Source organism: Phocoena sinus, chromosome 1 (genome assembly GCF_008692025.1).
Source record: "Phocoena sinus isolate mPhoSin1 chromosome 1, mPhoSin1.pri, whole genome shotgun sequence".
NCBI classification, from domain to species: domain Eukaryota; kingdom Metazoa; phylum Chordata; class Mammalia; order Artiodactyla; family Phocoenidae; genus Phocoena; species Phocoena sinus.
The window spans coordinates 56,485,896-56,728,830 of NC_045763.1; the positions used below are offsets into that span (position 1 = coordinate 56,485,896).

At 40.2% G+C, this 242,935-nt stretch overlaps 2 protein-coding genes across 4 annotated transcripts; both read left to right on the forward strand.

Moving 5' to 3' along the window:
- Positions 1–286: 286 nt before the first annotated feature.
- Positions 287–155,376, forward strand: DNAJC6 (DnaJ heat shock protein family (Hsp40) member C6). Of its 2 annotated transcripts, none has more exons than XM_032621174.1 (19): positions 287–413; positions 106,431–106,581; positions 107,547–107,596; positions 107,706–107,854; positions 117,237–117,359; positions 121,629–121,762; positions 122,274–122,468; positions 123,352–123,469; positions 127,795–127,874; positions 128,752–128,945; positions 129,046–129,126; positions 131,369–131,803; positions 134,571–134,705; positions 138,750–138,818; positions 139,796–139,915; positions 146,507–146,770; positions 148,905–149,047; positions 151,282–151,458; positions 153,005–155,376. In XM_032621174.1, exons 1-19 carry the CDS (start codon positions 299–301, stop codon positions 153,104–153,106), a joined length of 2,835 nt encoding a protein of 944 aa, XP_032477065.1. In that variant the 5' UTR covers positions 287–298; the 3' UTR covers positions 153,107–155,376. The 2 variants fall into 2 exon arrangements, with proteins under 2 accessions (XP_032477065.1, XP_032470265.1); XM_032614374.1 differs by lacking the exon at positions 287–413 and adding an exon at positions 60,803–60,998.
- A 10,906-nt stretch (positions 155,377–166,282) lies between these two features.
- Positions 166,283–181,079, forward strand: LEPROT. 2 transcript variants are annotated; one of them, XM_032652838.1, is made up of 4 exons: positions 166,283–166,367; positions 171,325–171,400; positions 172,460–172,646; positions 176,011–181,079. In XM_032652838.1, exons 1-4 carry the CDS (start codon positions 166,352–166,354, stop codon positions 176,125–176,127), a joined length of 396 nt encoding a protein of 131 aa, XP_032508729.1. In that variant the 5' UTR covers positions 166,283–166,351; the 3' UTR covers positions 176,128–181,079. The 2 variants fall into 2 exon arrangements, with proteins under 2 accessions (XP_032508729.1, XP_032508722.1); XM_032652831.1 differs by having other exon boundaries at positions 166,337–166,457.
- The last annotated feature ends 61,856 nt before the right edge of the window (positions 181,080–242,935 follow it).

Here is a 242,935-nt window from a genome sequence, read left to right on the forward strand (position 1 = left end):
CAACATCTCCGGAACGAAGGGGGAAAGACTAAAGCATTCACCTGTGAGCTGCCAGGGGCTGAGCGCTCCCCCGGCTGGCGCATCCCTGCAGCGTCCCCGCCTCGGTCGGCCGCACCCGCAGGCTCAGCGCGAGCCAGGTCCCCACCCTCCCCGCCCCGCATCCGGCCGCAAGCTCCTCCCCCCGCGGCCGCGTCCTCCCCGGCGACTGCCTGGCACCTGGCAGAAGCGCGGCGGCCGGGGAAGCGGGAGGCCATCCTCGGACGGCGGCGGGCGGCGGGGGAGGGGCGCGGGCGCACAGATGGGAGCAACTGAGAAGAGCGGCAAGAAGAGCCGGAGGCTGTTTTCTTCGCTGCGGCCGTGGAAGGCAACCCGGCGGCTGTGGCGGACGCGCTCGGCTTCCAAGGCGGCGCAGGGTGAGTGTGGGCGCGGCCGCGGGACCTGTTACCACGAGTGGCGGGCGCCGGCCTCCCGCTGAAGCGGGGCCGCGGTGGCTCCGGCTGCTGCCGTAGGCGGCATCTCCCGCTGGGTTCTCGGCCCCCGGGGCCCGCGGGCGGGGGCCGCGCCGCCTGGACGTCTGGCCCTGCCTGGGCGACCCTCCTCCCTGACCCTCGGCCGCGGGGACTACACCAGTCCCCAAGCTCCCCCGGGACCGCTCGACGACAGTCCCTGCTTCCCCCTCCACCCTTTAAGCGTATCTCCCCTTGCCCCAGGTGGTTGCAGCTTGTTAATTTCCCGCACAAGTCCCTGTCTGTCCGTTTGGCTCTGGACAGAGGGAATCCGGGGTGCCTCTGGAAAACAGTTTGCATCCCCCTCCCCCCAAAACCTGGCCGGCACCTGCAATGCAGTACCCGTTGGGGGATTTAATCCGCACCCAACTATGCCTTGGAGGTCCTCCCCATTGGACCCACCCTCTTTCCAACCCATCTGTTATCTTGTAAGCTCTAGTCACAATTAACTATTTCCCAAACACATTCCACCCTATCCTCACCAGGGCCTTAACTCACATTTATTCAGTCACTGACTCACTGCATTCATTCATTCCATAATTTTTATCGAGCTCCCCTGTGTGTCAGGGCCCAGGATTGAACGAGATAGGCAAGGCCGCAGCTCATGGAACTACTTCTAAAGGGGGAAACAGACGTTACACACGTCAAATAGGTAAAAGTCTCCATTGCAGATTGCTCTGTGTGCTTGGAAGGAATCAAATCGTCTGCTGGGAGAGGAAAAAAGGTAGAGGGGCCCTAGCTTACTTGGGGGGTGGACAGGGAAGGCGTCTCTGTGGCCATGCAATTACAGCTGAGCCTGCAGACTGATTCAGAGTTACTCCAGCATGGAGCCAGGGGAGAGCTTCCTGCCAGAGGCAATAGCAGGTGGAAAGGTTCTCAGTGTGCCTGAGCTAAGCAAGGGGAAAGTGAGGCAGGCAGGGCCTGGGTCAGGGACTGGGTAGTATATGATGAGGAGTTTGGATTTTATTCCAAGTGAGCTGGGAAGCCACTAACATGTTCTGAGCACAGGGACATGACATGATCTGCTGGCTCATTGCCTTCTCTCTATCTGCAGTGGCCATGCCTTGGTTTCTCAGCCTGGCCAACTCCTACCCATCCGTTAGGACTAGCACAAATGCATCTCCTGTGTGAAGCCTTTCCTGGGATAGGTGCCACCTGTAACCTGTCTGCTGGTATTTCATCATCCATAGGGCATTTGTCACTGTTCATCTGCTATTATAGATTCCATGTGGGCAGGTTCTCATCCACTTCATCTTTGCATCCCCCACCAGGCTAAGTCAGAGCTGGGTACTTTGTAGATACCTGTCTGCTTGTGTGTGTGTGTGTGTGTGTGTGTGTGTGTGTGTCTGTCTGTCTGTGTGTTCTATCATGTCCTTTTCGTCTGTTTCCATCATCTGAGGATTCTTCAGAGGCTGACATGCCTTGAGTTCTAAAATGGCCGACCTGAGCCAGGGCAGAAGCTAGACTGCAACAGGGCCGCATCACCCCCATCTCCACCCCAGGGTTGTTACGAAGATTAAATGAATTAATGAGTTAATAATTGTAAAGTGCTGGCACATAGTAAGCATTCTAAAAAGAAATTTGACAAAGAGCAAAAATAATTATCCTTCAAATATTTGTGTTAGAAACAGCACAACTTATTGTGTTAGAAACAAGCTTTTCTATTGTTGATGGTTAGGGAGGCTCTGTGGCTTGGCATTGTCATCTTGCCGGCTTTCAAAGGATGTGTTATTACTTTTAGTGAATGCGCCAATTAAATTCCTTCCACACTGCATCAAGAACTGTTGCGGAAACTTAGTAGGTCTAAAGGCTGACCACCCCTTTTCTTTAGCTTGCCTGAGTAGTTGAATAGATTGGTAATTGCAACAAGTATTCCTTGAGTGATACTTACATGCATAGTGTTATTCCAGGTGTTGCGTGAATGTTTTACAAAAGAGGAATAAATGGGTATTCCCACTGCAGTAAATTGGGTTAGAATAAGTTTTTTAGTTTTATAATTTTTAAACCCAGGTGTATACTGTGTACACAACCATCCTCTCTTTTTCTTCTTTGTTCCCATCGTAGAGTTCACCCATGGCTTACCCGGGGCCCATTGCCACGCCACACCTCTCTTTTCTTAGGTAGGATCTTGGCAGATCACTGTATTTCCCTACTTCCCCTTCCCCCCTACAACCTGGAGATGAGGCCATTGTAATGTCTTATGTTATATGATACTTTACAGTTTATGGAGTAGGTCAACTGTAAGGTCTTGTTTAGATCTTAACTAACCTTGGAAGGAGGGAGGACAGATGGTATTTATTTCCCCCATTTTGTAGATGAGGAAAGTGAAGCAAGAGACAGAGTAACTTGCAAGAGGTCATAGGACTGGTGTGTGGCCAATTCAGGCCTGACTACCCACACAGCTTCCTTTCTGCCACATCGGCACAAAATAAACATGTTCCAGTATCTATACTCATGGAGGGAAGAAGTAAAATTAATAAATATTACGCAGTGAATGAAATCCATATCCCAATTTTATTTAATTTTTCTTAAAGGTGGCCTGAATTTCTCATGATGATGTCAGCGTCACTTGGGGCATCTACAATCATATGCTTTGGTGCCAGACAGACGATGATTTGAATCTGCCACTAGTAAGTGGCCCACTAATAAGCTGTGTGATCTTGGGCAGGGTGCTAAATCTTTCTAAAACTCAGTTATCTATCATACGTAAAATAAGGATGATACTCCTATATTATAATGTTCCTGTGATGATTATATGGGTTATTGTATATAAAGTGCTTGGTACATAGTAGCTCACAAGGTGGCGGTTGTTATTTTTATAAATATTAGTCCAGATATTGCACCATATGATCACACCCCAAATATGGAAAGCTCAATGAGTGGCGGGAATAAAACATGGCTGGAAGCTCTTCAGGGGCCGCAATCCCTTCTGGACCAATCAGAAGGCCTTCTACATCAGTATCCTTCTTTCTACCCTCCCTTCCTTTTTTTCAGCAGGAGGCTACAGATGAGAAGTAGCATAGCTTCTGGGGACCTCTGGCATCTGTTCAGCTTAATATTGTATCCTGAATATAGAAGACATTCAATAAATATGTTTATTTAGTTATTGGATAATAATGAATGAATGGTTAAGTAATGAATGAATCCTCTGGGATGTATATATTGATTCCTTACTTCCTTGCTAATACTCAGTACTGTCAGAATTTTTTGATGCGTATGAAGTGGTACTGCATGGTGCTTTTATATTGAATTTCCCTGACGAATAATGAAGCTGGAGATCTTTTCACATGAATATTGGCCATGTGTGACCAAGACATGTGTGAACGCCTGTTTATGTTTTTTTTTTTTCGGTGGTTCATGTTTTTTTTAAAATCTGCTCATAGGAGTTCTTGAAATCTTCTGGATACCAATGATTTACCTGTTTATATGTCCAAGCAACTTAAAAAAATCTAACCATGCAAGCTGTTCTAAATGAACAAGCTGTGTCCAGTAGAAATTAAGCCCCTAAATTGCTTCCAGCTTTTGCAGAGAACCAGATTTACGTCAATATCAAAGCTTTAGGTTATAGAGATGGGAGCGGATAGTTGGTGGAAGTATTTTGTGAGCAGTAGGCTTTCCTAGTCCTTGAAATGATGGTAGAAAACCAGTCCTGAGCTCTTCCCCCCAGAAATAGCCTCCTGCAAACGCTGGTGGGCCGAAGTGCCCTTTCCTGAACTGCAGTTATTCCCTGGGAAGACACAGGTTGGACCTGGAGTCAGTCTCTATCCGCAGGTAGTGCTTTCCAGGACTAGTTACCTGGAGGAAAGGACAGGACACTTGTCAGGTGACCTGTGGTTTATTCTTACTGCCATTTTCTGGCCATATGTCCCTAAAAACAAATCACATTGAATGGAGATAATGGTCACTACCTAGGGATATTGGAAAGATCAAATGATATCATAACTATGAAAGGACCATAAATGCAAAATATATTTGCTAGGCTCTGTGAAGTAGCCAACCCTATGCCGGAGTGGGACCTATTCCCTTTAGGCCCCATACCTTCTCCTACCCTCTCTTCTGCATACAGGTGCCTGATTGTAGAGTAGTAGTTCTCAAGGGTTGTCTCCAGACCAGCAGCAACAGTGTCTCCTGGAACTTGCTAGAAATGCAAATTCTTGGAGCCCACCTCAGAGCTACCAAAGCAGAGACTCTGGAGGTGGGACCCAGCAACCTGTGCTTTACCAAACCCTGCAGTAATTCTGGTGTGTGCTAACCTTTGAGAACCGTTGGCCCTAGTGGGATGTGCAAAGGCTTTAAAGACAGTGAATGTGAGTTTTTCAGTCTTAACTCTCCCATTTGCCAGCTTGTGCGATGAGCAGTTTACTAAGCTCTTGGGCTTCCAAGCTCTCATCAATAGAAGGAAAATGATGTCACTTCCGTCACAGGGGTGTTGTGAGAAGTAAATGACAGGCAGTATCCTGGCTCTGCTACTTTTTTGCTATGTGTCCTTTGGCAAGTCTCCTTTCTTCTTTCTGCCTCATTTTTCTCATCTAAAAAAAACGGACTGGCAAGCGTTAACGTGCACGCATTGCTTACCGTGTGCCAGCCATGGTCCTAAACCTGTGAATATTTTAATTTTATTTAATTCTTACAATAACCCTGTTTTACAGTCTCTATTTTATGAACGAGAAAACCGAAACACAAAGAGGATAAGTAACGTTTCCAGAGTTACGCAACTAGTAAGCTGGGATCCAAACCCAGGCAGTGTGTTGTGAAAGTCCTCGCTTTAAAGGCCATGCTTGGCAAATAAGTTCTTTAAAAGGATGGTGATGATGATAAGAAGATTTCCTTGCACACAGTGGGTACTCCATGTATTAATTCTCTTCCCCTTGCCTTGTGGCTTGGCTTCATCGGAGCACACCCAGCTTTTCTTATAGTCATGCTGCCCTTCTCTGCGGTGACCCTAATCACAAAGCCCCATCCCCTCCCCAGCCCCCAGTCAGCAGTTTTCTCACTCCAGTTCATCTCGCTTACGGCCACTTGGATGCTCTGAGCAAACCAGACAGGCGTGGCTGGGGGAAGACCGAATGTGGTGGTGCAGGTGAAGTCATTCTCCTGTCACCCCACCCTGGCATGTTTTGGAAATGAATGACTAATCCAGAAGAGAGGGTCCAGGCAAGTTACCGAAAGATCACTGGGTCTGCCCAATTTGAGAAATATCCTCCCAGTCTCTTTTGCTCTCAGATTTCCAAGGGAATATAAAAGCCTTTTTTGCTGAGTTTTTCTTCGGAGTAAAATATACAGCTGGGAAGTTGAACCCACAGTGTTAACAGTAGCGTTTTTTTTCTTTCATTTTTGTTTTGCTAGGACAATGAAGAGCCTTATTCTCTTTCAGTTCAGGGTGTCACTCATTGTTCTTGAAAATTCTCTTTGGTTTTGCTCTCAAGATGGCCTCCCTTGCTGGGCATGACTCACCGGTCTAATGACTCAGAAGTGGCATCCAACAAGACAAGGACTGTGCAGAGCTGTGAAGGGACTTGTGGCCAGTGGAGCCTGCCTGAAGCTTTCCCTAAACCTGGTTATTGAGATGGAGCATCATTTCCATTAATGGATGTTTATAATGGTTGTTGGTACCAGTTTATTGGAAGCATGAGGCAGTGCCTTGTTCTGGAAGGCTCCAAGGCTTGAGTCTATCCTTGTCCCTCAGCTGGGTGTGGCCTTGAGGTTTACTGTGGGCAAGACAAGGCTTCTAAGAATTTACCTGACCCTGCTTGGAATGGCCACAAAATCAGCCAGTGTAAGGCTTCTGTAAAATTTGTATCAGGGAAAATAAAGGCTCTTCTTATCTGAAGAGGACTTCAAATCTCTTTCAACTTAATTTTAAAAAACCTATTAAGGATGAATAGAAAGATGAACATCTATGTGACAGAACAAATTTAGCAAAATGTACTTGAAGATGTTTGCCATGCAATTCTTCCAACTCTTTGTATTTTGAAACTTTTCAAAATACAGTGTTGAGTACAATGCAGGTAACCCTAGAAATGATCATACTCTTGTAAGAAAATTGCTTCCTTGTTAACATAAATGGCAGGCTCTCTCCCACTTCCTCACTCCTCCCAGACTTTGTCTTTTTTCCTGGGGAGGCTGCTTGATGAAAAAGGGCCTGGAGTGAGCCTGGCAGGGGGTGAGCTAATCCTTTACACCAGGGCTTTATCTTCTTCCTGATATGTAATTCTCACAATAGCCATATAAACTAGTTATTATTTTCTGCATTTTATGAGGAAACTGAGGTGCAGAGGGGTACACTTGATCCAGGTCAGTAGGTGATAATATTAGTCTTACAGCATTTATGGAGCCCTCCCTTTATGTGTCAGGCTTTGTGCTGTGTACTTCACATGCATTAACTCATTTGAGCCTCATCCTACCCTAGGAGGTAGGTGCCTTCAGTATCTTCATCTTACAGATCAGGAAATAGAGACTTAGAGAGGTGCAGGAACGTATCCCAGCTTACTCTAGGAGCCAGGAAATGGCAGAGCCCATGTTTGAACCTGGTCTCTCCTGCTTTATAGCCCTTGCCCTACTATTCAGACCCAGTCCTCGGCCTAACTCAGGAAATCAGCATACGTTGTAGAAACCTCTTGTTCTGAGACCACAAGCTCTTTGAGGACAGAATGTTTTGTTCAGCACTGTGTCATTCTCAGTCTTCAGAGCAGTGTCTGGCATAATGAATATTTATTGGATGAAAGAGTACACGGATGGTGTCTTCTCATCGCCCCCTCCTTCACCCTATCTGCCCCTAAAGGTGCTCCTAACTGGGTACGTTTTGGCTGCCCTGGCCTTGGCCCTTGGAGATGGAGATGCCCATTTCTTTGATGTGGTTTATGGGCTAACATGCCTCATTTGGTGGCCAGTGAAGAGTTCCAATGAAGGCAGATTTTCCTCATTGGCCTTAAGTTGTCAAGGATGCATAAGGATATTATCCACTGTCAAGGAAAGATGGGAACAAAAACAAAATAAAATTTCCCCAAACTTTAAGGGAGTCTTTAAATTGTGGCGGCTAGAAATCAACTCCAGGACCCCTAGTGGCCACGACAGGCTTTCCCTCTATAGCTATATTTGACTCTCGGGCTGCCATAGTGAGCAGGTAAACACTAGCAATTAGTTCTCTTAATGTGCCCAAGTATGTTGATAATTATACTTTACACTTATGTAGAACTTAGTTTACAAAGTACCACCTGTTCTCCCTTTTGATCTTCTGAACAGCCTGGACCACGCACAGGGCACGGATGATTAGCCCCACTTTACAGATGAGGAAACTGGTGCCAGAGAGGTTCAATCACCTGCTGTTCACCACTCAGGTAATAGTGGTAGATATAGGTCTTCAACCCTCTTTTCTCACCTCCTACTCTGGCAAATTTTCCTTTTCAATATTGTACTTAACCCAGCAATTTCTGGGGATGAGCGCAGGTTGGTGCATTTCTTTTTGTTGCTCTTCTTCCATCTTGGAGGTGAGTGAGGTCCTGGATTGGGTCAGTTAATCATTCTGGATGTCAGTTTACCAGTCTGTATATTGGGGAATAAACACTACCCATCAGTGAGTGCACTTGGAGCAGAGGAAGTTGTGAGGGTTTGGAACTCAAAAAACAATTTCTAAGTGAAGATGTTTGGAAGGGACTGTGATGACGGATTCATTTTCTGTAAAACAAGTTCAATGGCACCTCCCCTGGCCACACTATCTAAAATGGCAGCTCTGTTACCTCATTATCATGCTTCATTCTTCTTCACAGCATTTACTGCCACTTCTTGTATGTTTATATTTGTTTGTTTATGGCCTGTCTGAATCCTCCCACCCAAATGTGATAGCCATGAGAGCAGGGACTTGGTCTGTTTCCTGCACTCTTGAATTGCTAACAGGTGGAGTTGTGCCTGGCACAAATAACCGTTGTTGAGTGAATGAATGAAAGAATGAATCTGAGGTATGTAATGATTGAAAGTAAGTTTGCATTGGATGATTGAAAGATTTGCTTGAGTATTCCTTGCTGTCTAACAGAGAGGGGGTTTGGTCTGGCTTCCATAGATCCATTTCTGTCTCAGCCATCCAGTGGCTTAAGACCAATCACTAAAGCCTTGAGTACCAACTTACACCTGGGTGAACTGGGTTCAATAACCTAGGTCCATTCAGCAGACATAGGTCATTGGATGGCACTGTATGCCTCTGCATTGTAACAGCCGGTGAGTGGCTTGAGGACTGGGGTTGGTTCCCATCACTGTTCTGTCCGCGGTACTTAGCATAGAGCCTGGTCCACAGAGAGGTAAAAGAAGTGTTTGCTGAATGAATGAATATGTAAGGGGAAACAAGCACAGGGCTCTTAATCCCCCTCCAAAGTGAAGGTCTCCATTTGAGAATAAGCTTGGTGCACGGCACACGTGGTCCTCTTTCAACTTGAATCAAATCTCTCCAGAGACAAGGAGGCACTAAACAGTTGATTCCCTAACCTACTGCAAGGAAAGGCAAGCCTAGGCTCCAGATCCAGTTCCATGCCATGTTTTGGAATTTGTGTTTACGTCTGTCTTCATTCCCCATCCTTTCTGCTCCAGCATAAGCAAAATTATAACCCCTGCACACTGACTTGCATGCAATTATCAGAGCCCGGTGCTCCTCGGCTGAGGGACTTCTCCCCCAAGACCGCTGACTGAATGACAAATCCAAAGTCAGGGTTGCAGAACCAGCCAGACTTTCCTGCTCCTTTGCAGCAGAGGGAGGAAGGAGAGAATGAAAGATTCTGAAAATAAAGGTAAGGGGCCGACTGCAGAGGGGAGGTAAAAGAGGCTAGGGATAAGATGTCACTCCATGGACACGTTTAGTGTATATTAAATGGCTGATTTAAAATTAGTGTGCATATATTATTTAAAAATTCTAGTATATAATAATAAACGTGACTTTTAAAAATAACTGATTTCTGGTTTCCAAATATTGTCATTCAGTTTTCCATTTTTGTGCTACTAAATATAACATTTTTGCATTCTTCATTTAATCTTGGCTGAATAACACATATTTACATTTCACAGACTTCCTTATAATAGTTCCCTTTTATTTTGCAAGCGTTCAGAATACTTAATTAATATATAGGTTTCTGGTGCATTATTGGAATTGCAATATCTGAAATACTTCGGACTTTTACAGTTTGGGTTCTTAAGAAAAATGTAGAGGGAGAAGCCTTTAATGAACATTCACCTTTTCGGGAGGATCCAATGGGGAGCCGTCACTGACCTTCAGAAGTGTTTATCTTGCAGAGAGATATTCAGATGCAAACTCCCCCCGCTCTGCTAGCTTCCATCCCCTAGATCCCTGGTAACAAGCCCCCTTCGCATCCCCCCCCCCCCCCCCCCCCCCCCCCGCCCCGCTCTCGCCCCCTCCCCCCCAACCCCCCGGCCAGTTCCGCTTGAGGCATGGGGGAGGAGAGAAACGGATTTAAATGAAAACTCAGGAAAGGTCAGGTCTCTCAAATGAGCCAGCCAAATAAATATTAAGTTCAACAACAAGGATTCTGGAGGATTCTGGGGTTTCAAATTCCGAGGGTCCTTAACATTTTCTGCCGCAGATGGGGGAGGAGCGATAGATCCCAAGGCTCGGGAGGCTACACGCGTTCCCCAATCCTGTTTCCAGGAAGGAGCCCTTCCGTGGTGTTGCGTAGGTGCGGCTCCTGGTCCTGCCGCAGGAGGAAGGCGCAGGGCGGCTGGGCTCCCGGGAAAGCTCCGGGGCAGCCGCCCAATCTCCGAGTAGCCTGGCCCAGCCCCTGCCTCCCCCCAGCTAATTTTAGGGTTTGCCCGCCCCCCTTTTCCCCAGCAGGCGTTCGCTGATCTCACCTCAAGCCTCTCTGCAGCAATTTCCACCCCCCCTCTCCTCCCAGCACGCTCTGCTTTAAGGAGGCCCCAGCACTTTGCCCTTGGGCTTGGGTGCTCAGGTGGAGGCTGGCACACAGCGCCGGAGCAGGTTGCTCACGCCCACCGACCCTCCGCAACACCGGAGCTGGGTGGTTTTCCTCATTGGTGAGACCGCCCAGGCCCCAAGCCTTCTCCTAACTGCACGCAGGGCCGCCCGCTTGGCCTTCACCAGCCCAGTCCTCAGGCACACTCTCTGGCAAGTTATAAGATTCTCATCTTGTAATGGACAGTGATGTTTATTCCATATTAAAAACAAACAAAAAGCAACCAACCAAACAAAACCACACACAGCCTGATGCCGGTAGGAAGGCTGGTATTTTAATCTATCACGCTGCTTGTGATGAAGGCTCTTAAGCAATTTCACTTACTATAACTGAGGCTTTAAAAGGGTCTGGGGTAGCTGGTGTCGGTTCCACATAGCGATCTCTGCGGTTTTGATGTTTAAATTTTGATTAAACAGCCTTAGCGAGGAGGAAAACAGATTTGCATGGCCCTGGTAAATGCAAAGAGTGCCTGTCTACTGCTGTTTCTAAGCCAAGCTCTCATGGACAAATAAAACCTGTGTCTGTGTAATCAGAATATTTTAAATAAACTCAGGGAGAATGTTGGCCTTTCCTGTGTCGTTTTCAGTAGCTGGAGAAAAGGTTTCTGGAAAGAAAAAAATGTGCTTATGTGCCATGTCATGCTAGGCCAGGGGCATGGTTTAGAAAAAGTTAAGACTGCCTGAGCTGGAGGCTCATGTTAGGTTAATATTCACCACCATTTGGAATTGAAACACTCCCAGTTTCTCAGTGTATCAGGCAGGATGCTTTAGGCTTCAAATGCCCAGCTGCTTTTTTAGGGGAGTTGGTATTTAGAATTTTTGTTTCACTTTGTTTTGGAAGGAGTCTTGGTTGGAAGTCAGGATGGTTAGGTTCTGGCTTGTTTTGCCACTAACTCATTGGTGACCTAGCACAATACCCATGATTTTTTCGGACCTGTTTCCTTATCTCTAAAATGGATAACTGTTAGACCAGATCACTGTTCTACAGATTGTGGATGGTAAGAAAGCAATTCAGTGAGTCTCAAGCAACCTTTTAGAAAGATGAAATAGAACAGAAAATGTCAGAAACCATTGCATATGGTAAGTGTAAATAATTGTTTCCTGTAACTTCTGTTTTAGATGTTTATGTTTGTTTATGTATGTAGATATGGGCTGTATTGATGTCAGATCAGTTTCTCACTGTGAATCCCAGTCAAAAGAGTTTGAGAAACACTGAAATCAATCACAGCTTCCTAGTTTGTCAAGGAGTCTATGAAATGCAGTCCATTTTTGTTTATGTATGTTGAGAATGTCAGTAGTTTTCCTCAGAATTTCCAAGGGGTCTAAGACCCCAAATAGGTTATGAATTATTGTGTTTCCCCCAAGGCCCTTCTAAGCTAACCTCTTAGGGATCAAAGAATCCTTTCAGGGCCGGGAGATGGGCATGTGTTGACAGGACCAGCTGAGTGTGAGATGTGAGGTGGGGTGTGTGAGCATGTTGAAGAGAACGTGTGACCGTGGTACCTATACCATGAGACCTATTTGTAGGTTCCAAAGTGCCAGGTTCCAAAGTGCCAGATACTTGTGTGAAACACAAATATCTACAAATTAGAGTCTTCGTGCTGAAAAGTACCACAGGAAAACTATTAAAATGTTGTGCATTGTTTAGAAGTCAACTCTCCTTGAAAACAAGAACCAGGTAAAATTTTAAGAGGTTGACAGGGACAAATAAAGCATCAGGCTGTTGGTAGGCAAAAACTGAATTTTTATAAGCTACCATCACATGACTAGTGTTCTGTAAATGTTAACTGTGGTTTAATAAATGCCTTTCTTTCTTTTTTCTCTTTTTAGTACATCTTGTCTTAAGACAGTCCAGTGAGGCTTTTAAACACAAAAGGCATTGTATAACATTTACCCAGCATATCTCAAAATGCTTTGCAAACCAGGAAAAAAAAATTCTGTATGAGGCAACTCAGAATAAAACAGTTGAATGAGTTAATAAGTAGGTATTGGCAAGCATGACAGCTAATTATAATAATAACAGCCATAGCTCCTATTTAATGAACAAGTAGTATGTGAAAAGCTCTTTTCAAGGAACTTTACACATTGTCACAGCACTGCAAGCTTGGGGGTATTTTACATGTAAAGAAATGGATTAAGAACTTTTTACAGGGCACATAGCTAGTAAGTGGCAGAGCCGGGATTCAAACCCAGGTCATTTTACCTTCAAAACCATTCACGTGGTAGGCAAGGGCTTTGAGAATAAGTAGCGTGGGAAAATTGCAGAGTTTTTAGTAAAATTTTCAACATCATTTATTGCTAGAATTAATTTACTTATTATAAAAAGGGAAATGTGAAGTATAGAAAATGATGGCTTTTGTGTATTTTTCTAGATTGTGTTTATTTGGAAAATAGGCATTTTAACTCTAAGTTCAGCTGCAAATTTTCCTTTTATTTTGTAAGTTCTCTCTTTTATGCAGCAAGGTTTTAGAAGCAGAGATACGAAAGAATAGGAGTGGAGAGTTTGAAGGTTTGGGTGGAAACATTTTTTTTTCCCCTACAACAGTTTAGGGCAAATAGTTCTCTTTTCAGTTTTTCTATGTTTTATTTCAAAATAACAAACATGACATTTTGTGACCAAATAAAGTTAAACATTTTAACATGGTAAAACTAGGATTAGAGCGCACTGATTCCTGAAAGAATCTGATTTTTTCCTGAAAGTTATTACAGAATCTGATTGGGAGTTTGAATATGGTCAGATCCAGACTTTTAAACCCTAAATATTTAAAACACTATGGTGTACATCCCCCAATCTGTAATTCAAAATGAAGTAAGTGCAAGGAAATCCAAAAATGTTGTGTTTTTTTTTTTTTTTTTTTTTTAACAACCATGACTACCTTTAGAGAAGACTCAGATTCTTTCAAGAATTTGTGCTTGCTGCTTGGGACTGCATAGGTCAGGCAAACGATGTGTATTGGTTGGGGTGATCTGTAAATGGCTGAGTGAGTTCTCAGCTTTCACGGCTACCATGAGATAGAGCTGGGTTTAGAGCCTGGACTATGCCATTGCTTCTCAAATGGACACAATACTGCTTCCTGTGGAACATACTAGAAATATGCAAGGGGCTGTAGCAGCATTCACTGGGAAATGATAGATGTCCTGCAATGTTCCGGACTCTTCCATTTAATGATGAATTTAATTATCTCTTGTCCTGTGCAACTTTCAGATGTTTTGCTGAAGACATAAGTGTAAACCCTCTATACTTTTCTGAGCCTAGAATATAAGTTGGTATTACATATACACTGAAGTTTCTGGGATTAAAAATGTTGTGTAAAGCAAGGAAAGATTACACTTAATTTTGTTTGGAAAAATCACTTACCCAAAGCGTCAATTGGTTTGAGACATCAAAACGACACACTTGTCTCATTCAATCTATGTACCTGTACATGTATCTGACTATTAATGTCATCTAATATAGTCTCAGAGTATTTGCATATTGAAATCCATATTGTTTTGCTATATTTATTAACTTTTCTTTCCTTTCTCTTTTACATTGTTGTTGGTATGTGTGGTATAGTTATTGTTGTTTAATTGTGTGTTAGGTAGGATATTTTATCTTTAAATTTCATTTTGAGATACTAAACAAGGAAATACAAAATATTTTTTTATTTGTATATATATGTGTTACTCAGAGTATACAAAATGACTTTATTTTTACCTCTTTAATAATTTAAAAGAATTTCAGCCAACATCAAAACTTTTGGAGATTATATATTCAATTCTATAATTCTGGTTCCTTTAATAAAATTAGGACAATCTACAACAAGATTGAGGTGAACATAAACTGCCCTCTTTAAGGGCAGAAATACTGGGATATAGGTGTTATAAATCTAAAAAATGATGTCACTGGTAATATATATTTATGCTACTGTAACTGGCATTTTAAAATTTCATTTTCTAATTGTTTGCTGTTAGAATATAGTAATATAGTTGATTTTTATTTGTTGACCTTATTTCGGTGACCTTCCTAAATTAACTTATTAAATAGTTTTTAGATTTTTGTAGGTATTTGGTTTTCTATAAATAAAGACAGTTGTATTTCTTTTTTTTTTTTTTTAACATCTTTATTGGAGTATAACTGCTCCACAGTGGTGTGTCAGTTTCTGCCCTGCAACAAAGTGAATCAGCTATACATATACATATATCCCCATATCTCCTCCCTCTTGTGTCTCCCTCCCACCCTCACTATCCCACCCTTCCAGGTGGTCACAAAGCACCGAGCTGATGTCCCTGTGCTACGTGGCTGCTTCCCACTAGCTATCTATTTTACATTTGGTAGTGTATATATGTCCATGCCACTCTCTCACTTCGTCCCAGCTTACCCTTCCCACTCTCCATGTTCTCAAGTCCATTCTCTACGTCTGCGTCTTTATTCCTGTCCTGCCCCTAGGTTGTTCAGAACCATTTTTTTTTTTTAGATTTCATATATATGTGTTAGTTTATGGTATTTGTTTTTCTCTTTCTGACTTACTTCACCCTGTATGACAGACTCTAGGTCCATCCACCTCACTACAAATAACTCAATTTCATTTCTTTTTATGGCTGAGTAATATTCCATTGTATATATGTGCCACATCTTCTTTATCCATTCATCTGTCGATGGACACTTAGGTTGCTTCCATGTCCTGGCTATTGTAGAGCTGCAGTGAACATTGTGGTACATGACTCTTTTTGAATTATGGTTTTCTCAGGGTATATGCCCAGTATTGGGATTGCTGGGTTGTATGGTAGTTCTATTTTTAGTTTTTTAAGGAACCTCCATACTGTTCTCCAAGGTGGCTGTATCAATTTAAACTCCCACCAACAGTGCAAGAGGATTCCCTTTTCTCCACACCCTCTCCAGCATTTATTGTTTGTAGTTTTTTTGATGATGGCCATTCTGACTGGTGTGAGGTGATACCTCATTGTAGTTCTGATTTGCGTTTCTCTAATAATTAGTGATGTGGAGCATCCTTTCATGTGTTTGTTTGCAATCTGTATATGTTCTTTGGAGAAATGTCTATTTAGGTCTTCTGCCCATTTTTGGATTGGGTTGTTTGTTTTTTTAATATTGAGCTACATGAGCTACTTGTAAATTTTGGAGATTAATCCTTTGTCAGTTGCTTCATTTGCGAATATTTTCTCCCATTCTGAGGGTTGTCTTTTTGTCTTGTTTATGGTTTCCTTTGCTGTGCAAAAGCTTTTAAGTTTCATGAGGTCCCATTTGTTTATTTTTGTTTTTATTTCCATTTCTCTAGGAGGTGGGTCAAAAAGGATCTTGCTGTGATTTATGTCATAGAGTGTTCTGCCTGTGCTTTTCTCTAAGAGTTTTATAGTGTCTGGCCTTACGTTTAGGTCTTTAATCCATTTTGAGTTTATTTTTGTGTATGGTGTTAGGGAGTATTCTAATTTCATTCTTTTACATGTAGCTGTCCAGTTTTCCCAGCACCACTTATTGTTTTTTCTCCATTCTATATTCTTGCTCCTTTATCAAAAATAAGGTGACCATATGTGCATGGGTTTATCTCTGGGCTTTCTATCCTGTTCCAATCATTTATATTTCTGTTTTTGTGCCAATACCATACTGTCTTGATTACTGTAGCTTTGCAGTATTGTCTGAAATTCAGGAACATGATTCCTCCAGCTCCGTTTTTCTTTCTCAAGATTGCTTTGGCTATTCGGGGTCTTTTGTGTTTCTATACAAAATGTGAAATTTTTTGTTCTAGTTCTGTGAAAAATGCCATTGGTAGTTTGATAGGGATTGCACTGAATCTCTAGATTGCTTTGGGTAGCATAGTCATTTTCACAATGTTGATTCTTCCAATCCAAGAACATGGTATAACTCTCCATCTATTTGTATCATCTTTAATTTCTTTCATCAGTGTCTTATAGTTTTCTGCATACAGATCTTTTGTCTCCTTAGGTAGGTTTATTCCTAGGTATGTTATTCTTTTTGTTGCAGTCATAAATGTGAGTGTTTCCTTAATTTCTCATTCAGATTTTTCATCATTAGTGTATAGGAATGCAAGAGATTTTTGTGTATTAATTTTGTATCCTGCTACTTTACCAAATTCATTAATTAGCTCTAGTAGTTTTCTGGTAGCATCTTTAGGATTCTCTACGTATAGTATCATGTCATCTGCAAACAGTGCCAGCTTTACTTCTTCTTTTTCGATTTGGATCCCTTTTATTTCTTTTTCTTCTCTGATTGATGTGGCTAAAACTTCCAAAACTATGTTGAATAATAGTGGTGAGAGTGGACAACCTTATTTTATTCCTGATCTTAGAGGAAATGGTTTCAGTTTTTCACCATTGAGACCAATGTTGGCTGTGGGTTTGTCATATATGGCCTTTATTATGTTGAAGTAAGTTCCCTCTATGCCTCGTCTCTGGAGGGTTTTTATCATAAATGGGTGTTGAATTATGTTGAAAGCTTTTTCTGCATCTATTAAGATGATCATATGGTTTTTCTCCTTCAACTTGTTAATCTGGTTTATCACATTGTTTGATTTGCATGTATTGAAGAATCCTTGCATTCCTGGGATAAACCCCACTTGATCATGATGTGTAATCCTTTTCATGTGCTGTTGGATTCTCTTTGCTACTATTTTGTTGAGGATTTTTGCATCTATGTTCATCAGTAATATTGGCCTGTAGTTTTCTTTCTTTGTGACATCTTTCTCTGGTTTTGGTATTAGGGTAATAGTAGCCCCGTAGAGTGAGTTTGGCAGTGTTCCTCCCTCTGCTATATTTTGGAAGAGTTTGAGAAGGGTAGGTGTTATGTCTTCTCTAAATATTTGATAGAATTCGCCTCTGAAGTCATCTGGTCCTGGGCTTTTGTTTGTTGGAAAATTTTTAATCACAGTCTTAATATCAGTGCTTGTGATTGGTGTGTTTATATTTTCTATTTCTTCCTGGTTCAGTCTCAGAAGATTGTGCTTTTCTAAGAATTTGTCCATTTCTTCCAGGCTGTCCATTTTATTGGCATGTAGTTGCTTGTAGTAATCTCTCATGATCCTTTGTATTTCTGCAGTGTCAGTTGTTACTTCTTTTTCATTTCTAAATCTATTGATTTGAGTCTTCTGCCTTCTTGATGAGTCTGGCTAATGGTTTATCAATTTTGTTTATCTTCTCAAAGAACCAACTTTTAGTTTTATTGATCTTTGCTATTGTTTCCTTCATTTCTTTTTCATTTACTTCTGATCTGATCATTATGATTTCTTTCCTTCTGCTAACTTTAGGGTTTTTTTGTTCTTCGTTCTCTAATTGCTTTAGGTATAAGGTGAGGTTGTTTTTCTGAGTTGTTTCTTGTTTCTTGAGGTAGGATTGTATTGCTATAAAATTCCCTGTTAGTACTGCTTTTGCTGCATCCCATAGGTTTTGGGTCATCATTGTCATATGTTTCTAGGTTTTTTTTTTTTTTTTTTTGGTGGTATGCGGGCCTCTCACTGCTATGGCCTCTCCATTGCGGAGCACAGGCTCTGGACGCACAGGCTCAGCGGCCATGGCTCACGGGTGCAGCCGCTCCGTGGCATGTGGGATCCTCCCGGACCGGGGCACGAACCCATGTCCCCTGCATCGGCAGGTGGACTCTCAACCACTGTGCCACCAGGGAAACCCCTCTAGGTATTTTTTGATTTCCTCTTTGATTTCTTCAGTGATCTCTTCGTTATTAAGTAGTGTATTGTTTAGCCTCCATGTGTTTGTATTTTTTACAGATTTTCCCCTGTAATTGATATCTAGTCTCATAGCATTGTGGATGGAAAAGGTGCTTGATACAATTTCAATTTTCTTAAATTTACCAATGCTTGATTTGTGACCCAAGATATGATCTATCCTGGAGAATGTTCCATGAGCACTTGAGAAAAAACTGTATTCTGTTATTTTTGGATGCATGTTCTATAAATATCAATTAAGTCCATCTTGTTTAATGTATCATTTAAAGCTTGTGTTTCCTTATTTATTTTCATTTTGGATGATCTGTCCATTGGTGAAAGTTGGGTTTTAAAGTCCCCTACTATGATTGTGTTACTGTCGATTTCCCTTTTTATGGCTGTTAGCATTTGCCTTATGTATTGTGGTGCTCCTATGTTGGGTGTATAAATATTTACAATTGATATATCTTCTTCTTGGATTGATTCCTTGATCATTATGTAGTGTCCTTCTTTGTCTCTTGTAATAGTCTTTATTTTAAAGTCTATTTTGTCTGATATGAGACTTGCTACTCCAGCTTTCTTTTGATTTCCATTTGCATGGACTATCTTTTTCCATCCCCTCACTTTCAGTCTGTATTTGTCCCTACATCTGAAGTTGGTCTCTTGTAGACAGCATATATATTGTTTTTGTATCCATTCAGCCAGTCTGTGTCTTTTGGTTGGAGCATTTAATCTGTTTACATTTAAGGTAGTTATCAATACGTATGTTCCTATTACCATTTTGTTGATTGTTTTGGGTTTGTTATTGTAGGTGTTTTCCATCTCTTGTGTTTCCTGCCTAGAGAAGTTCCTTTAGCATTTGTTGTAAGGCTGGTTGGGTGGTGCTGAATTCTTCTAGATTTTGCTTGTCTGTAAGGGTTTTAATTTCTCTGTCAAATCTGAATGAGATCCTTGCTGGGTAGAGTAATCTTGGATGTAGGTTTTTCCCTTTCATCACTTTAAATATGTCCTGCCACTCCCTTCTGCCTTACAGAGTTTCTGCTGAAAGATCAGCTGTTAACCTTATGGGGATTCCCTTGTATGTTATTTGTTGTTTTTCTCTTGCTGCTTTTAAAATTTTTTCTTTGTATTTAATTTTTGATAGTTTGATTAAAGTGTGTCTTGCCGTGTTTCTCCTTGGATTTATCCTGTATGGGACTCTCTGCTCTTCCTAGACTTGATTGAATCTTTCCTTTCCCATATTAGGGAAGTTTTCAAGTATAATCTATTCAAATATTTTCTCAGTCCCTTTCTTTTTCTCTTCCTCTTCTGGGACCCCTATAATTCGAATGTTGGTGCATTAAATGTTGTCCCAGGGGTCTTTGAGACTGTCCTCAATTCTTTTCATTCTTTTTTCCTATTCTGTTCTGCGGTAGTTATTTCCACTTTTTTATCTTCCAGGTCACTTATCTGTTCTTCTGACTCAGTTATTATGCTATTGATTCCTTCTAGAGAAGTTTTAATCGCATTTATTGTGTTGTTCATCATTGGTTGTTTGCTCTTTAGTTCTTCTCGGTCCTCGTTAAACGTTTCTTTTATTTTCTGCATTCTGTTTCCAAGATTTTGGATCATCTTTACTGTCATTACTCTGAATTCTTTTTCAGGTAGACTGCCTATTTCCTCTACATTTGTTTGGTGTGATGGGTTTTTACCTTGCTCCTTCATCTGCTGTGTGTTTCTGTGTCTTCTCATTTTGCCTAACTTACTGTGTTTGGGGTCTCCTTTTTGCAGGCTTCAGTTTCATAGTTCCCATTGTTTTTGGTGTCTCTCCCCAGTGGCAAAGGTTGGTTCAGTGGGTTGGGTAGCCTTCTGGTGGAGGGGACTGGTGCCTGTGTTCTGGTGGATGAGGCTGGATCTTGTCTTTCTGGTGGGCAGGACCACGTCCAGTGGTGTGTTTTGGGGTGCCTGTGACCTTATGACTTCAGGCAGCCTCTCTGCTAATGGGTGGGGTTGTGTTCTTGTCTTCCTAGTTGTTTGGCATAGGGTGTCCAGCACTGTAGCTTGCTGGTCATTGAGTGGAGCTGGGTCTTAGCGTTGAGATGGAGATCTCTGGGAGTGCTTTTGCTGTTTGGTATTAAGTTGAGCTGGGAGGTCTCTTGTGGACCAATGTCCTGAACTTGGCTCTCCCACCTCAGAGGCACTGACAGGTCTGACACCTGGCTGGAACACCAAGACCCTGTCAGCCACACAGCTCAGAATAAAAGGGAGAAAAAAATAAATGAAATGAAATATTATTAAAATAAAAAATTTATTAAAAATTAAAAAAAAAAAAGTAGGGCTTCCCTGGTGGCGCAGTGGTTGAGAGTCCGCCTGCCGATGCAGGGGAAACGGGTTCGTGCCCCGGTCTGGGAAGATCACACATGCCGCGGAGCGGCTGGGCCCGTGAGCCATGGCTGCTGACCCTGTGCATCCGGAGCCTGTGCTCCGCAACGGGAGAGGCCACAACAGTGAGAGGCCCGCGTACCGCAAAAAAAAAAAGTAATAAAAGTAAATAAAAAGAAAAACGGACAGAGAGAATGCTAGGATAAATGGTAAAAGCAAACCTATACAGACAAAATCACACAAAAAGCATACACGTACATGCTCACAAAAAGAAAAGAAGGAAAAAAAATATATTTTTTGGGAAGTCTGAGGCCTTCTGCCAGCATTCAGTAGTTCTGTAGGAGTTGTTCCACATGTAGATGTATTTCTGATGTATTTGTGGGGAAGAAGGTGATCTCCATGTCTTACTCCTCCACTATCTTGAAAGTTCTTTAGTATTCTTTATAAAACCTATTTTCATTGAAGGCTATCAGTTTTCCTCTAAGCATGCTTTAGCTGCCTCCTGCAGGTTTTGTTATGTCATATTTTAATTGTCATTTAGTTTAAGTTATAATTTCCATTGTGATTTTTTGGACACAGAGTCATGTAGAAATGTACTTCTGAATATCTAAGCAGTTGGTGGAGTTTCTAGTTATCTTTTTGCTCTTTGTTTCTAGTTTAATTTTACTGTGGTCAGAGAATATAGTTTGTTTTATTTTTTTAATTTTATTTTTATTATTAAAAAAATTTTTATTTTAGATTGGAGTACAGTTGATTAACAATGTTGTGTTAGTTTCAGGTGTACAACAGAGTGATTCAGTTATACATATACATGCATCTATTCTTTTTCAAATTCTTTTCCCGTTTAGGTTATTACAGAGTATTGAGCAGAGTTCCCCATGCTATACAGTAGGTCCTTGTTGGTTATATATTTTAAATATAGCAGTGTGTACACGGCAGTCCCAAACTCCCAATCTATCCCTCCCCCCACTTTCCCCCTGATAACCACATTTGTCCTCTAATAAGTCTGTTAGTCTGTTTCTGTTTTGTAAATAAGTTTGTTTGTATCATTTTACTTAGATTCTGCATATAAATGATGTCATATGATATTTGTCTTTCTCTGCCTGACTTACTTCAGTTAGTATGATAATCTCCAGGTCCATTCATGTTGCTGCAAGTGGCATTATTTCATTCTTTTTAATGGCTGAGTAATATTCCATTGTATGTTTGTACCACACCTTCTTTATCCATTTATCTGTCGATGGACATTTAGGTTGCTTCCATGTCTTGGCTCTTGTAAACAGTGCTCCAGTGAACATTGAGGTGCATGTATCCTTTCAAACCATGTTTTTCTTCAGATATATGCCCAGCAGTGGGATTACTGGATCGTATGGTAGCTCTGTTTTTAGTTTCTTAGGGAACCTCTATACTGTTCTCCATAGTGGCTGTACCAGTTTACATTCTCACCACCAGTGTAGGAGGGCTCCCTTTTCTCCACACCCTCTTCAGCATTTATTGTTTGTAGACTTTTTGATGATGGCTTTTCTGACTGGTGTGAGGTGATATCTCATTGTAGTTTTGATTTGCATTTCTCTAATAATTAGCAATGTTGAGCTTTTTTTCATCTGCCTCTTGGCCAAGTATATGGCTTCTTTGGAGAAACGTCTCTTTAAGTCTTCTGCTCATTTTTTGATTGGGTTGGTTTTTTTTTTTTTTTTTGATAATGAGCTGCATAAGCTGTTTGTAAAATTTGGAGATAAATCCCTTGTCAGTCACATCATTTGCAAATAGTTTCTCCTATTCTGTGGGTTGTCTTTTCGTTTTGTTTATGGTTTCCTTTGCTGTTCAAAACGTTTGAGTTTAATTAGGTCCCATTTGTTTATTTTTGTTTTTATTTCCATTACAGTAAGAGACAGATCGAAAAAGATATTGCTGTGATTTATGTCAAAGAGTGTTCCGCCTGTATTTTCCTATAAGTGTTGCGTAGTATCTTACATTTAGTATTTTACATTTAGTCTTACATTTAGGTCTTTAATCCATTTTGAGTTTGTTTTTGTGTATGGTGTTAAAAAATGTTCTAATTTATTTTTTCACATGTAGCTGTCCAGTTTTCCCAGCACCATTTATTGAAGAGACTGTCTTTTCTCCATTGTATAGTCATGCCTCCTTTTTCATAGATTAATTGACCATAGGTGTGTGGGTTTATTTCTGGGCTTTTTATCATGTTCCATTGATTTATATGTCCGTTTTTATGATAGTACCATACTGTTTTGATGACTGTAGCTTTGTAGTATAGTCTGAAATCAGGGAGACTGATTCCTCCAGCTCTGTTTTTCTTTCTCAAGATTGCTTTGACTATCTGGGGTCTTTTGTTTCTCCATACAAATTTAATTAATTTATTCATTTTTGGCTGTGTTGGGTCTTTGTTTCTGCTTGCAGACTTTCTCTGGTCATGGCGAGTGGGGGCTACTCTTCCTTGTGGTGTGCAGATTTCTCACTGTGGTGGCTTCTCTTGTTGCAGCGCATGGGCTCTAGGCACACAGGCTTCAGTAGTCGTGGCATGCAGGCTCAGTAGTTGTGGCTCGCAGGCTTAGGTGCTCTGTGGCATGTGGAATCTTCCTGGACCAGAGCTTGAACCCATGTCCCCTGCATTGGCAGGCAGATTCTTAACTATTGCACCACCAGGGAAGTCCTCCATACAAATTTTAAGAATTTTTTGTTCTAGTTCTGTGAAAAATGCCATTGGTAATTTGATAGGGATTGCATTGAATCTGTAGATTGCCTTGGGTAATATAGTCATTTTTACAATATTGATTCTTCTAATCCATGAACATGGTATATCTTTCCATCTGTTTGTGTCATCTTCGATTTCTTTCATCAGCATATTATAGTTTTTAGAGTAGAAGTCTTTTGCCTTGTTAGGTAGGTTTATTCCTAGGTATTTTATTATTTTCGATGTGATGGTAAATGGGATTGTTTCTTTAATTTCTCTTTCTGATCTTTCATTGTTTTATTGTATAGAAATGCAACAGATATCTGTGCATTAATTTTGTATCCTGCAACTTTACTGAATTCATAGATGAGCTCTAGTAGTTTTCTGGTAGCATCTTTAGCATTTTCTATGTATAGTATCATGTTGTCTGCAAACGGTGACAGTTTTACTTCTTCTTTTCCAGTTTGGATTCCCTTTATTCTTTTTCCAAAGAATATACTTTGAATGGTTTTAGTTCTTTAAAATTTGTTTCTACTTGCTTTAGGGCCCTGCATATTGTCAATTTTTATATATGTATCTTGTGTGTCTACTTTAAAACAATGCACATACTGTGGTTGTTTGGTTACACATTCTATATATGCTAGGATGTCAGTTTTAAAAATCTTACAGTACAAGTCTTCTATATCCCCACTAATATTTTTTTCTCATCTATTGGTTACTGAGAGAGGGTTAAGCTTTCCCATTATGATTATAGATTTCATGTTTCTCTTTTTATATTTGCTAACTCTTGGTTTTATTAACTTTGAGGCTCTGTTTTTAGGTGCATACTATATAAATTTAGAATTGATGTATCTTTATTGTGAAGTATCTCTCCTCTTCTCTAGTATTGCTTCCTGCTTTAAAGTCTACCTTTCTAATTTTAATGGAACCATAGCAGCTTTCTTTGGGCCAATATGTACATGGTATATCTTTTTCCATGTTTATACTTCAGTTTTTCTATGCCCTTATGTTTATTCTGAATCTTCTTAAGCAGCATGTAAATGAGTTTTTAAAAATCCAGCCTGACAGTTTTGGTCTTTAGTTTGAGTATTTAAAGCATTTAATATAGTTATTCACATTTGTTTTGAAGATAATTTCATTGGATGAATAGAATCCTGGGAATGCAGTCCCCCCCCCCCACCCCACAGCATTTTAAAGATGCCATTCCACTGTCTCTGGCTTTTATCCTTTCTTGGAAAAGTGGGCTGTCAGTCTTACTGTTGCTATTTGATGTTGCATCTTTTTTTCTTTGCCTACTTTTAACACTTTTCTTTGTATATTTGTTTTTCAACTGCTTTTCTAGGCATGATTTTATTTCCTTGTGTTTATCCTGCTTGGGGTTTTCAGCCCTTCTTGAGATTGTGAAGCTTGATGATTTTTGTAATTCTCATAATTCTCTGCCATTATAGTTTCAAATATTATTTTTGCTCCCTTCTTTCCCCTCTTTTTGGGTCTTTTATGTTAGAACTTTTTACTGCCTTCCATGTATCCCTTACTTTATTATCTGTATTCTTACTTTTTCTCATTTTCAGTTAGATTATTTTTTGTTATTTTAAGGTTCACGAGCTCTCTTTGCTGTGTCTAATTTATTATTACACAGTCTATTAGTTTAATTTCATTTTGTATTCTTCAGTTTTAGAGTTTTTATTATTGAAAAACAGGTTCACCATCTTGTCATCTATTTCCTCAAATATATTAATCACAGTCACTTTAAAGACCATGGTTAATAAGTCCAATATATGGGTCACTTGTGAGTATGTTTACATTTTCTGTTTTTCTTCTTCACTTCTTTCTTCATATGCTTGACAATATTTTATTAAATGTCCAGCATTGTGTATGAAGATTATCTGAATGATGTCTTCTCTCTTATGAGAGTATTTACCATATTCTTTGCCCACAGTAGAAAAGAGAGTGCCTCAATCCAATCAGGCACTCAGTCCAGTTAAGGCTGTTTTGCCGACACCTAAGATTTGGTCCACTTTTGGGTTTCCTCAACCCTAGATCCCCAGGAGTGCTGACTGAGAGCCTGAGATGAGAACCTCAGTAGGTCCTAAACTCCAATTTTTGTCGTCTTATACTGTGAGTCTGCTGAAAACTCTGCTCTGCAAAAAATGCTCATTCTGCTTTTCATCTCCTTTCTCCTCGGCTTCTGAGCCCCTAGCCCTGTACAGTTGAGTTAGCAGTACTTCTGCGAAAAAGCTCGTGTCAGACTCACTTCTCTGAGCCCATCCAGCATGTGTCTTTTCAGTCCTGAACTCCACTTTGTGTCTTTACAGCCCCCTAAGAGTGGCTAAAGTCCTGTAGGCTTCTCTGCTTCTTAGCAGCTACTCTCTGCCTGGCTTCTCACCTTCTTGCCCCATGCCAGGAATCAGCAAATACCCTTGAGGGAAAAGTGGCCTTGCAGAAAGTTGGGCTTACCTCAGTGAGCTTTCTATCGCTCCAAGATCTGGCTGTCCGGCTCCTCAAATCCTGACTGATCAGCAGCTCTCCTGGTACTTCAACAGATATTTTTGGCTTTTATCTGGCTTTTCTAATTGCCCTCAGCAGAAATGTTGGTCTGCTGCATTCCACTGTGTTATAGCTGGAAGTTGAACCAGAACGTGTTTTTTGTTGTTGTTGTTGTTTTTGTCTTTTTAATGTGGATTATATTAAGAAAAAAGCAAAAAACCCAAGATATCAATGACATTTTAAACATCTTGTGTCAATTATAAAAGGTATGTGCAGTTGGTTTCTACTTACTCTTTATTATTCTATTGTTTCTTGCTTATTAAAAACTTGTGTCTTCTTTTCCCATATTTTCTCTGAAATGCTTACACATTTTTGTTGCTTTCTTCCAGAGAATGTGTATACTAAATGACTTTTTCATTTTCCTGAATCTGGTCCTCCATCCTGTTGTTTACTACTTTTGTGACTTTATGATTTGGAATTGTCAACTCTCACTTCCCAAGTTCAGATATGATTCTGAAATTTACAAAATAATTTGAATGACTGAGTTACAAAAAGTTTCAGAACACTTGATTCAAACCTTTTACCATAGTAGAGTATGTTTTTTTCCCAACATTCTTCCCAGATGCAGGTTATTTATAGTGCTAGTTGCATCCATGACCTTCATTTTGCTGCCCATGTCCTTAGTTTTTCAAATGCAAGTTCAGTTCATTCACTTGTTCATCTCATTTTTTGAGCACTTATGTACTAGAGTCTCCTTTCTTCTCATATACACATTAAGATAGTTCTAGGAATTAGATCAGGGCGATAAATAACTCTACTCAAATGTGACATAAAACAAAAAGGTGACCAAAATGATTGGTGCATACCCACTTGTGGAAATGTTTTCCACGTGTTTCCAAATTTTCTTTTAAAATGAAACAAGCTAGTGCTTATTTTTCAGTCTTAGCAGATGTGTTTCCCTACTCCAATACTGGTAGTGTTCTGTTAATAGATCTGGCTGCTGGTTTTTTAGGTACGTTCAGTTTGTGAAAATTCATTGAGCTGAACACCTGATTTGATCACTTTTTAGTATGTCTTTTGCACGTCAGTAAAAATTTTAAAAAGAACTAATGTTTTAATGTCAAATACAAAAAAAGTGCCAAAGACAAGAAATGTTGAGACTCATTGATCTAGTTCAACCTCCAATCCGTAAGGTGATTAAGAAAGAGAGGACTGAAGCTTGGAAAGGGGAAATTACATGAGGGTTGGTGGAGTGTCTCATTTAACAGGGACTGGCACTCAGGCTTTCTGACTCCTAGTTCTGTCTTACTTTTCTAACTGGTTGGTTCAGGAAATGAAGAATGAGGAAAAATCCAGCACGCATTAACACCGGAGCTGGATGACATTCTCAGAACCCCAAAGGCATCTTGCATGAGTCAGCAGTTAACTCCCTACTCTTTTTTCTGCCCTCTTCAACCTCTTCCCTGGTCATTTAAAAACAGATAACGTTTATCTCATGCAAACTTGGAAATGGCTATTTTATCACCGAAGAATCATTTGACTATGTATGCTTAGGAAAAAGGGTAATTTGTGCCTGTGAAGTCTAACAAGAGCCCAGCACAAGGTATGTTTGTTCCCCTTTCTCAACCATTTTTAGTTTGGTGCCGTATGGTTTAGGTATGGTTTAAATTTAGAATACGTTTTTCAAACTGGGGGTGGTGATGCAGAGATTGAACCCAGCTGTGACTTTTGCTGCTGTGAAATAAATGGGAAAATCTGGGAACCAGTGTTAAAAAAAGAGGGCTCTCAAGAGAGGGGCTGGCAGGGGAGGGTACTTGCCTTAATTGGAATGCGAGGGGCGGTAAGAAGAAAGAAACAGTAGGAAGGATCTCCATTTTCCCTCCTGCTTCGGCAAGACTTGGCCTACTGAGGATGTGGTGAGGGTATTTTATGTACACACGCACACATGCACACATGGGCACACACATGTACACCTTGGACTTGGTAGTGAGTCATTAAGTCATGCTGGATACATTTTACTTTCTCAAAGGCTAGATTTTGAGTTCCCAAAATGCTGTTTCTTCTGCCTGGAATATGTTTACCTTCCTCTTTGCCTGGCTCTCAGTTCTTCTACTCCTCTTTCAAGTAGTAACTTCCTCTGGAAGACTTTCTCTGACTCCAGGCCCCCTCCCCATGCCCTGCCTTATAACACACCCCCAGAGCATCCTATGTTTCCCCTTTCATGTCACTTCCCATGATTTTAATTACTAGATTAAATTCTGGCATATCACAGACCTTCAGAATATACTGTAAAATGGAGGAAGGGGTGGGGAAGGAAAGAAGAGAAGGAGGGAGGGACAGAGGGGAAAAAGAAAAGGAAGCCATGTTTGGATCCCTCCTCTCAGAGACTGACAAGATGGACAAGTTGAGTATCTGATCCTCAATTTCCTCATTTTCAAAATTGAAAGGGTGATACAGGTATACTTCATTTTATTGCACTTTGCAGATACTGTGTTTTTACAGATTGAAGGTTTGCGGCAACCCTGTGTTGAGCATCACTCTTCCAGCAGCATTTGCTCACTTTTGTTTTTATGTCACATTTTGGTAATTCTTGCAATATTTCAAACTTTTTCATTTTTATTATATTTGTTATGGTGATCTGTGGTCACTGATCTCTGATGTTACTGTTACAAAACGATTATAACTTGCTGAAGGCTCAGATGATGGTTAAGTTGTTGAGCAATAAAGTATCTTTTAAAGTACATTGTTTTTTTTAAGACATACTGCTGTTGCACACTTATAGACTACAGTATAGTGTAAACATAACTTTTATGTGCAAGTTGTGCGACTTGACTTATTGTGATATTCACTTTATTGTGGCGGCCCTGGAGCCAAACCTGTGGCATCTCTGAGGTATGCCTGTACCCAACTCAAAGGGTTGTTATGAGATTAGAAATAATATCGAAAAAGCACCTAGTATTGTGCCTGACACAGTGACATGGTAGGTACTCAATACAGTGTACTTTAAAAGAATATATGTTCCCCAAAAGAAGTTATGAAACTTCAGAAAAGCACAGAAAAAACTGTCTATTAATCCATGCTTTAGAGATCATTTTTGTTAAAACAGTTGTATTCCCACAGAAAATATATCCCCTTTCTGTGCATATCTTTATATCTCCATATATGTGCTTTACTTTGTTGAGATCATATTTTCTTCTTTACATGTGACTGCCCGCTTTCCACATTTTCAGCGTCTGCAAAGTACTGTTATAGTCATAATATTTCATAATAATAACCAGGCCTTCAGCTATTAAAAGAAGATCTAGGGGAGTTCCTTGGTGGTCTGGTGGTTAGGATTTGGCACTTACACTGCTGTGGCCCGGGTTCAGTCCCTGGTCAGGAAACTGAGGTCCCACAAGCCGTGTGGCGTGGCCGGAAAAAAAAAAAAAAAAAAGATCAAGAAACTGGCACTTTAACCATTCAAACTCTGCCTTTAAGTGGGCAATGCTTATGATATAGGAGGGTAATTCAAATTCCAGGGTAAATAAATACTATAGTGGATAAGGGTATAAATTTGACTTTTGGGTTGACCTTCAACCCAACGAAATAGAGCTCTTTAGGCAGATTAATTTTGTCAATACCATTCAGAGGTAAAAAATATCACACATCCATAATATATATATACACATACACACACACATAAACATACAGACAGATGCAAATAGTGACCTTATAGGTTTTGTTTTAAAATTTTAGACATGAGACAGGTACGGTAGTGTAAAACTTAGTGGTTTATAAAAGAGCAGTTGGATCCGAATTACGTTTTGACAGTTGGAATAAGTTAAGTTCACTTGCTCAGAGCTACAGCTTTTTACTAATATTTGTGGAGTAGATATTAAAGATTTTTCATTTGCCCAAGTTCCAAATAACTGTCCCCCCCTTTTGTTTTTCTTCTGATAAGAATTATCTCCCTGAAGTTTGTGTTTTAAACAGATGACCTAGGTAAGAATATAAGAGTTTCCTGGGAGGACCAGGTGGAACGTTTATGTCTCAGAGGCACAGGGAAAGAATGAAAGCTCCTTCAAGAAGGACTTTTATTCACTAAGACCAGAATTTTTACAATGCTTATTACAATAGCCCTTTGAGATGAATAGGGGAAGGTTGGGGATTTTTTAATTGTTTCTGGAGCCCAACCTCAGTTCTATAAAGACTCGATTTATAAGACAACAGTTGCTTTTATTATTTTTAAAAAATAATTTTGCAACCATTTTTTAAAGTTTTATTTATTTATTTTCGGCTGTGTTGGGTCTTCATTGCGGTGTACAGGCTTCTCACTGCAGTGGCTTCTCTTGTTGTGGAGCACGGGCTCTAGGTGTGTAGGATTCAGTAGTTGTGGCTCACGGGCTCTAGAGCGCAGGCTCAGTAGTTGTGGCACATGGGCTTAGTTGCTCCGTGGCATGTGGGATCTTCCCAAACCAGAGATCGAACTCATGTCACCTGCATTAGCAGGCGGATTCTTAACCACTGTGCCACCAGGGAAGTCCCACAGTTGCTTTCAATTTCTTAAAGGAATGGGTTGCAACTTGAATGACATCATAGACTGGTTCACTTATAAATCCTTTTACAAGGGCTTTAGAAAACAGTTTTTCTCTCTGGGTACAGAGTTTTAGTTTAGCTTAAGGGAGAGGACCTATACTGTTTTTTAAATCAGGCTCTGAATATAATCCATTTACAAAAGCTTTTGAGTGTCCTCCTTGGGTTTTGGGAATTCTTTAGCTATAGGCCTGAGTTTGGCCTTTGACCAAGGATGAAAAGGTAACTGTTTTATAGTCTCTTTAGAGTGGAAAGGTAATTCAGACAAAGGATTACTAGAATGAGTACTCAAAATAAAATGCATAGAGGGGAGCAGTAGGAGTTTATGTTAGTCTTAGACTCTTTTGCTTTGGATACCGCTTATATTTTTAATTTTTCATTAGCCTTTTGGAACACATCTCTGAATGAAGCTATTTTGGAATCTTGAAGCCTTTTGGAAACTTCTACATACCAATTAAAATAGGAATCCCATACTGTTTGCTTGATATGGAATCCCTTCCTTTTTTAAAAAAATTTAATTTTATTTGTCTATTTTTGGCTGTGTTGGGTCTTCATTGCTGCATGCGGGCTTTCTCTAGTTGCGGTGAGTGGTGGCTACTCTTTGTTGTGGTGCGCGGACTTCTCATTGTGGTGGATTCTCTTGTGCAGAGCACGGGCTCTAGAGCACAGGCTCAGTAGTTGTGGTTCACAGGCTTAGTTGCTCCGTGGCATGTGGGATCCTCCTGGACCAGGGCTCAAACCCGTGTCCCCTGCACTGGCAGGTGGATTCTTAACCACTGCGCCACCAGGGAAGCCTGGGTCCCTTACTTTGAAGTGCACATCTTAAATGAATGATTTTGTCTAAATGGAACATTCCTCATAATGGCTATTGTAATTCTAAGTTGTTTTTAGTAAGATTTTGCCATTTTTGTAGATATGTACAGCTTCTGGGACCATATAGTTCTTAGAAATAAAATAAGCAGTTGTGCTGAAAGGTGGTGTACTTAACTCTTTGGATTTTAAGGATCCTATTTCTTTTAGCTAAGCCTTCGGGTCTCTTGGAGCCAAATTAATATCTAAGAGGGATATGCCATGTGGTTAGGGATTGTGTGGTGTTTTACAGTGTACCTCATTGCACAGAAGATTTCCCAAGGTTAGAGGGTGACCTAGTGTCAATCTAACCCATTTTATGACCAACTTATCCTTCTATGGGAGTCTTTGGGTTAGGTGGTAAGTGCTCTAACAGCTTTTAAATGCGCAATCTGTGCCCACCAATATTGCAGCTTTTTTACTTCTGAAATCCCTGGTAGCAACAGCCTTTCCCTCATGTGCATATTAACATATCAGCAGTAATCAACAAACTAGGGACTGGGGAAAGGACTGAACCAGCCGACCCCAAGGAATGGGGACTGCGGACTGATTTTCAAACAAAAGGGGAACTATGGCTGCCCGAATGGAGATAAGCAACCTATCTGATAAATCAGAGTTCAAAGTAATGGTCGTAAAGTTGCTCACCAAACTTGGGAGACAAATTGTTGAACACAGTGAGAATGACAACAAAGAGATGGAAAATATAAGGAAATACCAAAGAGAAGTCACAACTGAACTGGAAAATACATTTTAAGGGTTTAACAGTAGACTGCATGAAGTGGAAGAATGAATCAGTGAGCTGGAAGACAAAGCAATGGAAATCACCCAGGCAGAGCTGCAAAGTGAAAGAAGACTTTAAAAAAGTGAAGATAGCTTAAGGGACCTCTGGGACAACATCAAGCAGAATAATATTCACATTACAGCAGTCCCAGAAGGAGAAGACAGAAAAATGGAAAGAAAAATTAATTGAAGGAATAATGGCTGTAAACTTCCTTAATTTGAGGAAGGAAACAGACATCCAGGTCCAGGAAGCCCAGAAAGTTTCAAAGAAGATGAACCCAAAGAGAACCACATCAAGACACTTTATAATTAAAATGATAAAAGTTAAGGTTAAAGAGAGAATCTTAAAAGCAGCAAGAGAAACACAACTTCTTATATACAAGGGAAACTCCATAAGGCTTATCATATTTTTCAGCAGAAACTTTACAGGTCAGAAGGGAGTAGCATAACATATTCAAAGTGAAGAAAGGAAAAAAATTTCCAACCAAGAATTTTCTACCTGGAAGGATTATCATTCAGAATTGAAGGAAAGATGAGTTACAGGTAAGCAAAAGCTGAAGGTGTTCATCACCACTAAATTGGTCTTACATGAAATGTTAAAGGGACTTCTCTAAGCTGAAAGAAAAAAGGCACTAATTAATAATAAGAAAATATACAAAAGTAAAACTCTCACTAGAAAGTTAAATATATAGTAAAGATATTGGATCAATCACTTATAAAGCAAGTATGAAGGTTAAAAGACAAAGTAGTAAGATTAACTAATTATAATAATTAGTTAAGAGAAGTATAAAATGAAAAAATATAAAAGGTTTCATCAAAAATATAAAACATGGGGTAGGGAGTAAATATATAAAGCTTGGAATGTGTTCAAAATTAAGTAGGTATCAACTTAAAAGAGACTGCTATATACGTAGAATGTTATATGTGAACCTCATGGTAACCACAAAGAAAAGAATCTATAGTAAATACACAAAAGAAAATGAGAAAGGAATGTAAACATAACACTAGAGACAGTCAGCAAACCACAAGGGAAGAGAGAAAGAGAAGAAAAAAGCAAGAGAGACAACTACAAAAACAGCCAGAAAACAATTAACAAAATGGCAAAAGTACACAGCCATCAGTAACTACTTTAAATGTAATTGGACTGAATTTGGCAATCAAAAGAAATGGAGTGGCTGAATGGATAAAAAAATAAGACCCATCTATATGCTGCCAAGGGAACTCACTACAGAAGTAAGGACACAGACAGACTGAATGTGAGGGGATGGCAAAACACATTCCAGTCAAATAGAAATGAAAAGAAATCTGGTGTAGCTTTACTCATATCAGACAAAATAGACTTTAAAACAAAGACCGTATAAAAGACAAAGAATGAAACTACAAAATGATAACGGGGTCAACCCAGCAAGAAGATATAACATATATAAATATATATACACCCCACATAGGGCATCAAAATAAAGCAAACATTAACAGACTTAAAGGGAGAAATTGAAAACAATGCAATAACAGTAGGGGACTTTAAAACCCCACTTGTAGTAATGGATAGATCATCCAGACAGAAAATCAATAAGGAAACATCAGCCTTAAATGACACATTAGACTAGGTTGACTTAACAGCTATGTATAGAACACTTCATCCAAAAGCAGCAGAATATACATTCTTCTCAAGTACACATGGAACAGTCTCCAGGATAGATCACAGGTTTGGCCACAGAAAAAGTGTCAATACATTCAAGAAAATTGAAATCATATCATTTTTTCTGAACAAAGTGGTAGGAAACTAGAAACCAATTATAAGAAGAAAACTAGAAAAAGCACAAAAATGTGGAGATTAAAAGAGAAATAAAAATCTCTAGGTATAGAGACAAATGAAGACAGAAATACGACATGTCAAAATACATGGGATACAGCAAAAGCAGTTCTGAGAGGGAAGTTCACAGCAATACAGGCCTACCTCAAGAAACAGAATTTCAAATAAACAATCTAACTGTACACCTAAAGGAACTAGAAGAACAAATGAAGCCCAAAGTTAGTAGAAGGAAGGATCAGAGTGGAAATAAAAATCAGATCAGAAATAAATAAAACAGAGACTATAAAGACAATAGAAAAGATCAATGAAGCTAAGAGCTGGTTCTTTGAAAAGATAAACAAAATAGACAAGCCTTTACCTAGATTGACCAAGAAAAAAAGAGAGAATTCAGATAAATAAAATCAGGAATGAAAGAGGATATGTTACAACTGACACCACAGAAATATAAAGGATCATAAGAGAGTACTGTGAACAATTATATGCTAACAAATTGGACAAGAAGAAATGGACAAATTCCTAGAAACATGTAGTCTACTAAAATTGAATCATGAGGAAATAGAAAACCTGAATAGACCAACTACTAGTAAGTGTAGTCTACTAAAATTGAATCATGAGGAAATAGAAAACCTGAATAGACCAACTACTAGTAAGGGGTTTGAATCAGTAATCAAAAACCTCCCCCAAAACAAAAGTCTAGGACCAGACAGCTTCACCAGTAATTCTTCCAAGCATTCAAAGAATTTAATACCTATCCTTCTCAAACTCTTACAAAAAATTGAAGAGGAGGGAACGCTTCCAAACACTTATGAGGCCAGCATTATCCTGATACCAAAACCAGACAGGGACACCACAGAAAAGAAAATTATAGGCCAATATTCTTGATGAACATAGATGCAAAATTCTTCAACAAAGTATTAGCAAGCAAATTCCAACAATACATTGAAAGTATCATATATCACAATCAAATGGGATTTATTCCAAGGGTGCAGGGATGGTTCAACATTTGCAAATCGGTCAATGTGATACACCACATTACCAAAATGAAGGATAAATATCATATGATTATATCAATAGATGCAGAAAAAAAGCATTTGATAAAATTCAGCACCCATTAATGATAAAAATTCTCAACAAAGTTGGTATAGAGGGAATGTACCTCATCAAAATAAAGGCTGTATATGAGAAACAGACAGCTAACATAGTCAACAGTGAAAAGCTGAAAGCATGTCCTCTAAGATCAGGAACAAGGCAAGCATGCCCACTCTCATCACTTTCATTCAACATAATATTGGAAGACCTAGCCACAGCAGTTAGGCAAGAAAAAGAAATAGAAGGCATCCAAATCAGAAAAGAAGAAGTAAAACTGTGACTGTTTGTAGATGGCATGATATTATACATAGAAAACCCTAAAGATTCCACCAAAGAACTGTTAGAACCCATCAGTGAATTCAGTAAAGTTGCAGGATACAAAATTAATATGCAGAAATATGTGGCATTTTATGCACCAATAATAAACTATCAGAAAGAGAAATTAAGAAAACAATTCCATTTACAATTGCATTGAAAGGAATAAAATACTTGGATATAAATCTAAGCATGGAGGTGAAAGACTTGTACACTGAAAACTATAAGACACTGGTGAAAGGAATTGAAGAAGACACAAATAAATGGAAAGATATTTTGTTTTCATGGATTGGAAGAATTAATGTTGTTAAAATGTTCACACTACCCAAAGCAATCTACAGATTGAAGGAAATCCTTATCAAAATTCCAGTGGCATATTTCACAGAACTATTTGTATGGAACCATAAAAGATCCCAAATAGTCAAAGCAATCTTGAGAAAGAAGAACAAAGCTGGAGGTATCATGCTCCCTGATTTCAAACTATACTACAAATCTATAGTAATCAAAGCAGTATAGTAATGGCACAGAAACACACTCACAGGTCAATGGAACAGAATTGAGATCCCAGGAATAAGCCCATACATATACTGTCAATTATTTTATAACAAAAGAGCCAAGAACATAAAATGGAGAAAGGAAAGTCTCTTCAATAAATGGTGTGAAAACTGGATAGCCACATGCAAAAGAATGAAACTAGACCACTGTCATACATCATACACAAAAATTAACTCATAATGGATTGACTTGAATGTAAGATCCAAAACTATAAAACTCTTGGAAGAGAACATAGGTAGTAACCTCATTGACATTTGTCTTAGTGATGTTTTTGTGGATCTGACTCCAAAGGCAAGGGAAACAAGGGCAAAAATAAACAAATGAGAGTACATCAAAGTAAAAAGCTCCTGCACAGCAAAGGCAACCATCATCAAAATGAAAAGGCAACCTACTGAATGAGAGAATATATTTGCAAATCATATATCCAATAAGCGCTTAATATCTAAGATATATAAAGAACTCATAGAACTCAACAACAAAAAACCAAACAACCTGATTTAAAAAATTAGCAGAGAGGGCTTCCCTGGTGGTGCAGTGGTTGAGAGTCTGCCTGCCGATGCAGGGGACACGAGTTCGTGCCCCAGTCCGGGAAGATCCCACATGCTGTGGAGCGGCTGGGCCTGTGAGCCATGGCCGCTGAGCCTGTGCTTCCTGAGCCTGTGCTCCGCAACGGGAGAGGCCACAACAGTGAGAGGCCCACGTACCGCAAAAAAAAAAAAAAAAAAAAAGAAAAAAATTAGAGGATCTGTATAGACATTTTCCCAAAGAAGACATAAAGATGGCCAATAAGCACATAAAAATATGTTCAACATCACTAAATATTAGTGAAATTCTGATCAAAACCACAAGGGGATATCACCTCACACTTGTTAGAATGGCTATTATCAAAAAGCCAATATATAACAAATATTGGAGAGGATGTGGAGAAAAGGGAACTCATATACTGTTCGTGGGATTGTAAATTGGTGCAGCCACTGTGGAAAACAGTATGGAAAGTCCTCAAAAAATCAAGAATAGAACTACCATATGATCCAGCTAATCTACTTCTGGGTATTACTTCAAAGAATATGAGAATACTAATTCAACAAGATCTTTGCATTCCTATGTTAATTGAAGCATTATTTACTATAGCCAAGATACGGAAATAGCTTAAATGTCCATCCATGGATAAATGGATAAGGAAAATGTGGTGTGTGTGTGTATACACACACACACACACACACACACACAAGGGAATACTACTCAGACATAAAAAAGAATAAAATCTTGCCATTTGTGACAATATGGATGAACCTATGGATTATTATGCTAAGTGGAATCAGTCAGAAGAAAAAAGACAAATACCATATGATTTCACTCATATGTGAAACAAAAACCAAGAACAAACGTACAAACAAAACAAATCAAAAACAAACATAAATACAGAGAACAGATCGGTGGTTACCAGAGAGGAAGGTGGCTGGTGGGTGGGTGAACGGGGTGCAGGGGATTAACTGTTTGGGGGTGATCACTATGTAGTGTATATAGATATCGAATTATAATGTTGTACACCTGAAACTTATATAATTTAAAAAAGAAGCTTAACTCTAACGTGAGAAATTTATAACTAATGACAACACTGGGAAAAGGCCAAATTGGCAATATATGAAAGTAAATAAGAACATTACATAGGCAATTTAGAGTGTTCTCAGGAGATGAACTGGTAAGGTTTGGCATCAGAATTCTTCATGCTGATTTGTGAGTATGATAATGCCCTGAAAATACAGAATTTTAAGCAAACTTTTAAGAATATGGAAAAGTACACACAATTTCTAAGTGTACAGGTTGATCAATTTTTATAAAGTTAACACACTTGTGAAACTAGTGTCTAAATCAAGTAATACGTTATTACTAGCAATCCAGAAGTCCTCTTCTAGTTACTACCCCACCCCCCACAACTGCTGAGTAACTACTAGTCAGTCTGAGGTCTAACACTGTAGATTAGTTTTGCTTGTCTGTGAATTTTACATAGATGGAAATATTCAGTATATAATTTTTTGTTCCAGTTTCTTTTGCCCAGTGCCATGTTTGTGAGATATATCCATGTTGTATGGTATTTGTAGTTCATTCATTCTTATTGCTCTGCAGTATTCCATCTAATGAATATATACCACTTTACTTTTTTCGTTTTAATTTTGACAGACACTTGGGTAATTTGTAGTTTTGGCATATTACAAAAAGTACTGCCATAAGTATTCTCTTATGTGTCTTTTGGTGCACATCTGTACATATTTCTGTTGTTGATACACTAAGAGTGAAATTACTACGTCATAGCATATGTGTACATTAAGCTTTAGTTGATACTACCAGTTTTACAAAGTGAATGTAGCAAGTTTTACTCCCATCAGCAGTGTATGAGATTTCTAGTTGCTCTACATCTTTATCAACATTTGATACTGTTAGTCTTTTAAATTTTAGTGATTCTGGTTTGTGTGTAGTGGCTGATCACTGTGGTTTTAATTTGAAGTTCCACGATGAATCCGAGGTTAAACATCTTTCCAGAAGTTTATTGGCCATTTGTATGTAGTTTTTTGTGTGAAAGCCCTGTTTATGACTCTCGCCAAATTTTCTGTTGGGTTGTCTGTCTTATTGATGTGAATATTTCTTATTGATTTATATTTTCTGGATATGAATCCTTTGGATAAATGTATTGCAGAAATCTCACACATGTGGCTTGCCTTTTCACTCTCTTAATGATGTTTTTTGATGAACAGAAATTCTTTAATATAGTATAATTCACTTGTTTTTGCTATTAAGTTAGTACTTTTGGGGTTCTGTTTAAGAAATTTTGCTTGCCCCAATGCTATAAAGATATTGTTTTATGCTTCTAAAAGCTTTATTATTTTAGAATGTGTTGATTAAAAAAAATTTAAATGCATTTGTCCACATGTCAGCCTGATCTTTTGAAAATAATTAAATATTAAATAGTTTTAAATAATGACTTTACCACAAACTCCCTGCCTTTGTGATCTTTGGTAAGGCAAATTAGCATTCTGAATTTAACTTCTTCAACTATAAATGGGAATAATAATTGGGAATAATAATATCTACCTGAAAGTATTGTTGTGAGTATCACATCTGTCTAAATGTAAACTGTTATTGAAAAGTCAGCTGTTATGAAAGACATTCCTGGGGCAATGTAGGATATTTAAATATAGACTGGATATTAGATGATATTAGGGAATTATTAATTGTGTGGTTGTATATAAGAATGTCCTTATTAGGAGATGCATGATGAAGAAGACATGAGTGGTAAAGTAATACGATGTCTCAGCTTATTTGAAATAAGTTAAGCAAAAAGGAAAAACCTCAAATATCTAGATAAAGCAAACAGGTAAAATGTTTTCAGTTGTTGAATCTAAGTATTAGATTATGTGGGTATTGTGAAATTCTTTCAACTTTTTGTCATATTTGAAATTTTCATAATAAAATCTTTAGAGAAAAGTTAGCTATTAATGAAGTCATACACTGCCATTATTTAACATTTTCTCTTTTCAGTGTACATAAGGACATAATTAAATGGGTTTTAGGTAACTTGGCTTGTTAGATCTGGGAAAGGAGATGAAAATGAATTAAGAATAAAACTGAACTATATAGCATTGCCTGCTCGAATGAGATAAAGCTGAGCTTTTTCCATAAAATTAAGGCATTGCTGGGAATATAAGGAAGAAGGTAAGGAAGGGGTCTGGAATGTATTGAGTGCCCACTAAGCTACTCTGCTAGATGCTGTACGTATCATCACCTTTAATTTACAAAGCAACTCTATGTTGTAGGTGGTATTAGGGAAGTTTGATATGTTTTGGATAACTTGGCTAACACAGCTGCTGAATGGTGGAGTCAGACCAGATTCTCTTTACCTCCCTCTTTCCCTTTCTTCTTTACAAAGAAGGTTGGTTTTTGTCTTTTAAATGAATGTTATGCTTTTCATTGTAGAAACTCTGGAAAACACATATTTATCAATTAGGTTTGCTGCATAACAAAGCACCCCGAGACTTATGACTTAAGATAGTATACATTTATTCAGCTCACAGTTCTTTTGGCCAGTAGGTGGGCTCAGCTGCGCAGTTCTGATCTGGACCAAAATCCGCTGTTAGTGAGGCTTGCTTACATGTCTAGGATGACTGAGCCAGCTCCTCCTTGTGGTCTCCCATCCTATGGCAGGCTAACTTCGGGTTGTTCTAGGGAAAACGAAGGAAAGCCAAGAGCGCAAGAAGAATTCCACAAGGTCTCTTGGGCCTAGGCTCAGAACTGGTACAATGTCACTTCCCCTCTGTCTTATTAGTCCAACCATAGACTGAGTGGCTTAAACAATAGACATTTATTTCTCACGGTTCTGGAGGCTGGGAATTTCAAGAACAAGGTGCCTGCAGATTCGATTCCTGGTGATGGCCCTCTTCCTGGCTTGCAGATGGCCACCATCTTGCTGTGTCTTCACATGACAGAGAGCGAGCGAGCTCTGGTCTCTCTTCCTCTTCTTACAAGGACATTAATCCCACCTTGGGGGCCCCACCCTCATGACCTCATCTACACCTAATTGTCTCACAAATCTCCCACCTCCAAATACCATCACATTAGATTTTAGGGCTACAGATATGAATTGGAGGCGGGGGAACCCAAACATTCAATTCATAACATCCTCTATTGTTCAAAGCAGTACAATAAGGCCAGCCCAGATTCTAGGAATGCGGAAGTAAACTGTACTTCTTGATGAGAAGAAATGTGCAGTAATGTTACAAAGTAGTGTGGATGGCAAGGAGTAGGGGTGGGAGGTGGGAGGTTGAATGACTGCAGCCATTTTTATAAACAATCTTCTAGAACATACAAGAATAAACATCCTTTAAATCATTCCTAATACCACCATCAAGAGATATCCATTGTTAATATGTTAGTGTATTTCTTCCGTTGTTTTGTCTATGCACATATAGAGGTAGACTTTTTCTTTTTCTTAAAGGACGTGATTCACATTTTAGAACCAGGTTTGTGTTCTGTTCATTCCCCTTACCATTATATTGTAGGTATTTTCTCAGACATTAAATATTCCTTGACAATGTGGTTTGCTCTGTGATGCAAAGGAAACCAGCATAAATTGCTATGTTCCAAGCACTATGCTAAGCACTTTCACACAATTGTCTTGGCTATAAAACAAGTTTCTCGTTAATTTGCAGGATTGACATTCTACCACCAAAGAATTCATTTACTGCTGCAAAGAAAAAAAAATAGAGTTTGTGTGAAAAGATCCAGAGAAAATTATAATGGTTAAGATATATCAGCAATGCCTGTTTTTGTCTTGAGAGCCTAACCCATCAGCTCTAGCTGTTTAGGAAAAGGCCATCTCCATGTTGTAAATGATGGGAGGGTTGGGCCATTGGCAGTAGATGAGGCTGTGTGCTCTCCATTTCCCCCTGTTGCTTAAAGAAACAATTTTACTGGACTAGCCCCAATGTTAAAGCTGCACTGAAGGCTGTTACAGACTGTTTCAGTGAACAGTTTTATTTGCAATCATTTTGATTTTGATTCTGTGAATAAAGTAATAGCTTGCTAGAGAAGGAACTGATGGAGGGAACGTATGGATTTGTGACAGTAAGAATCTCACGAACCAATAGATATAGAGAAGGGTGGATTTTGGGGGATTGTTCCCATTTGAGCTCCTCTGTCCCATTGGCAGGCTCTCTGTCCTGAGTGGTCAATCACAAACTACAGCTCTTATACATAGAGACCACCTTTCCAAACCTTTCATTTTATAGGTGAAGCCACATCACGATTAATTTATTTGATTGATCGGACTGTTTCAAAACAGATTATGTTGAACATCAGTTCTTATTGTACAGTCAACATAATGTGATAAGGAGCATAAAATTTGGAGGCCAAAGTCCAAGGTTTGAGGCTGGTCGTGCACTGTCTAGCTGTTGACTATGAACAACTTACAGTTGACCCTTCAACAACATGGGTTTTAGCTAGGCAGATCCACGTATACATGGATTTTAACAAATAAATACATACTGTCGTACTACAGGATTTGTGGTTGGTTGAATCAGCAGATACACAGGAACTGCGCGTGCAGGGGGCTTACGGTAAAGTTTTATGTGGATTCTCAACTGCCTGGGGGGTGTTCTCGGGTCAACTGTACTTGATTTCTTTGAGTTTCAATGACAAAAGCTTTAATCTTTTTAGAGTTGTGCAGATTGAGACATTTTACATCTGCACTGTCTAATACAGTCATCGCTGCTGTAAGTAGCTTTTGAGCAGCTGAAATGTGGCTAGTCCAAATTGACATGTGCTGTAAGTGTAAAATACACACTGGGTTTTGAAGACTTAGTCTGAAAATATATAGCTCATTGATTACTTTTTTCTGTTGATTACATGTTGAAATGGCAGTATTTTATACCCATTGAATTAAATAAAATATATTATTAAAATTAATTCACTTGTTTCTTTCTAGTTTTTTTAAAGTGGGGCTACTAGAAATTTTAAAATTACATATATGACTCATATTTGTGTCTTGCATTATATTTTTGTTGGACAGTGCTACACTACAATGAAAGTTCTCGGCAGAACATAGCATACAGAATAAATGTTAGTTATAGCCAGAAAATGTAGAAGGTTTAATTGAATGGATAAGAATTCTAAGTGATAGCAGGAAGCTTATTATTTTTACTAAGTTTCTAAGCAAGCTTTTGTTTAGGCATCTTAATTTTTCCTCTTTACGTGTATCAGGGGAGTAGAGGTGGGTGTAAGAATCCAGTTATCTGAGCAACTAATAATAATTTCAGTGCATTGAGCTAAGATGATGCAGGGATTGTGCTAAGTACTGCATTAGGCAGGAGTCCTTTGGTTACAAATGACAGAGAACCATTCTGAATTAACTGAATTAAAAAAGGGGGATCTTGTCACCATGGAAAGGGTAGGAATGCATCTGAGCCTCCTGAATTCCTGGGATGTAGAAGCTGTTTTCTCTCACTCTTCTTCTCTCAAATTTACTTCTCCCTCCTTGGCAACATTGTTCTCTTAAACCACCTATCTCCACATGTCAGAAAGTATGTCTCCTACAACTCCTGCCTGTCATCCTTGCTCTAGCGAAGGACTCAGACTTACTGTCTCTCTGGTTTTAAATTGAAAAGTCATGTGAAAAGGCCATGAGTGATCTAGCTTGGTTTCAGGTGCCCACCCCTGGGACACAGCAGCTCAAATGTCAACCACACAGAGGAGGATTTCCCAGGAAAAGAAAGTGCTGCTCTTGGCTGATGAGAGAATAAATATACACTACACCTACCCTAACTAATTTAATAAGTACAGCCATTCTGTGTAGGGGGGGTGTAATACCCCAGTTTAGATGAGGAAACTAAAAAGAAGTTACATATTTTGTCTGAGTACAAATGTCCAGCCGGAAGCACAGATCTATCTATAAAGCCCATGTTCTTAAACACTACACTGAGAGAGTTAAGTTGTGTTGACTTAAGTTTTACTGAATTATACAATTTGCTATTTTTCCCTTGTACCAGATCGCTTCCCCTTAAAACTTACGATGAGAATGAATGTAAGGAAATTGACCCCATGGTAACACCCAGTATATCTTTCGTGAATTGAAAACCAATACTCCTATGCTCTCTGATCTTGCAGCCAAAGCTTTAAAGGTCATAAAAAAGCTCTACCATAATTATCTTTTGTAGTAATAAGCTTAAAACATACTTATAACCACTTGGGCATTTTGTTTCTGTTATTTGTGATCATATACCTTCTTTTAGAAACTTCTCCATCTCATTTTTCACCAACGCATGGTTCCCTATATTCTATACCACATGGGCATAGTGATTTCAGAGACAAAGATCAAAGAGTCATCTTCTGTGACACATAAACAATATCTGTCCCGAAGGAAATATTCTTTTTTTTTTTGTCTTTTATTTGTTTGAATTTTATTTATTTTTTATACAGCAGTTTCTTATTAGTTATTTTATATATATTAGTGCATACATGTCAATCCCAATCTCCCAATTCATCCCACCACCACCACCTCCTCCCCCACTGACCCACCTTGGTGTCCATACGTTTGTTCTCTATATCTGTGTGTATTTCTGCCTTGCAAACTGGTTCATCTGTACCATTTTTCTAGATTCCACATATATACATTAGTATACGATATTTGTTTTTTCTCTTTCTGACTTACTTCACTCTGTATGACAGTCTCTAGGTCCATCCACGTCTCTACAGATGACTCAATTTCGTTCCTTTTTATGGCTGAGTAATACTCCATTGTATATATGTACCACATTTTATCCATTCATCTGTCAATGGGCATTTAGGTTGCTTGCATGACTTGGCTATTGTAAATAGTGCTGCAGTGTTGGGGTGCATGTGTCTTTGTGAATTATGGTTTTCTCAGGGTATAAGCCCAGTAGTGGGATTGCTGGGTCATATGGTAATTCTGTTTTTAATTTTTTAAGGAACCTCCATACTGTTCTCCATAGTGGCTGTATCAATTTACATTCCCACCAACAGGGCAAGAGGGTTCCCTTTTCTCCACACCTTCTCCAGCATTTGTTGTTTGCAGATTTTCTGTTGATGGCCATTCTAACCAGTGTGAGGTGATACCTCATTGTAGATTTGATTTGCATTTCTCTAATAATTAGTGATGTTGAGCATCTTTTCATGTGCCTATTGGCCATCTGTATGTCTTCTTTGGAGAAATGTCTCTTTAGGTCTTCTGCCCATTTTTTGATTGGGTTGTTTGTTTTTTTAATATTGAGCTGCATGAGCTGTTTATATATTTTGGAGATTAATCCTTTGTCCGTTGATTCGTTTGCAAATATTTTCTCCCATTCTGAGGGTTGTCTTTTTGTCTGTTTATAGTTTCCTTTGTTCTGCAAAAGCTTTTAAGTTTCATGAGGTCCCATTTGTTTATTTTTATTTCTATTACTGTAGGAGGTGGGTCAAAAAAGATCTTGCTGTGATTTATGTCATAGAGTGTTCTGCCTATGTTTTTCTCTAAGAGTTTTACAGTGTCTGGCCTTACATTTAGGTCTTTAATCCATTTTGAGTTTGTTTTGGTGTATGGTGTTAAGGAGCATTCTAATTTCATTCTTTTACATGTAGCTGTCCAGTTTTCCCAACACCACTTATTGAAGAGACTGTCTTTTCTTCATTATATATCCTTACCTCCTTTGTCATAGATTAGTTGACCATATGTGCATGGGTTTATGTCTGGGCTTTCTATTCTGTCCCATTGATCTATATTTCTGTTTTTGTGCCAGTACCATACTGTCTTGATTACTGTAGCTTTGTAGTATTGTCTGAAGTCAGGGAGTCCGATTCCTCCAGCTCTGTTTTTTTTTTCCCCTCAAGATTTCTTTGGCTATTCGGGGTCTTTTGTGTCTCCATACAAATTTTAAGAAATTTTGTTCTGGTTCTGTAAAAAATGCCATTGGCAATTTGATAGGAATCGCATTGAATCTGTAGATTGCTTTGGGTAGTACAGTCATTTTCAGTGATTCTTCCAGTCCAAGAACGTGGTATATCGCTACAACTGTTTGTGTCATCTTTGATTTCTTTCATCAGTGTCTTATAGTTTTCTGAGTACAGGTCTTTTGCCTCCTTAGGTAGATTTATTCCTAGGTATTTTATTCTTTTTGTTGCAGTGGTAAATGGGAGTGTTTCCTTAATTTCTCTTTCTGATCTTTTGTTGTTAGTATATAGGAATGCAAGAGATTTCTGTGCATTAATTTTGTATCCTGCAACTTTAGCAAATTCATTGATTAGCTCTAGTAGTTTTCTGGTGGCATCCTTAGGATTCTCTATGTATAGTATCATGTCATCTGCAAGCAGTGACAGTTTTACTTCTTCTTTTCCAATTTGTATTCCTTTTATTTCTTTTTCTTCTCTGATTGCCTTGGCTAGGACTTCCAAACTATGTTGAATAATAGTGGTGAGAGTGGACATCCTTGTCTTGTTCCTGATCTTAGAGGAAATGTTTTCAGTTTTTCACCATTGAGAATGATGTTTGATGTGGGTTTGTCATATATGGCCTTTATTATGTTGAGGTAGGTTCCTGGTATTCCCACTTTCTGGAGAGTTTTTATCATAAATAGGTGTTGAATTTTATCAAAAGCTTTTTCTGCATCTATTGAGATGATCATATGGTGTTTAGTCTTCAATTTGTTGATACGGTTTATCACATTGATTGTTTTACATATATTGATGAATCCTTGCATCCCTGGGATAAATCCCACTTGATCATTGTGTATGATCCTTTTAATGTGTTGTTGGATTCTGTTTGCTAGTATTTTATTGAGGATTTTTGCATCTATGTTCATCAGGGATATTGGTCTGTAATTTTCTTTTTTTGTAGTAACTTTGTCTGGTTTTGGTATCAGGGTGTTGGTTGCCTCATAGAATGAGTTTGGGAGTGTTCCTTCCTCCACAATTTTTTGGGAGAGTTTGAGAAGGATGGGTGTTAGCTCTTCTCTAAATGTTTGATAGAATTCACCTGTGAAGCCATCTGGTCCTGGACTTTTGTTTGTTGGAAGATTTTTAATTACAGTTTCAATTTCATTACTTGTGATTGGTCTGTTCATATTTCCTATTTCTTCCTCCTATTACCATTTTTTTTAATGTGAGAATACCTTTATGACCTTGGGTTATGTGAATATTTCTTGGCAAGGAAACAAAAAGCAATAGACATAAAGAAGATTAAATTTTAAAATGAATTTCACCAAAGTGATTTTTTTTAAAGTATCCATCAAAAGATACCATTATTGAAATAAAAATGCAAGTCACAGGCTAGGGAAAATATTCATAATACATATAACTGACAGAGGATTTGCATCCAGAATACATAAATGATTTCTACAAATCATTAATAAAATGTTAACTAGCCAATATAAACAGATTAGATAATTGAACAGCCACTTATCAAAAGATAAGGCAGGCCAAAAGCCCACTGAACCGTTCTCCACTTGGGTTATATAAAAACCATTTCATGCTTATTTAAAGAACTAAATTAAAGACTGATAATACTAAATGTGATGATTTGGAGGCAGTAGAACTTTCATATGTTACTGGTGGGGGTACAAAGCAGTACACCCCTTTGGAAAACTGTTTGGCTGTTTCTTACAAAGTTAAAAATACTCCATCAACCCATTGCCCAGAAATTCCACTCTTAAGTGTTTACAAGAGAAATGAAGCATATGTTCACAAACAGCAGTGTGCCAAAATGTTTATAGCAATTCATAGTAGCCCCAAACTGCTAAAACCCAAATATCCTTAAGAGAAAAAAGGATAAATTCTTATATATTCATATGATGGAATTCTACTCAGCATTTATAATAGAATATGGCACTGTATAATGAATAACACTGAAGAATTAAGCAACAACAAAAACAGCAAAACATTTGGTTGAATAAAAGAATCCAGACACCATAGAGTAAATGCCGTATGATACAATTTGTAAACACTTCAAATACAAGGTAAAAGTTGTATATATTGATTGAAATCAGAGCAGTAGCTGCCTATGAGTCCTGAGAATGATTGTAGGGCAGCATGAAGGAAATTTTTGGTATGATGGAAATGTTCTCTGCATTGGGTTCAGGGTTATATATATTAGTTAAAAATCATTGAATTATACACTTAAATGTGCACATTTCATTGTATATAAATGTTGTCTTAATTTAAAACAAATGTTGCCAAAGTTGGTTAATAAATAAGAAGACCATTAACAGGAAGAGGAAGCACCTGTGTCAGTAGCATTGACTTTTTTGTGACTCCCTGAATACTATGCCCTTTCATAGTTTCTTACTGTCCTCCCTTCAGTTCTGACTGGCCCTTCACAAAAATTTCCCTTATCTCTTTTGTATCCACCTCCTTTATAAAGCAATCTCTGCTCTTCTTTTTTGATAGCTCTCTTCAATTCTCCTCTTTCTCCATCTTAAGACCAATTCTGATACTCCTTATTCCTATTAAGGTGTGAGTGACAAATAGCATGTTAAACTGCTCTTTATGTTTTATAAATAAATATTTTTTATAAGTGAAATGCTAGAACTCAGTGTCAAAGAAGTAGCTCAAAATAATTTGCACTATCTCCATAAATTTAGAATTTTATCTTTTATATTTTTAATCAGTTGCTCAACTAATACTGAGTTGTCAGAGAGTGTAATGAACGTGGAGATAAATTGAAGAGCTGTCAATCTAGGGAGAAGTGGGCAGATCTTAACCAAATAAGGACTTAATGAATGTACATAAACAAAATGACAAATGTTTCTGAAGGGGAGACCATTTTCTTAATTGTTTTGGGTTTGTTTTTGTAGGTCCTTTTCTTCTCTTGTGTTTCCCATTTAGAGAAGTTCCTTTAGCATTTGTTATGGAGCTGGTTTGGTGGTGCTGAATTCTGTTAGCTTTTGCTTGTCTGTAAAGCTTTTGATTTCATTGTCGAATCTGAATGAGATCCTTGCTGGGTAGAGTAATCTTGGGGTGTAGGTTCTTCCCTTTCATCACTTTAAATATATCGTGCCACTCCCTTCTGGCTTGTAGAGTTTCTGCTGCGAAATCAGCTGTTAACCTTATGGGAGTTCCCTTGTATGTTATTTGTCATTTTTCCCTTGTTGCTTTTAATAATTTTCTTTGTCTTTAATTTTTTTTTTTTTTGTTTGCGGTATGTGGGTCTCTCACTGTTGTGACCTCTCCCGTTGCGGAGCACAGGCTCTGGACGTGCAGGCTTAGTGGCCATGGCTCACGGGCCTAGCCGCTCCGCAGCATGTGGGATCCTCCCAGACCAGGGCACGAACCCGTGTTCCCCACATCGGCAGGCGGACTCTCAACCACTGCGCCACCAGGGAAGCCCTGTCTTTAATTTTTGTCAAGTTGATTGCTATGTGTCTCAGCGTGCTTCTCCTTGGGTTTATCCTGCCTGGGACTCTCTGCATTTTCTGGACTTGGGCAGCTATTTCCTTTCCCATGTTAGGGAAGTTTTTGACTATAATCTCTTAAAATAATTTCTTGGTTCCTTTCTCTCTCTCTCTTCTCCTTCTGGGACCCCTATAATGCGAATGTTGGTGCGTTTAATGTTGTCCCAGAGGTCTCTTAGTCTGTCTTCATTTCTTTTCATTCTTTTTTCTTTATTCTGTTCTGTGGCAGTGATTTCCACTGTTCTGTCTTCCAGGTCACTTATCCGTTCTTCTGCCTCAGTTATTCTGCTATTGATTCCTTCTAGTGTAGTTTTCATTTAAGTTATTGTATTGTTCATCTGTGTTTGTTCTTTAATTCTTCAAGGTGTTTTTTCTTTAATTCTTCCGGGTCTTTGTTAAACATTTCTTGCATCTTCTCAATCTTTGCCTCTGTTCTTTTTCTGAGGTCCTGGATCATCTTCACTATCATTATTCTGAATTCTTTTTCTGGAAGTTTGCCTAACTCCACTTCATTAAGTTGTTTTTCTGGGGTTTTATCTTGTTCCTTCATCTGGTACATAGTCCTCTGCCTTTTCATTTTCTCTATCTTTCTGTGAATGTGGTTTTTGTTCCACAGGCTGCAGGATTATAGTTCTTTTTGCTTCTGCTGTCTCCTGAAGGAAATATTCTTTTAAAATGTTGATCTATAAGTCTTTTAGAAAAAAGTGATCTAGAGTTTGTGAATCTCTTATTCAGGTCAAAAAGTGAATACTTTCAAAGAAAAATGACTTCAAAACGCTACAAGTCTAAGTGTGCTTTTCTTAACTCAGTAGAAATGGTTTCATTTACATAGAAAAAGACCAATAAGTGACAACTTTATTGGCTGAATTCTTATTAATGCAGTGATAGAATGCTATGATCTTTTCCCTGGACTGGTCAGAAAACCAGTCCCTTCCATGTAGCCCTGTGGCCTTAAGCAGCAATAGATGCAATGGGAAACCTTTGTTGGGTGCTAAAGAGTATATAGAGCACTTTTCTCTTAAGTCTTTCATGGACTCTTCCCAGTGTCATTCGTCGTTCATTTGTCTAACAAGTATTTATAAGGGGTCTGCATTGTGTCAGGCATGGAGTTAGGTACCAAACATGGTCCTACCATCATGGACCTTACAATGTGATGTGGGAAATCGTACGTGTAAACAGGAAATTTCAATGTAATGTGTTGTAAGTGCTATGTTAGAAGACATACATATGGGACCACATGGAATTTTATCTGACTTGGTTTTGAGAACTTTGATGGTTTCCTGGGGGGAAGTGCTTTCTATGTAGGGGTCTGAAGGGCAATCAGGGTTGTTCAGTCAGGGAGTCTTAAAGAAGCTCTGTGTCTGGACTTAGAGAGAGAATGGAGAAAGCAGAAGTGGTGAGGGCTGTCTCCAGAGGCAAGTAGCTAGCCTTAGAATATGGAGGTCCATTGTTTTGAATACCTTAGACTGAGGGCTGTGCGAAACCCTTGGATGGTTTTAAGCATCTGTATCACATAATTGGATCTGCACTTTAGAAAGCTCAAATGTGAATCAATTTGCTCAGTTCTTTGTCTCATTTTTCTTGTCTCTAAATTGAAATGGATAGTTTACCCTTTACAGCTTCTTCCATCTATAATATTCCACAAATTTCTGCTATTATGGAAAAACTTAATTCCATGCTGACTTAAGATCTCTTGGGTAGCAAAGCGTGTGATTACAACTAGTGCTTAAAGAGGTGGTTTTGTGGGAAAAGGAGTGGGTAAGAGTGGGGACAGGAGGCTGAATGGGTAATATATCATTTCCACTGGGAAATAAAGAAACAGAAAGGTTATGCAAATTCCTCTGACAGTCTCCTGAAAGAGAACTGGTGGGCTTTAGCCTCTCAGCAGACAGATGGAATGGCACCTTGCCCCACTTCTAGTACGGATGAAATCTGATAGTTGTTTTCCAAAAATTAAAGTGCTACATACTGAGATATTTACTGATGAAATGATATTTGCTGATAAAGTCTGGAATTTGCTTAAATTATGAGTTTATACATATAAAACATGATTGGCCATGACTTAGTAATTGTAGATATAAATGATGGGCCCAGAAAGTCCATTATATAATTTACTTTTGTATATGTTTGAAAATTTTCATAATAGAAAATAAAAGGTAAAATAATACTATAAAAACGCTCCAATTTATTACTCAAGTTCTTTATTTACTTTTAGCACAAACGGAGAAAGTCAGACTCTCTCATTTGGGTGTATTGAAATAAATAGACTCAGGACTGCTGTGTCATAAACAGTGACACTGTGCTTTAAATTTTGTATCAACTTTGGTGGCTTAAAATATTCCAGACTGCATTGAGATTATATGGGCAGATCAAAGAAAGAATTACACTCCAAGGAAGGGGCAACTCTTCCAGGGATTTTGTTGATGACATGGGCAAGGGCTCTGCTGCTCTGGGCTTGATCCACCCTGGAAGACAGTCTCTGGATAGCAGGGTGAGGTGGAGAGGTCACTGGTTTTGAAGTCAGGCATGATAGACTCAGCTATGTTATCAGTCGAAGGGCAATGACAAGAAATAACAAAACAGATGACGTTCATTGAACTCTCACTGTATGCCAGGCACTATGTTAAGCTCTGTGTGTACTTTATATCAAGCAATTCTAACAGCTGCCTTATTAGTTCAATGCCACTATTTTACAGATTAGGAAATCGAGGCATAGAGAGGCTATATATAATTTGTCCATGATCACATAGATTTTACATAATTCCCAGTAAATGTTATGATAAATAAATAACTGAAATCCAGTGGTCAGGTTGCAGTTTGTATCCCAGTAAGGATTAATTTTGGATGCACGTAACAGAAAAAAAGCAAAATAACAGTGGCTTAAAACAAAATAGTTTCTTTCTCACCTTTAAGAAGTCTAGAGATAATAGCTCCAGGGCTGCCATGGTTCTCTGGGGATCAGAGTCCTTCTATCCTGTTGTTTCACTGTGAAAGTCTTCCATCTTCAAGGTCACCTCATGGTCCAAGATACCTGCTGGAGCTCCATATTCAACCAGAAGAAAGGGAAAAGGAATGGAAGAAGGGCATACCACCCATCTTCCCTTTTAAGGATGCATACCAGAAATTGCACACATCATTTCTACCTATATTATAATGACCTTTACTTAGCCCCATGTATGTACCTAGTAGATTATAGAAAACTTGCATGTGGCAGGTCCAAGACGTGAAGACTGAGAAATATGTTCTTTATATTGGGTTGGCCAAAAAGTGCCTTCAGTTTTTAAGTAAAAATAAAAGACACATTTTTCATTTTCACCAAGAACTTTATTGAGTAATGTATTCACCCATTTGTTCCACTACCTTCTGCCATTTTCCAGGCAACTTCCTAATTCCATCTTCCCAAAACTTTTGATCTTTTTGAGCAAAGAACTGTTCCAGGTGACTTTTACCGTCTTCCAGGAAATTGAAATGTTTTCCATTAAGAGAATTTTGTAAAGACCTAAGTAAATGGAAATCTGAAGGTTCAATGCCTGGTAAATACGACGGATGAATCAGAACTTCCAAGCCAAGCTGTAACAGTTTTTGCCTGGTCATCAAAGAAACACATGGTCTTGCGTGATCCTGATGAAAGATTATGCATTTTCTGTTGACTAATTCTGGACGCTTTTCATTGAGTTCTGCTTTCAGTTGGTCTAACTGGGAGCAGAACTTGTTGGAATTAATCGTTTGGTTTTCCGGAAGGAGCTCATAATAGAGGACTCCCTTCTAATCCCGCCATATACACAACATCACCTTCTTTGGATGAAGACCGGCCTTTAGTGTGGCTGCTGGTGGTTCATTTTGCTTGCCCCACAATCTCTTCCATTCCGCATCATTGTACAGTATCCACTTTTCATCGCCCGGCACAATTTGTTTTAAACATGGAACGTTTTCATTATGTTTCAGTAGAGAATCGCATGTGGAAATAACGGTCATGAAGGTTTTTTTTGCTTAACTTATGTGGAACCCAGACATCAAAGTGATTAACATAATGAAGCTGGTACAAATGATTTTCAACACCTGATTTGGGTGTTCTGAGTGTGTCGGCTCTCTCCCGCCTGGTATAACGTTGATTGTTCTCAATTAATGTCTTGATTTGACCACTATCAACTTCAACTGGTCTCCCCGACCGTGGAGCGTTGTCCAGCAAGAAATCTCCAGCACTAAACTTTGCAAACCACTTTTGACATGTTTGGTCAGTCACAGCACCTTCTCCATACACTGCACAAATCTTTTTTTGCATTTCGGTTGCGTTTTTACCTTTCTTGAAATAATAAAGCATAATATGCTGAAAATGTTGCTTTTTTCCTTTCATCTTCAATATTAAAGTGGCTTCACAAAAATTCACCAATTTTGATGTCTTTTTTTTTAAATGCACGCTGATATGACAGCTGTCACATACAATCTAACAAAATTGTTTCAAATGAAGTTAAAGACAGCTAAGTGCTACTAGAGCCATCTTATGGAAAAAACTGAATGAACCTTTTGACCAACCCAATAAAACTGTGCTACCCTGTGCCCAGCTAAAGATCAGGGGTTCTGTTAGCATAGAAGATGATAATGAATATTGGAGATCACTAGCTATCACTGCTTAGCTCACACTCAGCTGCATTTCAGAGCTCTGGTCTCCTTGGGTATGAAATGGATATGGTAATTCTTCTCAAAAAGACCTTTCATATTTAAATGCGTAAATATATGAAAAACCCAGGCACTTAATTTAGAGCTTAGGAAATGCTAGTTCTTTTTCTCCAGGTAGATGTGGTCAAGTGGGCAGCAGTGGTTGGGTGCCCGGGAGACTCTGCCTGGAGACTCCGCACCCCAAGAACTGGCTTTCCCTGCATCCGAGGTGGTCACTACTTTCCTCTTCACCACCATAGAGGATTTGCCACGTGTTCGAGAGCCCGGAACTTTTAGGCACGATGGGGTTACAGAGGATAAGCATCTGTATTTTAATGATCTTGAACATAAAATCACATATAATGAGCTCAGAGCCAAACATGGGAATTTCTAGGATTTAGGGAAACTTGCACTCCAGTGTAGATTTTCACCTGACCTTGGGGACCTATTTACCACACAGAACTTTTCAGTCTGTTTTACCCAAGAATGAGAGTAATTGAGCACAGGGCCAGCTCATGGTAGTCTGTCAGCATCTGTCCAGGAAGCTGAAGTTTCCTGGCTTGTAAGATGACAAATAAAAGGGACAGGTGCTTCCATGAGTTACTCTTGAAATGTATGTGTAACACTGTCATACCATGAGCGTGTCCTTGAAAAGTCAAGGGTGAGTTGAATGTTAGCAGGTGGAACTGTGTTTTCAGTGAGCTCACTAAGGAACCCCGTGGTGAATTTTCCTATAAGCTAAATAAAGATGGCCTCCCAGACAATTTTTTGCATTTTCATTCATTCAATTAGCAGATACTTATTGAGCACCTACTGCTTGGCAGGCACTGTGCTAGACCTGGCAGTACATGGTGAATATTACCTTTACCTACCAGAGTTGCTTAAAATACCTGAATTATAAATTAACAAATAAAATTCTTGGGCTAACATATAGTCAAATAATAATATTTGTTTCATCAATTCTAAAACAGCTTAAAAATATATTAACATTTATGAAATCTTGAAGCATCTTAAATTGATAGTATGTCATGTGTCATACGTGACCAGTAATATATTTTTTTAATGCTGCAACTTAAACTGGATGATTCATAGATTTGATGAGTAGGGCTTTTGTGTTTATTATGTGCTTTCATGTACCTTATTTCATTTGATTCCTCCTGTGAGGGAGGATGAGTAGTCCACTTTATAGAAAGGGAATATGGCTGTGAGTGGTAAGCCGACTGTAGAAAACTTGATGTGGCAGGTCTAGGACTCAAACATAGTTGTATTTTTTCCTCCAAAGCTAGTGGTTTTCCACCATACCTTGATGTCTCTTTAATCTCCTTACACACATACAAGTGTGAACACAATGAAGGTCAAACTTCTTTTAAAGCAAGGAGCTTGCTTTTAATGAAAACAATGCTTTTTTTTTCCTTTTCGTGGTTTAAAACTAGGCCAAACTATAGCCACGTATCAATTTTCAGGAGCACAATATAAAGTCTTCTAACTCAGATGGTTACAAAACAAGCTGCTTATTGGGAAGCCACATTAATTAAAACCATTCAGGTTTCACTGAGCAGAACCCGTTGTGGGGTTAGTAAACCAAGAGTAGCTCCCATAAGGCACCCAGACCATTTTCACGGACCACACTTAGTAAAGCAGGTCAGAGCCAAGGAATGACCCAGATGTCCTCCAGCTTTTCACTGTGACCACTGGAATTACCTCTTATGACTGGTGCAGGGGCCAAAGCATGATCTTTCTAGACGGTAGTTTGAATCCCAGCCTATAGCTAGCTGTGTGAGCTTTGGCAAGTTATTTACCCTCTGCAAGCTTGCCTCAAAATAAGGATAACACCTTTGCAGGGTTGTTGGGAAGGTGAGAGTTAAGGTGGGTTAGGTAATTGGCAAATGGTAAGTAATCAGTGGCAGTTATTTTTATTACTACTAGACTAGCGCTTCAGGGAGGCACAGGCTTCAGGGTATTGAGTTATCTTTAAGAATATGCCCTGCCTGGAAAATTTGTCCTGTTTTCTGGGAGACCCAGTACTCCACCAAGCACCAAGAACAGACCACCTCAATCCTGAGGAATATTTTAGGAATAATTGAGACTTCTATTCATATTAGCTCACTTCGTTTTTTCCAGCATACTTCCTCTTCTTTTTTTGTGTATTGCTGTATGTGTAACTCTTGAGAGCTGCCACCATTTATGCATGCGTTCTATGGTAAAACCTTGATTAAATGGGACTTAGCAACTGAAACACTTCAATGGCCATGGTTTTTCCCTCTGGGCTTCATTTGGAGGAGAAAGAAGGAAATGACAACTCAAGTGCTGAGAAAAATAGGAAAATTTAAGAACTAGAGAGAATCCTGTAATTCAGCACTTTCAGTTTTACTGCTAAGAGGAAGAGAAGCAATCAAGGCCTCTCTTCTGATTCATAATAGAGTTAGGTAATAATAGAGTCAGAAGAGAATTCCCAGTCTGTTGCTCTTTCTTCTGGACTGTGGCTTGAAGATATGGCTTTGGCATCTCTCTTGATGTTGTTATTCCTCCAGGTTTGCCACTACATTACAGGTCTCAAATACATATGCCCACAGGGTTGACAGAGTGGGGAAGGCTGGGAATCATACACTGGGAAGTGGTAGTGAAGTGTGGCACTCAAACTGGAGCCTGTGTACCTTTTGTAAAGGCATCTAAGCTGAAAAATTTTTTTAAAGTACAGTACAGGGGCTTCCCTGGTGGCGCAGTGGTTGAGAGTCCACCTGCCGATGCAGGGGACACTGGTTCGTGCCCCGGTCTGGGAAGATCCCACATGCCATGGAGCGACTATGCCCGTGAGCCATGGCCGCTGGGCCTGCGCGTCCGGAGCCTGTGCTCCGCAACAGGAGAGGCCACAACAGTGAGAGGCCCACGTACTGCAAAAAAAAAAAAAAAAAAAAAAGTACAGTACAAACAAAACATGTCTGGGGCCAGATGTGGTCTCCTGGTCCCCAGTTTGAATGCCTTGCACCATCTATACCCATAGGCCATATTCAGTAAGGAGATAATTGAATCATGTAACTCAGGCATGTTGCCAAAGAAAGTTTTAGTACTATTCATTGATTTATATCAGTTGAAGTGAAAATTGAAGAAGTTAATGTTAAAAAACAGATCATAATACATTTTACAACAGAGGATAGAAGCTCTGCCCTCAGTTACAGTTTGGTTAGCCAGAATTCTTTGTTGTCTAATTATCCAGGTGAATTCAGATGTCACAGTGCGTAGGACATTCACACTGGGAATTCACCAGTCTAAGTACTGGAGGTTTTTTTTTTTTTTTTTTTTGCGGTACACGGGCCTCTCACCGCTGCGGCCTCTCCTGTTGCGGAGCACAGGCTCCGGACGCGCAGGCTCAGTGGCCATGGCTCACGGGCCCAGCCGCTCCGGGGCACGCCGGACCCTCCCGGACCGGGGCACGAACCCGCGCCCCCTGCATCGGCAGGCGGACTCTCAAGCACTGAGCCACCAGGGAAGCCCAGTACTGGAGATTTTGCCCTACAAGCCCAAAACAATATTTCAAGAAATAACATCTTACCATGTGCTAAAAACTGATGTTTTCCAACCTACTTCATTTTTATGAAAATAATAGTCATGAATTGCTGTTTATTTTATAATCCACTAGTAGACCACAACATGTGGTTTAAAAAAATCACTAGACTGGGTGATACTAATACATTTTTAAAATTTATTTATTCATTAATTTTAAAATTCAGCAGGTACTTTTATCAATATCTCATGAGTATGAGATTCTCTTTTTGGTGTCATGGGGGTACAGACATAAACAAAACATGGATTTTTGTATTTAAGGAGTCCAAAACCTAACAGGATAGACATGCATTAAAATATCTAAAAACTCAAGGCAGAATAATCTCTTCACATTATACATAATGCTTTTATATTATCATAAATCATAATGACAATAAATCTCTTAAGTACATAAGACAGATTTTAGCCTAATTTTAAGTAGGAAATTATGTTTTTGAAAAAGTGACATAAAAATAGAACAGTGATACTGATAATAGCTTTTGTTAAGCACTTACTATGTGTTAGGTACTAATTCTCACTACAACCTGATTATGATGACACTATTATTCTCATTTTATAGAGGAGAAAAGTGAGGCAGAGAGGGTAACTTGCCTAAGGTTATAGAGCTAATAGTCCATGGAACTAGGATGCAGTCCTGGGAAACAAGGTGCTAGAATCTCAGTCGTAAGCAATGTTTTATAGTTCCTAGAGACAAAAAAGCACAGATCATAATCCCAGGTAGGTTGTGGTACATATTCATCTTCCAGCACCACCACGAAAGTTGTGCGACATCTGCTGTGACAGGAGAGCACTTTGGGGGTGGAGGGGATGGGGAGAAATAGAGTCTCAAATAGAGCCTCTCTAACATTTCTCAGTGTGGATAATGTTCACCAAGTTAATAAAAGTGACTGAGTCAGCAATGGAAAAGGCAAAGGGAAGGAACACTCTCCCAAAGAGGGCATCTAGTCCTTTGGCTGTGCCCCATATGTGATGTGATATTCTTGAGATAAAATAAATTATGGAACAATCTTGATCTTGGAAAAACAGAGTTTGACTCTAAATGTTCACCTTGGATTTTACCAGTACCACCTCTCTTCTTTAAGCCTAAGCTCTCATTCAAAATCACATAGACAAGTTTCCATTAATATAGTCCTGGAGAAAATAATACTTAGCCTTTATTGAGCTCCTCCCATGGGAGGAAGTCGGACTGTCAGTGCTGAGGATAGAGCTGTGCCCAAGCCAGACCACCAATAGTAATAATAGAGAGCACTTGCTAAGTACTCACTCTATACGTGTTACATACTAGTTTAGTTCTTACTTCAACTATATAACGATGGTACTTTATTATACTTTATTTTATAGAAGACAAAAGTGAGATCTTTGTGGATCCGCGAACTCTTTGTGAATTTGATCTTTAGGATAGTAAAGAAAATTTTAGTGTTGAAATTGGTGTATTTAATTTAAGCCCTAAAGTAATTTTTAAACTGTTGTAAATTAATCTAGTTACTGTATTTTCCTGCCTTATTATTTCTTTATATCCCTAATTTTGTAGGGTTATTAATAGTTATTCTGATTGGTTGTATTTATGTTAAATTAAGTGTAAATATAAAAAATAAAATGGTCCCTGTATCCCACTCATGTTTTTCTTTAAATTTGTAAACTGGGTAAATAGATATCTCAAAATACAAAGGCCTATGTTTAATCTATCATTTCTTCCAGCAATATGTCTGCAACTCTGAAAAGTTGAGCAAAAATAACTGAGTGCTTTTTTTGAAAATAATAATTTTCACTTTTCAAAAATGGTCTTTTCTAAATTCTCTTAATCCAGGGTATAAATCCAGTATTTGTCAAGGCACACGATAGATACTAGGTATTTCCTCTCCCTGTGGGTCAGTAATAAAGGAGAAGGAAAGGTGCAGAAAAAGATTATTTAAAATGTTATTGGAAAAGATTTATTTACTAGACCTTACAGAGTATTAGTCAAGTATCTAAAATAGCTCAAACTGACAGATTGGGAAAATTGAAAGTATAAAGTTTGTGTTTAAATTTTATTACAATTTTAACTGCCACCACTGAAGCTGTTTGATCTTGTAAATGAGCATTAACTGTGATTTGTGATTTGGGTCAGACCACATGTTCATCAGATAATGCAGTTAGGAAAGCAACTGGTCAGATAATTTACCTTTTCAGAGGGACTGGAGGGATCTAGAAGACAGCAAGCACTCTTGGCTTTTACTGATTTATCCCCTTCCTATAAGAATTTGCATTTGAGTGATCCTTCAACAGGAAAATGACTCAATCCAATTAATTTATTTTATGTAGACCTGTGTAGAGCTAGAACTCCCAGGAAACTCATTGGGTCCCAAATGATTTAGACTGAGGTCTCTTAGATGCTATAGTTTGATTTGTGTTCTTAAAGATATCATAATAATAACAACAAGAGAAAGTCATGAAAGGTGAAATGTCAAATCTAGGTTTGTGTATGGGTTTAAGGAAATTTTACATGCATGTACTTTTTTCTTGTTTTGGTGATGAAACGCTGTCAGATGACTTGAAAAGCACCTCAGTCATTCCAAATCTTAATAGGGAAAATGACAATTTTAAGCCAATATTTTCACCTGAAATGATGAGAATGAAGGATACTTTTGCAATCTTATTATTTCAGGTGAAAATGGGCACTTGGTAATTGCATTTTGAAACTTAACAGAGTTAAATCCACGTTTCATAAGGCTTGAAACATACAATGTTGAGGTCCTCTTTAAGAATACAAAATCACAGATATAAAATTAGGTGCACAGCCTTGAAAGGGACTTCTCCAGAAAAAGGGCACTGACTCTTAAGGTTCATTAACTTCTCAATAAATTCTCCTCTGATTAATTAGTGTCGGCTCTCTGTGCCCAGAATTATGAAAAAGGGGGGAGGGCCCTAGAAAGAAAATCCTCGTCTAGCTTTCTTCCCACGCATCCTCCCCAAGCCAGCTGAGTGGTATAGACCTTTCCCCAGGTCCCAAGGTAAATGATGTCAGAACTGAAATTGCACCTGATTCGGCCCCCCGCCCCCCGCCAATTTTGTCCTTCAACAAATAGTTACTAGTCACATCTACTCACTAGGTGGAATGGGCTCTAACTGCCTTCTAGCGTTAGGATAACCAGGTCTTTCATATCTCACTTAGGGATTTTACCTATTCTGGGAGATGTGGGCAGTGCTGCTGTTTCTTTCTGTCCTGGCACACATATAGCCTGGGGTAATATGCGGTCTTGTTCTGTTCAGTTGAGTTACAAGTCAGTCCTCCAGGACGGCAACGGTAGGGGTGGCTTTGACTCGCCGAATCTTCCAGCATGTATAGGCTAAGTTATACAAAATGGGCGTGTCTGGAGCTTACCAAGAGACCCTGCCCCCTCGTCCCCAAAGCTTACCAGGCAGAGACACCCAGCCCCTTTCTTCTTTACCTCACGTGCGCAAACACCCTCTACCCTAGCGGTAGTAGTCCCCTCCCCCTCCCACCCCGCCCCATTTTCCGCCTTCAGCCCCCCCTCCCCGAGAATCTACCCTCCCTTACTCCCTCTTTCCTTCCCTCCCCGCGGGCCAGCCGCGCTTGGAGCTGCCCTGCCGCGCGGCGGGGCGACGCGGTGACACCTATAGGATTGCTTCCGGGCACTCCCCAGCCATAGGGGGGCTGGCCCGGGTCCGGAGCTCTGCTGGGCCGGCGGCTCCACGGCGGCTTTACTGGGGACGCGCGCACCCGCCCGCCCGCCTGCGTTCTCCCTCTCTCCCTCCCGCCCTCGCGCCCGGCGCCCAGAGCCGCGCTCTGCCCAGGGCGGTGGCTTCGCCGCGCCCCGCAAAGCTCCTCTCCGGGGGCCGCTCCCTCTTTCCCTCCTCTTTGCGTCATGTGGGGCACTTGATGGTTTTTGTTTTTGTTTTTCCTTAAAAAAAAAATCCTCCTTTAGCCCTTTCCACCTTCCACCTCCCCCTTCGTCTCCCCAGGTTGATATTTTTTTCCTCTTCTGTGAGCTTGCCCATGAGCCTGCTCGGAAGCTACCGGAAAAAGACCAGCAACGATGGTTATGAATCCCTGCAGCTGGTGGACAGTAACGGGGACCTAAATGCAGGGAGCGGCGGGGGAGGCGGCAAGCTGAGAGTGAACGCCGGGGCGGCAGCGGCGCGGAGTCCCGCCCGGCAGCCTCAGGACCGCGCCAGCACCATGGACAGCTCAGGTAGCGCAGCGGGCGGGCAGCGCCCCGCTGAACTCTGCAGGGGCCTCCAGTTGTGGCCCAGTCCACTGACTCCCAACCCAGTCCGGCTTCGCAGAGGACAGGATGAAGGCGAAGGCACCTAATACCACCAGGGTGTCGCGTCTCTAATTTCTGTAGTCCGGGGAGCTAGGAAACGTTAGATCGGTCCGGAGGCCCAGTGACCGTAGCGATCGCCTCTTAATCTCTCTAGGCTGCTAAATACACCAGCTGGGGGCGGGGAGAGGAGGGGAAAGGGGAGGGGAGGAGTGGACAGGATAGGGGAGGGGGTGGCTCGAGGAGCGGTTGGGAAGGGGGCGGGGAGAGGCAGCTGCTTTCACTACCCAGCTGGATGAGGGGAAGAGGTGAAGGACGAAGTGTGCTGATTGTTTTTGCAGCCTGCTGATGGTATTTATTCCAATTATTATTCTCGTAATGCTGATGTTATTTGCAATTCTGTAAAGCTCTGCCTCTTCTCTACCCTGCTGTCTGCTAGGTTTAATGCTGTTACCTTTCTTGAGCAAATTTTACCTGGGATCTAGAGCCCTTTTACACAGCTTTTATGATTTGCACAATGAAATTTTATTTCATCTGTTGTTGGCTTTGATCTTGTTTATACTTTTGCACTGAGTGTATTAATATTTCATCAACCTCTATATGTAAGGAAAATGGAAATGCCTCTAAACTTTACATCTGGGCTTGCGGCCGTCTTTTAGAAAGCGTTTTAGCAAAGTTGGATTTTCTCTTGGAAATGTTCTTCTGGCGATTTCCATAGCATAGCAGTTATTTAATATATCCATGTTGGACCAGAAATGTCATTATAGCTGTTTGCTTACCTTTTCAAGGAACCAAGATAGGAAGATTGTTTATATAAAGATAACTTATAATTGAGGTGCTCAGTGGTTTGTTCTATATTGGTAACTTTAATACTGGACAACTGAGAACTCCAGAGGAAAGATTTGTGTTGAGTTGTTTGGGCAGTCATGAAACCAAACTGAATTTAATTCCTGCACTTTGCAAACAAATGCTTGTTTCTTTAAATCGTGTAATGGCTCTTCTTGGGCTACCATTTTCTATTTTCCTCATCCTATAAGTGGGATGAAATATTGTCCACAGATGTTCAAGTGTCCAGGCTGAAAACTAATTTTATCCATGTAAGCTCCTATTGAAGTTAAATAAGGTATTGGTGGTGTGTTTTCTCAGTGCTATTTTAAATTAAAGCTAAAATTATTCCCTAAGGGACTGATGATTTCAAGCGCTTTGGTACTGGGGTTGTACATGGTTATTTGATTTATGTCTTTCCAAATCTGTGATATATCAAACCATCTTTTGACTGGATGTGATCTCCTTTAAATCTTACAAAAAAGATTCATATACTCTAAATGATGCTACTGTAATCCTTTGGGAACATAGTGTGCATATAAACAAATAACCGAAATGAAAATGAACATTTCCAGATGAGTATAGAGGAGCCTTGCTTCAGGGAAATGAAATATGAAATTCTGAACATTTCAATTTTTCATAGAGATTTTCATTTTAAAAATTGGAATTTTAAAATAAGTATGTTAACATTGTAGAATAAATTCTACGTATATTTCCTGAGCCTGGTTATATGCCAGGCACTGTGCTAAGCACTGTAGGGAAGACAGTCATAAATGAGACAATTCTGACCTCTACGGGGCCATCGTACGATAAGGGCGGTAACTTGAACGCAGAGCAGCTTATGCTAAGTTCTGGAGTTTTGGGGTTTTTTCCCTATCTTCACGAAATCAGACTTTTCCAATAGGTTTAGAGAAAAAGAATGAATTGCCTTGATAAATTGTTGTAATGAAAAAGCATTTTTATTAATAATACTGTTATTTCTAAAGTGCTTTTGCTAGGAGTTGATTCTTCAGCTTGATCAAACTAGCACTATATGAAGAGGCTGCAGGGATCGCCATCCACCCCCTTTAGGCTAAGAGAATATTGTGGCTTTGTTTCAACATGCATTTCGGGAGAATGCTGTTTGGGTGAGGGATTGAGAGTGGGCTTTCTTGTAGCGGGTAGCAAGTTTCATTTACTAGAGCAACTATATCTGTCCTGTCTAATTATAGTTCCTTCTTCTAAGATTTTCAAAGAGTGGCCTTGTACAGTGTAAATATATCCATTTGTTTAAGATATTTAATTAAACTCATGGATCACTTCTAAACCAGCAGTAATCTGCCCGTTTATTCAACTGATTGTACTGTGACATGCTGGACAGGACAGGTGGTTCATGGGGCTTTTGCTCTAACGAAAATGTTTAAGAATGAAAAAAATATGTCAAGATCCCTTAGAGAATTTAAAGCTTAGTCTTAACAATACCTTACATCTGTATAGCTACTTATAATAGATAGGACACTTACCTTATTTCATTTCCCCAGAATTCTATTACATAGGGTAAGCAGCATGTGTCTGTGCCTAGAGACTTGGGATCAAACCTCTGCACTATTGTTACTAGCTGGAAAACCTAGAAATGTTTAAGCCAGTTCCCTTTTTATAAAACTAAGGACATCATAGTTGTTCTCACCATAGAGCTTACGTTTGAGGCTTGAAACAACATGAGAATACCTTTGCAGTTTTTCTTCTTTTTGCTGTCTGTGCCCTTCCAATTTATGAGATGAGGAAAGTTACTCTTACAGATGGCAGGAGACTTGTTCAAGGTAAAATAGCAAGTTAATGACAGCCAGATTCGAGTCTTCTGACTCTAAGGTCTAAGTTTTTCCCCATTGAACTAAGCTATCTTTCTGTGTAGGCATAATATCATTGTTGAAATGGAAACAATATTATCTACTTTGATTTTTCCTGAGATGTTCAGAGAATTTAATGACTTTATAAGTCAACAGATTCCAGATAGATTCTAGAACAGCCCCTTTGCTGGATTTGTCTTGCAGAGCTGTCTGCCTGTCCTGGCTCACTTTCTCCTCATTTTTAAAATTAACTAATTAATTTTTGGCTGTGTTGGGTCTTCATTGCTGTGTGCGGGCTTTCTCTAGTTGCGGCGAGCAGGGGCTACTCTTTGTTGCGGTGCGCAGGCTTCTCATCGCGGAGTGCGGGCTCTAGGTGCGCAGGCTTCAGTGGTTGTGGCGCGCGAGCTCCGTAGTTGTGGCTCGCGGACTCTGGAGTGCAGGCTCAGTAGTTGTGGAGCACGGGCTTAGTTGCTCTGGGGCATGTGGGATCCTCCCGGACCAGGGCTCGAATCCATGTCCCCTGCATTGGCAGGTGGATTCTTAACCAGTGTGCTACCAGCGACGTCTCACTTTCTCTTCATTTAAATTATTCTCTAGAAGAGTGTCATTCAAAGGTCATCCTCTCATATCCCACATGGCATTGCAGCTATACCAATTCACTAGCTCAGAAACTTCATACTTCTCCTGTGTGCATTTTGCCTTCCACGGAAAGTAGAATCCACAGAAGTAGAATGCCCAATCTTGAGTCACTAAAGTGTTCCAACATAAGGCTTTACTTACAAAGTTCATAATGACAAGTCATAAGACAGTAGGCCAACTAAAATCCAGATTTTAATGGGATTTAAAAGTGTAAGGATGATGAAGAATGCTAAAATGTTTTCTTGCCTTGTATGAATCTGACTGAAAACAAAAATTATCTTTAACAAATACTATTCCAGGTAGTGTTTAAACACAGCACCCACATTTTAAATCTGGCTTTAACTTTATGAAACATTTACTTGGATAACTTCATAATTCATTGAAATATCATCAGCATATATGTACTAATATTACTTACTTAGGAATACCTGCCCATTTAAGGGTCTTGAAGGTTGAAGGCAAAGTTGATTCACCCAACTTATTTAGTTGTGGCTAAAGTTTGAATGACTCTGGATAACCATTTAAGGATGCACCTGTGTCAAATTTCAAATGCTTGGAGACTGCCATGTTTCATAGACTTAGGAGAATCCATGTAGCCTATGATATATACTTTCTGTGAGGAAGCTTTCACTGCCTTCTGAGGCAGTACCTTTGGACTGCTCTCATTGGTACAGAGTACTTTCTTTTATCTAGGCAAAAATCAGCCTTTCTGCCCTCTATGTTTCAAAATAAATCTAACCCCCTTCCAAAGGTTTTTCATCAATTTTTATTATAAAAGTTTTCCATGCTCTTGGCTAAAAAAGAATAAAAGATTTCATAAAGGAATAAAACGAAAAATGTAGAAATGTACCTTCTCCCTCCCTGATTTTTTAGGTCCTTGCCCCAGAGATAACCCCTATTGAAAGTTTGTGTAAACAAATATAGGGCTTCCCTGGTGGCGCAGTGGTTAAGGATCCGCCTGCCAATGCAGGGGACACGGGTTTGAGCCCTGGTCCGGGAAGATCCCACATGCTGCGGAGCGGCTAGGCCCGTGCGCCACAACTACTGAGCCTGTGCTCTAGAGCCCGCGAGCCACAACTACTGAGCCCATGCACCACAACTGCTGAAGCCCACGCACTTAGTCTGTGCTCCCACAACAAGAGAAGCCACCACAATGAGAAGCCCGCACACTGCAACGAAAAGTAGTCCCCACTTGCCGCAACTAGAGAAAGCCCGTGTGTAGCAATGAAGACCCAGAGCAGCCAAAAATAAATAAATACATTTATATAAGAAACCCCCACCAAAAATATATTGTGTATATATATGTGTGCTTATATAAGATTAAAACTGTAATAAAATACAGATTCAAAGTTGTAACCATGTACCTTTATATACAATTGTTCAATAATGTTTAATGATAAAAATAGCTACAATTTAACGACTACAATCCAGACATTGTGCTAAGCATTGTACATATGGTATCTTATTTAACCCTCGTAAGAATTCTTTAAGGTGGGTGATAGTTACTTTCCTCTTATAGTTGAATAAACTGAGGCACAGAGAGGTTCAGCAAGTTGCCTGAGGTTACACAGGCTCTACTCATTCTATATTGAGTAAAATTCCATAGAGAAATGCCTATAAGATTGCAAATGAAGAACTTAGTAGTAAATGTTTCTATCTGCTTCTTTCCCTGAGGTAAGAAGAAATAAGAGTGTCTGAGGGAGCTGAAATAAATGTAGTTGTTTTTCACGTTGAATCTCGTGAAACAAGTATCTCCTTTTGTATTAAATATAACATAAAGAATTTTAAAATGCTGAAAACTAAGGAAATAGAGCAAAAACAGTATTGGATAAGGCTTATTAAATCCTGATATAACGCTGAGAAAAGAGTATAATTGGTGCAGCTTCATAAATTTAAGGAACAATATCTTGCCAATGAAAATGAGTCCCTGCTGCTCTGGGAATTAGGTCCAGAGCATTCTTAACTGGACGTCCGAAGTCCCCTGTAGTACCTCTGAAAGCCAGCCCAATAGAACTTCATGAGCTTTCTTTACTGGTAGGTCCCTTGCCTCCCACCTGCATCTCTGCTTCTGCATACACTGTTCCCTCAGCTTAGGCCAGCTTATCCCATAGCCATCTAGATGTCCACTTTTCCAGGTTATCTCCTACTCATTCTTCAGGACGTGGTTTCCATAATCTTAAACCCTATAAGCTGCATGAGATGGAGCATTCTCCATGCTCCTTCAGTGGCTTGCACGTCCCTGTCATAGCTGTCATCACATTGAGTTGTGATATGTTGCCTAGCATGTCTCTCCATCTAGACAGTAAGTAAAGTTCAGAGCAAGCCTGTCTTATTTACCTTTGTATTCTTGTCACTGCTTGGCATTCATTAGGAGCCTGATAAATACTCTCCAAATGAATGAAAGCATGAACGGAGTTGAATTTTTAAAAAGGGCATTTATAATGAAATATGCCCATCCAAACCTAAAAATAAGCATACAGCTAGATTTTCACGGAAATGAGGCCAGACTTGAAAGAAATGAAACTGTTGGCAAAAAGCTAGACCAGTTCAATAATGAGCATTTTTCATATGCAGGGATACCAGAGGGGAGAGAAGGATGATTAATACATAGTCCCAGACTCCCAAGAATTTTCTGATGTGTAAATAATTAGCTTAACGAAAGACTGCTTTGATCAAAAAAATGCAATCTATTGTATGATTCATCAAGGCGACTTTTTCAGCAGAAAAACAGAAACACTAAGTGTATACAACTAAAAAAATAGACTAACAATAGATGACTTTTCTCTGTAGATCTGTGTGTTTCATCCGTATCACAAGGTTTGAATCTTAGCCACTTTCAGGTTTAGTGTTAAACATTTTTTTGGTATCACCTTTGGCCATGTGTAGTTATATACAAGCTTTATGGTGACTTACTGCTTTTTATCACCTGTACTCATCTTGAACTCCTTTTGGAAAGAATCTATAATTTTGAGGTGGATTGAAGAATCCTGCAGTTTAGATTGTACGTTTCCTTGTTGCCAAAACTTGTAACTCAGGAAAAAAAATAAATTACAGTTAGTGTATATTAAACAGTTTCTCTTGAAATCTACTTGGAAGCTTTCGACAGAGCAGCTCAGTGTATGAGAATTAGTGCTTCACGGTCAAAGGAATTAGGAAATTTCATGACATGTGTTAAGAGATCTGGCAGTTTCTGTTACCTTTAATTGCTTTACCTGACATGTCACAGGCTATAGTCTAGATCCAAAATACCTTTTTTTTTTTTTTTTTTTTTTGCGGTACGCGGGCCTCTCATTGCTGTGGCTTCTCCCGTTGCGGAGCACAGGCTCTGAACGCGCAGGCTCAGCGGCCATGGCTCACAGGCCCAGCCGCTCCGCCGCTTGTGGGATCTTCCCGGACTGGGGCACGAACCCGTGTCCCCTGCATCGGCAGGCGGACTCTCAACCACTGCGCCACCAGGGAAGCCCCAAAATGCCTTCTTATTTCAATAATGCATCAAAGCATAATTTTAACTGGGGATAGAAATTAAAATTCAGCTGTGTGTGGTGTTACCAATGAAATAGCCCCACCACAGAAGCAATCAGATGACCCAGTAGCTTCTGTGCAGTGTTGGGTTTGCATGTGCAAAAAATTCCTGTTGGCATGTTGCAACTAGTACTCTACCTGGTGGCTGGCAAGTTTGTTTGGCATATGTTGTAAGCCATTTCCTGATTTTAGAAATATTATGCTGTGAAAGATGTGCACGCTGGAATTGGGCGTATAAGTGGTATAATAAGAGACAGAGAAAGTGTGAAGGGGGTGCAGAAGAAGAAGCCATAATTTGAACCAGGAGGACTAGGGAAGGCCACAGTGGAAAGTGATGTTTGAGCCAGATGTCAGTAGGTGGAGAAGGAAAGGAGAATTGTTTGGGGCTGAGGGCTAAGACACAGTGGCCTCATCATGCACAGTGTGTTGAGAGACCTGCATTTAGACCTGGAAGCTGAAGCCCTGATGGGTGGGAAGTGCTCTAGTGGATGGCACTGGAAGATAGGTCCAGGTGAGCTTGCTGAGGAGCTTGGACTTTATTCTGTAGGCTGGGGGAGGTCGCCGAAGGTTTGGGAGTGGGGCTGAGGCAAGCCCGACTTATCCAACAGGCATAGTGCCTAGGGACCACAATAATTTTAAGGCCCACAAAAATGTTTTAATTTCAATTTCTTTTAAAAACTGGAATAAATAAGTAACAGTAAGGAATTCATCTTTATATCAATGCAGTAAAAAAATATGTAAACTTTTTTTTAAAATGGGGGAATGGGCACAGGAAGGCAGAAGTGCCCCAGGGCCCACAGAGTCTCTTGCAGCTCCAGAGAGGAGAATGTAGTGTGTGAATCCTGAGGATAATTTGCATCTGTGTAAGGGATGGAGTCCATCTGTGTTTCCTACCTGTGTCCTGGCTGCGTCATATTTTCTTGAAGTGCTGGTTGAAAACACTGATTCCTAGGCTCCGGGAATTTCTGATTTGCTAAGGAGGGAGGAGGTGTACTGAAAGAGAGAGCGTATACGCCTGGAGGACAGGGAGAACAGTTACTTGGCAGTTTAGTTGATGCCCTGAGAAATAACTAAGGCCCGAGCCAGGGCAGTGCTAGTGAGACTGAAAGGAAGAGGCCGCTCCTGAAAGCATTATGCAGAAGTGCGGACAGGCTGACAGCTGACCGGATGTGGGGCGGGAGGCCTAGAGAAAGCTAGAGATGATTAGCCTGGATGGCAGCAGGAGAGGAGGTAGTATTTCCAGTCTTTGCTAGAAGTGGAAAATGTGACCAACTGGTTTTCTCTGCTGCAGATGCACCACGGGCACGCGTGTGGCAGGGCTGAATATGCTGTCAGCTTGGCACAAGATTTCACCAGGCTTTCAGCTCTTTGGTAACCTGCCCATCAGGCTGTGCAGATCTCCAGGGCAGTGCTGTGGAGGGGCAGGAGGCAGGAGCAGAGCCTGTGTTTGCCTGGAGGGAGGAGTAAGGTAATCGGTGGAAATGCTAGAACCGAAGCTCTGTGGCACTGGGCTGAGTCCAGGAACGAGGCTGGAGGCCAGGACTGAGGCTGGAGGCCAGGACCGTGTAGGGTAGCCAGCCTGCCCTTACTCCCATTCTCACTGGATGAGCCCTCGGCTCTGGTTCCTTGCCTGGTGATGGAGGCACAGGAAGAAAGCTCAAACACCAAAGAAACTTGGAAGATGATTACTGCAGCAGGAATTCTCGGTCTCTATGGAAACAGACAAGTGCCTGAAAAAAAACCCTGACCCTAGGAATTCTCCAGGTCTGCTTGTACCAGCATTGGGCCACTTGAGCATTGCAGCACAAGTCCTAGCAGGACAGAAGCCCTCATTTCTCCTTTCTCTCTCCTCCTCCGCAGCCCTTCTTCCCTCTCTTTGCTTCTTTCTTTCTCTTTCTCCTTCACTTCCGTCTCCAACTTCCTCGTCTCCCTCTTTCCTCCTTTGCCTCTGCTACCCTTCTGCTCTGTTGTTCTCTCTCTTTTCCCCTTTCCTGTCTGGATCTCCTCCCTTCTCCCCAGTCAGTGAGTCAGCATGTTTTGGGAGACTTGGAGCCCCATACCATAAGAAGTGTGTGGATGACTGTAGTTTTGGGGTGTGTGTGTGTGAAACTTAGATCCCAGCCTGCTGCATGTGGTCCAGTAGGTGTGAACAGTGGTGTCACTTTCCGGTTTGGGTAATTGCATCTGACCTACCTAAAATTTCACTTGCTGTTGCAAAGTATTCCAGGCTGTGACTTGGTGATGAGAGGTTTCATAAGCCTCCATCCCAGAGGTAACTGCATTTCATTCAGATGAAGGAAAGAATTTTTCTTCCTAATTTGCAACTAGGGAGTACAAGATCATAGCTCTCCATTTCCCCCTCCCTGTCTCTCCTACCTCACCCCTGCAGGAACGCAGATCTTTCTCTTCCCCTCTGCTACTGCTGAAGCCTAGATCAATTGCTGTGTTTTCAGTCTTTACAGTTCAGTTTGCTGGTGCTCTTGCGTAGGGGGGGTATTAGGGAATCATGAGTCAGAAATCCCAGATAGAAGCTCTGGCTCTGTCATTTGCAGGCTGTAACCCTGGGCAGGTAATTCAAGTGAGAACAATCATACTGACCCTGCCTGTTTCACAGGCAAGGTGAAATGAAGCTGATAGCATCGTGCAGTGAATAGCCCTTCATTTATTCACTTCACAGTGTCTGTGGTCTGCCTACTATGTGCTGGTACTGTTCTAGGCACAGAGGTACAATGCAGGATGAGACACAATCCAGCAAGCAAAGATAAAGGATTATATGGAGTGTTAAATGCCATGGAGGGGACCAGAGTGAGAAAGGATAACTCAGGGTGGTGGAGGCCAAGCCAGCAGCAGGGCCCAGGTCTTCTGACATATCGGAGTGTGACAGAGATTGCAAAGGAGGAGGCCTGAGATCTTCGGCACCCAGTGACCAAGATGTGTCAGCTACTTTAGGAGAAGACAAGCTGGAGGGATAGAACAGGAAAAAATTAGGTTTTAGCTGTTAGGGAAATTGGCTTATTAGGTGCCTCAAAAAAGTATAGCAGGATTTCGCTTTAATTATTCGTCTTAACACCCAGCCATTAAACCCCCTCCCAGGGTAGGAGGCTGGCTTTGTCTCTCGATGTGCCAGGAGAAAAGTGTCTCCGTTATGCCTCTCACTGGTACACACAGCCTGGCAGGCTTTCACGCTGTCTTGTTTTGTGAGCATTTGCAGTCCTAACAGAATACATTTCTATTTCATATGTTGCTTTGTTTTCAAGTCTTTGCGTGAGAGCCGGGCTTCTTGTCTCAAAAACCAAAACCAAACCAAAACAAAAGCCCCTGTTTTTGTTTATAGCAGTGGTACCTGTTTATGAAAAGAAAATTTAAAACGATTCAGAGAGTGGTATAAAAATGAAAATAAAAGTCCACATTTTTTCTCTCAGCTTTTAGTTTTACTCTCCAGATATAATTAATATTAATGTTTTCTTGTATATACTTAGAGAATATGCAAGCATATGGAAGCTTATATACAACCGCATAGACATGCAGATCCCTGCACACCCATATACACATACACGCATTCATATGTAATGTATACTTGTATATCCTGGAATCTTATACGTGCTGTTATATAACTTGATCTTTACTTAATACTATATCTTGGATAACTTTCTACATTAGTACCTAGAGATGTAACTCATTTTCTCTAATGACTGCTTTGAATTCCACTGTCCAAGTTCCTCTATTGATAGGCAGTAAATATCTTTGAACATAAATTTTTGTATATTGCATATGTGGTATACCTCTGAGATAAATTCTTAGAAATGGCATTGCTAGGAAAAAGAGCCTATTCATTTCACATTATGATAGATCTTGCTGCATTGCTTTCTAAGAACCTTGTACCAACTTAGATTTCTACTAACAGTGTATGGGATTACTTTTTTCCCCCACATCCTTGTCAAGGCTGAGTATTATCAAACTTCTTAATTTTTGGCAGTCTCATGAATGAGAAATAGTGATAATGCTTTGTTTAAAACTGGCATTATGGGGCTTCCCTGGTGGTGCAGTGGTTGAGAGTCCGCCTGCCGATGCAGGGGACACGGGTTCGTGCCCCGGTCCGGGAAGATCCCACATGCCACGCGGCTGGGCCTGTGAGCCATGGCCGCTGAGCCTGCGTGTCCGGAGCCTGTGCTCCGCAACGGCAGAGGCCACAATAGTGAGGCCCGCGTACAGCAAAAAAAAAAAAAAAACTGGCATTACATGTTGATACTTCCATGAGTTATTTTTGGTTTTGGAAATGGGGTTTGAATACTTTTTATTACATAGGTAATATATATCCAGGGAAAAACAATTTAGAAAATGCAGAAAAGCACACACACACGCACACACAATAACTGATAAACTTGTTTTTCATGGATGACCATTATTAACATTTTGGAATTGATCCTTTTGTCTCTTTATCTATGTGTAAAAATATGAATGAAAAGATTTTCTGTTACCTTATTGGCTCTCCATTAATTGTGGCTACTGTCTTCTTGTAGAATGCTGCAGTATATCAGTGGAGAGAGCACTGGAGTTGGAGCTAGTGATTGTTCTAGATTCAAGTTTTGAAATCACTGATTAGCTTTGTGACCTTGGGCAGTGCCTTTCTCATCAGATTGTTAGGAAAATCAAATGGGATAAGGTATAGAAAAGTGCCTAGTGCATTCCCTGCCCTAGAGTAGATGCTTGATAAGTGTTGGCTGCATCAAGTGGTTGAAGCTAAGTGAGCCCATGTTGGGAATATTTTATTATCCTGAGTTTTCTTCAAAGTGGATTATTTTACTTTTTCATTTTACAAGGTTCTGAGGATTTTCTTTGTTATATTCATTCTTGGATTGTTCATAAGCTTTAAGACAACGTGTGGTTACCATGTAGTCCTCATAAATGTGTAGGGTTGTTATCAACAGAACTCTTGGACGAGGCGGTCAACAGGCTTGATACATTATAAGGTCCTCAGGACAGCCCAGTTGAAGGAGAATTTTCCGGGTGGAGGATGAAACCCAGGAACTTTCCAAGGATGAAAGGAATCTACTGTTTATGTTCTAAGCATGATTAGTCATTGCTTATATTTATTTTTCCCAGTATTGCTACAGAAGCTAGTTCATGTAAAGCAGTGGTTCTCAAAAATGTCTGGAGACATTTTTGGTTGTCACAATGTGGGGGAAGAGTTGTTCCTGGCATCTAGTGGATAGAGGCTAAACATCCTACAGTGCACCAGACAGCTCCACACAGTAAAGAATTATCAGACCCAAAATGTCAGTAGTTTTAAGGTTAAGAAACTCTGATGTTAATGGAATGAATATATTGATTATGAGTTAAAGGTAGTGAACGTGGTGAAGTATGCATTCATGGACCCATCAAACTAATGGTACCGGTCAGTGCTAGGCAACAAATTAAACCATACCTGAAAGGAATTTCTTCCTGGCTGCAAGAAGGTCCTTTGCTTTTCAGAAAGATGGTGTGGGAAAGGCCTAAGTTATAAAATGGTTCTGTCTGGCTAGGATTATTACCTGGAGGCAGCCGAAGTCCTAGAAAGTTCAAGTTTGTATCTCAGTCTCTAGAAGAGCATAGAAGACAGTATTGTGGTTAAGGACTCAGATCTGGATCTGGATTATATCCTGGGCTCAAATTCTGCCTCTGCCACTTGTAATTTATGTGATTCCGGTTGTGATTTTAGGATGAGGTTAAGAACATCTACCTCACATGATGGTTGTAATGATCAAAATGGTGACAAACATAGGATGTTTAGAACAGTGTCTATCTCAATACAATGTTCTTGTTATTTTTAGTTCACTACTGTTACTGGAATCTTGGAGCCCTATGGATTATCTAGCTTAGGGTTTTCATTTTGATTAGCACTAGATTCCTTTTTCAATAAAGCCTTACCCAGACTCTTACTGTATGCAATACATGGAAACAGAGCAACTCTGGTTAGAATAAGGATGGGAGGCTGGGGTACTGCTTTCTTGGGACCACCTGCCTCTTCTGCCCCAGCAGTGGTTTCTTGTGTGTAATTCCAGAACCTGGGGCTGAGTAGCGTCCCGCTTGACGACGACTGAGCTCACCTAGTCTACTCATTTTGAGAGTGAGGGAACCGAGGCCTGGAGAGAGGAAGTGACTTAAAGGGGGGATAAGGCAAGTACACGAATCAGTCTGCTGTGCATGTACCAAGCACAGCAACACGCACTGGGAGGGAGTTGAGAGAAGACAGAGACAGACTTCTCCGTGCTTGGGTTTATTTAGGGCTGGTCTTGAAGGATGAGTAGAATTTGAACATTTCAGATAAAGTAGGAAAGAATATTTTCAGAGGAAGAAAAAGGTGATAAAGGGATGGAGGAAAAATCATTTAGAGTCTTTTGTGAAGGCTCCATGTCTTAGTGAATTATCTTTGGTTGCAAGTAATAAAAGCCATTTCAAAACATGCTAATGGAAAACCAGAGGAAGGGAGTTGTTGTGAAGTCACAGGCTACCTTCTGAGTCCCAGGGTCAGAGAGTGGAGCCCTGCCTCATTTGTGCCTGGAGCTCCAGAGCTGAGAGCCTCCCGGCAGCCCTTCTCTCTAGTGCTTCACGGTTCTTGTTTTGCTTCTTCCTATGAGTTTGCTTTATCCTTCATCCTCTCTCTGTAGACCAGCTTTCTGGTCTTCTCTTTGTAGGTAGCTTCCCCAGAGCTCCCAGTTTACATGTCACTAATTCAAGCATTCAGTCTTCACTGATCATCCATCTCTGAATCCCAAACTCTAAATTTCAGGAGAGAATCCAATTGGCTTAATAGGTGTTACATGTGTACCTCTCATCCAGTAGCTGCAGCCAGGGTGGAAGATGTGAGGAGCCTGTCTTGTCGTGTTAACATTGCTGGCAAAGCCCTACTCAAACTTGAAAATGAAACAGCGTGACCTGCAAGTTGCTCCTTCACCATCAGTGGAGACAGGCGTCTGTGTATCTATAACAAAGTATGAGGTAAAGAATCTGGGCAAGAAGTAAGTTAGATGAAGCTTTCTCTGAGGATGGACAGTAGTGCTGGCTCTGAAGTGTCGGCAAGAAGGAGCTGAGGGAGACGTTACACGTAGGAGCTGACTGGAAAGGTGGAAGAACATGGAATGTTTGGGTTATAGTGAGCGTTGAGTACCTATGAGTACCTATATGTGTCAGAAAGTTCAGTCATTCACTCAGACAACAAATATTTATTGAAGACTTCCTAGAAGGAGGTATGTTAATGGCTGAAGAAACAAAATTAAAATAGTTAAATTGCTTCTCCAGTGTCATAGAGAATGAGAATATGAACCATATCTAGAACATTTTAGTCTTAAAATTTTTTTCTCTATAGTTTCTTCATTTATGCTTTTTCTTTTTTTTAACATCTTTATTGGAGTATAATTGCTTTACAATGTTGTGTTAGTTTCTGCTGTATAGCAGAGTGAGTCAGCTATATGTATACATATATCCCCGTATCCCCTCCCTCTTGCATCTGCCTCCCACCCTCCCTATCCCACCCCTCTAGGTGGTCACTAAGCACCGAGCTGATCTCCCTGTGCTATACAGCTGCTTCCCACTAGCTATCTATTTTACATTTGGTAGTATATATATTGTCACTGCTACTCTCTCACTTTGTCCCAACTTCTGCCTCCCACCCCCACCGCCCATGTCCTCAAGTCCATTCTCTACGTCTGCGTCTTTATTCCTGTCCTGCCCCTAGGTTCATCAGGACCATTTTTTTTAGATTCCATATATGTGTGTTAGCATACGGTACTTGTTTTTCTCTTTCTGACTTACTTCACTCTGTATGACAGACTCTAGGTCCATCCACCTCACTACAAATAACTCAGTTTCATTTCTTTTTATGGCTGAGTAATATTCCATTGTATATATGTGCCACACCTTCTTTATCCCTTCATTTGTCAGTGGACACCACAATGAGATATCACCTCACACCAGTCAGAATGGCCATCATCAAAAAATCTACAAACAATAAATGCTGGAGAGGGTGTGGAGAAAAGGGAACCCTCTTGCACTGTTGGTGGGAGTGTAAATTGATACAGCCACTATGGAGAAGAGTATGGAGCTTCCTTAAAAAACTAAAAATAGAACTACCATATGACCCAGCAATCTCACTACTAGGCATATACACTGAGAAGACCATAATTAAAAAAGAGACACATACCACAATGTTCATTGCAGCACTATTTACAATAGCCAGGACATGGAAGCAACCTAAGTGTCCATCGACATTTCTGCTTTTTCTACTTGATTCTACAAGGTCAAAAATGACGTAGAGCAAGGGTGGTGGCTCATGCTTTTTATTTTTTTTAAATAGCTGTTGAAATTGTGCATTTTCCTAACTTCCGAAAGCGGGAATACATACATAATTTCCATAACTATGAAATGATTTTTGTGTGAATGTATGTTTGTTTTAGGGGGATTGTTTGGGCAGGTGATTTCTAAGATCTCTTCTAACATTTCAGTATTCAGGGACTTGGCTCTCTTTCATCCCAGTAATGTTGGCAACCGGTTAGGTTTAATTTATTGTAGAATTACTTATAATAGAAAAAAAATGTAAAGCTACCTAAAATGTTCCAAAATAGGAGATTGGTTCAGATAATTATGATATGCCTATACGGTATTACTAAACAGCCATTAAAAAGTAATTGTTCAGATGGATCAACAACAGGTCCTACGGTATAGCACAGGGAACTATATTCAATATCCTGTGATAAACCATAATGGAAAAGAAGGTGTGTGTGTGTGTGTGTGTGTGTGTGTGTGTGTGTGTGTGTGTGTATACACATATATATATCTGAATCACTTTGCTGTACAGCAGAAATTAACACATTGTGAATTAACTATACTTCAATAAAATTTTAAAAATTGTTCAAGGAATTTTTAATGTGATGGGAAGAGCCTTAAAATATAAAATTCAAGAAATAAGATAAACTACATGCTAAATTAACCTATGTAAAGACACACACATATATCTGTATATACACCCAAGAAAATCATTTTAAGGATGTGTAATAGTCTAAAAATGAAGGAACTAGATCAAAATATTATAAAAGGGTATTTGGATAGTAGGGTACCAGTAATTTTAACATGCTATTTTTATGTGTTTTGCTACAGTTTCAACAATGAATTTACATTTCATAACTATAATTGTATATAACTGTATTCTTTTTCTGTATGTACTTCTGTAGCTAAACTTTTTATTTAAATAGTTAAAGATTCACATGCAATTGTAAGAAACAATAGAGAGAGATCCTTGTAAAATTTGCCTACTTTTCTCAGTGGTAATATTTTGCAAAACTATAGTGTAATATCACAGCTAAGATATTGACATATTTCCCTGGTTTTATTTGTATTAGTGTGTGTGTGTGTGTGTGTGTGTGTGTGTGTGTAAGTTCCATACTATTTGTCACTTGTGTGGGTTCTGAATCAACCACCACTGTCAAGATACAGAACAGTCACAGCATACCACCAGGAGCCCTCATATTGCCCTTTTATAACCATATCCACACCCACCACTATTCTTTTAAAAATGCAGTCAACTCTAATGTGTAGTGCATTTAATTAACTTTGCTTTTTCATCCAAAGCGTAATTTGTAGAACCTTGGAGTTGGAGCGGACTTAGCCGTCTGATTGGTCACTCAGAATATGGGAATTTTAGAAGGGTAGAGAAGAAGTTTATGATTCTCTGGTCTCCTTCAAACACATTATCAACTTGAGCTCTCTCCCTACCCTTCATTTTAAACTCCTTTGCCTCAGTAATGCAGGTCTTAAGTTAACTCTCATTTTCTCTGGAAACCCTCATCTGACCTTCTAACTCTGGGTCAGATGCTTCTCCTCTGTGCCCTGATTATACTCTGTATTTTCCTCATTGTGGTATTTTCTCATCTTATTGCTCATAATCAATAAGTGTTGGATGGGTGGATAATGTCTGGATAAGAGTTCTTCCTCAGTTTTTGATGAGACTCCAACTTCCAGCTGTTCTTCTTCCCCTACTCTTTGAGAGGCTTTTGGTGCTGCCTGCACTTCACAGCATTTATATGGCAAGCCCTAAGTTTATTTTGGCTGAGCAACTACTTGCCCAGTCCACAAATTTCAGTCTTCTACCTGCCGATGCTGCCACCCGGATGAACAACTCATCTTCTGAGCTCCTCACATTTTTCTCTTTTCCTTCTCCATTTCTAAAGTTAATATTGATGACCTCTGTAAGCAGCTGTGAGCCTAGCACTGTGCTACCTGCTTGATATGTATTATCCCCTTTTAACACAATAGGGATGTAAGTAAAAATAGTATGTTTTACTTCCCCCATTTTTTTTTTTTTTTTTTTTTTTTGCGATACGCGGGCCTCTCACTGTTGTGGTCTCTCCCGTTGCGGAGCACAGGCTCCGGACGCACAGGCTCAGCGGCCATGGCTCACGGGCCCAGCCGCTCTGCATCATATGGGATCTTCCCAGACCGGGGCACGAACCCATGTCCCCTGCATCGGCAGGTGGACTCTCAACCACTGCGCCAACCAGGGAAGCCCTACTTCCCCCATTTTTAAAATGAGGAAACTGAGATTGAAAAAAAGGTGAATTACTTGTTCAGGATCATGTAGCCAAGTAAGTGGCAGAACTGGATTGAAACCCAGGACTGTCTACTATAAAGCCCACTTTTCTGAACAGTCTATAGGAAGAAGCTGTTTTAATTCCATCATCCTCCAAATCTCAGCACTTCCTCTAAGAGCCTGTCTAGCCCCTGACTGAACTCTTCCCATCAGATAACTCCACACTTTGGAAGGCAGCTATTCTACTGCTGGACAGGAATCATCACCTGGAATTTGTCTTTCTCAGTGGAAATCTGTCCATCACTCTCTCAGTGCTATATCTAGGCAGGTTGTGGTTCTGTCCTTTTGTGCAACATAAATTCCTCTGAATCTGTAGATTCCTCATGGTATAGCTAGAAGGATTTTAATAATTTTCTGGTCTTATCTATTACAGATGAGGTCACTAGAGTACAAAGAGGAGCCCTGTTCAACTTAGTACCCTTGAGTTACTTGAAGCCTAATCCTGATGCTTTGGTTTACCTCTCTCCTTCTAGCTCTTATAGTCTTTCCTCACGAGATGGGGTTTTTCAAGCTTCCATTGCCCTAGTCATTCTGCTATGAAAACTCCAGGTGGCCACTCTCCCTCTTGTTTTTGGTGCTGACCTCAATATTCCAAATTTGGTTTGATTGCCTGGAGTTCTAGAGAGGATGTTTAATTCTGCAAGTAAATATGAGAACCTACTATGTGCCAGGGACATGTTATAACCCTCCATCACATTCTGCCTTTCTTCTGCTTTTCTCCACATCCTCTACAATATATGTGAGATTATAGCCTTGGCTGCAGGTAACAAAGGCCATGATATCTATGGCTTAAACACATGGAAGCTTACTTCTTGCTCATACAAAAGCCTGATCTGCAATGGCACCTTTACTCTGTGGGATAACTAGGGTCCCAGGCTCCTTCTGTCTGGTTGCTTTATGCTCCTTAGGGTGTTACCCTCTTCCTCGTTGTCGGAGATGGCCAAGTAACACTTTTGTTTTCCAGCATACCTTGTCTCTCTCGGAAACACTCTGGAAGTTGCACTCTGCCACTCACATCTCACTGGTCAGAACTTAATCACATGGTCACATATCACTGAAGGGAAGCCTGGGAAATGTAGTCTTTTATTCTGGGAGGCCATGTTACCAGATAAAAAATATTCCCAGAGAAAAAGAAGGGGATAACAGATATTAGTGTGACAAATAGCAGTCTCTGCCACATCCCTCCTTGTGTTTCAGCTCCGTGAAGATAGGCCCGAGGTTGGTACTCTATAGCCACTGGCCTTCCAGGCTTACAAAATTCCATTTCTAGGAAAGATGGCAAAGCAGGACCCCCTAGAGTAGTCAAGAGAAATTCCAGAATTTCATGAAAGACTGAAATTCAGAACCTTTGATGAGGAAGTCACACTGGTAAAAAAATAGCTGTCATTTGTTTAGGGCTTTTACTATTTATCTGCCGTGCATGTGTTAAATATTTAACATTAATCATCTTATTTAATTCTGAGAAGATTCCTAGGAGGCAAGTACTATTATTAATCCCCAAATTACAGATCAAATTTTCCAGAGAGATGAAGCAACTTCCCCAAGGTCACATAGCAAACACATGCCGCCTGTTTATCTTAGTGCGCTGGCGGCCTGTGGTCATCGTCCTCTTCACGCTGATGCCAGACGAATTAAGGATGCTCATTAACACTCCATAAAGCAGTCTCATGATCCTCATAATAGTCAGACACTCCTAATTATAACCTGAGCAGGAAGTGTTGTCTTAAGTAGGTTATGAGCCCCGAGTTAAAAGGACGGGTTTTACATCTTGTTGGCCGAGTGTGAGCTCAGGTCAGAAAGAAATATTTGGTCACCACATGGGCAAAAGCCATTGTCCTTGTGTTCCATCTTGCCATCAGCAGTGTTCCTTGGGGTATTTTTGTTTGCCTGGGGAAACAGGTGCACAGAGATATAGTAGGGCTTGTGACATGTGGTAGAGTTGGGATGTGGCTCCGTGTGGATCTGATGCCAAGCTGGGAACCTTAACTCGCCCGCTGCTTCATGCTCATTACTTTGATGGGCCCGAACCCTGCTTCCTCATGTTCTGGAGTCTCTCAGTGTACCCTAGCACCTGTGCCAAGCCTTAGGTTGCTAGCTTTGCTGTGCTTGGTTAGAGATTATAGGCCCTGATTTACCACAGACATTTCTAGGCCCTCATTTGTGGATAGCCTTGCTTTTTATCATTTGCTTGGTTTTTTTTCTCTTATGGATATGGCAAATGAGTTATACATACAAATATTAACAATGGGGCACTCTATGAGGAAACCATGTCTCTATGGTCAAGTCTCTTTTCCTACCCCAAATCAGCATATATAGACGACAAGAGGGGCACTTGAAACCTGGATATTTCGGAATAACAAATATTTGGTGAATTACGGGGTAGTGATGGGGGCTACTTTAGAGCTGGTGAGAGAGAGGGCACCTTTCTGAATGGGTGAATATAAGAAAGGAGTGATGTTTTTGATATTAGCAATGATTTATAAAAATATTTAGATCACCCTTTTCTCTTAAAATCCATTCAAGCACTTAAACAGTTAGAAATCAGATGATTGCATTAGAATCTCAAACCTGGAATTTATAGAAAATTGGAGGGTACTCAGAGGGTGTTCTGTTGGCAGAGGGGCTGAGCTGCTCTGAAAACAGTGGCAGACTCTTTTTTTTACAGTGACTAGAGCCTCGCAGATGTGCATCCACTAGCAGCAGTCCATCCATCACTAGCAGATTTGCACATGGTTCCAGTTTGGGCACTTGGGTTCTTCATCTAATGCTAATTCAGCTATTCATATTAAGCTTTGTAACATACTAAGAGGTTATTTTAAAAAGCAGAATGAACACAAGCCTAGTAATTAATTGTGGGAACTTAATAGTACATTCTGGACTTGTTTGGTATCTGCCCAGGATCAGCAGAGATCCTTCTGATATACTTCCAATAACAATAAAAATAACAGCTTGGAGAAATAAGCAGACTGAGGTGGGGAACTGAGGTTCTGGGAAGAGCTTTATCTTTCATCACATTGCTCTTTGGCATTGCCCATAAGTACACAACATCAGTGCCTTGTTTTCAGTTTACAAAGCACTTCCACAGACATCATTTTACTCCAATTTACAACTGCCTTTGAGCTGAGTATAATTATCTTCATTTTATGGCTGAGGAGCCTGAGGCTCAAAAGGGGTAAGTGACTTGCCCAAGGTCACAACATAGTTGGCAGGTGACAGAATCAGGACTGCAACGCAGATGTTGCACTTATAGTCATAATTTCTGAAAAACATTGTAGCTTTAAAATCTTGAAAAGCATCAGTGCCATCATTAGGATAATGACTTAGGGATTTTTTTTCCTCCGTGAATATTATTTTAAACATTTTAAGGAAATAACTGCAAATTCTGTTCTATATTAACCCTAATAATGTGTTCTGTAACATCCCTGAGTCCAGAATTCCTCAGGACTATTTGATTTTTTTCCCCAGCTTCAGTCTTTAATATCACCTTGTGTTTAATTATATCATGTTGAAAGCAGAGCCTGGAGAATCATTATTAAGGATTTGTAGGTTGTTTAAATGACCATTTTTTTTAAAAAAAGAAGCATAGATATGAATAGAAATAAAATTATTTTGCAAAGTAACCAGCGCTTTAGTCATGTTCATATCTGATTCTCTCATTATAAGAAATTCTTTTGAAGATATATTTTGAGTCCCTTGGACTAGATAGAAGAGAGAGAGAAAGGTAGCAATTTTGTTAGGTTAATTTAACTATCCCTGCTTTGGGAGAGGGCAATAACAAAACTTAGTAGCAAAAGAAAAAGAGGACTCCCAGATGAGATTATACTTGCAAAATTTTCTAGGCTGACAGGAAAGCTGCAAGTATAAGATGTAATCATGTTTGACACAAGAATTAGGAGGACATAGATTACAAAACCCTTAAGCCCGACAGCCTCGGGCAAGGTGGTAAATAATATGAGGCTTTTTAGAGTAGCTTTTCTCGGGATAGAGCACAAAATGTAATACATATAACACATGCAGGATTGTTCCTGGAGAGGAGACAGCAAAAATACTCTCGAGACAGCAAAGGATACCTAGGAAAGCATGTACAAAGTTCCAGAAAGTGAGAGCATGGGCTGTTGGAAGAGCTGCAGGTGGTTCCCTGGGACTGGAACAAGGAGCTGGAGGATCCGGGAGGAATTCGGGAGGTAAGACTATAGAGGCAGGCAGCTCCCCATCATTCCAGGCTTGTAAACCCTGTTACTTGGAGCACCTAAATGTTTTGTAGAAGAGAGTGATAAGGCCAAATTTGCATTTTAACAACATGCCTTTGGAGAGGATCGAAGAGGTCCAAGGCTGGTGGTAGGAAGATCGGCTAGCTGGACACTCAGGAGAGATTGTCCTGATTGAGGTGAAAGTGGCCTGAACTAAGGTACAAGCTAGTAGTGGGTTCCTAGAAAGGAGGGATAGATTTGGTGCTTGCCTATGGGAACCGGAATGGGGGGAGAGGAGGAGACAAATTGATTCTCAGATTTCTTTGTATCCACCCATTCTTACCCCATAACTTTCTATGCCATAAAATCATTGTGGGCATCAGTGCTTTTGCGGCCAATAAATAAGAGAGATTTGTTGATTCTTGAACTAATAACCACTCTCACCCCAAGTTGCTGTTGTCCTTGGGGCTTTTTTATTCAAAGAATCTTACAGGCAAATGATTAACTTTTTTTGTATATGCCCATATCTCTTTACTCAGGGACCTTTAATTCGAATTCAGGAGGTAACAGTTGTTTTAAGTGGTTAACCAGAAGTATGGTGATTCAGCTTCTTTAGTTAGAAGCTGATAAACCTTGTAGTGTATATACCATATAGACACCAAAACACATGTGTTTCCTTTAATATAATAATGATGGTGGCAAGAATGAATGTAACTAAAATTTGAAGGCCTGTTGTATATAATTTGAGACTCCCCATCACCTACAAGATAAAATTCAGTGTCTTTAAGGGGCACACAGCCTTCCATACTGTGGTTCCTACCTACTCCACCCCCCCTTGCTCAGCACTCCCTGTGCAGTATTGCTGGCTAGTTTATAGCTCAGAATTTAAGGTCAAAATCAACAGTATGTATTGAGCCAGACACTTTGGGAAATAACAGTGCCCAACACAAAAAATATGTATTCTTTTATAGGGCTTCTTTTCTAGTAGGAAGAAAATCAAGATAAAAAGTACCATGAAGAAAAATAAACTAAAATAAGAAGATTGGGGTTGCTACTTTATATAGGGTGATCTGGAAAACTCTGAAAAAGAAGCATTTAAGCAGAGACCTGTAGGAAGTGAAGAAGCAAGCCATGTGGATATCGGGGGAACAGTGGGATAGTAAATGCCAAGGCGGTGAGGCAGGTGTATGTTAAATAGAGGAATAGTTTGGCTACAGCAAAGAGACAGGGAAAGAGAGGTACGAAATAAGGCTGGAGAGGTATGCAGAGGTCAACTCCTATAGATCCTTTAGGCCATAGAGGGACTTTGCTTTTTACTGTAAGTGGGATGGGAATCCATTGGAAGATTTTAAGCAGAAGGGTAACATGACTTGCCTTATTTCTTGAAAGAACACTTTTGTTGCTCTTTATTTACCAGAGTGCAGGGAGGCAAGGGTGGAAGCAAAGACACCAGTTAAGAGTCTGTAAGCAATAATTCAGGTGAGAAATGATGATGACTTAGATCTGTGGTTGGTAGCACTATAGGTAATGAGAAAAGGTGGATTATATCTATATATGTGTATATAAAAACATATACATTATGTATTATGGCATATAATGTGTATAATATATAAATATATGTACAGTTCTCTAATTTCTTTTTAAAATTATTTATTTTTATTATTTATTTTAGTTTTGGCTGCGTTGGGTCTTCATTGCTGTGTGCGGGCTTTCTCTAGTTACGCCGAGCGGGGGCTACTCTTCGTTGCGGTGCGTGGGCTTATTGCAGAGCACGGGCTCTAGGCACACAGGCTTCAGTAGTTGTGGCACGCAGGCTTCAGTAGTTGTGGCACGCAGGCTCAGTAGTTGTGGCTCGCGGTCTCTAGAGCGCAGGCTCAGTAGTTGTGGCACACGGGCTTAGTTGCTCCGCTGCATGTGGGATCTTCCCGGTCCAGGACTCAAACCCGTGTCCCCTGCATTGGCAGGTGGATTCTTAACCACTGTGCCACCAGGGAAGCCCCATCTAATTTCAAATATATATAAAAGTAGGAACGGGAAACAACATAAGTAGTAAGTGGAAACCCATATCCCTGTTACCTAGCTTCAACAATTATCTACCCCTGACCAATCTCATTTCTTCTATATCTGTACCTGCCCCTCTGGATTATTGTGACGTAAATCTCAGCCATAATAATCAATTCATCCAATGTGTCTCTAAATAGAAGGGCTTCTTTTAAAAACATTATCACAATACCTCATTTTATCTAGAATATTAATAGTAATTCCTTAATATCATCAAATATCCAGTCTATTCAAAATTTCCCAGTTTTTAAAGTGAGAGTCTTATTTTTTCCTTTCTACAATTTGTTTGAACAAGGATCCAAGTAATGTTCATGCATTGAGGTCTGTTGACATGTCTCATAATTCTCTTTATTTTCCAAAATTTTCTTTCCTTTTTTTTTTGTCCCCCTGCATATCTGGAGGGGGATTTGCAAATCTGCAAAGTCTGGATTTTTCTGACCGCATCCTTGTAGTGGCACTTAATCTATTCCTCTGTCCCCTGTGTTCCCTGGTAGTTAGCTCTAGAGGCTTGATAAGGTTTAGATTCAGATTAGATTTTTCCAAAACTGTCTCATTGATTGTGTTTTGTATTTCCATTGGGAGTACATAATGCATGGTTGTTTCTGTTTTTGTGATCACTGCCTAGTTCCATTATTTTATCAGGAGTTGCAAATGCTGAATTTTATCATTCTCTCTTTGTTAGCTGGAAATTCTTCCATGAAGAAAAAAGCTCCCTTATCAAATATTTAGTTACCCTGAAGTACAGTTCATATAACAAAGGCAGGAAAAGGCTTGATTCTTTCCTTTCGTCTATTAGTTTTCAAAAATAAAAGATTGGTTCCCCAGCCTTCTCTCCAAAGGTGTCTAATGAAGTTTCTCTCTCTCTTTTCCTCATCATCTTATTATTATGAACTCATGTTTGTAAATATATATTTATGTTTCAATCCATTGCAGTTATTATTCTTACTGATGTTCAAATGGACCCATCTTTGGCTAGTGGGAGCCTTTTAATTTGGCATCTGAGTCCTTTTCACACACTGCAATAGTCATTTCCTTTTTCCTTGGTTTCTGGTATCACAAACCAGGCTCATCTTGTACATTTTCTGCCCCAATCTTAGAATCGGCCATTTTTCAAAGGGCCCTAGTTGTTTTTAGAGGGCATTGTTGTTTCAAGACCATAATCTTGGTGTGACGGGTGCTTTCTGCTACTGGGTTGGTCTCTGTGTCCAGCCCTTTTCAGTGGGCAGAGCTAGAAACAATTTTTTAAAAATAAAATATATCATGGATTCATAATGATAATTTCAACTCAGATTCAGGAGCATGGGGTTTTCACTTAATTTCATTGATTTTTTTATATCAGTGCCTCTTACATCTGTATCTCCTTTTCTCCCATGCCCAAAACCCTGGTTCTCAACTACACCAATATAATTTCTTATTTGCTTTATGCCATAATAAGTAAGCACGGAATAATAATACCAACACTACCACCAAAACAGTATAAGGTTGTAAAATTGTTGGGTTTTTAAAACTTTGGGGAGTGGGGAAGGGTTTGGATAGATTTCACTTTAAGGCAATTAATTTGTGTTTTAAGGTCACTTGAGATAATTTCTCACTATATGTTTATATCATCAGTTTGGTGCTTAGTTGGGTTAATTTGCTTCATTTTGCTTTCACTTTTTATGGGTTACTTTTATGTTTCTAATTATGTAGAATATTTACGTAGTTCCAAATTCAAATCTGTAAAACAAGTTGTATTCAAAGAATTTCAGCTTCTATCCCTGTATTCAGGGATAGAATCCCTGTATTCAAAGAATTTCAGCTTCTATTCCTGCCTCATAGGTAGTTTTGGGTTTATCTTTTCACTTTGCAAATATAAGTGTGTGAGTGGTGTGTATATAAAAATATATCCCCACCCCCCATGTCTCTTCCATTTTCTCTTAAAAAAAAGAGAAGTGGAAGCTCTACACACATTTTGGATTCTGGACAAAATTTGAAGGCAGCACAGGCAGTGCTTTTCTGAGAGATTGAATGTGAGATATGAGAACAGGGTCATGGTCAGTACCCTGGGGTATGGCCTCACCAGCTGGGAATGGAATCATCTGTCCAAGTGGGCCTGGCTAGCCTCACTCATCCTCGCAGACTCTGTTCAGCTATCCTTGCCCTCAGGTGCTCTCCGCTGGGTTCAGGTGATACCCAGTGCAGAACATTGTCCTTTCCTCGTGGTATATAGTTTTTTGTGTATGTTTGCCTGAGCAGCTTGAGGGCAGGGACGAGGTTTCTTCTGTTTTCCCACCACCTGCCACAGAGCCTTTTTACACAGTAGGAGCTTAGTAAATACATGAATAAAAGACTAGGCCGGGACCACACTAGGTTCTTTTACAGGCATTTATCTCTGATCTTCAGAATAACCCCATAAGGTAGATACTGTTATCCCATTTTACAGATGAAGAAACTGAGCTTCAGAAAGGTTTAGTTGGCTTTATCTAAAGAAACAGCTAGTAAATTGCTGAGCTAGAGTTTGGACCCAGGTCTCTCCAATGCCAAAGGAACACAGTCCCAACTGTTGTCTAGGTAATTTCATTCAACAAATAGTTGTGGGTCTGAGACTGTCCACATTTTGCCTTTATTAACTGTGTGACCTCAGCAAGTAAGATAGCCTCTCTATATCTGTTCCCACACCTACAAAATATAAGATAGCAGTAATACGTACCTCATAGAGTTGTAAAGCATTTAGAACAAAGCCTGGTACAGAGTAGGCTCTCAAGTATGAGCCTATTTTAGTTACTGTTTGTCATTTTTAGTAGCGGAATACTAGAGTACTCTTACTACCACTGTGTCCACAGCTCTGTGCTCTGCACTGTGTATGCAGTCGTGTCTAACCCACCCAGCTTGCCTTCTAGGAGCTTACAGTTATAAAGGCAAGATGCAGGTGTTTAAAGGTTACAGAAAAGGGCAGCCAGGGAGAGATCAGTCCCTTTGAGATTAATGCCAAGTACAGAGAAAGAGGACAGAAGGAGCTTGCAGCTGGCCAGCCTATTACATAACAGCCCTCACCAGGTCTTCCTGGACAAAAATAGAAAACAGAAGCCATGATGGAGATCGGGATGCTTTTTATTTGACCAATGCCACCCTTTAGTGGCAGTTAAAACTTCAGCTCCATGTCCGATTTGGTGGGGCTCCTACCAGTGCCTTGCCCTGTAGCACAAATCACAATTTAATAATCATGTTTTAGAGAGTCTGTGAATCATGGAGGCTCCAGTGTTATGGGACCTTAGGGAGCAGCTAATTCTACCTCCTCATTTTACAGAGGAAGAGGCTTTGCCCAGAGGGGGAAAGCCGTCTGCTTCAGGGTACACTGGTATTTGGAACTGAACTCCTTTGGTTACTCTCATGAGTCGGATAATACAGATTCCCAAATGCCTGGACTCATTCATGCCTGGGAGGGAGTGGACTCAAGTGTGTAGGTGTGTGGGGAGAAGAGACGTTGGCTCTACTCATGTGCTGCCCCCCACCATCCTGGGCGAGTCCAGGCTTCTACACTTGTGAGAAGCACAGTGACAGTGGCTGCTGAGGGAAGAATTGGGTGTCTTGGACGTGGGCATTTCTTATGTCTCATTTATATTGGACAAGTTCATCTTGGGGCTCTTTCAGAGGTACAGCCACCCATGCACTTTGGCAACTGCACTGAGACCTCTGCTCTTCTCTCTAATGGGGAAATGAAGAATAGGATGGTGGGAGGGCATGGGATTTAGGGCCAGGCAAACCTGCTTTGTGTCTCACCCTGCTGTTCGTTAGATACGTGACCTCTGCTGCCGCCGCTAGGATGCTTGTACACATGACCGGTGAACAGGAGGATCAAAATCTGAGCAGCTGCTGACCCTAAAGAGTGCCTGTGCCTGTCGGGTGGGTGGGACTGGGCAGCAAGAAGAGACAAGTTTAGGAAAGAGCATCTTTTATTTTTTTTTTACTGAAATATATTTGACATATAACATTATATAAATGTAAGGTGTACAACATGTTGATTAGATACGTTTATATGTTGTAATATGATTACCGTTATAGCATTACTTAGCACCTCTATCACGTCACATAATTATCATTTCTTTTTTGTGGTTGAAATAACGAAGATCAAGTCTCTTAGCGGGTGTGATGGTTATAATACAATAATGTCTGTGTTCACTATACTATGCATTAGATCACTAGGACTTACTTACCGCTCATTGCAAGTTCGTACCTTTAAACCTCAGTCCTCTCCCCCCACCCTCCAGACCCTGGTAATCACCATTTCACTCTCTGTTTTTACAAGTTTGGCTTTTTCAGATTCCACATATAAAGAGCCTCTGAAGGCGCTGCCCCCATCCCGGTACATGACCACATAGTCTGCACAAGGGACCATGAGTGGAGCTGGGCCTCGGCTTTCCTCTCCTGTCTGCTAAAGACTCAGCATGTAGTTTCCATTCATTTGTGCCTTCCCAGCAAGGGATGTTTAGAGGTTTCCCCTTCCTAGGACCTGGTCTTAAAAATATCCTTACATCATATACAGAGCAGACATCACAGGACCTGGCTTCTCTACTCCGGCAGTGCTTGCTGGTTTGATTGTTTCCCTTTGTGTTTTAAGCTTTTAACTAATATGTAAAATGTCATGAGAAGATCACAGGCTTTGGAGGAAGACAGGTCTGGGGAAGAGCCCTGGCTGTGTGACTGTATCTGTGTCTTGGGTCCCCAGTTTGCTCATCTGTAAATGGGGGATGATAGAGCTTACTTGGCAACGTGATTGTGAGGATCAAATGAGACAGTGGATTTAAAGCCTGGAGGCCCAGTTCCCAGCAATCAGAAGGTGAGTAATGAATGATAACCACTGCCATTATTACCAGGCAGCACTTCAAAGCAATTGCAGTAGGTTTAAGAGTGAAGTGGTGCTCTTGGTTTCTTGACAGATTTAATTCCATTTGGTTCAGCGTCCTAGTTTGGACTGTTTATACCTTGGTAGGCAACCTGCTGGGTGCTTGGTACAGACATAAATTAAGCACTGTCTCTGTTCTCACTGAGCTTTTCTTGCACACTAATTTGTCTATTTGAAGCTTCCAACAAAAGCATTCCCACACCCCTCCCAATAATTCTAAATAACTCTGTTCTATTGAAGGTTAGTTTGGCCCTCAAGCCTTTTGGGATTTGAGGACGACTCACCTTCCTAATTTTGTCTCCCACCCTCTCTAACACACTGTCTACGTCCTCCCAATTCCTTGAGGAAACAGCATGATATCCTGGTTCCAGTGTGTTCTATAATCAATGCCTTAGACACGTTGCACACCATCCTTCCTTCTCTATAGTGAAGAGTGTGATACCCATCTCAGCGTTGGGCGAGGATTCATGCCTGTAAATCTTGGTTCTGAGAGCGGGTAGCCTCACACAGACTAGACTGAAGGAAAGAAGAGACATACTGGAATCTGTATCTGTCAAATGGCAAGGAGAGGCAGAAGCTGCCTTGAACGCAGGGAGGCCCTGGGTGTACAGTGATCTGTCTGTGCCATTTGTGGTGCCATTTCTGCAGCTTGCAGAAAAAAAGCCACACAGCTCTTTCCTGTTCCCCTCCTCCCCTCCAAGCTCCTTATAATAGTAGATGATGGCAAATATGGGATGATGATAATGGCTACTTCTTATTGAGCACTTGTGTATGTGTGTGTGTAAATACATATATATATTTTAAGTTAACAGTAATCTCAAAACTGAGCCTCTAAGAGGTTACATGGCACCCTTGAGCGTGTAGAGGACAGAAAGGTGGCTGAAATGGTGGTGGTGGCCCCTCCAAAGCATGACTGATGGTTGGGGAGCTAGTATGCCAGGGAAACAATCAATTATCTGTCTCCTCAGCAACACCCAATGTTTGGCTTTGTTGTCATTGGTGCGTTCCAGTTATCTTCCTGTGGGTGAAGAAACAGGTCTCAGAAACTTTAATCCAGCTGGCTGTTCTATGCCCAGAATTCGGTTAAGTCCATGATTTCCAATTAATGGGCCTTCATGCCAAGATTGAGGTCATATCATGAATCTTGCTTTTATTTTAGGACTTCCACTGTCATGATTTACAGTGCAGCCCAGCCAGTCTTGTCAGGATTATTGGAGCATAATTAAGCCAGAAAGACAGCCAGACCGGCAAGTTAACATGGAGCCAGGGAGGCCCCCCTTCCTTTGCTTGGTAAGCCTGCCTCAGGCAGCGTGGGGCTGCATGTGAGGAGTTTCATCTGAGGACCATTTCCTGCATGTCTGATCTCTGTGCAGTTCAAATCCCTACACGATAAAAAAAACTCCAGACAGGGAAAGGATTTCAGAGTCCCGGTTGGTGATCCATCGTGAACAAGGTTCCGGTTAATTCAGTGCCACCACGTACACCTCCACCTCAAGTTACCATTTACTAAGTGGTAAATGTAACAGTGTGCTTTTTACAGACGGTGGATTTAATCTTTGTGATGGTTCTGTGAGGAAGGTATCATAGGCTTTCTCTTTGATGAGGTTATACAGATAGTAAGTGACCTTTCCACTGAATGGATGGAAGAATTTGGCAGTTCCTAGATGCAGACCATTCCCAAGTGCCTGTTTCCTTCCCTTTCTTGTGGTTGTTCTGCTAAGGATGATCTCCTCCACTTTCACATAGGAGAATAAGAATATAGGCATGTATAGGAAAACACGCTTTATGATTGCCTTCCAGGTGACAGATGTTTATCTGTCATTATCTTGTTTAAACCCTACCAGATACATGGAAGGAAGATACTATCTGCCCCCATTTTACAGTTGAGGAAACTGAGGCTTAGATTAATTAGCCTGCCCATTGATATGCAGGTAGTAAGGAAGGAAGGTCAGTGTCATTAATCCAGATCTGCTTATTTGCAAAGCATAGGTCCTTTCAATTACATCATGCTGGTACCAAATGCTTCTTCTCTTTTCTCTGGTTTTCCAGCAGTGCTTATTGTTGAGTTGAGACTCTTTGAGACAAGTAACATGTGGAGGGGCATTTTTTGAGCGGAGGGGGTCTGAAGAGAGGCTAGAAACCAACCTACTACCCAGCAAGTGAAGGTGTGCCCTTGAGCTTTAGCTCACATCTGCTATGTGCCTAGGCCAGACCCAGGTGTCTCCATCATTGCCTTTGATTAAATTTGCTCAGTGTTTGTTTTTTCCATGTGAGAGGGTACTGGTGAGGCCTTTATGAGAATGTCTCCCAGACAAGTCCATGCCGGAAGCTTCGTCCTGAGACCAGTGAAATGAGGAGTTGGAGGTTCTTTTTGCACTTTGGTAGCAGGTTTTCCTCCGATTGCTTGCTGTGGGGTTTTGTTTTGTTTTGTTGTTGTTGTTTGTCTCAGGATTCACTTTCAGAGTATTTCCATATTCCCTGTTAGTTAGCATTTAGATGTATCCTCACTCTGAGTTCACTGATCCACACTGAACAATTTTTTTTTTTTTTTTTTTTTTTGGTGGTACACGGGCCTCTCACTTTTGTGGCCTCTCCCGTTGCGGAGCACAGGCTCCGGATGCGCAGGCTCAGCGGCCATGGCTCACGGGCCCAGCCGCTCCGCGGCATGTGGGATCTTCCCGGACCAGGGCACGAACCCGCGTCCCCTGCATCGGCAGGCGGACTCTCAACCACTGCGCCACCAGGGAAGCCCCTCACTGAGCATTTTTATGCTCAGCAAGACTTACTCCAGAGACGGCACATCAGAGATTCCTACTAATACATTTATCTGATGATTAGATGCTGAAGGTACTGCCTTGAAATTTCCTTCAGGTGTCCTCGGATGGAATTCTGGCTTTTGAAATGTGCCTTGAAGTGTGTGTGTGCCATCCCTGGGGAATTCCACTTGTCTGGGGCAGCATTAATCTGCTCTGTGAAGGGCTTCTTAGAAATCTCATGATCACCGTTTTTTGTCATTTGTTATGTCAGTGTGAGGACCAAATCCCACAAGCAGTTATACAGTGAGCAGGCAAGAGTTCTTACTCTTTTGCTTGACCTTCAGACCTTCTGGGATCCGAGGACTACTCAACTTCCCAGGCTCACTTCCCCCCTTTCTCTAACACACCCTCTACATCCTCCCAGTTCCCTGAAGAAACAGCATGATATCCTGGTTGCAGTGTGCACTACAGTTGGTCTCTTAGACAGATTATTTACCATCTCCTCTCCTCCCTCTACATTTAGTGGAGACTGTAAAACCCGTCTCTCAGTTTTCTTAGCTTGGTCCCCAGAACAGTTATAACTGGTGCTCAGCTATGGTTCTTTTCCTTCTTATGTATGTCCTTGACTTGTTGGTCTCTTGGTCTGTGCTTTCTCTCCTCCCTCAGCCTGATACATCCTTCAGCCTATTTCTACCCAAACTGTAATTCAAATACCACCTCTTCCATAAAGCCTTCCTCTTTCCTACTTCCAGCAACCTGCATCCCTCTCCTCAAGCTGGAAATACGCTCCTCTGAACTCCTGTTCACTTTATATGCACGTATATATATAATAATGCTTGGCAAGTCTGAGCAAGAGAAAAGCAGTTAACAGTTACGGTGCAGCTCTATGAGAGATTTGGAGAAAAAATATTCATGACTTGGAAGACTGCTTTTCACTGTTAAGTGGGAAAAATGGCAGGTCCAAACTATATATAGTATGATCTTACTTTTGTGTACCTGTGCATAGAACACATAATATATATGCGTGCATGTCCACAAAAACACAGAACTAAAAATGCGAGGATGTACATTTCTCCAAAATGTTAACAGTGGTCACCCTTGTTGGTTTCTTGTTTTCTTCTCTGTTTTAATTCCATTTTCTTTGGTTTTAGTGGACCTCAGGTGCAGAAGTGACTTAATCATACTGCTTTGCAGTCTTTACGTTGCACAGGCCCCTCTCTGGTTTTATCCTAGATTTTCTTTTTTCTTCCTTTCATCCCCCATCCTTTCCTCTTTTCTATTTGCTTTCTTCCTAATGTTCTTGATGGGTGTCCTTAGATGTGCCCAGATTTTCCATATTAAATATGAATGACCTCTGCAGTATATATATTATTCTATAATAAAATACATATTATATAATGTTACATAATAAAATATGATATAAAAATATATATAACATATACATTATATATATACTGTATTTTAAGCTGAACGAAAACCTTTTTTTTTTTTTTTTTTTGCGGTACGCGGGCCTCTCACTGTTGTGGCCTCTCCCGCTGCGGAGCACAGGCTCTGGACGTGCAGGCTTAGCGGCCATGGCTTATGGGCCCAGCCGCTTCATGGCATGTGGGATCCCCCCGGACTGGGGTACGAACCCGTGTCCCCCACATCAGCAGGAGGACTCCCAACCAACTGCGCCACCAGGGAAGCCCCGAAAACCTTTTTTACAGTAGAAACTGGAATGCATAGTTGTTTAGTACTTCCTTTCCCCCTTTCCTTCCCTCTCTCAACTTCACAGTCACACACACACACACACACACACACAGACACACACACACACACACACAGACAAATGAAGATATCTTGACCAGTTGTACCCTCAGATCTAAAATTCTAGAATTCTTTTAATCTGTTGGTTGATGCCTGTCTTGAGCTCTGTGATACATGGCTATACATAGCGTTTTCTCTGAATTGTCTCAAGTAATTGAGACAGGTTCCTAGTTCTTAGCACAACACAGAGCTGTAGGAGAGAATGGCTGTGGCAATGGGGACAGCCTTATGGGAGCGTGGATGGTAATTTGTGGTGAATCTTGCATTTGTCTTATCTTCTGCCACTCTGGACTCTGTTGGAGAGTATGGCAAGAGGGACTCAGGCTTTGGAGTTAATGCTTTGTGTGTGTGTGTGTATGTATGTGTACACCCATACATATATATGTGAATACTTATTGAAGGTTTACATTTTAAGTATGTGTAGTTTATTATATGTCAATTTTATATATGTCAATAGAGCTGTTTTGTAGAAAAGTTAATCACATTAATGCTTTGTGGAGAATAATTTGGTCTTCGTAGTGTATCCGTGTGAGGCATGGGAATATGTATATCCCGTTGAGTTTGGAAGTGTTATGAGTCTGGGCTGCTTCCTCTCAAGGTTCAAGCAGAACTTCCACCTCTGGGGTTGAAGGTACCCGACTGTGACTGACAAAATGAAAAAAGCACAGGTCTTGGCATCCTATAGGCATTTGTATATCCTAGCTAAGAAGCCTTCTGTGAATGAATCAGCCTCTTTGAGGCCCACTTGCCTTCTCTGAAAAAGGAGAGCAAAAATATCTGTCAGTTTTGCTGTGTGGGGTATTGTATGTTCCTAGCATGATGCTTAGCATGTCGTAAGGCTCCTCTGGCGTATGTGCAGCATACGTGTGTGTGTATCTACTCTGAGCTTGTAAACAACAAACAATATCCGTCCATGACAGTTGCTGCTCCTTTGGAGAGCAACGGTGGGATCTTTCTCTCAGAAGTCTGCTTCCAGTGGCAGCTCTAGAATTTCCATCTAGGCATTGCTAAGAGAGGACAATCTTGTTGGAAGGAGGGAGGGCGAGAGACTCCTCTTAGAACTTCATCTGCATAACAAACAGTGCTTTCCTAAGATTCTCGTGTATCTGGGAGTTGTTTGGGAGGACCATTAGAGTTCTCAGTCACCCTTTGAAGCCTCTGTTGCCTCCCCTCTCCCCATTAAATAGAACCAAAATGGTGAAAAGATTTTTGCTTGATTTTTTTCTTGGTAGTATTCTTTCGGCAGGCCTTCAGTTCTTTGCTATCTCTGTCCTCTGATGGACAGGGTCAGATAATACTGAGGGCGTTTTCTCTGTTCCAGGCAACAAGACTAGTCATTAGAGGGAAATGTCATGGTCCATTTATGCAATTTAAGCCCTGACCTTTTGGTTAAAGAAAAGAGGAAAAAAATGTGATGGTCCCTTACTTCCTGGAGTAGAGAGGCCATGTGGTAGGCAGAAACTTTTCTGTTTCTTCAGAATTCCACTGAGTTCTGATCTCGTTAGATTTGATCATTATTATTTCATAAGGGGGAACCTCTTTATTTGGCCCAACTGTTGGAGAGTAAAGATCTCCTAGACAGATCTGTTTCTCTGGCACATCATGAGTACTTAAGATATTCGTTGAATCAAAGTAAGCAATATCCATGTATTGTTTTATATGAGAATTTACTGTGTAGAATTTGGATGGACAACTGTAGCCTGACTTCAGTGATCCATGAAGGAACAAAATGTGTTCCATCCATGTAGCTGGAGTTGCCCTAGCACTACCGGCCTGTTCGCGACCACTGCGCCTTGCCTTCATTCTACCAAAGTCCGTTTTGGTCTCAGTTTGCTCTTCACTTTGACTCTATTTCTCATTCTTTCTACTCTTATCATTCTTTTTAAATACCTTGGATCCTTTCGGAAAAGAGGAGCTAGAGATGGTTACTTAATTAGCTCCTCTTATCTGTCTGAGTATAAAAACTGTAGGCAGCAGCTATAACCAGCTCTTGTTGAGTTTCATGAAATCTCCATCTCTTAGGCAAGCATGCTCAGTGGGTGCTGGATGATACAGTGCTACAATCAGAAATTCAGAGACATATGAGGAGACAGTGAACGCATCTGGTTAGATTTGCTGCCTACAGTTAGGCCCAGACCAGGTCTCTCCCAAGGTTGATCTGTTTGGTCTTCCTTGCTGCCTCTGCCATCTTCTCTCTGATTCTTATATTCTGCAGCAGCCCAGTTTCATGTACATTTATTGAGCGTTTACTGTGTGCCAGGTATTGTGCTAAGGTATGGCACAATACCTTTTAGGAAGGTATGAGGTAGCATGAAACATTGCTGGGATTAAGGTGGGTGGGTCAGACCCATTCAGACCCATTCACAGATAATTCTGTGTCAGTCAGACAGCTCCACCACATCCTAGGATGGAAGTGCAAAGTGAGGTGAGAGAATGAGGACAGGAGAGACAAAGTTCTTGTGAAAGACTTCAGGATGGGGAGGTAAGAGCAGAGGCATTGGATCCAGCCAAACGTAGATTCACTCTCATTCTGCCATGACTGTCACTAGACTTTACCAAAGCCTCCGTTTTCTCAGCGGGACACCCAAAGGCCACTGTGCCTATTAGTGTGAGGGTCTAATTTAGTAGCGTGTGGAGACTACTTAGCAGAGTGCCTAGTCTAGAGCATGTGCTTAACAGATGACCTTTTTACAATGATGATACAGTCTCAAAGAATTTTAGAACTGGAAGGGACTTAGGGAATCATCTAAGTTCATTCCCCTGTTTCTATCTTCTTTGAGACCCTGAGTCTGTGATTCTGTTATGGCCACATTGCCCAGGAAGGAGCTGGGGTTGCTCCTCCCATCAAAGTCCTAAAAGTGGGTAAAGAAATACTGTACCTACTGATTTGATGGTATCAAGAGTGATAATAAAATATTTAAAAACTGTCCTGATAATACAATTTAATGTATAAATATATATAAAATATAAAGTGTAGTCCCTTTTATTCTCTAAACAAGCAAATACACACATGCACATATAATTGTTTACTATGTGGAAATATTTATAGCACACACCATCATGCTAATGTCCCTCTTTTTTTGTTGAGTTGGGACATTCTCTAGAGTATCCTTGTCGCTAGCTAAATGATCCCTATTTCCAAGTGATGGTTTGATGTAGGGAATGGCATCAGATCCTTCCAGCAACATCCATGTTAAGTTGACTCTCTTAGAGGCCCCGGCACCTTATTCCAGCTCAAGAAGGACTGAGTGTGTTACTGACCTGTCAGGGCTGTGATACATTTTGAGGGTCCTTCATGGTTTGGACCCTGAAAGCCAGAACCATTGGCACCACCTGCTTTGTGGCCTGTACCTGCCAGTGGTGCTCAGTTCCTTTGGAGCTGCTGGTGGACGCAGCACACACCCAGGCCTCTGCCCCCAGGGTCTGTTGAGCGGCTGCCAGACTGGTCCATGTCTTGGGCCACTGCTATGCAATGTCATCAAGTGACTTGTAGTTTTTGTAGCTCATATTATGTGCCCAATAGTACAGAGCTATTTCAGAAACCAGTATCCGTGAATCTGTGTGAACCTGAATATTACGTGCAAAGAGCACATAATCGTTCCCCATATTAGGTACCAGATCACTTCAAGATGGGAAGAGGAAACCCCAAAGCTATAAAGAGGTTCAACCTCTGTTAAACACTCGTGATTCTGAACTATCAGAAGTGAAGAATTTACATGTGCTGTAACGGAATCTCCAGAAAGAGATCCTGTTCTTGTCGCACACGTCCCTATTGTCTGTCTTCATCAACTCTGAAACTGAACAGCATGGCCTTTTTTTTTTTGCTGAGGCTGCCTGACTCTGCTGGAGACAGCATTTTCATGGCTTTATTCTTTGCATTCCCCAGAGCCACCTTGTAGGTATCATTTATTATGTGTGCACAACACACCAGGCACTGTGCTAAGAGTTTATAGAATTTTCACTTATATAATCCTCACTGCAATCCTATGTGAGATTCTATTGAAGCTTCCACTTTACAGAAGGATATCAAGACCTTGATCAGTTACTTAACGTTGCTACGCTATATATCCAGCTGGCAGCAGAAGTTGAATCTGTACCTCATATTTTGACTTAAACCCCATAATTTGACTGTGGAGGCTTTGTCCCACGCCTAACCTCATTTGGCATAGGGAGTGTCAATTTTTTCACTTAAATTTTTTTCTGTGAAATTGTTATCTTTAATATAATACAACAACTCATTTACATGAGAGCTGAATTTCTAAGAATTAAAATAAAAATTCCTGACTGTTTTAGAAAATCTTACTACTTAAAAGTCACGTTGACATACATGATCTCGTTTGATCCTTTTAACACCTTTTGACATGTAGAAAAGTTTGTTTTTCTTGTTCCAATTTATAAAGGGAGACGCAGCCTTAAAGGAGTTAAATATCATGCTTAGGTTCACACAGATTTTAAGTGAAAAAACTAAATCTCCAGTCTAAGACCTGTCTCCCCAAAGTCCATCCTGTTTTCTCTAAGCTTCCCTGAACTGGGATGAATTGGGAATGAGGTGTAAGCAGTCTTTGATTTTAGAAGCCAAGGTAGTGGGCTTTTCCATGGTATATCTAGTTGTTATCCCCATGTTATGCATTTCTTGAATTGTGGTAAGCCAAGAGCTGGAAAATCTGCTAGAAACAAGGATGATGAAGCCTTCAGTGGCGATGACACTGGTTCTTTGTCCCCTGCCAAGTGTTGTGGAGAAGAAATAGTATTTTCCTAGTATAGGGGCTAATGGTACATCTCTGCAAGGTCCCTTTAGTTTTGGGAATTTCTATCCTGCAATTGCCAACTTGGTAGAATCCAGGAATGGACGTTTGTAGCTTTATGACACTTAAAACAACTGCAGAGGAAAATGCCTTGCTGGTGAAAAAGAATAAGAATATGAAGAGATCATGATGTCAAAATTCAGATTATCAGTTATCTCTGATACAGGCTGATCCTGAACACTATGGAATAATAACTCCTGATTACTAGAACTGAATGACAGAGACTTCCCAGGAATGGGAAAGCTGATGCTCTGTGGACATGTTTTTGTGGAGACCCAGAGGACCCACTGAGGTGGGCTGATGTCCCAAGAACTTTAATTGTTGCCAAGAGTCCTTTGCCCCCTTTTCCCTGTTCTTAATGTACTGGATTATTTTACCAGAGCTGAGGCAGTTACTACCACGATGAAGCAGGGTCTCAGGTCTTAAAAAAAGTCAAGTACTGAAAAGATGTTCCTGGCAAGTTCCCAGCCTGCTTGGAGTTAAAGATCCACATAGAGCTACTCAAGGTCTTATGGGCAACATTTGCCTACATCTCATAGGCTGGGCTGAGAAACCATTGTGACTGTGAACTAGGATGACTTATGTACAGAGAAGGGAGGTCTCTACATCTATTGAGGAAGGACAACTTGAATTTTAATGGCGTATCACTTGGCTGTTGTCTTTATTTTACATAACATATTTTAAATTATAAACCTCATGAATGTAAATTACAGAAAGTTTAGAAATTATAATCCAACAATAAAAAAATCACGTATCATTCTCCCACTTAGATATTATTGCTGTAATTATTTTGAAAATGTACCAGCTAAGAGCCTGGACTCTGGAGCAGCCAGCCTGCCTGGGTACAGATCCTGGCTTAGTAACTGTAGGACCTGGGGCAAGTCACTGATGTGTCTTTGCTTCAGTTTCCGCATGTCGAAAATGGAGAGAGCAATGGTATCTCCTCCACAGGGTGGCTGTGAAGATTAAATACTACCTATAAAGAATTTAGATTGGTACCTGATACATGGTAGGCATTCAGTAAGTTTGAATTGCTGTTATTTTTATTTTATGTTTATTAAATCATCTGAATTCTTTCTCTAAACTCAAATATTTTTCTTTTGCAAAAATTAGATTGTACTGTGCATGTTAGTATGCTCTTTATCTTTCATTTAGCCTTTTGTTGTGAGCAGCTGTATTCTTCTACAAAGTGATTTTAATAGCTAATTTAATAGCTAATAGCTAATTACATTGTTAGAGGTAATCAATTATACATCCTTTATTGTCTCTTGCCATTGTAAGCAGTACCTCAATGAACATCGTCTTGGGTAAATATTTACATACCTTCTTTTTCTTTTGATGACAGTACTTTATGGGGGAGCATCCTTTCTTAGAGGTTACCAAGTGAAATTATATGCAGCCTAGGGTGCCATGAGCATATGTATTGTATAAGCAGTGGGAACATATGTGGGGAATGACCACGGTGCATTACGGACTTTCCAAGGCAAGGCTTTTGTCAGCATCTTCCTTCTTCTTTCACAATGCTTCTCATGGTGTTTTGTCCACAGCTAACAAATCAATAAGATGTTTATGAAAAGTAGCCACGTGTACTTTTCTTATATTTCTAGTTACATTAAGGCAGTTAAGACCATCCTTAACATTTTGCTGGTCTTCTTTAAAATATATTTTTTTTATTCCAAACAACAATCGAATCATTTCAGATATTTTTTGGACTGAAACTTAATGTAAGTAAATGAGCAAACAGCTAACTAACAGTCCAGTGGGAAACAGATTCTCTCCCAGGAGATACAAATTTTATGTGACTCTATGAGTGAGAACAGGTCAGGTCATATCCATGGTGAGTTCCCATGACTTGGGAGAGATAGGATGCTGTTTCTAGTTTCCTAAACATTAGGAATTCCAAGAAAAACTTGTTTATTACATCCTTAGAAATGACACAGGGGGCAGAGTGCAGTTCTCTGGTGCTTATCTTTGGTGGGCTTAGATTTTAAAATGACAAGACATCACAGAACAAGCTTCTACCTGGAGCCTTAACGTCACAGACCTGGACGCTTTCTCCTTGGGTGGCATTCTCAGGCTGTCTCAACTCTGACCTCCCCACTCCCACCTTCTTAGACCTTCAAATCCCCAAAGACCCTTTATAAGTACAGGGTATGTTCTTAGCACTAGGTGCCATTTTAGCCAAAGCATTTAGAAAAGTGTCAGAGGTGGCAAGATTTGGATTCCTGAGAATGCGAAATCTTTCAACCATCTAGTGCAAGGATTAGAAAACTTCTGTAAAGGACCAGATAGTAAGTACTTTAGACTTTGTGGACCACAACTCTGTCTCTGTCACAACTATTCAACTCGGCCATTGTAACGTGAAAGAAGCCATAGACCATATGTAAATGAATGAGTGTAGTTGTATTCTAGTAAAACTTTACTTATAGACGTTGAAATTTGACCTTCATATAGTTTTCACTTTGTTAAACATTATTCTTCTTTTGACTTTTTTCAATCATTTAAAAACGTGAAAGCCATTCTTATTTCACAGACTATATAAAAATAGGCAGCAGGCTGGATTTGGCTCATGGGCTGTAGTTTGTCGACCCGTGATCTACTAGTCATTATTTTTCTTCTGCATATCACTCTCTGACTGCACCGCTTCCCTCTTTGTGTGTCATTTTTTGAAGTCTTTCTGCCCTTTCTCTCAGCAAGCTGAGGCTCCAGTATCCTTTTGAGAATCTGTGCTTCTGACATTCATGTAGCTCATTAAGGAGAGTCAGAACACCCACCTAAAAGAACCGTTAGGGCAAAATCAGATAGCGTCCCTCTTCTCTTTTTTGTGTCCTGGCTAGTTTGACATATACGTTGGGTATATGGAGGTTGCAGACTTTGTAACCCTGGCAAATGGCTCTGGTTTCTGCAGGGTTCTAAGGCTCTAATGAATAGAGCATGCAGCCTGAGTGATGGTGAGAGTCTGATTTTTAGATAATCGAGGATATTTATATCTTTAAATAGGTTGGTGCCTTGGAGTGCTGTTCCAGCATGAAATTGAGAGTCAGAGAGAGGTCTGGATAATCAGTTTGGTGTCATCTCTTAGAACAGTAATGTATCAGAAGGGCGTTCAGGCTCGGGATGGAAATGAGGAGTTATAAGCATATGTTGCTCTATCCTTGCTGTATTTAAAATGAAAACACGATACAGATTTTTATATGTGGATGTGTTTAAAGGGAAATCATATGCCCTATGTCATAGGGAAACAGAACACAAGAGAACCTTCTCAAATCTGTGGCTGTAGCCCTGGTGTGTGGAGCTGCTCTTCAGACGAGCTCCTGGCAATTATTTAGGGCTGCGAAGCAGTGCGGGCGACAGAGGCTTGGCTGCCTGCGTAATGAGATCTGTTTGGTTGGTCTGACAGATGCAGTGATTTATGGGAGTGCCTGCTGGGAGGACACCTGCTGCTGAGAGCAGCCAGATGAACGGCATACATGTGGGAGGTGGAGGAGAGCAAGGGATAGGAGAGGGGTGGTCGTGTGTAAGGCAGGCAAGGATTGTCCTGATTACAGCTGTGAGAATTGTGGGCTAATATGGAGCTGTGGAATAGCGTGAAATGGAGACGCAGTGTAGGCTTGGGAATTGTACAGACCTGAGTTTGAATCCCTGGCTCTACCGCTTGTTAGCTGAGATCTTAGGTGAGTTGCTTCCCTTCTTTGAGCCTCCATTTCTTCACCTATAAAATGAGGATAATAAACACCCTCCTTATTTCCCAGAACGTGAAATTGTACTAACATAGAAGTCCAAGTGGGGTTCCTGGTGCATGGGAGAGCTCAGTAAGTGGTAGACATTATCAGTGTTTGTCCGTGTGTCTATTCGTTTGTTTATTCACCTGCATTGATTGTTCTTTGTAATTTCTAATAGAGCCTTGTTTTCAAATAGATGCCTAATGGTGACTTAGGCATCAAAAGCTCTTGTGATCAGGGTGTAAGTACATAACAGTCAACATGTGTTTATAGGTATATGTATGAACATCTAAACGGCTCATAGAAGTTTAGTAGATACGTGAAGTATGATTTAAAGAACAGCTGCCTGGCCAGTAAGCACAATAAAACATACTTCACCTTACTAATAATTGGGGGAAACTACAAATAAGACCAAGAGGAGATATTGTCTCATTCACCAGATTGGTAAAAATGTTAAAGTCTGACAATACCAAGTGTTAAGGAGAATGTAGAGTGACAGAGCTCATATGTACTGCTAGTGGGAGTTGAAGCTGATACAGCTACTTTGGAAAATGATGTGTTAATATCCAGAAATTTGAAGATGTGTGTATCCCATCTCCAAGCAGATTTCCATTCCTAGGCGTAACCTAGAGAGATCTCTCACATGTACTCAAGCCAATGTGTTAATCACCATATTGTTTGTTATAGGAAATAATCTTAGTGTCCATCTATGGGGTAATGGATGCATACTTTAAGTGAGCTACAGGTATATGTGGTATCAGCATAGAAGAATTTTAAATAATGATGCGTGAAAAAAATAAAGTTGCAGACAGAAAGCCATTTATATATAGTTTGAAAGTGTGAAAAACAATATTAATGTATTGCCTATGGATACCTACATATGAAATAAAAGTTTAAAGAAATTATTTGGAACGATAAATATTAAATTCAAGATAGTATTAGGAGAAGAAAGAGATATGGTTGTAAAGGTTGCGTAGGGCCCAGATCCCAACTCTGCCCTTGACTTACCAGCTGTATACCCTTAGACAAGTTGCTTAACCTCTGTGCCTCAGTTTTTTGATGTATAAAATGGAAAAATAATATTATCTACTTCATAGGTATGCTGTGAGGGTGAAATGAGTGAGCATAGGTAAAATGTTTAGAATAATACCTAGCAAATAGTAAGTGCTATATAAGCGTTAGCAATTCATGTAATTCTAATTACATGAGTATTTTTTTATTATTCTCTGTTTATTTTTTTAAATGTTAAACATTGCAGTTTTTAAAAATGTATAATAAATATTTCAGTATTCTAAAAGATAAAGACTATATGTAACATAACTACAGTATAATTAGTACACCTAAAATTAACAATAAATCCTTAACATCAAATGCCCAGTTAATTGTTCAAATTCCAATTGCCCATAAATGTCATTAACATTTTATAGTTTCTTTGGATTAAGTTCCATGCATTATACTTTACTGATTTATCTTTTAAGACATTTTAATCTACAGATTCCTCCTCCAACTTTCCTTTTTCTGCAATTAATTTTTTAGCTTTATTGAGGTATAACTGCTATATAAAAATCACACACATTTAATGTATACATCTTGATGAGTTTAGACATATGCATATACTCATCATACTATCACCACAACGTCCAAAAAGTTTCTTGTGTTCCTTTGTGTGGCTTGTTTTGTTGTTTTTTTTTCCTGGTTTTGTTTTGTAAGAACACTTAATGTGAGATCCATCTTCATTAGTTTGTTTGTTTTTAAATTTTCTCTCCAGACTTTCCACAAGCACATTTAACCATTGTCCACGTGCATGCATCTACCTGTCACTTAAAATAACTGCTCTCGTTGAAACATAGATATGCACCCCCCTTGTCCTGAGGAAAGCACGGAAGGAAGCTTATTCAGCAACAGAGTCAAAGTCATAGAGGTTTGCTCTTGTAAGCTAAATAAGTTCCTGTGTTCTACTGTACCTGAGATCCAGGGATCTATCCTCCTAACATATTTTGAAGTATAGAACAAATACTGCAATTTTCTAAAAAGAAGAGATGTCATTCTTGCCCTTTGTCATCAAAAAGTTGATAAGTGAACAAAGATTAAAAAATATCATCAACATAGGAATTTCAGGTGTGGCATAATAATAGTATAGCTGCAGTCTGTTAACCCCTAAATGTAGTAGGTACTGTGCTTAAGATACACTCATTTTATGTTTCCCTATGAAGTAGGCACTATTTTTAATCCCTGTTTTACAGTCAGGAATCTTTCTTCCTGCCAGAACCCAGGTAAGAGTGACTCACGCTCTTGACTGCTAGTCTGTACAGCCTACCTGGCTGTTGTTTACATTAGCTTCCTCTACACAGATTCCTACTTCCTTCCTGTATCAATCTTTGTAAGCTAAGTTATGGTAATGAACAGTCCTAAAATGGGAATGGGGTAGCTTCTAATAATAAAGGGTTATTCCTCATTCATGGTACATATTCATCAAGGGTCAGCTGAGAGCTCTGCCACAAGCTCTTTACTCTGGGAGCCAGGAGTCCTGGACAGAGTAGCCACAGTCTCAGACCTTGTGGGTTGCTATGGAGAGAGAGAGAGAATATATGGGATGAGAACTGTGGATAATCTCACCCTAACAGTTAAATGCTCCAGACTGAGAGAGACACACAACATTTCCACTCACATTATAAACGAGAGTGCTGGTTTTCAAACAGGGCTAATTTTGCCAACGTCTAGGGACATTTTGGCTGTCATAGCTGGAGAAGGGGGGAGGGATGCTACCTAGTCACCAGAGGTCAGGGATGCTGCTAAACGCCCTACAATGCACAGCACAATCCACCTCCTCCCCCCGCCAGCCACCACAACACACATATAGCAAAGAAGTATTCGGCCCCAGGGTCAATAGTGCCAAGGTTAAGAGGCTCTGGACTAGAGCCAGTCACAAAGAGCCAGAAAATACAATTTTATGAAACTGTCAGGGAGGAGAACCTGTCATACTTGACAAATAACACCAGTGACCACTATGCGTACTTAAGCTTAAAAGCTGTTATAAGGGCCCTTCAGAAAATACTTTCCCAGGATGGAAGTGAACCATTACTTTGCGAGATAGGCATAGAAGGAGTCTTCTAACACAGTTAACTCCATCGAAGGCCAGAGGAGGCCCCTGGACTCACTTCTCAGCTGACCACTGCTCTTCCTCGGCACTGCCTGAAAGGAGTATAATGCAGGCCACATATACAATTTAAAATTTTCTAGTCTCCACGTTAAAAAAGAACAGGTGAAATTAATTTAATAGTATAATCTATTTAATTCCGTATATCCAAAATATTATCGTTTTAAATGTAATCATTGTAAAAAAAAAGTGTATGAGATATTTTACATTTTTTGCACTTTGACACTTCGATACTCACAGCACCGTCTCAATTCAGACTAACCACATTTCCAGCGCTCAGTTGGCACATGTGGTTACAGTATTGGATACGCAGCTCTGGAGGTTTCTGTTCTGGAACTTAGTGAGGGGCTTTCCTTTGTCTCCTCTGAGGACCAGCAGACTGCTGTCAGTAACCCAGAGTCAGTAAGTTCTGGAAGCATGACATAACTTGCAGGAATATCTGTCCCAGACTCCCGAAGACGGTCTGTGTATGTTTCAGGAACAAAGAGGGATTGGTTTCCTGTGTAGTCTGTGCTATTACCTCTTTTTCTGATTTTCACTGGCAGGTGCCTCGTCTCCAGACATGGAGCCCAGCTATGGGGGAGGTCTCTTTGACATGGTGAAAGGAGGTGCAGGGAGGCTCTTTAGTAACCTAAAGGACAACTTGAAAGACACCCTCAAAGACACGTCTTCCAGAGTTATACAATCTGTTACCAGGTATGTGCGTCCTTCCCCATTAACTTAATGGACTCCGTGCCCCCAAAGGATCTGCTTACCTGCCAACTGCTTGTTTGGCTCAAAGACTATCAATTTTGTGATGCAACTGCATGGGATCTGATTGACTAGGAATGCCATCGAAGCCACAAAATTAAATCCTTCAGAAGCTACAGGCATAGGCTGGGAGGACTCGGCCCCTTGGTACATTAGAGGATAGTGGTTGCCATCCCTGGCTTTCGAATCCAGCATCCTGAACTCTAGTGCAGTATCTCCCCTTGTTAACCTAAGGCAAATTAATTAACCTCTCTGAGCTTTGCTTTGATACCCTGGTAAGATTTATGTCTTTAGCTGGTTTGAGAATTAAATGAGACAGTAATTGCACATGCAATCCAAATAAGCAGTACTTATTGATTGTAATCAAAACAGAACTTTGTTTTCGTATCTTAATAGCCCTTTACAACTTATTTACTGGGAGAAGTTTCTACCCTTCTACTGTGTGAAACTTTTACAAGCAGGCCATATGAATTCTTTTTTTATTCTTAGGAATTAGGAAGTTCTAGGGTCACTTTAAATTAAAATATGTGGTTTTAAATCAGAAATTCAAATGTGAAGTCCAACATATTAATCAACATTTTAATTTTTTTCAACAGTAATTGTATCCTTTACCTTCAATCCCCAACTAGCGCCTGGTAGGCAAAAAAAGAGGGTCCTTTGTTCTTTCTCCATCACTTCCTCCCCTGCCCCCTAGCTGCATGCCCTGTTTGGAGTGGTAGGTGTGTGCTCCTGAGGGTGTGGGCTGTCTTCTATCAACAGTGCTTACTTGTTAGGGGGAAGGCCTGAAGGGAAGTCAGAATATAGCTACTGGATGGAAATGTCCCAGGTCATGATGTGCAAGTGATTGAGAGACAGAAATCGTGGGACATTTGGATCATTTTAATGAGTGCCCTTTCTCGTCTTGCTTTTAGCTACACGAAGGGAGATTTAGACTTCACTTATGTTACCTCCAGAATTATTGGTAAGTTTCTCATGTTTATTAACTGCCCAATAGCTCAGCTTTCAATGGCTGCCCATCACGACAGCAGACCTGTTTAACCTATTTTTTTTCTGTGTGACCCTTCCTCCAGTGATGTCCTTTCCTCTGGACAGTGTTGACATAGGCTTCAGAAATCAGGTTGATGACATTCGAAGCTTTTTGGATTCCAGACATCTTGACCACTACACGGTGTACAATCTGTCGCCCAAGTCTTATCGAACTGCCAAGTTTCATAGCAGGGTAAGGAATTTTAGCCCTGATCACAAGGTTGAAGACATAAGAGGGTATTTTCCCCCTTAAGAGCTATCCTCAAAGCCTTTGCCTTTAGGCACATGGAGCTGAAAAACTATATACTCTGGACACTTTTCTATCCACAAAATTTTTGTTAGGCTGTTATGAGATATTCTGAGGCTTTTCCTCGGGTGAGGATATTTGTAGGAAAGTTTCTCTGTCAATAAGATACCATCTAATTGAGGGCCTCAAATCAGCTGTGGCTGGTTGCTCAGTTGTTAGGGCACATTGCTATGTGGCTCAGTGGAGATTGCTACGTAGGGCAGTTGGAGACCCTTATGCCGGAGCACTAATGATGCCTTTCACCCTTCCTTAGTGCTGCTTTGGCATCACGATGAGACAGTGTGGCTAAACCAGTAGAGACACACCAGTATTAATGGAAATAGCTTTCTGACATTTGGCAAAGGTATGTGTTTCATAAGTGAGGTGTAGCACGTAAACAGTCCACACTGTAGGTTTGGTGATACTATTGCTAACATTTAGAGCAGTGAGAGCAGCAGCAACATTTTTAGAGCATTTACAGTATTCCAGGAACTTTACATGCAATATCTCATTCATTCTCTCAACGGTCCTCTGAAGTAGATGGAGAAACTGAGGCACAGAGAGGTAAGGTAACTTGCCCAAGACTACAGGCATGTGTCTTAGCCATTACTCAGGGCTGACAGTATTACCTGGAAACCTGGATTATCCTCTCAAGGAGCTTTTAGAACTAGGCAGAGAAATAGTTCTAGTTTCAGTCTAGTTAAGGAGCTGTGAGAGCTGGCTTTGGTTTGAATCTGATGTTAAGCCTGATATGTCTGGCCACTGAATTCTTGATTTACTCACTCAAATCAGGCTTTTTCTCTCTCAGGAACATTTTCAAAAATCTTGGCTTAGCCTTTAGATATGATTGGTTCTTCAGCTACATCTGGATTTATTAATTAATAGAAAGGAGTTTTACACATTGGACCCTTTAAAGTGAAACTTGATTTCAGCTATGCAAAATGATAGCTGGTTGTGTGTACTGTGTATTGAGGATCTCAGCTTTGATGCCAGAACACATTTTGCTCCAAATTTTAGTTGCCATTAATAATCTCTGGGCATCAGTTTCCTGATCAGTAAAAACTAGAAGAGAGTCTGTATGCTGTCTTAGACCACTTCCTGCCCTAATGTTCAGTAAGATAAGGGAGAATTTTGTGAAGGATTCTCTTTTCCCAGAGTGTTTTCAAAATAGGCAAGAGGTAACCCAGTGGTTCTCAAGCTTTAGTGTACATCAGAATGTCCTAGAGGGCTTGTTAAACACCTGGGCCTGGCACTTCTGGTTCAACAGAGGGGTGTGGTGAGAATCTGCATTGCTAACAACTTCCTGGGTGCTACTTCTGTTGCCCTGTGAGCCACTCTCTGAGAAGCACTGATAAAACCATTCTAAAGTGGTTTCGTCCAAATTCCCATTCTATAACGGAGATTTCAAATGCAGCTCTCTAATATTCCCTGTAGTTAACTGCCCTTCCACCTCTTATTCCATCTATTACCTAATTCAGAGCAAGGGAATTAGCATCCAACAAAAATGTGGGTAGCTATTTTATTTATAATTCAGATGCAAATATTTTGAATTGATTTTTCTTGTTTGGAGACTCAGTGCCATCATTTTCTTTCTTTCTCTCTTTTTTCCGATTTGTTTTTTATTGAAGCATAGTTGATTTACAGTGCTGTGCCAATTTCTGCTCTACAGCAAAGTGACTCAGTGATACACATAGTGCCATCATTTTCATAACTGAAGGACCATGGAACATCCTGTATAATATTTTATAGAAATTTTATTTAATCTTGAAATATTTGTGATAATCTGAAAAATTTTCCCTCTGGAAGTAAATAAAGATGTAATATCATTATAGAAGCATTCATGCATATAAAGGTATCTCTTATATGTATATATGATTTATAAAAGCAAGCTCTTTTATAAAGATATTTAAAGAAAGGCATCAATTAGTGTAACTACGTATTTTGTGACCAGACTCAACAGTCTTACCAAAGACACCAGGAATTGCATATGGAACATCTGCCCCAGACTGCTCTCATTTGCCCTAGAAGAGCAGGGAACACGTTAATTTTATTTGCTACCTGGAACGGTGCCTGGCATGGCTAAGAAATGTCTCTCAAAAGATTGAATGTGCCTGCCAAGAATTGTTGAACACATAGATATCAAATAAAAATTTGATTCTTGGGACTTCTTTGGTGGCGCAGTGGTTAAGAATCCACCTGCCAGTGCAGGGGACATGGGTTCGATCCCTGGTCTGGGAAGATCCCACATGCCCTGGAACAACTAAGCCCGTGCATCGCAACCACTGAGGCTGCACTCTATAGCCCGCAAGCCACAACTACTGAGCCCGTGCACCACAGCTACTGAAGCCCGCGCCCCCTAGAGCCCACGTGCCGCAACTACTGAGCCCACACGCCGCAACTGCTGAAGCCCGTGTGCTGCATCTACTGAAGCCCGCATGCCTAGAGCCTATGCTCTGCAACAAGAGAAGCCACCACAATGAGAAACCTGCGCACCACAACAAAGAGTAGCCCCTGCTCGCCACAACTAGAGAAAGCCCGTGCACGGCAACAAAGACCCAATGCAGCCAAAAATAAAATAATTAATTAACTAAAAAAAGTTTGATTCTTATTCTCAAGGCACTTAAGCCTAGTTGGAGAGAGAAGTCAGGACGTTCTAAAGACAATAATATTTACAGTACCTACTGAGGGAGTTTAGTAAAGGGAGACAGCAGTGAGAGCTGGACCTTGACGCATGAGTCTTGTCTAGGTGAAAGCGGTGGGGTTATTTCTTCTCCATGTGAACTGTAGTCTGTGTCTTACCAGGCTCTGCATGATCTGGCCTCTGTGCCTCTCTAGCTCACCTTTCATTGTTCTCCACTGCCTGAGAACCATGCTCCTACCGGGGAGACGCACCGTCTCTTCACATGAGCTGCTCCCACTCCCTGAAAGGCCACACATGCCACACCCCCACCCCTTCTTTGTTTGCCAAATTTCACTAAGGGGAGGATTTCCACATACCACAAGCCTTTTCCAATTCTTTCCCCTAAAATGCAGGATTGCACTGCACTTTTAGCCCTTTATAGATAGTCCCAGAACTCTGGGGACTGGAAGAGGACCCTCTGACCTAGCTCCCTTAACCCTCAGTTGCATCTTAGGACAGTCCCACAGCCTTAGTATTTTCATCTTAGCTCTGTTTTTTTTGTTTTTTTGGTGTGCGGTACACGGGCCTCTCACTGTTGTGGCCTCTCCCGTTGCGGAGCACAGGCTCCAGACATGCAGGCTCAGCAGCCATGGCTCACGGGCGCAGCCGCTCCACGGCATGTGGGATCTTCCCGGACCGGGGCACGAACCCGTGTCCCCTGCATCGGCAGGTGGACTCTCAACCACTGCGCCACCAGGGAAGCCCCTTAGCTCTGTTTTTGATGTGGCTACATCTCTTTTCAAGTTCCTAGTCCTTTCTCTTCCCAGCACTAACACCGCAAATTGATTTGCATCCCACTGTTGCATGACTTACAGGAGTGTTCTTGGTTCTCATCTTCCAGTCCTTGAGGCCTGAAATTATTTTCTCCTCCTTCCAGACCAGTGGAGTGCTAGGTCTGCAGCTAAATCTTATTTTAATAAATGTAGATGGCCAAGGCTTCTATAAATACCACTGTTGGAAAAGACCAAACACAAGACTGGTTTTATTTATAGACTCACAGGAGTCCAGCTGTGTCTATATCTCTATGCCTTGAACCCTGAACTCAGTCATTTTACCTTTTCATTATGTGACGTGTGTTTGGAGATAAAGACGGTGGTGACAGAGACAGACTGTTTCTAAGAAGATTTTACTTTGCTGAGGGGCATCATTCTGTATTTTGATTCACTTTTAGGCTTAGAAACCACATGGGTTGACAGGAATCATATGAAATAATTAAATAGCAATTCCTTAGTATTTGCATATGTAACAGAATGTTAAAATAGGACTCTGTGTTTAGTTTCAATTTTAGCAGAGGATTTGACTCAGAACAAAACATGGCAGACGGCCCTTCATTCGGAGTGCTAGAATACCTATTCAGGATTGCAGAGGAGATATTGAATGTCAGTGTTTTGACTCTTCTTAGCCAGTATCTACCTTGATGAAATAAACATCCTGATGTTGACAGTGAAGTCCTGTAGACCAATGAGATGCATCATCTAAGCCAGATGTTCTGAATCTGAGTTTAAAAGACATGGTTCCACTGTATATTTCGATCCGTGCATGGGCTTCAGAGAGTTTAACCATCTGTTTTCACTCCTGTTTTTTCTTTATTGTGGTAAAATACACATAACATAAACCTACCATTCTAAGCATTTGTAAGTGTACAATTCAGCAGCATTAAATTCACTCACAATATTCTGTAACCATCACTAGTATCTATACCCAAACCTTGTTCATCATCCCCCAAGTAAACACTATAGCCATTTACTCTGTGTATGTGTGTGTGCACCGGTTCCATTTCTGCACAGAAGGTCTTATAGCTCTGCCCTAGAATGTCAGGAACTACTGCTTTACACATTTCTTGGTGTTGCTGTTGGCAATAAATGGAAAAGCAGATGAATGGCCACCAAGTCTAGCCTGCCCTAAAGTTCTTACATTCTGATAATGCTATTCCAGTGCCACTTTGAGCCTCCTTCCTCTGTCTAACCAGGAAGGGGTATGCTGAAGGAGCCCAGTTAGTTGCATTGAGAAGATAAACCCAGCTGGTTCTTTTAGAATCTTCTTTTATTTCGACTATTTCTAAACTGCATAATCTTGTAGAATTTCTTCCTCTTTGCAAAGAACTTAATTTTAGGAGAATATATGATCAACTTGGGTTTCTTAAAGGATTGTTTGAAGGTCACATTTTTTTTTTTTCCTTTTTCCTTCAGAATTCATCAAAGAGGTCACCATAGCTCCCAGTTGTTTCTGCTCTGGTTTGCTGGTTGGTGAAGGGAGTTGGCCGTAGCGGAGAGACTTTGTAGATTATATTCATCTGTCCTCTGCCACTGTGCATCAGTGTAAGGACAGGAAATAATGGGGCAGAAAAATATCTCTGGCCTGGGAGCCAGAGGACCAGGAAGTCCCACATTCTAGTTCTGCAGCCTTCAGTGAACTGAATGTCTTATTAACTTTGGTAAAAAATAGCCATCACTTGATCCCATAACTATCTCACAAATGTAAGATGGAATTCTAGTTAATAATCATCAGACAGCATACAAACTTTTATTATGTTTTTTATTGAGGTGAAATTCATCTAATATGCACAAATTTTGAATTATAAAAATTATCCTAGATTCGCATCTCAGCTGTTCCTCTTCCTGGGTAAGTTACTTCACCTCATCTAAAGCTCAGTTTTCTCCCGTATAAAATGGAGATAACAAGGATTCCTATCTCACAAATAGAAAATTTTTCTTTAGGTTTGCTGTAAGGAAGACATTTGATAGCAATGTCTGGCTTAGAGTAAACATTCAGTAAGTAGAAGCTATAATTACCATTAATAATAATAAAATGCCAAATAAATTATTGCCTGAAGTACTCCTGTCCTCCAAAAATGGTGTCAGATTCTTAAGACACTGGATATGGCTCTTCAGTCTGATTCTCCATAGCCCCTTTTGCTCTTATGCTCAGCAAATGGGATGCTTCTGTCTTCTCCTCTTGTGCCTGGGGAGACAGAAAGATGAAAATCAAATGGCATCCAGCCCTGGTGCTGTTCTGGCCTCCTTTCCCACTGGGTGGTGTCATGGCAGCCTGTAATCCATATGGCGTTTTCTGATGCTCTACAGCTCCAGGAGGGGTTCAGAGAGACTGGAGGCAGCATCGTGAAGTGTCACCTGCCCAAGGATTGTGCTTATTGCATGAAGCTGTGAACCTCACAGAGCTACAAAAATCACTTGCAGGGATTGAATTCATTTAAAAATTTTTTTTGATTTTGTTTATACCTTAAATGTTTTTCCCCTTTAGACAGAGCACATGCTTTTAAAAAATTCTAATTGTATGTTTGCTTAATGGAGTATAATTATATATCAAGTAAATATGTAATTATGCAGTACTTTAAATTAATATTATTTACTTGATTGGTTTAATGATTCTGAACAATTAGCCTATTGTGCTGAGAACAATTTAGCCAGCTTTTAGCTGAGACTCATAGATATTGACATTTAGTGTTTGTAGGAGTGACATACAGTTTCTAAAAGGTTTAAAAATACTGCCTGAGAAAACAAATTTCCTACACTTTTACATGGTCGCAATGTAAAAAAACAACAAAATCGGTTTCTTCCTCAAGATACTTTACATGTAGACAAAGACAAATCTTATTATAAGAAGAGATTGCCGGGCTTCCCTGGTGGCACAGTGGTTGGGGGTCCGCCTGTGGATGTGGGGGACGCGGGTTCGTGCCCAGGTCCGGGAGGATCCCACGTGCCGCGGGCAATGGCCGCTGGGCCTGCGCGTCCGGAGCCTGTGCTCCGCAACGGGAGAGGCCACAACAGTGAGAGGCCCACGTACCACAAAAAAAAAAAAATAGAGATTGCCAAATAGGGTTCATTCTTCGTTCTTTCACTCATTGATTCACTCAGCAAATACCTCCTGAGTGCCTGCCATTGGACTAGCACGGGGACTCTGGACTTGGGTTACAAAAATGAAAAATGGTCTCTCTTCTCATGGAGCTTAGTGTCTAGAGGGGGAGACAGACATAAACAGTTAATTTGAATACAATAAGCTGGCACTTACTGTGTTTACATTGTGCTTCTTAATTCTTACCCCTATTTTTATTTTACACACAAAAGAATTGAGGCTTGGAGAGGTTAGCAACTTGTCTAAGGTGAATCAGGTAGTAAGTGGTAAAGCTAAGGTGAAAACCCAACTGTGGCTTCACCATTTTGATCTGGTGAAAGCTATAACAGGTGGAAAGATGACTGAGATGACTAAGCACTTCTGCCTGTGGGTGTTAGAGAAACTGTGGGAGACAAGAGAACACTTGAACTTCGGCTTTGGAGTATGAATAGAAATTTACCAAGGGAAAGAAAAACATCACAGGCAGGAAGCAGCTTGTATAAAAGTATATTTTGCAATTCCTCTGATGGCAAAATTTTTCTTCCCAATTATTCTGGTTTTAATCAACACATTATTTCCATTCCTTGAGAACTTGTCAATGGGGAATCTATCTGAGGATAAAGAATGGGCCAGAAATAGACCCAAATCATGTTGGGTGAAAGGGGCAAGCTGTTATGGAGTTTAAATCGACAGAGGCCCAGTACTGGGTCACCCTGGATTGTTTGGTAGCTTTGTTAAGCATTTCCTCTACTTTGTTTAATAAACTATACCTGTCATTGTCAAAGGTCTAGGAAAATTAATAACCTGGAAGGTCCCCTGACACTACCCACAATCATTTTGTAGGAAAAAAGTTACAAATTAACCAAAATGAATGGGTTTTTTGGCAGCCACACAGAGAGAGAGAAACTCCGTGTGTTTGCTTTCAGGTGTCAGCTCTAGAGACCACAGATAATTTCCCACTTATATGTTGACTAGTTATTATCTAGTTACTAGAAAAGCATGAACCAAACAGATTATTCCTGCCTCTCTCTCCCCACTCAAATGTAAAGAATTTGGGACGTTTGGGTTTTCTTAGACCAGTGGTGTTAGTGTTGCAGACACTTTCTGGTGACACCATCTGTATAAAACCTGTTGTTTTCTCCAGAATTCCCTGTATCAGCCAGTGGCACCTGCCATCCTTTTATCCTTTTATCCAGCCATTCAGGCTGGAAACCAAGCAGTCATCCTCGATTCCTCCCCCTCCACATACCCCTCCACACTCATGCACTGCCACCCTGTGATCAGTCCCTGAGTCTTGTACAGGCATTCCACTTCCTCTCTATTTTTTGAATCCCTCAAGTCTTTGTGTGTCCCACTGCCACTCATCCAGCCTAAGCCACCATCATTTCTTACTTAGATTCCTAATATAGCCACCTGACTATACTCTCTGACTTTTGTCTTGTGTCATCTATATCTGTTCTCCATACTGGACCTTGAGAGGTCTTTGGAAAATGCAAGTCACTCTCCTTCTTAAATACTGCTCTCAGTTCTTAACAAGGCCTGGTATGATCTGACCCTTCAGTCTATGATTTTGCCATATAGGGTTTCATCCATTTTTTCCAAACATAGCTAGCTCTATCTGACCTTAGGGCTTTGCACCGACAGTTACCTGATAAAATAATAATAATGATAGCCAGTATTAATTGATCACTTTGTGTATGTCAGATAGTGAGCTAAGCCCTTGAAATACATTCTCATGTAGTAGCCACAACCCTATGAGGCAGGTAGGTAGGTATCATTCATGACATTTTATGGACAAAGGCTTAGAGAGGTCATGAAGTTTGCCTAAGTTTTTCCTTGCTGTAAAATTAATAAATACCTAATCGATTGAGGCTCATGCCTAGAATTTTGAGGCAAATGATAATCTCAACCAGTATACTGTTGTAGCAAAGTGACTTATACTCAGAAGACCTGGCTTGCAATGCTGGTACTGACCAGCAGTGTGACGTTAGACAAGACAACCTCTGAGAGTCAGTTTTCTTATCTGAAAAATAGAGATCATATTAGTACCTGTCTTATATGACTGTTGTACAGATCAGAGCCAAGCGGAATTCTAGGAACATAGCTGATATCCTATAATGTGTTAAAATGAACATGTGTGTTAGATGAATGAAAATGCTAGAGGTTGCCCCCATGGAGTTGTAGGTTCCCTCATTAAAAGAGGAAGAAATAAGACCCTTGAAAAAGCCTATCTTCAGCTTATTCAGCAGCACTTTTTCATGTTTTCACTTTTATCATCTTGGATAAAATTAGGGATAGTGCAGGATTTATAATGTAATCCTATAATTAAGCATCTAGTAGGCAGGTCAAAACATTTTATACTAAATAGAAATTAAATGCAGTGGAACATTGAACCTTTGAAATCCAAATATTGAAACCTTTAAAAATCCAAATACGTATGTTAAATCATCTAGTTTAATTTAAAATGTTTTGGATTGGCCAAAAAGTTCATTCGGGTTTTTCCGTAAGCGCTTACAAAAACTCGAAGGAACTTTTTGGCCAACCCAATATTTCAAAATACGTTTACCGAAACAGAATTTTTATATTAAAAAAACTGCAGGATTAAACTCTTCTTTCTGTGTTTGGACCCTGTTCCCAACTCTTTCTGCTGTATTAAAAGAGAATGTAGTGTCACTTCCAGAAGTTGTTTGGTGTGCTACCTGCCCATAGAGAGGAAGTCGCTTGGCGAACTCATTTCCTTCCGCTGTGTTCCTTTAGGTCTCAGAATGCAGTTGGCCCATCAGGCAGGCCCCCAGTCTGCACAACCTCTTTGCTGTGTGTCGGAATATGTATAACTGGCTACTACAGAATCCCAAAAACGTCTGTGTTGTCCATTGCTTGGTGAGTAACCTTTTCTTGTTGCTGTTTTGGCTATCATTCGTGCTGGTTTGGTTTGGTCAAATACAAATGGCCTTACACAGACTGGTGAACCAGGTAATGCTTAAGTTGAATAAGCATTTCTTAGGAACCCACTTAGGAATTAGGTGATGTGAGGGATATAAAATGAGGGGAAAACTTATTATTCTTGCCCTAAAGCTCGAATACCAGTGGGAGAGGCAGATATGTATACAACCCACGTAATACAGGGCCTCTGGAATGTGCTAACTATTATAAAAGAGATAGAAACAAAAGCTGTGTGTGCATAGGCAAAAATGCCATTGAGTTTTGGGTGAATAGAATTGACATAAGCACACTGGAATATTCTTTTCTTACCTTTATGTTTGAATAAAAATGAAATAAAAAGACATCTATGCCCTTATAAGTAGTCACATAGATTGACTGTATTTTATAGCAATTCCCAGTGGGACTGATGATTTTTCTGACCACTGACTTCCTAGAGTCCCTTTCCCCAACGCTTCCTCTGGAGGGCTCTTGCCTATTGTTTAAAACTCAACTTTAGGTAAAATCTTTTTTGACAATATGGACATTCGACCTGTATATCTAAATGTCTTTGGATTTAAGCATTTAATATACTGCATCGTCATAATCTGGTGGCCTGCCTGTTTCCCCACTAGACTGTTAGCATCCTGTGGGCAAGAACTGTGCCTTTTTTACTTTGGAATCCCAGGTATGAAAGATTTTTTTTTTAACACTGTATTTTATTTCTACAAGAGATAAATAAACTGACACCAAGCATTGTAAATGGATGACCACAACAAAAGCAACAATGATTGCAATTACCAAACACAAAACACACTCACACTATGTCATAATATTGACATTCAGTCCAGGAATCCTCCACTGTAACAGCTCCTTTACTTTGCAGTGAAAATTGATTTGTATATTTTTTGCCTCTGAGTCCTTGTGGGATTTTTGTTTTTTCTAAAAACAAAAGGTATGTGACAAAAGGTCACAAGGTATGAAAGATTTGAATAAGTGATTGGATATATAAAGAAATGAACACACAAATGAAATCTGAACATAAATACTAGAACTATTCATTGCTTCTATAAACTTCAAGGTGTATTTTTTGCTATAATCTTAGTTGATGATTTTCTCCCTCTTTCTTGAGAGCTAGTTGGCTAAAAGAGGGATGAAAGCTGAGATTTTTTCTTCTTTCCATCTCACATCCCCAAATTCTTGGTAATAAAAGAAGAACACTTGGTGTTTCATAGGAGTTTAATGTGAAAGGCCAAAGGGTTTTCCTTTCAGAGACAGAACAGATTGTATAAAGGACAGATTATTTTTAGAGACTAAGCAGACTTTAGGTACTTTGGTGATTTTTTTCTTCACTCGAGAACTTTCTAAAAGTTCAGCGAGCCTAGGTCTGGCAGCTTTGTAAGAGAAGATGGCTCGAGAGAGACCAGAGGCTCCCAGTTCTAATGATACAATCATAACAAATAAAAACCCAATGAAGAAGAAAAAAGAAGAGACATACAAAGAGTGAAGACCCTATAGCCTGCTCTCTAGGCTTACTGCAAAAGGACATGCATGAGTTGGAAGTCTGCACCAAGTCTTTGGAAGTGGAATTGCAGCTGGAGGTGGGAGCATTTATGTTTATCCTATATATACTGCTGTTTTATTAAAAATAAGCGTATATTCATCTTTTAATTAAAAAAAACTAAGAAAACTTTTTAAAAGACCTGCATGGCTGATAAAAGTAGAGAACACATATCTAAGAGCCATGAACCTGTTAAAAGAGTGTCAGGAAGACTAAATTCTAAAAAGAATTAAGATTGAGAAAAATGTCTTTTTAAAAAAAACTGTCCTTGGAATAAGGACAAATGCTGGAGGCACACGGTATAATCTTAAATCCTTTATTCCGTTCCTTCATCGGGGGAACAGATATCAAGCTAGAAAGGGAGTAACACTGATAATTAAGACAAAGCTGAGAGGTAGGGAGATAGTAAAAGAGCGTCACAGTACTTAAAAATAATCCACTCTCTAGACTTAAATTATGCGACAGAATGCTAAAAGCACTTGGAAAAGCAATTATGGGTTCCTTATGCAGTATGAGGAAACAGGAAGAAGAGTGCCAGTGAAGAAAGGAGAGGAGATTTTTTTCCCAAAAGTTGGAGGAGGTTGATCCTGGCAAGTTACAGGCTGGTGAGCCTGATGGCAATTCAAGGAGAAATTCGAACACAATTTGTGCACAGATGATTTGAAACTCTTAGAAAAAAGGAGTCCACATCGATTCATTACGAACACACATATCAAACCAACTGGACTTTCGGAACGAGACGAATAGGTTAGTAGAGATAGTTCATTGGAGTCCTGCGAGATATTTCCCCATTTCTTATATTCAAGGTGGAGAAATTGGGGCTAAATTTTTAGACATTTAGACAACTATTGGCTGAATATTGCTTCCAAAGATAGGTGACTAATGGATCAGCATCCTCCCAGGAAAAGGTTGAATTTGGTTGCCCTTTTATTACAGCTTTGAAAATGTGGAGGCAGGCCTCTCAGTTTTCTCAGATGGGTCATTTCCTAGAAACTACCAGTGTGAAATTAAACACAGGGTAAATGTAAAGTCCTGAATTCTGGTTCTAAAAGATTAAGTGTGTTTGTCCGTTAACACGTCATTTGAAAAAGAACTAACAGTTTTAGTGAATAGAAAGATCAATAAGAGCTCATGGTGTGATTTAGCTTACATTTAAACTAGTTTAGCCTGGGGTTATGTTAATAAAAGCAGAGGGTTCTTACCACACTAAGGAAGATGATATTTCCTCTCTAGTTTGGTCAGAGCACATCTTATATCTTGCATTTCACATCTGGGCAGCACATTTAAGGCTGTTGTTTTAAAACTGGAGTCTGTTAAGAGGAAGTCCACTGAATGATGATGTCTCTTAAAATGGAACATCAAATGAGGAAGAATTGAAGGGATTGTGTAGTAGTCAGGGTTCTCCAGAGAAACAGAACTGACAGGATATGTGTAGAGATACATATGTAAGAGGAGATTTATTATAGGAATTGGCTCAAGTGATTTTGGAGGCCTAGAAGTCCCACAATCTGCCTCCTGCAAGATGGAGAACCAGGAAAGCCAGTGGTAACATTTAGTCCATGTTTGAAGCCCTGAGAGCCAAGGGGGCCGCTGGTGTAGGTCTGAAAGCCAAGAGCTCCGATGTCCAAGAACAGGGAGAAGGTGGGGGTCCCAGCTCAAGAAGACAAAGAGAATTCTCCCTTCCTTTGCCTTTTTGTTCTATTTGGACCCTCAACAGGTTGGATGATGCCAGCCCACTTTGGTGAGGGTGAATCTCCACTCAGTCTACTGATTCAAATGCTGATCTCTTCCAGAAACGCCCTCACAGACACACCCAGAAATAATGTTTTACCAGCTCTTTGGGCATCTCTTAGTCCAATCAAGTTGTGACATAAAATTATCACAGATTGGGTATGTTTTCAACCTGGAAAATAGAAAAGTTGATGGAGAGGGAGAGTATTTCAGATATGTGAAGGGTTGTCCCAGGGAGAAAGGAGTAGGTTTACACTTTGTCCAGAGAGAAGGACGAATGGGGATCGTTGAGTGGAATAGACTGCAACTCAGCACGTTCAAGTATAAGGAAGAACTTTGTGAAGTCCGTCCAGAAGCAGGATGCTCCTTGTCATTTAAAGTATTCTAGAAGAAGCTGCTCACCATGTCAGGAATGTCATCGCTTGCATTCCTTTACTGAGTGCGGTTGAATCAGGTGAAGCTTCTTTATTTTATATCCATCTAGGAACATAACTTTGGGTAAAATACACACATCACATATTCCAAAAAGCAGTATTTGCCTAACCTGAGAACTCTTTACCTTCACCCTAAACTGAGAGACCTCAACTATTCTGATCCTACAAGTCCAAAGTTACTTTGAAAACTAGATTATTTTTCAGTAAATACGTACAAATCTAATTTATATTGCTGGGTTTCTTAGGTTAGCAGAGAGTCAGTTGTATCCTAAGAATCCGTCTTCCCTTGCTGCTTTGTGATTTAAATAGCTGGGATAGATTCGGGTTTTCAGGTGAACAGTTTTGAACTGACAGGCACCTGTAGTTAAGATTTCTGTCCTCCACACCCCATGCCCAGACTCCCCACCCTTCACCTCTTTCTTTTAATTGCAAGTACAGCCACTCTCAGTGTTGAGTGCCTGACCGATCCATGTTTCTGACAAGTTTATACGTTTTCTTTGATAGGATGGACGGGCAGCATCATCAATTCTGGTTGGTGCTATGTTCATTTTCTGTAATCTCTACTCTACTCCTGGCCCAGCTGTTCGATTACTCTACGCAAAGCGACCAGGAATCGGACTTTCGCCATCCCACAGGAGGTAAGGTCAGCTAGATGCAGGGTTGGTGCAGACATGGTCTAATTTGTATCATGTCCCCAAAAAAGGGGAAGAACCTTTTTAGATGATCGATGTATTGTCTTCTCTCTTTGGGCACAGTTTCTTCTTTCTCTTATTTAAACTGCATCTCCTTACTTCCTCTTGGGTTAAAACTGCGTCTGATGATAAATTCTGTTATTTTTTCTAAAGCTAGCCCTTAACTGATAAATTTAATCTGCTAGATCAAATATTGAGCTAGTGTAAAATGCCCGTAAGCTTTTTCATTTAATAAATACCCCTTTGTCAGCTCTTCGGGGGGAAGTACAGCAGTGTCACTAGATAAAAGCTTTCCTAAATTATGGCAGCATTCTCTTTTGCCAGTTAATGTTTAAAGAATTAACACAGTAAATTTTTATTGTTGGTTAATAATTTATGAGAACAAACTTTCTAGCAAACTGACTGCTTATTTCTTCTGCTGTGGTCGCACCAACAGAATGTCCTTCTTGTGTTTTAGGTACCTGGGCTACATGTGTGACCTCCTAGCAGACAAACCCTACCGCCCTCACTTCAAGCCTCTCACTATTAAGTCGATCACTGTCAGTCCAGTTCCTTTTTTCAACAAACAGAGAAATGGATGTCGCCCTTACTGTGATGTACTGATTGGAGAAACCAAAATATATACAACTTGTGCAGATTTTGAACGAATGAAGTAAGTCATGATACTTTTCTTCATTTCTTCTTGTGAACTGCTCCATTCCTGTGTAAGTTGGATCCTGTTCTTCCTTTGAGGACTACATTATGAAATGCCTGATATTTTAAAAAATGTTCAATATATAGAAAAGCACAATTAAATCAAGGGATGCCATAGCCCCCCTTCAAATGGTGATACAAACTAAGGGACTAACATGAGCTATAATGAGGGTTCAGACAGTGGTGTAGGGCAGAAGACCTGGACGTTTAAGAAGGAGATGACCTTGATAAGAATTGGTGACAATAATGGAAGAATCAGGAATGAATGAGGTTTCTAGGTGAGCAACTAGGTAGATGGTCACATAATTAAAAAGTTATAGAATCTGTAATAAAGAGCAAGTGCCAGTGGGGGGTGGTGGGAGATATGGAAGAAGGGACTAGATGATAACAGAAAATGAAATTAATTTGAAACAGATTGAATTTCGAAATTGGTATAGGAGATACAGAGCATCTCACTGCTGTTTCTATATTGATCTCAGACTTCTTTGTTCTCTCTCTGTTTTTATCGTAAATTTACAGTTAGGGCAAGGTAAATACATCAGGGCTACATGTATTTGGGGAAAACGTTTTCTGCTAATGGGCAGTTGATTTATCTAGAAATCAGGATGGGTTGGAGAGAGAGGACCTGGCATAAGACCAGTGGCATCCTGTGGCAGAACCAATTTGCATCCAGTTGGCACTGGCTGTGCTCCTGACTTTGCTTAAGATAAGAAATGGTTCCTGGGTTCAGGCCTGGGCCAGCAGGTGCCTTGGCCAGAGCCACAGAAGACTGTGCCTGTATAGCTGTGTTATTGAGCCAGATTAGACTCTCTTTCAGTGTATGCTTTTGTCTCTGTTTAAAGAGAGTACCGTGTCCAAGATGGAAAAATCTTCATTCCCTTGAGCATCACTGTGCAAGGAGATGTGGTTGTTTCCATGTATCACTTGAGGTCAACCATTGGAAGCCGGCTACAGGCTAAGGTATGGTTTCAGAAAGAATTATGATATAAGCTCAGCTGATCCTTTAATAGGAGTGTACATCACTTTGGGCTTGAGTGACTTCTGGTTTTAGAATCAGGAAAAACATTTAAAGATTACCTTTGGAAACAACCTAATGTCCATCGACAGATGAATGGATAAAGAAAATGTGGTAGAGGGACTTCCCTGGTGGCACAGTGGTTAAGACTCCCTGGTCTGGGAAGATCCCACATGCTGCGGAGCAGCTAGGCCTGTGCACCACAACTACTGAGCCTGCACTTTAGGGCCCACATGCTGCAACTACTGAGCCTGCATGCCACAGCTACTGAAGCCCGCACGCCTAGAGCCCGTGCTCCGCAACAAGAGAAGCCACCGCAAATGAGAAGCCCACGCACCGCAACGAAGAGTAGCCCCGACTCTTGCCGCAACTAGAGAAAGCCCACGCACAGCAACGAAGACCCAAGGCAGAGAGAAAAAAAAAAAGAAAAAGAAAATGTGGTGTAAATATGTATATATATATAAAAATTCAATTATATATATATATAATGGAATACTACTCAGCCATAAAAAAGAATGAAATAATGCCATTTGCAGCAACATGGATGAACTTAGAGATGATCATACTAAATGAAGTAAGCCAGGAAGAGAAAGACAAATACCATATGATATTACTTATATATGGAATCTAAAATATGACACAAATGAACTTATCTAAGAGACAGAAATAGACTCACAGACATAGCAAACAGACTTGTGGTTGCCAAGGGGGAGGGAGGTGGGGGAGGGATGGACTGGGAGTTTGGGATTAGCAGAAGCAAACTATTCTATATAGAATGGATAAACAACAAAGTCCTACTGTATAGCACAGGGAACTATGTTCAGTATCCTGTGATAAACCATAATGGAAAAGAATATAAAAAAGAATGTATAAATATGTATAACTGAATCACTTTGCTGTGCAGCAGAAACTGACACAACATTGTAAAGCAACTAGACTTCAATAAAAAAAAGAAAACTGCAGGGCTTCCCTGGTGGCGCAGTGGTTGAGAGTCCACCTGCTGATGCAGGGGACACGGGTTCACGCCCCAGTCTGGGAAGATCCCACATGCCACAGAGTGGCTGGGCCCGTGAGCCATGGCCACTGAGCCTACGTGTCCGGAGCCTGTGCTCTGCAGCGGGAGAGGCCACAGCAGTGAGAGGCCCGCGTACCGCAAAAAAAAAAAAAAGAAAAGAAAAGATTACTTACGCCCATTGCCTTCATTTTACAGGGGAAGAAACTAAGCCTCAGAGGTTTTGACTTGCCCAGATGGTTTTGCCAGAAGATGGAAGCCCAAGAACTAAAGAGCAAACCTTGCTCTTTAGAAACTTGTGCCTTTTCTGTAGTGCCCTATTTGGATCGGGGTGAGAGGAGATATTTCTATTGAGGATGAGGGATTAAGTAATCATACTTCTTCAATTTTTAAATTGAGATAGAATTTACATGACATAAAATTCACCCTGTTGAAGTGTGCGGTACAGTTATTTTTAGTATTTTCAAAGGGTTGTGCAGCACCGCTAATTCCCAAACATTTTCAACACCCGCAAAAGAAACCCTACACCTCTTAGCAGCCACTGTCCATTCCTTTCCTCTTCCTCCATTCCCTAGGCAACCAGGAATCTACTTTCTGTTTCTATGGATTTGCCTATTTTGGACATTTCATATAAATGGAATCATACAATGTACGGTCTTTTGTGACTGGCTTCTTTCACTTAGCCTAATGTTTTCAAGGTTCATCCATGTTGTAGCATATATCAGTACTTCTTTATATACCCAGATAATATTCCGTTGTATGGTTATATAGCTTTTATTAATCTCTTCATCATTTGATGAACATTTACATTATTGCCACTGTTTGGATATCACAAATGACGCTACAGGTAATTGTATTTAGAAAAATTTTTATTTATTGAAGTACAGTTGACTTAAAATGTTACATTAGTTTCAGGTGTACAACGTAGTGATTCATTATTTTTATAGATTACACACCATACAGAGTTATTATAAAATATTGACTATATTCCCTGTACTATACATTACATCCTTGTGACTTATTTATTTATTTATTTTTTATTGGAGTATAATTGCTTTACAGTGTTGTGTTAGTTTCTGCTGTACAATGAAGTGAATCAGCTATATGTATACATATATCCCCTCCCTCTTGGACCACCCTCCCACCCCCCACCATCCCACCCATCTTGGTCGTCACAGAGCACCGAGCTGATCTCCCTGTGCTATACAGCAGGTTCCCACTAGCTGTCTATTTTACACATGTAGTGTATTTGTTAAACCCAGTCTCCCAATTCATCTCACCCTCCTCTTCCCTCCCCCATGTCCACATGTCCGTTCTCTACATCTACGTCTCTATTCCTGCCCTACAGATAGGTTCAAAAACAGAAATATAGATCAATGGTACAGGATAGAAAGCCCAGGGATAAACCCCTGGACATACAGTCACCTAATTTATGACAAAGGAGGCCAGAATAGACAATGGAGAAAAGACAGCCTCTTCAATAGGTGGTGCTGGGAAAACTGGACAGCTACATGTAAAAGAATGAAATTAGAACACTCCCTAGCACCATACACAAAAATAAACTCAAAATGGAGTAAAGACCTAAATGTAAGACTGGACACTATAAAACTCTTAGAGGAAAATGTAGGAAAAACGCTCTTTGTCGTAAACCACAGCAAGATCTTTTTTGACCCACATCCTAGGGTAATGAAAATAAAACCAAAAATAAACAAATGGGACCTAATGAAATTTAAAAGCTTTTGCACAGCAAAGGAAACCATAAACAAGATGAGAAGACAACCCTCAGAGTGGGAGAAAATATTTGCAAATGAAGCAGTGGACAAAGGATAAATCTCCAAAATACACAAACAGCGCATGCAGCTTAATATCAAAAACACAGACAACCCAATTAAAAATTGGGCGGATGACTTATTTTATAGCTGGCAATTTGTGCCTCTTAATCCCCTTCACCTGTTTCACCCTTCTCCCCGTGACAACCACTAGTTCGTTCCATGTGTCTGTGAGTCTGTTTCTGTTTTGTTATGTTCATTTGTTTTCAGAGTCCACATATAAGTAAAGCATACAGTATTTACCTCTGTCTGACTTACTTCACTAGGTATAACACCCTCCGGGTCTATGCATTGTGTTGCAAGTGGCAAGATTTCGTTCTTTTTTATGGCTGAGTAATAACCATATATTACATCTTCTTTATCCATTCATCTGTCAGTGGGCCCTTAGGTTGCTTCCATATCTTGGCTGTTGTGAATAATGCTGCTATGAACTCAATGTTTAAAAAAAAAAACACACAATTTAAAAATGGGCAGAAGACCTAAATAGGCCTTTTTTCCCAAAGAAGACATACAGATGGCCAACAGACACATGCAAAGATGCTCAACATCACTAATCATCAGGGAAATGCAAATCAAAACCACAGTGAGTTATCACCTCACACCCATCAGAATGGCTATTGTCAAAAAGACAAGAAATAACAAGTGTTATTATGGCAAAGGTGTGGAGAAAAGGGCACCCTAGTACACTGTTGGGGGGGGGGATGTAAATTGCTAAACCAATATGGAAAACAGTATGGAGTCCCCCCGCCCCCTCGCCCAAATTAAAAGTAGAACTACCACATGATCCTGCAATTTCACTCCTGGTTATCTATCTGAAGAAAATGAAAACACTAATTCGAAAAGGTATATGTACCCTAATGTTCATAGCAAGTAATTGTATTTTAATTCATTAAATATTTGCTAAGTACATACTCTGTGCCAGTCATTGCCTAGGGGTTTAGGATTGACAAGAGTAAAACTGTATCTCTGCCTTTAAGGAGCTCAGGGGAAACTCACACATGTACAAATATCCACTATCATTGTAGAGGTAGGATGAGATGTCATAATGGGAGCAGTTTGTTTTATCCAGTGGTGGTTCAGAAAGGCTACAGAGGATGTGACCTTTCAAGGTGGTCCTTGAAGGATGAGTTCATCAGGTTGGAGCAGGGGCATCCTGGACAGAAGGAATGATATGAGTCAAAGTATTGCAAGGTGTAAGAACATAGGGCATTAGCAGATAAAGGAATGGCTTGCCAAGGCAGAGTTCGTGGAGAGGAGAGGCTAGAAATGAACCTGGGTCAGCTCCAAATGAGGAGGTTATTTAATATTCATAGAAAACAAAGACGCAGATATAGAAACAGTTGATGGTGTATGACTCCCCCAAACATAATCTTTTGATCTGATTCCCTTTTCGGTGGTTGATTGTAATGTGCTTCTCTTGTATTTTTAGGTGACCAACACTCAGATATTCCAGCTTCAGTTTCATACTGGATTCATTCCACTGGACACAACAGTTTTAAAGTTCACCAAGTGAGTGCTACTTGGGCCAAAATCCCTTTTCAATCCAAGCAGCTGTGAAATGCTAGGAGTCAAGTGCTAAAGGCTCATTAGTGCCATGCTGCAGCTTCCCCCCAAATCCTGTGCTTCAGAGCTGTAGCGTGTGGCTTAGCAACGTACAGAGGCTGGATGCATTTTATAACTTTCAGTTGGGTGTGATTTGTCCTAAACATGAGTGGATCAGACTTCAAATTGAAAGGTCTGAAATACCATCTGAGGGAACGAGAGTGAACAAAGAGGGAACAAAGTTTCAATACTGTGATCCTTTGCATCTGTGTATCCCTTTGTGTTTTGCAACATGGAAGGCAGTGGAATCAGCAGTATGCTATGAGCAGCGACCAGTCAGAATGGATGCCAGGCCACAGCACTGAAGCAGGGTCCTGGGGGACGCCCTGCACCAAAGGTTATAGCACCCTTAGTTGCTATTATTAAAGTGTGGCCTAGAGAACTCAAGGGAGTGGCTGAAGGTGGGTTGATAGGTGGGAGTTGCTACAGCTTAGGAGTAGACACTCAAGAGCTCAAGGTGGTAGCTCTGGGCTTATTTCACTATTTTAACAACTGATTTGGTCCTGCCAGTGCTTACTGTCTGGATATATCCGCCCTGCTATCTAGAATGCTTTCACATGCAGTAGTATTTAAATTCTATGGGCAGGCATTATTTTCCTCTTTTCTCTAGATAAGGAAACTGAGACTCAGAAAAGTAAAGTCTCTTATCTGGTTAATTGTTGATTTTTCCCTAGAAATGCGTCTCAGAGTGAAACTAAGAATCAATCTACAATGGTTTCTGTGCCGAACATCATACTGGTTCCATTGTTTTTCACTAATCTTATTCTTTTAAATCTCTACTTAGGCCTGAGTTGGATGCATGTGATGTACCAGAAAAATATCCTCAGCTATTTCAGGTGACTCTGGATGTAGAACTACAGCCCCATGACAAAGTGATAGACTTAACCCCGCCATGGGAACATTACTGCACAAAAGATGTCAACCCCAGCATCCTCTTCTCTTCTCACCAGGAGCATCAAGATACTCTGGTCTTAGGAGGTATGAGTCACCTGGTGGTTTTGTTTTCAGGACGAAGCCTCTGTGTGATTTCTCACGTTGACTTATTTCCTGTGTTTCCTTGATGTCTTTTGTCTTATAGGACAGGCTCCAATAGACATCCCTCCAGACAACCCCAGACATTTTGGGCAAGGTGGCTTCTTTTCCACTCTCTGTTGGCAAGGTACTTCTAAGCATTTCTTCCAAGTTACGTGGTTAGGTGGTTAAGTTATGTGGTTCTTGTATATATAAAGAGGATTCGTCCTCGAAGCAGCCTAAAGTAAAGCAGCATTTAGAAGTCATCCATCTAGGGTCTTCTTTGTTTCACATTCTTCCTGCTCATTCCTTTTCCAAATCAGGAGCTTCCCTACTTTGAACTCCATGGATGCTCTTAGATTGATGCAAAAGGCCATTTTAAGTTGAACTTTATCTTTTCTATCTATGCAGTGCTTTGGATCACATCTTTCCTGGATTTATGAATAATCATGATATTTTCTAGGTTCTCCCCTTACACTGCTGACACACAAAGAAATTAACAAAGGACTCTATCTCCTGCCCTTAAAAATATAAAATCTGGCATACTACTCCACCCACCCTGCCCAGGGCTCTAACCACTAGCAGGGCAGAGGTGAGCTTCCCCTGGGACAGGGAAGGCAAACACTTTGCCTGCATATCTCTGCTACTTGCTTTAACAACCTTGGCAGAAATTGGGCTCGATCACAATATCCTTTTTTGCCAAACCTGGAGATGTGTTCAGAATCCTTCCCGATGTGACACTTCAGACTGCTACCGTTAGTAGACTAGCATTGGCATTCTGATCGATACCCATTCGCCATCCTTTTTAGAGTTTGCTGAGGTTAACTGCAAAGTTCAATGTAGAATTCCATGGTAAGGACTTTCTTAAGAAAAGGGTAGGAAACTGGCTTTGGTGATAGTGTACTTAAAATCCTCTTGATTGACCTTCCTTTGCCATGTAAACATAAGACAGTATTCCCATTGCCTACACAGAGTTTTCCATGTTTGATAAAAAAATTGTTCATAGCATTCCTTTGAATCGAAGTCTTGCTTTCAGAATTTTCTACTGAGAAATGGGACCAATAACATTTAAAAAATTGGAAAACCCAGTGAAATCTAGATAGCAGGTGGATTTCCCAACCCCCTCTTAGTTTCACCTATATCTTTCTTCCTCACATAAGGGCTTGTAAGAAAACTTTACTTTTACTCTCCACTGCTATTTTAGTAAATAATTTAGAAATCATTCTTATCAGGCTATAAAATAGGTTAAGCACATGTGCACAATCTTTTATCTGAACCCAGCAGAGCCAGATGGGTTTAGGAATGCAGAATTCTTTGCAAGTTAGAAAGATGATACGGTACATAAACTGCATATTACTTAGAACCCCCAGTGGCATCTCAGACAATGTGTTATCAAACATGTTAAAATGTCTGTAGTGAAACATAACTCATAACCCTGAGTGAAATCAATGAAGACTATAAATAACTTTCATGTCAGTCCCAGTCAGATTTTTCCACCAGTTTAGGGAAACCTTTCCTTTTTCATAGCTTTTTGCATTTCAGAATTGGGGATGAGGGATGTGGATCTGTACTTGATTTGGAACGTGGACCCATCTGACAGTAGATAACAAAGTTCGAAAGAGGGATCTGTTTCAAGGAGGGCCTGGAAAGTCACTCATCAGCCTCTCCATTCCTTCCCCAGAAGAGGCCCCATTTTACGCAGAAAGTATCTCCTCCTAGGTTGGTGTAAGGACCATCCTAAGCAGAGCCGTTCCCTCTATTCACTTATTAGGTGTGGGCTTCACTTCTGCTCCAGACTGTGGGAGAAAGACCTTGCTTTTGGCTGCAGGCCACATGGAGAAGAAAAAGTGAGAGGAGGCAGCAGAGGACTAGGATATAATGTTTTTTTCAAAGCACCGAGCATAGTGCTGGGAAAAAGAAGATGATGATGATGATAATAGTAATTTTAAAAAATAATAAAAACCACTTAAGTACTACTTCCTATTGATCTGAGCACTTTCCATATATCATCTCATGTAATTTTCACAATAGTCAATGTGAGCTAGGTTCTATTTATTACTCCCATTTTGCTGAGGAGAAAACCAAGGCGCAGAGAAGTAAAGTCACTTTCTCAGTGTCACAGAGCCAGTAAGTAGCAGAGATGAGATTCAAACTCAGCCTGATTCTAGAGTTCTTGCTCTTCACTCCTATGCTATACTACCTCTCAGATGCTCAACAAGTAGTCATTGAATGTAATGTGAAATACATCCAGGTTTTCCATTGGTAAGGGTCTAAAAGCATTGTGTGTTTTTCAGGCTTCTCTTTCTGAAGTTATGTACATAGACTCTAACAAAAAGCAATAATGCTGTGGCTGGTAACTAACTGTTTCCTGGCATAATGGCCTTCCTTAGATCAGAAATCGGAGAAATCATTCTGTGAGGAGGACCACGCTGCCCTAGTGAATCAGGAAAGTGAGCAGTCGGATGATGAACTTCTGACCCTTTCCAGCCCACATGGCAATGCCAATGGCGACAAACCTCATGGAGCCAGGAAGCCCAGCAAAAAGCAGCAGGAGCCGGCTGCCCCTCCACCCACTGAGGACGTGGACCTTCTGGGTCTAGAAGGGTCTGCAGTGAGTAAGAACTTCTCTTCACCGGCGGCTCCTCCCACCAATTCCGAACTTCTGAGTGACCTGTTTGGGGGTGGAGGTGCAGCTGGCCCTGCCCGGGCCGGACAGTCAGGGGTGGACGACGTGTTTCATCCGAGTGGACCTACATCTACCCAGTCAACACCGCGCCGGTCCACCGCCTCCACCTCTGCGTCTCCAACACTGAGAGTAGGAGAAGGTAATTTTTTTTCATGTTGCGCTGTACCTCTCAGTGTTGAATTATAACTTTGGGGCCAAGCAGGTGGAATCGAACTTTCCTAATAATCTAGACTTCTCTGATCTCCCTAGTAGTCCCCAAAAGGTCTGTATCTTCATCTCAGTGGGGACCACAAGAGGAAATAGAAATATTGTCCATTTTGGTAGGACTGCTGCCAGCAGCACAGCTAGCAGAGCAGAGCAGTTGGTGCCAGATACAGAGTCTGAGCCCCGTGAGGCTCAGTCGGCTTCACTCTGCTCATTGCCACAGACTCAACCCTTTCTGTGACTGGTCACCCACAATTCTTTAACATTGGCAAGACAGTAGAGTTGGGTAAGCAGAGGTCCATTATAGCTTCTAAAGAACTAGCTGCCCTTGTTATCATCCCCCATTAACCAAGATGACATCACATTAGGAAGAGGAAAGAGGAGTGTCTCCACTCTCCAGGCATGTGGTAACCTTTAGGAACTTGCTTTCCCAGGATCATCCTTCACTTCTCAGAAGGCTTTGGGCTGGTCTTGATTTATGGTGGTTCAGCTGGAGTCATTCTTTACATGAGTGAGTTTCAGAATCATGGACTGCAGATGCTGAGGCTCACGTTCCTACATTAGTTATTGATGGAGCCACAGTGTGAAGCCAGGTGCCCTGAATCCCAGGCTATTTCCTCTACCCTTCAGCAGTTCTTACTCACCACAGTGAACAAAAGCTCTGTCAGGAAAAGAAGTCCCCAGGATCCAAGGTAGCATAGTACTCAACGGTCATGTTTTTAAGACCATGTACCTTATGTGACTTCCACTGATTTAATTCATCATAGTCCCAGGCAGGTAGTTATGTTCCAGAGTCAGATCTAGAGGGGACCTTTCAGACATGAGTTAAATCTATGCCTCAGGTTATAGACAATGAAATTGAGGCCAGCTGTATTAATTGACTTGTCAAAGGATACACAGCTGATTAGTGCCAATCCAGATCTGGACCTCAGGTATTCTGTCCTCCAAGAGGAAGTAGAAAGAACACTGAGTCCAGAGTTAAAGGCTTGGATTTGAATGTCAGGACTGACACTTACCTGTTTGTGTAGGCTTATTAAAAAACCTTAATCTTCTTAGCTGTAAAATGGGGAAATACTTACCTATCAGCATTGTTGTAAAGACTAAATTTTAGCTCTTGTGTTGGGAAGTTCACTTTTAGTTATTAGAGAATGTTGCTAATTTAACATAAGTTGATATTAAAAGTATACCAAGTAATAGTGAAAAGATTTTAGCTTCCTCTACTGGTTGACTTCAAACTTAGGTGTAGAAGAATTAACCCAATGTCCTCTTACAGTTACTCTATAAATCTCAGTATTCTCATTTTATAGAAGGGATAAAGTTTTGTAAGTATTAAATGAGGTAAGGGATATACATCGTGTAACAGAGTGCCTGACATGTCATTGATTCATTGCTGCTACACAAGGCTCATCTGCTACCCAGCAGATATTAGGAGAGCATCACGCCAGTGATGTCACAGCTGAGCACGTGTTAACTCATACATCCTACCTGGGTTTTGAGAGTGGAATTTATTCATTAACTTGTTTGATTCTAGTTGTGTATTCCTAGAATAGGTCACTCTCACTCCAGGAAGAGCCCATTAGCTTGATACTTACAAATTAGGAAGTGACATCTTACTACAGGGAGCTAAAGGGAATTTTGTCCCTTGACCAATAATGAGAAATTAAAGCCCAATTATATACGTGCCACTCTGCGTGGTTTTCATCACATTCACTTCACACCTGTGAGGAATGTGAGATGCCTTTGGGAAATTCCTGGAATTTGGAGTCAGAAGACTTGAACATGAGTCCAGGCTTATCATTTGCTTGACATTGGGCGAGAAACTTGGCTCTCTGAACCTCAGTTTTGTTGTCTGTGGAATGAAGATAATATCGCTTCTATCTGACAGGGAGATATTAAGGATCAGCTGAGGTATTCTTTATGAAAGACAACGGTAAACCCTGAAGAAATGATACAGTATCAATATTATTGCATTTTTGCTAGAAACCTCAGCTGCCACTTTGTTCTAGTATCCTTGGTTCATTCACAGACTTTTTCTCATTTCACTACATCTGCATCTAGTTTCTGGCAAGTTGTTGACAGGCAATGCTTCAGAAATATTTTAGCTTCACAGGACAAGGTATGATAAGAGTTCAGTTTTTGTCATGCTCAGTTTCTTCCCTTTTTAACTTTCAGTGAGCCAGAGACCACTAAGAACACAAACAAAACTAAACAGAACCTGGTCAATGAGGTTTTCTATTGTTCACCTTAATAGCAGGGCCCCTCGCCTGGTTTTGGTCCACGAATTCACTGAATATGAGCACAGTACATTCATTGGGTATCTCCTATGGTCCAGGCATTGTTTCACCCACTCATCTATTAGTCTGTAAGCTTGGCTGACTTATTTTATGTTATTAAGACGCCCGAAGGCCCAAGGGGGCCCTTGCTTATAGTGTTTATGGTTCATCCAACAGGTAAATCCAGAGTTCTCCTTTGTCCACAAAGAAGGGATTATTCATGTGTGGTCAGAAATCCTTGGGATCCATTGTTAACCCTGGAGGAAGTTATAAGGATAGGATGGGTCTGTAGAACAGCCTGTGAGGCAGGCATCATCCTGAATTTTCAAGTATTTGGCCCACAGCCTTGTAAGAGTGACAGCTCTTCAGTAGTTGTTGAATGGGTGAACTCATAGGACAAAGAAATACCTTTCTCCTCTTGTTTTCTAGGTGCCACCTTTGACCCATTTGGAGCACCTGCTAAACCATCAGGTCAGGATTTGCTGGGTTCTTTTCTGAATACAGCCAGTGCTTCCAGTGACCCCTTTCTTCAGCCTACAAGAAGCCCTTCACCTACAGTGCATGGTAAGGAAGTGTTTTATATTGTGTTCAGTGGAGCATGGTTTTCCACAGATAACAGGAGGTGCTCAGATATAAAAGCACCCTGTAGGTGGGGTTTTTCTGGTTTTTGTTTTTTTGGAAAGCTACATAATGCATCTCTCTTTTGAAAATTAACAGTTCACATTAACATATTAAAAGCTCTGAGATATTTTACAGTAAAGAAGTCTACTTAACTTTGTTTTACTCAGCTTTCCTAAAATTTAATTTGGAATTTTTTTTTTTTACATTAGAGCTACATGCACAGAATTATAGGACATCATTAATTGTAGCACATATCTTTGTTTTATGTACTATTAAGAAAGAAAAAAAACACTGCCACTTTTAGTTGATTGGAAGGTGCATACTAGTTGAAGTCTTTGAAATGTGAAAAAATGAGTCCTAGGTTAATAAAAGGTGATATGATGAGCATTTCACAAAATTAGTATTCCACAGAACAGTTTAGAATACAATATCCTGGTATATTAGACTAGCTCTAATATGAAGCCACTAACCACACGTGGCTTTTGAGCACTGGAGATGTGGCCAGTCTGATTTAAGTGTAAAGTGCATACCAGATTTCAAAACTCAGTACAAAAAAAAGTAGAATATCTTATTAACATTTTTATATTTGTCACTTGATATAATTTTTTGAATATATTGAGTTAAATAAAATATTTTGTTAAAATTAATTTTACCTAGTGTCTTTTTACCTTTCTTAATGTCACTACTAGAAAAGTTTTAAATTATACATGGCCCACATTATATTTCTGGGTTAGAGGCTTAGGTTGTGTAGAAAGAATCATAATCACATCCATTTGTAAGAGCGAAAAGGTATCACTTAGGTAACACTGATTAAAACCAAAGCTCTTCAGTGAAGGACAGATGACTTTGAGCTGGAAAACTGAAGCTCATTCCTGATGTTGAGGGATATTGAACATCATTGGCCTCAACCTAGAGGACGATGTATTTGTTGTTGAAGGCACCCTGAGTCCCCTTGGAGAATGCGGTCCAGTCATCAGCTTGACTTCATGGAAGCCATGCAAATGCAAAAGGAAGATGAGTTGTGCAACACTGGTCGAACTGTAACGACCGAAAAGGAGAAAGCAGTCCGAGAACAACCTTTACGGGTGATTTCCTGTTGGTCGTAAATCTCAAACTATTTGAAGTGGGTCCACAGGACAACATACAAGAAATTCACCTCTGACCTTTGAGTAGTGCCCACTTAAAAGAATCTCCCGATTGGAAGTTGGCTACCCTGAGAGGCAAGACGCAGGCAGATAGATTAAAGCTGTTGTTTTTGTTCACTTATTTGAAGTGTAGGTTACGTCATTGCTCAAAATCTCCGTGCCTCAATCAGCATGGAAGCCAAAGTCCTTGAAATGGCCTATGTAGGCCCTTTGTGCTCTAGCACCCAGGGCTGTGACCTCCTTTCCCATTCTCTCCCTCTTGCTCACTCCATTCCAGCCACAATGGCCTCTCTGTTGTTGCACTGGGTGTCCCCTCTTCCCAAGACATTGGCATAGCTAATTCCTTCAGCTCTTTGGTCTTTACTCAGCTGTCAGCTTCTCGAAGGGGTTTACTCTGACTGCCCCATTTCACATTAAAACCCATCCTCCTGCTTCTCTGCATTTTCCTTTCCATTGTACTTGCCAACTTTAATATACTCAATAATTTACTTATGTGTTGTTTATTTTTGTTGTCTTTCTCTCCCCACTAGAACATGAGCTCACAAAGGCAGGGATTTTTGTTCGTTTTGTTTATGAATGTTTCTGTAGTGCCTAGAAGAGTTGGCACACAGTAGGTTTTATCTATCTGTCTTTCCATATAATATATAAATATAAAATGAATTGTAACTTTTTCCTATCTAAGTCTCTTCGATGCATAATGATGTTAGTAAGGTTATATATTTTCCTGACTTTAATACTTTGAATTTACTGTTTTCATATGAGTACTACCTTTTATGTCCCATGGGTATGGATGTTCATACTTTGGCATGGCAGTAGTGGACTCAGTTCTGTCTTGTGAGCATGTTAGAAGACGTTTATAACTCAGTTTCAGACAGTTAGCACTCCTTCGTTTTGTGGCTACACTTCTTATTTTGATCTGTGCCATGCTAGTGAGTGAAAGAATTTTCCACTATCCTTGATGAGAAGGGAATTACTCCACTGTTAGTGGGTCAGTTGCATCCTCTTCATATACAGGTGAGACTCAGGTGTCATTTTGGGAGGTCAGATTGCCCACCTTGGATTTCTACAAGGCACCGTCAATCTCTTCTGAGAATCAAGAAATATTGCCTTTGAGTTTTACAAATATTTATTGAATATCTACTCTGAAGAGATTAATCATTTGGGGCACAATTTGAGAAGAAAAACTAAACAAGTAACCACACTAAAAGGCAAAATAGAAGTTTAAAATATTGGGTAATTACTGGTTCATTTGTTTATTCCTTTCTCTCCGGCAGATTTTAAGTTTCTTAAGGAGAGGTACTGTGTCCTTAAGCTCTCTGTTCTCTAGTGTGGTGCCTTATATGTGGTAGGTGGTAAGGATTTGAGGGTTTGATTAGTAATAAGGTTGAAGTACTAATTCCTAGTTCTGCATCCTAGTTAAGATGTAAGACTAAGGTTAGAGTTTACAGGAAATCAAAGAGCAAATGTTAGTAAAATTGTCTAATTTCTACCTCAGTTTTCATGGATTACTATGGAAAAAGGGAAGGGGAGAACTAAAAGGGAAGAACTGTTATTTTTGATAATGGCGTGTTCTATTTAACTCAATGATGGGAAGGTACACAATGTCTTGGTTCGTACTAAGCAAACAAAACAGGTAAATGTAAGGCTTGGTAAAGCTAATCTTGGTCCTTTGATGATCCTTTTGGTGGCGGTGGGGGAGTGTGTGTTGTATCTTAAATCCTACTTGCAAAGTTATTTTAGTATTTGTGTTGTACTCACTGATTTAGTGAACAGAACCTAGAAGAGTCTTAGAAAGAAGTTCTGTCTTATGGCATCCTATTTCTTATTTGAATTTTATAGATGTAGAAAAAAACTTACTCTACCTGTGTGTACTCCTCTAATATATCCATTCTCTTTAGCCGAACATTTCTTTTAAATTCTACATTTGGAACTTCGAGAAGGGTCAGAATGATCTATTTTGAAGCTGCAGTGAGTTTTTTTTTGAGTGACAGTATATACATACCTGACACCAGCATGGTGGGTGGTATCTAGTCAGTCCCCAGTACATGTTCTGATTGACTCATCATTCTCCATTCATGTCACAGCGGAGGAGAAAACAAAATTTCAGTTCTAAGTTGCCCGTGCCTCTCGTACACTTTGTTAATGCCAATTCAAGGCAAATTGAGTTTAAGTTTCATTTCACTATTTTTAATTGCCAGCCGACTTTGTGTTAAGTGTAGAGATGGGACACACAAAGATGAATAAGATAATTTTCACAGTTACACAGTTCACAGAAACTCACAGTTTATTGGAGACAGACATATGCACCGTTATAACTCAAAGTGTAGTTATGAGGTAAAATAAAAGTGAGCCAAAGAAGGAACAGAGACAGTTTATGGCTTCTACCGGTGCTTATGTAAGTAACCATAGATGACGGCACAAAATAACAGTGTTGCAGAATGTGGGGAGAGCTCAGAGGGGGAGTTGAATCACCTGGGACCTGGACAGGTCATGAGGCCTCATGAGAGGGAGAGCACTTTCCTGTGTGAATTCAGAAAAGTAGATTCTTTTTTTTTACATCTTTATTGGAGTATAATTGCTTTACAATGGTGTGTTAGTTTCTGCTCCATAACAAAGCGAATCAGCCATACATATACACCTGTTCCCATATCTCTTCCCTCTTGCATCTCCCTCCCTCCCACCGTCCCTATCCCACCCCTCTAGGTGGTCACAAAGCACCGAGCTGATCTCCATGTGCTATGCGGCTGCTTCCCACTAGCTATCTACCTTACGTTTGGTAGTGTATAACAGAAAAGTGGATTCCGAGCTATGTTGTCCTGATTCTTTTTCTTCTCATTTGCAGCTTCTAGTACACCTGCTGTGAACATTCAGCCAGATGTTTCAGGAGGTTGGGACTGGCATACTAAACCAGGTAACGGTCAGCAGTTTAATTTTGTGCACATTTAACCGGTTGCCGAAGCATAATCCTTTACCCAAGATGAGGTGAGTACGTACAGAGTGTTAAGCCCACCTAAGAACGTTCCTGAAGGCTCACGGTCTGGCGGAGCTTTTCACGTTGCCCTTGATGGCACGGTGTGCTGCATGTTATATGGTATTTGACTTGTCTAAGTCTCATTTGCTAAATGCCTTGACAATAAATTGAGTTAGACAAGTCTGGGTTTATATCTAACTCAACCGTTTAGAAGCTCTTGGATTTTTTACAAGTCTTAACTTCAGTTTTCTTGTCTGTAAAATGGGGTTCCTATTTCTCGTTCCACACAGTTAAGTGAAATAACTTATGTGAGATTTTCTGGCATAGAGTAGGTGTTGCATAATCTGAATGGTTTTCTTTCTTCACAAAGGACTTGTTTTCGGGCTGGATTTGCCTATAATAAATAAATTCTTTCTGATGGCTAGTGTTGTATTTCTTGAGAGCCATCTTGTGTGATTGTGTTCCTGATGCTGTGCAAGTTACACACACACACACACACACACACGCGCGCGCGCTATACGTTTATCACAGAACCTTCTAAAGCAGTTGCTGTTTCTTTATCTAACCAATGAGAAAATATTGAAGTTAAGCAACATGTCAAAGGTCACTCAGCCAGGAAGTGGCAGAACCGGAATTCAGGCCTGACTCCAAATCCCATAGGAAAGAATGAAGTCAGGTGACATGTGAGATAAATGCTAGACGTAGTAGTTTGCAGGGATGGCCAGGAAATGATGTATGCTCCAGGCCGCTACTCACTTAGTAGTCAGGGAAATAAGTCTAGCAACTCCTAACACATTTGCAAACCCTGTCCTAATTTGCCTTCAGAGACAAGGTGAGCAGTAGCTCTGGATTTCTGAATTTCAGAATTCAGCCTTGGACAACTAACTCATTTTCAATGACCTTATTATTTTTTTCAGGAGGTTTTGGAATGGGAAGCAAGTCAGCTGCCACCAGCCCAACAGGCTCGTTGCATGGTACTCCCACCCATCAAAACAAACCCCGGACTCTGGATCCTTTTGCCGACCTTGGGACATTAGGTATAAATGTAGCAGGTTAAGATACAAATAACATTTACTTATGGCTACCAAGCCTCAAATCTAAATCTCTGGTGTTAAAATAAGCTGGTATTGTTACCTAGGATCTAAAATCATGTGTATTTTTAAGCTATACTCTAAAACCCGAGATTGACTTTTAAGAAAAGGAAACAGGCTTCAAATATTGGGTTGGAACTAACCCCTATTAATCCGTTTCTCTAATGACTCATTTTGAAGTAGTAGCATAAATAAAGTTAGAACTTCCAGGAGCATCTGACAATAGAGTTTGGCTGCAGCAAAAGTAATGAATGTGTAGAAAAACACTGAGACATGAGGCTGGTCAGATAGATTTGTGCCAAGTAGGGCCAGCTGTGCATAGGCCTTACTGTGAAGTTGCTAGTGAGATCCCCGTACTGTACCCTTCTTCTCTCCATTGGCGACAGTGCTCTCGGGTCAGTTTCTAAAATTCCATACAGAAAATAGACTCTCTTTATAGTATATCCAAACTGTTTTTCATCATATGTTAATTATTGTTATAAAATAAGTGTTTCATGAGGAAGTAATTTTGGAAACACTGGGTTCGGTGGATTTGGGTTACTGCAAAAACTTCTGGGAATCGGTGCTCATGGTGATGCTTCCCAATAGGGGAATACAGTATGCAGGGTTCTCAAACTATTTCACCAAGGAACCTTTCTTCAAGGAGTAGTTCATTGGACTAGTGTGTTCTGAAACCTTTTCTTCCTCCTTCCTTCTCTGGGCAGTACAGAGTTGTTAAATAAAGGTGAGGCAGCCCTCACACGAAGGATTAAGTGAGGCACGTTGATAGTTTAGTTTCTCTGAAAGCCCTCCTGAGGCATTTAGAACCAAATTGTCTGCAGAGAATGAGAACGTGACTACCTTTTTATTTTGCGCCAGTAGTTATGTCAGAATCTTGACCTTTTCTTGTATACCCTTTAGACCTTTTTTCCTTTTAAGGACTCTCAAAATTATTTCTCTTTTTTATATCTTAAAATAAACTTCACATTTTAGAATAATAACATCATATATAACAGGCAGAGTTCTACTTCAAATAAAATCTTATCCACTGTTTATTTTTTTACCCATTTATTCATCCCACAACTATTTACTAAGTGCCTTCTACGTGCTAACACTCCTTTAGTAAAAACCAACCAACCAAACTAACGAAACCAAAACAAAATTCCTGCCTTCGTAAGGCTTGTATTCTAGAAGGGGAAACAAATACTAAATGAATAAATATATAATATAATGTCAAGTAATAAAAACAATTAATGTTTATTTGGAGGTTTTACTGAGTGCCAGGCTCTATTTTAAGTGCTTTATACGTATCATTTCATTTAATCTTGCCAATAATCTTTTGAAGTAGGAACCGTTACAGTCCTCATTTTTAAATGAAGAAACATGGACACAAAAGTTTAAGTAACTTGCCCAAATCACAAGGTTTCAACACCATGAAGGCTAGGTCTGGAGTTTGCACTATAAGCCCCGTGCAGAGTGCTGTGAAAAAAATAAGGCAGAAAGTGATGGCGAGTAGGGCATGGGCTGGGGTGTTATTTTAGATGTCAAGTGGTTAGGGAAGGCCTCTCTGAAGAGGTGACCTTTATAGGAAGTTCTTTTAAAAACTCCAGCATCGTGTCTTGCATCTGGTTGTCATGTCCTTTTAGACACCTTTAACCTAGAATCATTCCTCAGCCTTTCGTGACATCGATACTTGAAGGGTACAGGCCAGTTGAGAATGTCTCGATTTGTTAACTTTGATCACTTGGTTAAGGTGATGTCTGCCAGGTTTCTTCACCATAAAGTTACCATTTTTCCCTATAGTAATTAATGAGTAATCTGGGGAGATAACTTGAGACTGTTCTATTTGAGAATATCCTGTTCTCCATCTGACTTTTACCCAGGAGGTTTTGGAATGGGAAGCATTCATTTTAGCATTTTAGCATTCATTAGTGATTCTTGCCTAAAGCAGGCATTACCGTGATATCTGCAGAATTGTGATTGTCTGATTCTGTCCTTCTTTCTATGTATATATTTTTTTAAACATCTTTATTGGGGTATAATTGCTTTACAATGGTGTGTTAGTTTCTGCTTTATAACAAAGTGAATCAGCTATACATATACATATGTTCCCATGTGTCTTCCCTCTTGCGTCTCCCTCCCTCCCACTCTCCCCATCCCACCCCTCCAGGCTGTCACAAAGCACCGAGCTAATATCCCTGTGCCTTGCGGCTGCTTCCCCCTAGCTATCTACCTTACTACGTTTGTTAGTGTGTATATGTCCATGACTCTCTCGCCCTGTCAAAACTCACCCTTCCCCCTCCCCATATCCTCAAGTCCGTTCTCCAGTAGGTCTGCGTCTTTATTCCTGTCTTACCCCTAGGTTCTTCATGACATTTTTTCCCCTTAAATTCCATTCTATGTATATTAATTAGCATTTCACTCTAAGGCAGAATCTCCTCTCTCTCCATCCCCTCCCCCCTTCCTTTCTGACTCCCTCCCTCTCTCACATCATAACAGACTAGTGGATTCTTTTTGGACTCAGTTGGTTATCATCTATTATTGTCATTATTTAATGTTTACATTGTCCCGCATTTAGTTTGTGAAAGCTCCTTTGTTCTGGCTTCTATATCTTTTTCACTTGATTCCATCATTTTTGAGAACTTTCTTTCTTTATGGCACAAGATGTTCTAGGCTTATCTTGAACTTTTTACACCCCAGTCCTGGAATCAGGCATTTCCAAGAATCCTCATTCCTTTTTGTGGGGAGTGGTATTTAGAAACCAGAATCTGTTCTAAGTATGTTTTTTGGTACGGGGGTGGGTGTCATTGCTCTGCCTTTCAGGAGATGGAGATAGGTGATGAGTGGATATAAATACATATATCAATATATAATTCCATCCACTACCACAGGGTTCTTCCTTACTTTCCCCCATTCCATATGTGTATCTTCCGTTTCCTTGGATCTCAACATTAATAGACAACAAAAATAGTTTCAGAATAGCTGCGTCCATATCACTGCAACAGCATACCTACCAGGAGGAGTTCAAGAGTTCTTTGTTGTTTTTAAAATGCAGTAATTCTTAAAAACTGCTGGGGAAACTAGTTTCCTAAATTTCCCCATTTTTCAACTCACATAGCTTAGGAAAGGTAAGTGACTTTCCTGAAGCTATACAGTGAACAGCTATAGGAACAAGCACCACACATTAGAATTTTTGACTCCTGGGTAATTGCTTTAGAGTAAAAATTAAACTTCCAAATTATATAGCTGCAATTTTTTAAAAAAAAGGTAGTATCCTTCTCCTTTAGGTATTTTCACATTGAACAGTTCTGATGCAAACACTGTAGTTCTTCCCATAGATATTCTGATTTAATTGGTTTGGCTGTGGCTTGGTTATAAACAGTTTCTAAAGCTCCCCAAGTGAGTCTAATGCACAGCCAAGTTTGACGACCACTGCCTTTGCTTTTAATGAGGATTGCAGCGGCCTCTGGGTTTAGCTACTGCTTTGTATTTCTGTCAGCTCTCCGCTTCAGTGGCGTTGAAAATTAGAATTGCTAACCATGGGCAGAAAATATTCTGGAAGGGTAGACATCAGAAAGTCCTGCAGTGTTGATGAGCAGCTTGAGAGCAGAGTCAGCATCTGCCTGCTCACCACTGTGTCTGCAGCCTGGCGTGGAGAAGATGCTCGATAGTGTTCTGTAAATGAACAAATAAATGACAGTGTGGCGGGAATATGGGAGTATTTTTTAAGTTCTTCAGGTCTTTCTGTGTTATTGAATTTTTAAATGATAAACATATATATACTCGGAAAGAAGATAGTAAGCATCCTTAAAATATAAAATGAACTCCCAGTGCAGAATGCAAACCCAGCCTAAGGTATATGTTGATGCACTGTTGGCAGAAAGGGCCCAGGGGCTCACAAAGAGGGGCTTCATGTTCTGAGTTAGACACTGACAGCAATGCCTACCTGCAGAATATAACCCTGTCATTACTTTTTCCTATTACCAAGTATTTATTGAGCCCTTATGGTGTCCTCGTGCATGCTGGGCATATGAAATTGCATTATTTTAAAATAACGTCTCTTATTCGCTTAACTCAGGGATCGTGAAGAACTTTCACGTAGCCATTGTGCCTTCATGATATACCTGTGACTTAGACATAGTTCTGATTTCACAGGTGACGAAATTGAGGTCAAGGAGATGAGTTTTTCACTGAACTGCAGAAGAGCAAGGATTCTCTGTAGATGTTTTTCAGCTGTATTCCCAGTGCACAGTGTCTGGTACTTAGTAATGCTCAACAGATACTGATGAATGACTCTATGAACGAATGAGTGAATAAGTGCATGCAAGAATGAACGCACGAGTGAGCAACAGAGCAGAGACTCAAACTCAGAGTGACTCTGGGTCCGATGGTCATAACACAACATTCCTCGTAGGAAAGGAAAGAGGAGCCCAGATCAGAGCAGAGGAACAGTATCTATATAAAGAAGACACTGTAAGTAAGGGATGAGTTGTAGTGAAAGACTCCGAGATTTAGGGAGGGATTAGGGATTATGGCTGCAGGAAATGAGCATAACATGTGGAGATAGGAAGCCCATAGTCAAGTCCCAGCTCCATTAACTAGCTGTGTGATCATGAGCATATCAGTATACCTCCCTGAGCCTTGCTTTCCTCATCTTTAAAGTGGGGCCAGACTGTGGAAAACAGTATGGACATTTCTCAAAAAACTCTCTCCAACGGAAGAGGCCACAATATGACCCAGCAATTCCACTCCTGGGTATATATCTGAAAAAAACAAAAACACTAATTTGAAAAGATACATGCACCCCAATGTTCATAGCAGCATTATTTACAATTGCCAAGATATGGAAGCAACCAAGGGTCCATCAACAGATGAATGGATAAAGAAGATGTGGCATATATATATATATATATATATATATATATATATATATATCATGGAATACTACTCACCCATAAAAAAGAACAAAATTTTGCCATTTGTAGCAACATGGATGGACTCGGAGGGCATTATGCTAAGCGAAATAAGTCAGACAGAGAAAGACAAATACTGTATGATATCACTTATACGTGGAACCTAAAAAATACAACGAACTAGTGAATATGACAGAAAAGAAGCAGATTCACAGATATAGAGAATAAACTAGGCATTGCCAGTGTTGGGGAGTAGGGGAAGGGCAATATAGGGGTGGGGAAGTGGGAGGTACAAACTACTGGGTGTAAGACAGGCTCAAGGATGTATTGTACAACACAGGGAATAGAGCCAATATTTTGTAATAACTAAATGGAAAGTAACCATTAAAAATTGTATAAAAATTTTAAAAATTGGGCTTCCCTGGCGGCACAGTGGTTGAGAGTCCACCTGCTGATGCAGGGGATGCGGGTTCGTGTCCCGGTCCGGGAAGATGCCGCAGAGCGGCTGGGCCCGTGAGCCATGGCCGCTGAGCCTGCGCATCCAGAGGCTGTGCTCCGCAACGGGAGAGGCCACAACAGTGAGAGGCCCGCGTACCACAAATAAATAAATAAATAAATAATTTGTAAATGGTAATTTTGACAAAGAAAGAAAAATAAATAAATGAAGTGGGGCTAGTAATACTACCTACTTCTGAAGGATGTTATGTAGATTGAAGGCAGTAATATTTAGAAACATGTTTTATAATTTCTGAAGAGCTATACAAATGTTACTTTATTATCACTGTTGTTTTGGAATTGGTGCCTGAAAGGGTCCCTGTAGGTCACCATATTTCAGCTTCTCATTTTACCTCTTGAAACATGAGCTACAACTGGTCTTCATATTTTAGAAAAAGCCCAGCATATATGCAGTGAGTGCTTAAAAGTTAGGAGTTACAGAATCAGGATTCTACTTAAATTCCCAGCACAAAGTAATATTTCTTAAAGCTCAAATAAGATTCTTTGCCCTATTCAAGGCTGTCAGAGTGTTAGCTGTGTTTACTCTCCTGCACTGAAATGCAAGTAGTGTGAAATTGAAACCTATTTATGAAATTCCAAAATCTCTTGGTTTACTCATGGGCACTAACCGTGCTTGTATTTATAACAGACCATGAATAATCCTGCTCATTGAAGTTTAAGTAGCACCTTCATGGGTGAATGTATTTTGTTTTATTCCCTGTTCTTGTCGTTTGATAGTTTTTACTCCAGTGAAGTAGAGTCTGCTGAGAGGGTGGGAAGGAGGGCTGGGATGGCGTAGTGGAAGAGCCAGGGCTCTTCTGGCTTGGAGTTAAAGACTTGGACTGAAGTCCCAGTTCTGCCACCTTCTGGCTGTGTGACTTTGAGAAAGGCACTTAACTACTCTGAGCTATAGTTTGTTCATCCAAAGAAAAAATGGGGCTATTAATACATACCTAAAAATGTCATTGTGGGGATTAAAGGAAATATATGACTGCAATTTATTTAACTATTAGGAAGGCTAATTGTGCCACCAGTCAAGGGAAGTTCCACTGAAGTCACTGTAAACAGTAACTTGAGACACAGGAATTAGAGGCTACTCAAAATAGCATTACCTTCTTTCTCGCTCTCTCCTTTTTTTGTTGTTTTGTAGGTGGTTCTTCATTTGCCAGCAAACCCTCCACACCAACTGGATTGGGTGGAGGATTTCCACCTCTCAGCTCGCCACAGAAAGCATCTCCCCAGCCTATGGGTGGAGGGTGGCAGCAGGGAAGTGGCTACAGCTGGCAGCAGACACAGTCTAAGCCACAGTCCAGCATGCCCCACTCCTCTCCCCAGAACCGACCCAACTACAACGTGAGCTTCTCATCTGTGCCTGGGGGCCAGAACGAACGTGGGAAAGGAGCAGCTAACTTGGGTAAGGATGACGGTATGGAGACTGGCTATAGAGTACCTAAATGTATATATGTCTGAAGAAGGAGATAGAAAGCAATTCTGGTAGTTTCTGAGGCACTCTTTGAATTGTAGAGACAGAGCACCATCCCTACACCAGGGTGGTGCCTGGAGCTCCAGGTTTTACAGGCTCCTGACACAGATCGCTTTGTGAGTGCTGGCTCACCTGTCTGTCTCTCTCCACACTGAGACCAACGCCTCATTGTCATTAGCACCTAGCAGAGTGCCTGGCATGTAGTAGGCACTAAATGGGTATTGAATGGATGTGAGTGGAGGCGTGGTTGCATCTTGAACCTGTCATTCCTTTGGAAGAGAGGGTAGAAGAGGAAGGTTGGGAACCTTTCAAGCACTGTGTTCACGTTTGCTCTTGGACCGCATTTAGAGGAGTGGACGTATCTTGGACATTTGGTCTTGATTATCCTCTGGTTGGGGGATATTCCTGAGATCATTGGGTTTCCTGTGATGGATGGTTTTTTCCTCTCTTCTGAGAAGAAAGTTACAAGAACACAAAATAGCCCAACAGCTAAGGCTGGAGGATACCCTGGATGGGATTCTTCCTTTTTCAAATGGGATTCTTGATAGCGAGTGAAAAATAATATATTTTGGATAGCAGGGATGGTTAAACTCGAGTTTGCTAAAAGGCCTGTTATGGTATATTTTACATTTCAGTTGATTTGATTTTACCTAAGAATGAAACGTTTAGGGACATGATAAGGAAACAGGCCTTCCTATGGAACATGGAAAATGAAATTCTTCTACTTTTTCTGGTAGCTGTAGCTGACACTTACTGAGTGCTTATTATACGTCAGGTGCTCTTCTATGCTGTTTTTGCATATTATTTAATATAATCTTCCCAAACCAACCCCATGCTGTAGACAGAGGCCAATAATTTCCTAAGTCCATACAGCTCGTAAGTGACACAGCCAAGATCTGAACCAGGACAGTGTGGCTCTAGAGCCCCTGCTCTTCACCGCCACACTCTACTGGATATGACACAGGTGACTTCTCACAATACTAACATGACAGGGACCCTCTGATTGGGAATACAACATCATGTTTGTTCTTTAGTTAGCAGTGGATATTCCTGGATAATTCCGTAGAGTCACCTGGCTTCCCCTCCGTTTTTATTTTGAGTAGATGTGGGGTGAATGTCTTCAATCAGCAAATATTTATGGAGCGTCTTCAGTGTAGAAAACATTGGGGATACGCAGCGAACAAGGCAGACAAAATCCCTAGTCTAGAGCACTCACATTTTAGTGTGTGCGTATGACAGTGTCCGTTCAGAATGCCTTACAGTATAGAGCTGGCAAGTGGGTTTCAATTCCAACACCAGCTTTGGTTGAAGGGCGTGGACTGCGTGTATTCCTGTGTTTTGGTTCTGTTTTGTTTTAACAGCAAACATTTAAATAGGCAGGCACTGTTCTAAGCACACCATGCCTGGTTGACAAATGAGGAAATTGAGACATGGAGATGGCAAGGAACTTGCCCCAAGGTCACATCGCTAATACAGGCAGAGCTGGAATTCAAACCTGGAGAGTTTGTCTCCAGGGTCTTTGCTCTTTGCTGCTATGCTAGGCTGCTTTTCCAAACAGACTGATAAAGATTGTGAGGCTAAAACCAGACTTGGGTAGAAAGAGCACTGTGATGGACTAAAAGTGTCAGCTGAGTGTGGGCAGGAAAGCAGTGGCGTGCATGGATTTCAAGTACCAAAACCCAGGTCTTGGTCCCATCACTGATACTAACTAGTTGTGTGACTGGGGTCTGGGGGGCGTGGGGGAGGGAGCAGGGGGTAGAATCATGAATATCCTCATCTATAAAAAGATGGAACAGTGGATATGGAATTATGGAATTAGACTTAATCTAGCAATCCCGCCCCGAGTCCAAGCTTTGCCATGGACATGGTGTATGATTCTGAATGATCTCTTAAGTTCTCCAGACTTTACTTTCCTCATCTGTAAAATGGACATGACAGGGTAATTGAGAGAATTAAGGGCTTAGTGCATGTGAAAGCACCTTGAAGACCAAGTGTTGTGACATAATGATATGATATTATGTTTCAGAGTAAAAATCATAATAATTTTTAAAATATTATGTTGCAGAAGGGAAACAAAAAGCAGCTGACTTTGAAGACCTACTCTCTGGTCAAGGTTTCAATGCTCACAAAGACAAAAAGGGCCCTCGAACAATAGCTGAGATGAGAAAGGAGGAAATGGCTAAGGAGATGGATCCTGAGAAATTAAAGGTAAGTGAGCCTCTGACCCAGGGTGATTATTATGTGTGTGGAGATGTCAGTGTGGGACTAACCTATAGAAGGTGCCGTGTTAGGTTTTTAGCATCCACTTTATTTCATTTGGTTCCTATAGCTGTGATTTGAGTACAGCTGTGTCCTTTAATAGCAAAGTACTTTCGGGGAGTACTGTGTATGCTGTTTCGTTTCTTTAATAAACTGCACTTTATTCCATGGTATGGTAGTATAGATTTTCTTTGTTTACATTTTCAAATAAGCAATAGCACTCTTTAGGAGGTGATCTTATTGTTCAGATGGCATTCTGATCTGTAGGTAAGTCATTATGATTTGGAGGTAAGAAGAATGCATTATTTATGTTCTCTATTTCTGCTCTGAGAGGTTTATATTAGACCAGATCAACTGAAGCCCTCAGGATCTCTTCTTTGCTGACAGAGAGGGAAATACTGATGTACCTGGAATTACTCACTCCTGTAACGTTACATCTGGAGGTTTGGGAAGGTGGCAGGGAGGAAGGCTGAGGGAGGTGAGGTCCTTGGCTTCCACACTGCTTCCCTCTACTTTTAACCAGAGCATTTCTGCTTTTATCTGTTTTTGATTCTTGGAAGTCTAGGTAAGATTCTATTTGGGGAAAGAGAATGTTTCCCTATTATTTTCTTTTCTTTTAAAGTTTGCAAACCAGTGACGCCCTTATTTCATAGATAAGAAAACGGAGACATTACTTTATAGCTGAGGATGTTATCGTGGATGATGGTTAATTTGGGAACAAAAGGGTGGTTATATTGATGAATGGTGTGAGATAGTGAAAGAGTTTGTGAAGATCAAGACAAGTGGACTGCTCTTCACAGACAGAGAGGCTGAATTTCCACATGACGAAATATACTGACCCTGTAGCAGCCTGGAAGATGAGGGTCTAATCTGTTACTCCAAAATCAGGAGTGGTACAGCTAGTCAATGTCACACATTTTGAAAAAATATACTACTGTTCTTTGCCATAATTTCCCTACAGATATGAACGTTTGTTGAAGATGTACAGATACTATTTTTTTTTTTTTTTTTTTTTGCGGTACGTGGGCCTCTCATTGTTGTGGCCTCTCTCTTTGCGGAGCACAGGCTCCGGACGCGCAGGCTCAGCGGCCATGGCTCACGGGCCTAGCCGCTCCGCGGCATGTGGGATCTTCCCGGACCGGGGCACGAACCCGCGTCCCCTGCATCGGCAGGCGGACTCTCAACCACTGCGCCACCAGGGAAGCCCTACAGATACTATTTGGAGTACAATATAGGATCCTTTGTTTGTATTTGCTTTGCACTTCATACAACGTCCAAAAGGTTTTATATTCCTTCCAAAAACCTTGTGCTCCATCTCAAGAACCTTTGTTCATTAGGTAAACTCTGACAGTTTTCTATAAAAGGAAGTCATTTATGTCTTTTAAACCATGCTTGGTTATTTAGTTGGTATGGGGTATTAAATCGTTTGGGAGAGTAGCCATCATTTACCTTGACTGAGCTTCTGTTATATGCTAAATGCTGATGCATTGTTACAAACCCTTCAATTTAATCATCTCATTTGTTAGAACTATGAAGATTCGAACTATGAAGATTCAAACTATGAATGCTCATAGTTGGAATGAATGACTAAATGTATTCATTTAACAAACCTTTTTGAGCTCTATTCCATGCCAGGCATACTATTTGATTTCTGAGTTACAGTGATATGTAAAAAACACTACCTTTCCTCAAACAGGTCTGCCGAGTGGCAGGGAAAGACAAACACATGATTACAATAAAGTGTCACACATATTATGATAGAAGCATGTTTAAAAGTTAGCCCGGAGAAATTTGTTCTTTTTTCCAAGGGATTTTTTTTTTAGTGTCTCTGTGTCACTCTACTAGATGGAGCAGATAGCAGGGACCCAGACAGACATGGTGTGGGCACTCATGGAGTTTATACTTTAGGAGTGAGTAATTAACTCAGGGGGGGCCAGAGAAGAAGGAAGGTATTCAGACTCTCAAAGGCAGAGCAGTATGAAATTCCTGAGCAGGCTCTTGAAGGATGATGAAGAGTTAACCAGAAAGACGAGGTCGGGGGTGGAGGAAGAAAAGCAGGTAGAGGGCAGGTTGGAGTATGCAGGTACTCGACGTTGCTGGAGCAGGAGGGGTTTCCAGAGTCACAGTGGAGACCCTCTGGACTCGAGAGCATTTGGATCTCTTAATTGCCCGTGTGTTTACAGATTCTGGAATGGATTGAAGGCAAAGAGAGAAATATCAGAGCCCTTCTGTCCACGATGCATACCATGCTGTGGGCTGGGGAGACTAAGTGGAAACCAGTTGGCATGGCAGACCTGGTCACACCAGAGCAGGTGAAGAAGGTGTACAGGAAGGCTGTGCTGGTGGTACATCCAGATAAGGTGAGTACAACTTGCTCACCCCCACCGCGTGTCTGGGCCTCCTGTCGTTCGTTTACAAGTATGCGTCAAAGCAGCATACTTTCAGCTTGTTGCTTAGACCATTTTTATAAAATAAATCCCATGGGCTCAAAAAAGGTATTTAAACAAATAGTTACGCTTTATGAGACAGAAGAAAAGGAATCAAATAATATATTACAAATAATGGAATGGGGGCCTTCCTTAGGTGTAAGGTTCACCACTGACTAATTTTCAGGGAACAGGTACAAACTGTGTCTTGACTTACGGGTGGGCTAAGACCTGGACAGGAAAATGTTCTCCTCTAGAGATACAGAAGGATATTTAGCCAGGATTATAAAGTGAAAAAGCTTTAGAACGTAGTTGGCAAACTTGGTGAGAATTAACAAAATACTCAAAAATGGAGCTAAACGTTTCACTATATTGATTTATGCCAGTTTATGTTTTCACTGAAGTACGTACACATGTACGTGCTGCACATTGTCAGAAACTTCAGCTCCTGGATGGCACAGTTGAGATCACCATAATACACAGAAACCTCCCTGACAGAATTGGGTCCCTTGCTGTCTTGTGGACTGAGGATACCAGTCCTATGATGTGAGGCTGTGACTGAAGTCCTGCTTGGGAACACGTACTTGAATTTGATATATTTGATTTTCATCTCTCCGCACTTTTTGTGACTAATCTGGATAGTATTAAAGAAATAATGTGTTTCAGTGAATCAAAGAGAAAGGGAAACAGCCCAGAAAAATTCACAAACTATATGCCTATGTTATGGGTCTCCAAGAACTTTTTTTAGAAATGGGAAAATGGGGACTTCCCTCGTGGCACAGTGGTTAAGAATCCGCCTGCCAATGCAGGGGACACGGGTTTGATCCCTGGTCCGGGAAGATCCCACATGCTGTGGAGCAACTAAGCCCCTGAGGCACAGCTACTGAGCCTGTGCTCTAGAGCCCGTGAGCCATAACTACTGAGCCCCTGTGCCACAACTACTGAAGCCCGTGCACCTAGAACCCATGTTCCACAACTGTAACAAGGGAAGCCACCGCAATGAGAAGCCTGAGCACCGCAAGGAAGAGTAGCCTCCATTCACCGCAACTAGAGAAGGCCCACGCACAGCAACAAAGACCCAACACCGCCAAAAATAAATAAATAAATAAATTTATTAAAAAAAAGAAATGGGGAAATGTGTTTTTCAAAATATAGCTAACCATTTGGAGATAGGCAGTCATGAACCTTTGTCATTTGATAGATAATTCTGGAAATGGAGATACATTTTGTGCTGCCCAGTAACTTCTCTGTTACCTACTCAGTGACTGATCACTACTACCAAATGTGAATCCCTAGGGGGAGGGCTTTCTGGGGAGGTCATAGTAATTAAGGGCATGTAGATGGGGCTGTAAAAAGAGAAATGGCCTAATAGAGAAACATTTCAATTCCTTAGAGCCCACATATTAGCAGTGAAAAATTTAATAGAAATAAAACTTCGGTCTGTGGTATCTAATGTGTGTGTTTTTTTTTTTCTCTATAGGCTACTGGGCAACCTTATGAACAATATGCAAAGATGATTTTCATGGAGCTCAATGATGCCTGGTCTGAATTTGAAAATCAAGGCCAAAAGCCCTTGTATTAATGTATGAGCTTTTCCCATCTCTGCTGCAGACCTGTGCTAATGCTTAGTGTGTGTCACAGTTCTGAGGTTTTCACAGGTGAACCAAAAAACTCCAGCAACGTGTATCCAGTACTTAACTGTTAAGTTACTCGTAAATTAATTCCTCATTGATAAGGAATGTGGATGTTTGTTTTCTCAGATCCCCCCCATAAAAGGTCCAAAGCAGGAGAGGAACTTTTAGTCCGATGAGCTTGCAGAGTTTTACAGCATTCCAGCCTGCCCTTTGGGGAGCCTACTCAGCGTTTTGTGGGGGAATGGAAAATAGAGGCCACCAAAGGCATAGCACCCATCTCAATGTCTGAGGATAGGACGATGAGCAAAAGTTCTAATAATAAGATTACATGGTGGACTTAAATGGTTTTCATATTTTCTTGGAAAGATATAGTTTGAGCAATGGCTTTACATAGACTCCAGGAACACAAGCACCAAGTAATTTTTTCAGTGGAAATTTACCATGGTCTCTAGCATAATACTGTATACTTCTTTTGGTCAAGAGGACTGACAGATGTAAAAGAACCTGAATTATGTGAGAAGTGATTATATTATAATCCAGTGATTACTACCAGCGCTTCCTGGATAAGCTAAAATTTCGTGAAAATGCTGGCTAAAGGAAAATAGGGACTCTGAGAGTGTAGAAATCTGTATTCCTGGTCAGAAAGTTGGGCTGCTACCTTCTTTTCCCTTTAGAAAACTGGATGCTTGAACAAAAAGTCTTAATACCATAACAACAACCTGATTGGAAAGAAACTTCTGTTTTGCTATTAGGCTTAATGCTTTTCCTTTTGCTTAGCAGAGAAAATGCTCTTTGCTGGGAGCAGGTTGTGAAGCAGTTTGGCGCATTCACAGTCGATCAGGAAGGATGTGTAGTATGGACCCCCGTGTCCTCCGGGTTTGTGAGTAGCTGTGGGAAGAGAATAGACGACAACACTAACCACTAGTAACCAGACAGGGGCAGTTGCAGAGAGAGAGCCGAGCTCCCTTCAGACTGAGTCCGATGGCTTGTCAGGACTGGCTTTTTGAGGAACCAGGTTCCTTTTCCCACCTGATGAAATTGGACCCCTTGGATTATTACAGTGGGGTTTATTGTTTGAAAAGTTGCTGGGGGTCCACAGGAACAACAGTCACACAGGGACATCTGTGAAAGTAAAGCAAGGCTGAAACCTTTGCAGACTTCAGACTGGTTGGATTTCAGTTCAGTGTTTTGGCTGTTTCTCATTTTAAGGGGCAAGCAGTTGTTGTTATCCTGTGACTTTAGTAGATCTCTTTGGGTGTGCACACACACAGTGTGCAGAGGATATATATGCAAAGCAGATGGCAAAAAAGATCTCCATTCTAGTCTTAAAAGGTTCGTGCTCAGTATGGTAGAAAGCTTTCAAAACTTGTTTTTAAAAGACAATCATTTTTTTGTTTCTATTTTCATTTTCTTGTGGCAGACTGTACCAGAAAAGCAGCATGTCAAAAATACTTTATGTTCTATATACAACTCTCTCGTTCTTTCTCTTCTCTCTTTCTCCTTTTCTTCCTTCCTTCCTCCCTCCCTCCCTTCCTTCCTTTCTTTCTTCCTTTCCTTTCCTTTCTTTCTTTTTTTTGTTACAAAGATTCATTATTTATTTTACCTTTTGCTGACAATGTGAAACTCGCCTAAAATGTTCTCTTTTTAAAAATACAGCTGTAAACTGTTCAAAGTAACCATAAAAAACTAGGTGTTATTTATTAACATAAAATAATGTTTGATGCAGTATGTGCTTGTCTTATTTAAAACTGGAATGTGAGACATGTTGCTGTGACTCTTTTTTCTCATTCACATTTGTAGATATTGTGTGAACTACAGTATATAATGATAATAATTAAAAGGATATTATGTGAATGTCACATACATTTTGAAATGATAGAACTATATTAGCTTTGTATCATGTTTGGATAATTCATCAATGTTCACAGTTTAAAACATCATTAAACATTATGTAATTAGCAGTGAGAAAGAATCTTACCTAACTTAAATTTGGGATGTTCCCTATCTCTTTTCTGGATACATTATAATTCTGGACCCCTATTCATCTCAAAACTCTTAACATATGCAGACCAACAGGTTTTCGCATTCCTTTTAAATACCTGGTTGTGACAGAGCTCGTTGTTGATCAGATTCACTGTTTCGTTCATATTTATTGTAATATATTTTTTGTTTTGTAAATATGTTACACCAACAAAATGTGATTGGTCTAAAATATTTGTAATGTATATTAAAAGGCTCAAAAATATTTGTAGAAATGTAAGTTATATTTGCACTCATGGGAATACGATGACAAGCTTGAATCATACCTTCTGATTCACTTTTAAGAAAAGTTATGGAGAAAGAATATGAAAAGCATATAATACATTTGCACCAAAACATGATCTGACAGGGCTTCTTGGTTTATACTTCAACCACCCCCCGTTGCCACCCTTGCCCCCATAAACAGACACACTTTTTTTTTTTTTTTTACAGACACACTTGATCATGCTACATGAATGCTATGTTTCAAAAAGAATCAGCATAGAAATCCTGGTGTTCTAGCTAGGATATTAATTCATTTGTGTGCTGAGGCAAAGGGATTGATCCTGGGAGTCTGAGACTTTGTCATAGGAAACAGATCGTTTAGGTGTTTAAGAAGAGAAGCAGCATGTTCATTTGGAAGCAGATGTTGCAAGTCAAAAGCATTTGAACTATCGGCGTTGTGTCTCTGTCTGGAAGAACGTTCAAGTTAGACCCTAATGATGCTGATGAAACACTTATTGTATAAGAAATGAACATGCAAGTTGAATTCCAGAACCACCTATCGCAGCAACAGGACAGTTTCCCTGCTGGAAACATCTATTGGGGAATTTAGGTCAAGTAGACAGGTTTTGGTTGTTCTATACATAAACCATGGTGTTTCAGCATAATGGTACAATGTTGGTTTGAGACCAAAAGACTGGGTTTGAATCCTGGTTTTTCCACTTAAGGACTGCTATATTGGGCACATTGCTTAAACTCGCTAAATCTTAATTTTATTGCTTGTAAAACAGAGACAATTCTAGCAACCCTGCAATGGAGGAATTAGGGATTGTGTATATAAACTGTCCCAAATCAAGTGGGTAGGTACTCACTAAATAGTAGCTACTGTTATTGTTACTGATAGTCGATAAAACAAAGTATCACTGCAGGTCGGTACTGAGGCTGGAACTACACTGAAACCTCAGGTGGTAGGGAGTGGATAACATGCGTGGGAAAAGGCAACCAGAAGTAAAATGTCCCTTAGCCCTTTTTTTCTATCTCCCTGGGCTGACAGAGATCTGTCTGCATACAATGGCGGACTTACATTGTAGGTTCTGTAAAGGGAGTGGCTATGTGTAAAGAAGTGGTGGTGAAGGTTGAGGAAGGAAAATTAATACTGACTGATTACAATAGTGCTGCATCGAACTTGCGTTTAACTTAAGCACTGACTTGAGAGCCACCCCAGTGCAGATAGGATGCCACTGCCTCTACCTTGAATGCACTACCCTAGGTGCTGTTATATATATTCATTTTCTCATGTAATTTGCAAAAAGTTCTGAGAGGCATGTTTTGTAAATCCTAGCTCAGGAAATGGAAGCAGAGAGGTTTACCCAGAGCTGAGGTTGAGGTTAGCTCTTTTCTGTAGGATAGGGAAAGATGATACTATATACGGTGAACTTTATTAATATTTGTGAATTCAACCAATATTGTGTGTATACTGTATGGGAAGATCAAACGAATAAATGAATTTGATTGCCCTGTTAAACATTAAGGGATGTTATTTCTAATTACTATAGCAGTTCCTGCCTTCTTCGTGCATAAGATCTACTATGGAGAGCAGTTCAAGTGCTGACTGTCTGACTTCATATTTAAACTGTTTAGGGCTTGATATGAGCTTTAGTTTTTCCCATCTGTAAAGTGGAGATAATAAAACCTAGTTCATAGTGTGAGAGAATTGAATGCAAGGAGAGAATATAAAAATTTATCCAAGAAGTCCTGTGTAGTCCTGGACAGTGTGACAGAGGACATGGATATACTTCTAAGTAACACAACTGATGGCAAGTTGGGGATAGGGTTCAGCTTCTAAAGTCTTACTCTCTGGGTTTGTGTGTGTGTGTGTGTGTGTGTGTGTGTATGTGAAAGTTTCTTCCTTTATTTTATTTATTTATTTTTTGAATTTTATTTATTTTTATACAGCAGGTTCTTTTTAGTTTTCTGTTTTATACATATTAATGTATATATGTCAATCCCAATCTCCCAGTTCATCCCACCCCCCCACCCCACTTTCTCCCTTTGTGTCCATACATTTGTTCTCTATATCTGTGTCTCTATTTCTGCCTTGCAAACCAGTTCATCTGTACCATTTTTCTAGATTCCACATATATGTGTTAATATATGATACTTGTTTTCCTCTTTCTGACTTCACTCTGTATGACAGTCTTTGGGTCCATCCACTTCTCTACAAATGACCCAATTTTGTTCCTGTTTATGGCTAAGTAATATTCCATTGTATATATGTACCATATCTTCTTTATCCATCAGTCTGTCAGTGGGCATTTAGGTTGCTTCCATGACCTGGCTATTGTAAATAGTGCTGTAATGAACACTGGGGTGCATGTGTCTTTTTGAATTATGTTTTTTTTAGGGTATATGTCCAGTAGTGGGATTGCTGGGTCATATTGGTTTTTTAAGGAATTTCCATACTGTTCTCCATAGTGGCTGTATCAATTTACATTCCCACCAACAGTGCAAGAGGGTTCCCTTTTCTCCACACCTTCTCCAGCATTTGTTGTTTGTAGATTTTCTGATGAAGCCCATTCTAACAGGTGTGAGGTGATACCTCATTGTAGTTTTGATTTGCGTTTCTCTAATAATTAGTGATGTTGAGCAGCTTTTCATGTGCTTCATCGCCGTCTGTATTTCTTCTTTGGAGAAATGTCTATTTAGGTCTTCTGCCCATTTTTGGATTGGGTTGTTTGTTTTTTTAATATTGAGCTGCATGATCTGTTTATATATTTTGGAGATTAATCCTTTGTCTGTTGATTCATTTGCAAATATTTTCTCCCATCCTGAGGGTTGTCGTTTCATCTTGTTTATGGTTTCCTTTGCTGTGCAAAAGCTTTTAAGTTTCATTAGGTCCCATTTGCTTTATTTATGTTTTTATTTCCATTACTCTAGGAGGTGGCTCAAAAAAGATCTTGCTGTGATTATGTCAAAGAGTGTTCTTCCTATGTTTTCCTCTAAGAGTTTTATAGTGTCCGGTCTTACATTTAGGTCTTTAATCCATTTTGATTTTATTTTTGTGTATGGTGTTAGGGAGTGTTCTAATTTCATTCTTTTACATGTAGCTGTCCAGTTTTCCCAGTACCACTTATTGAAGAGACTGTCTTTTCTCCATTGTATATCCTTGCCTCCTTTGTCATAGATTAGTTGACCATATGTGTGTGGGTTTATGTCTGGGCTCTCTGTCCTGTTCCATTGATCTGTATTTCTGTTTTTGTGCCAGTACCGTATTGTCTTGATTACTTTAGCTTTGTAGTATAGTCTGAAGTCAGGGAGCCTGATTCCCCCAGCTCCGTTTTTTTCCCTCAAGATTGCTTTGGCTATTCAGCGTCTTATGTGTCTCCATACAGATTTTAAGATTTTTTGTTCTAGTTCTGTAAAAAATGCCATAGGTAATTTGATAGGGATTGCATTGAATCTGTAGACTGTTTTGGGTAGTTTAGTCATTTTCACAGTATTGATTCTTCCAATCCAAGAACACTGTATATCTTTCCATCTGTTTGTGTCATCTTTGAGTTCTTTCATCAGTGTCATAGTTTGCTGAGTAGAGGTCGTTTACCTCCTTAGGTAGGTTTATTCCTAGGTATTTTATTCTTTTAGTTGCAATGGTGAATGGATTGTTTCCTTAATTTCTCTTGCTGATCTTTTGTTGTTAGTGTATAGGAATGCAAGAGATTTTGTATCCTGCACCTTTAGCAAATTCACTGATTAGCTCTAGTAGTTTTCTGGTGGCATCTTTAGGATTCTCTATGTATAGTATCATGTCATCTGCAAACAGAGTTTTACTTCTTTTCCAATTTGTATTCCTTTTATTTCTTTTTCTTCTCTGATTGCCATGGCTAGGACTTCCCAAACTATATTGATTAACAGTGGCGAAAGTGGACATCCTTGTCTTGTTCCTGATCTTAGAGGAAATGCTTTCAGTTCTTCCCCATTGAGAATGATGTTTGCTGATGATTTTTCATATGTGGCCTTTATTATGTTGAGGTAGGTTCCCTCTATGCCCACATTCTGGAGAGTTTTTATCACAAATGGGTGTTGAATTTTGTCAAAAGCTTTGTCTGCATCAATTGAGATGATCATATGGTTTTTATTCTTCAATTTGTTACTGTGGTGTATCATGTTGGTTGATTTGCATATATTGAAGAATCCTTGCATCCCTGGGATAAATCCCACTATATCATGGTGTATGATCCTTTTAATGTGTTGTTGGATTCTGTTTGCTAGTATTTTGTTGAGGATTTTTGCATCTATATTCATCAGTGATATTGGTCTGTAATTTTCTTTTTTTGTAGTATCTTTGTCTGGTTTTGGTATCAGGGTGATGGTGGCCTTGTAGATTGAGTTTGAGAGTGTTCCTTCCTCTGCAGTTTTTTGGAAGAGTTTGAGAAGGATCAGTGTTAGCTCTTCTCTAAATGTTTGATCGAATTCACCTGTAGAGTCATCTAGTCCTGCACTTTTGTTTGTTGGAAAATTTTTAATCAGTTTCAATTTCATTACTTGGGATTGGTTTGTTCATATTTTCTGTTTCTTCCTGGTTCAGTCTTGGAAGTTATACCTTTCAAAGAATTTGTCCATTTCTTCCAGGTTGTCCATTTTATTGGCATAGAGTTGCTTGTACTAGTCTCTTAGGATGCTTTGTATTTCTGTGGTGTCTGTTGTAACTTCTCCTTTTTCATTTCTAATTTTATTGATTTGAGTGTTCGCCCTCTTTCTTCATGAGTCTGGCTAATGGTTTATCAGTTTTGTTTTATCTTCTCAAAGAACCAGCTTTAGTTTTATTGATCTTTGCTATTTTCTTTGTTTCTATTTTATTTATTTCTGCTCTGATCTTTATGATTTCTTTCCTTCTTCTAACTTTGGGTTTTGTTTGTTCTTCTTTCTCTAGTTCCTTTAGATGTAAGGTTAGATTGTTTATTTGAAATTTTTCTTGTTTCTTGAGTTAGGAATTTATTGCTATAAACTTCCCTCTTAGAGCTGCTTTTGCTGCATCCCATAGGTTTTGGATTGTTGTCTTTTGTCTCTAGGTATTTTTTGATTTCCTCTTTGACTTCTTCACTGATCTCTTGGTTATTTAATAACATATTGTTTAGCCTCCATGTGTTTGTGTTTTTAATGGTTTTTTCCCTGTAATTGATTTCTAATCTGTATAATGTTGTGGTTGGAAAACATGCTTGATATGATTTCAATTTTCTTATATTTACCAAGGCTTGATTAGTGACCCAGGATGTGATCTATCCTGGAGAATGTTCTGTGTGAACTTGAGAAGAAAGTGTAATCTGCTGTTTTTGGATGGAATGTCCTATAAATATCAATTAAATCTGGTCTGTGGTGTCATTTAAAGCTTGTGTTTCCTTATTAATCTTCTTTCTGGATGATCTGGCCATTGGTGTAAGTGAGGTGTTAAAGTCCCCCACTATTACTGTGTTACTGTCGATTTTCTCTTTTATAGCTGTTAGCAGTAGCCTTATGTATTGAGGTGCTCCTATGTTGGGTGTATATATATTTATAATTGTTATATCTTCTTCTTGGATTGATCCCTTGATTATTATGTAGTGTCCTTTCTTGTCTCTTGTAACATTCCTTATTTTAAAGTCTATTTTATCTGAGTATTGCTACTCCAGCTTTCTTTTGATGTCCATATGTATGGAATATCTTTTTCCATCCCCTCACTTTCAGTCTGTGTGTGTCCCTAGGCCTTAAGTGGGTCTCTTGTAGACAGCATATATATGGGTCTTGTTTTTGTAACCATTCAGCGAGCCTGTCTTTTGCTTGGAGCATTTAATCCATTCACATTAAGATAATTATCAATATGTATGTTCTTATTACCATTTTCTTAATTGTTTTGGGTTTGCTTTTGTAGGTCCTTTTCTTCTCTTGTGTTCCCACTGAGAAGTTCCTTTAGCATTTGTTGTAGAGCTGGTTTGGTGGTGCTGAATTCTCTTAGCTTTTGCTTGTCTGTAAAACTTTGGATTTCTCTGTCGAATCTGAATGAGATCCTTGCCGGGTAATCTTTGTTGTAGGTTCTTCCCTTTCATCACTTTAAATATATCATGCCACTCCCTTCTGGCTTGTAGATTTGCTGCTGAGAAATCAGCTGTTAAGCTTATGGGAGTTCCCTTTTATATTATTTGTCATTTTTCCCTTGTTGCTTTTTTTTTTAATTAATTAATTTATTTTTGGCTGCATTGGGTCTTTGTTGCGCATGCGGGATTTCTCTAGTTGCGGCGAGTGGGGGCCACTCCTCGCTGCGGTGTGCGGGTTTCTCACTGTGGTGGCTTCTCTTGTTGCAGAGCACTGGCTCTGGATGCGTGGGCTTCAATATTGTGGCACATGGGCTCAGTAGTTGTGGCTCGCGGGCTCTAGAGTGCAGGCTCAGTAGTTGTGGTGCACTGGCTTAGTTGCTCCGCGGCATGTGGGATCTTCCCGTACCAGGGATCAAACCCGTGTCCCCTGCATTGGCAGGCAGATCTTAACCACTACGCCACCAAGGAAGCCCTCCCTTGTTGCTTTTAATAATTTTCTTTGTCTTTAATTTTTGTCAGTTTGATTACTATGTGTCTTGGCGTGTTTCTACTTGGGTTTATCCTGCCTGGCACTCTCTGCGCTTCCTGGACTTGGGTAGCTATTTCCTTTCCCCTGTTAGGGAAGTTTTTGACTATAATCTTTTCAAATATTTTCTTGGGTCCTTTCTCTTCTCCTTTTGGGACCACTGTAATGTGAATGTTGGTGCATTTAATATTGTCCCAGAGGTCTTTTAGGCTGTCTTCATTTCTTTTCTTTATTCTGTTCTGCAGCAGTGATTTCCACCATTCTGTCTTCCAGGTCACTTATCCGTTCTTCTGCCTCAGTTATTCTGCTATTGATTCCTTCTAGTGTATTTTTCATTTCAGTTATTATATTGTTCATCTGTTTGTTCTTTAATTCTTCTAGGTGTTTGTTCTTTAATTCGTCTAGGTCGTTGTTAAACATTTCTTGCGTCTTCTCAATCTTTGCCTCCATTCTTTTTCCGACATCCTGGATAATCTTCACTATCGTTATTCTGAATTCTTTTTCCTGGAACGTTGCCTAACTCCACTTCATTTAGCTGTTTCTCTGGGGTTTTATCTTGTTCCGTCATCTGGTACATAGTTCTCTACCTTTTCATTTTGTCTGTCTTTCTGTGAATGTGGTTTTTGTTCCATAGGCTGCAGGATTGTAGTTGTTGCTTCTGCTATCTGCCCTCTGAGGCTATATAAGAGGCTAGTGCAAGCTTCCTGATGGGAAGGACTGGTGGTGGGTAGAGCTGGGTGTTGGTCTGGTGGGCAGAGCTCAGTAAAACTTTAATCCGCTTGTCTGCTGATGGGTGGGGCTGAGTTCTCTCCCTTTGTTTGGCTTGAAGCAAGCCAGCACTGGAGACTATGGCTCTTTGATGGGGTTTATGGCAGACTCCGGGAGGGAGTCTCACACCAAGGAGTATGTCCCAGAACTTCTGCTGCCAGTGTCTTTGTCCCCGCAGTGAGCTGCAGCTGCCCCCCACCTCTTCAGAAGACCCTCCAACACTAGCAGGTGGGTCTGGTTCAGTCTCCTATGGGATCACTGCTCCTTCCCTGAGTCCTGATGCGCACACTACTTTGTGTGTGCCCTCCAAGAGTGGAGTCTCTTTTTCTCCCAGTTCTGTTGAAGTCCTGCAATCAAAACCCGCTGCCTTCAAAGTCTGATTCTCTTGGAATTTCTCCTCCCGTTGCCAGACCCCCAGGTTAAGAAACCTGACGTGGGGCTCAGAACCTTCACTCCAGTGGGTGGACTTGAGTGGTATAATTGTTCTCCAGTTTGTGGGTCACCCACCCAGCGGTTATGGGACTTGATTTTATTGTGATTGTGCCCCTCCTACCGTCTCATTGTGGCTTCTCTTTGTATTTGGATGTGGGGTATCTTTTTTGGTGAGTTCCAGTGTCTTCCTGTCAATAATTGTTCAGCAGTTAGTCGTGATTCTGGTGCTCTCGCAAGAGGGAGAGAGCGCACATCCTTCTACTCCACCATCTTGAACCAATCCCCCTCAATAAAGGCGCCTCTTTTATTGTTGAGGAAACGTAGAATGGTTAAGTAGAAGAACAGTTTTTCAGTGAACACTTGGCAAGAGGAAAGCAGATTTTCTCAGGATGGTTAAAGCCTCTGGCAAGATGGCTTTCTCTTTTAAGTGCTTTGTAAACTGGAAAGGACAGCAGAAAAGTTGTTGGAGACAATGTCTCTGCATTTTTCTGATTCCAGACATTACCCTGGGACAAACTCCTTACCTTTTTGCTTCTCACTATCTTCCAGTTTCTAACTACTAAGCCCAAGGCAGTACTCAAACCAAGCTGTGCCTCTGAAGTAATGTCACTTTTCTCCAAAATCATTTCCCTTCCACGGGACTGACCTCAGGCTGACATGGAAGGCTTCAGCAAACCCTTACGTATGGCTTTCTAGACACCTGCTGGGTGATTGGGAATGGAAGGGGAAATGGGAGATTTGACCCCATGGAAAATCATCAATTAAGGAGAGTCTTTCTCATGAGTGCAGTTTAGTACTTCATTATGGGAGCAAAAACCCAGGCTTCCAGGGTTTGGGTGGTAGGCACTTTCCCCTGAGTGCTTTAACTCAACATGGGGAAAGAGAAGTTCTCAATGACCCTGAATAGATTGCCGGCTACAAAGTAAAGAATGCAGTGTAATTCTGGATCTGCAAGCTCTGCAGTGAGCCAGGGATTAGCAACACAGTTTTGTTTGTTTGTTTTCTGGTATAGTCATTTAATGGAATGTTACACAGCACTTAAAATGAATTAACTAGAGTTTTCTATATCACTATCAATATATCTCAAAAACAGTGTTGAGGGAAAAAACAAATTATAGAAGCATGTATGATGCCATCTATACAAAATGTAATCATGTGCAAGACAATTTTTTTATACATTTATATTATAAAAGGATAGAAGTATGTATGGGAATTATAAATTAAGAATAGTTACCTCTTTAGAGGATAGGAGTGGAATAGAATTGAGAGGGGATGACAGGAGTCTTCAACTGTATATATGATATTGTATTTCTAAGTCTTGGTGGTACATACATGGGTGTATGATAAAGTTTTTTTTTAATTTTTAAAATTGAAGTATGATTGACTTACAATATTGTATTAATTTCAGGTGTACAACATAGTAAAGATCACCATAAGTCTAGCTACCATCTGTCACTATACAAAGTACAGTGTTATTCACTATATTCCCTATGCTGTATACTACATCCCCATGACTTATCTTCTAACCTGAAATTTGTACCTCTTAATCCCCTTCACCTGTTTTCCCCACTTCACACGCCCCTCTCCTCTGGCAACCCTCAGAGCAACACAGTTTTTAATAAGTGTACTTTCCATCTATGAGGAGAAATGGGAGGAGCTAGAAAAATAAATTCACAAGTAATTAAACGTTGTGTTGAGACAATAATATGCTCAGTGTACAGTTTTGAAAAAGGGAAGGGAACCGAGCAGGGAGCCTGAAAGGTGCTGGTGGTGAGAATTTGTACTTAAACAGTCAGGGGAACCTGGATTCCCATGAACCCCTTTATCTTTCAGTCCTGTTGAAAATTAAGAAAAAGCAATAGAAGGGGCGCAGCACCATAAGGTGGAGGGTTTCTCAGCTAGAATAAGAGATGAGTGGCCCATAATCCAACCTTCTCCAAAGAGCTGTGTGAAGCAGGCAAGTCCTGTCCCTTCTGAGCCTCTTTCTGTAAAGGTAAAATGAAGCGCTTGGACCAGATAGTATTTAACGTCTCTTGCAGATTGTATCCACCAAGAGAACTCTCTGTTCCTGTAAGAAAAATACGAAATGGCCCTTTGAAGTCTAAACTGGCCTTGGTTACCTACAGACCTTGAGGCCCCAAGGATAAAAATAATAGCTATTTATTTAAAGGTTCATGAAAGCCTCAGACTCAAAACAGCTTATTGGTTTTTGTCTCTATAGATACACCAGGGTGTAACGAAGAAAACGCTAGTGCTCGAAAAGTGCTCAAGGTGGTATTAAGCAAGGCAAGGCCAGACAAACGGGATCTTTGGGGCCTCTTCTCTGGTGTCCCCATCCCAACCTCCGCCATAGCCACAGCTACGTAAACGCAGACAGGCACACAAACGCACGCTAGGGTTGGAGAATGTAATGCCAGAGTAAGAGGGTATTCCTTCCTCCTCTACCGACTGTAATTTTCCGAGTCCTCTCTCCATCTTCTCCACCCTCACGCAGAGATTCCTTCCGCGCCGTGCTGGACGCGTCCCGAGTGGGCTGTGCGGGAGCGTCTGGGCCCGCGTACCTAGCGGTTCGGCGGAGCCAGGGTCCCAGCCACAGATGGAAGAGAGGAGCGTGGGGCCAGTTCCGGGATTATGCAGACGCTTATGACCTAGCAGGAGAGCTGGTGGAGCAAAGTCGCGGCTACGAAGAGAAAGCGGGTTTGCGTGGCAAGCCTATCAGCGTGACCGGGGTAGGGGCGGGGTTCTGCGGGGTGGGGTGGGGCTCTGAGTGGCGGGGGCGGGCTCGGACCGGCAGGGGCGGGGCTCTGGGTGGCTGGGCAGGGGGGTGGGAGGCGGAGATCGGGAGCCTCAGGGGCGGGGCTCTGAGTGGCTGGGCCTGGGGGACAGTCGATCGAGACCGGCAGGGGCGGGTTCAGAGTGGCGGGGGTGGAGACCAGCGGGGGCGGGGCTCTGGGTGGCTGAGCCGTGGGGACGATCTATAGGAACCGGCAGGGGAGGGGTTCTGAGCGGCGGGGACGGGGGAGATCTGGCTCGGCAGGGGCGGAGCTCTGCGTGGCGGGGCGGGCTCGGCACCCTAAGTACGGCCATGGACCGGGCCTGGGCGGGGGCAGGGGCCGTGGCAAGAAGCCGGAAGCAGCCGCGGCCCCAGCTCGGGAGACATGGCGGGCGTTAAAGGTACATCCGAGGTCCTCGGCTCGCTGGTCCTGCCGTGGGATCGCCGCCTCGGCTCTGGGATGAGGCTGGAGCTGCGCCTTCAGCGCGTGGGTGGGGAACGGCCTCCCTCAGACCTGCCACCCTTCCCTCCTTTCCCGGTGGGAAGCAGCTCGCCTGCTTCCTTCACCCCTTGGGGTACGGGTGGAGACGTGTTTTGGGGAACCTCAACCCTTTTTCTGCAAGGATACTGGCCTTCACGTTTCGCCCGGAGTGTCCGGGTCGCTGCAGGCGGAGCCCTCGCCGGGAGCAGTCTCTCCCTGGAAGACCCCGTCTAACCCCGGGGGCATCACCTTCCTGGGAGCGTACCCTCACCCCCTCCTCTGCCGAGTTTTAAACTGGGCTTTCACTTCCTGACATGTCCACCCTAATGCCTCTCCTCCCTTTTCCTGCCGCTTCGCCGAGTTTCCCGTTTCTTCCAGAGGAGCCATCGTGTCGGCATCGGGGCACTTAAATCTGTTGTTCCCGATGATTTTTCCAACTAGGCAGAGTTGGCTGCAGGCGAGTGTCAGCGGAAAGCGCCCTGAAATGCTGTATTTGTCTTAATTGTGGAGAGTAGATTAGGTGGAATTTTATCGCTGCTTTCATCAGCCTTTATTCATTTATGGACAGACAAGAAGGTAGTGTTTGTGCAGGACTTTTTTTAAAATTCAGGTGTAGTTGATTTACAATACCGTGTTAGTTTCAGGTCTACAGCACAGCTATTCATATATATATATATATATGTATATATATGTATATTATGTATTCTTCAGATTCTCTTCCCTTATAGGTTATTACAAAGTATTAAATATAGTTCCCTGTGCTATACAGTAGGTCTTTGTGCAGTACGTATTTTTGAATGGGGCAGTTGATTTAAAAAGGGGTACCAAGAACACCAGTTCCCTCATCTATTTGCCTTCAGAGGAATGGGGAATGGCAATTGTAGGAGAGGCTATTGGAAGGCTTCCTGTTGGTTTGGTAGGACACCCTTAGATTTCTCATCTTTTGAATAGAGTAGCATAACTCTTTCCACGTGGGAGTTCCTATCCTTGATATTTGTACGCAAAGATCTTCCCTCTCCAGTTAATCAACATGTGCTGTAAACATGCGTATGGGTGTCTTTGTACACATGTGTGTATTCACTATGAAATTTAGCTGAGTGTGAAACTGTTAGTAGCAGACACATTTTAAAATTATTTCTGGCTGACTTTTATATTCGGCATTAATTTAGTAAACATGATTTACTTGGATAGTGTCCATTGTGAAATATATCCATTTGAAGCCAATGCAGAAAGCAGATGACAAGTATCAGCACTACACTGTGTTTAGTCATGCCCGGAAACTATCACATAATAACGTTTATGTGTGAATGTGTTAGAAATTGTGACACAGTAACAAGGAAGATAGGCTATGAAATGGAAAAGGACTAAGGAAAGGAAGCTTTTTGCAGATTATTCAACTTTTAAAGAGGGACTACTGTATGCCTGAGGCTTGGAATAAAAAGATAAATGAGAAGTTGTTGTTTGACAGAGCTGGAAATAATTGTTACTGTTTAAATGTCTAAGGAGCACAAAGATGGCGTTGTAGGTTGAATGTGTCCCCCAAATAAATATGTTCAAGCTCTAGCTCCCCAGTATCTGTGAATTTGACCTTATTTGGAAATAGGGTCTTTGCAGATGTAATCAAGTTAGGATGATATTGGATTAGTTGGACTCTAACCCAAGGACTAGTGTCCTTATAAGAAAAGGGAAATTTGGACATGGAGACATATAGGAAGAATACCATATGAAGACAGAGGCACAAATTGGAACGATGCAACTGCAAGCCAGGGAGGACCAGAGATTGCAGGAGTTAGGAAGAGGCAAGGAAGAGGCAAGGAAGGAGTCTTCCTTTAGAGCCTTCAGAGGGAGCAGGCGTCAAGCCCCTAGAACTGTGAGAGAATACATTTCTGTTCTTCTAAGCCACCCGGTTTGTGGTACATTATTAATAGCAGCCCTAGGAAATTAATACAGATGGGATTATTGAACCCTGCTCCAGGGAGGAAGGGGACCACTTTCGCAAAAGAGGCAATTCTTGACCTGAATCTAAAAAGATCAGTAAGGCTTCACCTGGCAAAGGATGGGGTGAGGGCAGAGTTTATTCCAAGTGGAGAGAGCATGTGTCGCGGGGCAGAGGTGCGCCTCCAGTGCTAGAACAATGGCAGAGGTGCGCCTCCAGTGCTAGAACAGTGGCAGAGGTGCGCCTCCAGTGCTAGAACAATGGCAGAGGTGCGCCTCCAGTGCTAGAACAGTGGCAGAGGTGCGCCTCCAGTGCTAGAACAATGGCAGAGGTGCGCCTCCAGTGCTAGAACAACTCATAGGCTGTGAAAGCAACTGTGAAGGGGTGACACCAGCTTTATGTATTTGAGACATCATTGTCTGCTGTGTGGACGATGGATTGGCAGAGTTATGAGATGAAGGCAGGCATGAGATGATGAGGGTCTTCACGGGGACAGTAGCTGGGGGCACAAGAGAAGAGGTGGTTGTCTTGGTCCTTTAGGACTGCTAGGACAAAAATACCATAACCTGGGTGGCTTAAACAACATTTATTTCTTAGTTCTAGAGGCTGGAATCTCCAAAATCAGGGTGCCAGCAGATTTGTTGTCTGGTGAAGACTTGCTTCCTGGTTCCTAGACAGCCATCTTTTTGCTGTGTCCTCACATGGCAGAGGGGGCAAGGAAGCTCTATGGAGTCCCTTTTATAAGGGTACTAATCCCATTCACAAGGACTCCACCTTCATGACCTTATCACCGCCTAACACCATCTCATTGGACTTTAGGATTTAATATATGAATTTGGGGGGAGGGACACAATCATTTAGTCTTTTTTTTAAAAATATTTATTTATTTATTTATTTTTGGCTGAGTTGGGTCTTTGTTGCTGTGCGTGGGCTTCTCTTGTTGGAGAGCACCGGCTCTAGGCCTGTGGGCTTCAGTAGTTGTGGCTCGCGGGCTCTAGAATGCAGGCTAAGTAGTTGTGGGGAACGGGCTTAGTTGTTCCGTGGCATGTGGGATCTTCCTGGCCCAGGGCTCGAACTCATGTCCCCTGCATTGGCAGGTGGATTCTTAACCACTGCAGCGCCAGGGAAGCCCAATCACTCAGTCTTTAGCAGTGTGTTTGAGTGAGGTCTGGGAGACTGAGTCACCTTGACTTACTGATTTTCTAGAAAACGGAGTGTAGGGTTGGTGTCGGTCTTTGAAGATAGAACCTTCAAAGGGAAGAAGTGTGTGTTTGGGAGGAGAAGGTGGGGATGTTTCAGTTTTACACATGTTGAAGTTGAGGTCCTTGTTGGCTACCCACAGAAGTCCAGATTGGAGTTGGAGGTGCAGGCCAAGCTCTTAGAACCTGCTCTGGGCTGCAGCCTCAGATGTAGCTGGGTCCTTGTGGTACCAGGGAGCTTTGGGTTGAATGCAATGTCCCAGCAAGAGTGTAAAGTGACAAGAGAGATGAAATTCTATTCCTGGTTAGCTCCAAGTTTAAGAGATGGCCGAGGATGCAATTCCTGAAAAAGAAAAAGGGGGGTAAAGAGCATCCACTGGCGATATAGTTGTGACCTTTGAGTGACTGGTGTCCCAGAACAGAAGGAAGAGATCTATGATTCCTAGCTTTGAATGCTCTCCCGGGGGACAGCGTAGTGCAGGTGATCAGTCACAGGCAGGGGACAAAGCCAATGAGGAGAAGGTCATCTGTAATGAAACAATACGGGACAAGTTACTTTTGTACATTTTTTTTTTCCAAAAGTGACATGTGCTAAATGGAAAAGTACATAAAACTGACAGTGCTTCCTTGTCCCCTACCATCTGTATACTCCCAGATGTTTTGAAATCACCTTGGTATCTTCCTATAAAAGTCTCCCCAAATTGCCTTTAAAGTAAAAGGAAGCAATCAAAATGTTAATTAGTTTAGTCAGTGACTAATTTTGAGTATTATGGGTTTTTTTCAGAGGAATATTTGGATAATTCAGTGTCCTGTGCTTTGGATTGCTACCTGTATCAAAGCACATCCAAGCACTTTACATAGATTATCTCATTTGATTCCCATAAACTCCCTAATAAGGTGGCACCATGATTCGCATTTTACAGGTGAAAAATTGGATTTAAAGAGGTTCACCTTCTACCCAAGGTCACACAACCAGTCAGTGACAGAGTTAAGATTTGAACCCATGTTGGTGACTCAGAGCTCAAGATTTTTTAACAACTCACATTCCGTCTCCCACTCAGCAGTGGACAAAACAAGAATGGTCCTGCCTCCTCAAAGATTGGTGTAACAGATGCAGGGAATAAATATTCAGGGGACACTAATTGGGAAGCGCCAATCTTCAAATACTTGAAGCACTGTGGTTTGGAGGGCACAATGATCAAAGCGTATATATTGCTAGGAGGCAGTTTGGGGTTCAATTTAAGGAAAAAGGGTTTTCAGCATTTAAACACTATCAGAATGAAATGACCTGCCTCAGTGGTAGTGAGTTTCCCTTCAGTGGAGTTGTATCGACTGGCTGGCTGGCTCTTGGGACAAATATAGAGGGAGTTCATACGTTAGATAGGGGTTGAGTACTGGAAAGGCTTGAGCTCTTTCGCCACCTGATGATTTAAAAATGATGCACGTAGGTGGTCATTTGCCAGTCAAATGTAACATTAACCAATGAAATAAGTAAATCACTGCATTCTTTTTTTTATTAAAACATTTAAAATCGAGATATAATTCACGTGACATAAAATTAACCTTTTTAAAGTGTAAAATCCTGTGGGTTTTAGTATATTCACGAGGTTGTGCAACCATTACTACTTTCTAATTCCAGGACATTTTATCAACCCCAAAAGAGTCCCTCCCCATTCCTCTCCCCCCACCCCCAGTCCCTGACAGCCACGGGGACCTATAACTCTTGGTTTTATTTTTCACAGCTCTTGTGGCATTATCCTTCAGTGGGGCTATTGGGCTGACTTTTCTTATGCTGGGATGTGCCTTAGAGGATTATGGGTGAGTTATCATTTCCAAAAGAACTATTTTTTGTGTGTCTTTGTCACTGTTAGTACGGGTATTAGGGAGTTTGGTCAGTTTAGCACCAAGCTCTAACTGATGAGTTAATGAAGTCCAAATTATGAACCCAGTCCCTTCCTGGGTCACTTGTATTTGTGCAGACCAAAGCTCTGTTTAAAATTGATGTATTCATTTAATGAGCATTTATTGAAAACCTCCTCTGGACCAGCTGGTGACACAAGAATGAAGAGACACAGTCCTGTCCTCAAGGAGTTTACAGTTCTAGTTATGAGTGAGAGACAGGTAAACAGTCCAGTCAGTAAGCTGACAGCTCTAGTAGAGAGTGTACAAAGTACAGTGAGAGCTTTGAGAAGGTAAATCTGAGTTTCCCTGGGAGAGTCAGGGAGTCAGGGAGGGCTGCATAGAAGAGGTTGTCTTTAAGCTGAGACTTGGTGGATAAATAAGCTTATCAGGCTTGATGAGTCAGGGGAGGGCATTCAGGCAGAGGGAGTGTTTAAGAAACAGAAAGGCTGGTGTGGCTACAGATTGAGCGAATGAAGGGAAGATGGCACAGAATGAATGGAAGAAATTGGCCAAATCATGTGAGGCTTTGTAGGCCAGGGCGAGGAATCTGGGTTTTATTCCAAGCAAGTGAAAGTTTCCACCTGCGTGCATTCAAAAGATCTCTATTGAATTAGCATGTGCAAGGCCCTGTGCTATGTTCTATAGGGGAAGCAAAGATGACTAAGTTAAGATTCTGTCCCTAAAGAAATGACAGCTCAATAATACAGAAAGTAATAAAGATTCTAGATTTTACATTATGTAGTTGTTTCTTAACACAATATAAGTTATCTGCAGATTAATGGACTAGTAATTTTTAATGATCGCTGCTTCTTAACTGTTCCTGGTAGAAATCATCTCATGTATTAATAGTGACAAATGAAAATAATCGTTGACCTAGACATTTAAAGTAATATTAACTTTGAAACAGTAATATATCTTTAATTATGATGTAACTGTAACTTTTCCTTTTGGGTTTCTTCTGGGTGCAACCAACAGTGTTTACTGGCCCTTGTTTGTCCTGATATTCCATGCCATCTCTCCCATCCCCTATTTCATTGCCAAACGAGCAACGTATGACTCCGATGCAACAAGTAGTGCCTGTCGGGAACTGGCTTATTTTTTCACTACCGGAATTGTTGTTTCTGCCTTTGGATTTCCTGTTATTCTTGCTCGTGTGGCCGTGGTAAGTTCTGTTGTCTATTGTTTTGCCCAGTTATTGCTGAGTTTACTCCACAGGCCTGTGTCTGGAACCACAAATTTCATTTCCCCTGCTTTGACTTAAGCCTCAAGGCCAGGCATATTTTTAGTTTCTCTATTCCCCCACCTTAGAGCCACCTGTCAGTATCTTGCCCATGTTTGCAGAATGCTTTCTTTGTTTCTCTTACAACTTTTAGCCAGACCAGGTGATTTCTTGCTTTTTCTACTGTAAGCTATTTTCTAGAATTGTTCTGAAATCCTTACCTTTTATTGTAGGGCCATCCAGAGACTACTATAGCAATACTCTTCTAGTTCCAAAGTCAATATCAAAAGGGGTCCTGATCACCTAATTCCAATGTGTGTGTGTGTGTGTGTGTGTGTGTGTGTGTGTGTGTGTGTGTGGTTCGGGGGGTTGTTCCCCACACCACTGAGGAGCAATTCTTCCACACCAGCTGGGTGTCCTACAGTTGTGCTCAACTCTGACTCTGTCTACCTAGAGATAACAGCAGATTCCACTGGTTCAGGGCTCAGTCCCGCAAGACTGCCTCCCTCTTCCGATGCCAGTCACAGGTTCAGCTTGTTACGTGTGCTTCTGACTGACTGGCTATAAATCAGGGGTTCCCATGGCCCCCTCCTTGGGTTCGATTAATTTGTTAGAACTCAGGGAACCCATTTACTCACTGGATTCCCAGTTTGTTGTAAAAGGATATAACTGAGAAGCAGCCAGATGGTAGAGATGCATAGGGCAAGGTGTGGGGAAAGACCATGGAGCTCCCATGACCTCTCTGAGGGTACCACTTTCCCCAAAGCAGCAAATCATCAACTGGAAGTTCTCCGAATCCTATCCTTTTGAGTTTTTATGAAGGCTTCGTTACACAGGCATGATGGATCAAACCATTGGCTATTGGAGATCGAGTCAACCTCCAGTCCCGTAGCCCCCTCTCCCTGGAGGTTGGGGGTGGGACTGAAAGTTCTAACTGTCTAGTCACATGGTTGTCTCCTCCTGCAACCGGCTTCCATCCTTAGGTGCTTTCCAAAGTTACCTCATTCACATAAAAAAAGTCACCTTTACCACTCTCATCACTTAGGAAATTCCATGGGTTTTAGAAGCTCTGTGCAAGAAATGGGGACAAAGACCGAATTCTTATTATAAATCACAACATATCAAATTCTTCTCCTGCAAATAGGATCATAGACACAATCCTCAACACAATAGGCATATATTGAGGGACAACTGTACAGCTACTAAGCGATACAGTGAATAAGATGACATCTTCATATTGTTGAAGAAAAAACTAATCAATCATCGACCTAAAAAAGAAATGGAGAATTTTATTTGAGCCGACCTGAGGATTATAACCCAGGAGACGACTGTTCCACATGTTAGAGATCAAAGCACAGTTACATAAGTTTTAGAGACAAATGGTTATATATCAAATGACGTACTAGTGACAGTTTATGCAATCCAGATTGGCATGTATCAAGTAAGTAGTGGGTTATGGGTAATCGTGCCCCTTACAGGATTAAGAAGGAAGGTTATCTCCTAAGCAGTTGTGACCCTTTATGAGATTAAGAAGGAACGTTATCTCCGAAGGAAGTCTGGTTAATGTAGATGTACAGTACACACTGAAGGGGAGGGAGGAGGCCCAAACGGGCAGAGAAAAATTTTATGTTTAATTTTTTCTTGTCTTGACATAAAATATGCACTTTATTTCATCGATATCAAATACGAAAATTTTCTTTTTGTCTCTGAAATACACATTATGGGTATAATTTATTCAGTCCTTTGACATTCACTGTCTTTCATACTATTTGCTTTTATTTCCCCCAATTACATACTGTTTCAACTTCATGAAACTCTTACTTGGGGCATTGAATATCAGATCTGCACAAGTGTTATTTATTCATGCAGTAAACATCTTTGGAGCATATGCTATTTATAGGACACTAAGAATAAGAACCAGATACTGTCTCTGTTCTCAAAGAGCACAGAAACTTGCCTGATGGGCAAGTGTACTATAAATATACCAAGCGTGCTCATTAAAACATGATCAGAAAGCCATAGGAGCACCGAGAAGAGAGAAATTACAACTGGCATTTGATGTGGCCTCTAAGGATAAATAATGTTCTGTGTAGAGTAGGGAAGGCTATTGTATGGAATGGCACCCGAGTGCAAAAATGCAGTACGTGGAATAAAGAGCAGTCCAATATGATGGAGCAAAAAGGGAGGGATTGAGATTGAGGATAGAAAGGCTGGGGAAGCCTGACTGGGAAGGGTCTGGAATGCCAGGCCAGTTTGAACTCTGTCTAGATAACAGAAGCGTGGAAGTCTTTTTGTTTTTTGTTTTTTTAAAATTTATTTTTGGCTGTGTTGGGTCTTCGTTGCTGCACGTAGGCTTTTCTCTAGTTGCGGCCAGCAGGGGCCACTCTTCATTGCAGTGCATGGGCTTCTCATTGCAGTGGCTTCTCTTGTTGCGGAGCATGGGCTCTAGGAGCGCGGGCTTCAGTAGTTGCAGCACGTGGGCTCAGTAGTTGCGGCGCATGGGCTTCAGTAGTTGTGGTGCACAGGCTCAGTTGCTCCGCGGCATGTGGTATCTTCCTGGACCAGGGATCGAACCCGTCCCTGCGTTGGCAGGCAAGATTCTTAACCACTGCGGCATCAGGGAAGTCTGCATGGAAGGTTTTAGATGTCATATTTTCATTATCTTATTCTTCTTGTGCCTTAGACTAGTACTTCTTAAATTTTGCCCTAAAGATTTCTATTTTTACCTTTCGAATACTGCATCACATTTTATGAGGAAACTTTCATTGATGTTTTCTATTTGTTAAATTAAAACAAAAAATGTCCACTAGAGGGTAGTCTCATCCCCAACTGTGCCTCTGGAAAACTATCTGCCCTGCTGGAAAGCTCTTTTTATTTGCATGCAGAGTATTATTTAAAACCTTTTCTTGCCTAGAAAAGAAACAAATCAATCCGTAACTCTCCAATTCCTATTTTCATGAAAGAAGGCAATACATACAGAACTTTGAGTACCCAATATTGTAATTGGACCCTTTGTAATCTTGCTTCATGTATTTTACTTAAGGCAGTCATTGTCTGCTGAAAACAAGTATAGAATTATGTCTAATGGGGAAAACGTTAAGGATGATACCAGACTTAATTAATAAGCATCACGAAGTAATTAGACTAATTACTGAACAGTTCACTCTCTCCTGTCTATTAGATTATTAAGCCTTTTAGCAGTTTTATGTAATATTTCATTGGATGTTTCTAAAGCAGGAAATAACAGATTTGCAAAGAGTACAGTATAAAGAAAGTAAAGATTTAATCCTCTTTTTTTGTGTTTCAGATCAAGTGGGGAGCCTGTGGCCTGGTGCTGGCAGGCAATGCAGTGATTTTCCTTACAATTCAAGGTTTTTTCCTTGTATTTGGAAGAGGAGACGATTTTAGCTGGGAGCAGTGGTAGCACGCGCTTTATTCTGATTAAATGCATTTAATTTCCTAGAATTCATACTGTTTGTATATGTGTGCACATGTGGCCTTTTACTATGAAATTTAATATACTGTTTCTTTATACCTTTGTAATCATGTTCACTTTAAGGAGGACTACATGGGGAAAAGGTTAGTTTTATTCCCAGCCAGTAGACCTCTCCATTTACTCAAGTTGAATTATGTTATTTGTTTAGCTTTTCATAGAGTCATGGTGCTCTCAGAAAATATGTTAACTCAGTCTTGTAGACAGTTGCTCACTCAGTGTGCTGCATCTCCACCTTTGGCCCGGGGATGTGCTTGAGTGGGCACATAGCACTGGGGCTGTCTCAGCTCTGCCCAGGACTTCCAAGATATACCTGTGGCCCAGAGACACAGAGGCGGCTCCCTCTTTATGTTGCAGACTCTTGCTTCTCCAAGTGTGGTCCGTAGACCAAGAGCATCAGCATCTCGAAGCGTGGTCCATAGGAGCTTATTACAAATGCAGCGTCTGGGGCCCCATCCTCAACCTAATACATTTTGATGAGACCCCAAGTGAATCGCAGGCACATTAAAGTCTGAGAAGCGCTGTCATGAAGGAAGAAGCATTGCCTTCCCCTTGGCTCAACCCCTTAGCCTCTCTGGGCGTTAGCTGCTTGTAAAAACTGTTTCCCCTGCCCTTCGTGTTGAGGCCTACTTCAGACTGTCCTTGGAATGTATGAAATGTCCAAAGCTATACTTTATAGGCTGTTCCTCACATTTGTGAAGTGTTCTCAGTAGGGAACAGCTATGGCTTCACATTGTCTGAAAGGCAGTGGCTGTCTTCACAGTGCTGGGGGGACAGATCCCTCACTGGGAGGCAGGGGAGGGAGGCTGGGCTGGAACCGGCCCCTGCTTTAGCAAGATGGGGAAGAATGGATAAGTAACGCTGTTTAATTTCCCTTCATAATCTGACATTTCTCCCCAGTTCCTTCCCTGTGCTGCTGCCCACCCACCTTCACCAGCCCCGCCAAACACACACACTCCCAGCAGTTCCGATTTGCCCTATCTTCTTCATGGCTCGGCTTCTCCTTCCTATAGAGACGTGGAGCCAAGTAAGCAAGCAGAGGGTGAGCTGCTTAATTTTATTTACATGTGATGTACTTGTCTTTCATGTCCTGTAGGACTTTTAAAATATATATATATGTATATATATATATATATATATATATATATATATATATATAAAACACTTTATGCCACTTTTAAATGAATCATTGAGAATTCATGTCATGCTGGGTCCTGTAATCACAGGTTTTCTAGCTCAACTTTTTGTCCAAGGCCTATCGAGAAAGGGAAATATGGGAACTAGAACCACGTGATTAGAATGTAAGCAGTGATTTTAAAGCATTGTTAATGTGTGATAACAGACATACATTCAAAACACTGAAACCTTGAAGTTTGTAACCCCTTCATATTCTGGAATGATCCTGGGAGCAGGAGAAGACAAGAGTGATACCTAAAAGGATAATATGCAAAGTGATATTTCAGCCTTATGCATGATTTTATGTTTTCAGTGTACTATGTACGTATAGAACTGTTAAAGTTATTTCCAATATTTATATTAGAAAAATTATATAGACACTTTATAATTTTAACCAGCATTTTTAATAACACACTTACTGTATTGTAATAAATTTTACTTTTAACAGAAAAGAAAAGCTTAATTTTAAAAGTTTTTATTCTGATGTCACCTTGCTTAAAAGGTAACAAAAATATGAAAATTTCTTTGTGTTCTGAAATGTGCAGTTGTGAGCAATAATCTGTCCTGCATTAGAATAATAGCAGGAAGTTGTAAGATACCATTTTCGATGTGGAGTTGGCTTGTAATAGCTTCTCTTTTCCTAAGATGGAGATACTGTTTAATTTATACTATCTTTTGCAAAAGTGCCCTTGTTGCTTATACACATTTTAAATAACCAAGGTAGCCTTAATGTGTAGCCCTAAAGCATTGCCTCTTGATTGTATTTCTAGAACGATATAAAGCACTTGCATATAGAATATTTGTAGTTATTCCCTACTAATGGAATGGTTTATCGAAGTGATAGATTATTGGATTTGCCATATGTATGAAACAGAGACATTTATTCTGCAGCACCTAGTATCATTTAAGTAATAAATGTCAGTAGGGAGTATTGCTGTATGTGAATGTACGGTACAAAAGTTTCATCTCTGTAACACAAATGTTGGGCTTTTTTTGTGTGTGTGTGGTACGCGGGCCTCTCTCTGTTGTGGCCTCTCCCGTTGCGGAGCACAGGCTCCAGACGCGCAGGCTCAGCGGCCATGGCTCATGGGCCCAGCCGCTCCGCGGATGTGGGATCTTCCCGGACCGGCGCACGAACCCGCGTCCTCTGCATCGTCAGGCGGACTCTCAACCACTGCGCCACCAGGGAAGCCCAATGTTGGGCATTTTTTAATTCCTTATAAAAGGTTCATTTGTTTTCTATACACCATAGAATATATTTTGGAGATTCAAAGCACGTTGATTACATTCTAAAACTGAGAATGCACATAAAGAGTTGCCCAGAAGTAAGTAATCTTATGAAGAGATTCTCTATCATGTTCCAAACAACTGGCTTATACTTTGAAACACTTTTCCCACAGAAACAATATCATGCTACCATGGGTTACGAGGCCAAGCCTTCTGAGGAAGGCTAAACCCTCACATAGCTGTCCTTTAATACTCAAGGAACCTGCCTGAGTTTTGGATCTTGGCAACAGGGTCGTGTCAACAGTTTGAACGATGGAAAATGTAAATTTCCACCTCCCTTCCTAAGAACAAGGTCTTTCTTGCTTCAATTTTTGCAGCCCTCTCTATCCCCTAATGCCCTTGGGGTCCATTAAACCTGTGATGTTTGCTGGCCTCCTCTCCTGACTCGGAGGCTTCCTCTTAGTCTGCCCCACCTCCCGGGGTTCTTCATATTCCCAAATCACCCGCCTTTCTACTGCTACCAATCAGTTTTCTTAGTAGAGCTGATATCTTGTGATGTTTAAAGAGAAAGCAGTCGGTTCATACTCTTTCCCAGAAAGAATGACTGTGATCATCTTCCCCACATCTGGAACGCATCCATACCAGCCTCGTGCAGTTACCACGCAGGGCTGCAGCTGCATTTTTTTTTTTTTTTTTTTTTTTGCGGTGCACGGGCCTCTCACTGCTGCGGAGCACAGGCTCCGGACGTGCAGGCTCAGCGGCCATGGCTCACGGGCCCAGCCGCTCCGCGGCATGTGGGATCTTCCCGGACCGGGGCACGAACCCGCGTCGCCTGCATCGGCAGGCAGACTCTCAACCACTGCGCCACCAGGGAAGCCCTGCAGCTGCCTTTTTACAAGGGCATGCCTTGGAACCCATTTGCAGAAATGGCAATGTTCCACAGTAAAGTGAAAAAAGCATTCCAGCAGTTTATAGAAGGACAGTAATATTTTCGGCCAGGAGCAAGCAAGCCTATCACACTTCATCCGTTCCTCACGGTGAGTTCTCAGCTGGTCCTACATTTCATAGTTGTTTCTTTTCCTCCACTTATGAACCCACAGAGTTTTCTTACAGTCCTCAGGAAGTCTTTACCTCTGAGGTATCTTCTTGGTGAAGACTCTTCTAGGGAGTGAAATGTTTCATGAAGTTAATAGCATTCCTTAGGCTCTCAGAGAAATGCTTAGGAGATGTCACAAAAATGTGCCTTTTCGAAGTTTGCAAAATTCAGGTTTTGCACCATAATTTAACCAAAATATTTATGAAGATGCTAGCATTTTCCAAGTATAGTAATTAGTTCACAACTGGGAAATATTATTCCTGTAGATGAATATAAGTTCTGCATTTAAATGTCCTTTATGCCATTCTGCCTCATGAAGTACCTTATATGCAAAAATCTCAGTGTATAATAACTCATGAGTTACAATCTGCTTTCATGTGGCCATGTTCCTGGAGTAGAGCAGTGACATGTGACCCCAAACACTGTGCAAGGTCCCCAAGATTGCTTTAGAATGCAATTATGTACATATGATGGGGATGATTTTCTTTCTTTCTTTTTTTTTTTCTTCCTCCAGCTAGGCCACCAGAGGGTGATTTCCTTTAAAATCAAGCTTGTCATTTATACTTGAACAAAGACTTTTATGTACATTATTAAACTAAAACTTCTATATTTTACTTTGGGATGCATTATATTTGGAAAGGAGACCAGCAGATTTCTTTCCCCGGTGTTTTTGTTTGGATAATCTTAATTAAACTTGGAGAATTTGTCTAGTTTTGAGCCCATATTTATTGCGGTTGATAGAAGTAGTCCAAGAATGTGTGTAACCGGGAGGAATCGAGTCCCTAGTTACAGCTTTGCTAACATCCCAAGGTTGAAGGTGGTTGTGTGGGACATGGTTAATCAAGAATTTGCTGTTTTGGAAAAGAGAAAAAGTCCACACTTTTAAAAAGTGCTGTACATATTCTGAAGAGTCATTTTGTACACTACAGTGAAGAATGCACACAGGTAAAGTACTGCTTAAGGAGTAACGTGTCCCCCTTATACACAGAGCATTTGGGGAAGATCTGATGTTTCACAGGTGGATTGAGGCAGTTAGTTAGATTATAAAGAAACTGAGCTAGATATTTCGTTGTATTGCCCAACTAAGTGTAAAGTTAAATTCTTAGTAGAAATTTGGTTATACCAACATCACTGTAAAATGCCCATAAGAAAAAATAGTTCCCAAGGAAGCTTCTGTGGTCCAAGGGCTTGTATATAAGAATTTTCGTTTAGAAAAAGCACACTGGATGCATTGAGAGACCTTGTCGGGGGCTGAGAATGGATGTGTCTGGAGAAATCATGTACCTGTTATTTAAACATAGCATCTTCTGTCTTGAGATTTTTTTAAAAAATACTTGCCTGTCTTTTTGGTCAGCTAAATGTAAATAAAAAGTATTATCTGTTATCCAGTGATCATAACTGGCAAGTTCTTTTCTTCTTTTCTTCCTACACTGGCTCTTAAAAATTCCCATTTAGGTTATCAGTCAAGTTTCGTCCTCATTTGTTTTTGCTGAAGTAGGAAACAAACGTCTGTTTTTTAAAAAGAAATAAAGGTGCAAAGAATTAAAATGTCCAGACTTTCCCCACATTTTTTAAAAGTATAACATTGTAGAAAATGAATTTCAGTTCATTCCCCTGTAGTCACCAGGCATAGTGCAAAATTAATAGATGACCATTTTGAAACAAGGATTCATCTTCGATACTGGGCATATAGGCAAAGTGGTCTTAATCTTGAGATTACTCACTTGGGAAAGAACACAACTGAAGACATGGCACATAGTAGCTCTTCACTGTTGACTTATCTCTTTATCAAAACTGGATAATTTTTTAAAATATTTATTTTATTTTGGCTGCGCCGGGCCTTAGTTGAGACACGCAGGATCTTTTTAGTTGTGGCATGTGGACTTCTTAGTTGCAGCATGCGGACTCTTACTTGCAGCATGCATGTGGGATCTATTTCCCCGAGCTGGGATTGAACCTGAGCCCCCCTGCCGTGGGAGCGTGGAGTCTTATCCACTGGACCACCAGGGAAGTCCCGAAATTGGATATTTATAGCTGTTTCTCACACTTCCAAATTATTAGATATTACTAAATCAAAAGTTGCTCATTCATTTTTTTTGTCCTCAGAATAATTAAACAATAAAACCATCAATTCAACCTTAGCTACATAATTATTTCATTTAATAATTTAAAGCATAAATGCACATCCATGCTTCTGCCTCAATACTTTCATGTCCTGTGCAGTTGAGAAACAAATTTTATCACCATATTCTGTAAAGTTTCATGATTCTTACAGCCCTGCCTCCCAAAACTGTATGCTTGTTCCTCTGACAAATCCAGAATTCTCCAACGCTTCTAACCATCACTCCTGCAGCCTCACCATTTGCGGTTCCTTGGCGATGCTCTTGCTGAAACCCACTTGCTGCTGATGGAATTGAGTCAAATGAAATTTAAATGCAGGTTTTAATTGGATGTTTGATTTACTCAAGGTACCACACTTAGTATTTGCCATGGGGTCTTACAGTGGTACCTAAGCTGATGCTCTATAGCCCACGTCCCCACAGTGTGCTATGGAGCACCTCTGTAATCTACCCACTTTGCCTGCGCATGTCTCTCATGTCATGGAGGTTTCCTGTCACTCTGAGAGCACCTAGCTAAAGGCTCTGAAACAGAGGGTCCCCAACAAACACTGGCATCAACATTCATCTCCTCTTTTTCTGCAGCTTGTCAATAAGGGGAAGTTGAAGGTTGTGGGGCAGATACACAGGCTGTTTGAAGATGGGACTTTTGGGACCCATCTTTGAGGGATGAATGCGAGGTGTCACATAAAACATATTTATGAGCGCTAATTAGTGGCATAAGTCGCTACAGGATTAATACCCTTCCCACAAACCTAAGTTGAAGTTTAGTTAATAGAAAATGATAACACACATATATGTAAAACATACATCAAAGAGTCAACTTTTCATTTATTCAATAAAAACCTTTCCTATTCTGTATCTACACTCACTGACTTGCTTATCTCATGCTGCCTCATGGCTTTACCTTTTCTAGGCAACTGACTCACACATGTTAATCTCCAGCCCGGACTTCTCTAAATCCCAGAATTGTATATCTGACTGCCAACATCATCTCTCCACTTGGATGCCTAATAGGTATCTCAAACTTAGCATGTCCAAAATCAAAACTCGTGACACTTCCTATTATTCCCGGTTCTCCAGAACAAAAGACCTGGAGTGTTTTAGAACATCTCATTACTGCACATCCCCCAGGCACTCCATCAGGAAATCGTGTTGCTTCTAGCTTCAAATGTATCTGGAATCAAAGCACTTCTCATACCTTTGCTGCTGCTAGTGGTTCAAGACAGTATGGTCTTACTTGGGTTATTGCACTAACCTCCTAACTGGTTCCCTGCTTTTGCCCTTTTCCCGCTTAAGGCTAGTTTCAACAGAGCAGCATGAGTGAGCCTGTAAAATGTAAATCAGATCATGTCACCCCTCTGCTCCACTGACGTCTCATCCCACTTCAAAAGTAAAATGACAACCCAGTTGAAAAACAGACACAGATTCCGAATAGGCATTTCGCCAAAGATGTGCAAATGGCCAATAAGCACATGAAAAGATGCTCAACATCATTAGACATCAGGGAAATGGAAATCCAAACCAGTATGGGCTTCACATCCACTAGGATAGCTAGAATCAAAAAGACAGACAATACCAAGTCTTAGCAAGGAAAGGATAAAGTCAGAGCCCTTGTAAATTGCTGGTGGGGATATAAAATGGTGTAGCCACTATAGAAAGTTTTGGAAGTTCTTCAAGATGTTAAACATTGAGTTACCATGCAACCCAGCAAATCCATTCCTAGGCACATACCTAAGAGAGATGACAACATATATCACACAAAAACTTGAATACAAATGTTCATAGCAGCATTATTCATAATAGCCCAAATTGGAAAGTAGAAACAATCCAAACGTCTATCAACTGATTGGATAATGGATAATGTGGTCTATCCATACAATGGAATATTTTTCAGCCATAAAAAGAGATGAAGTGTCGATAAATGCTACAACATGTATGAACCTTGAAAACATCATGTTAAGTGGGAAAAAAAGCAGTCACAAAACCCCATATATTATATAATTCTATTTATATGAAATGTCCAGAATAAACAGAAATAGAGTGTAGACATGTAGTTGCCAGGGACTGAGGGAAGGGGTAATGAAGAATGACTGCTCATGGGTATGGGTTTCTTCTTGTGGTGATGAAAATGATTTGGAATTAGCGTGATGATTGCACAGCTTTTGAATATACTACAAGTCATTGGGCTGTACACTTTAAAAAGGTGAATTGTGTAGTAGGTAAATTTCAACTTAATAAAAAAACAAAAAGTCAAACAAACAAACAAAAAGAGGAAACAACTTGAATGTCTATCAACTGAAAAGTGTGGTTCAAACTTACCTTAGGTGATAAAAATGTTCTAGATTGATTGTGATAATGTTTGCACAACTCTTTGACTATGCTAAAAACTACTGAACTGCATACTTTAAACGGGTGAGTATTATGGTATGTGAATTGCATTTCAATAAATCTGCAAAACATAATGAATGAGTGAATGAACTCTTTGAACTACAAAAAAAGTAAAAGTGTATCGATTATTCCCAGGCTTACCTTTAGGAATACCTTTAGAAATCCAGCCAATACCAAAATAATTCAAATTTTGAGCTTGTCAGGATCCATAAAATGTAGGACTGTCCCTGGCCAGAGCAGTGATCAAAACAGACAAAAATACTTGCCATATAGAACTCGTATTTCAGTGGGAAAAGAAAAATAAAAACTAGATAAGAAAATAAAACACATGATATGGCAGGTGCCATGGGGGAAAATATATAAGGGAAGGAGAATAAGTAGTATGTGGGTCCTTGCAATTTTAGATTGGGTGGCATAGGCTTCACTGTGAAAAAAAGCATTTGAGTTCAGACCCAAAAGAGATGAGAAGACAGAGCTGCGTGGATGTGAGGCACAAGTCAATCTTTGTGCACATCCTTAATTAGCTCTTTTAAGATGCTTTTCTAGAAGAGCAAAGTTGGATAGAAGAGTGAACACATTTTTCATGGTGCCAAATCATCTTCCTGCTCAGCAGTTCTTGAGAATACTCTTTCCCCGCCGAAAAAACATGTTTTCATATTTTAAAAGAATTGCTAATTTGTTCAGAAAAAAACCCACTCTAACCTCATTGTTATTTTTAATTGAATGCATGTTTGAAAGCTGGTGATATTGAATTCTTTTTCATACCTTTTCCTAAAACCATTCGCTCTCTTTTATGAATTGCCTACATACCTTTTAGGACATTTATCTTTTTTATTGATTTGTAAGAGTTCTTTACATATTAAGATTATAAACACTTTCTTTTATTTTACAAATATATGTATTTTAATCAGATAATATCAGATAACAGACTAGCAAAAGGTAGTAATATGACTTTCCTACCTGCAGAATTTTCTGAGTTTTTTGTAGCAAATATATTAATTTTTCCTAAAAATCTGAATTTGTATATATTCTTAGAAATGTCTTCTCTACTCTAAGAGAAGAAAAATATTTTCTTCTAGATCTGTTATAGATTCGTTGACAGAACATTTATCTTTCATTCACTTAGAATTTACTTGCGTAAATGATATCAGACAAGAGTATTTCCCCTGGTGTTTTTAGCCAGGTAGCTTAGCTGGCTAGTAAGTTGGTTAAATAATTTAATTTCAAATATCAACTTTAACATATAGTAAAAGTTTATATCCACCTAGTTTATTTCTAGTTTTTATCTTCTTTTTGACTTATCTATTCCTGAACTGGTACTACGTTAAAAAAAATGTGTAGCTTTATAATAAGAACACTTTTAAATTTGGTAGAATAAGTTCACACTAATTTTTCTTCCATTTTTTGTAAAAACGTCTTTATTGGAGTATAATTGCTTTACAATGGTGTGTTAGTTTCTGCTTTATAACAGAGTGAATCAGCTATACATATACATATATGCCCATATCTCCTCCCTCTTGCATCTCCCTCCCACCCTCCCTATCCCACCCCTCTAGTTGGTCACAAATCACCGAGCTGATCTCCCTGTGCTATGCAGTTGCTTACCACTAGCTATCTATTTTACATTTGGTAGTGTATATACGTCCATGCCACTCTCTCACTTCACCCCAGCTTACCCTTGCCCCTCCACATGTCCTCAAGTCCATTCTCTACGTCTGTGTCTTTATTCCTGTCCTGCCCCTAGGTTCTTCAGAACCTTTTTTTTTTTTGGATTCCATATATATGTGTCAGCATATGGTATTTGTTTTTCTCTTTCTGACTTACTTCACTCTGTATGACAGACTCTAGGTCCATCCACCTCACTACAAATAACTCAATTTCTTTTCTTTTTATGGCTGAGTAATATTCCATTGTATGTATGTGCCACATCTTCTTTATCCATTCATCTGTCAATGGACGCTTAGGTTGCTTCCATGTCCTGGCTATTGTAAATAGTGCTGCAGTGAACATTGTGGTACATGACTCTTTTTGAATTAAGGTTTTCTCAGGGTATATGCCCAGTAGTGGGATTGCTGGGTCATATGGTAGTTCTATTTTTAGTTTTTTAAGGAAACGCCATACTGTTCTCCATAGTGGCTGTATCAATTTACATTCCCACCAACAGTGCAAGAGGATTCCTTTTTCTCCACACTCTCTCCAGCATTTATTGTTTGTAGAGTTTTTTGATGATGGCCATTCTGACTGGTGTGAGGTGATACCTCATTGTGGTTTTGATTTGCATTTCTCTCATGATTAGTGATGCTTAGCATTCTCTCATGTGTTTTTTGGCTATCTGTATATGTTCTTTGGAGAAATGTCTATTTAGGTGTTCTGCCCATTTTTGGATTGGTTTTTGTGTGTGTGTGTGTGGTACACGGGCCTCTCATTGTTGTGGCCTCTCCCGTTGCGGAGCACAGGCTCCGGAAGCGCAGGCTCAGCGGCCATGGCTCACGGGCCCAGCTGCTCTGCGGCATGTGGGATCTTCCCGGACCGGGGCATGAACTCGTGTCCCCTGCATCGGCAGGCGGACTCTCAACCACTGCGCCACCAGGGAAGCCCGGTTGTTTGTTTTTTTTGATATTGAGTTGCATGAGCTGCTTGTAAATTTTGGAGGTTAATCCTTTGTCCGTTGATTCATTTGCAAATATTTTCTCCCATTCTGAAGGTTGTCTTTTCGTCTTGTTTATGGTTTCCTTTGCTGTGCAAAAGCTTTTAAGTTTCATTAGGTCCCATTTGTTGATTTTTGTTTTTATTTCCATTTCTCTAGAAGGTGGGTCAAAAAGGATCTTGCTGTGATTTATGTCATAGAGTGTTCTGCCTATGTTTTCCTCTAAGAGTTTTATAGTGTCTGGCCTTACATTTAGGTCTTTAATCCATTTTGAGTTTATTTTTGTGTATGGTGTTAGGGAGTGTTCTAATTTTACATCTAGGCTCTCCAGTTTTCCCAGCACCACTGATTGAAGAAGCTCTCTTTTCTCTATTGTATATTCTTGCCTCCTTTATCAAAAATAGTGTGACCATGTGTCTGTGGGTTTATCTCTGGGCTTTCTCTCCTGTTCCAGGTGGTTATCAATTTAAGGTAGTTATCAATACATATGTTCCTACTACCATTTTCTTAATTGTTTTGGGTTTGTTATTGTAGGTCTTTTCCTTCTCTTGTGTTTCCTCCCTAGAGAAGTTCCTTTAGCATTTGTTGTAAAGCTGGTTTGGTGGTGCTGAATTCTCTTAGCTTTTGCTTGTCTGTAAAGGTTTTAATTTCTCTGCCAAATCTGAATGAGATTTTTGCTGGGTAGACTAATCTTGGTTGTAGGTTTTTCCCTTTCGTCACTTTAAATATGTCCTGCCATTCCCTTCTGGCTTGCAGAGTTTCTGCTGAAAGATCAGCTCTTAACCTTATGGGGATTCCCTTGTATATTGTTTGTTGTTTTTCCCTTGCTGCTTTTAATATTTTTTCTTTATATTTAATTTTTGATAGTTTGATTAAAGTGTATCTTGCCTTATTTCTCCTTGGTTTTATCCTGTATGGGACTCTCTGCGCTTCTTGGACTTGATTGACTATTTCCTTTCGCATATTAGGGAACTTTTCAACTATCACCTCTTCAAATATTTTCTCAGTTCCTTTCTTTCTCTCTTCTTCTTCTGGGACCTCTATAATTCAAATGTTGGTGCATTTAATGTTGTCCCAGAGGTCTCTGAGACTGTCCTCAATTCTTTTCATTCTTTTTTCTTTATTCTGCTCTGCAGTAGTTACTTCCACTATTTTATCTTCCAGGTCACTTATCTGTTCTTCTGCCTCAGTTATTCTGCTATTGATTCCTTCTAGAGAATTTTTAATTTCATTTATTGTGTTGTTCATCACTGTTTGTTTGCTCTTTAGTTCTTCTAGGTCCTTTTTAAATGTTTCTTGTATTTTCTCCATTCTGTTTCCAAGGTTTTGGATCATCTTTACTATCATTACTCTGGATTCTTTTTCAGGTAGACTGCCTATTTCCTCTTCATTTGTTAGGTCTAGTGTGTTTTTACCTTGCTCCTTCGTCTGCTGTGTGTTTCTCTGTCTTCTCATTTTGCTTAACTTACTGTGTTTGGGGTCTCCTTTTCACAGGCCCCAGGTTCGTAGTTCCCATTGTTTTTGGTGTCTGCCCCCAGTGGCTAAGGTTGGTTCAGTGGGTTGTGTAGGTTTCCTGGTGGAGAGGACTGGTGCCTGTGTTCTGGTGGATGAGGCTGGATCTTGTCTTTCTGGTGGGCAGGTCCATGTCCAGTGGTGTGCTTTGGGGTGTCTGTGACCGTATTATGATTTTCGGCAGCCTCTCTGCTAATGGGTGGGGTTGTGTTCCTGTCTTGCTAGTTGTTTGGCATAGGGTGTCCAGCACTGTAGCCTGCTGGTCGTTGAGTGGAGCTGGGTCTTGGCGTTGAGATGGAGATCTCTGGGAGATTCTCACCGTTTGATATTACGTGGAGCTAGGAGGTCTCTGGTGGACCGGTGTCCTGAACTCGGCTCTCCCACCTCAGAGGCACAGGCCTGATGCCTGGCTGGAGCATGAAGACCCTGTCATCCACACGGTTCAGAATAAAAAGTAGAAAAAAAGAAAGAAAGAAAGAAAAAATAAAATAAAGTTATTAAAATAAATTATAATTATCAAAAAAAAATTAAAAGTAATAAGAAAGAAAGAAGAGAGCAACCAAACCAAGAAACAAATCCACCAATGATAACAAGCGCTCACAGGCTTCCTGGTGGCGGCAGCAGCAGTCTTAGGGTCTCATGCCCGTCTCTGGGATCCGCGCTCATAGCCGCGGCTCGCGCCCGTCTCTGGAGCTCGTTTAAGCAGAGCTCTGAATCCCTTCTCCTCGTGCACCAGGAAAGAAAAACGCAAGAAAAAGTCTCTTGTCTCTTTGGCAGCTCCAGACTTTTTCCGGACTCCCTCCCTGCTAGCTGTGGCGCACTAGCCCCTTCAGGCTGTGTTCACGCAGCCGACCCCAGTCCTCTCCCTGGGATCTGACTGAAGCCCGAGCCTCAGCTCCCATCCCCGCCCGTCCCAGCGGGTGAGCAGACAAGCCTCTCGGGCTGGTGAGTGCTGGTCAGCAACGATCCTCCATGTGGGAATCTCTCTGCTTTTCCCTCTGCACCCCTGTCACTGTGCTCTCCTCCATGGCTCCGAAACTTCCCCCACCAGGGAGTTTCTTGCCTTTTGGGAAGTCTGAGGTCTTCTGCCAGTGTTCAGTGGGTGTTCTGTAGGAGTTGTTCCACATGTAGATGTATTTCTGATGTATTTGTGGGGAGGAAGGTGATCTCCACATCTTACTCTTCCACCATCTTGAAGCCCTACCTTCATTTTTGATAAATGGTGAAAAAACTGATGCAATTTCTTTCCTTCTCCTCTCCACTTTTCTATTCAGGTTAGCCAATGGATCTATGTCTCAAACAGTAAGTCAGAAAAGTGATTCTAATGTCACAAGTATGAATTTCAATCCAGAAATTAGGGTACAACAATGATCTCATGTGATCTCAAGTCAAGTCAACTTGACTGGCCCCAAGATGCCCAGATATTTGGTTAAACATTATTCTTGGTGTACTCGTGAGGGTGTTTTTAGGTGAGATTAACAGTAGAGCCAGTAGACCCAGTAAGGCAGATTGCCCTGCCCAGTGTGGGTGAGCCTCATCCAATTCATTGGAGGCCTGAGAAGAACAAAAAGGGCTGAGTAAAGGAAAAATCACTCTCTCTGTCTTTGAGCTGGGACATTAGTCTTCTGCACTGAGCCTTGGACTTGGATTGAAACTCCATCAGTTTTCCCGATTCTTAGACTTTTGGCTCTTCCTGCATCTCTAGGTTGCCAGCTTCACCTTTTGGGACTTTCTAACCTCTATATTTATGTGAGCCAATTCCTTATAATAAATCATATGTATTTATATATGTATATGTATATTTATCCTATTGGTTCTGTTTCTTTGGAGAATCTAGATTAATACATCTAATTTTCTCATTTTCCTTATATTGTCTTAACTTCAACTCAGTGCTTCCCATCAAATTGGACTGATGGGAAATTCAACTCCAGTTTTCTTGGAGTTGAAACCTAGGGCAGCATATAGAGCCCAGACCTTAAGACAAGGAACAAGTTTTCTACCTCCCTGATCATTTATCCATCATGAGTCACTGCTGAGATACTCATCGCTTCTGATTACTTGATCTCTTTAGGGGCAGTCGTTTCTGCACGTTTGGGGCCACCATTGGTGCAAGATTATCTCTGATGAAGCTTAAAACCATCAACTCCTTTCCTTTTGGGTGTTGCCACTTTCCTAGAGTTCTTTCAAGGAATAGGGCATGAGTCATTTCTGCTTATGGGATCCTCAAACATATATCCCTGAATTCAAATTGTTAAGATGTCCATTCTTTCCAAAATGATATATAGATTCAGTACAATCCCAATCAAAATCCCAGGAAGATTTTGGGGAGAAATTAATGTACTACCTGATTTCCAGACTTACTATAAAATTATACATTAGTTACAACAATGTGAAATTAGAGAGAGGACACACATATAGATCAATGAAACAGTATCAAGGGTTCAGAAATAAACCCACACATATATGGTCAAAGATCTTTGATTAAAAAAAATTCTAAGCTGAGGAGATACAACAGTGAACAGGACAATTTTTTTTTTTTTTTTTTTTTTTTGCCCTCATGGAGTTTACATTCAACTGGGCAAGACAAATAATTTATTCAAAGTAAACAAATATTTGAGTAATTAAATTTGGCAGTGGTGAATGCTATGAAGAAGTAGATCAGGATAAAGACATAGAGAATGACTTTTAGGAAAGGCTACTGAAATAGCGTAGGTAGAGATGATTATTGAGCAGAGATGTGAATAATGAGAAGGAACAAACGTGGTGGAACTATTTTTATCATGCAATTCTGTTTTTTTTTTCCATCTGTTTTGTTTAGTCATTCTTTCAATACATGTTTGTTGTGCTCCTACTATGTGCCAGATATTATTCTAGGTGTTGGAAATAGAGCAGTGAATAAAATATATTTTAAAAGCCTACACCCAGGCAGCTTACTTTTTTGTAGAGAAACAAGGAGTAAACTACATAAATAAGTAAAAGGCATGGGATGTTAGTGGAAATGCTAAGGCACAAAAAGAAAGGAAGGGGGTAGAGAGAGTGAGTGTGCACATAGGTATGGGTGAGTGATGATGGTTTTCATTTAAGATGCAGTGGCTAGGAAAGGCTTACTTAGAAGATGATATTTGGAGGAAGTGAAGGAAGACTTATGCAGTTACGGGGGTGGCAGTGGGGAAAGATGATCCAAGAAGAGGAACCGGCAGGTGCAAAGTCCTGAGGTAGAGCATGCCTGTTGGCTAGCAAGGGGCACTCGGGGGGAGAGTGGAAAGAGATAAGATAGTGCGTACAGGGGCTAGACAGATCCTATGGGGTTTTTTGGTCATCGTTAGCATTTGACTTTTGCTTAGAGATGAGAAGCCACTAGAGGAATTTGAGCAGAAGTTAACATGTATGACTTAGCTCTTAATGGGATTGCTTTAATTAAAACTGGTTTTTAAAGAAAGAGAGGAATAAGCAACTTTGCTTTTCTAAACCTGAAAGAAGGAAAAAAGAGGTAAACAAACCACGGAAAGCATAAATAAATGCATTTTATTAGGGACAGAGGGCTGAAGCAATGAGGGTGAATCACAGTCACAGAACCGGTTATGTCCAAAGTACTCAGGAAATGGTTTGGTCCCTAATTAATCACTCCATGTTGTTAAACTCAGTGGAGATAAATTTAGCCAGCAGTAGGTGGAATGAGATAGGTTCTCATGAAAACATGTTTTCAATAAATTTGGCAAAGAATACTGTGTAAAACCCAAATAACCGAAACCACGCCCTAATAATGTTGCATTTGGTGGTCCACATCCCCAGCAGCGACCACTTGAGTTGTCTGTGCCTGAGGCAGGAAGACTGAGGATGTTAACATTTGTTTAGCAGAAGGGGCAGGGATACTGTGGTGGGTGAAGGTAGGAGCTAGTCCTGAAATATACAAATGCTTTGGTGTTACCGCCCCCTGGTGGCGATTCTATTGACAAAAATTAACTTCCGTGTGATTTGGGCATATTTGCTGTCAGGGCTCACACTTGGTTAAATTCCAATTGTCAGTAAAAGAAAAGTGAATTCTTAGTATTAGTCCTTGGATTGCACTTATTTAATTCATTTAATGTGTAGACGGAAAGTTTCTGTTTTGACTGGCAGCACAATTTTTCTGAGGAGAAAATGCTTTTTTGTTTATTTAAACTCAGAGGAGCCATTTGAGTGTCAAGGGCTGGGACCCAGAAAAGAGGAAGGGTCTTGCATAATAAAGCGAGAGAAAATTGGGCTTCGCGGAAGAAAGATGAGAGAGGTGTGGCTAAGGGGAGGGGAATACACCAGAGGAGAAGGAGGCCAGGGAAGAAGAAGAGAGAAATGCTGGCTGGAAGGACTGGGGCTTGAGGCTAACACAGTGCCAGTGAGACATTCTTTTGAAGATGACAGCTCAAGGATTTTGAGGACAAAGATATCTAATAACATTTCAGTCGTTTGCCCAGCAGAGGTGAAACCCTCTGGCTTCCCCACTGCCTCTCCCTCCCTTGGCCAGACTCTCACTCAAACCTATGATACAAGCTGGCGCATTGACTCTGGTGTTCTGGTACATCTAGGGAGTGGGGGATTGAAGAAGAGGAGAATGACTGCCCGTTGGGGTTAATGTGGGCTGAGAGAGAGAGAGAGAGAGAGCTGTTGTGAGTCACGGGGTGAAGATAAAGAATTCAGAGTAAAATGGACAGCGAGGCCAGTGGAAGAAACTCTGCTCTATGTGGTTGTGAAATAGAATTCATATTTTATGGCAAGACAAGAAAATTTTAAACATAAAAAATTTTCTCTGCCCTCTGGCCTCCGCTCTCCTGCCTATTGTGCATTGTGTACCTGCATTATGCATCGACCAGACCTCCCCATCGTCAGAAATACCTGCTCAGCCATAAAGAGCAATATTGTTCTAGCATCAATAAGACAATTCCTTAAAGATAACATTCCTTCTTGATAAGGGGTCACAAGGAGCTTAATCTGGATTATGTAAACTGTCAATAATATGTCATCCAAGGTACAGCCCTCTGTCTCAAAAACTTTATGTAACTGTGTCTTGACTTCTAACAGGCACAACAGTTTTCAGAGATTTCTGAGATGCTCTTCCCGGGATGTAATCCTCAAATGTGACTCGAATAAAATTTTCCATTTCTATCTTAGATTGACTGATTCATTTTTTGTTGATGTGGTTGAGGCTCAAGCTAGTTTTGTTCTGTAACTATAAGATGAAAACATAATTCCCCAAATAATGGGGGACTTGGGAACACAGAGGTAGTTATCCTTTGGTTATATGGGTGTGTGCTACCTTCAAGGGTTTGGGACTCTGACTTGAAAGAAATTATGTGAAAAATATGGCTTCAAATTTAATGACATTCTTAGCAGCACTACTTATAAGAGCTCAAACTTGGAAATAATCCCACTATTCATCGACAGTAGAATTGATAAGTAAATTGCAGAATTTTTATATGATAGAATGCTACACAGCAATAAGAATAAATGCTCCATAACCACAACAAAGATCTGAATGAATCTCACAAATACAATGTGGAGTGAAAAAAACCAGATACAAATGGGTGCGTATCAAATTAAAGACAGCACAAAAACAGGCAAAACTAACACATACTGTTGTCAAACAGTTCAGTTCTGGCAACATGGCTGCTTATGTTTCCACTTGCTCACTGTCGGAGTAGAGATATAAGTGGTAGAAAGACCAAAAAGGAATAAACAAGTCATTATTTGCAGTCTATGTCATTATTTACTTAGAAAATCCAAGCGAATCTATAAATTATTAGAAAAAAACCCATATTTATCAAGCTTACTGGATGCAATATGAAAACAACTGCTTTCCTATATACCAGTAACAACTAATTAGAAATACAATTTTCCAAATTTTTCAATTTTCAAATTTTCAATAGAATCTATATATATGTGTGTATATATATATATAGAGAGAGAGACTAAACCTAGGAAAATTAATCTTACAAAAAATGTGTAATACATACTTGGGGAAAAACTTCAAAGTTTCATTGCTGGACACATAATCTCTAAATGAATAAAAAGATATACTATGCTTGAGTATTAGGGATAGAATAGGAAGTTTTCAATGAATATTGAATAAATGATTGAATGGGTTAATTAATGTGGGAAAGGGCTGCATCTTAGTCTTTTGTTTTGGTATCCTTTCTTCATATAGCACCTAGAATAGTATCTGGCACATAGTGGGGACTCAAAAATATTGAAGGAAGAAAACAAAGGAAGGAGGGGAGAGGAGGAAAGGATGAACCACTTTAAGTGAGAGGTGTGGCATTGGGTGAAAAAATTATTAAACATTTTCAATCCTTGTATTCCATTATAGTTTTCACTTTTGCTACCACCCACTTGCTTCATTGTTGTAATACTGTATTTGTTTAGTCCTTTATGGTTTACAAAACTGTTGCATTTCCATGCTTTCATGTAGTGCATATAACACTGTGAGAAAGCAGCAACATCCTTGGAAAAGCCTTAGATAAGAAATAACCTAGCTATTACTTGGACCCAAGTTTTCTAACTTCAAGGGTAGTGATTTTGCACTCTACAAATGCCAACCTATATGGACAGCATGCTAGAAGTGTGGGTTATAGATTGCCATCCTAACTGGGACACTTTTGGTAGTGGAAATAGGTACCATTCATTATGCTTGGAAACAGGTGTAAACTGAGACTGTCTGAGGTATATCTGAGATACAGTAACTCTAACTATGGACAAAAACTAAGTATAAATTAACCCTCTTTATAGGCAGCACAGGTCAGAAGCCCTTTATCAAGCTACAGAGATTCTAAATGCTGCCCCTGGCTATGTTTACTGCGTTTTTGAGCAAAGCCAATAATAAATAATTTAATAAAGGTTAACTAAGAATTGAAATTTGCTTTTTTGTAGAAGAAATGCCACTTGCTTAGAGAGGTTTATATGCTGCATGTAGGGCCAGGTTGCTGCAGAGTATCATTCTTTCCGTTGTCCTCCTAACCCCGAATGGCATTAAAAAAGGAATTAAAAAGAAGAATTTTATCTTCTTTCTTGAAGTCTTTTATAATGTGAAGATAATGAGTAGATCTGTGGGTAAACCCATTACCAGGAACAGTCCATACTTGTTTTCCTGTGGTGCTTTTAGTGATTGCATTAACCTAATAGAGAATTTTCTTTAACTGCAAATTTTTCACTATATTAGAATTTTAAGGTTAGTGGACTCTAAGCTGTAAAGACGTTGAACTTATTTTTTAAAAAAACATGCTCCATTTCTACAAATAAACAAGAAAATGTCAACTTAAAATAGAAGACTAAATCAACTGCTTAATGACATGTTTTATATTAACCTCCTAACTCCAACGAGTGAAACTCAACACTATAAGTACATAAGATATCCAACATGAAGACTTAATACAAAAACGTTAATATTATGGAGCCGATTCTCTTCAACATTTCAATGCTTAATTTTAAAATCTGAGGATAAAGTTGTTTTCCAACTAAAAATGTATGTTATCTCAAGTAATTTGGGGAGATAATATTTAGCCAAATGAGATTGCATAATGACCAGAGATGTTAGCTGAGCTGCTGGCTGTATTCTTGTCTGAGACACCACTGAGTCTCTTTACTTGGTTAACTACTTAAGAGGGCATCTTCTACATTGAATAGTGTGTGTTTAATTTTGTAATAACTGCCATTTTGTTTTCCCAAGTGGCTGTACCATTTTGCATCCTCATTAGCAATGTATGTTATGAGTCCCAGTTCTGCATCCTCACCAGTGAATTGTCAGTAAATAAAAATATATACAGTGGATGATAGGCAACCAAATCTTGTTTGCTAATGCTATTCTCCAAGAAAAAGAATTAGGTCTTCTAGAACAAGTGGTCAATTTTAGCATCAAGGAAGGAAATAAAAGATAAGCCTGCTATACCTGAAGATGTGCCTGAAGTGTCAGAAAGTAAGGAAGTGCTCAAAAAGAGAAAAATCCCACAGTAATGGGGATGTGTTAAAGTGAAGCAGGAACTAAGGGAAAGAGTTCCCAATGACGAATTTTTTTTTTTTTTTTTTTTTTTTTTTTGCGGTACGCGGGCCTCTCACTGTTGTGGCCTCTCCCGTTGTGGGAGGCACAGGCTCAGCGGCCATGGCTCATGGGCCTAGTCGCTCCGTGGTACGTGGGATCTTCCCGAACTGGGGCACGAACCCGTGTCCCCTGCATTGGCAGGCGGACTCTCAACCACTGCGCCACCAGGGAAGCCCCCCAATGACAAATTTTGAGTGACAAAATAAAGTAGCATTGGACTATAATCCAAAGGATAAAATAAATATCCTTGAGTCCATACGGATATAAATGATTGAATAGACAAACAAACAAAGAAAGGGAGAATAGACAAATCTCCCATACAGAATTCCAAATTATTTATGTAAGTCCTCTGTCTTCAAGGAAGCGGAGCGTAACTCCCCACTCCTGATGCATGGGCTGTAGATAGTGACTTTCTTCCAAAAAGTACGGTGTGGAAAGGGGAAAAAAGAGAAATTTCACAGTGCGGAAATCTGGTGCCGAAAGCCTCGGCCTGGTGACCGAGGTTTGTATTCATCAATAGTTTATATTCTGGATATGACGTGACGATAATGACATTTTATATCGGTGGTCTTCCTTACAGAAACCCACAACCTCAGTCTAATCATGATGAAAAATCTCAGTCACCTCCTAAGTCAGGGCCATTCTATAATGTACCTGACCAGTACTTCTCAAATCTGTCAAAGTCATCGAAAACAAGGAAAGTCTGAGAAATTCTCAGAGCCGAGAGGAGATTAAGAAGACATGATGACTAAATGTCATGTGGATAGAGTCTTGAGAACAGAAAAAGGGCATTAGGTTAAAAACTAGGGAAATCTGAATCAAGTATGGACTTCAGCTAATAATTATGTATTAATTTTTGTTTACAGTTGTCACAAACAAACCATACTACTGTAAGATGTTAGTAACAGAGAAAACTTGGTCTGGGGTAGTATAAGGAAACAACCTGTATTATGGTAGCAAATTTTCTTTGAATCTAAAACTATTCTAAAATAGAAAGCTTACTATAATAATGGATGGCAGAGGGGGATGAATAGTCTTGTCTCACAACCTTGGAAAAAAGAGAGTTGGAACACAATTCACAGCAGACTAGGACATCTATTCCTCTCTGGTGTGGGAGGGAGGAGATGACATTTGTTGGGAGAAGAACTGAACCAAATTAGGGTGTCCAGCTTGTTTTGCTTTGCTGTCTCGTGGCTCTTCCTGGGAAAGGCTATAGCTCTATAGAACCATGTGTTCTGGAGGATAAAATTTGACAATTCCTTGGTGCAAGGGGTGGTGATGTACAAACTCAAATACCCACAGCATCCAGTTAGGTGGAATAAGTGAGTAAAGCAAGTTGGGTATAAGAAATGTGGGAGCACTGGGAATTGTAGCAAATAAAAGAGACGAGCCTCAAATGAAAGGACAGCTCCTACTCAGTCAGTGCTGGCTGATTTTTGCTATTCAGGAAAGTAAACTCAGATGCATATTTCCTGATATTTCGAAAGAAGCTGGAAATCCAGCTTTAAAAAAAATAATGTGGAATGGTCTACTTTTTAAACATTGGCAACTAATTCAGAAAGTTTTTGTTAAATGTCATGCATACTCAAACTGTGCCAAAGGAAATACTTCTGTAAACATGGTCGTCACACTGCCAGTTTGCAACTGCTCTCTATAAAACTGGGCTCTGCTGAGCCCGGTGGGCCAATCTGGGGGAGCCAGAGCCTTGTCTGTGTACAAAGCATGGAGTTAGTCTGTGTCCTGGGCTATGACAAGATCAATCTGTGGGAATCAATGCCTCATCTTCTTGAAAGTTTTGGACAATATAGAGAACAGCTGGAAGGCATTGATGGCAAGTAACATGAGCTGACGTCAAGAGTCACAGCATCATAGGGTGTGTTTAGGGGATTGGATGATTGGAGAAGATTCATCAAAAGAAGATACTGGGCTAGAAAGTTAGGCTGGAGCTAGATTATGCTGGGTCTGGGCATTTGGACTTTAAGCTGTTGGCAACCAATGACTATCTCTAGGTCGTCTCGAAAAAGCACAGGGCAGAAATCAGGCACTATACTGGGAAATTTGACATAAGCACCTGGAATTTCTAGACAGAAAGAGAAGGACAGAGTAAATTGATATACTGAGTCCAGTTAGAGTAATTGGTTCAGGTGAGATTGCCCCTTAATAACAATTAGCCAAAGTGTGTGTGTGTGTGTGTGTGTGTGTGTGTGTGTGTGTGTGTGTGTGTGTGTCCTTCTGTAGTTACTGGATACATACATAACCTTTCTAACTGGGTTAGGCTGGCCTATGTGGGCCCAGTCAGATCAGCTTCCGCGGGCACTCCAGCCTTATAACGATAAGCAAACCATAAATTTATTCTCATTCTCACTCCTCCCTTTGTGCCTCTTGAACCCCTTCAAGGATTATTGCACTGACCCAGAGCTGCCAAAAAGGGAGAAACCCATGCCTCACCTGTGCACACAGCACACAGCAGTGATATTTGATGTGAGATTAGGGCAGACTCAGCCAGGGAGCCTTCTTAAGTACATCATACAGCCAACAAAATGAAAAAAGTTTATCTGGGGGGGGGAAACGTTTCCCTCTCCACCTGGCTGTCCCTTCTCACCCTCCCTCAGGCATCTCTTCCCCTAAATTCTAGTCCACAATTTTTATTTGAAACTCTTCAAATTCTACAGGGCCATTAGATAAGCACATTCCTCCCTAAACAATAAGATCATATTTCAAATTCTTATTGCTCTAATGCTGGCCTTTTACTCGCCCACAAGAGGCTGAAATAACTATCCTTACCTCACCACCATCATGGAGGAGATCAAATATCATTTCTAGGATTTATGATAAGCTCCTTCCATTGTGATGAAAGCACAAAACCAGAGGCCAGGAAACTGGAAGCTACATATTTTAAGTAGAATTTTGCTAATGGTGGTCCTTTCTAACAATGAATTAAAGTAGGTGTTTTGTTACTTCCACTCATTGGTTCTAGTTTTGTCCAGTGAAATCAGAGCAGCTCTAATTTCATTTCCCTCCTATGAAAGAACATGAATTAATAACGGCAACTATTAGCAACCTTCATAAAGCTCTGAAGAAATAGTGTAAATCCCTAGTGGGGCTCTGCCTAATCCCTTGCTTCCTTACCAAACAAGCAAACAGAGAAAAATTTCTGATTTTATAGTACAGATGAACCGGTCTGCAGGGCAGAAGTTGAGACACAGATGTAGACAACAAACGTATGGGGAGAAAACCGTGGTGGGGTGGGGATGGTGGTGTGCTGAATTGAGCGATTGGGATTGACATGTATACACTGATGTGTATAAAATTGATTTCTAATAAGAACCTGCTGTATAAAACAAACAAACAAACAAAAAAACAATTAATACTAAACTTTCTTTGGGTTATTTGTATGGAAATATGTTAATATAAATGTTACAGACGTTACATGGAATTTCTAAAAATCTTATATGTTCTGGTATAATGTTATGTCATAATTCTAGTTATTACCTTAAAATGTATATCTCAGAAATAAGTAAATTTCCTTGTCAATTGCAGTATTATGAACTTTCATCAAATCTTTAACCGTGGTCATTTTTAAGTCTTTTGTCATTTACAGACAGTTCTGGGTGTACTCTGATGCTTTTGCAAAAATGTTCCTATAAAAGGGTTTCATCTTCAAGGAATTCATGGAAGAGACTCTGACAAGTACAGGTTTCTGGTAACTGACTACACTGCTGAACTGAATGAAGAAGCATTTTCAGAACTCTAATGGAAACCTGATGAATTCATAAAAGTGCCAACAAAAGATCAAGATGAAAAAAAATTAATTACATGGGACTGAGTGAACCGATGAGGATATTATAATTTTTGTGACTTTCTGTTTGAATAATAAAAAAAAAATCCCACAAGGACTCAGAGGCAAAAAATATACAAATCAATTTTCACTGCAAAGTAAAGGAGCTGTTACAGTGGAGGATTCCTGGACTGAATGTCAATATTATGACATAGTGTGAGCGTGTTTTGTGTTTGGTAATTGCAATCATTGTTGCTTTTGTTGTGGTCATCCATTTACAATGCTTTTTGGTGTCAGTTTATTTATCTCTTGTAAAAATAAAATACAGTGTGTGTGTGTGTGTGTGAAAAAAATTTTTTTCTGATTTTAGTCATGATGATTTACCACTGATAACCCAAAGTTGCTTATGACTTTGCCATTAAGATTTATAATGAAAACTCTTTTATGTATACGTAATAGGAATTAAACTTCATGTGAAACCTTAAGTGATGAACATTCTTGATATTGAAATGAGTGTTTTCTATATCCAAGCAATAGCATGAGGGAGGGTCCTACCTTTATTTCAAAAATGTCCAAAATATTTTGTAATAATTAAATAATTGTGGGTTTTTTTGTTTTGTTTTAACACAAAGTCTTTTATTACAGAAAGTAAAGAGAAATTTATAGATAATTTTTTGTTGAGGAAAAATACAATAGAGTGGCAATAAAAGATTTTCAAACATAAAATGTATTACATTAAAAAAACTGTGTGGGAAGAATCACCTTTCCTGATGTTAATGCTTACTATACAGCTTTATTAATCAAAATAGTGTGGTACTGACAGAGAGGTAGACAAGGATCGATGGAATAGAATAAGAAACCTAGAAATAAGAAACACTCATCAAGGACTATTTGAAGTCAACTATGATGACTAAAGTGGATAATTGAGACATCTGATAATCATCTGGGAGCAGTAAACAGGGTACAAGTAATAATCAAGACAGTCTTTTTTCATGAGGTTTAAAAACAGCTCCTGAAGACAATTCACATAGAGGAACTCCAAAGGTGTTCTTTGTAAGTGGTGGTAAAGAAAGACAATACTTGTGATGAATGGCAATCAAGTAATGTTGGATTAAAGAGCTACCTATTTTATAATCAAACTTCCCCTGCTGATATAAAGGTTTCTATTTATTTATTGTTTTTGTAGCATTATTTTTTTGAGGTATAGTTAATTTACAATGTTACATAAGTTTCAGTTGTTCAACATAATGATTCACAATTTTTAAAGATTATACTCAATTTATAGTTATTATCAACTATTGGCTATATTCCCAGTGCTGTACAAAATGTCCTTGTAGTTTTTTTATTGGGTTGGCCAAAAAGTTCATTCGGGGTTTTCCATAAGATGTTATATACATAGTAGTTTGTACCTCTTAATCCCCTACCCTTATCTTGCCCCTCCCCGCTTCCCTCTCCCCACTGGTAGCCACTAGTTTGTTTTCTATATCTGAGAGTCTGTTTCTTTTTTTGTAATATTAACTAGATTCCACATATAAGTGATAATATACAGTATTTGTCTGTCTCTCTCTGACTTTTTTTGCTTAGCATAATACCATGCAAGCCCATTCATGTTGTTGCAAATGGCAAAATTTCATTCCTTTTTATGTCTGAGTAGCATTCCACTTTAAATATATGTACCACATCTTCTTTGTCCATTCATCTGTTTACGGACACTCAGGTTGCTTCCATATCCTGGCTATTGTAAATAATGCTGCTATGAACATTGGGGTACATGTATCTTTTCGAATGAGTGTTTTTGGTTTTCTTCAGATACATACCCAGGAGTGGAATTTCTGGATCATTTATTGTTTTGATTACACTTTAATTTGCTTCTGTGCAAGGAGAACCATACTTATGGTAGAATCCACTCATTTACTCAATGATTGCTTATTGAGCAGCTTCTCTGTGCCAGGCACTAAGAGTAAGATGAAGAATACTGTGGACTTTGTCCCTGACCTCAAGAATCTATAGTAAGGACTTCCCTGGTGGCACAGTGGTTAAGAATACACCTGCCAATGCAGGGGACACGGCTTCGAGCCCTGGTCCAGGAAGATCCTGCATGCCGTGGAGCAACTAAGCCTGTGCGCCACAACTACTGAGCCTCGCACCACAACTATTGAAGCCCACGCACCTAGAGCCCATGCTCAGCAACAAGAGAAGCCACTGCAATGAGAAGCCCGCGCACCTCAACCAAGAGTAGACCCTGCTCGCCACAATTGTAGAAATCCTGTGCACAGCAACGAAGACCCAATGCCTTCAAAAATAAATAAATTTTTAAAAAATTAATTAAAAAGAATCTATAGTAAGAGTGGGGTTATGAGGTCAGGGTACGGAAAAACCAAAAAGCAAATCTTTGAGGCAAACTGGAAACCACTGCTATTGGTTAAATACGCCCACATTTTGAGTTAAATTTTCACTTTCCCCCAAAACATTATCTTGACAGCAATATAGTCCCAGGAAGTATTAGGGAAAGCAGTAATGAAACTGTGGCAGATCTTGTACCTTTGTAATGTTTGCCTTGCCTGTGACCTTTGTGCATGAATGCTTCTGCCCACATGGCCAGTCAAAAAATAATCTGGTTGAACTGTTTTTCTGAAAGACCTTTGTCCGAATCTTTGATGGACAAACAGAGAATCATGTTTTCAAGAAGGAACTACTTACAAATAAAATTCTATATTGTCATACTTTTTTTTTTTTTTTTTGCGGTACGCGGGCCTCTCACTGTTACGGCCTCTCCCGTTGCGGAGCACAGGCTCCGGACGCGCAGGCTCGGCGGCCATGGCTCACGGGCCCAGCTGCTCCGCGGCATGTGGGATCCTCCCGGACCGGGGCACGAACCAGTGTCCCCTGCATCGGCAGGTGGACTCTCAACCACTGCGCCACCAGGGAAGCCCCTGTCATACTTTTAAAGTAAGACATGTGGACCAAAGTTGAGCAAACAAAAAGCAGTAGTGAGGGGCTGAGTTGAACTTTTAGAGGAGACTTACCCTATTAGAAACTTAACATTGAGTTACTTTTCTTTGAATTAATGTCATGAAAAGTTAGAATGCACTCAATTCATTCAACATGTATTTATTGAGCACTTACCATAAGTGCCAAACACTAGTATCTTATTCTTTAATACATAACTACAAATGTTGAGGAGATAGAGAAGAAAAATGGAAGAGTGCTGAGAAAGCATGGAACACAGAGACCTAATGCAGGGTAGAGAGGGAAGGCTCTATGAGGAAGTAGTATCTTGAAGCAGAGACCTGAAGGATGAGTAAAAAATGGTCTGGTGAAAAAGACCGAGGGGAAGAGATTTCCAGGCAGGACAAGCAGCATGGGACAGAGTATGTTTTGACTTTAATAACTTTCATATTGTGAAAAATCCAAAGTCCAAAATAGAAATTCAGCATCCCGTGACATGAGAAAATCTCATAACTTTACTTTAGACTGGCCAGAAATGTGTCAGGCAGAAAACTTCAAAGAGGTAGATTTCATCTCTCTGGCTGGTAAACAAAATGCTCAGAACACTTCCCCAGCACTTGAGGTCAGTTTGTAATTACTCTTTTTCATCATCCCAGATGAATTCCCAGACTTTAGTAACTTAGTAAAACTGTTCTTCTGCCTTTGTAAATAGAGACACCACTACGAAATCTGGCTCAAAAGATAAAGCAAAGGGCAACTCAGGTCTTCAAAACATCATGTAAATGTGAGTTACTCCCAAACAGTCATTAAAAACAAAAAGAATAAAATCAATTCACCAATGGCATGCTAGTGTGAGGTAGTAAAATGAAGCAACTCAGACCAGATGCTATAATTCACAAACAGGGCTGTCATCTGGGGGAAGGGTGAAGGGTGCAGTGGCCAAAGAAATATTAACAAGCAGTCATGCTGTCTGTCCTTTCTTTTTCCATTTTTGCCCTCTTCAACTAACTTTATCCATCTGGGTTATTTAACTGTGGCTATAAATTATATATATACATACATATATATATATAATATATATATATATATATATATATATATATATATATATATACACACATGATTGACGCCAAAGTCACCTGCTTAACAATACAAAGACTTCTTGCTCACCTGGGATTATAAATAGTCCTTTACTTTGCCAGACTTATGGAAAGGGCATGTCCTCGAGCCCGTGGGGAGTGGGTAAGACGGTGACAGTGTCTGCATGTACTCACCTCACCCCACTGCTGCATCTCAAATCGTGGGTCGCACTGCTGGTTAGTCAGCACGTGTTTGGAGATGGAAGAAAGCACACCTGTTCTTATTCAGAATCTCAGCTTTAAAAGGGACCTCAGAGAACACCTAATCCAAATCCTTATCTAATGCAGTGCCATATTCTCCTAAAGGGCATGTATAAATCGACTAAGTGTCATTCCCCACCTCCCCCCTATTCCAGCCCAGAATGGCAGTTCACTATTTCATGAGGCAGCTAATTCCCGTTCTGACAGTTGCCATCTTTAAAGGTTCTTCCTAATATCAAGATAAAGTCCATTTTCCTTTAACTTCCACAAGGAGCAGTAATAATACTATCTCTCGAGTACTTCTGTGTAGAAGAACTGAACCAAGGGCCTTCACATGCATTGTTTCCAGTGCTCCCAGCAATAGTGTCAGGAAGGGATCATCGCGCACATTTTACAGGTGGGGAAACTGGTGCAAGGTCACACAGCGTAGAGGGGTGGATCCAGTCTGGCTAACTCCAACACCTAGGCTCCTGCCTCAACACCATGCATAATTCTGTTTCATATTTGTGTGTTTTAAGGCATCTCAAACTCTTTTTCTTAGTTTTCTCATTCATATCTTATATGCATGCTTTCCGACGCTCTCAGGATAAACTGTGACTGCATCTTTATAAAAGCTATATATAGATCAAAAAAGTTATTGATTCCCAGAAAAATGCACACAGTACTCCAATAGAAATGTGAGCATTGCAAAGAGACTTCTTCGAGTCTTTTATTAGTGGAATTTATTTTTCAACAATGACGGTAGCATATTAGTTAAGGCATGGATTTAGGTATGTTTAACTCCTGGTTTTGACACTGATAAGCTGTTGGACTCTGGAAATTGTATTTCCCAAATTATTAGTTTTCTCACCTATAACATGGAGATTATAACGATGCTGTTGATGATAGAGCCCACGTTTTTCAGAATTGGTGTGAGAATTGATATAATGCATGTAAAGAACTTAGTACGATGCCTACTACTATGTTCAGTAAATATTAGTATTATTATTTCTTTATTTGCAGTAAACCAAAATCCCTATGACTGTTGTCAAGCCAGGCTTCCCCTGTACCATGATTGTAAATTTAACTTATAGATACACATATATAATTTTATAAATTCATGTTAACTTTCATCTAGCCAATAGTTCCACCTAGAATCTTATTCCTGTCATCTGACATGTTAGTAATACTGCCCAGTTTTGTGTCACCTGAAAATTGGCAAACATATTTTCAGTATTTCCTCCAAGTTGTTGTTAAGAGTGATTACACGGTGAAATCTATGTTCGTTTCCATTTAGTTAACTTAAGCTGTTCTATATTTGTTCCCATTTACTTATCAATACACTGGTCTCGGGATTTTGTGCTTGTTCAAAGCTACATATGACGTTTTCTCTGTGCTTTTCTGTCTGTACCGTACACTTACTTGTTCTATCCCTTAGTGATCCCTGAGTTTTAAGCTGCGTCTGACCTATGATGCTGTAGATCTCCTGATGTTGACATAGCTGAATCTATTAACTAGAATGGAGACTGGGACACTTGGGGCCTAGCACTAGCCCCTTCCCATACATGTACTTCAAACTCTCTGTAGCTCCATTTGTATACTTGTCAAACTGAGAAAATATTTGCCCTTTCCTTCGTTTCAGTGCTATGATGAAGAAGAAATAAAAAATGATAAAAGAACGTCGTGTCCTTTAAAAAAAATGGAAGCATACCATTTACAGAGAAATTCCTCATCTAGTTGCTATCAAATCAGCTAAACAAGTAAACATTAGAAAGATAAGTATCTGAGCAGCAGTATAGATGACACCAAGTCTGTGTGTATCACCTGAATTTTACTCATAGACCTATACTCACTTATAGCCTCATTATACACATACATCTAATAAGCTTGTTTCTTTCATTTCCTAGTCCATAGCCAAGAAGAGGAGGAAGTAAATTAAAAGTAGTGAAGGGCTTCCCTGGTGGCACAGTGGTTGAGAGTCCACCTGCCGAGGCAGGGGACATAGGTTCGTGCCCCAGTCTGGGAAGATCCCACATGCCACGGAGCGGCTGGGCCTGTGAGCCATGGTCGCTGAGCCTGTGCGTCCGGAACCTGTGCTCTCCAACGGGAGAGGCCACAACAGTGAGAGGCCCGCGTACCGCAAAAAAAAAAAAAAAAAAGTAGTGAACTAAAGTAAATTGAAAGTACCCAAAGGAGGCAAATCGAAAATAGAGAGAAAGAAATAATCATTTTAAAAGAAAAAGAGAGATAAAAGAATTATAAAAATTAGAACTCCCAGAAGTACAGAAGTCTGAGACCATTAAGTGAAGGGGAAAAGTAACCTTGAACAGATGACTAGGTTCCAAGAACATCACTGGATTATAAACTGGTACTATAATTGATGTTCAAAATGATCACTAATTCTTGTGTTGGACCTCTGTGTTTTCAGGTGTCCAGCTTTCATTCTGCTCTCTTTTGGAAGCAGCACTGTGAGTTTCCTTTGGAAAACTACCCTTCCCAAGTTGTACTCAGTTCCAGTGGAACCATCACTTAAGGTGTCCTCTCCTCTCCTGGATAAGGTCGAGCATATCACCCAAGCCAGGTCAGTTGAGCTGTTTTCTTGCAGGAATATGGGTGTTGAGTAGAGTGACTCAGTGCTTTATCCTGGTGGTGGTACCCTGAAGAAATGCTTCATTCTTCCCTTGCACTTAGACCACAGCTTCCTGCATGGTCCCTGATCTCTTCAAGGTTGGTCGTCCAGTTTTCCTTTAACTTGGGGTACTACTCTAAAACATCCCAATAAAATACTTTGCTTGTTTAAGGTAGCCAAAGGTATTTTTTGACTGTTCACAATTTGTGATCCGTGATCAACTCAGATTCATTAAAGGAAAGGCTCAATTTTGTTCTGTATGCCACAGTATTTGTAATAAAAATTTTAAATATTTCCATCCAACTTTGTTAAAATAAAATTTAAACATTTTACATTAAAGAGATATTTCCATTCTAAAGAATTTACTAATTTCCTAACCATGTCAGATAAGTGAATTGTTATTGCATACAAATCCAACAAATGATTACATTTTATTTTATTATTATTATTATTATTATTATTATTATTATTTTTTTTTTTTTTGTGGTACACGGGCCTCTCACTGTTGTGGCCTCTCCCGCTGCAGGGCACAGGCTCCGGACGCGCAGGCTCAGCGGCCATCGCTCATGGACCTAGCCGCTCCGCGGCACGTGGGATCCTCCCGGACCGGGGCACGAACCCGTGTCCCCTGCATCGGCAGGCGGACCCTCAACCACTGCGCCACCAGGGAAGCCCTATTATTATTATTTTTTTTGCGGTACACGGGCCTCTCACTGTTGTGGCCTCTCCCGTTGCGGAGCACAGGCTCCGGACGCGCAGGCTCAGCGGCCATGGCTCACGGGCCCAGCCGCTTCACGGCATGTGGGATCTTCCCGGACTGGGGCACGAACCCGCGTCTCCTGCATCGGCAGGCAGACTGTTAACCACTGCGCCACCAGGGAAGCCCTACATTTTATTTTTATAGCTTGAGGGTATCTTGGTTAATGCCTTGTCTTAGCACGGCTCTGGTTAGCACCTTATTTAAATGATGACTGATGTCATAGAATGACTTTAGGACACATCTAAAATGGATACCTTTTTGTTGTGAAAATACTTTGAGCACTCAAATAATATCTGTATCTCTTTTGTGTGCTGTGCTAAGTTCCGGGATAAAGCAGTGAACAAGGTGGACGCAGTCCCAGCACTTGTGGAAGCTTCTGGTCTAATAGCCCAGCAGTGTATATGGAATGAAAGGAAGAGTGCCTTTGCTCATGATCAGCTCATTGCCCATGTCTTTGGCCTTGCATTTCTCCTGCCTAGAAAATCCAATATCTGACCTTTAACCACATCTTTTACCCATCCTTATCCCATTCTTTTTTCAAGGTCTGGGTCAAATAGCTTATTGTCCATTAAGCCTCATACACTAATAACAACAATGATGGTAGCTAAACATTTATTGAACAGGATGCCAACCTCTTCACTTGAATTACATCATTTATTTGTCACAATGCACTATGAGGTATTTATGTATGACTCTTTAGAAAACTAATTGATGGGAATATTAGGAAGATTTAAATTATCTAACTCAATGTTTTGTGACAACCTAGAGGGATGGGATAGGGAGAGTGGAAGGGAGACGCAAGAGGGAGGGGATATGGGGACATACGTATACATATAGCTGATTCATTTTGTTGTACAGTAGAAACTAACACAGCATTGTAAAGCATTTATACTCCAATAAAGATGTGGAAAAAGAATAAAATATTGAATTCAGTATGCTCAGAATTATTGAGATCTTTATTTAGAATTACCTAGAATCTAAAATATAGGGTGGGAAGGAAACAGTTTTATATCTGACTGTGCCATCAGAATTGCCTTGGGGGACCTTTCAACAAATAGAGATGCCTGGCATTCTCAAAAATTCCCATTTATTAAAAACACACAAGCACACAGACATAGAATACAGCACACAAAAAATTACCCCAAATTCCATCTTTTTAAGATAATTGCAAAGAGCACTTGGTATGTTTCCATTAGGTCTTTGTTTTTTGTAGCTATAAACTTTTAAACATAACTTTGGGGTAAATGTTACCTTATCCTTGAGATCTTCCCTGAGCACCTTATTTAAAACTATAACAGGGCTTCCCTGGTGGCGCAGTGGTTGAGAGTCCGCCTGCCGATGCAGGGGACACGGGTTCGTGCCCCGGTCTGGGGGGATCCCACGTGCCGCGGAGCGGCTGGGCCCGTGAGCCATGGCCGCTGGGCCTGCGCGTCCGGAGCCTGTCCTCCGCAACGGGAGAGGCCACAACGGTGAGAGGCCCGCGTAACGCATAAAAAAAAAAAAAAAAAAAAAAAAAAAAAAAAAAAAAAAAACTATAACCTACTTCCATTCCCTTCCCCATTATGCTTAAGTTTTTTTCATAGAATTTCTTACCTGTTACTTATTAAAGGCATTTTAATTCATTTATTTTTCTCCCCCAGAGTATCTTATTTCCTCCTGCCCTTTCCACCCTTGCCACTAGAATGTGAGCTCCAAAAGGGCAGAGAATTTTTGTCCGCTTTGTTCATTGCAGTATCTACAGCCTCTAGAAGAGTGCCTGGCACGGAAAGAGGGCTTAATACATCTTTGTCGAATGATGGATAAATGGATGAATGAAATTGCCAAATTGTTCTTCAGAAACGCTGCACTATTTCCACTCCTACAAGAAGTGTAAGGCAGTGTCCACGTTAGAGAAATAGTTTTGCTCGGTAGGACTCTGAGGCCTTGCTTGAATGCCTCCTAGGATCTCTGTGGAGGACATCAGGAGTAAGGAACCCTGCAGTACTAAAGCAGTGGGCGGTGCCCGGGGCCGCTTGGCCGACAGCAGGGGCTACGCACGGGGCAATGCCATGCGGAAGATCACCCGCCCTCAAACAAGTTCAATAGGAATATATATATATATATATATATATATTTTTTTGCGATACTCGGGCCTCTCACTGCTGTGGCCTCTCCCGTTGTGGAGCACAGGCTCCGGACGCGCAGGCTCAGCGGCCATGGCTCACGGGCCCAGCCGCTGCCGCGGCATGTGGGATCTTCCCGGACCGGGGCACGAACCCATGTCCCCTGCATCGGCAGGCGGACTCTCAACCACTGCGCCACCAGGGAAGCCCCCAATAGGAATATTTTTAAAAACATGCTCAGCCAGTTATTGGTTTCAGCATTTGAGAACATAACTTGTCCACATTATAAATTTTGGGACTTGTTCAGGACTATGTCCCGGTTCCTTTAGTTCACTTCTTTCTACCACCCAGATTGACTAATTTTTGAACTTTGACGAGTAGAGCACTGCTTTCTGTGCTATTAGTCATTTCCCACCACTCTCTGTCGCTTTAGAATAGCTTTTAAAGTCACTTGGGCCATTTCAGTAGAGTACATTGGATGACTATTTTTGTGCAACTAAATAAATGGGAGACTTCTTGGTATTAGTAATGTTCAAAACATGCAACCCACACTCATATTATTCAACTGGAGGCTGTTTTGAAGGCATTATTTAATTACAGAATTTCCAAATCAGGATCTATATCTGAAAATAGAAATTTGGAACTAATTACACAGAAAATCATGAAGGACTTTTTATAAGAATTAAGAGGGGTAGCAGAGTTTAGTGGAAAATCAGCAGGGCTAGGACTCAGGAGATCTGAGTTTCACAGGCATCTCTGCCCATTATTAGCCCTGCAAGTCCCCCCATTTGGTTGGGAAATGGGGCTGCTCATCCTAACTCGTGAGCTTTGTTGTGGGGGACTTTATAGTTCCCCATCCACATATTTATATATGTGAAACACATGAAAACTGTAAAATTATGTTACATCTGAAAGGCTGCACAAATTTTCTTAAACACTGGCAAATGATGGTAGGATGGTAGAAAGAGGAATTTTGAAGGGTGTTAGAGTTCATTTTCTCAAACTGCTTTGCATGGCACACTGCTTTAGGGAAACGTGTTCAGTCAGCTTTTGCTGACTGCCAGCCTCAATATCACAGCGGCTTATCCTCCATGCACATTTATTCTTATGCTTATGGTCGGCAGTTCAACAACAGTTAGGCTGATCTAGACCGGGCTCCATCGAGTGGCTCTACTTCAGAGTTCCAGTCACCAAGGTTTCATTCCAAGCTACTGACTGGTTGGGTTCTGATCTTCTCTGTGTATCTGTCATCATTCTGGACAAGTGGCTAACCAGGACAGGTTCTCAGGGCAAAGGGAGAAGTGCAAGAGGGAAACTGATCTATGCAAGAACCATCTAAGGTCTCTGTTCTAATCATATCCCTAACATTGCATTGACCAAAGCAAGTCACATTTCCAAGTCCAACATCAATGGGTTTGGAAAGTATACTTTAGCTACAGTAGATGCAGAGGGAGTGACTGTTTGCTAAATATTAATCCAAACTTTCACGGATGTCCTTTGGAAAAAAAAATGGGAGCGTGTTTGGGGATTTCTTAAATATTCCCAGTATACAATGGCATATTAAGTTTCTGAGGACTCTTGGTCTAAATAAACTTGTTTGCTTTTGCTTTGCATAGTGCTTCCCAAATTTATATGACCATAGTATCTTTCACCTGTACTTCACAAAGCCCATTTATATTTCATGGGCTAGATGTTTGCTGAATCACTTTGGGAAATGCTTTTCCCAAGTATGCAATTAAACAATTATCGAGTAAGCTAGCTTTGGATCAACTAGACCTTCCTTTGACTCCTGGCTCTGAAATTATTTCAAGTATCTGGAATTCTTGCAGTAGACAGTAGGTTGTAGTAGAGTTGAGGGGTTTGTTTTTGGTTTTGTTTTGGAACAGAGAAAGTTTTATTGCAGGGTTATGCAAGGAGAATGGGTAGCTTGTGCTCAAAAATCCCCAAATGCTTTCAGCAAAGCAATTTTAAAGGCAAGGTGAGGGAGTAGAATTGAGTTTTGATTCTGGGAAGTGAAGATGGCTGTGTAACCTGTGCTAAAGCAATGAAAAAAAAAAAAGAAGTGAGCTCTGGTAGTTTAGAGCAGTGTTCTCATGATAGGTTCTGCACAAACCTAGTAAAAAATACTCTGCTATCATGGGGTTAGGTCCTGGCTTATGTAATATGGAGGATAAAGCCTCATCTTGGTAGGAAAAATTATATATGTGTAATTTGTAAGATTATTTTGACCTCTTTCCATTCCCAAATTTCTTTCACACATATTTAATGATGCCTGAGATTCCTTTACCAGGAAGACAAAGCTCTAGATAGTATAGTGAATAAGAAAAATTTGATTTCATAGTATGACTAAAACATTCATACTATATACTAAAATATAATTAGTCAATGAATTAATTGGTACAGAAACTAGCTCAATTTGGAGAAGAAAGAGTAGTGAGATGATAAGGAGAAGGACCCAGGAATTTGAAATGGAAGGTGCTATGGAGTAAATATTTATGTGTCCCTGAAATCTTAATTACCTGCCTAGGTAGGTAATTAAGATTTGCTGAGATCACTAGGGTGCAAACCTCATGAATGGGTTCACTGTCCTTATAAGAGTCAGGAGAGAGCTTGATTCCCCTCTCTGCTCTCCTCCATGTAAGGATACAAGGAGAAATTGGCAGTCTGTCATCCAGAAGAGGGCACTTAACCAGAACCTGACTGTGCTGGCACCTGATCTCATACTTCCAGCCTCCAGAATTGTGAGAAATAAATTTCTGTTGTTTAAAAGCCACCCAGTTTATGCTATCTTGTTATAGTGCCCCAAGCTGACTAAGAGAGAGGGAAAGAACCTCAGAGAGGAGATAAGGAAGAAGTTGAAAAAGAAAGACGTACTGCAAAAGCATCATATGTTTGATCAGGGCCACTTGAAGACAAATAGGACTTTGTATTAAAGTACTTGTCCCAGGCCCAGTTCTGCTTCGTGGGATTTAAAGACAAGTTTGTTGAATACAGACTTCTTATAAAGGATCTCCGTTCCCAGAGGATGCATGAAACTAAGCGTTGCTATAGCTTCCACAGAATCTCAGTATGTCAGAGTAGGCAGGATTTTGAAGATTATGTATCCCAACACCATAATTTTGCAAATGACAAAATTAAGGCACAGAGATGAAAATAAAGCTCAAAATAATAAGGTACAAACTTCCATTTATAAGATAAACAAGGACTAGGGATGTAATGTGCAACCTGACAAATGTAAGTATAGTAACTTTAGACACATCTTTCAGGTATTTACTGCTACAAAAAAAAAGAAACAAACAGAAGGAAATAAACTAACAAGAAAAAGGGGAATGTAAGAATTATCAGGAAAGAGGGAAATTTTAATTATGAGGAATTTATAATTGGTACAGAATACAAATTCATTACTAAAATCGACTACAAGTTTAGATAAGTTGTTGGAAAAAAATTAATATACAAAAATCTGTTGTATTTCTGTACAATAGCAACAAAAACTTAGAAAAGGAGTTGAAATTAAAAGGTACGATTCTATTTGCGATAGCAATTTTACACACAATCATATCCCTGGGAACTTTATTTTAAACAAGTAAATGCTTACAACATTTAATTCCTTTCATAATATGAAAGAATTGATACAAGATTATTTGTGTCATAAAATGACCTGGGCTGCAAAAAATCACACTCATACACTGTAGTGGCAAATGTTGTGTGTTATATGTTATGTTATGGTAATGTGTAACTGCATGGTATGTATGTATATAGTTCATACACACACATACATATATATATAGTTCATACATATATATGTTATGTTATAGTAATGTGTAACTGTGCTATATATGTATGTATGTAGTTCATACACACACATATATATAGTTCATACATATATATCACATGTATTTGTGTGTGTGTATCAGGCAATCAATTACATAATTAGTATTCTGTATTTCTACAGATCAATGAGAGAAAGACAAAACCATGAAAATGTACTCAAACTCATTAGTAATCTTGGGAATGCAAATTAAAACCACAATAAGATATTATTTCAAGCAGAAACCTGGTGTTAAAGACGCCAGGCAGAGAGAATACCCTTGATGTGGAGCTGTATTCAGTAGTTAGAAACTAGTCAACTTTAAACTCCTGGTTTAAAACTTCTTGGGTTGAAATTCCAGTTCTGTCACTCCCCATCTGACTTTGAACAATTTACTGAACACCTCTAAGTCTCAATTTTCTTATCTATAAAATAGAATAGAGCAATAAGAAAATGTAGGCAAAGCTGTCAGCACATTGCCCTGCACATAAAAAGAACACTCACTGCATGTTCACTATTATGTAAATTTTGTAACTAGAGTATGTTGAGTGCTTGCTATGGACCAGGCACTGCACTGGGCTAAGTGCCATAGATGTATTATTCTCTTTTAGTCATCTGTGATGTAATTATATCCATTCTGCAGATGAGGAAACAGGCATAGAGTAGAGAAGAGGGAGCCAGGACTCAAACCCACATCTGGTGGCTCCGAAATCTGCATGTAAAAATCTTGGCTTTTTGTGCCTTCCACTGTTGCCATAGAGAGCATTGCATCTTAGGGGTTACAGATGATCTCCAAGGTTGCTTACGTAAATCTTTTATTACCATCACATGCACGCCCGTGCACACACACACAGCCTATTTCCCTTTTTGGTTAGAAGTTGTGTCATTTTTCAGTATTGTTCTAAAAACAGATTACTGACAATAGATCCTATAGTGCTTCTATTACCAATTTGTACAGTCAGCCTACAACATTACTCATAAAATGTTGTTTTGGAGCCACTGTGGGTCTCTTTGAGCATATTTGCAATGCCGTCTGTACAGAGAGTACATCTGAGAAGAATGAGGATGGGGAATAACATAATTAAGCCTGTTGGGAAGCCCTCTCTCCGAGGTAAACTGGAGGTTCAGATGTGGGTATTATGATTGTGAACTCCGTTCCCTGATGCTCCATTTTGGAATTTTAGAGTTATAAGGGACTTTAGCAAGTATCTTAGTTCAACTTTTCTCCTCTGCCAGAATCGCTTTGACAGTATTCCTGATAGTTATATCACCGCTTGTGATAGCTGGGGAGGGAGGTGCAATCTCATGGGATTTTTCATTTCATTTCTGGACTCCTCTGATGGTTAGATAGTTCATTCTTCTATCTTCGTTTCTATAACTCTCACTCTCTGATGAGTTTTGCCTTCTAAAGCAGCATAGAATAACTATGTATTTTATACATGACAAACCTGTAAAATTTGAAGACAGCAATCAGGTTTTGATCGTGAAGCAGGTTTCCTATGTGAGAAAGTTGGGTCTCATTTTGTGCTCCATTATAACCACAGCAACTAGAACAGTGTGGGAAATAAAGTAGGTAGGTACTCATGAAATTTCTTGATGAATGACTGAATGAGTTTTCTCTTTTCTTCACTAACAGCCTCAGAGTCTTGAACAATTCTTCATGAGATATGGCTTCTAAATTTCTCATGGACTTAGCGATTCATTTATGAACATGGTCTACTTTCTTGATATCTATTTCTTTGAATGTGAAACATGAAATATGACCATTAACTCTTCTTGAATGTGAGCTCTATGTGGTGAGGGAACAGGTGAATGAGTGGTTGAATGAATAAATGCTTAAGGGCTCTAGGCAGTTGTTGGGTAACTTTTAACCCTGCCATGCTTGGCCACAACTGGTTGAGATAATGGTAAATATCTAATTTTGTTTGGGCCAATTAGATTGCTTTCCTGGGAATTTGGAATAAAGACCTATCTCTAAGGAGAGGACCTGAAAGGTCTGGCATTGAGGCTGAAGTAGAGACATGACTAGTTACAGCCTCATGGAGCAGAACCAAGAGCAACAGTGCAGTTCGACAGGGAGAAACACTGGAGAGACACAGCCCTATTGAGAAAAGACCACATAGCTGCCTACAGACCACGTGGCTCCCCAGTGCCTGGCTCCAGTTTCCATGAGGGTCAGCTCTCTCCACTTTGTGAGATCGCTGAATTCTTACAGTAATCACTGTCCCACTCTGACAGAGGGATACACACACACACACACACACACACACACACACGCATTTATTAAAGGTTGCTTAGGTTAATTCTATTCCTTCCAAACTAGCATGGAACAGTTTATTCAACCTAATATAACATGAATTCTTTTTAAAAAAATTTTTACTGGAGTATAGTTGATTTACAATGTTGTGTGAGTTTCAGGTGTACAGCAAAGAGAATCAGTTATACATATACATATGTCCACTCTTTTTTAGCTTCTTTTCCCATATAGGCCACTGCGGAGTATTGAGTAGAGTTCCCTGTGCTATACAGTAGGTCCTTATTAGTTATCTGTTTTACATATAGTTGTGTGTACATGTCAATCCCAATCTCCCAATTTATCTCTCCCCTTCCTTTCCCCCCGGTAAACATAAGTTTGTATAACACTAATTCTTGATTCATATTCTGAACACAGATAACTAAAAGGCCCAGGTTTTTTCACATGAATTGCTGCTAAAATAATTGCGTATTTGATTTTTTGGGAAAGTTTGCTCATTTACCCGTTCTTGCAGCAGCAGTAAGCTATTTACTATATGCGGATGTACTCTTTATAGTTTAGCTATTTGCCTGTCAATTGTCACTTTTTGCCGCTGACAAGGACTGTTGCCTCTAATAATATTCCCTTTCTATTAACTTCTTATCGGCAGTGGAAAAACAAACAAACAGGTTACCAAATACCGAGGTCATGAGCAGTAACGAGTAGGGTAAGAGCTCTTAGTGTGGGCACGTGCAGGGATGACACAGTGCTCAAAGCACCTGATGTTTACTCTATTTATTTTGGGTGCAAAGAGAACATTTTGCCTACTTCCTGTTTTCCTTTTAGATTTTGGATTGTTGAAAGTGTAGTAAATAAATAGTGGATAACTGGAGTGTTATGTGAGATTTTATACATACATATACATACACATATATTTCATATAAATTTCTACCTAAATTCATACACATAGTTAGGGAAAAACTGAGTAAGGTTTCTACCAGAATCCAACAGTGAGGAAGTTTCAATCACATTTAAATAAATTAAATTGGTTACATTTATGGACCAGCAGATGTACTTGGGACTTTTCCTCTTTTTTTTTTTTTTTTTTTTTTTTTTTGCCGTACACGGGTCTCTCACTGTTGTGGCCTCTCCCGTGGCGGAGCACAGGCTCCGCACGCACAGGCTCAGCGGCCATGGCTCACGGGCCCAGCCGCTCTGTGGCATGTGGGATCCTCCCGGACCGGGGCACGAACCCGCGTCCCCTGCATCGGCAGGCGGACCCTCAACCACTGTGCCACCAGGGAAGCCCACTTTTCCTCTTTGATTATGCATCTTGAATAAAACTGAAGATTAAACTTGGCCCTCCATACCATTCTTTACTTCAGTCGAATTAACCAACATTGAAACACCCATTTCCAAGCTGCTTTTCAGCAATTCCAATTTGTATGGGACCCTCCTGGCCCCCATCACTTGTAGGTTCAGTTTTAGGGGTGAGAGGGACATGAGGAAGAAGGCTTTTTTTTTTGTAGCCCAAATGGCAGTGCAGTAGTCAAGCTTGTACTTGGTCCATCCTTCATTTTCACAGCAATGAAAACAGTACCGTGCTGGGATAAGAGATGAATCCTAGCTCTGTTATCTCTTAGCCATACAGCCTTTCTGCAGTTCTCTTAATTTCTTCGCACTTCAGTTTCTTTATATCTAAAATGGAGTTAACACTACCAACTTATAGGAATCGCTATGATGGTTAAAAGACTTCATGTTTATAAAACACTTAACATACTACCTGGCACCAGCAAGTGTTCAAGAGATGGTGAGAGTCTGCTGTCAGTGCCCCCAAAGATAAATATAGAAAACACCATGTGAGGTAGAGGACTAAGAGACACATTTTATAAGAGGATAGTACATTTTCTGATAGTCCTGATGTTAGTTTAGAAAATCTTAAAAATTTGTCAGTGGTAATACAATTTATTTAGAGGCCCGTCCTAGGGATAATGTGAATTCTCTTACGAGGACTGTCCCAGGCTGCTTCTTTTGTGAGAACAAATTCCCTTGTGCTTCTTAAATTTCTGTTTTTTGGTAGAGTCTGTTTTCCCTAATGCACCATGGGCTTTCTCAGTGTTTCTCTTTTCAATCTTAGTATACTGTTTCAGTCTGCGCTGTGGCAAGAATGATATTTAGAGGAAAGAGGAGAAATAGCAGCTCTTTACCATGAACACTGTCTTAAGACCCCACATCATTTTCTACTAATCTTTCATCCCTTCTTAGACATTTTGCAGAAAATGGCCTATCCTGTGTATTTTTAATCCTTGGATCTAAGAAAAAGTTCTTACCAGCTAATTGCTGTGCATTTCAAGGCTGAAGTGCTTGTATTTAGGTTTGCACCCTCTTGGATGACTTGTGGAAGTATTTTCCAACCTCTTGACGGGGTGAGTTTCCTCAGACTTAAACTAAGAATCAGAAAGGACTGTGATGATGTAGTTGATTTCAGAAGTGTAAATAATTGATCAAGTTCTTGGAATATTGGACCAAACTTGTAGGGGAGGCTGAGGAATCTGGATGTCCCTCGACTTTTAATAATAGGATGGAACACTATTTGGAACGCAGGGGATTGGATATACCAGATGACTACAAAGTTACCACTCCAAGATAAAAACTGTTGGTTGAGCAATATACAATCATATATATGGGTGTAACATGTGCTTCTGTTCCCTTACTCCAAACAAGTCCTTGCTGCTGGCAGGGAGATCAGCCTGGTCATCAAAATTTGCTGCTGCTAATTCAGATGTGAAGTGGTTAATATTTGTTATGCACTTAAAATCTCTTTATGGTAAATGGTACAGGGAATTAATTAATTTCCTATATACACAGAATGTATCAAGGAGATCAAAGAACTTCAGAAGAGGTCCCATATCCAGCTAACAGGTCTGTATCTGTTTGTGCTTAGATTGTAAAACTTCAGAGAAACCTCAAATTTCTCATGTTACTCTGAAGCAAGAAATGTGCTTTCTTGGTGGATATCTCACTAAGTAACTCACTTTTGCTAAATAACAGACTCTTAAGATAACCTTTACCTGCCCTTTAGTTTAAGACTTCAAAGAGAAGTGTCGTCAGATTTATCAATGTGATTCATTCTCTAACATTTTCTCTGCTAGGAGAGAGCCCCATTTTCCTCTGACTGACTGCCTAGGGGAATCTCTGGTATAAAGAGCAAACATCCTTTTTAGCAAATAGCCAGATATGACGGTAGTGAGTATGTAGATCATCTTGCTTATTTTGTCATCCATCAGGGCAGAGATGGAAACATTGTGAGCTGGGAACGTTGAGTTTCGTTTTTACCGGTATTCTTGCCTTTTAGAAGGTATCTGTTAGGAGTCGTTAAAGTAAAATGGATTGCTTCTAAAATTGTGAGATGAGCTATAGGGCAGCATTTCTATTTAATTAGCTTTTTTTCTTTTTGTATTTTCTGCTGAGAAAAATGGGGTGGGACCTAAGCTATCTATTCATTGAAGCATCCAGGTTGCTTAGAATCCTTTTAGGTTAAAAGGTTAGGTTCTTAAGTCAGCTAGGAACACTGTTTATGGGCACTCTAAAAAGTGTAGCTAGACAATTTGTAAATTCAATTTCATGTCAATTATAATCTACTTTTATGCTTCTTTCTGTGCTGGAGGTATTTACCAAGCTCAACCAGAGTTTCTACCTCTAATGAGAAAGGTTAGAGGTAAAAAATCTTTTCTACCCACAGGTGGAGATGGAAGACAGCATCTTCTCCCTTCCTTCTCAAAGCATCCAAGCTCCTTATTTATTTATTTATTTATTTATGGCTGCCTTGGGTCTTCATTGCTGCGTGTGAGCTTTCTTTAGTTGTGGCGAGCAGGGGCTACTCTTTGTTGTAGTGCTCTGTCTTCTCATTGCGGTGGCTTCTCTTGTTGCGGAGCACGGATCCTAGGTGCACGGGCTTCAGTGGTTGTGGCACGTGGACTCAGTAGTTGTGGCTCTAGAGCACAGGCTCAGTAGTTGTGGCGCATGGGCTTAGTTGCTCTGTGGCATGTGGGCTCTTCCTGGACCAGGGCTTGAACCCATGTCCCCTGCATTGGCAGGCAGATTCTTAACCACTGCACCACCCGGGAAGTCCCCAGGCTCCTAATTTCAAAATCATATAGTCTTTCTCCACTTCTAATCTAATATTAAATTACATTGATTTTGTCAATATTTTTTCTATTTGTTCCCCCACTTTCCATTACTATTGTCATTATCTTAGCCCAAGCCCTCTTACTTCATTCATTAAATGTGTACTCTGCATTAACTTATTCACTCAACAAGTATTTATTATTTACATACTATGTACTAGGGATTAGCAGCTGCAAATACCAACAATAATCAAGATGAAACCTCATATCAGGTACAATCTTCTTAACTGAGTCACTGCAAAATCCTTCAGATAGGTCTTTTATGTAGTCTCTCTCCCTACATTACATTAAAAATACTACTGCCAGTTTAATTTTGTGTAATGCTTCATTCTGGCTTGCAGGACCAAGAGTGTGTGGCCCTAGTGTTCTTTCCAGGGTAATCTGACATTATTCTCTTAATTTTCCTACATTTTGGGTAAATTCATCTGCTAGGTATGCCACCATGATCCATGGCCTTTCCTGGTTTCAGCGGTTATGTTGTTCTTTTCATATGGATTTCCCCTCTCGCATACCATACAACAAAATCCATCCACTTTTAAAGTTCACTTTAATGATCACTTTCTTCAGAAAGATTTTCCTGATCTCTTTCCTCCTTCCTCTTTGGCAGATCCTTGGGATTTGTTTTCCAGCACTGGTTTTTATTATCTAGCTACCTAAACTCTGTCCCGACACATTCTGAATTGCTTACGTAACAACCTAGAAAGGAAGCTAAACTTGCCCTAAGCAGTTGTCAGCAGCTGCCCCAGCAGTTTTTCTCTTATTTCTGGAACACTCTTGTTCTCTGCCAGTTCTCCTCAGACTCTGCCAGTTCTTTGCCCATCTCTGTCCTCTTTTCTCTGCACCTCTGGTTTTTTTTCCTCTGGTTTTTAGGTATTTCTACTTGTTCTCTTGGCATTTGATAGTTGATTCCCCATACTGAATTTTGAACTAGTTTGTGTGTCATTTTTTTCTTAAAGTGGATACTCTTGGGTAAGATCCTGCTTGTATTCCAATCTCTTCAAATTCCAATCTTCCTTGGAGCCAAACCAATGCTAACCTTCCCCTCTGTATTCCCCCAAGGTGGGGAGGTGGTCAATCAATTATCTTTTTCTCACACTCTTTTCCCTCTTTTAAAATCAAAAAAATTAATTGTGGGAAAATGCATGTAACATAAAATTTACCATCTTTATCATTTTTAAGTGTACCAACCAATGTCCAGAACTCTTTCCATCTTGCAAACTTACTTTGTATTTTTAAACAGCTATTTATTTGCTTGCTTTACCTCACTTACTAGACTGGACATTTCTTGAGGACAAGGCTGTGTTACTGACTTTTGTATGCCTTATCAAACTGTCTGTTATAATCAATGAATAACTGCTTCATAAAGTTGAATTGACCCAAGCTTCCCCTGTGTTCTCATCTAATGTGCTCTCCACAGGAACGTTGCTTTGCTAACAGACCTAGATTCTGCCATCAGTGAAATAGAGTGCATCTTGAAAACATTTCCACTTATGTAAGAAAGGGAGATGAACGTCAACAGAGTTAGAAGTTGGCCTAAGCGGTATTGCCTCTGCTTAGGAGGTTTTGCTTTTTGGCTTAACTGTTACATGGCGCTGTTGTGTTTGTTCTGGAAGATGAGAAGGCTGTTTTATTTATTTTAAGAAGGCAGAAAGCCAGGAACACATAATCGAAAGGAAGTTTCTGTGCTGACATCTTATTATTGTAACTAAGATGATTACAAATAAATTGAAACTTCCTTTTGTTTGAAGTGGTTGATGTGAACTGGAGTTTAATATTTTACACTCGTGAAGTTGCCAAGTGACAAATACTTTCATGATTCCTGTTTTTTAAAAAAGCCTCTAAATTTACACTCTACTAGTAATGTGTTTCTTTACATAACAGCCTCACAGAATTATACTGTACACGTCACCCCTGTTCTCCAGACTTAGGGGAAACCCGTTATCTCCCTGCTTCCTGTCCATATCTTTGAAGGTACTCAGAGGGCTTACGTCTCACATAGTCACCTCTAGTTCCGTATTACTGCTTCTGGAATTCTTTTTTAAAAAAAATAAATTTGTTTATTTATTTTTACTTGCATTGGGTCTTTGCTGTTGGGTCTTCATTGCTGCGTGAGGGCTTTCTCTAGTTGTGGTGAGTGGGGGCTACTCTTTGTTGCGGTGTGCGGGCTTCTCGTTGCTTTGCCTTCTCTTGTTGCAGAGCTCGGGCTCTAGGCACACAGGTTTCAGTAGCTGTGGCACACAAGCTCAGTAGTTGTGGCTCGTGGGCTCTAGAGCACAGGTTCAGTAGTTGTGGCACCCGGTCTTAGTTTCCCCGCGGCATGTGGGATCTTCCCAGACCAGGGCTCGAACCCGTGTCCCCTGCATTGTCAGGTGGATTCTAAACCACTGTGCCACCAGGGAAGTCCCTGGAATTCTTTTTCTTGTCTGCATTTTGTCTCTTGTGGCTTTGTTCTCTTTCCTCTACCCAAAATGTGCCCCAAAGCATCCCATTTTCCTTGATATCTCAAAAATACCAGGCAGCTGTCTAGAAGAGGTAGTTAACTGGAGAAAGAGGTAGCACAGAGGTGGAGGTTACCTTACATAATAATGGTGCAAAACATTTTAAAATCAGATTTTAGGCACGATGTTCTTAAAATTCCTTAACCATTTTTACCACTGGAAATATTTTGGGGACTGACTTCACCCTTCAATTTCCAGGGTCTCTTGAAATATCACTGATTTCTGTCCACTTCCTTTTTTGCTCACCTCTGGGCTCCAAATTTTGTCCTCTGTTTACCTTGCCCAAATTTCTCTCTATCATGCCCTGGGACTATCATTCCATAATTATAGTGGCAAATATTTTTTGTTTGTTTTTACTAAAAAGATAATTATCTTCCTGAAAGGAATTTAGTTTGAAAAAACTTTTGTTTTAGAACAGTTTTAGATCTAAAGAAAAATTGCAAAGATAGTACAGAGAGTTTCTGTGTACCTTGCACCCAGTTTCCCTTATTATTAAGATCTTACGTTAATATGGTTCCTTTGTCACAATTCATGTGCTGCTATTGATACATGATCATAACTTAAGTCCATACTTTATTCAGATTTCCTTAATATTTTCCTAATGTCCCCTTTCTGTTCCAGTATGCCATCCAGGATACCACATTACATTTAATTGTCACGTGTACTTAGACTCTTCACAGCTATGATAGTTTCTAAAACTTTATTTCTGATGACCTTGCCAGTTTTAAGAAGTATTGGTCAAGTATTTTGTAGAATGTCCCTCAACTGAGATTGTGTGATGTTTTTCCTCACAGTGATTACACTGGAGTTATGTGTTTTTTGGGGGAAGACCACAAAGGTAAAGCGTGATTTTCATCAACGTGACTTATCAGTGTGGATGTTGACCTTGATTACTTGGCTGAAGTAGTGTTTATTGGGTTTCTCCACAGTAAATGTACTCTTTTTCCCCCCTTTTCATATTGTACTCTTTGGAAGGAAGTCACTATGTGTAGCCTACACTTAAGAAGTGGGGAATTGTGCCCCACCTTTCAGAGTCCTTCTGCATGGTAGATTTGTCTCTTCTCCCTCATTAATTTATTTATTCAATCATTTATTTATATCATTTGGACTCATGGATATTTATTTTATGCTCTGGGCTATAATCCAATGCTATTTTACTTATTTTATTTACAAAATTCTACTTATTTTTTTGCTTAAATTTTTCCATTTTTAGCCATTGGGAGATTTTTCCATTGACTCCTGGGCTCCTGGTTCTCTTTGACATGCTCCTATCACTGTGGGGGTTTTGGTTTTTTATTTGTTTTAGGACTTCCTTACTTTCTGGTATTATAAGATGTTCTGCTACATCTTGTACATTTCCTGCTCCAGCTACAGAATCATTCATTTCTCCAAGGATTCTTGGTTCCTTTTATTGGATAATGATATTAGAAACCTAGATCTAGGTGCTAGGTGAGTTCATTGCTACTGGGTTGTCATGGCTTCTAGGCCCTTTCAGCTGACAGAGCAAAGGAAAATATGTGTGTATACTAATACTTGTGTATACTTATATCTGTAAATATTTATGTTTGTACCAACCTATATCTGTATTAAGCTAAACATGAGTTCATACTGATGTCTCCAGCTCTGATCCATTACCACATGGATCATTCTTCTCCTCCCACTCTGATGGTGAGAAACCTGGCTCTTGCCATCTGCTGTACATTTACTTAATTGTTCATGTATAGTAGTTTCAGAATTGTTAATCTGTTCCCCCATGGAATGCAACTTTATTAGCTAGAGTGCAATGTTTATGTTCAATTTCTTTTGCCTTTAGTATTAAGCCTCCTCTCACTTCCAAAGATACTTAAGGCTGCACCTTTCTCCCTAACTCCCTTCAGTGAGGTTGTTTCATATATTTGTAATATAGTTAGATTGTTTTTTCACATTCTGAATTCCTTTCTGAGATCACCTAAATAATTTTCTAAAATTTGCACACATAAAAGTTCACTCATCATGCTTAAAGTTCCATGGATTTTGACAAATGCATAATCCAAATGATATCCATGAGTACTATCATAAAGGATAATTTTAATGTCCTAAAAAGGTCCCTGTGTTTCACCTATCCATTTCTTGTCCCCTGCCTCTGAACCCTAGGAACCACTGATTTTTTACCATTTTATACTTTTGCCTTTTCCAGATGTCATATAATTGGTATACAGTACATAAAATTTTCAGACTGACTTTTTTTACTGAGAAATATAATTTGACATTAGTCTATGTTTTTTTCATAACTTGATAGCTCATTTCTTTTTACTGTTGAGTAGTATTCCATTGAATGTGTGTACGTGTATCATTTCCCTTTTCCCCTGAAGAACTTGTTATAATATTTCTTGCATCTCTAGTTCTGCTGGAGATGAATTCATTCAGTTTTGTCCATTTGAAGTCTTTATTTCTCCTTCACTTTTGAAGTATAATTCCACTGGATATAGAATTCTAGGTTTTTGGTTTTTTTCTTTCAACACTGAAATATTTCATTCCACTTTTTTCTTGGTTGCATGATTTCTGATGAGAAGTCCTTTGTAATTCTTAACCTTGTTTCTCTATATAGGTACATTATTTTTTCTCTTTTGGCTTTTTAAAGATTTTTTCTTTGTCTTTGTTTGTCTGTAGTTTGAATATGATATGCTTATTTTTAAAAAAATGTTTTCTGCTTGATGCACTCTGAGCTTCCTATGTTTTGGTCTGATGACTTTCATTAATTTTGGAAAATTTTTATCCTTTAGCAATTTCTTCTGTTCCATTATCTCTTTCTTCTCTCTCTGCCATTACAATTTCACAAATATTACCCTTTTGAAATTGTCTCATACGTCTCAAATGTTCTGCTCTGTTTTTTTATTCTTTTACCTCTTTGAATTTCAGTTTAGGGAGTTTCTATTGACCTGTATTCAAGCTCATTCTTTTCCTGGCTGTGTTAAGTCTGTTGATATGCCCTTTGAAGGCCTTCTTCATTTCTATTACAGTGTTTTTGATTTCTAGCCTTTAAAAAATTCTTTCTTAGATTTTCCATCTCCCTACTTATATTACCGACTTTTGCATGTTGTCTGCTTCTCTTTTTCCCATTATACCTCTTAATATATTGTTGATAGTTGTTTTAAATTTCTGGTCTGATAATTTGTGTCATATTTGAGTCTGTCCCTGATAATTGTTTCCTCTCTTTAGACTGTGTTTTTCTTGTTATTTTTCATGTCTTGTAATTTTTTGTTGAAAGCTGGACATGTTATATTGGGCAATAGGAACTGAAATAAATAGGCCTTCAGTGTGAGGATTTATATTAACCTGGCTAAGATTAGGACTGTTTTCAATATTTGCCATAGCAACATGTACCAGAAACTTCAAATTCCTCTAGTATTCTCGTTTTTGTCTCCACACTTGATTTAGGGCTTCCCTAACTGCTGCTTCTCATAAAGAGTGTGTTGTGCAGCCATGCCTCTGGAAGACCAATCAGAGACTTGAAGCAAGTTGATTATATTGTACTTCATTCATCCTGGGAGGAGAGCAATTACATATTTACTGTAACTGACACATATTCCAGGTATTGTTCTGTCTTTCCTACCTATAGTGTGTCAGTCAGCACCACTCCATGAGGGCTTAGAGAGTGTTTAATACACTGACATAGCAGCTAATAAAATACTGCATTGGATTAATGGACACACTTTACAGCAAAGAAGAGGTGGCAGTGGGCATATGACCATGGGACCATTGGCTCTTTCATATTCTGTACCATTCAGAAACTGCTGGCCTGATGGAGTGTTGCAATGACCTTTGAAGGGGCAGCTGTGGTGACAGCTTAGAGATGATATCTTGCAATGATGGAGTGTTATCCTCCAGGATATCCTGGATATCCTCCAAAGTTCACTGATACACACCCTGCAGTAATTATTATTATATAGTGCTGTACTCTCAGTCAGTAGAATACGTGAGAAGCAAGGGGTAGAAGTAGGAATTTCCCTGTTTACCATCACTCCCAGTAATCCATTTGGTAAATTTATGCTTTTACAGGGCTAGAGTTCCTGGAGGTCACACAGGGAACAATTTCTCAGCAAGTCCCTTTAAATGTTATGCTTCAGTTTACTCTGGCCGCTTTAGGCTTCTCATACCAGGAGACAAGCAGCAAAAAAGAGACACCATCCTGGTAGGGATGATTAACTCCTGGAAGTGGTAGGACTGTTAATGGTGACGTCAGGGAAAAATAAAGTTAGCATCCAGATAAACCACTAGGTTTCCTCTTGATACTCTCCTGCCTAAGTTGATAGTAAATGTACAAGGGGAATAGCCATGGCCTGAGAAGGAGGTCATGGTAATCAGCGGCTCAGACATGTTAAGAATGCAAGTCTGGGTTACCCACGAGTTAAGCTACCTAGACTAACAGAGATGCTAGCTGAGTAGAGAGAATTTAGAATGAGAAGTAGAGGAGGGTAATGATAAGAATCAACTGTGGTCCAGAGACCACCTGCAGTAGTGGAAGCTGGAGTCTGTCTCACAACCCTTCAACTTGAAAGTTTTTCCAAGAGAAAAGACTAACCAGAATTCTGGAAGAGCTCTTCCCAGGTGACGCAAATTTATTACGTGAAGCAAATGGATTCAAGCAGCACAAGATGTGGATTGTAGCAGATGCTGTGTTATGTTGTGCAGATTATACCGAGAAACGAGACTCTCATCTCTCCTGCTGCCAGGGGTGCCGACATCACACAGCTGAGTCCAACCCTAAGACTAGCCATTGGAGAGAGAAAGCCAACCCATCCAAGATTACACCTCCACCTCAGGAGCAACCGCATCCCATGGCTGATCAATGTGGACAGTATAAAGCCCTTTCCCCTCTCCTCTGTGAGGGACATCTCATATGGGTCACCCCAGCTTCAGAGTTCCTTTTTTTTTTTTTTGCAGTACGCGGGCCTCTCACTGTTGTGGCCTCTCCCGTTGCGGAGCACAGGCTCCGGACGCGCAGGCTCAGCGGCCACGGCTCACAGGCCCAGCCGCTCCGCGGCATGTGGGATCTTCCCGGACCGGGGCACGAACCTGCGTCCCCTGCATCGGCGGGCGGACTCTCAACCACTGCGCCACCAGGGAAGCCTCAGAGTTCCTTGTGAAGTTGTCTCAGGCCATCTGTGGCAGCTGAGTTGCGCTTCTTCTTTCCCAGCTGTCCAATCCTGTTTCCCTCATTGCTTTGCAGGCAGTGTTCTGTGGATCACTCCCCAGTAAATCACCTGCATATCAATCTCCATCTCTGGGTCTGTTTCCCAGGAAACCCAATCTTTGACACACAACGAGGGGACCTGAGAATATATAAAGATATTTCAGCTTATCTTAATCTTTTCTTTAATGAATGAACTTAAATCATATATGGTAGGAATGGTGGGTTGAAGGATAGAAAATAAAGATGATGTAGGGAAATGACCAAAGTATTGGAACCTGTGGTAAGAATGAGACAAAATAAGAGGATATTAATCAAAAATGGGCCTAGTGGTACTGAATCTAGAAAAACAGATAAAATATGATGGAGATCATCCAGGGAATTATTGAAGGGATTGAAAAAGAGTAATAGTGAGGTGCTGTACAGACCAGATTGTTGAAGAAAGAAATTTCTGGGTTAACTTTACACCAAAACTGAACACACAAGTGATATCAGCCTGCAGTGTCTTCCCCTGAGGTCTGTCTGCCTATTTTTGCTGTATGAAGGATTCTAAAGGGTCTAATGGGAAGTCTCTGTCCCATCTTACCAAGTGGGGGTGTGTGTGGAAAGGGTAGGTCAGCTGGTCGGGTAGTGAGTAGGTGGTGTTTTGAGAGTTTCTGTTTTGTTTGTAGACATTGGGGTGATTTAATCCTTGCTAATATCATACTTTCTTGGAGTGGGGTGAAAAGATAGCCTGTTAAAGTGTCAGGGTCATGCTGTCCATCCTAATAGAGCCAAAACTCCTTGGAAAATTCAGCAGTGCTCTTCTCTGGCACTTGACACTTCAAATGATGGATAGTTTTCCCCACCTTTTCAATTTCACCGTCATTGTCATCAGTTTCTCCTGATCATAGAGTCTTTGTCTGATAACTCAATGGGCTAATAGAAAATGAGATTTATCACATGGGTGTGCTGTGTACTATTCAGCTCGACTGTAACCTTTGGAAAAGCAGGAATCATGTCTGTTTTGTTCATTGCTGGTTGTCCAACCCTATGCCAGACCTTGGTTATGAGTAAGTGTTCAATAAATTCATTGTAGGACAGTGAATTTGGGGCAAGTCATTTAATGTCTAAGATCTTCTGTTTCCACATCTATTGAAGTGGGAAGAAAAGACTCATTTTACTTTCTTCATTATCTATGTGCAGCATTTTAATATTTAAAAGAAACAACCACATGTAAATCAATTCTTTTATAAAAAGCCCTGAATCAAACCATTTAGATTTGAAAGGGAACATGTAGCCCACTCTCACATGTGGTGCAGAAATACTTTCTGTTGTATTCCTGACAAATAGTTATTCAGCTTCTACTTAATAAATTGTTCCAGTAACTGGCAACCCAGTCTGTCCTAATGAGCTCCACTGTCAGAGAATTCTAGAGCAGTGATACATGAGATGTGGTCCTAGGACCAGCAACACCAGCACAACCTGGGATCTCATTAGAAATCAAGAATCTTGGGCCCTACACCAGGCCTGAGTCAGAATCTGCATTTAACAGGATCACCTGGTGATTCATCTGCACATAAAAATTTGAAAAGTATTGCCCCAGAGTTTTTGTTTATAATATCGATCTGAAAGTTTATTCTTTATAGTCTCCCCTCATTATCAGTCTCAATTTAGTTTCTCTTAACTTTATATAAATTGTCTATTCCTTATTCCACATGACAGCTGTTCAAATATTTGAAGGCAGAATTCAAATCGTTCTTGGGGGCTTCCCTGGTGGCGCAGTGGTTGAGAGTCCGCCTGCCGATGCAGGGGACACGGGTTCGTGCCCCGGTCCGGGAAGATCCCACATGCCGCGGAGCGGCTGGGCCCGTGAGCCATGGCCGCTGAGCCTGCGCATCCGGAGCCTGCGCATCCGGAGCCTGTGCTCCGCAACGGGAGAAGCCACAGCAGTGAGAGGCCCGGGTACCGCAAAAAAAAAAAAAATTGTTCTTGGGCTGGACTCTTCTCAGATGGTAAAGGCTGGAACCCTTCCTGTCCTGAGCTTTCCCATAGTACCTTTGTCCTGCAGGATTGTTTTAACAAGACTATCAGTCTGTAACTGAAGCATTTATGAAAGGAAAGGCAGGCTACCTCATCCCTTTGCCTTCAAGATTGGCGGAATGCAATGAACAAGAAAGAACATTTCAGCTGATTGTTTATACACTCAAGCTTCAGGGCATATAAACAGGATGAAACCACTTATCTCACCCTATCTCACCCGTACTGATTGTTTCCTACAGATTGTGGCATTTTCCTAAATTTACTATCTTTTCAGGGACAGTTGTTCGAGTTCAGTCTTCTCTTTTTTAAACTAAAAACACCCTGTTTATTTAAGTACCTCTTGTATAGCAGGATTGGAATGGAAACTTTTCGAGAGAAGGGATAAAGTCTTACTCATATTTATATTTTAAGTTTCAAGTTAGATCAGTGCACTTAGTACATAATATGCTATGAATAAATATTTTTTGAATACACAAATGAATTAATGAATAGGGGAATAAATGTAGTTGTAGGCCTTTGTTACCATCTTTCAAAAACATGTTAGTGTGTTATGGCCGTGAAAAAATGTGGCATCATGAATTGGGCAGAATACTCCAATGTGTTGCATGATTATTTTAAAGTAGTGGTATTATTAATTCCCCTAATTTAGACTTTATGCTTTGATGAGCTCAGCCTAATAATGACAGAAGAGAATAGGTGTGTTTAGAAAGCCCTAATAGACCTCTACAAAGTTGATTTAGCTTATCAACAAGGTGAAATTTGCTTTAAAGGGCATTTTTAGAGTTTTTTCCTTTTGGATCTGAGGGGGCTTTCCAAGATTAGGAATGCTCTTCTGGCTAAATAAGCTGCCGAGATATTTCCCCTTACCTCCTTCTTTGCTTCCTGATTCCTCTGTCTGAAACCACTTCCTTCACCTGAGATCACTTCTTCACTAAGTATTAACTATGGAAAGAAACTGTGGGGAGAGTAGTAAGTGCAGAGCAGATGGGTAAACATAATGTTTCAAGAAAGGTGATGATGAAATATGACATTTTCTGGTGTTGGATATAATAAAGGGTAGAGACAGAGGAACGGGAAACAGACTGGCTCCTTTGCCATGGCAACAATAAGTGCATTTATTATATAAACAGAAGGAGGAAAGGCAATTATTTGGTCCCTATGTTTTTCTTTCCTAATCCTGTGTTTCTCCGGTTTTCGGTTTAGTTTAGATTCTCAAAAGATGGCAGCCAGTTACCTTACAATGACATTGATCATTTCCTTAAATGCCCAAGATGTGCAGGTATACACTTGACTTTAATATTTTACTATTAAAGATAAATAAAGATTTCTTTAAAAGCTCGTCAAAGAATAGCTTGTGTCCTATGTTGTCAAGCACAGAAGAGTACCCTCTTTAAAAGTTTGTATCTTTATTTTGATACAATAAACTTACAAGCAGAAATCAAGGTACCTTTTTCTTTCCAATTCAACATCATTAGAAAATTGTCTGATTCATTCAAGTATGTCTCAAGGTTAAATGGTCATCAGTGAGTGTGCGACAGAGAAACACTAAGTGATTCTAGTTTAAAAGGAAAACCAATGTGCATTGAATAGCTGCACTTGATAGATAGTTCAAAAATGTACTTTCCTTTGCTATGTCAATATGCACCTGATGCTCTGTGGTACCAGTGGGAAAAGGAAAGCTATTAAATGTTTATGATAGTGAAACACTGTATTTTAGGAGATCGGATAAATGGTGGGGACTGGGGGGTATACAGCAAATCAACTGCAATCCAAGAATACAGTACGTTTCCCAAAGAGAAGTGACATGTTTTCACAATATTCTTCCCTTCCTAGAAGGGGCTGTGCAAAATTGAAAAATGTAATAAGTTTTCTGAATAATTCAAAATTTGCAACATGAGCTGTAAGATAGATTGGGGTAAGTTTCTTACACAGCTAAATATAGTATTACCATATGATCCAGAAGTTGATTCCTAGGGATTTACCCAGCTAATTTGAAAATTTATGTCCACACAGAAACCCGCCTGTGAAAGTTTATAGCAGTTCTACTCATAATCATCAAAACTTGGAAATAACCAAGATGTCCTCCAATAGGTAAATGGATAAACAAACTGGTATGTACATACAATGAGGTACTATCTGGCAATAAAAAGAATGAGCTATCAAGTCACACAAGATATGGATGAATGGTAACTGTATATTTCTAGGTGAAAGAAGCCAGTCTGAAAGGGCTACATACTCCATGACTTTATATTCTGGAAAGACAAAACTATATAGACAATAAATAGATCAGTTATTACTGGAGTTTTGGGACGAGGGAAGGTTAAATAGGTGAAGTACAGAGAATAATGGTGGTGAAATCATTCTGTATGATACTGTAATTGCGGTACCTGACACAATGCGTTTGTCAAAACTCATAGAACTCTACAGCACAAAGAGTGAGCCTTAATGTATGCAAATTAAAAAAAATATTTAAGAGGTCAAGGGATCTCAGGATGGAATTCAGACCATGACAAAATAATCTAACTATGTTATAAAAGTATGAATAAAACCTCAGTGTAAGGGGGTTAGGGGAAATGTTGGCTGACCTAAAAAACTTTGGAAAAGAGTGGAGTAAAAAAACCAGTTGTGCATAAGCGCTGTACTCCAGTTGATAAAGTCTTCCATGGGGGAATGGGTTGACAATTCTGAAACTACTATGATTGTATAATGGAATTAAAAAATTAAGTAAATGGATGTCAGCTAGTAGGAGCCAGGTTTCTTACTGTTGGAGTGAGAGTTTATGGGCAAGCGAGGGGAGGAGGAAGGAATGATCCCTGTGAATATGGCTTAGATTTGGAGACGTAAGTATGAATTCATGGTTCCCTTACCATAGATACAGATGTTTACATATACATGTGGGGATTTTATAAATGTGGATTAGCTATGTACACATATATTTTATTTTATTGTTCTGTCAGCTGAAAGGGCCTAGGAGTAAGGTCACATGTATCACCCATATATTTGATTCTAATACTATTCTCCAATAAAAGGAACCAGGAATCCTTGGAGAAATGGCTGATTATAAGGAAATATACAAGATGAGCCAGAAGCATCTTAGAGTGCCAGAATGTGTAGACATGCCAACAAAAAAAATACCAAGAGTAGTGGGGCATATTAAGGGAGACAAGAGCCAATGGAAGCAATTCCTAATGGCCAAAGATGGAACAATTTGAGTAATAAAATAAAGTAGTATTGGATTATAATCCAGAATATTAAATAAATATCCACGAGTCCATGCTAATGTAAATAAATGATTAACTAAATAATTGTGAGAGAATAGATAAATCTCCCAAGCAGAATTCCAAATAATTTATATAGATCCTCTGTCCTCAAGGAGGTGGAACAAAGCTCCCTAGTTCTTAAGTGAGGGTTATGCATATTGACTTCCTCCCTAAGAATGCAGTATGGAAAGGGGGAAAAAGAGAAATTTTATAGTGGAGAAACCTGATCAACACTATGTCAACCAGGTGCTCAGGATGGTAATGTCATGTTGATAGCATGTACTCCTGATATGATGTGATGAGAATAGCCCTTTACTTGTGATCTTCCCACATAACCTATAACCATGGTCTAAGCATGAGAAAAACATTAGACAGATCTAAGCATGAGAAAAACAGTAAACAGAGGGATATTGTACAAAATAACTGACAAGTATTCCTCAGTACTGTCAAGGCCATCAAAAACAAGAAAATTTTGAGAATTTATCACAGCCAAGAGGAGCTTACAGAGATGTGACTAATTGTAATGTCGTACCCTGGGTGGAATCCTGGAACAAAAGAAGAACATGAATTAAATACTAATGAAAGCTGAATGAAGTATGGACTTTAGTTAAAATTGTCTATCAATATTCATTCATTGATTGTGACAAATGCATTGTACTAGTGTAAGATGTTAATAACAGGGAAGTCTGAGTATGAGGTATATGGGAACTCTACTATCTTTACAACTTTTCTTTAAAATCTAAAACAGAAATAGAACATTTATTTAAAAATTCCTATTCCAAGTTTCACCCCATAGTGTTAAATCAGAATGTCTGTGGTGTGAGCTAGGCATCAGTATTTTATTTTTTAAGATCCCAAGTGATAACAGCGTGTGGCATAGTTTTGGAACCTCTGGGGTAGAAGTCTCTGAGGCATAGAGGCTGTATTTTGGCATTCCTTAATTTGTTCAAAATGTTCCAAACTAAATAAAAGTGTTGAGTGTTGCTTCTATTTTATACCTACATGAAATTGAATTTTTAATAACGAGTGTGGTAAAAATAAAGTACTGGAACAAGTTGCCCAGTTGAGCACCACTTGATGTCACACTATTGACTATGGAGCCACTAATAGACAAGTGTATCAAGCATATAATTACAAACAATATTATATCTTAAAATTTCTCTTGTAATTTTCCTGCAATTGAAGTGAAAAAAGAAATTCACATGTATACCCTTTCCTCTGTCTGGCCCCAGTCCCCCTCACCAGGGTATTATCATTATGTTCTAGTGGACCCATTTCCCACCCTTTTTTGACTTGTTCTGTGCTCCCTGAGGCTTACCCTATCGGTTGCAATATGCAGGGCCCCTTGCCCTCTGATTTCCAGTTGGGTTCATGCAGGATGGAGGAGACGGATAGGTTATTGTGAGCCCCACTCTTTCCCTTCCTCATCATGGTTCTGGCAGTGGCTGCGTTTGTCCTAAGTCCAGTTTCTGTCATCTCCAGCTCTCACTTGGCTCTGGGGACACTGTCTTCTTTCTTCAGCCCTTCAGGCCCCAAGGAAGTAATGGCTTCCTGCTGTGGCTAGTCTCTGGGTAACTCATCATCTTTAGTTGGCTTTTTAAAAATTTTTGCCTGCACCTCAGTAAATAGTCTCTTCACTGAAATATTTTTAGTTTAACCCTTAGAAGATGCCATCTGTTCCCTGTCAGAATTATGATGGAAACAGTGCACAGTTGTCTACTCTTTGTACCTGGAAATGATGACCACTGCCCCCTCTTTAAAAAAAAGTTGGTATAATGTCCTGCATACTACTTTGGCCTTAAAATGTCCTTTATTTTGTGAAGGGATGTGAATCGGAGAGAACATTATTTTCCCTAAATCCTTACTTGGCAAAGAAAAAGTTGGCAAACCCATGCTGGTTTACCACACATTTTTGAAATTTCACTTTTGAAATCCAGAGTCTGGGAACCATTGATCCAAATGAGTATCTGACTTTGAAACATTCAGAGAATTCAGCTGTAACTCATCTTACCACAAGAATCTACAAATCTAGTGAAAGTTGCCAATGTGAAAGTTGTCATGGCAGGCACTCAAGTTACTGGGGTTCTGTTGTTTGCATATCTGATTGTCCCACTCCTGATAAAGAGGGAAACAGTATCAGGGGAAAATAGAAGGAACGATAAAAATTGAAGTGGTTATCTTCTGCATCTTTCAGTATCGCATGTCATTGGATATCTGATTGGGGAAGGGATAGAGGAAGAAGATATGGGTGCATCTGGAAGTTTTTGCGAGAAGTTGAAAATACTCTTCCATCAATTGTGGAGTTTTGGTGATAGTGACTTAGAACTTCTATCTTCACAGATCCGGAAACATTTGTATTTGTTTTATTATAAATAGTTACAGAGGCTCATTTATAAACGACTCCATCACTAAGCAAAACGCATTGGACATTTGTGTTTATTGGTGTTTCAAATGGAGTATGTTTCATGATGTCAAGTACAGCCAGTATATAACTGAAACACGATCTTTGAAGTGCCCTGTGCTTGGGCTAGGTAGAGGAACATAGGGTATATATTTATCACAGTTCAGTCTCCTTGACTTTAAAATTATTCTATGTTGGGAATGTGATATCCTTCTTTGTTGTATTTTATTACATTTAATTTGGACTGCGAAGGCATTAACATGTGATTGGGGTTTTGTTTGCTTGTTTGTTTTCATCCATTTAAAAACATTCTTTTGTTTTTATTCTCATTACTTTCTTTTTCATTTAACATAAGAAAAGACACAAAGCAACTTTTAAAATTCATTCTTTGCTTTATATACTTTTTAAAAATACATCTTTATTGGAGTATAATTGCTTCACAATGCTGTGTTAGTTTCTGTTGTACAACAAAGTGAATCAGCCATATGCATACATATATCCCCAAATCCCCTCCCTCTTGAGCCTGCCTCCCACCCTCCCTATCCCACCCCTCTAGGTCATTGCAAAGCATGGAGCTGATCTCCCTGTGCTATGAGGCTGCTTCCCACTGCTTTATATACTTTTAAAAGGGAGCTTTAGAAGGACTTTGTCATAGAGAAGAATTTTTTCTTCCCACACAGTTAAAATCCAAACACAAGCTATTGTTCACATAACATGAAAGAAGAATTGGTAAACTCAAGGATTTTCTTTCTCTTTACATTTCTACCACTGAAACAAATGAATAGGAACTTTAAACCTTGATATATTTCCTCCTTCATCTGGTGGCAAAGACCAATAGATGCAAAGCCTGGAAATGTCAGTAACTATGCTTCCTACCTTGTAGAGAGATTTAGTCAGTAAGAGGGAGTGAAGCCCACCCCTGCTGGGAAGCAGAGATAAGACATAGAGAAATTACTGGTGGTTTTAGGGTTCTTGAAGACCAGCTATGTGTCTGCTCTTTCTATTACTTGACTGTTCAATTCTACCTGATTCCATGAAATAAAAATTCCCCTTCTTGGCTAAGCTATTGTGTTGGATTAGCTAATTTAGATTGAATTCGTGTAAGTAAAAAGAGAGACTTAAGGAAAGGTCCTGAGGAAGTTCACAGAATTAAAAGAAAAGTTGATCAGCGAGGCTTCAGGAAGACAGGAGCTGGCACTCATGGCGGGGACCCAGTGCCCAGGGCCAGGAGTTAGGTACCATCAAGACTCACTTTTCCCTCATGTGGCCTCTGTGGAGGAATAGTTTGATATATTACCTGCCATGTTTTTTCCCAGGTATTTGCCCCTTAGCCCTCTTCCATTCATGGGCATTTTTGTGTCCATTGCCACAGAAGGAGATGTTACAGCAGGCTGTGTTTGAGTCTCAGAAACACTGACCAGGAGCCAATTCAAGCTCTGAACATTAAGAGAGCTTTCCCAATTTAGGGGGAAAAGAAGAAGAGGGAAGCAGGGAGAGCTAAGTCGGTGTACCCCTGAGAAAGAGGCCCTGCACCCAGTAGATGACTCCATCACTAAGCAACACACAATGACAATTTGTGTTTATTGGTATTTTAAATCAAATATGTTTCATTCTATCAAGTACGGCCAATCTATAATTGAAACAAAAATTTTGAAGTACCCTATGAAGTTTATATCAGAGGACTGAACCCTAAGGAAGAGCAGTAACAGACACTCCCAATGAATCTAGGGGGACTCCAAGAACCGAGGAATCACAGAGTAGGAAGAGCCATTGCCCTTTAACCTAGATAGAGCTGGGGGTGGAGAGAAGGCCGTAGGGCTCTTGGCAACTTGGGGCAGCATGGAATTGTACATAGGAATTGCTGTGTGATAAGGCAGTCAAATCTAAAGCAGCCTCGTAGAGTTCCAACTTGACTCACTTAAGGTATAGGAGCAGTAGAATCATTCCTGAGAGTAGCATAGATAATGGTTCTGGGCCTTGTAAAGCCTCACCTATAGCCCAGAGTGGTATTTGGTGAACACCTCTTAGTGTACTTCAGAAAGGCTTCAGGGGCAAAGCAAGGAGAGTCATTGATCCTGAAGTGACCTTTGGCATGGACCCACGTAGATCAACACCTGAAAAACAGACAGGATGACGATTCAACAGATGCCAAATTCAACAGGTGACAAAGATCAGGACCTTTGCTTATCCTGGGTCCTGTTTTCCTTCCCCTCCAATTGTCCCCTGCTTAGAAGTTAAGAAAAGGAAATAGGACCCACAGTTTATTGGGGTTTAGCTTCTATTAGTTGGTAAAACAGGACTTCATTGAAGAAATTAAGCTCACTGGCATAAAAAGAATGGACACACTTTCTCAACACCTGCTTATGTGGCTTCAAATTCAAATTGTGTCTTCTACTGTAGACTGTGTTCAGTCATGTGGCAGAGAACCTGGATGCTGGCAGCTGCAGCTCACAACCACACAGACTCACCATCTGAGGCGAAAAAGCTCTCGAACACCCCTTTGACTCCCACCCCCTGGAACCCCCATCCCAGCTCCTGTTGGCAAAGCCTTAGAGAACAACATTGACTGCCCTTTCTCTAGTCATGTTCCCACCCCACTGACCAATTACAGAGCCAGGAGTGTAAGAGTCTATGATAGATCCAGCTCGGATGACATGCTACGTAGCCTCTGAAGACAGGATGCTATAACTGGCAGCCCCAACTAGATGCACGTGCCTGGAGTCGGGGAAGAGCAGTTCCTCTGCCAAAAGGAAATACTTTGACCGGAAGAAGAGAAGGGGAGCTTGCTGATAAAATAGTGTGTCCTCTATAATCTGTTTGTATTGGGTATCTCTCTGGTAGGACCAGGCTAATAAAGGTTTCCTTACTGTTACATTGACATGATCAAGGCAAGTAACTAAAATAATGAACAGGATACTATGTCTTTTACAACCTAGTAGCTCAGAACTAGAATCTGGGCTCTGAAAAAAACAAACAAGAAACCCCACAACACTTAGTCTTTTCCATTGTAAATTTGTAAACTTTGCAACAGCTTAACTATGAGACTTGGTTTATAGCCCAGCGAATACCCTGGTGCTGTTTGCTCTTAAATCCCATTATACTCCTGCAGAGGACAAAGTGCTTTGTGCTATGTGAAAATTGGCCTATAGAATGTGAGTACCAATCATCAGGATTACCACATATATTGATCATTTTCCTTTAAGGTCCATAGGGACTTAAACTGAAACGCAATTCTATGAAAACGTCATTTAGCTGCGTGATTCTGAAATGATTCTGGTCAACTCTTCATTTGTAGCAGCCTCCCTCAGGCAACTGTCGAGGAGCAATTTCTCCACGTTTATTCTCTTAACTTTACTTCTTATTGTATTCTTTCAGATGCAAGGGAATAATTACTTTGGCTTAAGCATAGAATTTGGAGAACTTTGTAATTTCTCTTACACCCTGATGCCCACTTCTGGTAAAGAGGTAAATAGATAATAAATATGAAGATATAGCATGAAACACTGGAAAAATGTAAGATAAATTCCTTGAGGAAAAGTCATATTTTAGTCCAGGTTCTGGTACTAATTTAAAGGTTGGAGTGAAATAAGTTTTAGTCTTGGTAGTAAATTGTAAACAAATAATCCAATTGATTTGCCTTTCAACTCATAATAGCTTTTAGGTCACAGTTTAAATAGCTGCTGTGAAACTATTGGGTGTTTAGATAGGTGCAAGGATGTATTGTACAGCACAAGGAATATAGCCAATATTTTGTAATAACTGTAAATGTAAAGTAAATTTTAAAAACTGTATAAAAATTAAAAAAAAAAAATAAATAGCTGCTGTGAGTTTCATTGGTGTTATATAGCTTTTTAGGTAGTTGGGGGTAATACAATTCTCCCTTATTTATGCTGGTAGCATTTTAAAGAGAAAAAAAAAAAAGTTCCAATAGATTAGGAGCCTAAAGGAGTTACAGATTGGGTCTGCTAGCCAGTGAACAGCACCTGACAGTAACTGGGCTACCCCAGGCCTTAAGGATCATCTGAATGACTCTAGTTCTCAGGAATAGTTTTCAAAGAGCACATGATCTTACATTTCCTCTGATCATATTATCCTTTTCAATAACTTGGAAAGGTACAAATAACTAAGAAAACAATCTCCTAAATTAGGTAATCTAAAGATAGCCACTGGAAACATTTCAGTGTATTTCTTGTCTTTTTTCCTATGCATATATAATTTAAAATCCATTGAGATTATGTTACATATATAATTCCTATAATATATATGCTTTGGAAATTTAGAATAAAAATCTCCCTCTGGTATGTGACTTTTAAACAGTGCAATAGGTCAATAATCATTGTAAAGTACTTATAAAAATTTTTTTTGTTTTTGTTCCTTTTAATTATGCAAATGAAAAACTACAAGGTTTGCTTCTTATACTTCAGCCCAATGCATATTAATTGAGCAATTTCTACATCCAAGATAATGTGAAAAACAATTTGGGAGATTAAAAACAGAACAAAACATTTATAAGACACAAGTTTCGCCCTCAAGGCATTTTACATAGATATATGCACAACTAACCATTAGATGAATCAGAGAGTGTTTCTTTATAAAATAGAGACTAAATACATTTCCAAATGATCATAGGCCATAGATAGAAGAGCTCCAGTTTGGGAGATTACAAAGATGGGTCAGTTGAGTTGGATCTTGGTATATGGCTAGGATTTCAACCCACAGATGGTGTTGATGGGTAATGGTTGAAGGAAGGGTGATGTGGAATGAAGGAAACACATTCAGGATGGGATAGCATGAACAAAAGCAAGAAGTGAAAAAAAATGAGTTGACCTCTGTAGTAGAAGAAAACACTGGTAAAGTAAATCTCAGATGATACACTAAAAACAAATTTGAATGCCAGACTGATTTTATATGTATGTTTTTCCTGTAGGCAGTGTAGAACCACAGATACTTTTGAAAAGGGGCATAAAATGATCAGGGCTATACCTTAAGAATATTATATGGGACATAAAATTCCTAGAAGGTATGATATGTCATTTGTGTGTAGGTTGGTGTTCATATAATGGTTTTCTAAATACCCTTTTAATTTTTTATTATAAATTGATACGTTTTTTTCTTTCTATACCCCAAAAAACCATTTTAGAACTACTTAAAAGAGCATAAGAATTGCCTAAAATATTTTAATGTCTAAACTTCCTTGTCATTAGTATTTGTTTTTTTGTGATTCAACTGTACTGTGGGTGGTAGGTAACACTTAAATTATGAAATATCATTTATACACAAAAACTTCTACATGTAAATACTCTGAAGTTGCAGCTCCAAATCGTAGATTATTTGATGTGCTGGGGGCCTTAATTACCATCACTCTAGTCTAACCTCTTTCCCACTCAATGTTGTCTTACAATATTTCTGATGGACAGTCTTTTAGTCTCTATTTAAAAATATCTAGTGATGAAAGGCTTAATGTCTCACCAGGTTGAGGGGCCACTAGGAGTTGGTGCCCAAGCCTCTCCTATTTTCTCCCAGGTTCCAGGTGGCACTGGAACCTCTCCTTGCCCTCAGGCCTTCCCCAGTGGTGTTAAAGATAAGCATGATTCCTTATCTTCAGCTCTTTTCAGAAGGCATTCTGCCCACAGTGCCCAGTCCTCAAGGGGCTCCAGTCAGGTGGCCAAGACTATCACTCATGCAGTTCATGGGGAACCAAAAACCAGCACTAAAATAAAGCTGAATGGTGGAAAACATTTTTTTGAATGTTTGATGTTTTTATCATTCCTTTCATTACCATCCTGTTAAGCTCAGTTTACAACTGAAAAGAGAAAGAGAAATATATATTATGCAGTTAACTTACTGAGCATTACCTACAGAATACGTATGTACCTGTATCTCACATAAGAAAAATGTGATTTCTCAGTATTCATATGACAATTGTTCCATGTAGGAATAATAGTCAAAATAAGTACAACTCTATTTTCAGGCCAATCATGCGTATTTAGATCAGAACACTTATGGGACATTGCCTCTTAATCCCTAAATTTGCAGTCAAAATGTTTTCAGAAATAAATGTCATGAAATTGATAAGCTAAAATAAATTCTTAAGACAAATAACTATGAAACCTGGACAGAAGTCTCCTTAGTTTCTCATCTTCTATAAACAGCTTCACAAATCACTAGGAAAATCAGCCTAGAGATAAACATAATAAACCACATTTCCCATCCATTCTTGATGTTGATCTTTCTTGAGATGTGATCAAACAATACCTCTTGTTGAAGACAGCAAGAAGGCCGGACCCTGATACTCAAGCTTTGATTCTGGATCAGTTTGTTGGCCTGCACTCACCAGGAAGCCCATTATCACTTCTAATGGCTGTGAGAGCTAGAAAGTTATTTCTTTGATTTGGTTTAAATCTAGCTACTTATGCTTTCTATTCACTGATTTTAGTTTGGTTTACAGGAGCTATATACAGAAAAATCTACCACATCTTTTGATGATTGTCTTTCCAGTGTTTGAGGTAAATTGTAATTCTTGCTTGCTTCCCAAAGCAAATTTTCTCTAGTTTCATTTGGCGTGCCTATTAAAATACAGAGTTCTGGAGACTTCCATAGTGGTCCAGTGTTAAGAATTTGCCTTCCAATGCAGGGGACGCGGGTCGATCCCTGGTCGGGGAGCTAAGATCCCACATGCTGCAGGGCAATTAAGCCCATGTGCCACAACTAGAGAGAGGCCTGGGCCACAGTAAAGATCCCACGTGCTGCAACTAAGATCCAATGCAGCCAAAAATAAATAAATAGATATTAAAAAAAAATACACAGTTCTGTTTCCCCATCTCTGGAGGCTTTTATTCATTAGGTCTGTGGTGGGCTCCAGGATTTTTGTATGAGCTGTGTTTGCGACTGAGTAGCTTTATCAGCCTGTTTCCTGAATGTAGTAATTTGGAGGTCCAACAGCTTTCTTCCATTTTGTATGCTGTCTCTTTAATTCCAAGCTGGCAGTGTTTCTACTGGTATAAAATTGTCAAGAATCTATGAGGTCTCCTGCATATGTTAAAGGAATTCACTCCAGAAGAACAGAGGCTTGTCTATAGATGTTCCCCAGATAATCCCATCTCTATATTGGAGCTTTGAGGGGAGCTATGAGTCAGTCTCTCCAGAGAGATTTGTGGGACTGAATACTCTGATTTATTAATCTTTCTGAAGTATTAGCCAAAGGTTGACCAGCCACATTCTTGGCTTTTTCTCTGCAGAATGCTTTCCTGGTAGTGAGTCTCTTAATTTTTGCGTGTTTTTTTTGAAACTGGATAAGCTGAGAACTTCTCAAATCAAGTCTTGGTTCCTTTTTTTTTTTTTTTTTTTTTTGCAGTAGGTGGGCCTCTCACTGTTGTGGCCTCTCCCGTTGCG

What these genes read in the sequence shown, in the direction of transcription:
- DNAJC6 (XM_032614374.1), top strand. Translation starts at nt 60,803, where the DNA reads ATGAGCCTGCTCGGAAGCTACCGGAAAAAGACCAGCAACGATGGTTAT. An exon ending in CAGCACCATGGACAGCTCAG is followed by an intron (nt 60,999 to 106,430) that starts GTAGCGCAGCGG and finishes TTTCACTGGCAG; the next exon opens with GTGCCTCGTCTCCAGACATG. An exon ending in CTTTCGCCATCCCACAGGAG is followed by an intron (nt 121,763 to 122,273) that starts GTAAGGTCAGCT and finishes CTTGTGTTTTAG; the next exon opens with GTACCTGGGCTACATGTGTG.
- LEPROT (XM_032652831.1), top strand. Translation starts at nt 166,352, where the DNA reads ATGGCGGGCGTTAAAGGTACATCCGAGGTCCTCGGCTCGCTGGTCCTG. An exon ending in GCTGCGCCTTCAGCGCGTGG is followed by an intron (nt 166,458 to 171,324) that starts GTGGGGAACGGC and finishes TATTTTTCACAG; the next exon opens with CTCTTGTGGCATTATCCTTC. An exon ending in TTCTTGCTCGTGTGGCCGTG is followed by an intron (nt 172,647 to 176,010) that starts GTAAGTTCTGTT and finishes TTTGTGTTTCAG; the next exon opens with ATCAAGTGGGGAGCCTGTGG.